At 45.5% G+C, this 288,358-nt stretch overlaps 2 protein-coding genes across 3 annotated transcripts; one reads left to right on the top strand and one right to left on the bottom strand.

The window, feature by feature from the left end:
- Positions 1–23,288: 23,288 nt before the first annotated feature.
- C5H10orf67 (chromosome 5 C10orf67 homolog) lies at positions 23,289–226,116 on the top strand. 2 transcript variants are annotated; one of them, XR_005779333.1, is made up of 16 exons: positions 23,289–23,451; positions 35,327–35,447; positions 40,225–40,368; positions 42,464–42,538; positions 48,778–48,939; positions 68,840–68,987; positions 73,324–73,382; positions 78,336–78,401; positions 88,494–88,559; positions 144,779–144,913; positions 146,289–146,374; positions 147,666–147,731; positions 195,074–195,161; positions 201,171–201,241; positions 201,319–201,415; positions 225,949–226,078. XR_005779333.1 is itself a non-coding variant. In XM_040434424.1 (16 exons), the coding sequence occupies exons 1-16, from the start codon at positions 23,357–23,359 to the stop codon at positions 226,050–226,052; spliced, it is 1,587 nt and encodes a 528-aa protein (XP_040290358.1). In that variant the 5' UTR covers positions 23,289–23,356; the 3' UTR covers positions 226,053–226,116. The 2 variants fall into 2 exon arrangements, 1 of the variants encoding a protein (XP_040290358.1); XM_040434424.1 differs by having other exon boundaries at positions 201,167–201,241; positions 225,949–226,116.
- Positions 226,117–285,423: 59,307 nt separating this feature from the next.
- PTF1A (pancreas associated transcription factor 1a) lies at positions 285,424–287,423 on the bottom strand. Its single transcript, XM_040433736.1, has 2 exons — positions 286,817–287,423; positions 285,424–285,629 (listed from the first exon to the last, which is right to left on the bottom strand). Exons 1-2 carry the CDS (start codon positions 287,421–287,423, stop codon positions 285,424–285,426), a joined length of 813 nt encoding a protein of 270 aa, XP_040289670.1.
- Between the last annotated feature and the right edge of the window lie 935 nt (positions 287,424–288,358).

Consider the following 288,358-nt stretch of genomic DNA (forward strand, 5'->3'; position numbering starts at 1 on the left):
GAGACCTCAGTGTTGTCCCTGGAAAAGGCCTCTGGCTGGACCACCATCTGAGAACAGAACTGTCGTTCCTGTCGTCTCTCTCTAACTCGTCGGTCAAGTCGGACAACTAGGGTCATCATCTCCTCTAAGGTCTCTGGAACTTGATAACTGACTAATAGATCTTATAAAATATCAGACAGACCAGACCTAAACTGACTCTTCAGGGCTGGTTCATTCCATCCAGAGGGGACACACCACCGAGAGAGCTGACACAGAACTGAGGAAACCTCAGCCTTATATACAGGTTCCATGGGTGCAGCAGAGAAGCCACACCCATGGAGCAGACAGAGGATTAACTCCTAATAAGCACACAGGGGAGTTAACCCATAAAGAACCACAAATGACACAGAAACAGAACTTCAGCGAGGAGCGCCGAACGAGCAAGAACGGAAGGTCACAGCCAGAGATAGTGGCTGTGACAGGGGTCATTTGTGGGGTGTAATTACTGTTCTGGCATTTTGGGCGGGGCTAAATTGTGAGCAACCCTGTAAAGCCTAAAGGTACTCGTTGGACTTTCGGCCCCTTTACGCACCTAGGCTGCAAAAAAGTGTCACACATGTGGTATCGCCGTACTCACGAGAAGTAGGGCAATGTGTTTTGGGGTGTATTTTTACATATACCCATGCTGGGTGAGAGAAATATCTCTGTAAATGACAACTTTTAAAATTTTTTTATACAAAGTTGTCAATTTACAGAGATATTCCTCTCACCCAGCATGGGTATATGTAAAAATGCACCCCAAAACACATTGCCCTACTTCTCCTGAGTACAGCGATACCACATGTGTGACACTTTTTTGCAGCCTAGGTGCGCAAAGGGGCCCAAATTCCAATGAGAATCTTTACGATTTCACAGGGCATTTTTTACGCATTTGGATTCCAAACTACTTCTCACGCTTTAGGTCCCCTAAAATGCCAGGGCAGTATAACTACCCCACAAGTGACCCCATTTTGGAAAGAAGACACCCCAAGGTATTCTGTGAGGGGCATGGCGAGTTCCTAGAATATTATTTTTTTTGCACAAGTTAGCGGAAAATGATATATATATTTTTTTTCTCTTACAAAGTCTCATTCCACTAACTTGTGACAAAAAATAAAATTTTACATGAACTCGCCATGCCCCTCACGAAATACCTTGGGGTGTCTTATTTCCGAAATGGGGTCACTTGTGGGGTATTTATACTGCCCTGGCATTTTAGGGGCCCTAAAGCGTGAGAAGAAGTCTGGAATATAAATGTCAAAAAATTTTTACGCATTTGGATTCCGTGAGGGGTATGGTGAGTTCATGTGAGATTTTATTTTTTGTCACAAGTTAGTGGAATATGAGACTTTGTAAGAAAAAAACAAAAAAATAAAAATAAAAATTTCCGCTAACTTGTGACAAAAAAATAAATCTTTTATGAACTCGCCATGCCCCTCAAAAGTGATCTTTTTATAGCGCCGCAGCGATTTTACAGTATTTTTGCAGTGATCAGAAAAAAATAATTTCTGTCACTGCGGTGGGGCGCACTGAACGCAACTGCGTTTTTTGTAGAGCCTATAGAACATGTCCTATTCTTGTCCGCAATTGCGGACAAGAAAAGGCATTTTCTATATAGTTCTGGCAATGTGCGGATCCGCAAAATGCGGAAAGCACATTGCCGGTGTCCGTGTTTTGCGGATCCGCGGTGTCCGTGTTTTGCGAATCCGTGGATCCGCAGATCCGCAAAACACATACGGACGTCTGAATGGAGCCTTACAAGGGGGTGATCAATGACAGGGGGGTGATCAGGGAGTTTATATGGGAAAAAGGAGACAATGCGGCAGCACTCTGCAAATCAGACAAAGTACAACAATGCTTACAAAAATTATGGTGCTAATACTACGCTTAAAAAGCGAAATGCTTGGTCAATGCATTTTGTACAAAACCATCTAAGCCCGTATGCCAAACGTCAGGGCGATCTCTGTTACACGGGTCCTAACACTAAATACTACCTGTTATGCGCCATAATGACCGCCATAAAATTCAGGGAGTGTTGGACCCACATGCATGTTGGATCCACTCTGCCTTTTTCCGTTTTTTGTGCCAAAATGGCCTCCATTACAAGGGATGCAGGTACCAACATGCATGCTGAGCCCACTCTATACCCTTCCTGGTGCTAAACAGCTTCCAATGAATGTAGTGAGAGCAGGCCACAGCTTTATACTGAAAATAATTAAAATCAGCCTATGGGGCAGACAGGCTAATCAGGAGTGCACGACTCGCTGGAGTGCCACATCTCCAGCAATGTAAATCTGCAAAAAAAGAGGGTTAGTCAGCACCTCCCAGTGCGCAGGTGCACGCCGCCATGGCAAAGACCTAGAGGAAAAAAGGAGACAATGCGGCAGCACTCTGCAAATCAGACAAAGTACAACAATGCTTACAAAAATTATGGTGCTAATACTACGCTTAAAAAGCGAGATGCTTGGTCAATGCATTTTGTACAAAACCATCTAAGCCCGTATGCCAAACGTCAAGGCGATCTCTGTTACACGGGTCCTAACACTAAATACTACCTGTTATGCGCCATAATGACCGCCATAAAATTCAGGGAGTGTTGGACCCACATGCATGTTGGATCCACTCTGCCTTTTTCCGTTTTTTGTGCCAAAATGGCCTCCATTACAAGGGATGCAGGCATACGGGCTTAGATGGTTTTGTACAAAATGCATTGACCAAGCATCTCGCTTTTTAAGCGTAGTATTAGCACCATAATTTTTGTAAGCATTGTTGTACTTTGTCTGATTTGCAGAGTGCTGCCGCATTGTCTCCTTTTTTCCTCTAGGTCTTTGCCATGGTGGCGTGCACCTGCGCACTGGGAGGTGCTGACTAACCCTCTTTTTTTGCAGATTTACATTGCTGGAGATGTGGCACTCCAGCGAGTCGTGCACTCCTGATTAGCCTGTCTGCCCCATAGGCTGATTTTAATTATTTTCAGTATAAAGCTGTGGCCTGCTCTCACTACATTCATTGGAAGCTGTTTAGCACCAGGAAGGGTATAGAGTGGGCTCAGCATGCATGTTGGTACCTGCATCCCTTGTAATGGAGGCCATTTTGGCACAAAAAACGGAAAAAGGCAGAGTGGATCCAACATGCATGTGGGTCCAACACTCCCTGAATTTTATGGCGGTCATTATGGCGCATAACAGGTAGTATTTAGTGTTAGGACCCGTGTAACAGAGATCGCCTTGACGTTTGGCATACGGGCTTAGATGGTTTTGTACAAAATGCATTGACCAAGCATCTCGCTTTTTAAGCGTAGTATTAGCACCATAATTTTTGTAAGCATTGTTGTACTTTGTCTGATTTGCAGAGTGCTGCCGCATTGTCTCCTTTTTTCCTCTAGGTCTTTGCCATGGTGGCGTGCACCTGCGCACTGGGAGGTGCTGACTAACCCTCTTTTTTTGCAGATTTACATTGCTGGAGATGTGGCACTCCAGCGAGTCGTGCACTCCTGATTAGCCTGTCTGCCCCATAGGCTGATTTTAATTATTTTCAGTATAAAGCTGTGGCCTGCTCTCACTACATTCATTGGAAGCTGTTTAGCACCAGGAAGGGTATAGAGTGGGCTCAGCATGCATGTTGGTACCTGCATCCCTTGTAATGGAGGCCATTTTGGCACAAAAAACGGAAAAAGGCAGAGTGGATCCAACATGCATGTGGGTCCAACACTCCCTGAATTTTATGGCGGTCATTATGGCGCATAACAGGTAGTATTTAGTGTTAGGACCCGTGTAACAGAGATCGCCTTGACGTTTGGCATACGGGCTTAGATGGTTTTGTACAAAATGCATTGACCAAGCATCTCGCTTTTTAAGCGTAGTATTAGCACCATAATTTTTGTAAGCATTTTTGTACTTTGTCTGATTTGCAGAGTGCTGCCGCATTGTCTCCTTTTTTCCTCTAGGTCTTTGCCATGGCGGCGTGCACCTGCGCACTGGGAGGTGCTGACTAACCCTCTTTTTTTGCGGAGTTTATATGGGGTGATCACCCCCCTGTAAGGCTCCATTCAGACGTCTGTATGTGTTTTGCGGATCCACGGATCCGCAAAACACATACAGACGTCTGAATGGAGCCCTACAGGGGGGTGATCAGGGAGTCTATATGGGGTGATCACCCCCCTGTAAGGCTCCATTCGGACGTCCGTATGTGTTTTGCGGATCCGTGGATCCGCAAAACACATACAGACGTCTGAATGGAGCCTTACAGGGGGGTGATCAATGACAAGGGGGGTGATCAGGGAGTCTATATGGGGTGATCAGGGGTTAAAAAGTGACAGGGGGGGAGGTGTAGTGTAGTGGTGTTTGGTGCTACTTTACAGAGCTGCCTGTGTCCTCTAGTGGTCGATCCAAGCAAAAGGGACCACCAGAGGACCAGGTAGCAGGTATATTAGACGCTGTTATCAAAACAGCGTCTAATATACCCTTCAGGGGTTAAAAAAATCGCATCTACAGCCTGCCAGCGAACGATCGCCGCTGGAGGGTGCAGATCCACTAATTTACCTTCGGTTCATGTGAACGCGCGCGCCTGTGTGCGCGCGTTCACAGGAAATCTCGCCTCTCGCGAGAGGACGCACCGGCGCATCCAGGAGGAATAACAGGGCCGCCGCCAGGACGCAATCCTGCGTACAGCGGTTGATGCCCACTGCAGAGCATAGCGGGCACCAAAGCCATCAGGTGTTTACTGTTTTGAATAGCAGGAACCTAGGGCTAATGTCTGTAATCAGCGATAACTGTGATTGCAGGTATTTAACTCCTCAGGTGCTGTGGTTAGTTGTGAGTCTGTTTTCCATGGGAGCTCTGTGCTTCCGAGGCCTGAATGGCTTCTCTGCCCTGAGATCGGAGAAGCTGTTAGTTGGTGGTAATAGCCTGGAGCTTGTTTGAGGCTATGATGCCATCCATTTTTAAGTTTTATGCTTAAATGTCTTGGGCTAATATAACTATGAAGATCATGAATTTTAAGTTGAACTAAGAAATGTAGTCTGTTATTTTATTTGATAATATTTATAAGGAACTTAGACACTGCAAATAGGGAACTACTCATACACCAAGACATTGTGAAATATAGTGTGTGGAGGGGGCACCCGGACGTAATGTCTAGATGTGTTTTTCCATACCAATATGCTTCTGATTGGTTGCGTTAATAAATACTTGTGATTGGACGTATTAAAATTGATGGCTAAAGAAGGGGAGGTTAGACCCCCAAAGTACAACTAATAAAATTGGCTCTATGGGTGTTGCCTGGCAGAGAATCCTTTAACCAGTGTCTGGGTCTTTGATTCTTAGGTCGACCGCATCCACTGGCACATGGGGAGAATTTATTAACCAATTTGAATCCCACAGACAAGTTTGGCACTTGTCCTAAATTGCAGCGACAGCTTTTGGTGCCCTGTGTGAGGATCCCATCAGAAGTCCAAGGGGACGATCGTAGAAGAACTTTGGTCATTAGGGCAGCTGGGAATTGCACCTTTAAATACACAGGTAAGATATTTTGTTCTTATTGTGCCTTCCTACTTGACATGACCACTGTTCAGGTATTGTCCTTTTGTTGAATCTGGGGATTCAAAGAACTCAATTGTCTGTGGAGCAATGTATGAATGGGTTGTCTGAAGTCTAGGTTTAGTGTGATTTTTTGTGTGGTAAATGAGACTGATGAGTGTAAGAATGAACAAGAGGAATGTTGTGTTGCTGTGTGGCCTGAAAGTGATGGCTGTAAAGGAACGAGATACTGGGATAGAAGAAAACCAGGTGATATTTGAGAAATAGTGCCTGCATAAATAGTGAACCACCAAGTGTGCATCCCTCTTGGGGTTTGTAACCGTGCTCTTGGTATCCACACGGAACCCAAGGTACCCAATCTGCAGAACTGTGTGTGAGCAGGTTGGAGCCCAGTCTGTGGCTGCTGTGTGCTAGCGACTGGGACCCATCTGTGTAACTGTGTGTGGAGCAGACCGGTAGGTGAGGGCGAATAGAGTTTGAGATGTCCAGGGGTAGGAGGTGCAGCGTACTCAAGTTGTGTTTAATAGTGTTTCTGGGTGTAGTAGTGCAATAGACACTAACCTGAGACGGCTGACTCTCTGCATAGGCAGGTGATGGTAGGAAAATGTTCGTGACGCCAGTGCCAAGTAAACGGTGGCACGCCGTTTGCGGATAGCAGGAATAAATGAGGAACCACGTGATGTTAAAACAGAACTCCAACTTTAGTAGTTATAAATATAGAGACATTCACGGAAGCGCAGTTCCTTGGCATACAGTCGATTTTTCAATACGGTTGATGCAGGCAATACAGATTAAGCAAGGTGACTTCAGAGTGTGAAACACAGGACTTGCAGTACAGGAGCTTGCACTCTATTTCTGACTGATCCTGGAACATAGCAAATCTTCTCCAAGGCCCAATAACCTAGCTCTGGCTTATATCCTTGGTTTTAGCTTTATAAAGTACCTCCTCTGTTATCTTGAGTACCTCTTGCTTCTCTGCGCTTTGCCTCTGTCTCTCTCTCTCTCTTTCCTCAGACTCTAGAAGCTTCTGAACGGTGGTCTTCCTGCTTCTGCATATATATATATTCAGGAGGGGAACCTTCTCCTTGGATTTGGAACCCGGTTACAGGGACTGCAATACCCTCTCCTGGTCCGCAGGCTTCAGGCCTGGACTTGTCTCGGACATAGTCTAAGCTCCAGCTTCAGACTACAGGCTGCAGCTTTAGACAGACACTTAGACTAGACTCGCTTAGACTGACCTTCCTTTCCCTGACTGGGCCTTATATAACCTAGGGCTCCCTAGCTCCCTCTAGTGACTAAGAGCTGGAATGACACCCCTAGCAGGCCTGTACATGCAAGTTTCATAGTAACAGGGAAATACATAGCATGGCATTACATGACATTTTATAAAACTGACATATACCAACTTCCCATGATTAAGGAGGGACGACAGCACACAAGTGACCCTTTTGTAGTGACGGGCATTACAGTCCCCGTACACTACATACCCCACTGCTTTAAGCTGAGTACGACCTCGTACTCCATCAGGGCTGGCCCAACTGGAATCTCTACCTGAAATAGAAAAAGACACATGCAGGCATACATATATGTAATTCATCTGCATTTACATTCATATCAGGTCCAATTGGCAAAAGTGAAGTGTGGTGACAAGGGGCGTCGTTCTCTTCTCTCAGGATAGTGAATGGAACTGGGGCGCTGACCTGGCACAGCGTATCATTATAACCAGGATAGTCCATGACAATGAATAAGTCCATAATAGAACAGCAAAATAGATAAAACAGTATAAAAGTTCTTGGAGGCTCAAAGAACAAACATGAGTCCGTACCCAGGTTATTTTCCTATTAAATCACAGAGGCTCTCATGCGGTGGAGTCCATCTCTGGGCACATTTCCTTTTAAAAGAGCAAAAATCTCAGAGGCTCAGGTTCTTTTGAGTCTGTCTCCGGGCACGGTTCCTTAGTATGAAGTTGCACAATAAAAGGACAGCAAAGACAAGTGCTGTAATACCCCTGATCAAACTGAAAAGGGGGTGAAGGGTAAAAGGTGCAACTAAGGAACAGGCACAACTTGGCGTGGGGTAGCTAAAGCAGGCAGGAGGTCCTGAAAACAAACTTGGCCTTGTTGGCTTTATTACTTCAGTGGTCAACACCTACCACTGAGCCGTGGATGAACTGGCAGTCGCAACAAACGACCAGGAAACATAGGACTCCTGTCCTGGAAGGGTTAACAGCATATTTCGTTGGTGAAATAAATCAAAGGCCTAGCAGGCTGATTCACAGGGGTATGTCATCATTACCCGGCTCTGCTGGCAAGTACGGCCTGTAGTAGTCCTCTACAGGAGGATGTGCCCACATAACAGTGTTAGGGGCCAGCTGCAATGTGAAGGGACCCCTAATAGGTATTGGCCCCATGGGCCTAGGGGTAAACCCTTGGGTGGACCGTACCGGTCCCGGCATGATAATGGTGGGATGGAATGGAGCGGTTACCGCCGCCTCAAGCGGTCCGGTAGGCTCTGTGCAGCTACTCACAGCAACAGGAGGCCTTCTTTGGGGCACTGACGGAGCGGTGGCAGCAGAAGGTGGTCTACGGGTGGTGACAGGCACCCTTACCTCGTCCTTCTTTGGCGGTGTCTGGATCCTGGCGGTCGCGATCTTGCGCAGCTCCCGCAACTTCTCCTCCAGCCGGACAATCTGTTCACCGATGCTCCCTGTGTCAGAGTCGCTGTCATCTGCTGGCGCCGCCGGCGCAGGTACAGTCACCGATGGTGCGGACTCGGCCTCTGCAGGTTCTGGCGATGCGTCTGGTCTCCGACCCCTCCGGATGTTCTTAAAGGTATTTTGAAGTCCTTTTAAATTCTCCATCTCTTGTATGGTCTTCTCCCGACGAGGCAGCTCGGGGGAAGGGTAAGGGCTCACCCATTTTTCCAACACGGTTGGCTGCCAGAAGACGTTAGGCCCAATGAAGGAGCTCCGCTCCTGGAAGGCGTGATGGGCCGGCTCTGGAGAGCGTTCCGGTTCCCGCTCGCAGCCAGAGTAGTCTTCTTCTTCTGCCTCCCAGTCCTCAGGTACTCGCTTGGGACGGGTCACGGCAGTGGCATAAGGGCCTCTCAGGCTCTCGGCAGGGGTGAACTCCACTTCCTCTCCCTCGCGGAGGCTGTGTTGATAGGAAGGGAGGTAGTCTCTCTTGACAGACCTTCTATTAACGTATAGGTCTCTGCCAGTCAGATAGTCTTGGATGAACCCATAGCCACGGGTTTTGTCAAAGGACACCACCACTCCCTTTCTCCTTTCCAGGCGGGGTTGGGTGTCGGTGTGTCTTTCATGGATAGTCTTAGTCAACTCTTCATAGTAGATCTTGGTCTTGGTATTCCGCTTTATAGCGGCCTCCCGGATCTCCGCCATTAGTGAGGACCATTTGAAAGAGGGCTGAAAGAAGTCTCTCCACGAGCCATAGCAGGGCTCTGGTTCTTTCTCCCTTGGGCGGCAGGCGGGTTTCTCCGGTCCCGGAGAGTAGGCCGGTGGAGCCTCCTCTGGCTCTACACCAATATCAGACATCTTTGTAATCTCAGGTGCGGACGTTGCAGCAACGCTCTGTTCACTTTCCAACATGCTCGATCATTCTCTGGAGAGCGATAGGGTCGCGTCAATTAAAGCAGCCAGCTCCTCCCATTGCACTGGGAGGCCGCCCCCCAGGTATTCCAGTATATGGAAGGCGGAGTCCATGCTGGCAGACATGCAAATGTCCAGATAAGCAGTGGCGCCTGACCTTGAACTCCTTCCCGCTTTTTCTTCAGAAAGGCGCCAATTTTTCCCGCCTTTTCGGGATGAAGATGACGCAGCAGCTATTTCAGCATCCTCAGCGGCCATCTTTGGGTATAAACGCTGTCTATTCACTGACAGCAAGCAGGATTGTAAAAAGTCCACAAAACCACACTCCAATGTGGCGATTTTCTTCCTCTTGGTAGCGCAACACTGCACAGCGCTTTTTAGAGGTTTTAGGTACACTTTGGGTATGTTTTTCAGTCCACAACATCCACTTTAAATAAACAGGTAATTTTGTCACTTTGGTCACAGGGCAACTGTATAAGGCACAAAGTTCACGCTTCTTGCACTAGAAAGCGTGCGAATCCTGTTCGTGACGCCAAAAGAGAGGTGCAGCGTACTCAAGTTGTGTTTAATAGTGTTTCTGGGTGTAGTAGTGCAATAGACACTAACCTGAGACGGCTGACTCTCTGCATAGGCAGGTGATGGTAGGAAAATGTTCGTGACGCCAGTGCTAAGTAAACGGTGGCACGCCGTTTGTGGATAGCAGGAATAAATGAGGAACCACGTGATGTTAAAACAGAACTCCAACTTTAGTAGTTATAAATATAGAGACATTCACGGAAGCGCAGTTCCTTGGCATACAGTCGATTTTTCAATACGGTTGATGCAGGCAATACAGATTAAGCAAGGTGACTTCAGAGTGTGAAACACAGGACTTGCAGTACAGGAGCTTGCACTCTATTTCTGACTGATCCTGGAATATAGCAAATCTTCTCCAAGGCACAATAACCTAGCTCTGGCTTATATCCTTGGTTTTAGCTTTATAAAGTACCTCCTCTGTTATCTTGAGTACCTCATGCTTCTCTGCGCTTTGCCTCTGTCTCTCTCTCTCTCTTTCCTCAGACTCTAGAAGCTTCTGAACAGTGGTCTTCCTGCTTCTGCATATATATATATTCAGGAGGGGAACCTTCTCCTTGGATTTGGAACCCGGTTACAGGGACTGCAATACCCTCTCCTGGTCCGCAGGCTTCAGGCCTGGACTTGTCTCGGACATAGTCTAAGCTCCAGCTTCAGACTACAGGCTGCAGCTTTAGACAGACACTTAGACTAGACTCGCTTAGACTGACCTTCCTTTCCCTGACTGGGCCTTATATAACCTAGGGCTCCCTAGCTCCCTCTAGTGACTAAGAGCTGGAATGACACCCCTAGCAGGCCTGTACATGCAAGTTTCATAGTAACAGGGAAATACATAGCATGGCATTACATGACATTTTATAAAACTGACATATACCAACTTCCCATGATTAAGGAGGGACGACAGCACACCAAGTGACACTTTTGTAGTGACGGGCATTACAGTCCCCGTACACTACAGAACAGCCAAGGGAAGTAGAGTCTGATCAACTCTTCTTCAGTGGGAACCTAGGCAGTCAAAAAAGGCACTGAAAGAGGGGCAGTGGACTGCAATCGATATCATAGAGAAACGGTGTGGAGGAGGGGCATTGAGAGATGTAAACAGAATTTTTAGGAGAGCAGGTATGCCAAAAGTTGGTTGTTTTAATCTGGAAAGAGTTCCAAAGGAAGAATAGACTCTGGATAGAAAGGAACGAAATGTAGAAGCAACCTTTGTGTGGAAAGCAAATATTGCATGGAGAGAATGACGGAGAAAGGATAGGAAAGAGTATATTTTTTACAGAAGGGAAAAGAAAGTGTACATTATTATGAGGTAGAAGAGAAAGAACATGCTGCTATAAGAGCAGCCTCAATGAGACTGATGCCAACAGCACCCACGGTTTTCATAAGTACATACAGTACAAAAATGGGGCCACCAGCATTGCCGTCTTGTAGTTTACCAGAGTCCCCAGTGTCTCAAGTCATAGATGATAGATGTACCAAGAGATAGTGTTTCAATGACGGTTTGTGGATTGCCTAATCCTCCTCCATATGTAAGTGCACCCCCAGCACCTTCTGCTTCAGTGAAGGACAGAATCAAACTCCTCTAGAGAGACCCATGACAATGCAAGGTACTAGCTAGAAAAATGTGGGAGGCAACATTAATAAATACTTCAGAAAGAGTAAAGTGCATTCTGCAACCAGCCCTTTTGCCAAGGAAGCCCCCAATAGATAGTTCATCCACTGAGGGAACCACTTTTTATGGGTTCCCTGCAGAAGAAGATGGACCGAGAGGAATATTCCCAGTTGTAGTGCAAGAAAGCACAGGACCAGGATGGAAGGTTTCCCAAACCAGATGGTCTAGACCTTGGTCCCTCTCCGATCAGATTACAGAAGGAAAGGATCTTCACATTATTTAGCACTTATAAAACAATATGGTCTATCACAGAGGTGCAGTAGTCCCTGTCCCAGATATTTTTTTGGGCAGAAATGTGGTTTGATAGAACTATCTCTGATGTTAAAAGAGAATGGCAGGTTGCCTCTGTATTTAATGTTATCTCCCCCAAGAACATACTGCAGCTACTGCAAGCTGTAATGCCCTATTTAGATAGATCCCTGTATGACATCTACGCCAGTAGCTAGAGTCCTTATAAAAATACCCAGTGTTCAAAAGTAGATGTGTCAGTGTGCACTGCTGCCGTTTGGTGATTTATCAATCTTTACAGTTCTAGACAGTGATAAAGTGAAGTTTATAGACTTTTGATGAACTAGCATGTTTGTCTTCTGTCCCAGGAGTTCTGATGTTGATATTCTGAGGTTATAGAGGTGTATTGCAAATGAGGAATGTATGGAATATGTGCTGTGAATGTTTCCTTTGTGAAGGAGAATTGAAGTACTTAAAGTTAAAAGTTAAAGATTTCTGATACATGCAACATGTTGGTAATGATATCCTTTAGAATTGGGTTAAAGAAAATCCACGTGGGAAAAGCTGAGCTCATGGTCACATTTGGTATTGTGTGCACATTATTTTTCATTTTTGCAAACTAAAGGTTTTCTGAGTTTTATTTGACAAATCTACTTAAAGAGGACCTTTCACCGATTCTTACCCTATGAACTAACTATACAGACATGTAGAGCGGCGCCCAGGGATCTCACTGCACTTACTATTATCCCTGGGCGCCGCTCCGTTCTCCTGCTATGCCCTCCGGTATCTCCGTTCCCTAAGTTATGGTAGGCGGAGTCTGCCCTAGCGCTGGCCAATCGCATTGCAGAGCTCACAGCCTGGGAGAAAATAACCTCCCAGGCTGTGAGCACTGCGCTGCGATTGGCCAGCGCTACAGCAGAACAAGGGCAGACTCCGCCTACCATAACTTAGTGACTGGAATCTCCGCCTACTATAAGTGAGCGGAGATACCGGAGGGCATAGCGGGAGAACGGAGCGGCGCCCGGGGATAATAGTAAGTGCAGTGAGATCCCCGGGTGCCGCTCTACATGTCTGAATAGTTAGTTCATAGTGTAATAATCGGTGAAAGGTCCTCCTTAATGGACGACAAGAAAGCATGGATGTTCTTGTTAATTTAATTTTTTTCCCAAAATGTTTAACTTGGTGGGGATTGTGACTAATCAGTTTTTCAGGAGTGAAGAAAGAAACCCCGACATATGTGGTAGATCTGCACTAAAGATAGTATACAATTTTGATTCTGTACTGGAAACTTTTGCATTAAATTTAAAGAATGTTTTAAGGGGAAAATTATGATGCATATATTTTTTTGAGTTTTTATTGGAGCTCTAGTGCATATTTGTGTGTGAAAAATGTGTGATGGACCCTTATCTTGTCTGTTTCATGATTGTATTGTTATATGTTATACGTTGTATGCCAAGACATCTAGTTAGAACTGGTCAGAAAGGAGAAGTTACGTTTTGCCAGACGAAAGAGGGTGTGTTAGCAGGTGACGTAGAGATTGAGAATTAGAAGAAAAACATATATTATACAAAGACAGCTTCTTTTGTTCTTCCCTAAACACAGATAACATTATATGCCACCAAAGTTGGAGGGGAAAAAAAGGTGAAACTTTGGTTTATTTGATTTCAACAGTTGCGTATATAGCCAAGTGAGAACAATACGACTGGGTAATATTGATTTCAATGGGTTTGTTCTAAAAATGTTTTTTAATATGGCAGTCAGATAATTGTGTATTTATAAAGGTCTGCAAACAAAGTTATCAAATGGTATGTGGTTAATTCAAAATGAGATGGTTGAAGGAACTGTGTCACCAAATATTTTATCTGCCACTGAAATCTAGATAATAGATACATTTTTCTAATGTGTTCTTATTTTGTGATTGTGTAACACCCCAGAGTTGTGTTACGAAACTCTTTTACCCCGCTACAATCTCTTAAGAGCATTTACATTGTCATCTAATGTCATTTTACATCACATCCTCACAAATGTGCATTCTACGCCTTGTAAATGTATATTGTTGTCATTCTTCATGTTCACCAGCAGGTGGCAGCAATGTGTTAGCAAGGAATCAGTTTCAGTTTAGTGTTTCTAGACTGGAATAGTTCATTCCAGTTTAGCTCCCCCCTCTGTGAGCAAAGTGGGTTGTTCCCATATCCTGCCTCATGGGGAGAGAATGAAGTTAGAAGTCAGTGTAGCCCACCCCCTGCTAGGGGTAGGGTGTGCATGTTAGGAGCTCCCAGATATAGGGATCCAAAGCCAGGATCTTGTCTCGGCTGAGACATTAATCATCATCCCCAGCCTGAGCCTTGCAGCCTCAGCTGGTAGAAGCAAGCAGACACCTCCAGTTCCAGCAAGAAGCATACCCTGTGAAGATAGCTGTGAGTACCGTCCAGAGACCCCAGGAGAAGCCATTCCTCCTCAGCTAGTCAGTCCCCAGACAGCAGAAGATAGAGTGCAGAAGCCAAATTCCTGCCACAATATAGAGCTAACAAGCAGACGTCCTTTCCTGCAAGCTCAAAATTGATAGAGCAAAAGATCAATCCCGGCCAACCATTGCCAATACCTGCTGGGACCTAAGACAAAAGCTGTATCTTGCTTGGATGAAAGTTACAATCAGTAAATACAAGTTTGAACTTCACCAAAAGTCTGGATCTCAATTTCTGCTGCAAATTCCTCTATTACTCCCACTATCACTACCCTCAATTTATTGCAAGTGAGCCAGGAGTCCAGCTGTACCCAGGTAGGAGACACCGTTGACACTATTACCACTACCATACAGAGACATTACACCACTCTGGCATTCCTAATCTGGTACGTGAGTTATAACACCCTTAAAGGGCCCTGTGACTGTACCCTGCACCCGCTGCAATTGGCGTCACAAACTAAACTATAGACTATTATACCCGCATCCTGGTCACTGCAATTGCTGACTGTTTTATTCTATTTTCTGAACATGATGGGAATGGCTAACTTGCTTGAGAAGTACTTAGCATAATTTAAAAAGCATTAAGAGAATTGCTTTACGGCAGCACATGGGCCTTTGACACAGAGATCTGGAGGGGGTAGAGCACTTTGAGTCTACAGAAGATTTTCTGCAATTTGATAGGAGGTTGGGTTACCAGACTACTTGAAGGTTCACGATTATCATGCAAACTCTGGAGCAAGTACATTCAGATCCAAGTGATAACTGTATCAACTATTGAGTTTTCTTTTCAAAGATAGTATAGATATCACAAGGACAGATCATACAAGAAATGATATGCTGTCAGTACCCAAACTGATGTTGTCAAGCAAGAACCACTCCCTCCAGTAATATCAGTACAGGAGGTAGAGCTGCAGGCACTCACTGAGGCTGGTAAGATGGTTGCGGGCAAGATAACTAACATTTATACAGATTTCAGGTATGCCTTTGGTATCTTCCATAATTATGGTCCAATCTGGGGGAGCAGATGTTTTGTTGGATCCATGGGAAGCCCATTAAGAATGCTGAGTGTGTGTGAGAGTTGTTCAATGCCCTAATGCTATCCAGAGAAAAGAGGCAACAGGTTGGTAGATTAAGCTGCTAGAACTGCAGACCTCCTGCCGTTACCTGAAGCCAACTTAAGGTTTACAGGTATGTGATTCGGCCAGCCCAGGCCCCAAAGACCTCCAAAGTAAAAGTGAAGACAAGCTCTGGAGAGTAGGTAAAATGGTGCCTTTTCAAGTGCACTCTGCTTGTTGATAAACTTAACACATGGGTTAATGAATGTGTCTAGAGAAAATTTGGTGGGAACCCCAGGGTTCAACAATGCTGCCAAGTTTGTCCAAGGTTATTTGATGTGTGCCTGAAATAATGTTGGAAGAACAGTGAGTGTTCCAGGAAGGCATATTCCTAGGCCATCTTACCCATTTCAGAGATTGCAGATGGGCTACATTCAGTTTCCAAAGGTGGGGCAGCATGAATATGTCATTGTCTATGTTGATCTCTTTTCAGGAAATGCCTGGCCTGTAGTAAAATTAAGAAAAAAATACTGGCTGAGGTAGTAAGTAGATGTAGGGTCTGGTCCTAGAAATTGAAGGCAATAGGGGAACTTATTTCACTGGAGAAGTGGCTCCAGTAATCATGGAAGCACTGAGTGTAGAGCAAGCCTTTTGACAATCCCCAGACTTTATTTGTAAGGACCAAACTTCAGAAGAACCCCTATTTGACATCCTCTGAAATACCCCTTGGCCAGTCTCCTAGGACAGGTCTACATTCCCCAACAACCCAATTTATTGTATTTTGATTTTACTGCCCTTACAAATTAGTTGACTATTGTACATAAACATGTGTGTGATTCCCTTCCAGATCCGGACTGAAAGGCTAGTACGTCAAATATGGTGATTGGGTGTATGTTAGGAGGCACATAAGGAAACGTCTGGATTTCAGATCTGATGGTCCCCACTGAGTGATGCTTTTAACATATGATATTTGCAGAGTAATGAAGGAGATTACAGAATTAGCAAATAATCCACACTTAGTATTTTTCCTCTCTTGGCGTCTATGGGATGGATCAAGGACGGCAGGGCATGACTTGAGGTGGGAGAACGGAGCCTCTAGGAGCAGGAACAACGCCCCCATCCCTGCTCCTAGAGGCAAATTTGCATATCATCAAAGTTAAAATTGTGCAGTAAGGGGCCCCAACCATAAGCATGAGAATAGGAGAGTTAGGGTCTGCTGACATTAGCATATCGCTAATGTCAGCCAGTTTAATAAGGTTAATTCTGGTGACAGAAACGCTTTAGGGTCCATTCGCATGTCCGCAAAATGGGTCCGGATCCATTCCGCAATGGATCCAGACCCATTCATTTTTAATGGGGCTGCAAAAGATGCGGACAGCACACAGTGTGATGTCCGCATCCGCATTTCCGTTCCGCATCCGCAATTCCGTTCCGCATCCGCACTTCCGTTCCGCAAAACAATAGAACATGTCCTATTCTTGTCCGCAGACACGGACAAGAAAAGGCATTTCTATTTAAAGTGCTGGCCATGTGCGGTATGCAAAATGCGGAACACACATGGCCGATGTCCGTGTTTTGCGAATGTTTTGCAAAACACTTGCGGACATGTGAATGGACCCTTAAACAGATTTAATGTCTGGCTAGCCTATAGTATACTGAAAAAAGTAAAGGTCCTTAAAGGGCTTCTCCGGGAATTACTAAAAGGAAAATACGTAAATATTACTTTATTATAACTATATTCCCAAATACCTTTAATTAGTTATAATGACTCATTTTGTCTAGGGAGCAATCATTAGGGGAAACAAAATGGTAAAGAGCTGCCTCATCCTCGTCTCCTACTTGTCAGGGATTATGATCCTGAATACAGATGATAAGATCTTCAGCTGAATCTCTGTAGTAATGGAGTTCATGAGGAGACATGAAGTACAGAGAGGACGAACAGGACAGACTGCGGTAATGTGGGGCTGTGGTAATGGAGACTGCATACAAGTGCTGCTGCTCATTAGCCACATCTGGTCATGAACTCCATTCCCACAGAGATTCAGCTGATGACCATATTAAACTATATTCAGGATAATAACCCCTGACAGGTAGAGCAGAGAGGAGGATGAGGCAGCTCTTTACCTCAATGTTGTGAAGTAACTAGTTCTCCTGTGTGATTAGGACAGGCTTTGTGTGTAATAATAGGACAGCGGCCATTTAGTTTTTCCTTATGATTGCTCCCCAGACAAAACAAGCCATTATAACAAATGTAAGGTATTTGGGAATATATATATAATGAAGTAATATTTAAGTATTTTCATTTTCTTAAAGGGGTTATCCAATTACTCAAACCCCCCCCCCATGTGCCGGACCCCTCACCGGTAATATACTTACCCCGCTCCCGGCGCCGCTCCTGGTCCCCGCACCGCCGCTGCTGCTGCTTTTCCCTGCATACGGATGAAAACATCCGGTGTCGAGGGGGATCTGCCAATGGCAGGCAGGGACGGGGACAAGCCTCCCTAGCGTCACCCGCGATACAAGTGAGGCCTGCCCCCACCTGCCATTGGCTGCTCCCCTCCGACACCGGATGTTTTCATCCGTGTGCATGGAGAAGCAGCAGCGGCGGTGTGGGGAGCGGGGGAAGTATATTACCGTTGAGGGGCTCGGCACATGTAGGGGGGGGGGGGGTTGAGAAATTGGAGAAACCCTTTAATTCCCAGAGAACCCCTTTAAAGGTTTACCTCCGTTAATGAATGGCCCATAGGCCCTAGTTAACCTGAATGTAGTCAATGAGGAAACTCTCTTGGGACAATTAGCAAATTATGTTCAAGAGGAGGAAAATGTGAAAGTAATGAAGTGGTTAATGAACATTAATTGTGCTAATTGTCAAGTATTCTCCATTTTTAAGTTTTATGCTGAAATGTCTTGGGCTAATCTATGAAGAGCATGAATTTTAAGTTGAATTAAGAAATATAGGGGGAGATTTATCAAACTGGTGTGAAGTAAAACTGGCTTAGTTGCCCATAGCGACCAATCAGATTCCACCTTTCATTTATCACGGATCCTTTGGAAAATGAAAGATGGAATCTGGTTGCTATGGGCAACTAGGCCACTTCTACTTTACACCGGTTTGATCAATCTCCCCCATAGTTTGTTGTTTTTTTTCGGTTCTGTTTAATAACATTTATAAGGAACTCAGACACAGCAAATAGCAAACTACTCAGACATTGTGAAATATAGTGTGTGGAGGGGGCACCCGGGCATAATGTGTAGATATATTTTTCCATACCAATATGCTTCTGATTGGCTGCTTTAATAAATGCTTGTGATTGGACATATGAAAATTGATGGCTAAAGGCCCCCAATGTACAACCAATAAAATTGGCTCTATGGGTGTTGTCCGGCAGAGAATCCTTTAACCAGCAAAGTGTCTGGATCTTTGATTCTTAGGTCGACCGCATCCCCTGGCACATGGGGAGAACTTATTAACCAATTTGAATCCCACAGACAAGCGAGGTGTAATCCTCTAGTTTGCGACTTGTCCTAAATTGCAGCGACAGTCACTTCTTAAAAAGATCCATAAAGTGTAACTTCATACGCTACACATTCCAGATGAACGCATGTCGTCCTCCATCATGGCATGAACTAACAACGTGCAAATAGACGTTTATAATGTGGTATTGCTGTAATCATACTGACCCATAGAATGAAGAGAACAGGTCCGTTTTACATTAGAAAGTAAAACTTGTTCCAAAAAAAAAAACAAGCTGTCATATGGCTAGGTGAATGGGAAAAAAAAAAAGTAATGGCTCAGAGAAGCTAGGGAGTGAAAAGCGAAAACACAGAAATTGACAATTTGCTATGTCAGTAAGGCATTATGCAGTGTGTGGATGAGATTTTCTAACTTCTCATCCACTCGATGCCCTAACTCATACTAGCAAAGTAGTAATACCCTGCAGATTTATTGCATTCAAATCCGTTAGGGCAAATATCGATCCTATGTGGACATATACTAAAAGACAGATGTGTAGAGTACTGCCAATATCAGGCATATATGGCCCCAATCCAGTGATGGCGAACCTTTTACAGACTAAGTGCTCAAACTGTAACCCAAAACCCACTTATTTATTGCAAAGTTCCATCACAGCAATTTAACCTAAATACTATACAGTAGTCCAATCTAGTATATGTTCCATGTACTTTATCATTTACCTATAATAGCCTGCATTCAGTGCGCTGCCTGTGCTGTTCATAGTGCGCCCTGTGCTGATGAATAAACTCCAAATCAGACAGCTGACGATCCTCGTATTTACGTTGCACCCGTACCATAGGTTTGCCACCACTGCCCTAGCGTACTAGCCACAGTGTCTCCAGTACCAAATGCTGTAATATTGCGCACCAGTCAGCACAACACACTACTTCTTCATGATCTTGCCATTTCTGCTAGAGAAAGTTAAAAGGGGTTTTCCAGGATTCTGATATTGATGACCAAATCGGATGCTTACAAGCAGGACCGGAGCGTGTCAGTGGAAGACTGAAGTAGCCAGAACCTAGCAGCTTCCCTCCGCAGATCTGTCCTCGTAAGGAAGGGAGAAGGGAGCGTCTGGCAAAAAGGTCATCAAAACTGGACAACTCCTTTTAGGAAAAACTTGTAGTTGGAGCCTAAAGTGACAAAGTTAGGAAGCTAATAGGTTAATTACCCTAGCAGCTCCTAATTGTACCCATGTATAATTTATATGTAAATCAGGTACTTGATATATTGTATAATCGTGCGTTACTTCTGAAAATATATTTCCTTGGGGTATGCGTCCTTTTTGTAATGTGTCAAATTTTTTAATTATGTGATTTTAATGATGCGTTAATAAACTACATATTTTTAGATATTTGGGCTGGTGCACTATTTTTTTGTAGATTGCATAATCATGAAAAATTTGCCAGGAGTTTCACCTTAAAGGGGTTGTCCGGGATTGGGGACATTGGTGTAATAGTACTAAAGTGACATACATATTACATACATGCATGTCCTACCTTTGCCACATATTTCTGAAGCCCCGTTTTCATATAGGAAATTCTTAGAAGTGACTGTTTTATACTCGGTGACGTACCGGGTCTCTTGCAGGCGGCCGAAGCCTCTTCTTCCGGCTGCTCAGGGAGTCTGGTGACGTCACCGGCACTGATGGGCGGGCTTTAGCGCTGCTCTAGCCAGTAAAACGGGTAGGGCAGCACTAAAGCCCACCCATCAGAGCCAGTGACTTCACCGAACACACTGCTGGGCAGAAGTTCAAGTAAGGGGGCTGCCTGGGTGAAAATGGAGGTTTGTCCGGGTTCAGCTCTGAACCCGGACAACCCCTTTAAGGAATAAATAGGTTAGTGCTTTAGGTCATGTCCACACTTGCAATGGAGCCATTTGTTATAGAAGGACCACAGCAGAGACTCATAAAAATATATGTGACACATTTTATAGCGTTGTACATATGATATACAGAGGGTTGGAAATGACATGAATAAATCATAAAAACAAGCAATTCCAGTACAAATAAACATGAACTTACTGGGAGACAAACTGGTATAGGAGGAGCGAGGGCCCTGTATGACACAGCTGTCTACATAGTCCCTAAACCTATTCCAGCATGATCATTCATCGAAACTTTATGCAGCAATCCAGATAATCTTATGACGTCTCCCATCAGCTATCTAAGACAGTCACTGACTTATACTGGAAATGACTCCTCGGTTACGTGTTGATTCCCAGCAGGCGTCTGACCTGCAAGACTTCCAGAATGCTTGGTATGCCTTTCAGTCCAGGGTGACATTTCATGATTGGAAAACATTCTATTTAGAGATCATAGAGCTTGTGGGATCTGATTCATAAAGCCAAGTAAGACAGTGCCCGGGAGATGGTATCAAATACAGGGCTTTAAAGGGACATTCCACATACTAATGTCTGCATATTTTAAATGGATTGTCTCATAGAGGGTGAGTGCAAAGTTACATAACATAAGTTACATAACCTTTTAGTTTACAGAGAATAAGCTTTATTTAGACAAACTTTTTAATAAATAGTGGTGGACCTTAAGGCCTCTTTCACACGGGCGAGATTTCCGCGCGGGTGCAATGCGTGAGGTGAACGCATTGCACCCGCACTGAATCCGGACCCATTCATTTCTATGGGGCTGTGCACATGAGCGGTGATTTTCACACATCACTTGTGCGTTGCGCGGAAATCGCAGCATGCTCTATTTTGTACGTTTTTCACACAACACATGCCCCATAGAAGTGAATGGGGCTGCGTGAAAATCGCAAGCATCCGCAAGCAAGTGCAGATGCGGTGCGATTTTCACGCACGGTTGCTAGGACATGATCGGGATGGGGACCTGATCATTATTATTTTTCCTTATAACATGGTTATAAGGGAAAATAATAGCATTCTGAATACAGAATGCTTAGTAAAATAGCGCTGGAGGGGTTAAAAAACTCACCTCATCCACTTGTTTGCGCAGCCCGGCTTCTCTTCTTTCTTCTTTGCTGTGCAGGAGGAAAAGGACCTGTGGTGACGTCACAAAGGTCCTTTACCCAGGTCCTGAAGAAATTACCCAGGTCCTGTATCAAGAATGCTATTATTTTCCCTTATAACCATGTTATAAGGGAAAATAATACAATCTACACAACACCGATCCCAAACCGGGTTTGGGTACCAAACATGCCGATTTTTCTCACGCGCGTGCAAAATGCATTAAAATGTTTTGCACTTGCGTGGAAAAATTGTGCATTTTCCCACGACGCACCCGCATCTTATCTGGCCCAAATCCATGACGCCCGTGTGAAAGAGGCCTAAAGGAGTTTTTACGGAAGTTTTATACTGATGACCTATTCTCTGGATAGGTCATCAGTGCCTTATTGGTGGGGATCCGACACTCCGGAACTGATTAGCTATTTGAGAAGGCACCGGCGCTCGCAGTAGCACCGCGGCCTTCTTTCTGCTCATCAAGCACAGCGCCGGAGATTGTATAGCGGCTGTACTTGGTATCGCGCTCAGCCCCATTCATCTCTATGGAACTGAGCTGCGCCTAGGTCATGTGACCAACGAATGTGACATCACATGGCCTAGGGAAAGCTGAGAGAAGGCTGCAGCGCTACTGCAAGAGCCAGTGTCTTCTCAAACAGCTGATCGGTGGGGGCCCTGAGTGTCAGACCCCCACCGATCAGATACTGATAACCTATCCAGAGGAGAGGTCATCCGTGTAAAACTTCCAGAAAACACCTTTAAAAACTAGATTCCCAGAATCCTCCAAAGATCTTGGAGAGGGGGGGTGCTGTTTTTACCAAATAGCAGCCATGTTTTTCTAATCTTGAATAACCCCTTTAAAAACACAGCTGCTTCAAAGATTAAGGCTAGGGCCACACGACGACATTTGTTGCGTGACATTTTTTGTAATAATAGCTGATGGTGTCACACTGCGACATGCATTCAAGTTAGATTTTTCTGCCACTGTCGTGTGTTTTAGCCGCAATTTGAACAGCATGTGGTGCCACGGAGAGGCAGAGCAGAAGAGAGCTGCCAGCGAAAGAGGAGCCCTAATAAATGTAACGCGAAACCTGGTCGCCATGTCCAATAGCGATCGCTGTATCTGTGGAGTTAGGGCTCATGCACACAAACATATTTTCTTTACGTGCCCATTACATTTTTTTTTATGGACCATATGCGGAACCATTCATTTCAATGGGTCCACAAAAAAAACTGAAGTTACTCCATGTGCGTTCCGTTTCTGTATGTCCGTAACATTACGGACAAGTATAGGACTGTTCTATTAGGGGCCATTCTGTCTCACAATTCTGGCATAACGCTAGTGCGAACCCTTTTGACAAGTTCCTGATTGGTAAATCTGCCTTGTTCCTAAATGATAGTGCAGCAGCAGATGTGAAAGATGGGTGACCGCAGCGGTCAAGGCTATATTGTTTGTGACCTAAAGTCCCAGAAACAGGCATATGGAAGCATGAGATTGTACGGCATGAGTAACTATTTGTGACTTTTATTTAAAGGGTGAGATCATGAAGAAACTATAGCTCAGCGGCTGCACTATTCCAATAAGGAACAGCTAAGGCGCCATTGCCCACTCCAAAGATGGCCGCGTGCGGCGCTTCTGAACCGGAAGTGACGTCCCCTGCCGGAGGGCTGCCTGGTTGTCATGGATACAGACGCTGATCACGCTGCATGTGAATATGGAGACCCCGGGAAGCTCGGAGCTAGCGGCTCTGCCCGGCTCAAAGGAGCAGGACCTGGCGGTGCGGGCTTATGTCCAAGAGATCGAGTTCAGGTAACGGTGGCTGCGGTCCTCTGTGGAGAAGCCAACTACAACTCCCAGCATGCCCCCTGGAGACTGGGTTTGCCATTACGTACAGACCCAACTTTGGTCACATGATGCATTATTAGAGGTGACAACTTGACATGTTGCTAGGTTACCATTAGGTAAAGCATGTGACTGGCTGCATGACCGCCATGTGTGGTTGTCGCAGGAGGGGAACCTGGTGGTCAGTGACCGGAGGATTTAACCCTGTGCGGACCACGCAGTTTTTTTTTTTTTTTTTATAGGAAGATTTTTTTCGTTTTATTTTACTTTTTTGTCCTACTCGGGCAGATTTATTATCTTCCTGCTCCAGTTTTCTGTTGGGAAAAAAAAGTGACAAACGCCATGTTTGCGTCTTTTTAAACGCAGTCGCGACAAAATGTGGCTAGTGACATTTTTACGCCTCTCTGATGCTTTCTGAAAAGGGGGACTTGGTGAGGGCAGGGAGTGGGCAGCGCCAGCAGGTCCATTACATTTATCTGTCGGAGGATGCTCTTTGCCATCATGTTAGCGCAACCCCCGGCAGCGCAGGAGGTTTCAAAGATCGACTTACGGCTACTTTCACACTTGCGTTGTTAATTCCGGTATTGAGATCCGGCAGAGGATCTCAATTTCGGAATTAAACAAATCCATTTTGATTTTGCACATCAGGATGCATCCGTTCTGTTAGGATGGGGTTGTGTGAAAGCAAAACGGAATAAAACAGATTCATCACTCAATACATTGAAAGTCAATGGGTGACGGATCCATCACCATTGACTTACATTTTATTCAGTGACAGATCTATTTTTTCCCGTTTTTATGACCGCAGCTTGCAGAGTTTTTGTGTCCGGTCACAAAACGGAATTTTACCGGAACGGATCTCTTTCCATTCAGAATGCATGAGGACCAAACAGAAATGTTTTTTCCGGTATTGAGATCCTCTGCCGGATCTCAATACCGGAAAACAACCGCGAGTGTGAAAGTAGACTAAAATGGCGCATATATATATAGTGAAATAGTATTCCAAAGCATTATTCTCTGTTAGTGTAAGGTTGCTTTCACACATAGATGTTAGCTGAAGGTCTATGATCTATACAAAATGCAAGACGCACAAGCGTTTATTGCTCCTGGCGTTTGTTTGTTAGTGTTTATTGTCTTTCTTGCCTTCTATTAGATGCTGGAGCTCTGGTCATTTTCCAGTTGTTTCACCAAAACTTTCTCAATAGTGAAAAACACCATGAAGAAAACAGTAGTGGACAAAACACACTGGAGTGTCTAGAAAAGTCTCGTAGCTCCTGGATGGCAATGTCCGTGATTGGCCATAATGCCGATCATGGACATTTAACTCCACAGATGCCAAATTCAATTGTGACCACCGCATCTGAGCAGTGAAACCCTGGAGCACTGCACTCATAGTGCCCAAAGGGCTCCCCCATGCCAAGATCGCGGGAGCCATTCGATTGCTGTGGAAGCCTTGGGCCTTATGAAGGTTCCCAGGCATGCCACAGCTAAGCTCCTACGAGCCTTGCCTGTAGGAACATAGGGGGTCATTTATCAAACTGATGTAAAGTGGAACTGGATTAGTTGCCCATAGCAACCAATCAGATCCCACCTTTCATTTTCCAAAGCAGCTGTCATAAATGAAAGGTGGAATCTGATTGGTTGCCATGGGCAACTAAGCCAGTTCTACTTTACACCAGTTTGATAAATGGCCCCCATAGGCCACAATGTTAAAGTGCAGTCCCTAGGGGGACTTTAACCCCTTCCCGACACATGACGTAATAGTACATCATGGCGGCATGTGACTTCCCGCATTTAGACGTACTATTACGTCATGGTGATCGGGGCGGACACCTGAGTGGTGCATGTCCGATCACTGCAGGGGCCCAGCAGTCACTGATAGCCGGGCGCCTGCTGTATCCGCCGGCATCGCTGTAAAAGCCGATGCCGGCATATTAACCCCTTCTATGCTGCAGTCAGCGCTGACTGCGGCATAGAAGGGGTTTGCGGCGGGTGAGGAAGCCCATCGGGTCCCCGTGCTGCTGTGGCAGGGACCCAATGGGTGACAAGGCAGCTCGATGCCGTGCAGAGGCTGCCCAATGCCTTGCACGGCATCGGGACCTGCCTTCTACGGGGGCCAAGGAGATCCAGGCCGGGCTCCTAGGCAACTTTTTAGGGCTCGTTCACACGACCGTGTGAAGCTCGTGCCCATGCTGTGGACCGCACCGACCGCGGCCCAGCCGCATGGGGATCGTGGACCCATTCACTTGAATGGTTCCACGATCCCTCCGTTCCGCAAAAAGATAGAGCATGTTCTATCTTTTTGCGGTGCAGAGGAAAGGAACGGAACCCCAGGAAGCACTCCGTAGTGTTCCGTTCTGTGCTTCCGTTCCGCATCTCCAGATTTGCAGACCCATTGAAGTTAATGGGTCCGCATCCGTGATGCGGAATGCACACGGAACAGTGCCCGTGTATTGCGGATCTGCAAATGCGGTCCGCAATACGGCAACGGGCAGCACACGTTCGTGTGAACGAGCCCTTAGTGTATTACTCAGTGTAAGACACTTATAGACAATGCATTACAATACAGATGTATTGTAATGCATTCCAGAGGGGATCAGACCCCCAAAAGTCCCAAGCGATCAAAAAGGCGTATGCCCCCCAAAATGGTACTAATAAAACCGTCATCTCATCCCACAAAAAATGAGACCCTAACTAAGACAATCGGCCAAAAAATAAAAAAAATATGGCTCTCAGACTATGGAGACACTAAAAAATATTTTTTTTTGTTTCAAAAATGCTATTATTGTGTAAAACTTAAATAATGAAGAAAAAGTAGACAAATTAGGCATTGCCGCTTCCATAACGATCTGCTCTATTAAAAAATATCTTATGACCTAACCCCTCAGGTGAACGCTGTAAAAATAAATAAATAAAAACTCTGCCAAAACAACCAATTTTTGGGTCACTTTGCCCCATAAAGTGTAATATTGAATGATCAAAAAAACATATGTACCCAAAAATGGTACAAATAAAAACATCAACTCTTCCTTCAAAAAAGTAGCCCCGGCACAAGACGATCGGCGGAAAAATAAAAAAATATGGCGTCCAGAAAATGCTTTATCATATAAAACTGAAACAAGCAAAGAAAATAGACATATTTGATATCATTGCATCCATAACGACCTGCTGTATAAAAATAGCCCATTATCTAACCTGTCAGATGAACGTTGTAAAAAACAAAAAATAAAACCGGTGCCAAAACAGCCATTTTTGCCTCACAAAAAACGTAATACAGATCGACTAAAAATCATATTTACCCTAAAATAGTACCCATAAAACTGTCACCTAATCCCGTTGTTTTCAAAATGGGGTAACTTTTAGGAGTTTCCACTGTAGGGTGCATCTGAGGGGCTTGAAATGGGGCATGGTGTCTAAAAACCAATCCAGCAAAATCTGCCTTCCAAAAACCATATGGCACTCTTTTCCTTCTTCGCCCTGCTGTGTGCCCGTACAGCAGTTTACGACCACATGTGGGGTGTTTCTGTAAACCGCAGAATCAGGGCCATAAATATTGAGTTTTGTTTGGCTGTTAACCCTCGATGTGTTAAAGAAATAAATTGATTAAAATGGAAATTTTGCCAAAAAAGTTACATTTAGAAATTTCATCTCAATTTTCCTTTAATTCTTGTGGAACACCTAAAGAGTAAAATCAGTTTTGAGCAACTTAAGGGGTTTAGTTTCTACAATGGGGTCATTTATGGGGGGTTTCTACTGTGTAAGCCCCAAAAAGTAACTCCAGTCCTGAACTGGTCCTTAGAAAGTTTTTTTTTTTAATTTTCTTAAAAATTTTAAGAATTTTGGATTTTCTCATAAATAAAGGGGAAATATAGTGACTCAAATTTATCACTGTCATGAAGTACAATGTGTCACGAGAAAAAAAATCTCAGAATGGCTTGAATAAATAAAAGCGTTCCAAAGTTATTACCACATAAAGTGACACATGTCAGATTTGCAAAAAATGCCCTGGGCAGGAAGGTGAAAACTGGCCCGGGGTAGAAGGGGTTAAAAAAGTGTAAAAACAAGTCCAAAAAAGTTTTCAAAAATATAAAAATTTCTATTCCCCATATTAAAAATAATTAAAAACAGTAAAAAAAACAAATATCATTGTCATCACCAGGTCCCAAAATGCCCAGACTATTAAAAAATAAAAATATTTATCCTGTACAGTGAATGACGAAATGGGGGAAAAAAAATCGAGATGGCCAATTTAGCCTTTTTTGTTGCTTCACCTCCCAAAAACATTAAAAAGAGACCAAATAGTCATAACACTGCGAAATGGTAATAATAAAAACTACAGGTTGGCCCGCAAAGATTGAGCCCAAACACATCCGTGGATATAAAAGGCTATGGAGGGCATCCGTGGATATAAAAAGGCTATGGAGGGCAGAATATGGCAGTGCAAAGAAGACATTTTTTTTCAAAGTTGTTTTTTTTAAGTATCAAAAAACACAAGAAAAGCTATATAAATGTGGTAACTCTGTGATAGTACTGACCCAGTGAATGAAGGTAAAATCGAAACCGATAAAAGTATGGCGGAATTACATATTTTCCCAACTCAAGGTCATTTGGAAATTTTTCTCCAGCTTCCCACTACATCATATGTAATAGTAAGTGGTGCTATTAGAAAGTACACCTCATCCCACCAAAAATAAGCCCTCTGACGGCTATGTGAACAGAAAAAACTTATGGCTCCGGAATGAAAAATCTAAAAACTGCTGGGTTAAAGTGCATCTGTAAGCAGGATCAATCCTATTATTCAACATATACTGATTAAATGATGCCTGTTGTTAGGCTGGCGGCCCATATCTGCCGCTGTCCTGCTTTCCAGGGCAGGCACAGGCATTGCTCCATTCACCTTGTGTGTATTGGGACTGTTCTTGATGGACTTCTTTACAGCGCTGCTGGCGTTAATTCTTCCCTTTTGCTTCTGATTACGGTGCTGATCAGCCTTCCTATTTAGCTGGTCTGGTGTTCCACCTCCTTGCCTGAGCGTTGGGTTTTCTGGTGTCTAGTAACCAGCGCAGGTGTGATTTCTTGTTTACCCATGTACCGTACCTTGTCTAACTACCGATTCTGCTCCATGCTGTCTGCCCCGATCTTGGAATTGCTATCTGGATTATGCATGTACTCAGCCTGCCTCGACCTTGGACCGTATTCAGACTACATCTTTTGCCTGATCCCTTGGTGCTTCGCACTGGTGTCTCTGACCCCCGTGGGTAGCAGCCTGGTTGGTTCCCTGCAGCGAGTCCAGATCCCTGTACAGGGGTTAAACGGTGAATACCAGGGAACCGCCAGGACAATGCCCTTAGGTATAGCCCAAAGTCAGTGTTTAGATGGCACAGTGGGTCCACTACCACTGTCCGTTACCCCTGTCTTGTGAGAATCTGTTCCTGAGAAAAAATACTTTTATTATTTATGCAAGTGAGGGTTTAGCTGTACTGGGTTGTGTGGTCAGAACTGGAAAACTGAGGTGCACAGAGAGGCTTGGCTCTGCCCCTCGGAGCACTGAAGTCCTCACTACAACTCATTTTCAATTTTTTTTTGCCTGATGAAGGGGAACGTCCTAAAACATTGCGGTAGCGCAATTTGCGCTTGTCCCTACCTCCGTCAGTTATGTCCATTATAGTTTAAACTGTCTATGGGCTTGCCGTCACTGACTTGGATTTTTGTGAGGTTTTGTACCTGTATGTGAAATACAAAGGTAAATACATTTTGCAGTAATCCGAGTGTCTTTTCTGTTGACTTTCACAGGACAGGTATTATTTTAGACAGCAGGATAAACACCAGCAGGCAGTATGCCTACTTTAATAAATTTGATCCTGCTGACATAAGCTCTTTAAACAGGTTGTTCACTCCAGATGCCTTTTGGATAGACCTTCCAGCGTGGCCAGACCCGATCACCACCGCTAAGTTCGGCTCCTTCACTCCCTCCCGGCCGCTGTAAATGGCTGGTCTCCCTGCATCAGCATTCGGTTTGGCAGTGGTCACGTGGCTGCTGCAGACAATGGCTGGCTGCGGCGATGACGTGTCCCCCATGCATCCCCCAGTTAAGGGGATCAGGTAAGTATGATTGCCTACGCAGGTCCAGCCACCCTGGGGAAGGGGTCTGCCTAAAGGTCTCCAGGGGGTAAACAATCCCTCTCTTTAATATTAACTGAGGTAAGAGAACTATCCTCTTAATCTTGCATTAAAAAATTGAATTAAAAAAAATCTACAATCAGGAAATATAAACATAAAAAAGGAATATGTTGAACTAAGTGCATTTTTTTCCACTTTTTTTTTTTTTTAACCAATGGGTGTTCACTTCAATAAAAAACCATGGGGCACATTTATGAAGACTAGCGTTTTCGACGCCGGTCTTAATAAAGCCCCATATCTGGCGGAGGATCCACCAAAGTTATGAAGTTATCCGGCGCCAGTACTAAATGTAAGGCGGCTTCCTAGCTGTCTGACATTTAGACCATTTTCTACGCAGCAATCTGCGCCGGAAATATATCTAACATAGGCGTATTTCAGTATAATAAATGACGCCCTGTATTTCCCCTACGTCTATGACAGCACCCTTGAGAGACCGCCTCCATCCAGGGCAGGTAACAGGAACTTTCGTGGAGAGCTCTTAAGGAGGGGCTCTGCCCCTGTAGCACCAGTTCCTGTTTCCTGCCCTATGGATAGGACCTATAGTGGAGAGCTAAAGATTAGGCTGCAGGAACCCCGCATGTGTTTCAGGTTTCAGGGGTTACCTGGTGCGGCGTAAGACTCCACTAGGAGCCGCCTGCTAAGTCTGGGGCCATCCTTCTTGGTCTCGGACTGTTCCATGTCGAGCCGGCGTTCCTGGGCAGTCCCGGTGTTACTTGGAGGTAATCCTCCTGGCCTCTAGTAGCTTACAGAGGCGGGGGAGGGCTGAGTTTTTCTGAGCACGCTCCATGCGTGAACCGGAAGTTGCGTGACTCAACTTCCGGTATTTGGAACGCATGTGGTCACCGAACACACTGCCGGGCGGAAGCTTCTGCCCGGCAGTGTGTTGTTGTAAACAAAAGAGCCTGTGCCCTGCGCAATCTAGCGCAGGGCAAGGGAGCGCATCGGATCATGAGATGCTCCGATGCTAGCATCAGGGGGGCTTCCTGGGTGAAAATATGGTTATGACCGTGTTCAGCTCTGAACCCAGGCAACCCCTTTAAATCAGTACCTCAAATACAAAAGGTTCAGAATGGAATCCGTACAGTCTGCAATAAAACAGATTTTCAAAGACTGTGTAATGGCTACCATAGACATAAAGGATGCCTACTATCACATCCAAATTCATGTTGATTTTAAAAAATACTTTAGAGTAGCGGTGTCTATGGAAGGACAGGTTCATCATTTACAATACAGAGCACTTCCATTTAGAATATCCCAGGCCCCGAGGCTTTTTACAAAATTATTGGCAGAGGTTATGGCCCACATAAAGGAAAAGGACATTCTCGTTATTCCTTACTTGGACGATATTCTGGTGGTGGCAGATTCTATAGATCTTCTAACCTCTCGTCTTCTAGAAGTGGTAAACATTCTAGTAAATCTCGGATGGCAAATAAACTGGGAAAAGTCAATCTTGACCCCCTCCCAAGAATGTATTTTTCTAGGGAGGATCCTAGATTCTGTGAATCTGCGGTGCATCCTCCCTCAGCACAAGATAACCCGGTTAAGAAAAGACGTGCAAGTTCTGATAGCCTCAAAGGATCGAGCTATCAGGCAAGAGATGGAGGTACTAGGCAGAATGACCTCCACAATACTAGCTGTAGGTTGGTCCCTGTTTCGCTCCAGGACACTTCAGTGGCAGATCCTAAAAGAATGGCAGGGGTCATTGTCCCCGCTGGATGACTCTCCTTCTCTCACACCTCAGGTGATACAGTCCTTAACCTGGTGGCTAGAGCCTTCAAATCTGACTCAGGGCTTCCTATGGGTTCTTCAGGAACAAGTAACCATAGCCACAGATGCCAGTCCGAGGGTGGGGAGCATTTTGTCAGTGGGGGTTTCTGTAGGGGGTATGGAGTCAAACAGAAAGCCAGGATTCCCAAAATGTAAGGGAATTAAGGGCGGTTCTGCTAGCCTTAAGAGCTTTCCTGCCTAAATTACAGGGAATAGAAGTAAAAATATTCTCAGACAACGCTACAGTGGTATCCTACCTAAACAGACAAGGAGGGACAAGATCAGAACGTCTTATGTCCTTAACCACAGAAATTTTCTCACTAATTATTCCTTATATTCCTTTTATCAAGGCAGTGCATCTAAAAGGAACAGAAAACAAGGTAGCGGATTACCTAAGCAGAAACCATTTGGATCAAGGAGAATGGTGTTTGAATCATGAGGTCTTCAATCAGATAGTTCTGTTTTGGGGTCGTCCTCAGGTAGAACTTTTCGCAACCAAGCAAAACTAAAAATGCAGTCTCGTCTTTTCCCTAAATCCAAGAGACTTTTAGTTAGGGATAGAGACTTTCTTCCTTCTTTGGCCGGATCAGCTTCTGTATGCCTTTCCTCCTATAAGACTTCTACCGAGCGTATTGTAGAAGCTGAGGCAGGAACAGACGAGGCTCGTTCTAATTGCACCTTTCTCGCCGAGAAGAACCTGGTTCACTTGGCTGAGGAAACTGTCTCTGTCAGATCCAGGATTCTTCCGGACAGGCAGAATCTGTTGTTTCAGCCTGTCTTTCATCGGAGGTATAGAACCTTTATCTGGCAGCCTGGTATTTGAAGGGGAAATCTTAGAGCATAGGGGCCTATCCAATAAGGTTATTTCCACCCTTTTGTCTTGTCGTTAGGAAGTAACCTCCACCATTTACCTTAGAGTCTGGAAGACTTTCTTAAGGTTCACTAGGACCCCGGTTGATCCTTTGAACCCTCCTCCTATGCCTAAGGTTCTGGATTTCCTTCAAGAAGGTCTTAATAAAAACCTTAGACTTAGCACCCTTGAAGTACAGGTCTCTGCTCTGAGTGTTTTTTTTTATTTCCCCATTGCTAATCATCCTTATAATAGGAGATTCTTTAAAGGAGTCAGTAGAATTAGGCCTGTAATCAGGTTTCTGTTGCCCCGTGGGATCTGAATCTAGTTTTGTCTAGGATGATGGAGCCTCCTTTTGAACCGCTACACGATTTATCTATTAAAACATTATCTTTTAAAACAGCTTTTTTGGTGGCTATCCCCTCAGCTAGGAGAGTGGGTGAGATTTCTGTCTTTTCAACCTTTCCTCCCTATACTAACATCCTGGAGGACAGAGTGCTCATTAAATCGGACCCATCTTTTTTGCCCAAAGTGGTCTCTCTTTTATTGTTCTCCCATCTTTGTGTCAATCCCCTAAGAATGAGAAGGAAAGGAGGCACCATTGTCTAGACGTTAAAAGATGCCTGTCTCATTATCTGAATGTCACCAGTTAGTGGAGGAAATCCTCTAGGCTTTTTGTGCAGTTTAGTGGAAAAAACAGGTGTAATAAGGTTTCATCTAGAACCCTAGCCAGATGGATAGTAAGGGCTATCGTTTTGGCCTATTCCTCAGCGGTCGAAACTCCCCCCTTGGGTTTCGGTGCTCATTCAACCAGATCCATTTCTATTTCATGGGCAGATGCATCTTTAGAGCAAATTTCTAGGGCAGCTACATGGAAGTCTCCATGTACTTTTTTTCGTCACTACAAGTTAGATTTAGACTCTAATGATCGTCTATCCTTCGGGAGGAAAGTGTTACAAGCGGTAGCCCCCCCCCCACTAAGCTGGTTCTAGTCTAGTCGTCTCTCAAGGGTGCTGTCATGGGCGTAGGGGAAATTCAGGATTACTTATCGGTAATCGTTTTTCCATGAGCCCATGACAGCACCCGGGATTTATTCCCACCCTATGTTTCAGTTTCATATGCATGACATACTTATGTAAATACAAATTAAAGTAAATAAATAAAAGGGGTGCAAAGTCCAAAAAAATAAAATAAAAAATAAAAATAAAAGTGTGTTTAGGACAAGTTCTCACAATTAACTGGTGCTACAGGAGCAGAGCCCCTCCTTAAGAGCTCTCCAAGAAAGTTCCTGTTTCCTATCCTGGATGGAGGCGGTCTTTCAAGGGTGCTGTAATGGGCTCATGGAAAAACGATTACCGGTAAGTAATCCTGAATTTTCAGCTTGTGGATTTTGCCATGGATCCACCCCAAAAAACGCACAGAAAACACAAAAAAGTATGGACGCACACAGAGTTGTTTATTGACGCTTCCCATTCCACGTGGGAAAAAAAGCAAGTGCTTCTTTCCATTAAAATGGATGGGAGGCAGTTTATAGGCATTTTTTTTGTTTATTTTGAGGCAGAAACGCTCCATAATTAGGACCAAAGAAGGTTTCCATACACATTAATGGTGGCCTAACCCCTTGAGTTTGGCGTGACTGACCGACCGATTAATGTGTGGTGTCTCAACTGTCCTTTAACAACAGATGATGGGGGAAATCCTTTGTTCCAAAGGGAGCTAAGCCACCATCAAAGGTGTCTGAAACAGTTTTTTCCTCTCTACCGTTCATGGGTTTCAAATTTGAAAACTGGCATTGGATCTGTGGAGAAATCTGCATGCTAAGGCCTCATGCACACGACCGTGCCGTTTTTTGCGGTCTGCAAACCGCGGATCCACAAAAAACGGAAGGCGCCCGTGTTGCCTTCCGCAATTTGCGGAACGCAACGGGCGCCGGCAATATAAATGCCTATTATTGTCCGCAAAGCGCGGACAAGAATAGGACATGTTATATTTTTTTAGCGGGGCCGCGGAACGGAGCCACTGATGCGGACAGCACACGGAGTGCTGTCCGCATCTTTTGCAGCCCCATTGAAATGAATGGGTACGCATCCAAGCCACCAAAACGGCGGCTCGGATGTGGACCCAAACAACGGTCGTGTGCATGAAGCCTAAGGGTGAAATCCTCCATGAAACTCCACAACAAAACTGACAATTTGTGGAGTAGATTATACACTGTTGGGAGCAGGGCCCTCACGCCTCTTGTTTGAATTGTTGATTCGTTTTTTTTACAGTGCTGTGGAATATGCTGGCGCCATATAATAAGGTTTCTTATTACAAAATCTGCAGACAAGAATAGTACTCTAGCCTCAGTCTTAGGGCTCATGCACACGAGTGTAAGGACCACTTGCCCGTATTGCGGACCATAAACAGCCGGTCCGCAATATACCATAAACAGCCATGTGCACTCCGTGGTGCGGATGCGGACCCATTGACTCGAATGGGTCGACGATCCGCAACATACGACTGAAGATAGGACTTCACCTATCTTCCAAGCCCACGGAAGCACTACAAAGCGTTTTCCATGGGCTTTCGGGTCTGTGCCTCCGCATCACAAAAATATAGAACATGTTCTATCTTTGGATGTATATTGCGGATCGCAGCCCCATTCAAGTCAATGGGTCTGCATCTGAAAACGGAGTGCACACAGCCAGTGCCCGTGCACTGCGGACCACTATTTGCGGTCCGTAGCACGGGCATTGAGCTATTATGCCGTAAAAACGCAGATTTGCAAAAAATTCGGATGACCGTGTTGCATTATTTTTTTTTTTTATGTGGATCCATTGGAACAATGCCTATTCTTGTCCGCAAAATGGACAAGAATATGACATGTTCTATCTTTTTTGCAGAACGGACATACGGATGCAGACAGCACACGGTGTGCTGTCCACATTTTTTGCGGCCCCTTTGAAATGAATGAGTCCGTTCCACAAAAAATGCAGATTGGATGTGGTCCGAAAACAAAGGTTGTGTGTATGGGGCCTTAACGACATTTTTTTTAAATTGCAGGCAGTCAATCTCCAATCAACTTAGAGTCGGCCTCTATGAATTGGATCATTCTACACAGACTGACGTGAGCGAAGTGGTTGAGATAAAGGAGCTGACGAGTGTGATACAGTCTCTTACACAGGTCAGATCTCCGGGAAGAACATAGAGAATGCAAAAATGTACTAATTAGAGATGAGCGAATTTCAGGTTATGAAATTCATTCACGCTTCGTTTACTGGTAAAAGGTGAATTGCGTTATGGATTCCGTTACCACAGACCATAACCCAATTCTATAACGGAATGCCTTTAAAGGCTTCCGTTATTCATTCCGTCATAATAGAAGTCTATGGGCTGCAAAATGGATCCGTCCCGTTTCCATTATGCGGGGGAGTCCTCTCCTACATAACGGAAACGGGACGGATCAAGCCTCTAAAGGCACTCCGTTATGCATTCCATCATAGAATTGCGTTATGGTCCGTGGTAACTGAATCCATAAGGCAATTCACCTTTTACCAGTAAACGAAGCGTGAACAAATTTAAAAATATGAAATTCGCTCATCTCTAGTTCTAATATTTAATCCTACGGTTGCATCATATTTCTGATGTTATCTTCAGTTATCCTTTGTGCTTCGCTTTAGGCCTCATGCACACGACCGTTGTGTGCATCCGTGGCCGTTGTGCCGTTTTCCGTTTTTTTTCGCGGACCCATTGACTTTCAATGGGTCCGTGGAAAAATCGGAAAATGCACCGTTTGGCAGCCGCATCCGTGAGCCGTGTTTCCTGGCCGTGAAAAAAATATGACCTGTCCTATTTTTTTCACGGCCAACGGTTCACCGACCCATTCAAGTCAATGGGTCCGTGAAAGAACACGGATGCACACAAGATTGGCATCCGTGTCCGTGATCCGTGGCCGTAGGTTAGTTTTTATACAGACGGATCCGAAGATCCGTCTGCATAAAAGCTTTTTCAAAGCTGAGTTTTCACTTCGTGAAAACTCAGAACCGACAGTATATTCTAACACAGAAGCGTTCCCATGGTGATGGGGACGCTTCTAGTTAGAATACACTACAAACTGTGTACAAGACTGCCCCCTGCTGCCTGGCAGCACCCGATCTCTTACAGGGGGCCGTGATCAGCACAATTAACCCCTTCAGGTGCGGCACCTGAAGGGGTTAATTGTGCTGATCACGGCCCCCTGTAAGAGATCAGGGCTGCAGGCAGCAGGGGGCAGACCCCCCCCCCCTCCCCAGTTTGAATATCATTGGTGGCCAGTGCGGCCCCCCCCCCCTCTATTGTAATAATAGGTTGGTGGCCAGTGCAGCCCCCCCCTCCCTCTTTTGTAATAATTTGTTGGTGGCACAGTGTGCGCCCCCCCCCTCCCTCTATTGTAATAATTCGTTGGTGGCACAGTGTGCGCCCCCCATCGGCCCCCCCTCCCTCTATAGCATTAACAACATTGGTGGCCAGTGTGCGGCCTCCCATCTCCCCCCCCCCCATCATTGGTGGCAGCGGAGTTCCGATCGGAGTCCCACTTTAATCGCTGGGGCTCCGATCAGTAACCATGGCAACCAGGACGCTACTACAGTCCTGGTTGCCATGGTTACTTAACAATAGTACAATAGTAGAAGATTCATACTTACCGGCTGCTGCGATGTTCGTGTCCGGCCGGGAGCTCCACCTACTGGTAAGTGTCAGGTCTGTGCGGCGCATTGCTAAATGAACTGTCACTTACCAGTAGGAGGAGCTTCCGGCCGGACACAGACATCGCAGCTCCCACGGTAAGTATGAATCTTTTACTATTGTACTATTGCTAGTAACCCGCTTCCACCAATGATCGGGGGGGGGGGGGGGGGGGGGTAGATGGGAGGCCGCACACTGGCCACCAGTGTTGTTAATGCTATAGAGGGATGGGGGGCGTACACTGTGCCACCAACGATTTATTACAATAGAGGGAGGAAGGGGGGGGGGGGCGCACACTGTGCCACCAACGAATTATTACAATAGAGGGAGGAAGGGGGGGGGGGCGCACTGGCCACCAATGATATTCAAACTAGGGAGGGGGGGGGGGGGCTGCCTGGCAGCCCTGATCTCTTACAGGGGGATATGATAGTACAATTAACCCCTTCAGGTACGGCACCTGAGGGGTTAATTGTGCTGATCACGGCCCCCTGTAAGAGATCGGATGCTGCTAGGCAGCAGGGGGCAGTCATGTACACAGTTTGTAGTATATTCTAACTAGAAGCGTCCCCATCACCATGGGAACGCCTCTGTGTTAGAATATACTGTCGGAAATTAGGTTTCACGATCTAACTCATATCCGACAGTATATTCTAACATAGAGGCGTTCCCATGGTGATGGGGACGCTTCAAGTTAAAATATACCATCGGATTGGAGAAAACTCTGATCCGATGGTATAAAAGGGACTCCAGACTTTACATTGAAAGTCAATGGGGACGGATCCGTTTGAAATGGCACCATATTGTGTCAACGTCAAACGGATCCGTCCCCATTGACTTGCATTGTAATTCAGGACGGATCCGTTTGACTCCGCACGGCCAGGCGGACACCAAAACGACTTTTTTTTTTCATGTCCGTGGATCCTCCAAAAATCAAGGAAGACCCACGGACGAAAAAACGGTCACGGATCACGGCAAAACGGAACCCGTTTTTGCGGACCGCAAAAACATACGGTCGTGTGCATGAGGCCTTATATCAGTTCAAATTCAAATGATCATTTAAAACACACACTCTTAACAATTATCTCCACTATGGCAGTCTTACCCATATGCAGGTACCGTATATAAATCTCCAATTAACATCTTTTTAGAATTAATGTTTTTCTATTTTTATTTCACAGTTTGTTTTTTTTTATTAAAGGATATTGAAACTTTTTTACAGATTTTTTAATATTTTATTTTAATGTTTATTTTCTTACTAAATGCAAAATTAAGCAACTTTCTCAATAGTCATCATTATAAATTTCCTACCTCTCTGCTTCTGCAGTGTGCGTGTAAGTCCTTCATACAGCTGCTAGTGCTGTGAAATCTGACATAAATGTATCAGAGCTTTGCACCCAGGGGCGTAGCTATAGGGGGTGCAGAGGTAGCAGTCGCTACCGGGCCCAGGGGCCTGAGGGGGCCCAAAGACCCTTGTGCTTATAAGAAGACACTGGTATAATAGAAGGTGGGCTGGCTCTGTTATAGATTTTTCACTGGGGCCCAGAATCTTCAAGTTACACCTCTGGCTGGAGGGAAGGGGTTTGGTCAAGAATTTGGCAAGGGGGGGGGCGGGGGGGCGTTTTAGTTTTTGCCTCAGGCTGCAGGAGGGCTATGTGCTTCCCGGCCCCTGGTCACAAAGCACTGAGGGAACGGGGGCCCAAGTTGAACTCTTGCATCAGGGCCCATGAGCCTTTAGCTACGCCCCTGTTTGCTCCTGTTTCTGACAGCTCTCTGATCTCCACCTACCTTCCCTCAGTGTTAGGGCTCATGCACACAAACTTATTTTTTGTGCATGTCCGTTATTTTTTTGTTGCGGCCCGTATGTGGAGCCATTCATTTCAATGGAGCCACATAAAAAACTGAAAGGTCTCCATGTGCATTCCATGTCTGTATATCCGCATGTCTGTTCCACAAAAGAATAGAACATGTCCTATTCTTGTCCGTTTTGCAGAGAAAGACAGGCATTGTAACAATGGACCCGCCACCAAAAAAACGGATGTCATCTGTTTATTTTGAGGACCGCAAAATACATACAATCGCGTGCTTGTGCCCTTAGAGATGGCAGCAGGAGGTTGTACACGGTGGTGTGGAGAAGGGGAAAATGATGTAAGGAGGAGAACTTAGTCTACTTTCACACTCGCGTTTTGGCTTTCCGTTTGTGAGATCCGTTCAGGGCTCTCACAAGCGTTCCAAAACGGATCAGTTTGCATTCTAATGCATTCTGAATGGAAAAGGATCCGCTCAGAATGCATCAGTTTGCATCAATTCAGTCTACATTCCGCTTTGGAGACGAACACCAAAACGCTGCGTCCGTCTGATGAAACTGAGCCACACAATGTAAGTCAATGGGGACGGATCCGTTTTCACTGACACAATCTGGCACAATAGAAAACAGATTCGTCCTCCATTGACTTTCAATGGTGTTTAAGACGGATCAGTCTTGGCTATGTTAAAGATAATACAAATGGATCCGTTCTGATCCGTAAAAACGCAAGTGCGAAAGTAGCCTTACGCAAGCTGTGTAGATAAGGAGGAAAGCACACACAAGTCAGTTTACAGGAGACGACAGCAGCATCCTGGACACACAGATCCAACAAGTATTACTGGAAGGGACAAGACCACATGGGAAAAGTCTGAAATCAATTTTTCAGGTTGTCCGAAAATGAGTGAAAAAAGAAAGGTTGCAGATTGAAATTTAGTGCAACTTTTTTTTACTTGAGGTAACCATGGAGAACTACTTCCTTCTCGAATCCAATCAGAGGGTATTGTCTGTCTACACGCTACTGAGATATAAATCCGGTAGGAGAATACGCACTTACACCAAGGTGACTGCCATATTACTGACAGGTCCAATCAGCTATTATACTAAAATATTGCATCATTTGGATAGAAGCTTAGACAAAATAATTCAGTGGGCTCATAAATATATGCTGTATTCACGAGCCCCGTCTTCCCCTTTCTTGTTCTTTGTCTTCCCCTTTTCTTGTTTAGCAATTAAAGCAACTTTGCAAATAACCTTCATTGGAAATCTCCTGCCATTTTGTGCTTACAGCTCCCTATATTCAGATCTAAGTGTCTCCATGGTTACAGACTACAAACAAGCTCTGTGTAGTCCTGTCCTGCATTCCATGTATTCATATGAATTCTCTCTGTATTTGGCTCAGTCTGACTTCCACATGCTCTGTTCTATCATCTTCTAGTCTCTTGACACCTTGAAGAAAGAGGTTATTCTGCAAAAAAATCTTCTACAAGCAGAATATGAGCAGAAAATTGAAGCTCAAGCACTGGAACTTTACAATCGTATGAATGACACTGTACGGGACCTTGAAATGGTTCACAAAAAGGTAACACATGTCTTGTTATCTAGTATATTTTACTTTAGGGCGTCCCCCTGATAAGGTACAATACAGTGCTAGGGTTTCTCTCCACCAAGTGCATATAGTTTTATGCTACTCCTTATGTATCGCTTCCTCTACTTCAGGTCATTAAGTAGAAATCCTTATTGTTTATATCTGGGGTATAAAAACCTGTCCATGGTTCAGTGATGGACACACAACTTATTAGGTGGCAGAGCACACATGCAGAGTGACTATAATGAGAGATTGTCTTAGGTTCTTTGATAATTGAATAATGGCAAACTGAAACAGAAATTACACTGAAAACCTGGGAAATTTGTTGAAACAGTAATACCCCTTTTACTAGTGCCCTGACCCCTTAATTCCAAGGATTGGTGGGATTCAGATCATCAACACATCCAACCTTGAAGAATTTTCTGTTTAAACTATGCTGCATAGAGCCAAGCAGAGTGTAGGGCTTGTAACCATAATAATGCCAATAATCACAACATACTGTTTTACAAAACTGTATTCTACACAATTTTACGGCATCCACTTTGTTTTCAGTCCCTTAGCATACCCTTTATGTTAGCACAATTTTTGCTAATTTTAAGGTAAAACATACCCATATCAGGCCCTATGGTAATACACTCATTGAAAAAAAAATACCGCACCAAGATGCAGTTGGTAGAATGGAATGAAACTTTCTATCTGTGAATGTAATAATGATACATGTAAGTGATTACAATATTAGAGGGAAAGGATATATTTATTGGGGAAAATTGTACAATTGTAAGGAGGCTCTAGGACCCATTTGGGCTGCCTCTAACCTGGATACCAGATGAGATACGGCCTCTAGCCTGGATACCAGATGAGATACGGCCTCTAGCCTGGATACCAGATGAGATACGGCCTCTAGCCTGGATACCAGATGAGATACGGCCTCTAGCCTGGATACCAGATGAGATACGGCCTCTAGCCTGGATACCAGATGAGATACGGCCTCTAGCCTGGATACCAGATGAGATACGGCCTCTAGCCTGGATACCAGATGAGATACGGCCTCTAGCCTGGATACCAGATGAGATACGGCCTCTAGCCTGGATACCAGATGAGATACGGCCTCTAGCCTGGATACCAGATGAGATACGGCCTCTAGCCTGGATACCAGATGAGATACGGCCTCTAGCCTGGATACAAGATGAGATACGGCCTCTAGCCTGGATACAAGATGAGATACGGCCTCTAGCCTGGATACAAGATGAGATACGGCCTCTAGCCTGGATACAAGATGAGATACGGCCTCTAGCCTGGATACCAGATGAGATACGGCCTCTAGCCTGGATACCAGATGAGATACGGCCTCTAGCCTGGATACCAGATGAGATACGGCCTCTAGCCTGGATACAAGATGAGATACGGCCTCTAGCCTGGATACAAGATGAGATACGGCCTCTAGCCTGGATACAAGATGAGATACGGCCTCTAGCCTGGATACAAGATGAGATACGGCCTCTAGCCTGGATACAAGATGAGATACGGCCTCTAGCCTGGATACAAGATGAGATACGGCCTCTAGCCTGGATACAAGATGAGATACGGCCTCTAGCCTGGATACAAGATGAGATACGGCCTCTAGCCTGGATACAAGATGAGATACGGCCTCTAGCCTGGATACAAGATGAGATACGGCCTCTAGCCTGGATACAAGATGAGATACGGCCTCTAGCCTGGATACAAGATGAGATACGGCCTCTAGCCTGGATACAAGATGAGATACGGCCTCTAGCCTGGATACAAGATGAGATACGGCCTCTAGCCTGGATACAAGATGAGATACAGTTGGGCATGAAGGCATACAGGTTCCCGGTATCATGCGGCATATTTGAAACCACACTTGTAATAATTTACATATCTGCCTGAGACATAACTGCATGCCGAGTTTTTCAGCAATCCGACATTTCTTTCTTGGTGCGTTATTTTTTTTGGTAAATGAGTGTCCATTATTTATTTCTTATATCTTAGTTGACATTTACATTGTATTTGTAGCGTGCAGTTATGTGCTCTCCTCTGAATTCTACCACCTTTTGCTTGTGATTTATAGAAAGTCTCCACACTCAGGAAAAGCTTTCAGCAGCAGCTGATCGATGCTCTCGCTGTGATTAGGTCTGAGTATGAGGTGAGTGTACAGTACAGTGGGGGGTTCTAGTTCACCGCAGGTTTGTCATATCTTTTTTTCTTTTTCTTTGTGATAAATTGACATATAAGAAAGAATATTCACCATTTTTAAAATACATTGTTCTACTGGCAATAGAGTCCGCTGCGTAAGTCTGTAGTGTCTGGTTAGAATATTTAAAGGGCTTGTCCGAAATAATAAAAAATTTCAGACAAACCCTTGAATTGTCTAAATGAGAAAAGTTTTGTAATACTTACCTCTTTCTCCAGCGCCATTCTCTGCAGTGGCATGAGGACCAGACTAGTGCTGCGGAGAATTCAACTGGAGAACGAGGTGAATAAAACATCATTTTTTTTATTATAGACCATTCAGGGGCTTGTCCAAGATTTTTAACTCAGATAGCCCCTTTAAAGAGGTTTTCCTGGTCTTAAAGAAGTTGTAATAATCGATGACATATCCTAAAGATACGTCATCAATACCAGATCGGCAGGTGTCCGACTCCCAGCACCCCTGCCAACTAGCTGTTCAAAGGGGTCACGGTGCTCATGGGAGCGCTGCATCATCTTCAATATTTCCCTGCATGTCGTCTCCCTTGTAGTGGCGGTGCAGTGTAATCACATCTTCCTCTCCCATTCACTTTAATGGAATGAGCTGTAATTACACTGCACCGCCGCTAATAGGGAGACCACATGCAGAAAAATATTGAAGAGGATGCAGCTCTCACATGAGCGCCACCACCGCTAGAAACAGCTGATCGTCAGGGGTCCCGGGAGTCAGACCCCCGTTGAGTTGATACGGATGACCTATCGTGAGGTTAGGTCATCAGTATTATGCTACTTCACAACCCGTTTAAATACTGATGACCTGTTCTTAGGGTCCTTTTACACAGTCTAAGCAAATATCGGGAACGTCTGGTTGGTCGGGAATTGACTGATCGTGTAGCGGAGATGAGACCTGCATTTACATTCAGCAATTACCTCTGCTGTATGGGGATAAGCGAATGATGCAGCAATCACTTGCCCCCATAGAAATTCATTGTTCTTGGTCAGCAGATTGCTGTTTAGACAGAACGATCTGCTGCACAGGATGGATGAGGATGGATGATTTTTGGTGCCGGCAAAACGACACGATGACCTGATGAATGAAGGTTTTCTCCTACATCAGGTGATCACCAGCACTTTTTATACAGGCCAATTATTGGGGATGAGCATTTATACAAACACTCCTCTCCAATAATCGACCTGATTATCGGTCCGTGTAGAAGGACACCTAGAGAAGGTGAGCATTATCAAGTCAGTGCGCGCTCTCTCCAGGCACCTCCACGGATCAGCTGTTTGAAGGAGTTGCGGCTTTCTTGCAAGCTTTCCAGCTTCTTCTTCAGGCTTGCGACTTCATGTTCATTGGCCGTAAAACCTTTCTGCAGCTATTTCTCATTGAAGTGAATAGGATGAGTTGTAATACAAAGCAGAGCCACTATACGGTGCTGGGCCTGGGACACAATGAAGAGACCACAGTGCGTGCCTAGAATGATCTGATATAGATCACCTATTCTAAGGATAGGTCATCCATATCTATGTCCTGTAAAACTAATTTAAGTTGCGCTTCATTGAAAGTTAGAATTAACTATGATCCCGTAAACGGAATCTGTCACCAGGAAATTCACAGGTACGATGCCTTGTAGGACTGGCTCAGCTGAATGTAATGATGCCTTTCACTTATTGATCCATTGCTTCATTCTGGAGGAAAAGTATGTTTAGGCCTCATGCACACGACCGTTGTTGTGTTCCGTGTCCGTTGTTCCGTTTTCCGTGATTTTCTGCGGACCCATTGACTTTCAATGGGTCAGTTGGAAACTCGGATAATGCACCGTTTGTCATCCGCGTCCGTGATCCGTGTTTCCAGTCCGTCAAAAAAATATGACCTGTCCTATTTTTTTCACGGACAGCGGTTCGCGGACCCATTCAAGTCAATGGGTCCGTGAAAAAACACAGAGGCACACAAGATGCGCGTCCGCGTCCGTTTTTTTCCTATCATTTGCAAGGCAAACTTGACTTCGATTTTTTTTTTTTTCACTTTTTATGTCTGGTGATCCTCCAAAAATCAAGGAAGACACACGGAAACAAAAACGGAAACGGATAACGGAACAGCTTTTTGAAGACCGCAAAAAAATACTGCCGTGTGCATGAGGCCTTAATCCGTATTCAAATGAGCATTTAACTGCGCCGATTTTTAGCAAAACGGCTGGGTCCGTTTAAGTGGTGGACCGAACATTTTGCTCACTGGATCTTTCACGAGTTTACGCTGCCGTCATCTAGGGTTATAAACCTGGTGACAGATATCTTTCAATGGGACAACCACTTCAAGTCTCAGAATTCCCTTCTTGAAACAAGTAGGGGAGAATTTATAAAGGGGTAACTAACCTATTAGACGACTTTATTTTAAAATATTTCTCAGATTTTTGTAATAAATGTTATTTATCGATTTTACTGTTTTACCAGGAAAAATAGGCACCTGGAGTTCAGGGTTGCACAGTTCTGCTGGAATAGGGGCCGCGGCGAGCTTAGTACTGGCAGGAGCGTACACTGCTGCTCCTGCCTGTGCCCGCTCCGCTGATCTAAATCCTGGCATAGCATATCAGTGCAAGGTTTCCTGTATGATCTGCTATGCCAGGATTTAGCTGACTAGAGTAGGCAGTAGGCACAGGCAGGAGCAGTGATGTGTTATGCAGACTTCCTACCTGTGCCCTCTTCACTCAGCTAAAGGCTTTGCATAGCACATTGGTGCAGGAAACCCTGCACCTATGTGCTGTGCCAGGATTTAGATGAAAGGGCACAGGCAGGAGCTTTGTATAACATATCACTGCTCCTGCCTGTGCCCACTTAGCTAAAAGCTCTGCGTAGCACATAGGTACAAGAAGCCCTGCATCTATGGGCTGTGCCAGGATTTAGCCAAGTGGAGTTGGCACGAGCAATGACATGTGCTCTTGCCTGAACTGAGCTTGCTGCAGTCAATATTCCAGCTAAACTGTGGAATCCATAAGCCTGTATACCACATACATGTCAGCGGTGTGCAAGTGAATGGATTCCAAAGCGCTATAGACACCCTAAACTTCCGGTGCTGTGTTTTTAGTGAAACAGTAAAATCGATAAGAAAGGTTTATTACAAAATGAGTTTCAGGCATTTAGATTTTTTCTATAAAAAAGTTGTCTAAGTTACTTTAATAAGCTTGTAAGTAGAGATGGCCAGTTCGCAGTGTTCGCCAGCGAACACATGCGATCTGCCATCTTAACTGACAAGTCCGGCGAGGCACAGGTAAGTCCTTACCTGTGCCTGTGCGCGAGCCGGTCTGAAATGAAATGCGGTCTCCAGGAGCAGGCAGTTCCGATAACGGCCCCTGGAGGCTGTTCTCGGAACTCCCTGCTCACGGAGACCACATTCATTTTAGACCGGCTCGCGCACAGGCACAGGTAAGGACTTACCTGTGCCTCGCCGGACTTGTCAGTTAAGATGGCAGATCACTTGTGTTCGCTGGCGAACACTGCGAACTGGCCATCACTGCTTGTAAGCCACATTTCTTGTGCAAAAATGGGATCCCCCCCCCTCTTTTAGATTACGCTCACCACTTTTGATAAAACTCCTCAATTTTGTTATGTTGCAGCCTTGTGCGAAAATAAAAAAAGTTTCCCCCCCCCATCATTCTGCACTCAGTACCTCATAATGACCATGTGAAAACAGAATTTTATACATTTTTGAAGATTTATTAAAAAGGAAAAACTTAAATTTCTCATGGACATAAGTATTCAGACCCTTTGCTATGACACTTGCAATTTTGCTCTGAGGGCCTCCCATTTCTCTTGATCATCTTTGAGATGTTTCTACACCTTGGTTGAAATCCCCTGAGGTAAATTCATTTGATTGAATATGATTTAGAAAGATATACCCCTGTCTATATGAGGCCTCACAGCCGACAATGTATATCAGAGAAAAACCCAAGCCATGAGGAGTAAACAACTGCCTGTAGAGCTCAGAGACAGGGTTGTGTGGAGGCACAGATCTGGAGAAGGGTACAAAATCATTTCTGAAAGTTCCCAAGAGCACAGTGGCCTCCATAATTCTTAAATGGAAGTTTGGAACAACCAGGACTCTTCCTAGAGCTGGCCGCCCCATCAAACTAAGCGATCAGAGGAGAAGAGCTTTAATCACTCTGGCTGAGCTTCAGAAAGAAGCTTCTCTTCAGTAAAAAACACATAAAATCCCACCTGGAGTTTTGTAAAAAAGCACCTAAAGGACTCTCAGACTGTGACAAACAGGATTCTCTGGTCTGATGAAACCAAGATTGAGCTTTTTGGCCTCATTTTTAGGCATCATGTCTGGAAGAACCCAGGCACTGCTCATCACCACCATCATCCCTACAGTGAAGCATGGTGGTGGCAGCATCATGCTCTGGGGTGTATTTCTGCAGCAGGGGCAAGGAGACTGTTCAGGGTTGAGGGAAAGCTGAATGGAGCAAAGTACAGATATTCTTAATAATAACCTGATCCAGAGATGCTCTGGACCTCAAACTAGGCTGAAGGTTCACCTTCCAACAAGACAATGACCCTAAGCACACAGTAAAGGCAACACAGCGGATTAGGGACAACTCTGTGAATGTCCTTGAGTGGCCCAGCCAGAGCCCTGACTTCAACCCAATCGACATCTCTTGAGAGACCTGAAAATGGCTTTCCACTGATGGTCCTCATCCAACCTGACAGAGCTTGAAAGGATCTGCAAAGAAAAAATCGCAAAAAATCCCCAAATCCAGGTGTACAAACCTCGTGGCATCATACCCAAGTGTAACGGTCACGTACACACACACACAGGGGGGAGGATAGTGACCACTGCGCTCCACCCTCACCCCTGGCCCTGCCTACTTGCCTCACGAGTCCTGATGACAGGGGACAACTGGACGGCAGTCCCTAACTTAGGATACGTGCGGGAAGGACAGACGAGACAAATAACGGATAGTGAACGGACCGGGTCAAAACCAAGAGGACAACGCAGTATAGAGGGATAAGCAAAGAATGGTCAGGAGAAGCCGGGGTCATAAATACCAGGAGAGTCGAGAAGTACCAAAGGAGTCCGCAAAGAATAGTCAGGTGGAAGCCGAGGTCAAAATACCAGGAGAGATGCGCAGTACAGGAGGAGCAGGCAAAGGATCGTCAGGGAACAGGATCAGGTAAGTACACAGGTATCCAACAAACACCAGGAACCTAAATTAACATGCAACCTGTGGCCAGCAGGCTGCCTGTATTTATAGTGGGGAGTGAGGGTCATGTGACGTGGCCAGCGTCACATGACCGACCAGTCGAGCACCGAGTGATCAGCTCGGCGCTCAAGGCAGACCTAAGAGCAGGGAGCCTCCTAGCTAGCAAAGCCGCCCTGGGAACGAGGTCAAACACAGATCCTCGCTCCCGAAGCTAAGCAGCAGGTCTGTGGCTGATGGGAGACCGAGTGCACCTTCGGCACCCCGTTACACCAAGAAGACTGGAGGCTGTAACCACTGCCAAAGATGCTTCAACAAAGTCCTGAGTAAAGGGTGTGAACACTTATGTCAATACAAGATTTTAGGTTTTGCTTTTCAATAAATTAGCAAAGACTTTCTAACATCCTGTTTTCACTTTGTCATTATGAGTGCAGAATCATTGGGGAAAACGTGAATATTTTTTTAATGTGAAAGGGTCTGAAGACTTTCCGAATGCATTGCATATGAATAGTGCTTTCTGATGCTTGTAGACATGATAAATGCTCTTGACGGTTTTTGTATTTGCATTAATGACTTTTGATATTTGAAGAGCAATGAAAGTTATGAGCTCAGAAGACAAGTCTAAAGTTCAAGCCGGCACGCCTGGCACACACACAAAGCTCCTCAGCACCTTTTGTGCATCCATTGTGGTCCCCTCCCAGACAGCCATATTGACCATATAAGACAAATACTGCACGTAATCTACATCTGTGCAAACCTTCCCGCATAGACGTGGAGTATGATTGAATGTAAGACTCTACATTTCTGACACCTGTTGCATAAACTGAATAGATTAAGCTATTTCAAAAATTGAAAAAAAATCACACTTTTTTGTGCTAAATGTGCAACTTTTGTACTTAAGAAAACTGACCTACGTCCTTTATTAAATTTCTTATGCTGGGTTATTGATGTGTTGGTATATTGTGTCTTGTATTTACTGTATACTTTTGCCTTTTGACAGAATCATTATTCTGGGAACTCAGAACTATTGAAAAGCAAAGATTCTCAAGCAGGTGCTGCAAAAATCCAAGAGTTGCGGAGGAAGATCATTGAGAAAGACCTGCTAATCCAGTCATTAGAGGCACAAATATCCGAACTGGTTGAAAATGAGTCACCTAAGCAGGTAACTGAGGTCACTCCACGGCTGATGATGGAACCATTGCTGATCCTAAAGTGGTTTTCCGAGCATTTTATACTGATGACCTATCCTCTGGATAGGTCATCAGTATCTGACCGGTGGGGGTCCGACACTCGGGACGCCTGCTGATCAGCTGCTTAAGGAGGCTGTGAGCACTGTGGCCTCCTCGCGGCTTACCAAGCACAGCTTCGCAAATAGCATCGCAGCTCAGCCCCATTCACTTGAAAGGGACTGAGCTGCATCTAGGCCCATGTGACCGATGAACTTGATGTCACTGGCCTAGGGGGTAAGCTATGAGGAGGCCACAGAACTATCTGGAGTGCTGCAGCCTATTTAAGGAATTAATGCAACTCCTGGGACCCCCACAGATCATATCAGATACTGATGACCTATCCTGAGGATAGGTCATCAGAATAGAACACTTGTAAAATCCCTTTAAAGGGAAAAACCGTTCATAATTTTTTTATGTGACTGATTCCATCATCTATAACATCACAGTGGTCGAGGTCCCTCAGGCTTTTGTGGCATATCCCTAGGGTATGCCAATAATGTCAGATAGGTGCGGGTCCCACCTCGGCATGCTCTCTATTCACTTCTATGGGAGTACTGAAAATAGCCAAGCAAGCTTAGCATAGAAATGAATGGAGAGCACACCGTGCAAGCATGGTCACTGCTCCATTCACTTCTATGGAACTGCTGGAAATAGCTGAGCCAGCTATCAACTATTTTTCGGTAGTCTTTTAAAAATGAATGGAGGTCGGCCACGCATGCACAGCTGTTCTCTGTTCACTTCTGGGGTCCTGTTCTTAAGATAGGAGCAGGTCCCACCTCTGGGACCTATCAGACTTTGGTGGCATATCCTATCCTATCATATGCCACCAATGTCTGAGATGAGATAACCTCGTTAAAGAAGTGTCATGAGACAACGGATGGATTGGTTGCCTCTGACAGGTGCCTCCTAATTCTAAATTGTTGCTCACGGTATATATTGTAAGTTATCAAATGTCGTGTTTATTTTATATTCTTTATTGGTGCTCACAGATCTTAATGTGTTTGACCCATATATATGATTACACGCTTTACATTTATTGTGGCCCCATTTATGGGAGCCCCTAGTACTCAGGCAAGTATGACACGCGTTAATAGTATTGTCAAGCATGCTATGAACCAACAACTGAACGGTTAAATAATGGGAGTGAAGTTGGGAGCTTCGGTAGACCATTATTTGCAACCTCTAGTCAAACAAATGCCATCAGAGATACAAAACATGTAGGTATTTAACGATAAACGGTGGATTAAGGAGTCCAAATGGCCGTCTGGTGATGTCCTAACTTTGTAATCTTCCATCCCGCTCCAGCGCCAGAAGCAGACAGCACCATCTATATTGGACTGATCTGGTTACTGCATCTTTTCCCATTGAAGCCTGCAGTGACGAGCTCAGTCCACTACAAAGTAGATGGCGCTGTCTGCTTCCCTCAACGGAGCTGCTGCTGTCAGCAGTAATGCTGTGTGTCGGACTCTCGCCTATCAAGAGGATAGGCCATCACTTAAAAGGGGGATAACCCCTTTAAATCTTCCCTGTATAGGTTTAATCCGTGTAACTTTCAATTATGACGTATTTACAAGCTCAGCCTGACAGCATTATGCCATGCTGACGTCTGACCCACCATACTTTGCCATCTGCTCATACATATACAATAGAAGTGCTATGATGGGTTTGCACATACATCTTCCCACATACATACAGCAGCCTGTGCTGCTATGTCTGAACACGTGTGCTCACCAACATCATCATAGGTCACCCTAGAAAAACTTGTATGGGCTCCACTGACCATTGAATATACTGCATTGTAACATAGTTCTTAAGGCTGAAAAAAAAAGACTTAGGTAGGGGGTCATTTATTAAGTCCGGAGTTTTAAACGCCGGTCTTAATAAGACCCTGCGCTGGTGGTGGATCTGCCAAAGTTCTGTAGAGGCGCCGGCCTTTACATGACTTCGGCAGATCCTGCGCCAGTCTAAATGTAATCCAGCTTCCTAGCTGTCATATAGACCATTTCCTACACCTAAAACAGGCGTAGAAGATGACCTGCCGGCCCGTCCCCGCCCACGCCATGCCCACTTTTTTAGACCTGGCGCGGTTGGGGAAAATAACCACATACTACACCAGAAATACACCTAATATAGTCTTTAATTAATGACCCTCTCGCACACAGATAGAAATCTCAGCATGCAGTGATATAAGTAAATGATTACAGCTGTGGTCTGAGTAGACACAGGGTTTTGCTACAAGGGCATGAAAGTGCTTCTCCCGCTGCCCCATAAAAAGGCTCTCAGAGGCTACTTTTGGGTAGGGTACCTCTTTGTGACTGGTCATTGACTAATAGACATGTCTCTACGATGCACTCGAAGACATTTTACCCAGTTGACAAACTTTGAGAGGGGGCACATCACTGGACTGAGAGAAGCAGGATGGTCATTTTGACAAATTGCCTGTCATCTAGGGGCGGTTGTGACCTAGCTGTTAGGAGGCGTTGGGAGCAGTGTTTACACGAGGGAGCGCACACACGGTGAACAGACCGCCAGTAGAGAGGATGGTTTGATCCCCCGACAAGCATGAGCAGCTCCCACTTGGAACCGAAGTTTTGAGCAAAGCGACTTCGAATCTAGCATCCGAAGCTCACTTCGCTCATCACTAATCATTACATTCACACATTGAAAGTTTCATTAGATTCCGAAAACTCCTTCTTGGTGCAGTATTATTTTTTGTCAATCAGTGTATATATGAGTGTATATAATTCATCCACCACTAGGGGGCGCTATAAACACATGGATTTATACAGTTGGTATTTAACTCAATTAGATGCTGTATAACATTTTCAGCGTGGATTTGAGGGCACACTACAGATTTTAAGATGGTACGTTCTGGATTTTCTCCATTGATTTCACCTAATCTGCTCCTTAAGGGTACTTTCACATGGGATGGATACACTGTTTCGTTACAATGGATTTGTCTGTGCCAAATCCACAGCTTTTTACAGTCCCAGCAAAGTGGATGAGATTTTAAGAAATTTTATCCACACCCTGCAAAAAAAAATAAAAAAATCCAGCTGTGCCAATTTTAAATACGCAGCATGTCCGGGTATGCTGCAGATATCTACTGCAAACTTCACCACTTGCAATGCACAGGGTGCAATATAGGAGCAAGAAAGCAAAATTAGGCCTCATGCACACGACCGTATTTTGTTTCCGGACCGTGTCCGATCCGTTTTTTTTTTTTTGCGGATAGGATGCGGACCCATTAATTTCAATGGGTCTGCAAAAAACGCGGACAGCACACCGTGTGCTGTCCGCATCAGTATGTCCGTTTCGTTGCTCCGCAAAAAAAATAGTGCATGTCCTATTTTTTTCTAGTTTGCGGACAAGGATAGGCATTATTACAATGGATCCGCAAAAAAAACGGATCCGTACGGAACGTCATCCGTTTTTTTTGCAGATCCGCGAATTTGAGGACCGCAAAACACATACAGTCGTGTGCATGTAGCCTTAAGTGAATGTTTTACCTGTTTTACCTGTTTTACCATCATGTCACGGAGTCTTCAACGGAGCCTTAGGCCTCCTGCACACGACCGTATGGCTTTTTCAGTGTTTTGCGGTCCGTTTTTCACGGATCCGTTGTTCCGTTTTTGTTTCCGTTGTGTTTCCGTTTCTGTTTTGTTTTTCCGTTCCGTTTTTCTGTATTGCATATACAGTATACAGTAATTACATAGATAAAATTGGGCTGGGCATAACATTTTCAATAGATGGTTCCGCAAGGAACGGAAACGGAAGACATACGGATGCATTTCCGTATGTGTTCCGTTTTTATGCGGACCCATTGACTTGAATGGAGCCACGGAACGTGATTTGCGGGCAATAATAGGACATGTTCTATCTTTGAACGGAAAAACGGAAACGGAATGCATAAGGAAGTATTACTTTACTGAGAGAGTAGTGGATGCATGGAATAGCCTACCTGCAGAAGTGGTAGCTGCAAATACAGTGAAGGGGTTTAAGCATGCATGGGATAGGCATAAGGCCATCCTTCATATAAGATAGGGCCAGGGGCTATCCATAGTACTCAGTATATTGGGCAGACTAGATGGGCCAAATGGTTCATATCTGCCGACACATTCTATGTTTCTATGTTACCGTACTTCCGTTCCGCAAAAAGATCGAACATGTCCTATCTTTTTGCGGAACAGGCGGATCCCATTCACTTTATGGGTCCGCGATCCGATGCGGCTGACCTACGGCCGGCGATTGTGCATTGCGGCCCGCAGCACGGGCACGGGTCACACACGTTCGTGTGAACTCGGCCTTAGTATTGAGCTTTGGCTACTTAAAGTTACAAGCATGAAACTCACCGCCATAGTATTATTCCCTTCAATGGGAAGAATCACAGTGACCTTGCGACTATCACAGTTTTCTAAGAAATTCTAAGCGCACGGTTGCTTATGAATTTTTTCCCCTCAAAATGAATAATAGAAGTTTGATTGTGAAAGCAATTTTGATGAAGCTTGCACTGCGTGCCGCTGCCAGTAGCAGTGTGAGCCCGAACCATATTGGTGTGCCTTTACTACATGTCCTGTCCAATCTCGCCCTCTAGTGGCATGCTTCAGAATATATCTAAAGAGAAATTCAACTCTGGTTCATTTACAGTCTCCGTCTCTGCTATCTAAGACTACTTCCACACGTTGCGGATTCTCGTCCGGAACATCCGCAGCGTATTACAGTACCCGCAAAGTGGATGAGATTACACAAATATCATGTACACTTAGCTTTTTTTCTTCCATGCGAAAAATTGACCTGCTGTGCGGATTTTGAAATCTGCAGCATGTCAAATTGTTGGTGCGATTTTCGGTGCGGATTTCACCCTTTTCAATGGAAGCATGAGACCTATGGCAAAATCGCATCACATATGCAATAAAATCCGCAAATAACACAAGTGGATTTTGTGCGGTTCGATGTGGAGTTACGCGAGTCTTACCTGCAATCCTTGTGCAGGTAGCCTGAGGCCTCAAACACATGACCATGTCGGTTTTGCAGTCCACAAATCGTGAATCTGCAAAATACGGATGCGGTCCATGTGTCGTCAGCTTTATATTATATTATATATTATATGTTTTCAATGGGTCAGTGGTCTGCATTTTGTAGTGACTGGCGATATAGGCTACTTTCACACCTGCGTTCGGTGCGGATCCGTCTTGTATCTGCACAGATGGATCCGCACTGATAATGTAAATGCTTGTATCCGTTCAGAACGGATCCGTTTGCATTATTCTTAAAAAAAAAAAAGTCTAAGTCAAAACGGATCCGTCCTGACTTACATTGAAAGTCAATGGAGGACGGATCCGTTTTCAATTGCACCATATTGTGTCAGTGAAAATGGATCCGTCCCCATGGACTTACATTGTAATTCAGGACGGATCCGTTTGGCTTTGCATCGTCAGGCGGACATCAAAATGCTGCAAGCAGCGTTTTGGTGTCCGCCTTCAGAGCGGATTGGAGGCTGAACGGAGGCAAACTGAGGCATTCTGAGCGGATCCTTATCCATTCAGAATGCATTGGGGCTGAACTGATCCATTTTGGGCCACTTGTGAGAGCCCATGATGGATCTCACAAGCGGACGCAGAAACCCCAGTGTGAAAGTAGCTTAGACAGCGCTTTACCGGCAGCCGTGCGACTTGATTAAATCTACGCCAGCTCCCTTGCTGGCGTAGATTTAAGTCATTTTCTACGCCAAAAACAGGGGTACAAAATGATGAATCAGACCAGCCTGTCGAAGCCACGTCCCCTTTTCTCGGAACTGGAAAAAAAAGGAGTAAGTTGCATACATGGGGGAAAAAGGGATAGATTTTTCCGCAAAACACCTTTGCAACAAAATCTGTGCCTTATATATGCCAAAAAGTGGCTTATATTTTATAATAAATGACCCCCATAGTCTCTCTTTTTGTAGAACAGACATAAGGATGCGGAAAGCACACAGACCATCCATGTGCTTTCTGCATGTCCGTTCTGCAAAAAGTTAGAATATGTCCTATAGTTGTCTACCAAATTTGGACTACAGACCCATCGAACTCAATGGATCCACAAAAAAGTGCAGATGCAAGACAGACCGCAAAATGGATACACAGCCCAATAGACTTGATATTTTTTCTCTTATGTAGAAGAGTTCAGGCCTGGCAAAGGGCCTACCAGTATTATAAAAAAATCTGAGCTCTCCTCAATCTATTCTAGCAATAGGAAACTCTCTAGTTATGATTTTGAAGGACAGGCAGGGGAGCTCTGGGCCTAGGAGACTAACAGAGACCTGTACTCAGCAGAGCCCTCAAGCAGAATCCAGTGTCACCGTGTTTTGTGAAATTTGGCATGTGCACCTATCACAGATGCGGTAAGGTCCTCCATCCTCATGACCTCCAGAATTTTACTAAACCAGAGAGCTATGGTTGGGTCCGACATCTGTTCCCACAGACATGGGATACAAGCCCTTGCTGCATTAACCAAATGACGTACCACAGACTTCCTATAAGTTGACAAGGGGATGTCACTATGGTGAAGCAAAAAGAAGGCAGATGACTTAGGGAGAACATGAGAAGTAAATTCCCCAAAAGATGTTTAGAATTCTTCCTCGTTTGTTTCCACGCCTCCAGCACAATGGGGAGATGGTTGGAAATAGAGAGTAAAGTTTACAGGGCGCCCTATACCACCAGAAGAGGACCTTGAAACCAACCTCCTGGGTTTTACTAGCAATTGAGGTCTCATGTATCAATGTAAAGAGACGATCCTTCTGTTCCATTGTGAATGTGATAACCAAGTCCAGTTCCCAAGGACCGGCCAGGGCACTGGCTCCGAGATGTCACTAAGAGCCTGTGTCGTAATCCAGGCTTGGTATCACAGCTCAGCCCCATTCACTTCAATGTGATCAATGAAATCAACATCATATGGCCTAGGCAAAGCGAGAAGGTGCTACTGCGAGTGCCACTGCTTTCTCAAACAGCTGTTTGGGGGGATCCCGGGTGTCGGACTCCAACCAATCAGATACTGATAAACTTTCCTGAAGATAGGTCATCAGTTAAAAAGTCTCGGAAAAATAACCCTTTAAGTGAATATCTGAATTGCTCTTGATCTCAAGTACAAGGCAGGGTTCCTCCCCCTCCTTTTATCTGCTATCCTTCTGGAACCTCTAGTTTTAGACCAACGGTAGGAAAGAGTCACTGTATATGCAGGCGATGTTCTTCTTTTCCTCTCGGAGACCAGGATATCTCACTCGACTGCTCTGAGGATTACAGACAAGTTTGGGGACTTCTCAGGTTTAAGGATAAATCAGTCATACTGATGGCCTTGGAAGACGTAGGATCCCCTCCTCAATTAGCCATCTCTATATTACCACCAGGTGTTAGCTTCATATATTTGAGGATAGTTATATCTAGAGATATATTTTAGAGTTTTGGAGATTAAACATTTTCCCGCTTTTAGCCTATTTTAGAAACAAAGTAGATTCCTGGCTGAAATGACCTTTTACAATGGCAGAAAAACCCTAAACTAAACGGTGTCATTTCTTAAAATTTTATATGTATTCAATAACTGTCCAATACCTTTACAACAAGATACTTTCAAAAATATTAATAATATCCGTCCCAAACATAAGAACTTATTATCTGAGTGACCAAATATGGACAAATTGTGGGTTGGCGTCATTTTACATATTCATTCCGGATAAAACGTTTGATCTGTTTTTCACACATTAGAATCCAGGTTGTTGGCGGCTATCTATATAGAGTTAAAGGGAACCTGTCATCAACTTTATGCTGATCTCACTGAGGGCAGTATAATATAGTGACAGAAATGCTGATTTCAGCGGTGTGTCACTCATGAGCTAAAAGTAAGTGGTTGCCGAGAACCAGCATCATAATCATTGCAGCCCAGGCCTGGAAAAGAGTCCAATCTACCTGAGAAGAGTCCTGGTTATTATAATCTCCTGCTCTCCTGTCCATCTGCTGATGATTGGCAGTTCTCTCCTAGAGAGAAAGGGAGAAAACTAGGTAGAAGCCTGTAATCATCAGCAGGTGGGCAGGAGAGCAGGACTCTTCTCAGGTGGCCATGACTCTTCTCCAGGCCCAGTCTGCAATGGTCGTGATGTTGGTTCTCGGCAACCACTTACTTTTAAATTATAAATGACAGACCGCTGAAATCAACTCACCTGTCTCTACTTTATCCTGCCGTTAGTATGGGCAGCACAAAGGTTATGACAGGTTCCCCTTAAGCCAATGTTACAATGTATTTGTAGGTCCTTGACAAGTATGAAAGAAGTTTTTAACCTCTTGCCACCCCAGATACATAATACTACTTCAGCAGGCACGAGAAGTGTAAGCAGTGGGATCACAAGCTGATCCTGCGCCATACACGGCAGTTTCCGACTGTTTAATACAGCTGGAACCTGGCCGCAATAACCAGGATCAATGAAAATGCCGATCCCTGTCATTTAACCCCCTCAGAAGAGCATTACATCTCAGCGTAAGGTGTGCGTCACTGCAGAGCGGCTCCCTCTGGTCACAGTGATGGTCTGACTGAGAGGGTTCAGGAAGACTGCCTGCCCTGCTAAGAGGAAGTTAAAGAGCCAGGACAGGAAGTAAAATACATGGCTGAAAAAAATTATATCCAGAAAACCATCCACCCGTTTTTATAAAAAAAAAAAAAAAAAGTTGTAGTTTCCCTTTTAAGCATTAATTAGACATGCAAATCCGTAAGCCAGAAATCTCGCAATTAAAATGAAATCCATTTTCTGAACTTCTCCCTGTCATTATATGTAGCCGCACATGGCGTGATTTTTATTTTTTTCCCGTAGTGAATGGAGTGCCTAGAAAACCACCAACATACAAATCTCTCAGAGGTGTGGAAACGACCATGCAATCAATTAAAGGGGTTCTGCAGTTTGTTTAAACTGATGATCTATCCTCTGGATAGATCATCAGCTTCTGATCAGTGGGAGTCCGACACTCGGGACCCCCACCGATCAGCTGTTTGAGAAGGCAGCGGCGCTCCAGCAGCGCCGCGGCCTTCTCACTGTTTACCGCAGGCCCAGTGACATCACGACTTCAACTGGCCTGGGCGGAGCTAAGCTCCATTCAAGTGAACAGAGCTTAGCCGCGCCCAGGCCAGTGATACTAGTCGTGACGTCACTGGGCCTGCGGTAAACAGTGAGAAGGCCGTGGCGCTGCTGGAGCGCCGCTGCCTTCTCAAACAGCTGATCGGCAGGGGGGCCTGGGTGTCAGACCCCCGCCGGTCAGATGCTAACAGTTTAAACAAAGTGCAGAACCCCTTTAATAAAGAGCTGTAGTACAGTTACACAGGCAGAGAGGTCAATGGTTTCCCCCCTGTATAAGGCTACTTTTACATCTGCATCCGTTCAGAACATATCCGGTTGTATTATATCCCAAATGAACAAGATGGATCCGGTGTTCTAACAAAAATCCTTACTCATGAAAATACCTTACCCCTCATGACTTCTGGGTGTGTGCGCTTCAACTTCCGGGGATGTGCGCCTCAGCGCAAGCGCACTACCACGCCACTGGTAAGGTAAAATTACAGGGAGCGCTGACTCAAGGAAACCGCGCGTGCGCCCTCAGGGGTAAGGAGATCTGACGGTCTTTTCTCCTTACCCTCACATGGCGCACGCGCGGATTGTGAAATCTCCTTACCCTCACAAGGGTTAGGGTTATACCCGCCAATATGCTGCACTCACCCCCCAGATGGCTGATAGTGCTGGGAGCCAAAGGAGATTTCACAATCCGCACGTGCGCAGTGTGAGGGTAAGGAGAAAAGACCGTCAGATCTCCTTACCCCTGAGGGCGAAGGTCCCTGTAGTTTTACCTTACCCGTGCCGTGGTAGTGCGCTTGCGCTGAGGTGCAAACCCCCGGAAGTTGAGGCGCACACCCCCCGAGGTCACAAGGGGTAAGTTATTTTCACGAAGTAAGGATTTTTGGTAGAACACCGGCACTAAATCCATTGTAAGTCAATGGGCGCTGGATCCGTGTCGTGTTTTTTCGCCTTGATCAGTATCCCATGACTCGCTCAAAAATGCTGCTTGCAACGCTTTTGTGAGCATCATGGGAACTAAACGGAATGCATTCTGGAGCACTGCGTTCAGTTTTGTCCCCATTGACAATGAATGGGGGGGACAAAGCTGAAGCATTTTCCTCCGATATTGAGATCCTGTGACGGATCTCAATACTGGAAAGAAGAACGCTGATGTGAAAGTAGCCTAACAATGCAGCAATAAAAATCATCATATAGCGTTCAGTCCTGGGAAAAGCTGGGTTACCCAGACTGTGAGCACTTTGATGGTTCCTGGTTATCTCTTCACTCTAAAGCCTAAAATGACCAAGAAATCCATAATTAGGAAAACACAGCGACTTTTATTAGTACGTCTTTTTTATGGTTTTGTCCAAATAAAAAAATAACATAAAAAAAGCTAGTCCCCTGGAAGACCACCTGTATATGCACAGCATAGACGTCTGATATCTGCTCTAGCTGCTGTTTTGTCACCTCCTGCATTATCCGCATTCATCGGGGGCTCAATATTTCTGCAGATCATTAGACTCTATAACAGGAATTGATAGCAGCATTAATATGCAGTATAACCCCCATCCTTGCTCCGCACTGCTGACATCCTAATCTCGCTTGCTGTTTGGCGTAACCTCATTGGCTCCCGGCTTCAATAAGTCAAAATCTACTGCTGTGGACAGATGGCGCAGAGAATACTATAACAAAACCTGAAAATTAAAGTGTAACAGATGACTGTAGCTACAGAGGACGGTCTCTTTGTTCATCTTGCTAATGAGCATCTTCATAGAGGCAGGAGACTGAATAGATAATGACTTGCAGTTCCCTGCTCTGACAGATGATGGCGCAAGAGATAAACATTAGCCACATGGAGAAAAAGCTCCAAGCGATAGTGGTTAGAAAGCCACATCATCAACCCCGCGACCAGTGGAGCTGCCATTGTGGGGGGATCTTTATATGGAGAGAGGGTTTGATCACACAATACAGACATGCTACAGGTTTTTAGTTTGGATTTTGCATTAGGCTACTTTCACACTGGCGTTTTGGCTTTCCGTTTGTGAGATCCGTTCAGGGCTCTCACAAGCGGTCCAAAATGGATCAGTTTTGCCCTAATGCATTCTGAATGGGAAAGGATCCGCTCAGAAAGCATCAGTTTGCCTCCGTTCCGTCTCCATTCCGCTTTGGAGGCGGACACCAAAACGCCGCTTGCAGCGTTTTGGTGTCCGTCTGACGAAACTGAGCCAAACGGATCCGTCCTGGCACACAATGTAAGTCAATGGGGACGGATCCGTTTTCTATGACACAATCTGGCACAATAGAAAACGGATCCGTCCTCCATTGACTTTTAATGGTGTTCAAGATGGATCCGTCTTGGCTATGTTAAAGATAATACAAACGGATCCGTACTGAACGGATGCAGACGGTTGTATTATCTGAACGGATCCGTCTGTGCAGATCCATGACGGATCCGCACCGAACGCGAGTGTGAAAATAGCCTAACAAGAACGGCAAATTCACAATTAACGGATTTGCAACCAACTCCCTGGCAGATTTTATGTTTATCGTGTATTCAGCCGGAGCATTGGTGCCGCCCCCTATCTTATTCGTTACATCAGATTTTATGTTTATGTTCCCTACGGCCTCATCGGAAAGAACAGATCTACAAAATACGGATACCTTCCCTATGCAATCCTTCCCCCCCCCCCCCCCCCCCAAAATGGACCAGAATAAAACATGTTTTTAATAATTTATGGAATGGAAAAACAGAAAACACTGAGCGGTGATTGGCCGGATGGAAATAAATGGGTGAGCGTGCCATCCTTAAGGTGTGTGGATGAGACCTAATTCCTAGAAGTCTTTTTATAGAGAACAACTGCAGGGGCTAGTGTCGGACCGGGATGCCTTGGGCCCACCAGTAAAAATGTATCCTGGGGGCCCACTGTAAAGCTACATGCACATATTATCTGTTTCCATGCTGGCGGGCAGCGGCAAGACTCTTCAAGATGATGATGGGGGCCTTTCAGAAGACAGGTCTCTGATGAAAGATGGTACCGGTTGGCCGGCCTCTGTACCTACAAGTCATCTCGCGCATCTATAATAATAAATTGGGTAGTTTGTTAAAGGGTCACTAACTTTTCACAAAACCTTTGATATGTCATAAAGTTTAGATCGGTTGGGGGTCTGAATACTGAGACCCCCACAATCCCTAGAACGAGGGAAGAGAAGCGCGCACGCATATTGTACTCTCTTCTCATTGCCGAGGATGAAATCAAGATGGGCCCATAGATTTTTACGGATCCTGTCTTGTGCAGTGAGGAGAGAGAGCGATATAAGGAACCTCGTTCTAGGTATTGGTGGAGGTCTCAGCACTCAGACCTCCACCGATCACAGCTTTTGATAGGTCTCTATGGCATTAAAAGTTTTGTTAAAATATAGTGACCCTTTCAGTAATCTACACAAATATTTTTGGAAGCCTAGACTGGTTGAGATTCTGTACGCTGCCTGTGCAGTATGCCATGTGCCAGGGGGTGGGGGGGCTAGGGGCCCATCTTTTAGACTTGTGTTACATGCAGATTTGGTTCAGATTATTCTGTGGAATCACTGGAAAATCAAACTTTGTGCATTGCTAAGGGTGAAATCCGCCATACAAATCTGCATCATTAATTGCCATGTTGTGAATTTAAGGCTATGTTCACACAGCATGCTTGCATTTTCCACACCAAAATCCACACGTAATCCGCTCTCAATATATTGTTTTTAATGGTTAGCCAAAAATTCATTAGTGTACTGCTTGATGAAGTGCTCTTTATGGATGAATGTCACCGTTACTCTCTATAGATCAAAATCTGATAATCACTAGTAATTTCCAAAATCTGATAATCACTAGTAATCCCCGACGCGTTTATTCACTTTAATCTGAAGTGATTATCAGATTTTGGGAATTACTAGTGATTATCAGATTTTGATCTATGGAGAGTAACGGTGACATTCATCCATAAAGAGCACCATTTATTCTTAACTTTTTTCATCCTGGAGCATTTTTTATGTAGGGAAATTTAGGGACCGGTTAGCACTAGGTTCGGGGACAGGGAACCTCCACCATCAGGGGGCCGCCCTGGGCACAGCAGACCTCTAGGGATTCTAGGGGTAGCTGGTTCCTGTTTCTAACCCTGCAATTATCGGGCTAGAACTTTTTTCCCCGTACCCATCTAATTAAGTGTATACCGTGTCATTATGTGTGTTTTTCGTCTAAGGGGCTACTACTCCCCCACTGAGTAATCTCAGTTAATGTAGTCTTTTCACTGTTGGTATATACATACCTATACCCACTTTAATACAAACCGGATTCCAAAAAAGTTGGGACACTATACAAATCGTGAATAAAAACTGAATGCAATGATGTGGAGGTGCCAACTTCTAATATTTTATTCAGAATAGAACATAAATCACGGAACAAAAGTTTAAACTGAGAAAATGCACCATTTTAAGGGAAAAATATGTTGAATCAGAATTTCATGGTGTCAACAAATCCCCAAAAAGTTGGGACAAGGCCATTTTCACCACTGTGTGGCATCTCCCCTTCTTCTTACAACACTCAACAGACGTCTGGGGACCGAGGTGACCAGTTTCTCAAGTTTAGAAATAGCAATGCTCTCCCTGGCCCAGTGAAAACGCCTGAGCTTGTGGATCTTGCTTAGAAATGGCTTCTTCTTTGCACTGTAGAGTTTCAGCTGGCAACGGCGGATGGCACGGTGGATTGTGTTCACTGACAATGGTTTCTGGAAGTATTCCTGAGCCCATTCTGTGATTTCCTTTACAGTAGCATTCCTGTTTGTGGTGCAGTGTCGTTTAAGGGCCCGGAGATCACGGGCATCCAGTATGGTTTTACGGCCTTGACCCTTACGCACAGAGATTGTTCCAGATTCTCTGAATCTTCGGATGATGTTATGCACAGTTGATGATGATAGATGCAAAGTCTTTGCAATTTTTCGCTGGGTAACACCTTTCTGATATTGCTCCACTATCTTTCTGCGCAACATTGTGGGTATTGGTGATCCTCTACCCATCTTGGCTTCTGAGAGACACTGCCACTCTGAGAAGCTCTTTTTATACCCAATCATGTTGCCAATTGACCTAATTAGTGTTAATTGGTCTTCCAGCTCTTCGTTATGCTCAAATTTACTTTTTCCAGCCTCTTATTGCTACTTGTCCCAACTTTTTGGGGATTTGTTGACACTGTGAAATTTTGAATCAACGTATTTTTCCTTTAAAATGATACATTTACTCGGATTAAACGTTTGATCTGTCATCTACGTTCTATTACAAATAAAATATTGACATTTGCCATCTCCACATCATTGCATTCAGTTTTTATTCACAATTTGTTTAGTGTCCCAACTTTTTTGGAATCCGGTTTGTATTTAATAAAGGTATTTTTTAAAAAGTCACTTCTTTTTTCATACATGCCCTTTACTTTAAAAACTATTGTGACAATATATCTCATTATAAAATCTTTAATACGGATAGTAATCAAGTTCAATCTTGGTTTCGTCAGACCAGAGAATCTTGTTTCTTACAGTCTGAGAGTCTTTTAGGTGCTTTTTGCAATCTCCAGTGTGGCTTTCATGTGTTTTTACTGAGGAGAGGCTGCCATAAAGCCCAGATTGGTGGAGTACTTCAGTAATGGTCGACCTTCTAGAAGTTTCTCCCATCTGCACACAGCATTGTTGGAGCTCAGCCAGAGTGACCATTGGGTCCTTGGTCACCTCCCTTACCAACGCCCTTCTCCCCTTATTACTTAGTTAGGTGGGACGTCCAGCTGTAGGAAGAGTCCTGGTTGTTCAAAACATTTTCCTTTTAAAAATTATGGAGGCCTCTGTGATCTTGGGAACTTTCAGTGCAGCAGAAAACTTTATTGTACCCTTCTCCAGATCTGTGTCTCCACACAATCCTGTCTCTGACCTGTACAGGCAGTTCTTATCTCCTCACGGCTTGGTTTTGGCTCTGATATGCATTGTCAACTGTGAGAGACAGGGGTATATCTTTCGAAGTCATGTCCAGTCAACTGAATTTACCACAGGTGTACTCCAATCAAGGTGTAGGAACGGGAGGCCCTCAGAGCTAAATTTCAAGCATACCAAAGAATCTGAATAGTTATGTCCATGCAAAATATTAGTTTTTCCTGTTTTAATAAATTTGCAAAAAAATTATAAAAGTCTGTTTTTACTTTTTCATTATGGGGTATTGAGTACAGAACGATAGGGAAAAACTTTTTTTTTCTTCATTTTAGCAGAAGGCCGCAACATAAAATGTGAAAAACTGAAAGAGTTTCCAAATGCATTGTACCAGCTATGTCCACTACACAACGGATGTTAATGTGTAGTTCTGTCACCGGAGCTACTGCAGAGCAGCTGATTGGGGTAGGTGTGGGGTATCAGACCACCGCCTATCAGATATTGATGAAACCAATATAAAAGCACTGGAAAACCCTTTTAAACCTGTTGGAACTTTTCCTATAGTTGCAAGCCAATTACATTTTCCTCATAGGAATTATTATCACAGTCTCATCTGTGATTTTACCACAACCCTTAGTCACCATGCAGGCCAAGCCTAAAAACACATTTATCAAAACTAAAAGATATTGTGGCCTTGCTTCTAGTAGAAACCAATCACAGAGCAGCTTTAAAGTGAGGTTAAATTCTAAAGTATTATAAATCTGCCCAGCCTCCTTGCGCCTGCACTGGCCACTTTATTTGAAAAGTGGTAAGATGGAGAAAAACCACCAAAAAATCTAAAATTTCCAAAATTAGCAACTTTTTTATGCCAAGAAAATAGCATAAGGAGTCTCATAAATACCATCTTTTAGTTGGCTTAGTTTCCACCAGAATTTTGTGGCGAAATTCAGCCACAATTTTGACGCACATTGTCACGTCTTAAGCCACGCCCTTCCTTGTCAAGTATGGCGTAAAAACCCTTAATAAAGGTAGTGTTAGCCAAGTGAAGTTGCAGTAGTAAATCTGCCCCAGTGTGTGTAAAGGAGACCTAACGGGAATGTATTATCAGAATAGTGCCCTCTCTTTGTCAGAACCAACCCGTGATTACAGCTGAGTGCTGGGGGTCCTACAATCCACACTGCCACTGTGGCTGTCTTTGAAGAAGGGGTTTTCTTCCTGAGACAGCCCTCATAGAGTATGGACTGTAAATTCAATGGGAAAAATCAGCTTGAGTTACATGATTTTGTTGCGGAATTCACGTTTTGCATTGCAAAGGGTGAAATCCATGTAGGAAATCCGCAGCATAAATTGACATATGGCAATTTAAATTTCCTCAGGTAAATTTCCACTGCAGATTTTTTTCTGCTGTATGTGGATGGGATTTGGTAAAATCTAATTTTGCTTGTAGGGTAACATGCAGCAGACTTTCCACCCGCAATTTGCAGCATATTCACCACATATAAACAGACCCATCAAAGGAAAAAATGTAAACAATTGGCGAGATGTTGACAAACCCTTACTTTAATTCCCTGACGTTGCTTCATAATCCGCATAGATTGGAAGAGAAGGAGTTGACAGTTCAGCCCGAGCAGAGCTTCAGCAGCAGTGCGGGGGGGGGGGGGGGGGGGATGCTGTAGCTGCTCATATCTCGGGATTTGTAGAAGCTAGGAATGGGCCTGGTCTTGTTTGAAAAATGGCATTCCAAGTTCTCAAATAAGGCCAGAATCACAGCATTATCTCCACCACATCAGGTGATTTAACTGATAGAAATGGAGTTGGGAGTGAAAGCAGTGAAACTTACTTTTACTTTCATTTTCAGCTGCATTCACTGCCATCCTAATTTCTAACAGCTATATCTTCCGATGTTGTGGAGATAATGCTGTGATTCTGGTTTTGTTTCAAAGCTTGAAAAGCCAGTTTTCAAAAAAGGATCATATCTCTAGCTGTTACCAATACCCAGATATAAGGAGCTAAAACAGCCCTCTCCTCTTCAGGTGGGGGAGGGGGGGGTAGTTGGTGCGCTGACAGCCTGCAGGAGAAAAAAAAAAAAAAAAATATATATATATATATATATATATATATATATATATATATTGACCCAATTTGCAGGTTTTTTTTTATCTTTCCCCCTAAAAACAAAAAAATTAAAGTTATTTAATAGATTATATGTACCCAAAAATGGTTCCTTAAAAAATACTCATCCCGCAAAATCAAGAACAGTTTTTAGAATAAAAAATTAAAAAGTTAGGACTTCCGGAACAGAGAAGGGGAAAATGTTACTGAATCTTAATGCTAACATTGGTGTTTGTGTGTGTGTGTCACTAAGGGGTTAGAAATGCAATTGTGTCCCAGGAGTTGTGCGCCAACAATTTTTACTTCAGTCATCTACGATTTAAAGAGAGTAACATTTTCATGAGGGTTTTTCCAATTTTAATGTGACTATTAGGTTAATAAGAACAGATTTTATTCCACAGGATAGGGGATACCTATTGGACCGGGTGGGGGTACCTACTGCTGGGACCTCCAGTGATCATGAGAACAGAAACCTTGTATCCCTCGGGGCCCTCCGAAATGAATGGAGAGGCAGAACAGTAGCAGAATCATCAGCTGAAAGCAGGTCTTCATTGCTGTCTGAAATGCCCCCAAAGACACTCCAAATACGCCACTCTGTGCACCCTGGCTCCTCCTGCTTCCTCTGCCTTCAGCCTCTCCCTCCCATTGATAGACAGGGCCAGGCAAGATGACTATACAGGACCCTGGCTCATTCAGTCATGAAGGAGAGGGAGGGGCTAACAGAGGAAGCAGGAGGAGCAACAGAGTGGCTTGAACCCACCCTCTGTGCACCTAACTGCTCATTTGCATATGGATTTAGAGTACTTTTTTCTCCAGAATGAAGCAACGGATTGCTAAGTGAAAGGTATCTTTACATTCAGTTGAACTAGCCCTACAAGACATTGTGTCTGGTTTCTCATTGAATTTCCTGGTGACAGAATCCCTTTCAAAGGGTTGTCCGAGTTATATAAAAACTCAGGCAACCTCTGTAAATGGCCTAAAATATCTAATGAATGGATGCTTATCTGCTTTCTCCTCTGCCTCTCTTTCTCCTTGCACTGAGCTCTGGTTCTCACCGGTGCTATTTGGTTCTTCAGTGATGATGTTTGGTGCATTCAGCTTACCGCTGAAGCCAATCACCGGCCTCAGCAGAGACCAGAGACGTCCCATGCATGGCTGAGGCCGGTGATTGGCTGCAGCGGTGACTTGTGTGCACCACTGCAGCCAGCAAGATAACGTCCGCAGTGGAAGAAGCAGCAGAGAAAATGAGTGGGCATCCATTAATTTGTTATTTTATTCCCTTTACAGGGGTTGCCCGAGTTTCTCTATAACTTGGACAACCCTTAAATGGGTTGCGAATGTTTGGGCAGACCTGTGTAGGGTAGCATACTTACCAGCTCCTGCGCTGTGCAGCCTCCACTGCTCCACTCGGGTCCCTGGATGTAAACGTCCGTTTTAATGCCGCTGCAGCCAATCACTGGCCGCAGTGGTGTCCTGCTTCCCTAGCGTCATGACTTGGGATGAGCGAATCTACTTCGGATGAAACATCCGAAGTCGATTCGCATAAAACTTCTTTCTAATACTGTACGGAGCAGGAGCTCCGTACAGTATTAGAATGTATTGGCTCCGATGAGCCGAAGTTATTGCTCCGCGAAGTCTCCACTTCGCGCAATAACTTCATAAATTAATTTGTACTGTAAAAAAAACATTTCCCGAACTCGGGTTCGGTTCCAAGGTACAGTCGTCTGCACGAGCCCTAAGGCATAGCATGCCGTTTCCATGTTGCGGAAGGCTTTAGAAGTGTACAGTACGTCTAGACGGCCCTAACATGGTATCTCCTGTTACCATGAAAGGCTTTGAATGAGGGTATGAGCGGCGATAAGCGTCCACCCCGTTAGAAAAAGACTTTTTTTTTTGGCAAGATTGAAACAAAAGGCGCGCATAATAAAAATGTAAATGAGCTTGCTCTCCTAAAATGATAACTTTAGAGCCTTTTGTGGGGCGTTCTCCTGAAGCCGTCTTACAAGGTAATCACTGTTTGCCCAGAGATTTTAAGTGAAGTGCTCAATAGCATTAGGCGCCTGCACGGTGCTATGTGTGACAAGCATGCAAAGCCACGTTAATGTTCAGAATATGAATGGCCTCCGGGTGGCTGCAGCGCCATGTAGAAAGCCAACTGTGCCGATATCTGTGGGCCTGATGGACTCCATGCGGCTTCCAGGCTGAAAACTTCACTTGCTTTGACATGTGATGTGCTCCTTGTGACACTAGCAGCACTGTCACAGAGGAACGGCACAAAGACAACAAGCCCCCCTCCTAACCGCTGCTCTCCGCAACCCCCCAGAGTTTGTCCGGCCACAAAACTCCTCGCTTTTTGCCTAGTTACGAGCAGCCCCTGTCCTAAACCCATAGAGGGAAGTGTGGGTGTGCAGGCTCCAGCTGCCTTCCTGGACACAGCCTCCGAAATAAATTGACCTGAATGATGAGGGCGCACAAAACAGTATGATAAGCATTATCCCTGTCAATAAAACCGTCCCCATGTGTTTATAGCTTTTGTGTGTAATGTACTGGCGGCTTTCAAGAAGCTTTTTTTTTTTTCTATTCATATTTTAAATATGCAGCAGAATTCAGAAAAATGATATGATGAGCACGCGGGATGATTACCACTACACAGCGGCGGGGCGGGAAGCCCCTTTGTCCCGTCCCGTAAAAATAAAAGACTTTCTGATATTGCAGATCATTTACCAATCAGAAGATGACCCGGAGAAAGAGAAGCTGCTGGAAGAAAACGAGGAGCTGAAGGAGAAAACGGATGCCCTGCAGGACAGCGTCCACCAGCTGGAAATGGTTCTGAAGGAGAAAGACCAGCACATCCGCTCATTAGGTAAAATGCGGAGAGTTGCGCTTAAAGCTCTGGGAGGGTGCACTCCTACGTGGCAGAATTTTCCCGCCAGAAAATCCGCGCAGGTGCAGAGTTTTACAGATTTGCGGATTGTTTTGGTGTGAATTATGTCGCGAATTTTCTGTATGAGAATCTCTCCATTCTATTCAGCGGAAAACTCTGCGGAAAAATCCGCCAATAAAACTGGATTTTTCCGCAGTGGTTTCCACGGCAGAATCAGTTTCCCATTTAATTAAATTGAGAGATTCTCATACAGAACATCTGCAACACAACATTATTTAAGTTGCGGAATGTAAATTACACAGCACACGACCGTATGTATTTTGTGGTCCGCAAAACACGGATCTGCAAAAAATACGGATGAGGTCCGCGTGCATTCCGTATTTTGCGGAACGGAACAGCTGGCCCCTAATACAACAGTCCTATCCTTGTCCGTAATGCGGACAATATTAGGACATGTTCTATTTTTTTGCGGAACGGACATACAGACACAGAATGCAGACGGAGTCACTTTGTTTTTTTTTTGCGGACCCATTAAAGAAATTGGTTCCACATACGGGCCGCAAAAAAAAAAAAGGAACGGAAACAATATACGTTTGTGCGCATCAACCCTAAAATAGCGCAGGGAAAGACAGTTTTCAGCCCCATAGGATAACATGGGGGGAGTCTTGATGTTGCCACGTCTGAGTGCACCCTGAAGAGCACTCCATGCCCAGGGTGCTGCCGATACTGTGCTGTTAGATTGGGAGTAACAAAAATTAGGCTGGAAATATAGGGGGAGATTTATCAAGACTGGTGATTTCTACTCAGGCCTTGATATCCCCTGTGCTAATCTGAAATCTGTGGAAGCTCTGAGCTGCCCTGGGTTTCTGACTTCATTTATGGCAAAAAAGTAGAGTAAATGAAGATAACTGTGCCAGTCCCACCGACTCCACCGCTCCCCATTCCTTGCCACGCGCATAAAAAAAAAACCTTTTGATCCATACTTCACATTTACAGCGCATAAAAAGTTGAGCATTACAGTAAATACCTTAATTTCCTTATTCTCATTTGATATTCAGTGTTATTTTCTTTACCATTTACTCTGAAAGTAACAATTTTTACGGGTTCCTCAAAGAAAATAAATGTCACCACAAAATAGTGACATGCTTCATTGGACCTGTATTAAAGGGAACCTGTCACCAGGATTTTGTGTGTAGAGCTGAGGACATGGGTTGCTAGATGGCCGCTAGTACATCCGCAATACCCAGTCCCCATAGCTCTGTGTGCTTTTATTGTGTAAAAAAAACGATTTGATACATATGCAAATTCACCTGAGATGAGTCCGGTATGTGAGAGGAGTCAGGGACAGGACTCATCTCAGGTGAATTTGCATATGTATCAAATCGTTGTTTTTTTTTACACAATAAAAGCACACAGAGCTATGGAGACTGGGTATTTCAGATGTGCTAGTGGCCATCTAGCAACCCATGTCCTCAGCTTTATACACAAAATCCTGGTGACAGGTTCCCTTTAAGGGGTTGTAGATTACTTCTAGGGTAGAGTACGTCTGTAATCTGGAACGGTACAACACTCACCTATAACTATGCAGTACAGAGAATGGGGGGCTCTGTGCACCTTCATCTTTTGTGGACCCCAAGATCAGGGTTCTGAATCATCAATACATACATACATTATTTCAAAGGGTAGTCCAGGATTTTGTTATTGATGGCCTATCCTCAGGTCCGACACTCGGCACCCCCACTAATCAGCTCTTACCGTGTAGCTGTCGTTCACTTCAGCTCTGCAGTTACTAGCTCCAGAGTGGAAATAGCTGTGCCGTCCCGGCAATGACTTCCGGCTCCGGAGCCACGTGGTCACCGTTGATCAGCGGGGTGCAGGGAGTTGGACTGCCACAATCGGAGAATCATATCCATGTCATAACCCTGGACATTCCCTTTAAACTTAATTTATATATTCTCAGTTACTTTCTCTTCATATTTTATATAACATCTTTATAGTATATAATAAGGGAATCCTGTTGAACTAGCTGTATGTTTACGGCAGCTGATCTATAGGATTGCTTAGAAAAGATGTAAGGCAGTGTGGTGGTACTCACCCCTCCTTTTTATATATAATTGTGGGTTTTATTGGCAGCGTAGCTGTAACCCAGCCCTAGTGTAGGAAGGACGTCCCAGCGGCCATCTTGGGAGTTTAATACTGCCCCAGCTCACCGGCGTGGGGATGTCGTATAGTGAAGCCGTGTCACCCACCTGGGAGGGGTCTGTAAGGGTTATAATTTGCAGCCCCTTTTTTCCACCAAGGTGTTCTGGGCACAGTACTAGGTGTGCGTGTGGTAGGTAGGTTGCCAATGACTGTTAGGGAGCATTCACACGAACGTGGCTTGGTTCCGCATCCGAGCCGCGGACCCATTCACTTCAAGGGGGCCGCAAAAGATGCGGACAGCACTCCGTGTGCTGTCCTCATCCGTTGTTCCGTTCCGTGGCCCCGCAAATATTTTCGATCATGTCCTATTCTTGTCCGTTTTGCGGACAATAATAGGCATTTCTATAATGGGTCCGTACTTAAAATTGTGGAACGCTCACTGGTGGCATCCGTGTTTTGCGGGCCGCAAAATGCGCACGTTCGTGTGCATGAGCCCTTAAAGAAATCGTGCCTGTGTTGCTAAGACTAAATTAAGTAAGGCTGAAGAAGTTGTAGTGCTTGGACCTGTCATCCTGTCTCCCTCTTACCACTTGAAGATACCTGCATTTCTCGAATCAAGATTTAAAGGGATTGTCCAAGCCGTAAAACCCAACGGCCGTAATCTGTGCCCAATTCCCCATCTCACAGTTCTGGCTGTTCCCGGCCGCTTCAGTGGTCACATGTCCTACAACAGCATGTCACCGGAAGAGGCCAGGAATGGAACAGCAGAAAGGTAAGTTGTATTGGGCACAGGTTATGACATCCCCTTTGAAGCCATGGCCCAGTGCTAGAAGAGGGCTTACCACTACGACACTTTTCCAAGGACTCACCAGTAAAACTTTGAGATCAAATTGTTAACATTGTCATTAAGGCCCCGTTCACATCACCGTTTGGAGATCTGCCAGGTATTTCCGGCACAGAGCAACTTGCCGGATCCTCTACTTCACCGCCAGATCCCCATTGACTGCAAAGAGGTCTGGCGGTTATCCGGATGATATATGCCGGGTTTGGGCTGGACAAAAAAAAAGTGTTTTTTTTTGTCCGCTTGACAGCCAGCATTTGCGCCGGATCCGGCAGCCAGGTCCCCGAAACAGAGATGTGAACGGGTCCTCATTGCGCTGCCAAATTTATTAAAAAGGTGCTGGCTTCTTTAATAACTTTGGCGCATCTTCCGGCAGTCTGTTTGCCAGAAATGCAGATCAGGTATGGCGAGGAGCTGGCATAGATTTGAGCTGTAGTTTACCCCCTCCCACTAAGCCATGCCCATGGTTTTTACAAGTGGCAAGAGCAGTGTAAGGGCTCATGCACATCACCGTATGTATTTTGCGGTACGCAAAATACGGAACTGCCAAAAATACGGATGACGTCCGTGTGCATTCCCCTAATAAAACAGTCCTATCCTTGTCCGTAATGCGGAAAATAATAGGACATGTTCTATTTTCTTGCGGAACGGACCTACGGACCCATTGAAATGAATGGTTCCCACATAAGGTCCGCAAAAGAAAAAAAATGGAACGGACACGGAAAGGAAATATGTTTGTGTTCCTGAGTCCTAAAACAGAGCAAATGTAATTTCTGTGCAAAATGCAGCACAAAAATTTCCAATTTTTGTAAACCAGAAACCTGCCATACATCCTACGATGAACTCCCCGCCATTGTCAGAGCAGCGCTGATAAAGGACCGCATCTTATTTTCCCATTAGCGGCTATTATGAGCATTAATCTTTTAAGGGGACACAAACCATATTCTCCCACATGTTTGTCATATGATTTAATGAGTCTTTTTATCTTTTCATACAAGCCTTTCAGCTCCGGAGAACCACCTGCTAAACCTCGTCGTATTTGCTGTGACTAACAGCGGAGATGTCCAGCACTGGCATTGATGAAATGCAGCAGGTCCTCCACGCCACACTTGGCTCTTGAACTTACTTCTTCATTTCTCTCTAGGCAGCCGGCCAAACAGCAGGAAAAGGACCCTGAATGTCAAGGGCGGCTGTGAGGGGTCACACTAATGCCAGGACACTCGGCCAGCGTGCAATGACCAGGGCTCCCATCGCTGACCTCCACTGCGGGCTATGAATGCCCGGTCACGGGAATGAGATTTCACGCTCTGCTTTTTAATTCTATTGTTCTAGATCTGGATGTGGGCGCCATGAGAGTCAGAATGGAAGAAGACCAAAGAGCCATTGAGAAGGTGTGACTTTTGACATTAAGTGATGGCTTTTTTAAACATGTTAATAGCCAGCCTGTAGCATTCTCTCGATCCGCAAGAAAACTGGCCAGAAAAAAGAGCAGCGAACAAAACCGTTTTGTACATCCAGATTGATGGCTTATTTGGAGGAGATGAAAAGATGACAAACAGCCTATCAAAGTGAGATGTGCTTTGCACTGAAGACAGGCTTATCACAGGGGCAGATATGGCGGCATTATGTCACGGAGTAACGCCAGGACACAGTTCATTGAGTCCCATTATTGTCCGTGCAGCAGCGCTCATGTGTTACAGTGTAGCCGACTGTTCACCGCCTCAATTGAAATGTAACTATTTGTCTTTATTGTTACATTTCTTTGCTTCTTAGGTTCTAACCCGTTGTTGCCTTTAGATCATGAAGAAGCCAGACGTAGCGCCCTTGACTCTAGCATCATGTGGATAATTGTGTTTTATTAACATAGGTTTTAATCACAAAATCTGAAAGGGTTTTCTATTACAATTTTATCGCTTTTTATTCTTTTTTTTTTTTTTAGGATTTTATACAAAAGAGACCCCGGGGTGATTTTCCCCAACCTAAAAGGTTCTCCAGTATTCGTTAAAATTAGGCAGGGAGTGGCGAGCGCTGTAAAAAAAAAAAAAAAAAAAAAAAAAAACTTAGGCTAGGTTCAGATCTGCGTTTGGCATAGGAACTGGATTTGTCGTATCCGGCATACCTAGACCCCACCGGGGCCACCCAGATCTCCATTCACAGGCTTCCGGCATGAATGCTGGCTTTCTGATGGAAAAATACCACTGCATGCAGCATTTTGTTTTCCGCAGAATACACCGCAAGACCCCATAAGAGATCCCATAACATTGAATACAGATCCAGCAGGCCGCAGCAGTGACAGATATGATAATTCCAGTAGTCTGCTCCTCTGCCGCAACAGACTAGCAGATGTGAATGTAGCCTTACTCACCTTTAATATGTCCGGCTGCTCCAGTCCCTGCTGGGTCTACAGCGATCACGTACCATTCACCTGATGCTGCAGCCAAACACTGTCCTCAGCAGTCATGTGTTGTTCATGCACTAGTGACTACTGAGGCCAGAGATTGGCTGCAGCGGTCATCAGTGATGGTCAGTTGCCTGAACGCCGTATCCAGCATGTTTTCCCATAGGAATGTATTAGTGCTGGATCCGGCATTCAAAATACCGGAATGCCGGATCCGTCCTTCCAGTCTGCACATGCGCAGACCGGTAAAAATGTGAAAAAAGATACAAGACTGATCCGTCTGTCCGTATGACAAGCGGAGAGACGGATCCGTCCTTGCAATGCATTTGTGAGACGGATCTGCATCCGGATCCATCTCACAAATGCTTTCAATCAGCAGCAGATCGGGGGATCCGGCAGGCAGTTCCGACGACAGAACTGCCCGCCGGATCACACTGCCGCAAGTGTGAAAGTAGCCTAAGGGTACTTTCACAGCTGCAGCAGAGGATTCCAGCAGGCAGTTCCGTCGCCGGAACTGCCTGCCGGATCCGTCAAAACGTATGCAAACTGATGGCATTTGTCAGACGGATCAGGATCCTGATCCGTATAACAAATGCATTGGAATGCCGGATCCGTCTCTCTGGTGTCATCCGGAAAAACAGATCCGGCATTTATTTTTTTTAACATTTTTTGCTGTTTGAGCATACACAGACCGCAATGCCGGATCCGTTTTTCCGGAACACTCGGGGCCGGATCCGGCATTAATGCATTTCAATGGGAAAAAATGCCAGATCCGGCATTTCGGCAAATGTCCCGGAATTTTGTACGGAGATAAAACCGCAGCATGCTGCGGTATTATCTCCGTCCTGAAAAGTCAAAATGACTGAACTGAAGACATCCTGATGCATCCCGAACGGATTACTCTCCATTCAGAATGCATGGGGATAAAACTGATCAGTTCTTTTCCGGTATTGAGCCCCTAGGACGGAACTCAATGCCGGAAAAGAATAACGTTAGTGTGAAAGTACCGTAAGTTTTTTTTTTTTTTACTCACCTTGTCTAATTGGGGCTTTTTACGCATTTATATTGGACTAACATATTCAGAAGCGCTGCACAGGCATTGTCATCACTCTCCCCCATTGTGTCTCACCTAAATTCCAAATCAGCAAGTGGGAGGAAACCAGAGTGCCGAAACAAAGCCACACAAACACAGGAAGAACATACAAACTCCATGTTGATGTTGTTTTGGGCAAATGTCAAACCAGACCACAGTGCTAACTACTGAGACGCCGCACTGCCCAACTTCTGGCTACACATGCTTTTCATTTCATGCTTTTTATATAATTATTAAAGTTTTTTTTTGGGGGGGGGGGGGAGTTTTATGAGATTAGCAAAAAAGGGATGTACTGTTTTTTTTTTTCCAGAAAGAGCGCCACTTTAGTACACAGATTGGGTCTGGTATTGCAGCTTGATATTATTCAAGTGAATGCTGCAATATCAAACACAGCCATCTAGGGGGTGCCAAGGTTTCTGGATAAAAAAAAAATCAAGCTGTCCCTGTTATGTAATCCCAAACAACCGTTTAACCATTATGCACTTAATCTGACATGGAAATGGCCATATGACTGTGCCAAGCACCTCTATATGTAACATGCATATCTGCGGTGCTGAAATTTGGGGCCAGATTTATCAAACAACGCACCTGGGCGCAACTTTAAAGGCCATTTGTCTGCCGCTCCCAACTGGAGGAGGATTAGGCCTTTTTTGCGACTGTTTAAAAAAAAGTTGCAGTTGATAAATCTGGAGGGTTCTCCAAATTATTGACGTCCTATGCTGAGCATAGATCATCATCAATGGGAGTACCACTCTCAGCGCCCCCACCAAACCAGGCATCGCCACTACACATCCACAATGTGGTGGTCTTACCTAGATACTGCAGCATTCAGATGAATGGGAACAGAGCTGCAGTAACCAGGCGATACCTGACAGTGATTACCAACGCTAAGCATAGGAGATGAATCTTGGAGAACCCCTTTAACATAGCTAACCAGACCCACTCTTCCAAAGTGCCGAGCGCTGCATAAAACCACAAAAATTGTCTACATTTTTGGTCAACAATGCTGTGCGCCAAAATTTGCTACTTTTTCATTCCACCAGATTTCTCATGCAAAGGCGGGAATAAATTAATAAATCCCCCCCCCCATCCTCCATGGCGCTGTACATTAAGGCCCCTTTCACACGGGCGAGATTTCCTCGCGGGTGCAATGCGTGAGGTGAACGCATTGCACCCGCACTGAATCCGGACCCATTCATTTCTATGGGGCTGTGCACATGAGCGGTGATTTTCACGCATCACTTGTGCGTTGCGTGGAAATCGCAGAATGCTCCTCTTTGTGCGTTTTTCACGCAACACAGGCCCCATAGAAATGAATAGGGTTGCGTGAAAATCGCAAGCAAGTGCGGATGCAGTGCGATTTTCACGCACGGTTGCTAGGTGACGATCGGGGTGGGGACCCGATCATTATTATTTTCCCTTATAACATGGTTATAAGGAAAAATAATAGCATTCTGAATACAGAATGCATAGTACAATAGGGCTGGAGGGGTTAAAAAAATAAAAAATTATTAAACTCACCTTAATCCACTTGTTCGCGCAGCCGGCTTCTCTTCTGTCTTCTTTTGTGAAGAATAGGACCTTTGATGACGTCACTATGTTCGTCACATGATCCATCACCATAGTGATGGATCATGTGACGGACCATGTGATGAACGTAGTGACGTCATCAAAGGTCCTATTCCTCACAGAACAAGACAGAAGAGAAGCCGGCTGCGCGAACAAGTGGATTAAGGTGAGTTCAATTTAAAAAAAAAAATTTTTAACCCCTCCAGCCCTATTGTACTATGCATTCTGTATTCAGAATGCTATTATTTTCCCTTATAACCATGTTATAAGGGAAAATAATACAATCTACACTACAACTAACCCAAACCTGGACTTCTGTGAAGAAGTTCGGGTCTGGGTACCACAGTCAGTTTTTTATCACGCGTGTGCAAAACACATTGCACTTGCGCGATAAAAACTGAACATCGGAACGCAATCGCAGTCAAAACTGACTGCAATTGCGTTCACACTCGCGCGGGTTTGCCACAATGCACCGGGACGCATCCGGACCTAATCCGGACACGCTCATCTGCAAGGGGCCTAAGAGGGGGTTAGAGCTAGGGCTACACTGCGTCATGTGTCGCACGACAGATAGGGTACAACTACAGTGCAACATGTGTGTAGAGGGAAGTCAAATAGCGGAGTCATCGGTAGACGACTCCTCCTATTTATGAATATTAATTATTAATATTTGCATAAATATTGGTAATTAATATTCTCCCTTTACAATGTGTCACGCAACATTTTATAACGGTAGTCCATGGTGTTGCACTGCGACATGACAGTCACACAAAAATCCATCTTTGATGGGTTTTTTGATGGTTTTTTGAGACTGTCGTGTTGCAGTCGCAGCATGTCGTTGTGCGACACCATAGACTACCATTATAAAATATGTATCGCGACAAATGACGTCATGTAGCCTTAACATACTTAATAAAAAAATACGATTACGCTAAACACAAAATTATGAACGGGCTGATACAGAGAGGGAGAGGACCCTGCCCACAAGAGCTTACAATCTACAAACTTTTATGATCTTGTTCTGAGGGTAAGAAAATATTGGATCAGTAATTGGACCAGGGATAATTTGGAATCTACCTATAGCTGTTCTTTGTGGCATTGGTGGGGAGTCCCAGTAGTCGGACCATCACGGATCAGGTGGTAATGGCATGTACTAGTGATATCCCATCAAAGTCTCTGATGCGATACATTTATACCTATACTAAATACTGGGAATCTGAGCTTTCTGTTTCAGCAGTGACTTTGTCCAGTCGGTCACTTACATACAATGGTTTTGTATTGTAGTTATCATCGGCTCAAGAAGAATTGAAAGTCCAACTTGAAAATGAAAAATCTTCTGCAGCCGACCTGGTGAGTTTGACTCCTGATACAAGCATTTTACACCATAGACTTTCATTTAATGTCTGTCCGGCAGGGTTTTTGTAGACAAAAATACAGGAAAAATTGCCATGAAAACCACCCTTACAGGCCTGTTATAGCTGTCGGGTAAAGGAAGACTGGATAGTTTGCAATTTTAAGCTACCCTGTCTTCTATTCTACGTGAGATAAGCGGCAACAAATGTGACGGCCGCATGCTTGTCTCACACCCCTATTGAAATAATTTACCTTCCCTTTGCTGGAGAACCACTGATCTGGGCTCGAGGATCCACAGGGTTGGGTAGCACAGGCACAGAGACATGGCAAGCATCTTCACTTAACGAGGACTTGTCACCTCTCCTGCAATGTCTGGTTTAGTAACTACTTGTATCCCCCATGTAATAACACTTCTGGAGCATCTATTCTTATCACTGTATGATGTGCCATTCCTTTATTATTTCTGCTAGAAGTTATGTATTAATTCCTAGCAGTTTGCAATGAAGGTCCAGATGGGTGATACCAGTTGGTGGGGTGTCCATGCACAGTCAGACACTGGCAGCATTGATTGGATAGACTGTGCAGGGACACATCCCCAACTGGTAATTCCCAGCTTGTCCTTCACTGCAAGCTGCTAGCAATTCATTCATAACTTTTCACAGAAGTAATAAAGGAACAGTAGAACATAGAGTCATAAGAATAGAAGATGCTCCAGAATTATTACATGGGAAATGCAGGTAGTTACTAAAACCGACACGTCTGGAGAGGGGACGGGTCCTCTCTGAGCCTGACTGGTTCAAAGAGGTAAAGGAAAGGCAAGGAGCCCACATGCTCTTTATACCCATTAGATTATTATCTATATATATAAAGAAGGACGTATATATGTATGTACTGTATGTATATATAAAGAAGGACGTATATATGTATGTATTGTATGTATATATGTATGTACTGTATGTATATATAAAGAAGGACGTATATATGTATGTACTGTATGTATATATAAAGAAGGACGTATATATGTATGTACTGTATGTATATATAGAGAAGGACGTATATATGTATGTACTGTATGTATATATAAAGAAGGACGTATATATGTATGTATTGTATGTATATATGTATGTACTGTATGTATATATAAAGAAGGACGTATATATGTATGTACTGTATGTATATATAAAGAAGGACGTATATATGTATGTACTGTATGTATATATAAAGAAGGACGTATATATGTATGTACTGTATGTATATATAAAGGACGTATATATGTATGTACTGTATGTATGTATGTACTGTATGTATATATAAAGAAGGACGTATATATGTATGTACTGTATGTATATATGTATGTACTGTATGTATATATGTATGTACTGTATGTATATATAAAGAAGGACATATATATGTATGTACTGTATGTATATATAAAGGACGTATATATGTATGTACTGTATGTATATATGTATGTACTGTATGTATATATAAAGAAGGACGTATATATGTATGTGTGTATGTTCCGCAATCACTCAAAAATGCAACCATCGATTTCAACTAAACTTGGTATACACATCCCTTGCTACCTGGAAAGAAATCTTGTGGGGGTCGCAGCTCTCTAGGACATACAGTTCCTGAGATATTCTGCATTAGCCAATACAAGCCTTTCTCTTCATATCCCAATTGCCATACACACGGTCACATGACCCTTATCAGCCAATAGGAGCTCGCAGGCCCTTAGTCTCCACATACACACAGTTTTACTCCCAGGTTTCCATAACAACCCAACCATTTTTCTTCACTGCTGCAGGTCAGCTTTAAAGGGGCAGGGTGCTATGGATGACACTGTTAATGGAGTGGAGTGCTGTGGAGGTCACAGTTCAGGGGGCAGGTAGGGTGGCAATTCAGGCCAGCCTCAAAAGACGGACTTAAAAACCCCGTCCCCAGGTCCTGCTAAGCCACGCCCAGATCTGGTTAGGCCACACACCCTCCCACTCCTCAGCCGACAGGGATTGAAAAAATGAAGGTAAAAATCAACTTCTGTCAGCTGCAGGGGTGGGAGGGAGGGTGACTTTCTCCCTGCAGCTCACACTCAGACAGCACATGCTGCTGTCTTAGAGTGAGCTGTTCAAAAGGACATCCCTGTGTGAGTTATTCCCAAAAAATGCATTAGCCAATAGAAGCATGGTCACATGATCCTTATCAGCCAATAGAAGCTCGCAGGCCCTTAGTCTCCACTTACACACAGTTTTACTCCAGGTTTCCATAACAACCCAACCATTTTTTATCACTGCTGCAGGTCAGCTTTAAAGGGGCAGGGCGCTGTGGATGACACTGTTTAGGGAGCGGAGTGCTGTGGAGGTCTCAGTTCATGCTCAGGTAGGGTGGCCATTCAGGCCACCCTCAAAAGACGAACTTAGAAACCCCACCACAAGATCCTGCTAAGCCACGCCCCCTCCCACTCCGCAGCCAACAGGGATTGAACAAATTAAGGTAAAAATCAACTTCTGTCAGCTGCAGGGGTGGGAGGGAGGGTGACTCTCTCCCTGCAGCTCCCGCTCAGACAGCACAGTGCTGCTGTCTGAGAGTGAACTGTTCAAAAGGACATCCCTGTGTCCATCCAGGTCCTGCGCCGGACGGAGGACAGGGAGTCTGAAAGATCGACTGTCCTGCCTAAAACGCCACCCTAGGGGCAGGCTGCTGTGGAGGTCACAGCTAAGGGGACGGTCCGCTATGGAGGTCGGTGTTAAGTGGCAGATTGCTGTAGAGGCTACTGTTAAGGAGACGGGGTGTTGTTGAAATCACTGTTAAGGAAATGGAGTACTGTGGAGGTCACTAATAAAGGGGTGGCCGCTGTGGAGGTCACTGTTAAAGGGGCGGGCTGCTGTGGAGGTCACTGATAAGGGGATGGGATGCTGTGAACGTCACTGTTACAGGAAAAGGCGCGGTGGAGGTCTCTGTTAAGGGGACAGAAAACTGTGGAGGTCACAGTTAAGGGGGCGGTCCGCTATGGAGGTCAGTGTTAAGGGGCGGGGTGCTGTTGGGGTCACTGTTAAGGGGCGGGATGTTGTGGAGGTCACATTTTAAGGGAACAGAGCTCCGTTATAGGAGCAGGAGAACGGAAAGGACGGATTTGGCACATAACTGAGCCGAACAGAGCCTACGGACCCCATAGACTATAATGGGGTCCGTTAGGTTTCCGCTCAGAGGAAGATTTTTAAAGCGGAGACAAAAGTTGTGCATGCAGGACTTTTGTCTCCACTTCAAAAATCTTCCTCTGAGCGGAAACCTAATGGACCCCATTATAGTCTATGGGCCCGTAGGCTCCGTTCGGCTCAGTTATATGCCGAATCCGTCCTTTCCGTTCTCCTGCTCCTATAACGGAGCAGAACGGAAAGGTTGAACGCAGATGTGAACGAAGCCTTTGTGGGAGGGGATGTAAATGACAGTCCATAGCTGGTGTAGATCTGAATTTCTGGTGGATGGAGGGCCAGGGATGCACCTAATTTATGAATGGCCATCTCCTTCTTAATAAAGTAGGTGCATCTCACTCCAGCAGACAGGAAATCAAGACTGGTATATGGGAGCGCCATTCTTCCTACGGTTTGTATTAGAGATTCCCCTAATTTAAAGAGACATGCTTCCTTTAATTTTGAATTATTATTATTACCAACAAAAATCATCACTGGTCTAAAATTATCAACTTTAATAATATTCCGTGTTATTTATGGAGAAAAGTACTTTTCTTATTCAGGGTTGCCCATTGATCTGTTACCCATAATTTGACCGGCCTGTGGCGTAATCTTTCTCACAATGGCAGTGAAGATGCTTTTGTTCCATTAGCAGCCTGCGTTGTCTATAGTAAGAAATAAGACACAGCTTGTGCCCAACATTCAGCATGTTCTGCAGAAGAATATGACACTGTTCAGAAGAGAAGGCTGGCTGACACCAAATCAAGGACGCCTTTAGATATGTAAAGAGACACTTTCTCGACGCTTGTCAAGCTCAGTGCCAAGTCATGGCAACTTTACGTATCCCGTTTTGTCGGCTTAGCGCTGGGTATTGTTGGGCTCAGTGTCTTAGAAATTCATGAAAAACGATACTTCAACATTACAATGGGGGCTTTCTATGAATCCAACTGGTGAGGGTCTAGTATGAGGCGTAAATGATTTTGTGGCATCATATTGAGCTCAATAATGAGGAGTCTGTTGGCATGTCGAGATGTCGCTGAATCTATTGTTGGAAGTGGTGCGGATGATGAACCATATCAGAGCCATTTAAGCCAGATTCTTGTAGTAGACATGACGTAGTAGATAGTTTATATTACTTTGTTCAGTCTGAGTTGTGTTTGGTGCAGCTTTTCCATGAGTCTCTCTTCCGCGTTATCAGGGCGGTTGGTGCAGCCTTCACTTCCTCTTGGCATATTTTGCCCAGACGGGCCAAATCCGAGGATAGGTGAGCACTGCGCCCTCCAGGAGGCAATGATGGTATTTAAAGGGCGACTATTTTTGTACATATTAGTAGCTTTGTAATATATAATATAGAGATTTATCAGGAGGGGAATTTTTAAAGTTACTTTGGCACGAATTTGCTTAATTTGTGCCAAATGTATCAAATGTTGCACAGTTGGAAGTATCTAGAACCATTCATTTTAATGGGTCCAAAAAAAACAAAGGTGTGCATTCCGTTTCCATATGTCCGTCCCGCAAGAAAATAGAACGTGTCCTATTATTGTCCGCATTACAGACAATTATAGGACTGTTCTATTAGAGGCCAGCTGTTCCGTTCCGCAAAATACGGAATGCACACGGACGTCACCCATATTTTTTGCGGACCGTGAAATACATACGGTCGTGTACATGATCCCTTAAAGGAAGGATCTCACTTCGGCAAGTGGCATTTATCATGTAGAGAAAGTTAATACCAGGCACTTACTAATGTATTGTGATTGGCCATATTGCCTCCTTTGCTGGCTGGATTCATTTTTCCATCACATTATACACTGCGTGTTTGCACACTATGAAAAAAGTGCCAGTCTCTCTGGTGGGCGGTACCGTGGGAGTGCACATAGACTTGTGCTTTTTCCTATAGTGTGCAAGCACGACCACCACTGATGGATTGCAAGGTGGTCGTAACCATGGAAACTCGCGGTGTATAATGTGTTGGAAAAATTAATCCAGCCAGCAAAGGAAGCAATATGGACAATCACAATACATTAGTAAGTGGCTTGTATTAACTTTCTCTACATAATAAATGCTATTTGCTGAAGGGACACAACCCCTTTAAGTATAAGACCAGGGGAGCACCCAGGAATTTTGTCTAGGAGGGGGGTTCGAAAGGCAAAAAATGTGTCACGTGTAGCGTGCTGTGACAATTCTTTTGCCCGCCCATTTTTCAAAGCCCCCTTCATATTTAAAAATGCAGAAGTGAAAAAAGCGTCATAGCGCGCCACGCAAAAGTTTTAGTCCCGCCTATTATTAAAAGCTCCTCCTACATATAATAGGCCACTCCCAACAAACACTGTACAGCTGACATTCTATAGTTGCGAAAAATAAAAGTTAGAGAGGGCTCACCTAATAGTCAAAGACGGTATGGGTGCTCCTACGAAAGGATTCACCCGATCCTCTAAAATTATTGGACAAGAAATATAGAGTAGTAGGGCACACCAACACTTGGACTTCACAAGGAGAGTTTGATATAACGATATATTTATTGTGACATATAATACTATCTATTCCGACATATTAAAATACATAGTTAAAAAAATGTTACTTAAAAATACATAAAACACTTCAATTTCAGTATAATTTAAACGAAACAATAAAGAAATAAATAATTCTCTGTATTGACCAGAGTTTCAGAGTCTATTATGTTGATATAGTCCCTCCAAAGGATTTCCCAACTAGTAAAGTTCAGATATTAGGAATTATTCAGTGATCAAATATACTTTTCCAAGTATTTTGTTCAAATGATCATTTATATCTTGTATAGCTGCTTCACATACTCGGTACAATGTGATGTTATTATAAAGTCGCTGTTGTTATAAAGTCGCTACCTATTTGCAAAGATAAACCGCAGTTGCTTTACTCACTGTTTTTGGCTGGAGTACTGCCGGTTTTGTTGCAACACTCGTGGCGTCCCACGTGTGATGGAGTTCTTTGTAGGCTGCGGTGTGATTGGAATTTCCACCGAGTCTGTGTAGATGTTTGATGTTGAATCCGGGATCCTCGGTGGCCGTATAAAGCTGTGCTGTCCTAGAGATCGCCTAGTAATGTCCTTTTGCTGCGCTATTAGTTTGTATCACGCAGACTATGTTCTTACCAGAAAGGAATCTCATAAATGGCCGACAGGTATCCAGCTTTCCTTTAAAAGACAAATTGTCACCGATCCCTCTTCTTTTCCTTTTCTTTTCTTTAAGCGCTTTAAATCTTCTAATCCTGTACTTTATTTCATGGGATTAATTACCATACGCGTTTCGGAGTGGGCTGCGACTCCTTCTTCACTGAATAATTCCTATTATCTGAACTTTACTAGTTGGGAAATCCTTTGGAGGGACTATATCAACATAATAGACTCTGAAACTCTGGTCAATACAGAGAATTATTTATTTCTTTATTGTTTCGTTTAAATTATACTGAAATTGAAGTGTTTTATGTATTTTTAAGTAACATTTTTTTAACTATGTATTTTAATATGTCGGAATAGATTCTATAGTTACGGCCTGTCTCTACACATCATACGGAGAGGGGAGGGCCTGTCCTGGCTGCACTGCCTGCTTCACATTATACAATAGACAGCAGGCTACAGCCAGGAAGCTCCTCCGCTCTCCTCCCTCCCCTGATCCTGCTCAAGGCCTGTGGTTCCCCCACCATCTGCCACCCGCCCGTGTCCTGCTGCCCCCTTTTGCCGTCCTCACCCAGCTCTGAATCCTCCTTCTGCAAATGGCAGGGGAGGAGCCGGAGCATCTCCTCTCCTACATAGCGCCACATACCTCTTACATCCAGTGATGTCACCTTTATTGTAGACGTTCTCTTTCTTTATCTTCTCCATTCACACCAGACCGCCATGATGATTTTTCAGCCATCTCTCGTCTCTGCAGAGATTGACAAACAGACATTAGTTTCCCACATTTCCATCATCTTCACATCTTCTGAACACCCTTTCCTGCCACCCCCAATACTATACTGCAGAAACAGTCCCCCTGGAAATACTACTACCACACAGATAGTGCCCCCAATACTGTGCCCGCTGTGCCCCCAATACTATACTGCAGAAACAGTACCCCTGGAAATACTACTACCACACAGATAGTGCCCCCTTCAGCAATTATTGGCACACGGTGCTCTAAAAAATAACTGCGCCCAGACTCTAATAGTATAAAGATAATGTCCCCCAAAAATAATTGTGCTAAGCTGATACTGTGCCAGGGTGCCCCCCAAAGTAACAGTGCTCCACAAAATCCCACCAATAGAAATAGTTCTCTGCCAGAGCACACTGAGTAGTAATAATGCCCCTATAGTGCCCATACTAGTGATCATGTTCCTCATAGCCCCCCAGAAGTAGTAAAACTCCCCATAATACCACCTAGTAGTAATAATTCTCCCTATAATACATGAAACACCCGCTTAGTGCCCGCAGTTGAGCTAATGTCTCCATAATGTATAACAGTATAAAATACCCCAATATAGTGCCCCAGTAAATACCCTCATAGTGCTCCTCTCCCCCTTCCCCATAGTGTTCCCCATAACATGCCAGTAAAAAAATGCCCCTTCTTAGTGCCCCCAGCAGATGCCCCTATAGTGCTTCTCTCCCCCATAATGTGCCAGTAAAAAATGCCCCTTCTCAGTGCCACCATATGCCCCAATAGTGCTCCACTCCCCTATAGTGCCCCCAAATAATTCCCCATAGTGCCGCTCTCCCCTATAGTGCCTCCTATAATGTGCCAGTAAAAAATGCCCCCTTAGTGCCACCAGATGCCATAGTGCCCCCCATAATGTGCTAATGAAAAAAGGCCCCTTTAGAGCCCCCACTTCCCCATAGTGCTCCCAAATAATGCCCCTATAGTGCCACCAGATGCCCCATAGTGCTGCTCTCCCCTACAGTGCCCCCCATAATGTGCCAATAAATAAAAGCCCCTTTAAAGCCCCCAGATGGCCCCATAGTGCTCCTCTCCCCCATGGTGCCCCCCCCCCCCCAAAATGGCCAAGAAATAAATGCCCCTAGAGTGCCACGCCCAGCTGAGGCGGTGCGATGATAATGACGTCATCGCCCCGCCGGAGTCGGTCTCTGATAGGCTGCAGGCATTAGTGCCTGCGGCCTATCAGAAGAACAGGGAAGGGAGACGCCTCTCCCTCCCCTGCCCCGCCGTAGCACAGTCATCTGTATCGCTGTCCTAAAGAAGGCGATACAAATGAATATGGAGATGAGCGCCTCCACAATGGAAGCGCTCATCTCCTACTTCCCCCCACCGCCGCCGGCAACTAGAACCAGGGCCGCGCCTGCTCAGGGAAAAAAACTGTCAGCACACGAGTGTCATCCAGATGCAGTCCGTCTTTTACTGATGGTTGCTAGGAAATGCTGCGTGTTTGCGTGTTACCTCTGTGGTATGGGGACAAGCGATCGATGCAGCGAATGCTTCTCCCCATAGGAAATCATTGATCCCTGCACAGCAGATCATTGTTTAGCGCAATCTGCTGCATAGGACGGATGATTTTTGGTGCTGGCAGAACGATACGATCTGACACAGACAAACACTAATCCTCAATAATCTACCAGATCATCGGTCCGTGTAAAGGACATCTATACTAGTGATTGGGATTGAGTTCCAATACCTGCGCCGTGCTGTTCTTAGTATAGTACAAAGAGGCCGCAACACTTGTCCGAACTCTGCCGCCCTTTCAAGCAGCTGATCGGCGGGAGTGCCAAGAGTCAGACCCCCACTGATCAGACATTGAAGACCTAGCCTGAAAATAGGTAATCGATATTTAATTCCTGGAAATCCCATTTAACTCTATGTCTATGGAAAACTGGTAATTGGTTCTGAAGCCCCCCAAATTTTGATCCAGAACAAGAGAAAGATGCCTAATGTGGATACAGCAAGTCCTTATGTATAACACAAGCTGTAGGTCTTTCTGTGTAGAGGACAGGAGCTTCTTCAGGATCCTGCACAGTGTACCAAAAAAGTAACACATAGCCGCCATCATCTGGTGCCCAAAGGAGCAGCTCATCCTGACTCTCGAGTGTAGTAAATGTTATACTCTGAGACAAAGTGCAGTGTAATGAAGAGGAAACAGCTGATCGGTGGGGTGCCGGGTGTCGGACCCCCGCCGATCAGATATTGATGACCTATCCGGACAGTAGTTCATCAGTATTAACTGCTGGACAACCCCTTTAAGGCTGGAGGCTTGCATGCAGTCAAAGCTGGTAGTGGATCCATAGGGAAGGAAATGCAAACACGTGTTAGGAAGTGCTGAGCGAATCGAAGTCCTTGAAGTGGACTTCGATACAAATTTCAGCATAAATTTGATTTGCCTCGAAGCCTAATTTCCTCGTGCATCGATTTAACCTGAAACAGTATAAAAAATAAAAATCATACTTACCTCATCCATTTGCTTGAAAATCTTGGCGAAATCCCGTGCGTGGTGACGTATAACCACCCCGGCCGGTGTGATGACGTCATCTCAGGCCGCCCGATATTTCGTGCCAGATCTTCTAGCAAGATGGAGGCAGCCGACCCGTCGTAAGCAATTGGATGAGGTAAGTATGATTTATCTATTTCTTTTACATTGCGGTATGTATATCAGATGCTGCAATCACGGCATCTGAGAGGTACAATGATGGGGGGGAGGGGGGGCAACGCAATCGCCACTTCCTGTCATTGCACGCACTACTTACAAAGCAATGCGCTTCATGACAAAGTCATTCGTCACAAAGCTAATTTTTTTTGTAAAATTCAGCGAATTACACCAGAAGCGGAATAAAAATGACATGTAAATGCAGCCTACGGGTGATATCTTCCACTGTGCGTGATCTGTGTGCAGTTGTTACGTTGTTGTCACATTGTAGTAATAATCGTTTTCTTAATAACAGCTCCATCAGCAAAAGGAAGATATGGAAAATCTCCTGAAAACAAAGCTAGTAGAAAAAGATAAAGAGGTAAGCCCTCGAGCAGCGTGTCACAGACGCAGCGCTCCTCCGGTGAATATTCAGGTAACGACTGCTCACAAGACGAGATGTGCGGAGCACTGAGGAACACTGCCGTAACTGCCACCTGATCTTGTATTCATGGAAATAAATAATCCTTCCATACTTTGCTGAAAAATTCATGTAGTGAACTGGTAATATTCTGCCAGGGTCAGTTTACCCAGGTCTAGAAAAGCTGTGGACATGCCTTCCCCGATTAGACTGGATTTTCGGGCCAATTATCTGGAACAAGCGTTCATAGGAACACTCGTTCCCAATAAGGCCCCTTTCACACCAGCGAGTTTTCCGCTCGGGTGCAATGCGTGACGTGAACGCACAGCACCCGCACTGAATCCTGACCCATTCATTTCAATGGGCTTGTGTACATGATGGGCTTTTTCCACGCATTAGTTCTGCGTTGCGTGAAAAACACAGCAAGTTCTATATTCTGCGTTTTTCACGCAGCCCCGGCCCCATAGAAGTGAATGGGGCTTCAGTGAAAAACGCATCGCATCCGCAACCAAGTGCGGATGTGATGCGTTTTTCACTGATGGTTGCTAGGAGATGTTGTTCGTAAACCTTCAGTTTTTTATCACGCGCGTGAAAAACGCATGAAAACGCATTGCACCCGCACGGAAAAAACTGAAGAACTGAACGCAATCGCAAACCAAACTGACTGAACTTGCTTGCAAAATGGTGCGAGTTTCACTGAACGCATCCTGAACGCATCCGGACCTAATACGTCACACTCGTGTGAAAGAGGCCTTAGGCTGGTTTCACACGGGCGTTGCGGGAACATGCGCGATTTTTCAGCGCGAGTGCAAAACATTGTAAGGCCTCTTTCACACGGGCGTTGCGGAAAAATGTGCGGATGCGTTGCGGGAACACCCGCGATTTTTCCGCGCGAGTGCAAAACATTGTAATGCGTTTTGCACTCGCGTGAGAAAAATCGCGCGTGTTTGGTACCCAAACCCGAACTTCTTCACAGAAGTTCGGGCTTGGGATCGGTGTTCTGTAAATAGTATTATTTTTCCCTTATAACATGGTTATAAGGGAAAATAATAGCATTCTGAATACAGAATGCTAAGTAAAACAGGGCTGGAGGGGGTTAAAAAAAATAAAAAATCATTTAACTCACCTTAATCCACTTGCTCGCGATGCGGGAATCTCCGTCTGACTCTTTTACTGTATAGGACCTGTGGAGAGCATTAACTATAGTTTAAAGACCTGGGATGACGTCACTCTGGTCATCACATGGTACGTCACATGATCTTTTACCATGGTGATGGATCATGTGATGAGCATAGTGATGTCATCAAAGGTCCTATTGCTCACAATTAAAGACAGAAGAGATGCCGGCTGCGCGAACAAGTGGATTAAGGTGAGTTACATTTTTTTATATTTTTTTTTAACCCCTCCAGCGCTGTTTTACTTTGCATTCTGTATTCAGAATGCTATTATTTCCCCTTATAACCATGTTATAAGGGAAAATAATAATGATCGGGTCTCCATCCCGATCGTCACCTAGCAACCGTGCGTGAAAATCGCAGCGCATCCGCACTTGCTTGCGGATGCTTGCGATTTTCACGCAACCCCATTCACTTCTATGGGGCCTGCGTTGCGTGAAAAACGCACAATATAGAACATGCTGCAATTTTCATGCAACGCACAAGTGATGCGTGAAAATCACCGCTCGTGTGCACAGCCCCATAGAAATGAATGGGTCATGATTCAGTGCGGGTGCAATGCGTTCAACTCACGCATCGCATCCGCGCGGAATACTCGCCCGTGTGAAAGGGGCCTAACTGTCCCGTCCAGTCGTGCTGTTGATCAGCCAATGCTCATATGTCAGCTGATCAGGATAACTGATGCATAATTATCGGCAGCACGTTTTCCTATGTAATCCATTGTCCTGCCAATAATCATTAGAACTGAATAGGGGAGGAACGACTGCAGTAACGATCCTTCCTGCCCATTCAGTTTGCATCAACCTGTGTAATAGGCCGATACAAATGAGCAGCAATCAGCATGTGTCAATCAGGGTTCATCCTGCCCAAACATCGGGCAGTCTAATGGGCCAATACTCGCGTGGAGGATTCAACTGTGTCGCTAGAACGTTCTGCATTGCTGATTGATGGAGGGACACTGACCGACGAGGCTTTCCTTCTCCATTGCCACCCACATGTCCTGTTCAGGGGGCCAGAACCATTGTCTCCTGACATTGGCAATGCTGTAAGGTTTATTTTTGTAGATCCCACTGAAAACACAGGGTTATTGCTTGTGGTTCAAGGAAGTACAATTGCATCTCAAAATTGGAAAGTATTACTTAAAGGGGTTATCCAATTCCTATAATGCCACCCAAAAAATGCCTGGGGCCCTCATACAGGTTATACTTACCCCGCTCCCCTGCACCCGCATCACTTCGGATGCCCTAACGGGCGCCGCTGCATCTCCCCTTTATGTAGATCAAAACATCCGGCAGGGAGGGGGAGCCAATTACAGGCGGCAATGGGAACGAGCCTACGGAGGCTTGTTCCTGTCGCGGCCTGCTATTGGCTACCCCCTCCCTCGCTTGATGTTTTAATCCACGCGATGGGAAGGTGCAGCGGCGCCCATGCAGGCATTAGAAGCAACGCGGATGCCGGGGAGCGGGGTAAGTATAACCTGTATGAGGGGCCCGGGCATTTTGGGGCACATTATAAGGGGTTGGATAACCCCTTTAACTATATGAACTGTTAAGTTATGAAACATGCTCCCACAGGATTTGGTTACAGCTGAAAGTGTATATAGGTGTAAAATGGCGCTGCACTTTGAAAAACATTTCATGTGTCACAGCGACATGTCAAAGGTTTTGACCATGGGGTTCTGAGCACTGAGACCGCCACTGATCGCTAGAACGAGGAGAGAAAACACTCACGTAGCGCTCTCCCTACTGCAGGAGATGGAATCGAGACGGGCCCAAAGCCTTACTATTGAGTCCATCTCGCTTCCGTTTCCTGCAGAGAGGAGGAAGCCCTATGCGAGTGATTCTCTCTCCTCGTTCTAGCGATCGGTGAAGGTCTCAGCACTCAGACCCCCAACAATCAAAAACTCTAATATGTTACCATGACATACCAAACGTTTTTTTCATATTGCAGTGACACTGGCCATTCACATTAGATTATTGGTGGCCAAATCCGATTTCAGTAGGACTGAATGACCATGTAATGTGTCAGAGTGTCCTAATTTTCAGCATGCCCAATCTTTTTGTTCCCAGTGGAGATAAGCTGATGTCGGAGGTATCGGGCATCGGCTTATTCTACTTGTTCCGTTTAGAACACATGCACACTCAGCCAAGCCGAGGGGTCAGGAGCTGTGACTGTCAGCCAGACAAGCATTCGTCAGACATCTATCTAAGGCTATATGGACATGACCGTATCCGTTTTGCGGTCCTTGAACCGCAGTTTTGCTTAATATGGAAACGTTCCGTTCACAAGTCACATTTTCCTCTGTCTCCATTATAGAAATGGCTATTCTTGTCCACACAACAGACAAGAATAGGACTTTTTCTAAAATTTGCGGGATGGACATACGGATGCAGACTAGGGATCAGCGAATTGACTTTGGATGCTTCATCCGAAATCGATTCGCATAAAACTTCGTTAGACTACTGTGTGAGCGCTCCATACAGTATCAGAATGTGTTGGCTCCGATGAGCCGAAGTTATTACTTTGTGAAGTGTCGCGATCCTTTGTGTAATAACTTCGGAAATTAATTTCTACAGTAAAAATCCTTTCTATCGAACTTGGGTTCGGTTCCAAGTGTTATCTCGGAACCCAACCCGAGTTCAATCTATGTCCTGTCTGTTTTTTTCTTTTTTTTTTTTTTTGGGGGGGACCAATAGAAATGAAAGGGTCCGTAAGCAATTCGCAAATAAAAAATGCGTGTTGAACGTGGACTCAGAATACGGTCGTGTGCATGAGGCCTAAAATGTATGGCCATCTTATGACATCTTCTTTAAAGAGGTTGTCTGGGATTTTAATATTGATAATCTGTGCTCAGGATAGGTCATCAATATCAGATCGGCGGGGGTCCGACACCCAGCACACCCACCGATCAGCTCTTCCTGCTCGCTGCTGCTGTCTATGGCAAAGCCGCAGCAGCAAGCAGTAAGAGGGACTGGAGATGGCACTGCGCACGCTGTCTCCTCATGCAGCTGATTGGCGGGGGTGCCGAGGGTCTGATGCCTGCCGATCTGATATTGATGACCTATCCTGGGGATAGGTCATCAATATAGGAGAGCCCGGAGAACCCCTTTAAGAAACAGCGTTTAGGAAGGAATTTTGCCGCCCTGTGCCAATTAGTTGATGGCATTGAATGAACTTTTTCACACCTCTACATAATTAGAACCCAGTAAAACATGATGAGATGCCAATAGGTACATGGTGCACACTGCAAATCGGAAAAGTGCAACCTCTGGGGCTTTGCGAGTCAAATGTCTTTGCTTCTGCGTATCTAAGAATGTATTGGCCTAATAGTGGACAATTTGTACTTATTGCAGAGCTGTTTACTCACCGTATCAATCACACTTATTTCCAGAAATCATGACACTTGGTGGGAACCAGGCACATGCTGCGATAAGACAAACGCGTAACTGTTTCCCTAACAAATAATAGAGTTCTAACCGGGTAAATATGTCACCAGTAAATTGGGATTCTGAACGGCCCTCCATATCCCGTCTAATGAGGCAATCAGTGAATAAGGGGGTTACATTTATTCCTCAAGGCTTGAGGTTGCACATCGACATTGTGTAACCACTGCTCGTCTACAAGCTTTCACACCTCGGGGACAGTCAGACAAGCCTGTCCAAAATGCGTAAGCCTCTGCCCGGAGTGTTCCTACACCTGCTGATTTCAATGTGATTGGATTTTAATTGGGACGAGTGGTGGAGATAAACCTTTTTTTTTTTCTATTGGATTACTTCGAATTAATGCTGTTTATTATGTTTGAGAATTGAAGCAGAGTTCAATGTGGGAAATATGGATTTTTTTAAAATTTAAATGTTTCTCCAGAAAAATGCCAAAAAAAAAGGAATTTAACCCTAGGACTTTAATTCTGCCTCTGATCCTTGCTTGTTAACGCTGATGGTCCTGGATAGACCCACATTACTAGAACCGTTACGTGACCTGACATTACGGCAGTGTCAGAAATTTGCACTTGCATGTAATTAGATGGCGGATATCCCATTCACATGGACAGGCTGCAGACTGTTCTTGGGTTTAGCTCCAAAATTAGTGCATGTTTTAAATTTTCCCTACAGATTTTTTTTATGTCTACTGCCCTCCCTTTCCAGATCTAGAAATCTCCCTGATCATGGTCCCATCAGTATTACCCAGACCACCAGCTGGGGTTACATTGGATAGATCTAGAAAAGCTGGTAGGCCCAGTACTGAAATGAACCCCACCCAGATACCAATCCTCAAATTTTCCTTGGGCCCTCCAAACTTCCAGGCAGCTGTATGACTTACCTTTACGGTGTCTACACCTGTGAGTTTTACTTTCATTGGCAGCCTCCATGTTCTAAGTAATGGGTTTTTATAAGAACCTCAGAACTTGTGTAGTAATGAAGTATTACAGCCAGGAGCGTTTAGCACTGTTTAACCATTCAATCAGGGATTGTCCAGAATTCGAAAAACATGGCTGCCTTCTTGAAGAAACAGTGCCTCACCTGTCTATAGGCTGTGTCTGGTATTGCAGCTCAGCTTCATTGAAGTGCATGGGTCTGGTCTGCAATACCACAAACAACCTGTGCATAAGTGTGGTGCAGTTTTTGGAAAAAGGCAATCATGTTGTTGCATGCTAATCCTGGAAATCCACTTAAAGGGCTTGTCTGGGATTTTACTATTGACAACCAGCACCTCCACCGATCAGCTGTATGAGAAGACGGTGCACGCAGGGCACACGTGCCATCTCCCTTCTCTCTTCCTGTCCGCTGCTGCACTCTATGGCGAAGACCGCAGCAGCAGACAGGAAGAGAGAAGGGAGACTGCGAGTGCGCCCCGCCCACCGTTTCCTCATACAGCTGATTGGCGGGGGTCACGGGTGTCGGACCCCCGCAGATCTAATTTTGATGAGCTATCCTGAGGATAGGTCATCAATGGCAAAAGCCTGGACAACCCCTTTAAGGGGCTTTTCTAGGAATTGAAGTGTTGATGATCTATTCTCAGGATAGGGGTCTGGTGGGGTCTGACTACTGACACCCTGATCAGCTGTTAGGATGGGCCGCGGAGCTGGACTGAGCACTGCAGCCTCTTCCTCAGCCTGTGACGTCACATCCATTGGTCACATGACCTAGTGCCATTCAAGTGAATGGGATGACCAGGAATGCCAAGCACAGCCGCTATACAGTGTACGTCGCTGTGCTCGGCATACTGTGTAGAGGCCATGGTGCTCATCTGAGATCTGCAGCCTCTTCAGACCTACTATAGCTAGACATTGATGACCCGAGGTCCCGTAAAGACCTATTAAATGCCTAAATGACTACACCATCTGATAACACAACTAGGGGTTAATAAAACAGAACCGTGTCAGTGACTGGAGTGAAGAGGAAGAGACCAGCTCACTGTGGATTGACAGCTATTATCCTCTATATAAGCTCCGCAGGGAAGAAATGTGAAGATGGGGGCGGATAGGGGACATTATCCCTGCAGTGTCTTCTGTAAAGTCCCAGCAGAACTGGTGTCATTTTCATCCTTGCTAAAGTGAATGAAGTCATACTGCCGTTTCACAATGCACGCGGGAGAGCTGTCTAGTTTGAGTTTTCGGTGAAAGCCGCGCTCCAGCCCCCCTGCCAGGTAGCTCTGTAAGTGGGTGAAGTAGAAGTGTGGTCATTATGGCCGACACAGTCCCATCTCACTCTACAGACGAATACTGATTGATGTAGTGCGTGTACATGCTATACAGGGTGAGGTCTTCACGTGCATTTATCTGACCGATATCTGTCCTACCAGACCAATAGTATAACCAAAGGTCTGTGTGTGGAAACGGCCATCTGACCAATGATTGGTCCGAAAATCCGTCAGATAATCTGTTGGTGTAAACGGGCACTAGGTGCTGGGTGCAGTTATTTTCACACTCAGCAGATTTATTGCAGACATCTCTTTGAATCCATTGCTTCCGCCGCAAACGCATGGATTTCTTCAAGCCATTTAGACAAAACTTTGTGCCGCAGCATACTGGTACTTTCCTGGAGTCGTCAGCAGAATACAGACGTTTTATACCATAGTGTAAGCTTCTTCTGCCACCGCTGCCCCCCTCTTAGCCAAAATACTGCTGTTTGTAAAGAGAGTAGGCTAATAGAATTACATTAGTTAATAGCTGATAAAAAAGAAAGTAATGGTAAAGGGTTAAAGGAGTTTTTAGGTTTCATTTAAATAAAGATTGAAGGGGTTGTCTGACTTGTTTAAAAACGCCCCCCGAAGCCCACAATTATCATATCATATCAGAATGCATGGTCACCCATCTCATCCCCGGTGTTCCCAGTGCTGCCGCTCTCATCCTCCTCGCCAGGCTTTGTCTGTTTGTCTGCAGGGATGACATGCCCATATACTCCATGTGACCACTGCAGCCAATCAGTGGTCTCAGTGGTCTCATGCCGTATATCACTGAGGCCAGTCCTTGGCTGCAGCTGTATCCGGTGTATATCGGCACATGAAGATGATGTAGCCAGACATCTGCAGTGGCGAGGAGGATCTGAGCTGTGGCACTTGAAGCAGGAAGGAAGGAATGAAATGGATGAGTATATCTTCTTTTATTGTAGCCGGCTTAGAGGGCATTTTTGACTTTCTTTGGGGGCATTTGTGAAGTCGGACAACCCCTTTAACAGCCTTGTAATAAAAAGTTCTACAACTTTTCATTTTGTTATTCTACATACTGGAGGTATATATCTGGAGTAAACCTCTGATGTTTCTATAGGCACTCATTTCCCCAATGTATGCCTAAGGAGTGTTCTTGGCATGTGTATGTATACCATTGCTTATACCATGAGGATATACCTTGCAGCCTGACTTCGGAGGTACGTGTTGAGAGATCCTTCCAGCATACACTGCCAGTGTAGACCCAAAATGATATAATTTGTGTTTAAATTCCTCACCATTTTGAAGATCATTGTTTGTAGTCATTCTATGTGAACCTTTTGGTTTGCCTTCTGGTAACCTGTACATACTGTATCCGATCCTGCTTTCAGATGAGACGTAGATACGGTTGTGTTCAGCGTAGACAGTGCATCCATGGCTGAACACATGGCAGCCACAGCACGCATCTCTCCCATAGTTTTCTGGAGTCCCGGCTCATTGGCCTACAGAGGACTGACTTTACACGTCGTACAATTTTCATCCATTGACAACAAAGATATTGTTAGGAACTCAAACACACACCTCATTAAGAAGTTACATACCTATAAAAATATTCATCTCTGACCACCAGTCATCTCAAGAGAATCGATAATGTCCCTAATTGTGTGACTGATGGTCCAGTGTGGTACCAGGTAAATGTCTTTGCAGTATGGGAGGACACAGGAGTACCTGGAGGAAACCCTAACACATTCCATGCAGATGTTGTCCTGGGTTGGATTCGAACCAAGGACCTCAGCACCAGTGCTAGCCACCATGCTGCCCACCACTAAACCAGTTGACAATGACTGGTTTGACCGGCAATCTAATGCATGGGGAGCTCCTGACTCTCCCTGACAGATGATGTCGGGCAAGAAATGGATCGAACTTGGTTAATTGTTTTGCCGGTTCCTTTTGTTCTCCCAGTCAATAATCTGCCACCAGAAGTGTCCGGCAGTGGTTTTCTCCAGTGTCCCCACTGGCAACACATACACGCTCGGCCAAATTGAACATCTACGTATATGGGGGAATCGGCTATTACGTGTGCTTGACCACCTTCACTTAGTGGCAAGCATCTCCTGTGTGTCTGCGCCTGCCTGGGAGAGAACAGTATGCCCCGGACATATTGGCATCTCCAGGGAGAGTGGCGCTCCATACAGATCCCATTGATTTTGTTTTGTGTACGGGGCATGAAGCCCCGTATACAAAGCTAATTAAATTGTTTGGGGAACCTGTGCCAGCTCAGATCCCTTTTAGCAAATAGGACAGTCACTTGAATGAAAATGTATACCCAAACAGTCCAACCAATGACTTCCCTTGTTTCTCCAGGTTAGTTCCTAATTCTCCCAACACCCACGGAAGCTACTCTGACTGCGAAAAGATAGCTTAATACAACTTTACAGGGGATATCGAGGTATATAGATTATAGTGCATCCAGCAACTGTGATACATTGTTTCCATTGCTACAGTAAATGTATGTGTATGTATGTCCTTCTGTTAAGTAAAGGAAATCATACAAGGAAAAAAGCCAGCAGCTGCCTCTTGGCCCTTTCACAGTCTGAAGGATTTGCTGGAGTACACTCTTAACCCCATCATCTTTTGGGCTTATTGGCAGTGGACCAACATGGCATTCTGGCGACTTACTTCGCGGGGCATGTTAAATGTAAGGGTTTGAGATTTGCAGCTGTCAGAAGTTTACCCATCTTCATAATGAGATTGTATCTGAAGTCCCTAATTACTTTATGACTGGATGTAAATGTTAACTTTAGATCTCTGGGGGGGGGGGTCAACCATATCACATAGAAGGCTAAGGGTACTGATAAAGAAGATGAGAATATTGCAGTATCAGGCAGCTACTGCTGAGCTTTGCCCGGATTTTTGGGGCTCTCTCAAGTTGCTGAAATTCTGCATGACCCTTATATTCAAATTTAGGCCTTAGGCACATGGCTGAGCGATACACAGGAGGCTGTACGGAGGCACGTGGAGTCACTCTGGCCCAGCATTACAGAGCCATAGTCATTATGTGTGCCACAGCAGGGTACCAGGTCCAGCCTCTGAAGGAGGAATCTATGATTTCTCTAGTATGAATTTGAAGGTAAAGTAGAGCCCCATAGATGTCTCTGGGTAACATCATGGCTCTAGACAGTTTGGAGGCTGTATGAAGCTGTAATACACCCATGAGGGTGTATCATTATGATATGGCATCACTTCATAATTGGTGGGGGTGACATCAATTTATAAGATGGTAATTACCCTTTAAGCCAATGTTCATGGAAAACACCAGACCTTTTTTTCAAAAATGGCGGCCACACTTTTCTTTCCAAAAAATAGCTTAAAATTTACAGCTCTACATCATTTACTAGCATCATAGAATGAAACATGAACCATTATAATTTATGGAATGGCGCACACAGGGCCAGGACATGGTATTGTGGCATTCTTGGCAGATTAGGTAAATCGCCTGCCCCATCATCCTCCCATAGAATTTAAAACGACCATTTGCCCCCTTCCTGACCAGGCCTAATTTTGCAAATCTGAGATATGTCACTTTATGCGGTAATAGCTTTGGAACGCTTTTACTTATCCAAGCCATTCTGAGCTTGTTTTCTCGTGACACATTGTACTTCATGATAGTTAGTCATAAATTTGAATCAATATATTTTCACCTTTATTTATGAAAAAATCCCAAATTTACCAAAAATTTAGAAAAATTCGCAATTTTCAAAATTCCAGTTTCGCTGCTTTTAAAACAGAAATTGATACCTCATAAAATATTTATTACTTAACATTCCCCATATGTCTACTTTATGTTGGCATCATTTTGTAAATGTCATTTTTTTTTTTTTAGGACATTAGAATGCTTAGAATTTTAGAAGCAATTCTTAAAACGTTTAAGAAAATTGCCAAAGGTCTGAAGTCACTTTGTGGGGCTTACATAGTGGATACCCCCCATAAATGACCCCATTGTAGAAACTACACCCCTCAAGTTACTAACAAACTTTGTTAACCCTTTAGGTGTTCCACAAGAATTAAAGGAAAATGAAGACCACATTTTTTTATTTCACTTTTTTGGAAGATTTTCCATTTTAATCCATTTTTTTTCTTTAACACATCGAGGGTTAACAGCTAAACAAAACTCAATATTTATTACCCTGATTCTGCAGTTTACAGAAACACCCCACATGTGGTCGTAAACTGATGTAAGGGCACACGGCAGGGCGCAGAAGAAAAGGAGCGGCATATGGTTTTTGGAAGGCAGATTTTGCTGAACTGGTTTTTAGATGCCTTGTCCCATTTGAAGCCCCCCTGATGCACCCTTACAGTAGAAACTCCCAAAAAGTGACCCCATTTTGGAAACTAGGGGATAAGGTGCCAGTTTTATTGGTACTATTTTGGGGTACATATCATTTTTAATTGCTCTATATTCCGTTTTTTGTGAGGCAAGGTAACCCAAAAATTGTAGTTTTGGCACTGTTTTTATTTTTTACAACATTCATCTGACATGGTAGATCATGTGCTATTTTTATAGAGCAGGTTGTTATGGACGCAATGATATCAAATATGTCTAGTTTGTTTGTTTGTTTCAGTTTTAGATAATATAGCATTTTTGAAAAAAAATTATGTTTGTTATGTTATTGTCACGGCCACGGTTTTGGCCGTGACTCCTTGGGAGCCGCATACTGTTGCCCGCGGTTTTGGGTTGTAGTGTCAACCGCAGCTTGAGGCATAATGTAGTTGGCCTCAGGTGCGGTTGCCGCGGACAACAGCTATGTGTGCGGTTTCCTAGGAGTTGTGTGCGAGTATGTATGCACTTTGGTATGTCTGTGTACACTCTGTGTTTTGTCTGGTGTGCAGATACATCTTCCCCTCATTGTGGTTGCCCGTGGCAACGTTTGGTCGTTGTTGTACATGTGGTGGCAGTGTCTCAGCCTTCGGGCTGACTCCCTGGACATGAGTGCCACCCAGGTCGTTGCCTGCGGCAACAGCCACAGTGTATGTGTTGTTTGGACACTTTTCCTTTTTATGTGTGTTTCCCTTCTTTGGTGCTGGAAGGGTTAACTCCCTTCCCAGTGTGTGTGTGTGTCTCACTGGGTGTGTCCGACTGTGGGGTGTGGCTTCTTGGCCTATAAAGCCTCACTGCTTTTGCAGGTCTGCAGGTTGCTTCAACCATGCTTAGCTGAAAGCAGCCTCCTGTCTTTACGACCTGCCAGTAAGAGCCACCCCTGTGGTCATAACCATAATGTCTCATTATGGTTATTTCTAGTTATGTGTGATGTCCGTTTGATGTTTTACATGTGATTTTGTGCAGCTATGGATCTGGGTCCCTGTGTGGGGATGCGTTTGTGATCTGCACCCTGCTTACACAGGGATCCAGTCAGCAAGGCTGTGGCAGGTAGGTGGAACTCTTTGTTCACCTGCCATATCCATAGAGCTGTTTATGTCTCCCCTTTTCCAGCAGCTTGGCCGTTGAGACTCCTGCTCCTCCGTGTCTAGGAGGAGTGGGTTGTCTTACTCAGCTCCTAGTTTAGGGCCATCTTGAGGGCTAGCAGGGACTTCTAGGTTCCGGAGCATGAGCCCTCCTACCATCAAGGTTGGCTCATGTAGCTAGGAGTCAGGGTCAGGTTAGGGATGCTTTTAGGAGGTGACCTGCTCCCTAATCCTGTCTTCATGGCCAAGCAGCCATAACATCACCGGGCTCCACACGGCTGAGGATTTCCCCCATCCTCAGCCGTGACAGTTATGTAATTATTTCTCCATTTTCTGAACGCCATATTTTTTTTATTTTTCTGCCAATTGTCTTGTGCAGGGGCTCGTTTTTTGCAGGAAGAGTTGACATTTTTATTGGTACCATTTTTGGGTACATGTGGTTTTTTGATCATTCATTATAGCATTTTATGGGGGAAGGTGACCAAAAAATTGGTTGTTTTAGCACAGCTTTTACAGCGTTCACCTGAGGGGTTAGGTCTTGTGACATTTTTATAGAGCAGATCGTTACGGACGTGGCGATACCTAATATGTATACTTTTTATTCTTTATTTAAGTTTTACACAATAATAGCATTTTTTAAACCAAAAAAATGATGTTTTAGTGTCTCCATAGTCTGAGAACCATAGCTTTTTTATTTTTTGACCTATTGTCTAAGTTAGGGTCTCATTTTTTGCAGAATGAGGTGACAGTTTGGTTCTATTTTGGGGACATACGCCTTTTTGATTGCTTGGTGTTGCACTTTATGTGTTCCGTTAGGTGACCAAAAATTGCTTTTTTTGGCATATTTTTTTAAAAAAAAATTTACGGTGTTCACCCGAGGGGTTAGGTCATGTTATATTTTTATAGAGCTGGTTGTTACGGACGCACTTTTTGTGATGTAAGGTGACAAAAATGGCTTTTTTTTTTACACTGTTTTTATTTTTTATTTTTTTATGGTGTTTATCGGACTGGGTAGATCATGTGATATGTTTATAGAGCCGACTGTCATGGAAACGGCAATACCAAATATGTCGATTTTATTTATTTTTTCTATTTAAAAATTTATTTTTTTCCTTACTTGGGGATTTTTTTTTTTTTACATGTGAAACCTTTTTTTTCTTTTTTTATTTTAACACTTAATTTTTTATTTTTTTTATTTTATGTCATACAAGACCTTTGGGGGACATTTAACTTCACTTTTTTTCCACTATTGATTTCTCAATAGAGAGAGGCTGTACAGCACTATACAACGCTGTACAGCAGCAGTGCAGGGCTGATCGAGGTCTGTAGAAGACCCGACAGCTCCTGCACTCTCCTGGCCCCGGTGGTCACATGACCGCCGGGGCGGGACAGGAAGCGCATACAGCATACAGCGCATACAGCATACAGTGATCTAGAAGTCAGGGACACCTGGGAACTGTACCTGCCTTCTCTCTGGGTTGCTCTGCTGTCACTGACAGCGGGCAACCCACTCTGCAGCTGCACGATTAGCGTGCAGCTGCCATCTCTGAATAGACGTTCAGAAACGTCCATTCAGAGATAGAGATCCACCTCCCAGACGTTTATACTCAATGGGCAGACGGGAGGTGGTTAAAAGACACAGGCAGAGTAAATAATTATTTAATGTGTTGACTCTTCTGATTGTAGACATTTTCTTTTCTTCTCCATTCAACCCAGACCATGATGATGACTTCCCCTGAAGACTGTAGAGTTGGGCCAGGGGTGTACCCGTAGGGAGTGTAGAGGTAGCAGTTGCACCTGGTCCCTGGAGCCTAAAGGTATCCAAAGACCCTTCTGCCACATAAGAATACACCAGTAGTATAAGTGGTAGGTGGGGGCCAAGTGACAGATTTTGCATTGGGCCCCAGGAGCGGTCCGCAAAAACGGAACAGCTGGCCCCTAATGGAACAGTCCTATCCTCGTCCGTAATGCAGACAATAATAGGACATGTTCTATTTGTTTGCAGAACGGACATACAGAAACTAAATGCACACGGAGAAACTTTCATATATTTTTTTTTTTGCGGACCCATTGAAATGAATTGTTCCGCATACGGTCCGCAAAATAAACGGAACAGGCACGGAAAGAAAATACGTTTGTTTGCATGAGCCCTTCGTCTGTTACTTTATTTCATCGGTTCGTCAGCATATCCACACCCTTTATAACAACATAAACCCCACATCCTGCTGCCCCAACACTGTGCCTGCTGCTGCCCCTGATGTCCCCAGTACAGTAGGTACTGCCATGTACCCCCAAATACTATACAACCAAAGTAAATTGTCTGGGGATGTGGATAGAGATGAAAGCAGGGAGTAACTAGAAGGCTGGACCCCAAAGCAAACTTCACTGCCCTACTCAACGTATTGTACTCTCTGGGTGCTGAGCTTACCTTGCTAAATTACATTACCAGCGGGTGCGTCCATCACTCTGATTGGGAAAGTGCTCACCAATGTTCCTCTCCTGCATGATAAGTGCACCTCTTTTCAACAGGGATGGGAAGGTCTGATCCCTCATCATCTCTGTGGGCTGGTAATAGGTGTAGCGGTGGTACAGCAACACAGTTAATATGCTTGTTCTTAAGAAAAAGAATCCCAAATCTATTTTTAAGTGGTAGCCTAGACAAGTGCCTACCCCTCATCCTGGCCCAGAGAAACATGTTTCTCTGACTACAGCTTGTCAGAACTCTTGGGTTTTAACAGAACTGAAGGGAGATTGGAATGGAGTGAACATATGGGAAGTGGTTGTCTAAAGTAGTTAGTTTATTTGATATCCAGATATATATTTGCAGGTTGCATTCATTTTCAGTGTGTTATAGAATCTCACATAAAGAACTATGCAAAGACTTAGCAAAGAAACATCTAAAAGGTTGTCCACAATTAGAAAATAAGTCAGCTAAAAAACGTTCCTTTAGGAATTGTCTGGCTTTGCAGCTCAACCTCCTTCACTTCAGCTGGAATAACATGCGATACCAGACACATCTGATAGAGAAGACCATGTTTAATCCTGGTTAAAACCCCTTTAATATATCCTTACACAAATGAATGAAGAGGAGGAGTTAACCATTATTGGTCATGGTGACAACCAGAAGAAGACCCAAAGACCAGGATGGTAAAGAAACAGGTGGACATCTGTTCCTTTAAGTGTCCGGCACAGTCCATGAATGCGTGGCTTAAAGAAGTGGCCATTGATCTTTGCAGTGAGTAAGTCACTGACCACTTTTGTAAATGCAACTTCAATAGAATGTTGTGGGCGTAAAACAGATTGTAAGGGGTCAAGCTGACAATTACAGAAGAGAAATGGGGTCAATCTGTTGTAAACATGGCATTCAGAAAAAACAGGGATGAGTGGAACCAGTGTGAGGAAGTGGAAGTTTGCAAGACACATGGGGTCATGAAGAGGTTTTCTTACTATAGGTAGCATATGTGTGATGCATCTGGAATGGAAAAGCTATAATAGCTACACATAATTAAAAAGTAACTGTGATTTTAATTTTTCATAAATACACTACCGGAAAAGGGAAAAAAACATCAGGAGATTGACAAAGTATAAACTGCTAATGGTGCTTGGTCAATGATCACACACAAGGTGCTGCACCCTTTATTCTGCAGCAGGATACATGATGGGTGGCATCTCCTCTTGTTGTGATACAGGCGGCCACTCTGCCATGGTAGTGGTCATACAGATGCTGGATATCCTCCTGTGGTCATTCCAAGCTCTTTCAACTTGGACCCATAGATCAGCCGAGGGGGGTTGTTGGCTGCTGTGTATGGGAGATCTGTCGCCCCATCCAGTCCCAGACAATCTTAATGGGGGAGAGATCTGGTGATGAGTTGGCCATGGGAAGCTGCTGGACACCCTGACGAGCACGTTGTGTAGCCAGGCAGTGTGTGAACAGGCGTTACCTTACCTGAAACATCACAGAAGGACAGGCTCCACAATGTCCTGAACATAGAAAATGCTGGTCAGTGTTCCCTCCAAGAACACCAGATGGGAACAACCATAGTAGGCAATGGCACCCACCCTAGGATACCTGCTGTTGGTCATGTGTGTCTCCACAATATGAATGATGGCACTAGGCGCTCTCCAGCCCTCCTGCGAACTCTGATGTGCCCGTCAATGGCAAACGATAGTGTTCAGTGTTGAAAGCAGGTTCTGCCTTGGTACTAATTATGGCCATATTGGAGTTCGCAAGAGGGATGGAGAACGCCTACTGTCATCATGCATAGTGCAGAGACACCATGCTCACTGTGACTGTAGTATTAGAGAGGGGAGTGTTGGTCATTACAGGTCTCCACTGGAGTATTCGGTGGTCTGGTTAAAAATATCTGAGGAGTGACATCACCAGTGGTGTTCACATACTCCACTCACATAGACTCCTTAGACTAAAGGATTAGGTGACCGTCTAATGTATTTGAGGGTGCCCTAATTTTGCTCCACTGGCAGGTGTCGTGGAGAAAAGGTGGCCTATTTTGATGTGCCCCAGCTGAGAGTCTATGTGTATAGGGGGCGTTGTCAAGAATAGTTGTCAGCCAAATTTATGTCTAAATAAGCAACGTATTTACAAAATTTAAGTTTCTTTAAATCTATTTGCAAACTGAACATTAGTGCTCAAGTTAGACAGAATCTTTAACCAGGATATGTTTATCTTCCGGTATCATGAAATTTTGTATTAACGATATATAGCGCTAATTATTTTCACTTGTAATCTTAGAAACAATTAGTATTTCAGTAATATGCAGATCTGGGTCAAGGACGGGCAGTTCACGATCACACAGGTGCTAGATTGTCCCCATTATTGCCCTCAATTTATTCCTACTAATCCTCTCTTTTTAAATGTTGTTGTGTTTGTAAATCAGTCGGGTGTATATACTCTCCGTGTTATTCTTCCATTCACTCCCTTCTGCAGGCATCCAGACTTGGCTTTGAAAAGTCGCCCCTCCTCATGTTTAATCTGCTTGTCAATACTTTTTATTGTGCATAAATTGGTGACAGGATCAAACGCCCCTTAGAAGAATGAAGCTGTTATTGACACCCTCTGTCTTCCAGAGACTACCAGCCTAATGAATATGTTAATATCAGTTATCAGTGCTGAGACCAAACCACTTCTCCGTGTCTGTGATTGAGAACGAGCGCTGGTTGCTGCTACTCAATAAAACTTGAGTGCCGTATATTTCATTTTCATAGTCTCTAAGTGCTACCTAAGCAGTGCATTAGTTCACTATTGTAAACTCCCACGTGGATTATTTTTTCTCTCTTTTTTATTTGCTCAGAAAAGCATTTGTTTCCCTTTTCCGTGGGTTGCCGCTTTCACACAAATGCAGGTGCCCTGATTAATACGAGGCATTCGAGCGTTTGCTTCTCTTTGAATCTCGAGTATTAAAGGAATTTCTCCTAATTTTACTTTAACATACCCCCACCACAAACACACACTTTACGATGGAGAATAATTACAAAAGAAGCAAATCTGCCTAGTTATGCAAAAACAAACACAAAAAAAACCCACCCCTAATCTATGCATAGACAGACTTGTTAGTTAGAACTCCTAGAAAGTTGGGTGGCAACCCATGGATTTTGGGTATCATCAAGCTTTCCTGGAATCTGGTAAAACTAAATAAAAAATGGTTGAATTACCTGGTAAATTTTTAGCAAATTGGCAGAGCAGCTTGGAGCAGAGAATATATTTACATGTAATGTTGATATGTTTATGGATGTAGCAAGTGGAATTTAGGCAAGGGCTACATGGCGACACTGGTCGAACGACACCTGTCGCGGCCAGGATCGCTGAGTAGCGGCGATCCTATAGAAATTAATGGTATTGCCTAGCAGTCGCAAGAAATCCAGCCGTGTAGGATTTTTTGCAACTGCCGTGGCGATCCCATTAATTTCTGTGGGACCCTTGCCTAAAAGGAATCTGTCAGCTCCAAAGCACCCCCCAAACTAGACTAAGGGGTGTATAGTATAAGTGATGCTGAGTCCAGTTATGTAATTTTTATCTTTATACTCACTTGCATTCAGATACTGTGCTCCGACGAACCTGCAGTAAAATGCATTGGGAGGACTCGTCTTTGAGTCCTCTTCATTATATGTGTGAGGACCATTTTGCTGCTGGTTTGTCGGAGCACAGCGTCAGAACATAAGTGAGTGTTAATTTAAAAATTACATAACCGGACTCTGCTTTAGGGTCCATTCACACGTCCGCAATTCTGTTACGCATTTTGCAGAACGGAATTGCGGACCCATTCATTTCTATGGGGCCGCACGATGTGCTGCCCGGATCCGGAATTGCGTTTTCTGTTAAGTGCCGGTGATGTGCGGTCCGCAAAATGCGGAACGCACATTGCCGGTGTCCGTGTTTTGCGGATCCGTAGATCCGCAAAACACACACGGATGTGTGAATGGACCGTTACTTACACTATACACCACTTACTAAAGTTTTGGTGATTTTTTGAAGTTGACAGATTCTCTTTAAAGGGGTTGTCCCACTAAAAGAACCTATCATCTATCCACAGGATAGGTGATAAGTATCTGTTCAGTGGTGGTCCAACCGCTGGTACTGTCAGCGATGAGAACAACGAGGTGCTGTAGTTGAAGTCAGCGACTGTAGGGCATAAACCCTGCTGCTGCATTCATCTCTATGAGACTGCTGGAAGAAGCCGAACACCGTACTTGGCTTTGGCAGTCCCATAGAGTTAAAGGGCCTCTGTCAGCAGATCTGTACCTATGACGCTGACTGACCTGTTACATGTGCACTTGGCAGCTGAAGACATCCGTGCTGGTCCCATGTTCATATGTGTCCGCATTGCTGAGAAAAATGATGTTTTAATAAATGCAACGGGGGCGTTGCCATTACACCTAGAGGCTCTGCTCTCTCTACAACTGCCGCGAATGAATGAGAACATGGCTGAAGCCCAAAACAAACCTGTAGTGTGCTACAAATGTATCCTGTGTAAGCGCTTCTTTGTGAGCTCTTGCATGGATACATTGTTGCAAACTATCAGGACAGGATACCACATATAGTTACATCAAGCTGCTGGTTGTGAGCCTTATCCCATCGGTACAGTTTTTAGCTTCTGGTTGTATGCCATCAAGTTTTAATTTGCTGTTTGCAAACAGAGATCTTGAAATGCGATTCCATATCCAGTGATGCAATGTTTTGTTTAACTGCAAGCCCTCCCATATAATGTTTTACAGGGTCAGCTCACCTGCAGGCCCTCGCATATAATGTTTTACATGGACAGCTCACCTGCAGGCCCTCGCATATAATGTTTTACAGGGTCAGCTCACCTGCAGGCCCTCGCATATAATGATTTACAGGGTCAGCTCACCTGCAAGCCCTCACATATAATGTTTTACAGGGTTAGCTCACCTGCAGGCTCTCACATATAATGTTTTACAGGGTCAGCTCACCTGCAGGCCCTCGCACATAATGTTTTACATGGTCAGCTCACCTGCAGGCCTTCACCTACAATCTTTTACAGGGTCAGTTCACCTTCTGATGATGACAGCAAAGTCTTGCCTGTTCGTACTCTGGCACACATGGCTGACTTCATGTTAGGCTGCCTTTCCCACGACCCACGCGTCATATGCATTTTAGACAACACGGTTTACTGGTTGTTTACCCTTCTCGACCCACGCTACTAAAATAACTTCTCATCTCTCATTCCTCTGGTGGAGAGGACAAGCAAAACGGTGCTATACCAGAAGGTCCTTGTTGAAAAATTGCTCCAAAGTTAATAGGGCAGACATCCAAATGGATTGTCGCCGTCACGGGGACTTGCGATCGCCTAGAAGTTATCTGGAGTCAACAAAGCGGCAGCAGGCCCTCACCTACAAGTCCAGTCTCAGTAGCCAAGAGTCTGGTCAACACAATCCTCATCATGATGGCACACTGGGTGAACGTTGTGGAGGCCGGGAGCAAGTTGGCTGCTGGCACCAGACTTGCCCTCCAATAGATCCTCATTAACGGAAAGTGTACTCATTCCAATAACAGGGCCGCTTAGGAGTGCTGTATTGTTATTTATCGTCACTACCTCCCTGAGTCGGGAGTGGGTAATTGCCGCTCGCCTGCTGCCTTCCTTGGATGCTTGTGCTTTAATAACTTGACCCACCCTCTCTGGGTGGTTCACAATTAGGAAAAATAAGGGGCAAGGCAACAACAGCCAATCAGATTTCAGCCATTGACCTCTCTTGGATGTGGTAGCCCTTTCTCAGGCTCCCTCTGGCATCGAACCCTGATTGCCCGTTACCCGTGATCACCATGGTAGGCGCAGAAAAGAACATCGAAAGTTGATAGGGCAGACATCCGAATGGATCGTCGCCGTCAGGGGGACATGCAATCGCCCAGAGGTTATCTAGAGTAACCAATGCAGCAGCAGGCCCTCGCCCCTAATGTTTTAAATGGTCAGATCCGCAGGCCCTTGCTCCAAATGTTTTTGAGGGTCACCAGCAGGCCATCAATCATAATTTTTCAAGGCTGTGTATGATGCCCTCCTTTATGTGTAATAAAGGGTGTATTGGAGTGATGGTTTCTTGTAATTTTTGGCAGCCCTTTCTCTTAGTGCATAGGCTTTATGAGTGTAGGAGTCCCACTACCTGAACTATTGTACCACAATGTGAATGAGGCCCTCCATTATGTGATATACAGGTTGTATCGGAGTGCCTCTTCCTTGTAAGGGACCTCTTTTGAAAGGGTTGCCTTCTCCAATAAGTCATATTTTCTGCTTCGTGGAATGGATTCATGTTGGCGTGTCAGGTGTGAAACATCAGAGAACAAACACCCTGCAGCCACTGCTGGAGGAACACAAGCTGGTGGGGGCAGCTTTATGGTGTGGGGAATGTTTTTGTAGCCTTCTCTAGGCCCACTCATCCATGTGGGAGGCACTCTCAACCGATTTGGGTATGAATCCATTCTTGCAGATCATGTACACCCATACTTGCTGATTGTCTTCCCTGGAGTGGGTGTGATCTTCTAGCAAAACAATGCAACGTTACATGGCTAGAAATGTCCGACATTGGTTGGAAGAGCATGACCAAGACATCCAAGTACTACCTTGGCCCCCTAATTCCCCAGACTTGAACCCAATTGAGCATCTGTGAGACCACCTGGATCATTGTGTTTGGTCAACTGATCCTCATGTACCCTCCAGCAGCTGTGGGATGCACTGCAGTCAGCATGGCTCCAGATACCTGTGACAACCTACCGGATCCAAGACCTTATTGAGTCACTCTCAGCCCGTCTAGCTGCTCTCCGTGCTGCACACGGCGGTTACTCTGGATATTAACAGGTGGTCTTCATAATGTGACCCGACTGTGTATATAGTCCTGTATATAAGCCGTATAAAATATTACCTGCTAATAATACTTCTACAAAGTGGATAACTCCTATTAGAACTACCGTATTCATTTCGAAAATACAGGGAGTGCAGAATTATTAGGCAAGTTGTATTTTTGAGGATTAATTTTATTATTGAACAACAACCATGTTCTCAATGAACCCAAAAAACTCATTAATATCAAAGCTGAATATTTTTGGAAGTAGTTTTTAGTTTGTTTTTAGTTTTAGCTATTTTAGGGGGATATCTGTGTGTGCAGGTGACTATTACTGTGCATAATTATTAGGCAACTTAACAAAAAACAAATATATACCCATTTCAATTATTTATTTTTACCAGTGAAACCAATATAACATCTCAACATTCACAAATATACATTTCTGACATTCAAAAACAAAACAAAAACAAATCAGTGACCAATATAGCCACCTTTCTTTGCAAGGACACTCAAAAGCCTGCCATCCATGGATTCTGTCAGTGTTTTGATCTGTTCACCATCAACATTGCGTACAGCAGCAACCACAGCCTCCCAGACACTGTTCAGAGAGGTGTACTGTTTTTCCTCCTTGTAAATCTCACATTTGATGATGGACCACAGGTTCTCAATGGGGTTCAGATCAGGTGAACAAGGAGGCCATGTCATTAGATTTTCTTCTTTTATACCCTTTCTTGCCAGCCACGCTGTGGAGTACTTGGACGCGTGTGATGGAGCATTGTCCTGCATGAAAATCATGTTTTTCTTGAAGGATGCAGACTTCTTCCTGTACCACTGCTTGAAGAAGGTGTCTTCCAGAAACTGGCAGTAGGACTGGGAGTTGAGCTTGACTCCATCCTCAACCCGAAAAGGCCCCACAAGCTCATCTTTGATGATACCAGCCCAAACCAGTACTCCACCTCCACCTTGCTGGCGTCTGAGTCGGACTGGAGCTCTCTGCCCTTTACCAATCCAGCCACGGGCCCATCCATCTGGCCCATCAAGACTCACTCTCATTTCATCAGTCCATAAAACCTTAGAAAAATCAGTCTTGAGATATTTCTTGGCCCAGTCTTGACGTTTCAGCTTGTGTGTCTTGTTCAGTGGTGGTCGTCTTTCAGCCTTTCTTACCTTGGCCATGTCTCTGAGTATTGCACACCTTGTGCTTTTGGGCACTCCAGTGATGTTGCAGCTCTGAAATATGGCCAAACTGGTGGCAAGTGGCATCTTGGCAGCTGCACGCTTGACTTTTCTCAGTTCATGGGCAGTTATTTTGCGCCTTGGTTTTTCCACACGCTTCTTGCGACCCTGTTGACTATTTTGAATGAAACGCTTGATTGTTCGATGATCACGCTTCAGAAGCTTTGCAATTTTAAGAGTGCTGCATCCCTCTGCAAGATATCTCACAATTTTTGACTTTTCTGAGCCTGTCAAGTCCTTCTTTTGACCCATTTTGCCAAAGGAAAGGAAGTTGCCTAATAATTATGCACACCTAATATAAGGTGTTGATGTCATTAGACCACACCCCTTCTCATTACAGAGATGCACATCACCTAATATGCTTAATTGGTAGTAGGCTTTCGAGCCTATACAGCTTGGAGTAAGACAACATGCATAAAGAGGATGATGTGGTCAAAATACTCATTTGCCTAATAATTCTGCACGTAGTGTACATATTAAATGCTACTAATGGATGTTTACCTGGTGTCTAATATGGTAGCCTCATCTCCTCCTAGCAAGAGCGTCCTCTCCACTCTTATGTCACTACTCATCGAGAGCCAGCAAAGCAATACGCAGCTAATTCCGTCCCCTATCTCGGCGGTCTCGCCCGTCTGTGTATTTACAGAGAGCACTCGAAATAAGATTGGTTTTACAATATTCCTCTTCCTGGTGAGATACATAAAATAAACAGCAATTATAAAGAGGCCACTACATTAACCATTAAGCATCCTTGCACAATGTTAACACTCACTTCGGGTTCTGTTTGCATTGTCGCACTGATTGGGTTTCTTATAAGCACATAGAAAGCCCCGGGCACCTGCATCTAATTCCGAGCCTATGTAAAGGTTTATATTTATTCTTTACTGAGCCTATTTGCACACAGCTCTGAAGCCCGTGTGAGAGCAATAATAGCATTTTTGTGTTACAGTGCTGCATGGGTTTTGTTTATTCAGCGGCAATAGAAGTAGCGATGGCGTCTGTTATAGAAGAGGGGAAGGATATGATCATCAGGCCAGCTTGACATCAGAAACATAATGCCACATGCAATGTGTCTACAGCTTAAGCCGGGTTCGCATCAGCGCTAGCAACTTCCATTGTTTTGCTTCACTAGAGGAGCAGAGCATTCAAAATAACCAAAGAGCCAGATATGGCACATAACTGAGCCAAACAGAGCTGAGCAGACCCCATTGACGATATTGGGATTTATTCCCATTTCATTCGGGACACTGCTTTTTTACCGGACAGAAAAATCCGGCACACAGTATTTTTTCGTCAGCTCTTTTTGAAGAAAGCCTTCGATGCAGATAAAAACAAAGTAGTAAGCCTCATTCACACGTCAGTGATTGAGAACCGAAACCAGGATTGGAGCCTCCACAGACATAAAGGAAAGATCTGCACCTGTTCTGTGTTTAGAGCTACACCTGGTTTTGGCTCAGAATAACTGATGGAAATCACTGACCAGACACTGACATGTGAATGAGGCATTAACTTTCTCCTGTAACCCTTCGTTTTTTTAGCATTTCCTATTGTAACATTTTAAACAGGTGTTTTTTCTGACACTTTTCAACTCCTTTAGAGATACCTAAGGAAAAAAAACTGGAAAAAAAAACCTGTATACTGTAGCTAGAACATATAGAATTTTCTAAAAAAAAATTTTTTAATAAAGCCTAAAAACACCCACACTCAAACAAAAAAAACTGATGTAAAAGATGGAAAAAAAAATACCAAAATGAGACTGTATGAAACTACCTTAGGTTACCGCCTTGTTGCGTATTATGTACGGTTTTTCCGTGCAGATTTTCATGACCAAAACTCTGATGTGTGAATGAGGCATTACACTAACATTTGACTGTTTACCTATTAAAAATCACTTAGAAGGCCAATTTATTGTCTACCTGAGGCCCCATTAAACCTAAGCAGCATCCAGTTTCTATTGTGTGACTAAATCCTCTAAGGAAACTATTCGGCACTATTCATTATAGTTTGGTGCATATTTTGCAGTTTTTGGTGCTGATTTTCCATTTTCTGTTAACAACTCCATCAAAGTTTATTGGGAAAACCACTCTACGTAAGGTTTGGAATCGCACAAACGGTTGACATGCTTTGGATTCTAAAATCTGCACAACAGGTCAATTTCCGCACGGAAGAAAAAAGAAAAAGTATACCTGCAATTTGTCAAATATAATTCACCTTGCTGGCACTGTATTACACTGTGGTTTTTCAGGATGAAAATCTGTGGAATTTTTTTTTTGCTCTGCATGCAGATACCCTAAAGGTTTTTATGAACCTTCTGAGTACCCCATTCATGATCAGTGATGGTCAGTTCGCAGTGTTTGCCAGTGAACACATGCAGGCTGCTATCTTGACTCACCGGTCCGGCGATGCAGAGGTAAGCCCTTACCTGTGCCTGCGCCACGAGCCGGTCTGAAACAAATGCGGTCACCGGGAGCAGGCAGTTCCGATAACAGCTGCCGGGGGCCTTCATCGGGCTGTTCTCGGAACTGCCTGCTCCCGGTGACCGCATTTGTTTCAGACCGGCTCGCAGCGCAGGCACAGGTAAGGACTTACCTGTGCATCGCCGGACTTGTGAGTCAAGATGGCAGCCCGCATGTGTTCGTTGGCGAACACTGCGAATTGGCCATCACTGTTCATGATATCTTTTCTGCCATATTTTACCCATTGCTTCTAATGGGGGAAACCCACCAAATGTGCATCCTCTTATATGCAGCACCACCATCAGCATACCTATAATGGTAGCAGACATAGCAGCTGACCCATTATAAATCTTGCAATGAAACCCAATGGTTACATGTTACACCCTTTGTGCATTATTCCTGTACTGCCGCATCACTTTCTGCATTCTATGCATTATCCCTGTGTGGTCACATCGTTGCACACATCATATCTATACTGTGACATTACTGTGTCTTTTCTTATACTGTCATCTCACTGTCTACATGTGTGACATATTCATGTGGGTTATTACTGCAATCAAATATCATTGCCTTATCTCTGTGATATAATTTATAGGGCCCCATAGCAAAATAAAATTGAGTCCCCCCACCACCTACTGTAAGAAAATTAAAACAGCGGTATAAGTAGCCATAATGAATGTATTGTGGGGTTTCGCTCTGGTAGATAGGGTAAGCAGGTGCAGTACAGAGGCAAAATACAAGTTCTTAACTCAAAACGTCTGTTTATTCACACGAGGCAATTGCACAAAACAGCACGTAACTTTGCAGTCTTGGTGTTAATTCACACACAATGGAAAGTTCATATAACACAAGTCACCTTGCTGGCAGTTCTGCCTCCAGTAGTCCACAGCAGGCTTTAGGGGGCCTGCTCTCAGCCCTCCAGCATGGCAAGTCCGAACCCATAAAAAAGGTCCTCCTATCATTAGTGGCGCAGTGCGCCCGCCCCTCCTCCGCCCCTCTCTCCTCATTGGTATCAGCGGCACAGGGGGAGGGAGAGACTGATTCCTTCTCCCCTGTGCTGCTGAGGTAACATGAGCGCGCTGACAGCAGCGCGCTCATGTTCTGAGATACTAGACTGTGCAGCCCAGTATCGAAAAAATGGAGATCCCGGTATCTTATCGATACCGGGACAAAAGTATCGATTGGGTATCGAAATTTCGATACCCGCAACAACCCTAACATAAAATACATAAAAATAAAATATAATAATCTTGATCTAGGAGGACGAGGTCCATATGGAGTAGGAGGTTGAGGAGGCGGTGGATGTGGCGGTGTAGGTGGAAGCGGCGGTGGAGGAGGAGGTAGCCTAAACTGTGTTTTGGTTTTAATATTTTAATTTTTTTTGTTTAAATTAGGGTACACCCCAAAACATTGGAAAATATAAAACCTGTGATAACCCCCTCCTGCCGTGCTAAACACACATTCAGATAATACACTGGCTGCAGGGCAGGCCAGCACCTCCAAGGCGTAATGGGCAAGCTCAGGCCATGTGCCCAATTTGGAGACCCAGAAGTTGAAGGGGGGAGACCCATCAATCAGTATGTGTAGAAGTGGGCAAACATACTGCTCCACCATGTCGCTCGTCCCCGGTATGTCCACGATCCAATTGGATATCTTCTCTATCAGGACGAGGTAGCCAACACTGTTTTTATTTTATTTTTTAATTAAGGTACACCCCAAAAGAGTGCAAAATATCAAAAATACAACAACGAACAATTGCGCTGCAGTATAACAATGGCTGGTTAGTGCCGGTATAAATGTCTATTCTGCACAAGGTACAGACAAGTCCTGTGGGATCCAAGCCTGGTTCATTTTAATGAACGTGAGCTTGTCCACGTTGGCTGTGGACAGGCGTCTGCGTCTGTCTGCAATGACGCCCCCTGCCGTGCTAAACACACGTTCAAACAATACACTGGCTGCAGGGAAGGCCAGCACCTCCAAGGCATACAGGGCAAGCTCTGGCCATGTGGACAATTTGGATACCCATAATTAGAAGGGGGCAGAACCATCAGTCAGTACGTGGAGGGGTGTGCACAGGTACTGTTCCACCATGTTGTTCAAATGCTGCCTCCTGCTAAGAAGTTCCATATCAGTTGGTGGTGCTGGTTGTTGTGGCGAGGTGACAAAGCTTTTCCACATGTCGGCCATGCTAACCCTGCCTTCTGAGGTGCTGGCGGTGACCCAGCTGCTTTGGTGACCGCCTCCTCTGCCTTCACCTTGTCGCCCGGTGTCAGTTGGGAACGCTCTTAGGAGCGCGTCTACCAGCGTGTGCCTATAGTCGCGCATCTACCTATCACGCTCCAGTGAGGGAATTAAGGACGGCACGTTGTCTTTGTAACGGGGATCCAGCAGGGTGGCCACCCAGTAGTCTGCGCACGTTAAAATGTGGGCAACTCTGCGGTCGTTGCGCAGGCACTGCAGCATGTAGTCGCTCATGTGTGCCAGGCTGCCCAGAGGTAAGGACAAGCTGTCCTCTGTGGGAGGTGTATCGTCTGTGTCCTCCGTATCACCCCAGCCACGCTCCAGTGATGGCTATGAGCTGCGTTGGGTGCCACCCTGCTGTGAACATGGTTCCTCCTCCTCATCCTCTACCTCCTTGTTCTCCAGAACTGTGCCCTGGCTGGCCAAATGTGTACCTGGCCTCTGCTGGTGCAGGAACCCACCCTCTGAGCCACTTCTAAATGACTGGCCTGAAACCCTTTGAAATGACCCCTCTTCCTCCTCCTCTTCCTCCTGTGCCACATCCTCTTCCATCATCGCCCTAAGTGTTTTCTCAAAGAGACATAGAAGTGGTATTGTAATGCTGATAACGGCGTCATCGGCACTGGCCATGTTGGTGGAGTACTCGAAACAGCGCAACATGACACACAGGTCTCCCATGGAGGCCCAGTCATTGGTGGTGAAGTGGTGCTGTTCCGCAGTGCAACTGACCCGTGCGTGGTGCAGCTGAAACTCCACTATCACCTGCTGCTGCTCGCACAGTCTGTCCAGCATGTGCAAGGTGGAGTTTCACTTGGTGGGCACGTCGCATATGAGGCGGTCAGCGGGAAGGCCGAAGTTACACTGCAGCGCAGACAGACGAGCAGCAGCAGGATGAGAACGCCGAAAGCGCGCACAGACGGCCCGCACTTTATGCAGCAGCTCTGACATGTCGGGGTATTTGTTAATGAATTTATGCACCACCAAATTCAGCACATGCGCCAGGCAAGGGATGTGCGTCAAACCGGCTAGTCCGAGAGCTGCAACGATATTTTGCCCATTATCGCACACCACCAGGCCGGGCTTGAGGCTCACTGGCAGCAACCACTCATTGGTCTGTTCTTCTATACCCCGCCACAGCTCCTGCGCAGTGTGGGGCCTGTCCCCCAAACACATCAGTTTTAGAACTGTCTGCTGACGTTTACCTCTGGCTGTGCTGAAGTTGGTGGTGAAGGTCTTTCGCTACCAGGATGAGGAGGTGGTAGAAGAGGAGGAGGAATCCGAGTAGGAGAAGGAGGAGGCAACAGGAGGCATAGAATAATGCCCTGCGATCCTTGGTGGTGGAAGGACATGCGCCAAACCGCTATCCGTCTGGGGCCCAGCCGCCACTACATTTACCCAGTGTGCAGTTAGGGAGATAAAGCGTCCCTGCCCGTGCTTACTGGTCCACGTATCTGTGGTTAGGTGGACCTTGCCACAGATGCCGTTGCGCAGTGCACACTTGATTTTATCCACCACTTGGTTGTGCAGGGAAGGGACGGCTCTCCTGGAGAAGTAGTGGCGGCTGGGAACAACATACTGTGGGACAGCAACCGCCATCAGCTGTCTGAAACAGTCTGTCTCCACCAGAGGAATGACAGCATTTCAAAGGCCAGTAGTTTAGAAATGCTGGCATTCAGGGCCAGAGATCGAGGGTGGGTAGGTGGGTACTTCCGCTTTCTCTCCAGGGTTTGGGAGATGGAGAGCCGAACACTTCTGTGTGACATGGTGGAGATGCTTGGTGATGGAGGTGGTGGTGTTGGTGGCACATCCTCTGTTTGCTGGGCGGCAGGTGACAATGTTACTCTAGAGGTGGAGGAAGAGGCCGAGACTGCAGCAGAAGAGGAAGCAGGAGGAGCCAGAGACCTTTCTTGATTCTTAAGGTGCTTACTCCACTGCAGCTTGTGTTTCGCATGTAGATGCCTGGTCATGCAGGTTGTGCTCAGGTTGAGAACGTTTATGCCTCGCTTCAGGCTCTGATGGCACAGCGTGCAAACCACTCGGGTCTTGTCGTCAGCACATTGTGTAAAGAACTGCCACGCCAGGGAACTCCTTGGAGCTGGCTTTGGTGTGCTGGGTGCGATGGGCAGTAGCAGGCGTACTGTCTTCGAGACGGCCGCTCTGCTTTTGCACCCTGCTCCCTCTTTTGCTGTGCTGTTGGCTTGGTGTGACCACTGCCTCTTCCTCCGAACTATGAAAGTCACTGGCATGACCTTCATTCCATGTGGGGTCTAGGACCTAATTGTCCTCCACATCATCTTCCACCCAGTCTACCCCCCTGCCCTCCTTGTCGGTCTGCACACTGCAGAAAGCCGCAGCAGTTGGCACCTGTGTTTCGTCATCATCAGAGACGTGCTGAGGTGGTATTCCCATGTCCTCATCCTGAAACATAAGTGGTTGGGCATCTGTGCATTCAATGTCTTCCACTTCTGAGGCAGGGCTAAGTGGATGGCCCTGGGAAACCCTGCTAGCAGAGTCATCAAAAAGCATAAGAGACTGCTGCATGACTTGGGGCTCAGACTGCTTGGCTGATTTGCAAGGGGGTGAGGTGAAAGACTGATGGGCATGGGCTGCAGGTGCCAACTCTGAGCTTTCTGCAGAGGACTGGGTGGGAGATAACGTGAAGGAACTTAATCCACTGTCAGCAACCCAATCTACTATCGCCTGTACTTGTTCTGGCCTCACCATCCGTAGAGCGGCATTGGGGCCTACCAAATAACGCTGCAGGTTCTGGCGCCTACTCGCACCTGAGGAAGGTGTTTCACTTGGACATGTAGCTGGCACAGAACGGCCACGTCCTCTCCCTGCAACGGGAGCTCCACCAACACCACCACGACCGGGGCCACATCCCTTATTTGATGTTCTCCTCATTATTTGCATTCACCCACCAGGTGTCAATTAAACTGCCAATAGTCAACAATTAATTTCCTAACAGTAAGGCAGTGCCCGTGTCATAAACAGAATAAATTTCATTAGGTCACACAACAGTGTAACAGAGCAATTGAATACAATTACTTCACTATCACCAAAAGTTAGAATTTTCAAACCAACAATTTAATTGCAGAAGATAACGGTTTAATTTGACTGTCAGAAACGCAGCGTACACCGAAAATGTGCAATCTACCACAAAACCAGTGTTTATTGCAAACAACTGTAGAAATGCAGTATTTCACAGGTAAATTCTAAAATAGCTAATGCTGCGTTGTACGCAAAAGTGCTCTGGGGAAATAGTACAGTGTTTTTTGGTAACCAACTGTGTAAATGCGGAGTTCCACTGGTTACTTCACATGAAAGAAATACAGCTATGTAGGCTGAAACCAGTGTTTATTGCAAACAACTGTAGAAATGCAGTTTTTCACTGCTTAATTATCAAATAGGCAATACTGCGTTGTAAGCAAAAATGCTCTGGGGCACTAAAGCACTTTTTTTGGCAACCAACTATAGAAATGCAGTATTTCACTGCTTAATTATAAAATAGGTACCGTAATACTGCGCTGTACGCAAAAAAGTGCTATCTAGCACAAAAATTTGGCTTTTTTACAGCAGCAAGGTAACGGCACTATTTAACACTTTTATTGGACTGTCAGATATGCAGTGCCTGTGGCAGACAGATAAAAAAAACTCGCTTTAGGTCACAAACATGTGTGACAGTCTGACAGACTAATGTAATTGAATAATTTTCAATGCCAGGTATGCACTGCCGGCTGTAGGGGTACTTGACCTGCCAAAAAAGGGAATTTCACCTTCACTGAGCTACCAGAACAGAAGTAGACTAATGTCCCTGGCACACAGGCAGTTAACATGCAGTTTCAAGGTGACTGCATTTAATAAAATGGCCGCCGACGCCGACCTCACTAACAGATGGATTAAAAATTATTTTGGAGTATCACTGGGCTCAGGGCTGGGTACAATATTGTAGCATAGCACCCTCAATTATCGCTGTAGTTTGCAGATTGTACAACACCAGAATTCTGCCCTAATCTGTCCCTCACAGCAGCAGCAGCTTTCCCTACAATGACAAGAGCAGAGTGACGTGCGGCGCTATGTCACTCCAGCTTATATAGAAGCTGGGTCACATGCTGCACTTGGCCAATCACAGCCATGCCATTAGTAGGCATGGCTGTGATGGCCTCTTAGGGCAAAGTAGTTAAACGCTTGTTGATTGGCTGCTCTGCAGCCTTTCAAAAAGCACCAAGAGATCGCCAAACCCGAACTTTTACGGAAATGTTCCGGTCCGGGTGCCAAAAATCGTAAAGTTCGGTACGAACCCGAACTTTACAGTTCGGGTTCGCTGAACTCTAGTCGGGGCCAATTCCGTATTGCCTCTATTTTGTTCACTTGGGGTTTGATGACTTCGCGCCCAATGACATACCCCAGGTACTTTTCTAACCCTATCGCACATTTTCTTGGGTTAGCGGTTATGCCAGCTTTCCGAAGGGAGTCCACTACAGCCTGCACTTTGGGTAGGTGACTTTCCCATGTGGACGAAGCACAATGTCCATTAGTCGCTGAAAAGTGGCGGGGGCGCCATGCAGACCAAAGGGTAAGACCTTATATTGATACAACCCCTCAGGCGTGATGAAGGCAGTTTTCTCTTTGGCAGCCTCCGTTAAGGGCACCTGCCAGTACCCTTTTGTGAGGTCCAAAACAGCAAAATACCGGGCTTGTCCTAACCTCTCGATGAGCTCATCCACCCGGGGCATGGGATATGCATCGAATTTGGAAACCTCGTTAAGTTTTCGAAAGTCGCTACAAAACCGCAACGTCCCGTCCGGCTTGGGTATCAATACTATAGGACTGGCCCACTCACTTTTTGACTACTCAATGGCGTCTAGCTGCAACATTAGCTGCACCTCCTCCGATATGGCTTGTCACCGAGCCTCGGGTTCCCGGTATGGTTTTAATCTGACTTTTGCCTGAGGCTCAGTGACATTGTCATGCTGAATTATGAAAGTGCATCCAGGGAGGTCCGAGAACACATCCGTGTTCCGACTAACGGGCTCCCTGGCCTCCTGAGTCTGTTTAGAGGAGAGTCTGTCAGCAATTTTTAATGTGGCAGCCGCTCTCTTGCATCAGACAGAGGGGCCAGTACCTCTTCTCCTAGAAAACCCAGAAAATTTTCTGTACAGGTTTCCCTATCTTTCCACGGTTTGAGTAAATTCACAGGGTAAACCTGCTTTGGCTTTTCCCGCCCTAGCTGGTGTACCTTGCAGTTTACTCCAATCTCCAATTTTCTCGAGTACCTCGTAGGGCCCCTGCCACCTAGCCAGGAACTTACTGTACTGAACTTACTGTCCACGGTTGGCACCAGAAACAAAACACGATCATCCGGGTTAAGGATCCGGACCCAAGCCTGCCGATTTATAGACTCGACTCTGGGCTCGCTGAGCTGCCTCCATATGCTCCCTAACAAGAGGCAACACTGTCTCTATCCGATTGTGGCGAAACCAACCTCGCCACTGGGTTTTGGAGAGGACTGGCTGCTGGCCTCTTGCCCCAGGATTATGGGCCATATACTAACTTTTAAACCCCTGAACCGATTCAAGTGAATTTTGGATAGGTTTGTCCCCAAGTTATACTGTTTAAATTGATGTAAGTTATATGTATGGCCAATGTAAACTCACAAAGTTGTAACAATTTATAATAAGTGTAACTTGTCAGCTTGGGAGGAAAATGCTGGGTGTGTTTCTATTGTGCCATTGTCCCATTGTGTGTTTAAATGGTGATGTCTGTTCTGTTGTCCTCACATGTGTATTGGCGATCTCCCTTTGTCCTCCGAGATAATTGGATTGCTCCTCAGGTTGTCTCCGGGACAGAGGGGAGGAGACCATGATGCATTGTGGGGATATGTTGTATTTGTCCTATGTCACAGTCTTCATTCTGGTCCTCTGGGGGCGTGAACGATTGGTTGCTGTACTTACATTGTATGTGTTGTAAATTACTGATTGGTTGTATTTCAAACCCCTGTGGGCAGTACTATGTTTGTGGTTTATGAATAAAAGAGGCTGTACGTGAAGTACAGTCAGACCACTGCTTGACCCTCAACACGGAGCCTTGTCTCGTTATTGGGGGGATTCACTGTATGCTGTTAGAGGCTGATTGCCAGAAGTGTAAGCTGATCCCTGTTCGTCTGCTAGCAGCTATTCGTGAGGTTCCAGTTTGGAGTGCTATTTTGTATCCAGTTCGGGAGTTTGGTGTATCCTGCAGTAGCTGTGCCTGTCTCTCAGAAAGGGGCTTATCGCCTAAACGGATTTTAACCCCTTGTCTGCTGAAACGCTCCGTTACATTGGTGGCAAGCGGCGGGATCGTTCCTACAGCCAGAAGGACAGCTACAGGAGACACCATTTCTTTGGATTCTACAATTTAAGGACAACGCATGTCCCAGTACAGCGTCCCTGACAGCAGCAGGATGGAACCAGCAGTGTTATACGAGGAGGAGGACCTGGATGGCCGGGATGCATTAAGGAAAGGCATCTGGTACCTGGCCCTGGATAATCTACAATACCAGCGGGGTGAGAGTCTCCCCAGTGAAGAGCAGCGGTTGCAGAAGCAAGTGGCCCTGCGGATGCCCTTCCTGGGAGAGCAGCCCCTGGAGGAATGGGTGAAGGAACTAGAGCACCGGGTATGGCAGGAGCTATGGCTGGAGGATGCCTACCAGGCGCTTTGGTGGTATATGGCACAGTATATACCCTGGACAGCCGAACATGACAAGCCAGAGGGAGAGGAGTTTTATGGTCCTGGCTTGTTATGGGAGTCCTTTGCAGAGCCTGACTTCGGGAGCCCTGCACAGTCCAGACTTCAGGACATTTTTTATGAGAGGGAGGCTAGGCATGAGTGGGATGACCCCCATGAAGTAGAGCAAGACCTGGCTCACCTAGCAACCCTGGAGTGGGAACTGGAGCAGGACTACCGAGATCTCTTCCACTCCATTGAGAAGGCTCAGCAGGACGGTAAGGTGACAGACCCAGATCCAGACCCATTCAGCTGGGCAGATATTGTAGAGTGTTACTGGGAAGGACCCCAGGTGGCCGGTAGAGATGGGACCGAGGTCTCTCCGCCGGTCCTGCAGGGAATTGGGAGCCCAGTCTCCATTCCCCAGCGGCAGTGTGAAGTGCAGGGAGAGGAGAGCAGCGTCCTCCCTCCCCAGCGGCAGGCTGAGTTACAGGGGGCAGAGGTAGTTGTTCCTGCCCCCCAGCAGCAGAGTGATATGCCGGGAAGGCAGTGTGAAATGCAGGGAGAGGAGAGCAGCGTCCTTCCTCCCCAGCGGCAGGCTGAGTTACAGGGGGCAGAGGTAGTTGTTCCTGCCCCCCAGCAGCAGAGTGATATGCCGGGAAGGCAGTGTGAAATGCAGGGAGAGGAGAGTAGCGTCCTCCCTCCTCAGCGGCAGGCTGAGTTACAGGGGGCAGAGGTAGTTGTTCCTGCCCGCCAGCAGCAGCATGATTTTTTGGGAATTGGGAGCCCAGTCTCCATTCCCCAGCGGCCGTATGAATTATTGGGGATTGGGAGCCCAGTCTCCTTTCCCCAGCGGCAGGCGGAGTTACAGGGGGCAGAGACAGTCGGTCCTGTCCCCCAGCGGCAGAGTGTCCAGCAGGGAATAGAGAGCCCAGTCTCCTTTCCCCAGCAACAGGACACTGTATTGGGAGCGGAGACGGTCGGTCGCCCTCCCCAGCGGCTGGAAGTATGTATGGGAGAGGAGCTTGTTACCCCCTCTCCCCAGCGGCAGCTTAACGCACCAGGGGGAGACAGTAAGCCCCACAACAGTGCAGATGGGACCGTGGTCTCTGCACTTACAGCACAGGGGGTAGAGACAGTCGGTCTCCCCCTCCAACAACCAGGCTTCTTCCGTGGTAGCGCTGGCACCAGGGCAGAGTACCGCTGATACCTGCCCACAAAGAAACCTCCACTCCAAGCCAGGGAGCAACACAGAGACCGGGAGTACCAGCTTCCAACATAACCTTGGTGGACTCACTGGACAGAGACAGGCTACTAAAGTCAACAGGTCCAGTATTTGGTTGTGGGTGGGCTGCCAGACTAACTCAGGTACCGACCGGCGTGAGGTCAGGTATCTGGTTAGTCTTCCCTGGGGGGGGGGGAGATGTGTGGCGAAACCAACCTCGCCACTGGGTTTTGGAGAGGACTGGCTGCTGGCCTCTTGCCCCAGGATTATGGGCCATATACTAACTTTTAAACCCCTGAACCGATTCAAGTGAATTTTGGATAGGTTTGTCCCCAAGTTATACTGTTTAAATTGATGTAAGTTATATGTATGGCCAATGTAAACTCACAAAGTTGTAACAATTTATAATAAGTGTAACTTGTCAGCTTGGGAGGAAAATGCTGGGTGTGTTTCTATTGTGCCATTGTCCCATTGTGTGTTTAAATGGTGATGTCTGTTCTGTTGTCCTCACATGTGTATTGGCGATCTCCCTTTGTCCTCCGAGATAATTGGATTGCTCCTCAGGTTGTCTCCGGGACAGAGGGGAGGAGACCATGATGCATTGTGGGGATATGTTGTATTTGTCCTATGTCACAGTCTTCATTCTGGTCCTCTGGGGGCGTGAACGATTGGTTGCTGTACTTACATTGTATGTGTTGTAAATTACTGATTGGTTGTATTTCAAACCCCTGTGGGCAGTACTATGTTTGTGGTTTATGAATAAAAGAGGCTGTACGTGAAGTACAGTCAGACCACTGCTTGACCCTCAACACGGAGCCTTGTCTCGTTATTGGGGGGATTCACTGTATGCTGTTAGAGGCTGATTGCCAGAAGTGTAAGCTGATCCCTGTTCGTCTGCTAGCAGCTATTCGTGAGGTTCCAGTTTGGAGTGCTATTTTGTATCCAGTTCGGGAGTTTGGTGTATCCTGCAGTAGCTGAGCCTGTCTCTCAGAAAGGGGCTTATCGCCTAAACGGATTTTAACCCCTTGTCTGCTGAAACGCTCCGTTACACCGATCTTGCATCTGGGTAACATACTCAATGACAATTTTATGTGGAGTGGGTTGTTGTTCCCACGCCTCTTTGGCCACGTCCAAGAGACCGCGAGGGTGTCTACCATATAGCAGTTCATAGGACGAGAACCCAGTAGAGGCCTGGGGTACCTCTTGCACTGCGAACATGAGATAGGGCAGAAGGAGGTCCCAGTCCTTCCCATCTTTAGACACTACCTTTTTCAACATATTTTTTTATATTTGGTTAAACCATTCTACAATACCGTCCGTAGCGGATGTTAAACGGACGTCGGTAGCTGTTTTGTGCAGCAACTTACAGAGTTCCTTCATCACCTTGGACATAAAGGGGGTCCCTTGGTCGGTCAGAACTACTTTAGGTAGTCCTACTCGGGAAAACATCTCTATTAACTCCTTAGTTTTGAGTTTGGCCGAGGTATGTTGCAGTGGCACCGCCTCCGGGTAAAGAGTGGTAGTCTAGAATGACTAAGATGTGTTGATGCCCTCTGGCAGACTTCGGTACTGGGCCTATGAAGTCCATAGCTATTTGGTCAAACGGTACTTTGATAATTGGAAGAGGTACTAGGGGACTACGGAAAAGTGTCTGGGGGCTAGTTATCTGGCAGGTCGGCAAGACTTACAAAACTCTTTCACTTCTTTGAATATCCTGGGCCAGTAAAACCGCTGTAGAATGCGATCCTGAGTTTTCTCAGCCCCAGGTGACCCCCGAGAACGTTTTGGTGGGCTAGATCTAACACAAGCTTGCGATAAGCCTTGGGGACCACCAACTGTTCAATAGGATCACCCCGTAGTTGGTTTACCCGATACAACATATCCTGATGAACAAACGGGGAAACACTGACTCTGCCCCAGGTTGTTGTGGTTCACCATCTACCATTAACACATTTTCCCAGGATAGGGTTGGGTACCGACGTTGAGCGGTACCAAAATTATCCCTGGAGACATTAAGGTCTGCTAATTCAGGACCCGGCGGCAAGTCCTCCACGTCTCCCACCATCACACTTAGCGGGATTGTCTCCCCCTCTTCCACCGAAGTAATGGTCACCCCTACCGCTGGCCCTTCGGTCTCATGTTCCCAGGGTTCTGGTCGCCCCCCTGAGCCGGGCCACTCTGCTAGGGTTACTCCTGTCTCATGGGTATCAGTAACTCTCATAGCAGGCCACAGTGCCGGGAAGTCTCTCCCTATTATAAGTTTGTAGTGTAAATTTGGGGCAACTGCCACTTCGTGAGTCCATCTGCCCGCCACTGTGGTTAGAGACACCAGGGCAGTGGGATAGTCTTTTAAGTCTCCATGGATGCACATGACTCCGACTTTCCGGCCATTATACTCTGCTGACCATACCAGGGGAGCCCTTACTAGGGACACCAGACGCCCTGAGTCCAGCAGAGCCTCAGCTGGAGTGACAGGTGGTTTAGAGTTTTAGGGGTACCTGCTGCACACAGCTTCCTGGCATATAGCGACTGACAGTAGCCATGGTTAGTATCCATGGGTTCCACCTGATGGGGACAGTCAGCTCTTACATGACCCGGCTCCTGACACCACCAGCAGGCTATCGGAGCCAGGTCCGTAGAGGGTACACCCCGGGTGGGTTTGGTTGGTACAAGTCGCCGGGTCTGGGATGGAGATTTACGGGGTTTGACTGCCCCCTCCCAAAAGAACCCCCTGTAACAGTCTTAGTAGCCTCTTAGCGCTCCACCAGGTCCACCTGGCCGATCCAGTGCTGGAGAGGGGGTGGCAGAGCCCTCCAGAACATATCAGCCAAAAGTCTATCCAGCATAGCCGTGGGACTCAGCACATCAGGCTGTAGCCACTTTTGCAAGAGGTGGAGTAAGTCATAATACTGGGTCCTCGCAGGCTCAGCCAGCTTAAACCCCCACTGATGTACCCGCTGGGCCCGGACCAACACATTCACCCCCAGTCTTGCCAAAACCTCACCCTTTACTTTTTGGTAGTTGGCCGCTTAATCGTCCGGAAAGTCGAAATACACCCACTGGGAATTGGATGCCAGGAATGGAGCGACGACCTCAGCCCACTGGTCACGGGGTAGCTTTTCCCTGATAGCCACTTTCTCATACATCGCCATATAGGTTTCGATGTCGTCTGCGGGGTCATCTTAGGAATCGCGGCACGGACTGTTTTCCGGGCATCGTGGACGCTCGAGGTTGCTCCTGCTGTCTGCAAAGCCATCACGTGTTGTAGCAGCAACTGGGTTAGTCTCCTACTGCTGCTTATTAGCCTCGCGTTGCTGCAGGTTTGTCTCTCGCTGCTGCAGATTAGCCTCCATGAGGGCCTTCACAACAGCCTCCATTTTGTCGTATGGCACTGGTTGTAATACAGCTGGTTTAATGTACAACATACAATCGTGCCTGAAAAATGCAGAAACCAAAAATATCGGCGTTCACGCCAGCCTCACTGCTCTTGCGCGCATCCTCCACCAATTGTGGGGTTTCGCTCTGGTAAATAGGGTAAGCGGGCGCAGTACAGAGGCAAAATACAAGTCCTTAAATCAAAACGTCAGTGTTTATTCACACTTGAGGCAATTGCACAAAACAGCACGTAACTTTGCAGTCTTGGTGGTAATTCACACACAATGGAAAGTTCATATAACACAAGTCACCTTGCTGGCAGTTCTGCCTCCAGTAGTCCACAGCAGGCTTTAGGGGCCTGTTTCCCCAGCAGGCGGCTCTCAGCCCTCCAGCACGGCACAAAGCCCAAAAACAGAGACATCTCTGCTAAGCCCAGCTGCCTATTTAAGGACAGCCAGGTGCTGCCAAAAGCCGGACCAGCACTTAAACTCCGGTCCGGTATTTGACATCACCTGACTGGAAACTAGCTGTAGTTATGCCCATGGCCTTGTGCATTATTGTGCTGTGACATCACTGTTTGCAATATCCTTTATTGTGACATTGATGTTTGCATAATTCATGTGCTGTAACCTAATAGTAACTTAACCCTGCACTCTGACATCACTGTGTGAATTGTTTCTATATTGTTGCATCACTGTACTGTGACATCATCATGGTTCTTGTTCTGTAATTTTATGGAGTTTATTATCCCTTTGCAGTGTATATTATCTTAAGTCTGTGAATCACTTTAAAGGGGTTATCCAAGAGTATAAAAATGTCCCCCAATATGCCGGGCCCCACATTGAATATACTTGCCTGGCCCCCTGCTCCGCATCCGCGCATGGGGAGAAGCTGCAGCGGCGGTGCGGGGACCAAGAGCGGCGTGGGGAGCCGGGGAAGTATATTCAATGTGGGGGGCCCAGTATATTGGGGGACATTTTTATACTCTTGGATAACCCCTTTAACATCCATGATCATTAGGAAGGGCACATCGACCGATTGTGTTTACTAGTTTTCCAGCAAAAACTGTGCGAAAAAGTTACGTTATATTTATGCATTGTACGGTTGTGCTGTGACATCAATTTGTAAATTATCTATGTTGTAATGTCACTACGTGGATTATTCTTGTGTTTAGGCATCATAGTGCTCGTGATTCCTGTTCTGTAATCTTATTAGTGTTTCCTTTGCTGTGATATCATCTTTATTGTCTTTATATTGTGACATCATTATTTGTATTAATCCTAAATCAGGGGTCGACAACTGTCAGCACTCCAGATGTTGTGAAACTTCAACCCCCAGCATACACACTTGCTCAGATGTTCTTAGAACTCTCATAGAAGTGAATGGAGCATGCTGGGAGTTATCCCATATACCTTCTATCAATCCATACTTCGAATGCTAGAAAAGCCAAGCAGAACCAGTGAACCCTGAGGTGCAGAGCAGCCAGAGAAACACAGTCGTGGTTTTAGGTAGAAAGTCAGAAATGGCACAAGTTTTGGCACAATTATTCAGCTGCGCATAGCTAACGTGGATTTCATTTTCTATTTAGAAGCATGTAGGGCTGCAGCTATTCTTTATTCTAGTAATCAAGAATTCTACCGATCAATCGAGTACTCTAATAAGAAAAAACTAATTAAAAGAATGTTTTCTATAAAAACTCATCAGACCCCCTGCCATTAGTCCCCCCCATGCCATCAGTTTTCAGCACCATCAGCCCCCTCTATGCCATCAGTCCCCCCAGTGCCATCAGTTCCTCCTCCCCTGTGCCATCAGTTTCTCCCTCAGTGCCATCAATTCCTCCCTCAGTGCCACCAGCTCATATTACCCCTCCCCAGCCTCTTGCTGGTCCTGCCCTGTAAGGCCGATTCATCATCCCAAGTACCGGCTGAGATCCGGCGCGTGCGCAGTTCACTGCTGGCACGGGCATGCGCACTGCGATGCCCATTGTGGGCAGCAGCATCGCTTCAGGTTGTGTGCATGCGCTGGTGAACGGAGCAAAACCAGCGGCGAGGGGGCAGACTGGAAGCAAGCAGGAAGACTGGAGGCAAGCCAAGCGAGAGAGAGGTAAGTATATCCACATCACAGTGCGCATACCCGGGCCGGCGGTGAGCTGCGCACATGCCGGTGCTTGGGATGATGAAACGGCCTTACAGGGCGGGGAGGGGTAATATGAAAAGAAGGCAGAGCAGCCTGGGCACCTACAACAAGAACCCCGCCTCTGGGCACTTGCGAGCCATCATTTGCATATGGATTACACATAGTTTTTTCAGCTGGTGAAAGTCAGAAGAATTCAAGAAAGGTACCATTGGAATCTTGTGTAGTTGCGCTAGAGCGCGATGTAAGCAGTTTATATTATTATGGCGACAGACTCCCTTTAACTAATATGTCCTCCTGCCCCCCCCCCCCCCCCCACCACCATGTCTCCCATAGTTGGCACATAAAATTAAAAAAACAAAAAAATAAAAACTAAAGCTAAATACTCACCTCTGTGTGTCCAGGTGCGTGATGGCAGGCGCGCACACGTCACTGTGCTGCATCCCTGCACAGGCACGCGATGACGTCATCATGCACTCCTGCGCCGGGATTTCACTACCTCATAGGCCTAAGGCCTGAAGCCTTGGTGGTGATTGGCGGCGGGGCAGGGATCTATGCGCTACCGTGCCCTGCCGCAGTATGTGGGCGTTCGGGTCGGTGTTGGGCCCCCATCGATGCCGGGCCCGGGGCTGCCGACCTGACCGCACCTATTATAATGCGCCATTGCCTCCAGTGCCACCAGCTCCCTCCAGTGCCATCAGCTTCTCCCATGCCATCATCTCCCCCCAGTGTCATCAGCTTCGCCCACTGCCATGTACTCCCCCATGCCATCAGTTCCCCCACTTCCCCATGCCAGTAGTGCCCATCCGCAGCACCAGTCAAATTAAATACTTACCTTTTCTGCTAGGGGCACCACCGACACTCCACAGCTCTTCCATCCTCTTCTTCAAGCGATGCACTGGGACCTGACGTTAGGGAATTTAGGGTGTTTCAGCACGGGGACACATCATACCTACCATAAAGGTATGCATGTGGGCTGAGCAGTGCAGGGAAAGAGGTCAGGGATTAGCTAGGAGGTGACCCTTCCCCGGTCTCTCGCCCAGAGCCTGGTTGGGGGCTTATCTGTGAGTCTGAGTGCACGCCCGCCGTGACATTGGCGGATTATAATGTCACGGCGGGCGTGCACTCAGACTCACAGATACCCCCCCCAACCAGGCTCTGGGCGAGAGACAGGGGAAGGGTCACCTCCTAGCTAATCCCTGACCTCTTTCCCTGCACTGCTCAGCCCACATGCAGACCTTTATGGTAGGTATGATGTGTCCCCGTTTCCTGGGCTGAAACACCCTAAATTCCCTAAGATGGTGAAGAGGGGAAATAGGAGCAGCCTGCTCGCACAGAACCTGGATGGGAGAGATGACACAAAACAACCAAACTTTAAATCACACTTATCTTTCTGAGCTGGAACAGACAACCTTCCTTCCTAGCTTCCAAGACCATAATGATTCCTATGATCCGCTCAGAGCACTGGGATGGTGTGCTATTTAAACTAATGACCCCACCCAGTGCACCTGATGAGAGGCGGATCCAGCACGGCTCCAAAACAAACACTAAACTCGTGCTGCTATCCTGGCCGACCTCCGCACATCGTCAGAGCGGGGCATGACAGGTGGATTGAGAAATAAGGAAAAGAAGATACAGCAGGTAATGCTATACAGGTGCATTTTATTGAATTGTTCTGGGGCTATAATAAATTTTTAATTACAACCTCAGTTCTAAAAAAAAAAGTTGGGATGCTGTGTAAAATCTAAATAAATGTGAATAATAGCAGAATGCAATGATTTTCAAATTTCATAGAGCCATATTTTATTCACAATAGATCATAGAACACGTATCAGATGTTGAAAGTAAGACATTTTACCATTTTGTCAAAATAATTAGCTAATTGGGAACTTGATGACAGCAATGGATCTCAAAAAGTTGGGAAAGGGCCATGTCTAACATTGTGAAGCATCTCTTCTTCTTTAAACAACAGTCTGAGAAGTGAGGAGACCAATTGCTGTAGTTTTGGGAGAGAAATGTTGTCCCATTCTTGTCTGATGTAGGATTCTAGCCAGATTACTTGTTTCATGATTCATTAAATGCTTTCTATTGGTGAACAGTCTGGATACAGGTGGCCAGCATTTGGACTCTTCTGCGAAGCCATGCTGTTGTGATGGATTTAGTATGCGGTTTAGCATTGTCTTGCTGAAATATAGAATATAATCCCTGAAAGAGACGTCTGGATGGGACAATATGTTGTTCTAAAGCCTCTACCTATGGTTCAGCATTGATACTGCCTTTCCAGATGTCCAGATGTGTAAGCTGCCCATGCCATAGGCACTAATGCAACCCATACCATCAGAGAGGCTGGCTTTTGAACTGTGCACTGCTAACAAGCTGGATGGTCCGTCTCCTCTTCAGTCTGCAGGACACGTCGTCCATGGTTTAAAAAAAAAAAATCAGATTTTGATTCCTCTGAACACAGAACATTTTGCCTCAGTCCATTTTAAATGAGCTTTGGCACTGAGATGAAGGCAGCAGTTCTGGATCTTGTTCACGTATGGCTTCTTTTTATGATACAATTTTAACTTGCATTTCTGGATTCCACAGACAACTGTGTCTATAGACAGTGATTTCTGGAAGTGTTCCTGAGCCCATGCAGTCATTTCCAGTACAGACTCATGCCTGTTTTTAATGCAGTGCTGCCTGAGGCTGTTTATTATTAGTACCACTTAAGCTCGTTCCACATTTGCATTGGACAGATCCGGCAGGGTGTCGCTGCCGGAATGCCGTCCAGCCCCATTAACTATAATGGGGACTGGCGGAGATCCAGCCACAACCTGGCAAATATGCTGAGAATCAGCTGGACTAATACCGCTGCGCGCAGCTGTTTTTGTCTGCCCGATTCTCCGCATGTTTGCCAGGTTGTGGGCGGATCTCCGCCAGTCCCCATTATAGTTAATGTGGCCAGCAGGTATGAGTCCTGTCGGAGTAGTCTGCCAGAGATGTCTAATGCCAATGTGAAGCCTTACTTTTCCTGCCTTTTGTTGCCTCTGTCCCAACATTTTTTTAGATGCTGAACTGGCCGACTGCAGTCCAGACCTTTCACCAATAGAAAATTTGATGAATCATGAAACAAATAATCTAGCTAGAATCTTACATCAGACAAAAATAGGACAACATTCCTCCAAGACGCCATCAAATCTCACTTCTCAGACTTTTACAGACTGTTGTTAAAAGAAGAAGGGATGCTACACAATGTCAGACATGGCCCTATCCCAACTGTTTTGAGATTTGTTGCTGCCATAAAGTTCTAAATGAGTTAATTTTTTTATTTAGTGTCTCACTTTTAACATCTGATATGTGTTCTATGATCCTTTCTGAATAAACTATGAGTCTACGAGATTTGCAAATTGTTATATTCTGTTTTTATTAGTGATTTATAACTTTTTAGGAACTGGGGTTATGCATGCAATTAAAAGTATTCAGATCCAAGTGCTGGTTTAAAAAATGTAGAATATTTTTTTGTAAAAAAAAAATTGACAAATATTTATGGCTTTTTGAAGACCGAGAGTAAAAAAAATAAAAATAAAATACAGGGGCGCTTTATTTATATTGATAACCCATCCTCACGATATGCCATTAATATCAGATTGGCAGGGGTCTGACTCCCAACACCACCGCTAATCGGCTATTTGAAGAGAAGGCTGCGCTCCTGCAAGCACTGCCTTCCCTTCATTGAGAGCAGGTGTAATCACAAGCAGGGCCGGCCTTAGGTGTTCAGGCGCCCTGTGCGAGCTAACCTTGTGGCGCCCCCCCCCCCCCCCAAAAAAAAAAAAAAAAACACTGCTTGTTGCTGGCATCATGGCATAGGCTGGCTGACTATCCAACCAAGTAGTTACCAGCCCACACACCCCAAAGGCCGGTGTAATGTTATACTTCCCTACTTCGTGAGATTTCCCTAGCCTCGTCACTTCCAGTCGCACCGGACATGACGTGAGGAGGTGTGCAGCGCCGCGCAGGCGCACAACGACAGGTTAGGGAAGTTTCACAGCAGAGTGCGCATGCGCCAGGAGCCTCACCAGCGGTTAGGGAAGGGAAAAATTACGTACGGGCCAGTGCTTTTTCCCTACCCTAACCGCTGGTGAGGCTCCCAACGCATGCGCAGTGTCGGCCGGTGTCCAGCTGAGAACATCCATCCGATCACCGCACCTGTGCACTGGCCCATAATTTTTCCCTACCCTAACCGCCGGCGAGGCTCCCAGCGCATGCGCACTCTGCTGTGAAATTTCCCTAACCCATCGTTGTGCGCAGTGCGCCCCCCCAATATAATAAACATTGGCGCAGTACGCCCCCCCAATATAATAAACATTGGTGGTGCAGTGCGCCCCCCCCCAACACCCCAGTATAATAAACATTGGTGGCGCAGTGCGCCCCCCCAATATAATAAACATTGGTGGCGCAGTGCGCTCCCCCCCAACACCCCAGTATAATAAACATTGGTGGCGCAGTGCGCCCCCCCAACACCCCAGTATAATAAACATTGGTGGCGCAGTGCGCCCCCCCCCAACACCCCAGTATAATAAACATTGGTGGCGCAGTGCGCCCCCCCCCCAACACCCCAGTATAATAAACATTGGTGGTGCAGTGCGCCCCCCCCAACACCCCAGTATAATAAACATTGGTGGCGCAGTGCGCCCCCCCCCAACACCCCAGTATAATAAACATTGGTGGCGCAGTGCGCCCCCCCCCAACACCCCAGTATAATAAACATTGGTGGCGCAGTGCGCCCCCCCCAACACCCCAGTATAATAAACATTGGTGGTGCAGTGCGCCCCCCCCAACACCCCAGTATAATAAACATTGGTGGCGCAGTGCGCCCCCCCCAACACCCCAGTATAATAAACATTGGTGGCGCAGTGCGCCCCCCCCCAACACCCCTGTATAATAAACATTGGTGGCGCAGTGCGCCCCCCCTCAATATAATAAACATTGGTGGCGCAGTGGGCAGTGCCAATGAGGGTTAAAAAATAATTAACTCACCTCCTCCAATTGATCGTCTTCTGTTCTTTCTTCATGACCTGTCAAAGGACCTGTGGTGACATCACTGTGCTCATCACATGATCCATCACCATGGTAATGGGTCATGTGATGAGCTCAGTGACGTCACCACAGGTCCTGAAGAAAACAGGAGACCGGCAGCTATGCGATCAACTGGAGGAGGTGAGTTAATTTTTTTAAATTATTTTTTAACCCTCACTGGCACTTCCCACTGTGCCACCAATGTTTCTTATACTGGGGTGTTGGGGGGGCGGAGCACTGTGCCACCAACGTTTCTTATACTGGGGTGTTGGGGGGGGGGCGCACTGTGCCACCGTTTCTTATACTGGGGTGTTGGGGGGGGGGGGCGCACTGTGCCGGAATCAAATAGCCGACACCCGACCTCTGTGACAGGGAGCTGCGATCAGCGGCAGTTAACCCCTCAGGTACCGCACCTGAAGGGTTAACTCAACTGCAGCTGATCGCAGCTCCCTGTCACAGAGGTCGGGTGTCGGCTATTTGATTCCAGCACCCGCCTCCTGTATTTGTATTTCAGGTCAGTTATCTTCATTGGTGGCGCAGTGGCCACAGCCCCTCCCCTCCTCCTCCTGTCTCTCTTCTTATTGGCAGCGGCGGGGGCAGCAGGCAGGTCAGGCACAGGGGAGGAGGAACGAATCAGGTCAGACAGGGGAGGGCTAGATGGAGGGGGCGCCCCGAGGGAGAACACAAGTTCAGCCTCGCCTGCCGCATATTACATTGCGAGCTGTCGGCCGCCCAGCGCCCCTGTTACTATGGCGCCCTGTGCGGCCGCACAGCCCGCACACCCCAAAGGCCGGCCCTGATCACAAGAAGCCGTCCCATTCACTTCTATGGGACGGCTCTGTAGTATACACTTGAATAGGAAGGAGCTGTCCCATGAAAGTGTTAAGAACAGCTGAGATGTAATTACACCTGCTGACCACTGCGGTTGCGCCGGCGAGCAGGTAAACAACGAAGGGAAGGCAGCGCTTGCACAGAGAGCGGCCTTCTCTTCAAACAGCTAAAAAAAAAGAATACAAAAACGCAGCACACCACGTTCTCGTATCCTGCACAGTCTGGTAAAAAAAAAAAAGTTTACCGATACTGGTAAAAAAAAAAATATACATTATTATTATTTTTTTTTTTACAATGGAACTCTATGGTGAAGGATGCCACTGTATGGCATCCGTTTTACGTATATGTTTTTGTATACCTTAAACAGATGGGAAAAACGTGATGTGAGCCCAGCTTAAGGTCTCAACCAATTTTAAAGATATTTAGTTTTCAGCTGGACATGCCCTTTTACACTATAGCAGTATATTTAACCATCCCATTATTTTCAACAGTGCAATTTCATCCATTCCATACTGAAAATCTACATTGGTCAGTATGCCTCATAGGGAAGAATTCCCAACTCACATTGCCTCGCGCACAGCGACATTACACGATTGCGATCAATAATTCGATAAAACGAGTGGCAGGGTGGAGATTGCTCCATTATGGCACAATAGATGCATCGGTTATTGTTATATCACCTCATTATTCTTCATGTGAATTCTTGCCTTTCCGTCTCTGGTCGGATTAATACCCCGATGGGCCTTGTGAAATACCTTTGTCTCTGCGTTATGCAAACAACTTGACTACATCTGCAGCTCGGTCATTCATCTAAGCTGAGCGGTGTGAAAAGTGAAAGTGTCTCTAATCAGGACACTTGAAGGCAGGGTAAAGTGCTCTTCTATCTCCACCACCTCATTGGCAGCAGATGGACAGAGAAAAAGTCACCGAGAGCACAAATAAAAGTCACAGACAATGGCAAAGTGTGAAAGTGGAGGATGCTACAGGAAAGATCTTAACAGCCTTGGCCGGTTAGGCATTGTGCCTAGGTTGTATTCATTTTCCGTGTGAACATATATAATATAACATCTGAATATAAACTCCGTACATTCCATATCCATTCCATTGAAATAAAAAAAATTAAAAAAATCAAGAACAAGTTGCACTTGTAGGGGAAAGTTATTTCTCTACACACAATTTCCAGTCCAGTAACCTCATAGACAGTGTATACAGCCTCGCCTAGTGCGGAGGTGGTCATTCATGCAACAAGACTTTGATTAATCCAATCAATAAGAAGCCATCAGGGCAATCATATGTTTTCTGATCAAAATATGCTCCGTCAGTTGGAACAAATTTTTTCTTTGGGGCTGAAAATTATTTTCCATTGCCTGTTACCCATTATTACAATAGGCTGTGTTCACCCGTCAGTTATTTCCATCAGTCTTTGTGAGCCAAAACCAGGAGTGGACGCTAAACAGACATAAGGTATAATGGAAAGATCTGCAACTGTTCTGTGTTTTTGACCCGCACCTGGTTTTGGCTCACAATAAGGGTGGGTTCACACTAGCGTTAGGGATTCCGTTATGGCTTTCCGTTATAACATGGTTATAATGGAATCCATAAGACGGAAGGACGGATCCGTCTTTTAAAGGCTTCCGTTTTGCATTCCGTCATAATACAAGTCTATGGGCAGAAGAACGGATCCGTCCTTCCATCTTATGGATTCCGTTATAACCATGTTATAACGGAAAGCCATAACGGAATCCCTAACGCTAGTGTGAACGCACCCTTACAGATGGAAATAACTGATCAAATAACTGAAGTGTGAACAGACCTCATATATCAGTGGTTGAAGGTACAGGCCGACTTAGGCCCCTTGCAGACGAGCGTGTCCGGATGCGTCCCGGTGCATTGCGGCAAACCCGCGCGAGTAGGTACGCAATTGCAGTCAGTTTTGACTGCGATTGCGTTCCGTTGTTCAGTTTTTATCGTGCGGGTGCAATGTGTATTGCACACACGTGATAAAAAACTGACTGTGGTACCCAGACCCGAACTTCTTCACAGAAGTTCAGGTTTGGGTTCAAGGTTGTGTAGATTGTATTATTTCCCCTTATAACATGGTTATAAGGGGAAATAATAGCATTCTGAATACAGAATGCATAGTACAATAGGGCTGGAGGGGTTAAAAATAATAATAATAATTTAACTCACCTTAATCCACTTGTTCGCGCAGCCGGCATCTCTTCTGTCTTCATCTGTGAGAAATAGGACCTTTGATGACGTCACTACGCTCATCACATGGTTTATCACATGATCTCTTACCATGGTGGTGGATCATGTGACGGACCATGTGATGGATGTAGTGACGTCATCAAAGGTCCTATTCCTCACAGATGAAGACAGAAGAGAAGCCGGCTGCGCGAACAAGTGGATTAAGGTGAGTTACATTTTTTTTTAACCCCTCCAGCCCTATTGTACTATGCATTCTGTATTCAGAATGCTATTATTTTCCCTTATAACCATGTTATAAGGGAAAATAATAAAGATCGGGTCCCCATCCCGATCGTCTCCTAGCAACCGTGCGTGAAAATCGCACCACATCCGCACTTGCTTGCGGATGCTTGCGATTTTCACGCAGCCCCATTCACTTCTATAGGGCCTGCGTTGCCTGAAAAACTCACAAAATAGAGCATGCTGCGATTTTCACGCAACGCACAAGTGATGCGTGAAAATCACCGCTCATGTGCACAGCCCCATAGAAGTGAATTGGTCCGGATTCAGTGCGGGTGCAATGCGTTCACCTCACGCATTGCACCCGCGCGGAAAACTCGCCCGTGTGAAAGGGGCCTTAGGCCTCTTTCACACAAGCATATTGAAATCTGTCAGTATTCTAGCTCTGGATTATGCACGGATTCCAGATGATATACCATCAGTATTGCTTCAGTATTTCATGCAGATTGACGCGCGTATTTTTTTATGTACTCCAAAAGACTGTAATGTGCATATTTCAAAACAAATACGCACAAAACTCGGACACGCTGCGGATTTCAAATACTGACGGAACTTATACGCCCATGTGAATAGCTCTATTCATTAACAATAGCAGCGGATTCCCTACATAAAATCCGGGTCATAGACGGATAGCTCATGTGAAAGAGGTCAGTGAGATAAAGTCGTCACTGTGATTTTGTAGTAAAAAAGATCGCAGAGAGACACGGAGCGTTGTCAATCATGTTAATGCTCCGTGTCTCTGCTGTCCGGAGTGGGGCTTGGCTGTCATTCAGACTGCGGATGACACTTACGGCATCCGCTCGTGTGAAACAGCCCTAAGGGTCCCTTTCCATGGCTGATGCGGGGCTTTAATCAGCACTGATCAATGATATAGCGAGCTCCCTAAAGTACTTGCATGAGCTGATGCAAACCGCCTGCGGGACGAATGATCGTTAAAGGGGTTGTCCAGGATAGGCTGTTAGCGGGCATCTGACACCCCACAACCCTGCCGATCAGCTGGAGCTACACATCTCCGTCCACTGCTGGTGTCTGCAGCACTGACCCCATTCACTTCAATGGGAGCAGCACTATAGTTGCCAGCTCCGTCCACTACACAATGCATGGAGGTGTGTAGTTCCACTGACAACTCGTGAGGGGTGTCAGACCCGTTTGATTAGATATTGATCCTGAAGATTGACCATCAATAGTAAAGTCCTGGACAAATCCTTTAATACTATGGTTTATCCCCCCCATGCAGTTTGCAGATTGTCAGCAGCACAACCCTTGTTCACACGAGGATTATTTTTATGAACTAAACAACAGGGCTGTTCAGGAAAGAGTGTTCTTATGAACGGTTGTTCAGCTGATTATTTGCCTGTGTAAATGGTTCTCTTAAAGGGGTTGTCCACTTTTTTATATTGATGAGTTATCCTCATCAATATCAGATCAGCAGGGGGGGGGGGGCGACTCCCGACACCCCTGCCTATCAGCTGTATGAGCGCTGACTTGTCTTCTCTGTTTACCTGCTCACCATCCTGAGGATAGGTCATATAAAAAAAAGTGGACATCCCCTTTAAGAAGTGAGCTTCTACACACCCATGTCCTCATGATAACACTTCCTGTCCCAGAGCTCAGTCAATTACAATTTATCATAAAGACAAAATGCGTCACAGCAAGCCATCAGAGACCCTGTTGTGGACATTCTGTAGTAGTGCTATTATGGGAACATGGACACAGGGGACCTCATGCATTGAGCCTGTGCAGAAGTACAGTAAGGCCCTGCAATAACATACAATTAGCTGGTGGTGGTTATGGAACCTTATTCCAAGTTTTGCCACGTCTTGTGACGCCTCTGTTTAAAGGGGTTCTCTCACTTCAGCAAACGGCATTTATCATGTAGAGAAAGTTACTACAAGGCACTTACTAATGTATTGTGATTGTCCATGTTACCTCCTTTGCTGGCTGGATTCCTTTTTCCATCCAATTATACACTGCTCGTTTCCAGTGGCCACCGCTGCAACGCAGATACGATGTGGCCGGGACGGGAGCTGCTGCGCATGCGTGCCTAGGTGCTCTCCCACGGTCCCAGCCACCAGAGAGGCCAGCGCTTTTTCCTACAGCGGGCAAGCACGACCACCGCTGATGGATTGGAAGGGGGTCATAACCCCCTGGAAACGAGCAGCGTATAATGTGACGGAAAAATGAATCCAGCCAGCAAAGGAGGCAATATGGACAATCACAATACATTAACTTTCTCTAATATAACTTTTAAAAAAACTTTCTCTACATGATAAATGCCATTTACTGAAGGGAGACAACCCCTTTAAGAGTAGCTTGCTACAAACTACTAGACGCCAGACTCCGGACTTCTATCCTGCATATATTTCTGGTATGTAGAGCTCACAACATAGGAGTCTGCAGTGGCCGGTGCAAGAAGGTTTGAAGTCTTGAGGACATTAGAGTTGTTTCTGCGCCTGTCAAGTGGACGGCAATGTAGACAAGTGCTTGAATAAGGGAGGTGACAGCAGCTGACGGGAGAGGTGACAGCAGCTGACGGGAGAGGTGACAGCTCGGTGCAGAGAAGACAGGGTCATTAGGGACGGCTTTAAAAGAACTGAAAGTTCAGCTCAGGCAGATGAAAGATTCTGTGTTCAATGCAAAGTGAGAAAATGTCTTTGTTCTGACGCTTTGATGTTGGACAACACTTGGCTCCTCAGATATCATAGAGTAATACTCTAAAAATATAACGCGATTATTATGTTTTATTTTACTCACTTATATAGCGCTGACATATTCCGCAGCGCTTTACAGGCATTAGCATCACACACTGTCTCCAATGGAGCTGACAATCTCTCGGAGGAAACCGGAGTATCCAGAGGAAAGCCACGCAAACACGGGGAGAACATGCAACTTCCAGGCAGATGTCCATGGTCAGATTTGAATCTAGGACCCCAGCGCTGCAAGGCACCAGTGCTGACCACTGAGCCATCATGTTGGTGGTTTTGAAAACATCCGTGGAATACACGAGATTGATCAATATGCCAGTCTAAAACCAAGGTACGCTGGAGGAAACCTTGCCACATTTCCCATCTTGGGCTGTCCCAAAGACAGAAATTGAAATCTCCATCCGCTATGAGCAGGAGTTCATTTGCGCTATATTTTAGTCCTGATAATAATAATAAAGCTTTCAGACCGAAGGACACCACCATGTTAACCATGCCCCCCCCCCCCCTTCCTTTCGAAGTTGGCAAGGCTCCATAATTTGCAACTCCACAAAACCTTTGCAAATTGCACAATGAATCTCCCCCTCTGTTTTAAGAAATAAATGTAGAAAATCATATATTTCTAAAAAGATATATAGAGTGAAAAATTAGGTAAAATTGGAAAAAAAAAATATCTCTGAAGGGAATGTGTCACCTATAATTTTTTCTGCAAACTAAAACCAGATAGTAGCACATCTCCTTTTTTTTTTTTTTCTAAGGCTACTTTCACACTGGCGTTTTCAATTCCACTATTGAGATCCGTCATAGGATATTAATAGCGGAAGAAAACGCTTCCGTTTTGTCCCCATTCATTGTCAATAGGGACAAAACTGAACTGAACAAAGCGGAATGCACCAAAATGTATTCCGTTCTGTTTTGTAGCGTCCCCATCGCGATGTGGTGCGGAGCAAGACGGATCCGTTCTGACACACAATGTAAGTCAATGGGGACGGATCCGTTTTCTCTGACACAATAGAAAAAGGATTCGTCCCCCTTTGACTTTCAATGGTGTTCAAGACGGATCCGTCATGGCTATAGAAGACGTAATACAACCGGATCTGTTCATGACGGATGCATGCGGTTGTATTATTGTAACGGAAGCGTTTTTGCAGATCCATGACGGATATGCTAATGTGAAAGTAGCCTAATCTGTTTTTATTTTCTGATTGTAGATTTTTTTATTCTTTTTCCTGAACTTGATTATGGGGGCAGCCATCTTGCATGAGCAACAGCCTTTAGAGGTTAGCACTGGTGCCTTGCAGCGCTGGGGTCCTAGGTTTAAATCCGACCAAGAACAACATCTGCATGGAGTTTGTATGTTCTCCCCGTGTTTGTGTGGGTTTCCTCCAGGTACTCCGGTTTCCTCCCACACTCCAAAGACATACTGATAGGGAGCTTAGATTGTGAGCTCCATTGGGGACAGTTGGATGCTAATGTCTGTAAAGTGCTGATATAATAGCGCTGTGTGCATAAAATAAATAAATATATAATATGCTTTACGGCAGCCACCATGGGCCATAGACACAATGGCATTAGGGGACCTCGTTGACTTCTATGGGACAGTTTTCTAGGCATGCTGTGTGGCCTGTGCAGAGGTCAGGAGGGAGTAGAGATCACCTATTGGGAATGTGGATCCTGTGTTATCTATATAGAGGTGATATCTGTCATTGTAATTGTGCCTATGATTATAACTAGATGACTGCTGAATTGATCTGCACAGACCAAGAAGAGAGGCCTCTTTCACACGGGTGAGTTTTCTGCACGGGTGCAATGCGTGATGTGAACGCATTGCACCTGCACTGAATCCAGACCCATTCATTTCTATGGGGCTGTGCACATGAGCACTGATTTTCACGCATCACTTGTGCGTTGCGTGAAAATAGCAGCATGTTCTATATTCTGCGTTTTTCACGCTACGCAGGCCCTATAGAAGTGAATGGGGCTGTGTGAAAATCCCAAGCATCCGCAAGCAAGTGCGGATGCGGTGCGATTTTCACGCATGGTTGCTAGGTGACGATCGAGGTGGGGACCCGATCATTATTATTTTCCCTTATAACATGGTTATAAGGGAAAATAGTAGCATTCTTAATACAGAATGCTAAGTAAATTAGGGATGGAGGGGTTAAAAAAAAAAAAAGTAAAATTAAACTCACCTCATCCACTTGTTCGCGCAGCCCAGCTTCTCTTCTTTCTTCTTCTTTGATGACCTGGGAGAAAAGGACCTTTGGTGATGTCACTGCGCTCATCACATGGTCCGTCATCATGTAATGAGCGCAGTGACATCACCAAAGGTCCTTTTCTCCCAGGTCATCAAAGAAGAAGAAAGAAGAGAAGCTGGGCTGCGCGAACAAGTGGATGAGGTGAGTTTAATTTTACTTTTATTTTTTTAACCCCTCCATCCCTAATTTACTTAATCTACACAACACTGATCCCAAACCTGAACTTCTGTGAAGAAGTCAAGGTTCGGGTCTGGGTACCAAACATGCCGATTTTTCTCCCGCGCGTGCAAAACGCATTAAACCGCCTTGCACTCGTGCGGAAAAATCACGCATTTTCCCGCAACGCACCCGCAAGAGGCCTTAGTGACCAGTGTAAAAACTGCAACATTTTAAGATTTTTTTTAATATAGTTATATAAAAAAAATTCAAATAATATCATCAAAATTCTTTTAAGATATGTTTAACAAAAAAATCCCCTCTGTTATGTTTTTATCCTATTGATTTACCTGTGATTTTACTATATATCATTATATTATGTATTTATTATTATTATTACTTCTATTGACTGGCAAAATAGCAGTTTGTTAGGCACCAATTGGATATTCTGATCCTCTATGCAATATTGCAATGAAAAAATTATAAATCATTTTTTGTCCATGTTTGAGCCATTTCAGTTCAATTTTTTTATATAATTGTAAATTGATGGATTCACTGAATTTTTTTTTTTATAAAACTGGTTACATCGGATTGACAAGAGGCTTTGTTCACATCAGTGCTAAGGGTGCTTATACATGGTGCAGATTTGTGCGCAGAAAATCTGCATGAAATCTGCACCAAACCCGCACATAAATCCTATTTATCGAGGTTTTGGTACATTTTTGTGCGTTTTTTATGCTTTTTTTGTGTGTTTTGGTGCAGATTTTCTGTTTATGTACACAACCCCTTTGAAGTATGCTGCTCTGTTTTGTCTTGGATTTTTGCCACAATCTGTGATGGAATCTCTTAAAGGGGTTCTCTAGGAATGTCTCTGTCCTATAATGTGAACAGGACTGGCTGCTACCGCTTTCATAGTTGTCTGTAATACACATTGGTGAGTGTTCCTGTCAGGCTGCTCAGCCAAGATGGCATATTGTAGGCAGGATCACATAATTACCATCCTTTGTAGAGCAGTGTAGTGAGACCGTCAACCCCCAGCGCAGCTCTGCAAGTAGTGACAACTAGTCCTGCTCACGTTCAAAGACAAGTTGCAGGTGGCCATTTTAAATCATTCCTGGAGAACCCCTTTAGTGAAGCCTCCATTTATTTAATGTTTTTCGTGTAATATGTTTGAGTGGTTATTTCGAATTAGCAATTTATTCAATTGACAGATCTGATGTTATGTTATGGGACTATATAATGGTTGGACTAATATTGTGTAGATCCCTCTCATGGTACCAAAACAGCATTGACCCTTCAAGACATGAGGAGTACAAGACCACTCAAGGTGTCCTGTGGTATCTGGTACCAAGATGTTAGCAGAAGTCATGAGGTGGGGTCTCCATGGATCAGACCATTCCTATACGATTTTTGCAGTGTAGTAGGGCACATTATCCTGCTTAAAGTGGTGCTGCCATTAGGGAATGCTTCCTCCTTAAAGGGGGTACTTGGTCTGTGCAATGTTTAGGTAGGTGGTACTTATCCACATAAATGCCAGGACTCAAGGTTTCACGGCAAAATATTGCACAGAGCATCATCCTGCCTCCACTAGCTTGTCTTCTTCTCAGAGTCCATCCACTAAACCAAGTGCACAATCAAATCATGAATTTTAACTTAAAAAAAAATTCAGTTCAGCCATATGATTGTTTTCTGATACTTTATTATTTTTGTCACAGCAAATACAACTTCAGAAGGAGAATGAAGAGAAGGCGCTACGTGAGATCCAAAGACAAAAGCAGGAACTGATCTTTGCAGAGGAACAGCTAAAGAAAATGAGAGAGAAGCTGAAGACACCAAAGATTGATGTAAATGTGAGTATCAATTCACTAATCCTCAGTAATTGCCAATGTGCAATTGTTTATTCACAATATGATTATCAATTCTTTAGGAACAGTGACATCACTAGGAAACCCCATGAGGTCTAAGCCTTACTGGTGGTGCACTTGCTAGATACTAGATACCTCTTCTTCTTCTTCTTCTTCTTCTTCTTCTTCTAGATATCTCTTCTCCTCTTAGCTTTTGAACTAAGTAACTCTTCCTCATGTAGCATACAGATTTGCCTTGTTAAAGAAGTTGTCACAATTGAACAATAATGGCATTTTGATGCGATCTTCCATACATATTCGATAGGTGCGGTTACAAACTCTGGGACCCGCTCTTATCTCAAGAATGGGTTCCAGCCATGAACGCAGAGCCCGCCGCACTTTATTTGCACTGCTTTGGGAGTTATAATCCCATAAATTGTCGAGCGTTGGCTGGGCTATCTTTGGAGTCCCATAGCGGTGAAAGGATAGGTGCCCGCACATGTATGGCATGCTCTTCATTCATGACAGGGCCCTGTTTTTAAGGTAGGAGCGGGTCCCAGAGCTGGTACCACACCTATCGAACATTTATGGAATATCGTATCAGTATGACGCAAATGGGCAGACACATCAACCCCTTTAAAGGGGTTGACCGACCTTGAAACCGACAACCCCTTGGACACTAACCTATGTCCCTGAACATAATAAACACCACTCATCTGTTTGCGGGCCATGGTGCCTCTCTGTTCCCGCCGCGTCAGTCCCACAGCCACCACAGTGGTTTGAAAGCTATGTTATAGCTGTGACCAGTGAGGCCTGTGATTGGCCGCAGGAGTCACAGGACCAGGCCGCTTCCTGGTCCTGTAGGGAATGGAGCAGCGGTGGGACAGCGGACAGGTGAGCGGCATAAGTTATGTCATGGGGCACAAGAAAGGACACCAGGGGTTGTCAGGTTCAAGGCTGGACAACCCCTTTAACAAGGAAAATCTGTATGTCGCATGAGGACGAAGAGTTGCTTACTTCAAAAGCTAAGAGAACAAGAAAAGAAATTGAAATGATTGGTTCCACATCCAATCCTCAAAGAATGTGGATCAGATGCCGAAAAAATACTTTTGTGTGCACAAGGCCTAAGATGGCAAAGGCTTTCAATGAACTTGATATGACACAAGGAGATTTTCCATGTTTTCCATGGTGCTGTCAGGTTAGGGGGTCCAAGTATTTTACCGGTTTAGTGGTGGTGGGACACCTGCCTTTATATGACTGTTCTAGCTTCTATAATTATTGCCGTTTTTCTCTCTTTGTATATTATATCATGTATATGTGTTTCTGTGATCCATTATATCTTTGCACCACATAGAAGCAATATGTTCATTTTTTTTATCAGAGTATGAATGCAGACCAAGAGCGGCTGCAAGCACAGGTTAAAACGCTTCTAAGTGTGAAAGAAGAGGACGCAAGGACCATAGAAAGGTACAACAATTGTGCTACACACAAAATGTACATAGCCGATAATGAGGATTTTCTGCCATCTACACAGAGGATGTGTATATATTGGGGGAGATTTAGTATGTATTACACCAACAGATTATCTGACCAATATCTCTCCAATCAGACCAATAGTTGGTGGGTATTACATAAAATCTGTGTGTTTAATTGGCCATCTGACCAATGATTGGTCAGAAACTCTGTCAGATAATCTCTTGGTGTAATACAGGCCTTACTAAACTGAATGCACCAAAATTCTGGCTTAATGTGGGCCAATAAAAAACTAGCATACATACTTTACAGCACAAGAATTATGTGTTGTAGATACCTTTCACCTCCCTAGTTTAGGGGGCATGCTTCAGAGGAAAATGGGCAGCCTTACCGGGAAGGCCCTGGTTTAAAATGCAACATATTGTGCCAAAAATGGTCTAAAGATGAGCCTGATCTAAGTTTATTCTGTCTTAACTATTAGCCAGGATTAGTAAATCTGCTTCATCGTGCATAATAATTGTATGGATTTTTTTATGTGCCTAAATTTTCTTCTGATCTCCAAAAATAGTAGGTTGCCCATCCCCCCCAAGGGAATGGCATGTGTCCCTGCATGTGTTAGCTTGTGGTTTTCACAAAGCTGCTCTTACAACAGTCCTCATGCAGAGTTTCAGAGCCATTTTCACTAGATTCGTACAATGGATTGGGAATAGCAGGGTTTCATTTTGCCACAATGATTAACACAAGGAAGAGATATATCAAAACTGGTGTAAAGTAGAATTGGCTTAGTCGCCCATAGAAACCAATCAGATTCCACCTTTCATTTTTTACAGCTCCTTTGGAAAATGAAAGGAGGAATCTGATTGGTTGCTATGGGCAACTAAGACAGTTCTACTTTACACCAGTTTGATAAATCTCCCCCAAGGACTGTTTAACGCTACACCCAGTTCTGGCCTGTCATTTTTCAGAGAGCGGTCGCTATCAATACCAGATATTGACATCGCAGAGATCAGGAAGTGAAATGTGGGAAATTCTGTCACTTTATTGGGAATCTGTGAGCCCTGTTTGCGGATTCAAAGCATCTTTATGTTGCCACTTTTCTCATTCAGAGCAGTGGAAAGGTGGCGATGTTGTTGCTTAGTTTCTCTCTATTGAAATCTAATGAAGTCGAGAACTGGGCAAGCATTTTTCTATCATATTTGGATATTATTTGCTATTGAACATTTGCAGGTTAATAGACTATATAATGGGAGATCTTCAACCCTCCACGTGTGGCTTTTATTTTTAGGTTACAAAGGGAACTTGAAAGACTCAATAAGACATGGGAAAAGAAGTTTGACATTCTGAAACAAAGGTAAGAGTAGTCATCATATTCATTAGTATTGACTGCAGCGCTCAGGTAAATCCGATATATGTGTGTATAAAGATATGATAGATAAGTAAATAGATACTGTAAGATAGATATCAGATAGATAGATATGAGATAGATAGATAGATATGAGATAGATAGATAGATAGATAGATAGATATGAGATATACAGTCAGGTCCATAAATATTGGGACATTGACACAATTCTAACATTTTTGGCTCTATACACCAGAACAATGGATTTGAAATGAAACTAACAAGATGTGCTTTAACTGCAGACTGTCAGCTTTAATTTGAGGGTATTTACATCCAAATCAGGTGAACGGTGTAGGAATTACAACAGTTTTCATATGTGCCTCCTACTTGTTAAGGGACCAAAAGTAATGGGACAATTGGCTTCTCAGCTGTTCCATGGCCAGGTCTGTGTTATTCCCTCATTATCCCAATTACAATGAGCAGATAAAAGGTCCAGAGGTCATTTCCAGTCTGCTATTTGCATTTGGAATCAGTTGCTGTCAACTCTCAAGATGAGATCCAAAGAGCTGTCACTATCGGTGAAGCAAGCCATCATTAGGCTGAAAAAAACATAACAAACCCATCAGAGAGATAGCAAAAACATTAGGCGTGGCCAAAACAACTGTTTGGAACATGCTTAAAAAGAAGGAACGCATCGGTGAGCTCAGCAACACCAAAAGACCCGGAAGACCACGAAAAACAACTGTGGTGGATGACCGAAGAATTCTTTCCCTGGTGAAGAAAACACCCTTCACAACAGTTGACCAGATCAAGAACACTCTCCAGGAGGTAGGTGTATGTGTGTCAAAGTCAACAATCAAGAGAAGACTTCACTAGAGTGAATACAGAGGGTTCACCACAAGATGTAAACCATTGGTGAGCCTCAAAAACAGGAAGGCCATATTAGAGTTTGCCAAACGACATCTAAAAAAGCATTCACAGTTCTGGAACAACATCCTATGGACAGATGAGACCAAGATCAACTTGTACCAGAGTGATGGAAAGAGAAGAGTATGGAGAAGGAAAGGAACTGCTCATGATCCTAAGCATACCACCTCATCAGTGAAGCATGGTGGTGGTAGTGTCATGGCGTGGGCATGTATGACTGCCAATGGAACTGGTTCTCTTGTATTTATTTATGATGTGACTGCTGACAAAAGCAGCAGGATGAATTCTGAAGTGTTTCAGGCAATATTATCTGCTCATATTCAGCCAAATGCTTCCAAACTCATTGGACGGCGCTTCACAGTGCAGATGGACAATGACCCAAAGCATACTGCAAAAGCAACCAAATAGTTTTTTGAGGGAAAGAAGTGGAATGTTATGCAATGGCCAAGTCAATCACCTGACCTGAATCCGATTGAGCATGCATTTCACTTGCTGAAGACAAAACTGAAGGGAAAATGCCCCAAGAACAAGCAGGAACTGAGGACAGTTGCAGTAGAGGCCAGGCAGAGCATCACCAGGGATGAAACCCAGCGTCTGGTGATGTCTATGCATTCCAGACTTCAGGCTGTAATCGACTGCAAAGGATTTGCAACCAAGTATTAAAAAGTGAAAGTTTGATTTATGATTATTATTATGTCCTATTACTTTTGGTCCCTTAACAAGTGGGAGGCACAGATGCAAACTGTTGTAATTCCTACACCGTTCACCTGATTTGGATGTAAATACCCTCAAATTAAAGCTGACAGTCTGCAGTTAAAGCACATCTTCTTCGTTTCATTTCAAATCCATTGTGGTGGTGTATAAAGCCAAAAATGATAGAATTGTGTCGATGTCCCAATATTTATGGACCTGACTGTACATAGCTCCACCAGAGTCTCCATACTTCAATCCCCACAGCTTTGATATCCTACAGAGGGAAGCTGCCCATTTCCAGGCTCTGGGCAATGTTCTCATCTTTGAAGACCTCAATGCAAGAACAGGGAGGGAGAGAGACTACCTGACAACTGACGGAAATGTCTATATATTTGGATTAGACACTGTGACAGCTCAGTGCACACCGAGAGGAACAGCTATGACAGCACAGTAAATAAAAGTGGCAGAAAACTGCAGAACTTATGTCGAAGCCTCAGACTTCATATTCTCAATGGCCGCACCAAGGGAGACTCTCTTGGTAGATATACCCTAAACTCCCATGTAGGCAACAGTGTGGTAGACTATGCCATCAGAGATATGGACCCCAAAAATGTTGGTGGCTTCATAGTCAGACACACCTGTCAGACCACAACCAACTGCTCCTATACATTAAATCCACAAGTAAACCACCAGCACAAACATCACAGCAGACCGGCCTCTTTAGCCTACCTCCATCTTTTAAATGGTCCAAGATGTCAGCCCCAAAGTATATGGAGACCATAAACAGCGCAGAGATCCAGGAGATGCTCTATAACTTCCATAGTAAAGTGTATGAGCTGAACCCAGAAGGAGTAAATCTCACGGTAAGGGACTTTAATAATATACTTTACACCATGGCGGAAATGTCTGACCTCAAAAGATGCAACAAAAGGCCAAAAAAGCAACAACCCAACAGTTGGTTTCGACCGGGAGTGTAAAGATATAAGGAAGGAGCTAAGAATGGCCTCAAATAGGAAACACCAAGATCCGAACAACCCCAGTCTGAGGGAAGCCTACAACAACATACAAAGGCAATACAAAAATACCCTCAGAAAGAAAATGCAAGGCAACATCTCAACCAAGCTCCTCCAACTCCAAGATGCTCTCCAGGACAACTCCTTCTGGGAACTATGGAAGCACATGGACAAAACCAGCAAGAACACCAACCTCCACATCCAAAACGACAACATCTGGTTCCAGTACTTCAAGGATTTTTACAAAGCCTTCTTGAGGGAGGACCAAAGCCCAGAATAAAAAGAAATCACAAAAAAGCTGAAGGATATGGAGGAAAAAATCAAAGATTTCCAAAACCCTCTATACACACCGATCACACTGCAGGAGATAATATAGAGGATCTCAGTGATAAAGAGTGAAAAAGCCAGCGACCCAGATGGGATCCTTCCAGAAATTATCAAATACAGCCCGCCAGGTATCCAGGCCGCATTAGTAAAACTCTACAATGTTGTGCTGAGTGCCGGCTACTTCCCCCAGAGCTGGAACCAGGGCATCATCACCCCCATACACAAGGGCGGAGACAGTACGACCCAGCCAACTATAGAGGAATATGCGTCAGCAGCAACCTGGGTCAGCAGCAACCTGGGAAAACTCCTCAGCAGTATCCTGAATAAGAGGCTCCTCAGCTTTCTCACCCAGCACAACATCCTCAGCAGAAGTCAAGCAGGCTTTATACCAAACCACTGCACCACGGACCACATCTACACCCTGCAGAGCCTCATCAAGAGCCATGTCCACAATACAAAGTATTCCAAAAAGAAAAAAGTAGAGTTCAGCTTCCCATAAAAGAAAAAGCTTTATTTCCTTGTATAAAAATATCCAGACATCATACAGTGAGGAACAGAAGTATTTGAACACCCTGCGATTTTGCAAGTTCTCCCACTTAGAAATCATGGAGGGGTCTGAAATTCACATTGTAGGTGCATTCCCACTCTGAGAGACAGAATAAATAAAAAAAAAAACAGGAAATCACATTATATGATTTTTAAAGAATTTATTTGTCTTGCACTGATGAACATAAGTATTTGAACACCTGAGAAAATCCGTGTTAATATTTGGTACAGAAGCCTTTGTTTGCATTTACAGATTTCAAACGTTTCCTGTAGTTCTTGACCAGGTTTGCACACACTGCAACAGGGATTTTGGCCCACTCCTCCACACAGATCTCCTCTAGATCTGTCAGGTTTCGGGGCTGTCACTGAGCAACACGGAGTTTCAGCTCCCTCCAAAGATGTTCTATTGGATTTAGGTCTGGAAACTGGCTAGGCCACTCCAGAACCTTGATATGCTTCTTACGGAGCCTCTCCTTGGTTATCCTGGCTGTGTGCTTTGGGTTGTTGTCATGTTGGAAGACCCAGCCACGACCCATCTTCAATGCTCTGACTGAGGGAAGGAGGTTGTTGCCCAAAATCTCGCAATAAATGGTCTCCTTCGCAGAAAAGCATCCCCAAAGCATGATGTTACCACCCCCATGCTTCACAGTAGGGATGGTGTTCTTGGGATTCAACTCATCCTTCTTTTTCCTCTAAACACGACGAGTGAGGTTTAGACCAAAAAGTTCTACTTTAGTCTCATCTGACCACATGACTTTCTCCCATGCCTCCTCTGGATCATCCAGATGGTCATTGGCAAACTTCAGACCAACCTGGGCATGTGATGACTTGAGCAGGGGAACCTTCCGTGCAATGGATGATTTGAAACCATGACGGCGTAGTGTTCTATCGACAGTGACCTTTGAAACTGTGATCCCATCTCTCTTCATGTCATTGACCAGCTTCTCCCTTGTAGTTCTGAGCTGATTCCTCACCTTTCTTATCATCAGTAATACCCCACGAGGTGAGATCTTGCATGGAGCCCCAGTGCGAGGGAGACTGACAGTCGTCTTTAGCCTCTTCCATTGTCTAACAATTGCTCCAACAGTTGATCTATTTTCACCAAGCTGCTTGGCAATTGCCCTGTAGCCCTTTCCAGACTTGTGGAGGTCCACAACTTTGTCTCTGGTGTCTTTTGACAGCTCTTTGGTCTTGCCCATGGTAGTAGTTGGCGTCTGACTGACTGTGGGGTGGACAGGTGTCTTTAAAGAGCTCAGACAGGTGCTACTAAGTGAGATTAATGAGTGGAGTAGAGGTGGACTTTTTAAAGGCACAGCAACATGTCTTTTTGAGCCAGAATTCTTGCTGTTTCTCAGGTGTTCAAATACTTATGTTCAGCAGTGCAAGACAAATAAATTCTTTAAAAATCATACAATGTGATTTCCTTTTTTTTTTTTTTTATTCTGTCTCTCAGAGTGGGAATGCAGCTACAATGTGAATTTCAGACCCCTCCAGGATTTCTAAGTGGGAGAACTTGCAAAATCGCAGGGTGTTTAAATACTTCTGTTCCTCACTGTATACAAAAACTTTGTCTACGCGTTTAAGACCTTAGATATAGCGGTCCTTCATCATGACATACAAAAGTTAAAATAAAGTCCCTCTCTTATAATGATGGGCCGGGTTTCACCTAATTAAATCCCCCACTCCACCTGTACACCTACAGAGAGGGAAAGAAAAAAACTCCTTCTTCAAAACAGAAAAAAAAACATAGGTTATCTGTATTGGAAAACTAAATCATGCTTCTTAGGCCGAATGCACACGGCCGTGTTCCGCGGCCGAGAGCGGTCCGTGGTATGCCGGGCTGGATTCCTGTTCAGAGCAGGAGCGCACGGCGTCATTGGTTGCTATGACGCCGTGCGCTTTATGCCGCCGCTGCACTACAGTAATACACTATACAAGTGTATTACTGTAGTGCAGCTGCGGCATGAAGCGCACGGCGTCATAGCAACCAATGACGCTGTGCGCCCCTGCTCTGAACGGGAATCCAGCCCGGCATACCACGGATCGATCTCGGCCGCGGAACACGGCCGTGTGCATTCGGCCTTATTCAGACCGCTTGTAAAACAGGTCCCTAACTTAAACATCTAATAAGTTTCTCTACTCAATAATTTCTGTCTGTGATCACCTCCTCTGATCGGGGCACACACCCTTTCTATGCCCTGTACCGCAAATGCCGACGTGTTTCCTTTATGAACAGTGGCAAAATGTAATGAAGCCGCTGACACATTCCTTTTTTTTTAAATCAAATAGTTTTTATTAAGTTTTTCAAAACAAGCCAAACAACTCCCCCCTTACTCCCCCCGCCCCCCCCCCCCCCCCCCCCTCACCCTCCCCACAAACCCTTACATGGCAAGAGAGATCAAGTAAAAACCATAATAACAAGATCTGGTGAGTTAGCAGAGCATTATCACAAAGCACGATACATGGTTACATCGCAATAAATATCCTTATTTTTTGAGCTCTAATATACATTAATCATGTACATACATACCACATCACCTGAAGTACTGTGTATACATTTCAAAAGCCCTTTGGGGTAACTATTTCCCTCAAATCTCCCATATAACCTTAGAGAACTCCCTTGTGTCCCTTTCGATAATCTCTTCCATACCTTCATTCGTCCTCATTCCCATTCCCTTACACTTGAATATTATAATGTTGAATCCATAGTGACCAGATTTTCTCAAATTTTTTTAGACAGTTTCTTTTATGGTATACATATTTTTCAAGGCGTGTCAGCATATGTACTTTATTTTCTAGTTCACTCACCGAAGGTGGTTGTCTATCTAACCAGTGAAACGCTATCACCTTTCTCGCCTGATACAGCACTCGGATGATAGCCAATCTTTTCTCAGGTGTTACTTCAGACAGTTTCACACAACCCAAAATGCAGGTCACAATCGACATATCAATTCTAACTTCAAATACATTCCTTACTATTCCTTCCACTCCCCTCCAGTATCTCCTTAGTCTGGGGCAGTTCCACATTAAGTGAATTAGGTCTGCATTCGCTACATCGCATCTCGGACAGCAATCATCCATTCTGTACCCTATTTTCTTCAAAAGGACCGGTGTTTTATATACACGATGCATCAACAAGAGTTGCGACACCCTATGGGCCTCACTTACTGCTACTTGATTAAATTCTTCCAGGACAGTGTCCCATTGCTCCTTCGTTAAATCCGGGGCATCCTTCCTCCATTTCTCATATAGCGTAAACTCCTGTTTTTTAAACTGTGCTTCCATAAGACAGGCATAATTCAACGAGATAACTCCTGCTGTACCTCCACTAGACTTTACCAAATCTATTACTGAGTTTTTCTGTGCAGGACCTACTACAACTACCTGTTCTTGGGCTCTCAGTGCATGTCTAAGTTGCAAAAATAAGTAAAATTGTGACTTGTGCAACTCAAATTCCTGTTGTAACTGAGTATATTCTTTAAGGATATTATTTTCAAACAGCTGTCTCATATATTTAAGCCCTTTTTCTTCCCATATTTTAACTTCCTTAACTTTATTTACTTCTTTATACATGAAATTCGGCCAGATATGAGTGAGATCAGAATATCCCTGTATGCCTATAACTTCCCTAGCTTTCCACCACGTATTATGGATGGAACGCAGTATCCCATATGTACTACCCATTTTGTGAAACGTGCCATCCTCCAGAGATGCTCTCAAGTTATCTTTCCTTACCATAGCCTGAATAATTCTGCTGGCTGTGCCCAATTCATCCGTTGACTCCCATCCCCTCATATGCTGCAGTTGTGCCGCCAGATAATACATCCATGGATCCGGAACTCCCAGACCTCCATTAGTTTTGGGTCTACATAAAGTCGCCAGTTTAATGCGGGGTATGCCTTTCTTCCAGATAAGATCTCTAAATATTGCATTGACCACATAAAAGAATCTTAAGGGAAGCCATACTGGAGAGTTATGCAACAAGTATAACAGCTGAGGCATCATTATCATTTTGATAAGGTTAGCCCTGCCTATCAAGGATAATGGTAGTTTTATCCAGGCATTCACCTTCTGCTTAAATTTTTGTAACAAAGGGGTGATATTCAGTCTTTCAAATTCTGAGTCCTTACAAGAAATCTGAATGCCCAGATATTTAAAAGACTGAACAACCCGTAATCCTTCAACGCACGAGCTGACCTGATCACTATCTCCCTTCAGAGGCATCAGCACTGATTTCGACCAGTTAATGCATAGACCTGACATTTTTCCAAATCTATCAATCACCTCCATAGCTGCCTGCAGAGACTCCTTCCAATTATCCATAAATAATAACAGGTCATCTGCATATAAAGCTACTTTCTCTGTCAGGGTACCATACGTGAAACCTTTAATCCCCTCTGAAGTTCGAATAGCCTCTGCTAGTGGTTCAACTGCAATCGCGAACAGCAGAGGTGACAGAGGGCAGCCTTGCCTCGTCCCCCTGTGTAGTATAAAGCTATTAGAAAGATTACCATTAACTCTGATTTTAGCTGATGGGCCATTATAAAGGAGCTGTATCCATCCTACAAATGCATCGCCAAATCCCAACCTCTGCAGTACTTTCCACAAATATCTCCACTCCACACTATCAAATGCTTTGGCCGCATCAAGAGATGCGACCGCCGCATCCGAAGTGTCTGCCTGCCCCTGTATATTTAGAAAAAGGCGTCTAATGTTAACCGCTGTAGACATATTTGGCATAAAGCCAGCCTGATCCGGGTGAATGAGCTTAGAAATAATTTTATTCAAGCGATTGGCCAGTACTTTAGCAAGAATCTTAACATCCACCTGAAGTAATGAAATAGGTCTATAAGACTCAGCCTCCAATATATCTTTACCTGGTTTCGGTATAACCACAATCGTTGCCTCAGTCATGCTGGGGGGCATTTTTCCCTGTATCTTTGCCTCCTTAATAACCTCTAATAACTGAGGCAGCATCACCGAGGCAAACCTCTTGTAAATCTCCACCGGCAGTCCATCACTTCCTGGAGCTTTATTGTTAGACATACTTGATAACGCTATCTCCATCTCAGTGACTGTTATAGGGGAATCTAATGTAGCACGCTGTTCAATTGTAAGTACCGGCAATTGCAGACCCCTAAGAAATGTATCTATTTCCGCATCTGAAGCTGTTAATCTGGATGCATATAAATTCGAATAGAACTCCTTCATAATCCCCAGTATCTGTTCCGGAGCATTGCATTGAACCCCAGATGCGTTCTTAAGAGTCGCTATATAACCGGAAGTACGTTGTGCTCTAGACACCATGGCCAACATTCTTCCTGTCTTTTCTCCCTCTTCATAATATACTTGCTTCTGGAAGAACTGTTTATTTCTAGCGTTAATCAATAGCCTCTCATTAAGCTCCTTTTGTGCCTCTTCCCATACCACCCTATGTCTTTCAAGAGGTTGATCTACATATTTGGCTTCAGCCTCTTCCATTGCTCTCGTTAATGTCTGTACCTTAGCTCTAGTTTCACTTTTTTTCCTGTTTACCTGTGCTATGAGTAATCCTCTCAAATATGCTTTCATAGTATCCCATACTATTAGTCGTGAAGTTGTATGTAGATTGGTCTTAAAAAACTCTTCTAGTTGCTCCTTGATGCTACCTACATCTGCCAATATAGGCAGCCAAAAAGGATTAAACGTCCACGACTGACCATTCCCTATTCTAGGGGGTATAAAGGTAGCGGACACCACTAATGGAGAATGATCCGTCAGCCGCCTGGCGAGGTATGCAATATCTTGTACTAAGCCTCCCATTTCCTTGTTCACCAGTGCCAAGTCTATTCTAGACAATGAACTGAATGAGCTAGAACAGCATGAGTATTGTTGTACCTGCGGGTTTTTTTCTCTCCAGATATCTATTAGAGACACCTCTTGTAATAATCTGCCGAACGGAGTATAGTCTCCTGCTGATGCTTTCCCTGCCATCCCCATTCTATCCATACTAGGGCATATCACATTATTGAAATCCCCCATTATGAGAACTGGAACCCCAGGGAAATCTGCTATGAAAGATAAAATCTTCCTAACTACAAGTGGGGAGTATGGCGGTGGGATGTACACTCCACATACAACACACAGCCGGTTGTATAAAGTACCATATAGGCATACATAGCATCCTTCATCATCCACCTTGCTGGAAATGCAGCAAAACTGGATGTTCCTGTGGATTAAAATACTGACCCCCCTAGCATATGTAGAATACGTGGAGTGAAATCCCTCCCCCGCCCAGGATGGCCTAAGCAACTGTACCTGCTCCGGCAGCAAGTGAGTCTCTTGAAGGCAGCATATGAGAGGATGTAACGGCCGAATGCTCTCCAGGATCGCTCTCCTTTTGGCTGTGTCTTTAATCCCACGCACATTCCAGCTAAGAAATTTAACGCAGTTCGCCATTAGTATTGGATAAACATCTTCTGCACATTTTTTGAGTACCACCTAATTCTTTGCCCTTCCTTTCACTTCTCTCCGGAGGATGGCACGCCACATTCCACTTCAAACACATCCAGTCTTGCATCCATACATGCCTGAAATCTCTCTGCCCAATAACCTTTCCCAATCCCCCCCCCCTCATAAACCTTGCCATTTGGTGGCAAAAACTAAAGAACTTTACGTTATACTGGTCTCTCCGACAGGCCCCACAACACTCCCAGCTACTAGGCCCGTGGGACTAAGATAAACCTGTCAGCAAGGCCAGTTGTGATCCTTTGCTGATAAACGGTATCAGCGAAAAGAGCACAGCAAGTAATAACTTTGGTATATTTTATGTGTTAACGAAAAGTCGCCTACACACACTATGGTTATATTCGGTCGCCACTCCGCACCCCTCACTTTACCCGTATATATAACATATGTTAGAAAAACCTTATAGCACATAACATCCTTTTCATACTTACAAGACATATTAGCTGAGCTATCCCTAGGATGTTAACCATCTAGCACTTCCCTAAAAAATTATTATAGCCCATAATATGCCTGTTCCTATTCATCATTATACAGATGAACCCTTGCATTTCTTTTCCTCTCTATATTGCATTTAACATGAAAATGAAAACAGTGCAAAAAATACCAACATAAAGAGAAATATGTATAGGAGAGATAGTTATATTTTAAGCAGACGTCCGCACAGAAAAGGATAATGTCCCTCAAGCAGGAGGTTGTTGTTCCACCCGGATCTGCCTTTCGTTTCTGTCCAGCCACATTGTCGCCTCTTTGGGATCCTCAAAAAAGCTTGTATTATTCAAGGCTACCACTCGCAGCTTGGCTGGGTATAACATGGAGTAAGGAACCCCCAGACTTCTCAGCCGCTTTTTTATGTCCAGAAACCGGGCTCTTCTTTTCTGGACCTCCATAGAGTAGTCCGGGTACAGCGAGATTTTATGCCCCTCCACGGAGATGTCAGGCATTTCTCTGGCCTTACGGAGCAGGATATCTCTATCTCTATAATGCAATAACTTAGCCAGGACTGTTCTCGGCGGGGCCCCCGGAGGCAAAGGCCTAGTGGGCACCCTATGGGCACGTTCCACGGCAAACAATGGTGTCAGAGATTCAGATCCAAACTGCTCTTTCAGCCATGCTTCAAAAAATTCTGTGGGGTTCCTGCCTTCCACTCTTTCCGGTACTCCTACTATGCGGACGTTATTCCGGCGCAAACGATTCTCCATATCGTCCTGCTTTGCATATAGCACATTCAACATTCGGGTATGTTCTGCTACCTCTCCCTTTAAAGGTTGCACCTCGTCTTCAACCTCACCCATTCTATCTTCTAGGGCAGTTGTTCTTTCTGCTAATTTTTTAAAATCATGCCTTATGATGGAAATATCCTCTTTAATTGCGCCAACCTGGACCGTCAGGGCATTGAGGGATTTGCCACATTTGGATATGGCATGCATTACATCCTTGAGGGTAGGTTCCCCAGAGTCTGCATCACAGGCTTCTCGGTCTATCTCCTCACTATTCAACTGTAGCGCCGCAAACCTGTTGGCGCTTTTACTCACAGTTGTGGCAGACTCCGTCTCTTCAGGCTCTGAGTCGTCCCCCTGATCTAGGGACACAGGGTCCCGATTCTCCGGACGCCGCTTGTTGCTGGAATCCTGTGAGGAGCGAGCATACTGGTACAATTTCGCTGCCGCTTCTTTCTGCACTTCAGCCGCGCGTTCCCGCCGCTTCGGCGTGCCTGCTCCGGCGCCATCTTGGGGTTCTTTTTCTACTCCTCTGCCTTTCCTTGACATGATCACTATAACCAGCTCAAACCGGCTCAATTGGCACGCACGCTGGTGTCAGCTAGCAATCTTTTATCGTTCAGGCCGTGTTTTTACGCAAATTTGCGGGTTTTTCAGGATAAATGGCCGGGTCAAAGCGGGAGCTCACTCGGCGTGCGACCGCTTACATGCCCTGCTAGCCACGCCCCCCCGCTGACACATTCCTAGTTGTATAGTGGGGGATATCAGATAGGTGTTTCCTGATTCTCACCTTAATCTGATTAGTCGTACAGCCCACATATTGTAGCTGGCACTCCCTGCAAGTTATGACATAAACAGCAAAATCTGTATTGCAATTCAAATAGTGTTGTATTGTATAGCTACCTCCATTGGCTGTAGAGGTGATTGATTGACATACATTTTTGAAATTTCAGCATATGCATCTATTGCTGCCACATTTATAACAGCCCTTATATGTTAACCACGTGGGTTTTTTAGTCTTCATACCTTGATCAAAAAATAAACTCTGGCTGACCCTCTGACCAATGGTAGGAGCTTTTCGTGCTACACATTTAATACCTGCCGATACTACATTTTCCCACTCTCTGTCATAATTCAAAACCGGTAAGTGTCGCTGTATGATATTGCTGATCTCCCCAGATTTCTCACTGAATATTGTAACAAAGGTAATGGGACTTGAAGAAGGCTTTGTGGACTTTAAGAAGGCCTTTGACTCAGTGTGGCACCCTGGCCTATTCCTTAAACTTCTTGAAAGCGGAATAGGATGAAAAACATATGATGTCATCAGAAGTTCCTATACTGAGAACAGATGCAGCGTGAAGGTAAATGGGAGGAGAACGGCTTATTTCCGGCAGAGCCGAGGAGTCAGACAGGGCTGCAGCCTCAGTCCAACCCTGTTTAACATCTACATCAATGAGCTGGCGGCGGCTCTGGAGTCCTCCACAGCATCTGGTTTCACCCTCCATGACACCGAGGTGAAATTTCTCCTTTATGCAGATGATCTTCTGCTACTATCACCAACTGAGAAAGGTCTCCAAGATAACCTGAAAATCCTGGAGAAGTTCAGTAACACGTGGGCACTGCCCATCAATCCAAAGAAAACCAACATCATAATGTTCCAGAAAAGAAGCCGGAAAGCAGCCGGGCGTCCTCCCTTCCTGCTAAACGCCTGTCCACTTTGAAAAACTGACAGCTACACCTACCTGGGCCAGTCAGGGAGTTTTAAGAAAGCCATGGAAACACTGAAAGACAATGCAAGCAAAACCTTCTATGCCATCAGAAGGCGTCTGTATCACCTTAAAGCACCAGTGACCGTCTGGCTTAAGACCTGGCAAAGACCTGGGACAACAGAACTATTCCACCTAGAATTCTGCAAACACTTTCTCCAGGTCCACAGTAGCACCTCAAACAACGCCTGTCAAGCAGAACTGGGCAGACTCCCACTTTACTTTGCTGTCCAGAAGAGGGTGCTATCATTCAGAGCCCATCTGCATAGCAGCAGTCCCAGCTCCTACCATCACAAAGCCTTGCTACACCAAGAAGCCCCAGAAAAACAAAGCACCCTGCAACGAGTCACCCAAACCCAGCCTGCCCAAGCCACCAACCAATATAGTCTGGCAAAGGGGGAAATCGAGAGGACGATACACAAGAGCAAAGAAGAGTATATTAGCGTCTGGAGGAAAGACATACGAACATTACAGAAGATGACAGTATACCAGAGCCTGCAGAGGGAGTATGAACTGGTCCCATATCTGGAGAAACTCCCCAATCCAAGAGATGGACAGATCCTGAACTGGTACAGACTGAGCACCCACAGCCTGCTTATTGAATCCGGGCATCACCGACAGAGGTACATGCCCAGGGAGAGCAGACTGTGCCAGCAGTGCGACCAGGAGGCCGTGGAGGATGAGGCTCATTTCCTGCTGCGGTGCCCCAAATACTCAGCATTGAGGGAGACTCACTTCAGGAGACTGTCTGATCTCTACCCAGACTTCACCTCTATGAAGGAGGAAGAGAGACTCTCCATACTGCTGGGTAGAGGAAAACACAGCGGCCACAGCAGCACAATATATTACTGCCTGCCATAGACTGAGAGGAGCCTGATATACCATGGACTCCTTTATCCCCACCCTGGACGTGTCCCCACTCCCCAACCCTACCCAATTATTTCCCACTTGCTTTGGCAATGCTAACATTTATTTAGTCCTGCCATTAAAGCTTATTTTATTTGATAGATAGATATGAGATAGAAAGATAGATAGATAAATAGATAGATAGATAGATAGATAGATAGGAGATAGATAGATAGATATGGATTGCTATTCGATAGACCGATAGATGATTAAAATGGACATAGCTATATATATATATATATATAGCTGTGTCCCTTTTAATGATTATATATACAGTGGATATAAAAAGTCTACACACCGTGTTAAAATGTCAGGTTTCTGTGCTGTAAAAAAATGAGACAAAGTTAAATAATTTCAGAACTTTTTCCACCTTTAATGTGACCTATAAACTGTACCACTCAATTGAAAAACAAACTGAAATCTTTTAGGTGGAGGGAAGAAAACAAAAAAAACTAAAACAATGTGGTTTCATAAGTGTGCATACCCTCTTATAACTGGGGATGTAGCTGTGTTCAGAATTAAGCAATCACATTCAAATTCATGTTAAATAGGAGTCAGCATACACCTGCCATCATTTAAAGTGCCTCTGATTAACCCCAAATAAAGTTCGGCTGCTCTAATTGGTCTTTCCTGAAATTTTCTTAGTCGCATTCCACAGCAAAAGCCATGGTCCACAGAGAGCTTCCAAAGCATCAGAGGGATCTCATTGTTAGAAGGTATCAGTCAGGAGAAGGGTACAAAATAATTTCCAAGGCATTAGATATACCATGGAACACAGTGAAGACAGTCATCATCAAGTGGAGAAAATATGGCACAACAGTGACATTACCAAGAACTGGACGTCCCTCCAAAATTGAGGAAAAGACGAGAAGAAAACTGGTCTGGGAGGCTACCAAGAGGCCTACAGCAACATTAACCACCTCAGCCCCCAGAGCTTAAACACCCTGAAAGACCAGGCCACTTTTTACACTTCTGACCTACACTACTTTCACCGTTTATTGCTCGGTCATGCAACTTACCACCCAAATGAATTTTACCTCCTTTTCTTCTCACTAATAGAGCTTTCATTTGGTGGTATTTCATTGCTGCTGACATTTTTACTTTTTTTGTTATTAATCGAAATTTAACGATTTTTTTGCAAAAAAATGACATTTTTCACTTTCAGTTGTAAAATTTTGCAAAAAAAACGAGATCCATATATAAATTTTGCTCTAAATTTATTGTTCTACATGTCTTTGATAAAAAAAAATGGTTTGGGTAAAAGTTATAGCGTTTACAAACTATGGTACAAAAATGTGAATTTCCGCTTTTTGAAGCAGCTCTGACTTTCTGAGCACCTGTCATGTTTCCTGAGGTTCTACAATGCCCAGACAGTACAAACACCCCACAAATGACCCCATTTCGGAAAGTACACACCCTAAGGTATTCGCTGATGGGCATAGTGAGTTCATAGAACTTTTTATTTTTTGTCACAAGTTAGCGGAAAATGATGATTTTTTTTTTTTTTCTTACAAAGTCTCATATTCCACTAACTTGTGACAAAAAATAAAAGCTTCCATGAACTCACTATGCCCATCACGAAATACCTTGGGGTCTCTTCTTTCCAAAATGGGGTCACTTGTGGGGTAGTTATACTGCCCTGGCATTCTAGGGGCCCAAATGTGTGGTAAGGAGTTTGAAATCAAATTCTGTAAAAAATGTCCGGTGAAATCCGAAAGGTGCTCTTTGGAATATGGGCCCCTTTGCCCACCTAGGCTGCAAAAAAGTGTCACACATCTGGTATCTCTGTATTCAGGAGAAGTTGGGGAATGTGTTTTGGGGTGTCATTTTACATATACCCATGCTGGGTGAGAGAAATATCTTGGCAAAAGACAACTTTTCCCATTTTTTTATACAAAGTTGGCATTTGACCAAGATATTTATCTCACCCAGCATGGGTATATGTAAAATGACACCCCAAAACACATTCCCCAACTTCTCCTGAGTACGGCGATACCACATGTGTGGCACTTTTTTGCAGCCTAGGTGGGCAAAGGGACCCACATTCCTTTTAGGGGGGCATTTTTAGACATTTGGATCCCAGACTTCCTTTCACGCTTTGGGGCCCCTAAAATGCCAGGGCAGTATAAATACCCCACATGTGACCCCATTTTGGAAAGAAGACACCCCAAGGTATTCAATGAGGGGCATGGCGAGTTCATAGAAATTTATTTTTTTTGGCACAAGTTAGCGGAAATAGATTTTATTTATTTTTTTCTCACAAAGTCTCCCTTTCCGCTAACTTGGGACAAAAATTTCAATCTTTCATGGACTCAATATGCCCCTCACGGAATACCTGGGGGTGTCTTCTTTCCGAAATGGGGTCACATGTGGGGTATTTATACTGCCCTGGCATTCTAGGGGCCCTAAAGCGTGAGAAGAAGTCTGGAATATAAATGTCTAAAAATTTTTACGCATTTGGATTCCGTGAGGGGTATGGTGACTTCATGTGAGATTTTATTTTTTCACACAAGTTAGTGGAATATGAGACTTTGTAAGAAAAAATAATAATTTCCGCTAACTTGGGCCAAAGAAATGTCTGAATGGAGCCTTACAGGGGGGTGATCAATGACAGGGGGGTGATCAATGACAGGGGGGTGATCAGGGAGTCTATATGGGGTGATCACCCCCCTGTCATTGATCACCCCCCTATAAGGCTCCATTCAGATGTCCGTATGTGTTTTGCGGATCCGATCCATGTATCCGTGGATCCGTAAAAATCATACGGACATCTGAATGCAGCCTGACAGGGGGGGTGATCAATGACAGGGGGGTAATCAATGACAGGGGGGTGATCAGGGAGTCTATATGGGGTGATCACCACAGTCATTGATCACGCCCCTGTAAGGCTCTATTCAGACGTCCGTATGCGTTTTGCGGATCCGATCCATCTATCAGTGGATCTGTAAAAATCATGCAGACATCTGAATGGAGCTTTACAGGGGGGTGATCAATGACAGGGGGGTGATCAGGGAGTCTATATGGGGTGATCACCACAGTCATTGATCACGCCACTGTAAGCCTCCATTCAGACGTCCATATGCGTTTTGCTGATCCGATCAGTCTATCAGTGGATCCGTAAAAATCATGCGGACATCTGAATGGAGCTTTACAGGGGGGTGATCAATGACATGAGGGTAATCAATGACAGGGGGGTGATCAGGGAGTCTATATGGGGTGATCACCACAGTCATTGATCACGCCCCTGTAAGGCTCCATTCAGACGTCCGTATGCGTTTTGCGGATCCGATCAGTCTATCAGTGGATCCGTAAAAATCATGCGGACATCTGAATGGAGCTTTACAGGGGGGTGATCAATGACATGGGGGTAATCAATGACAGGGGGGTGATCAGGGAGTCTATATGGGGTGATCACCACAGTCATTGATCACGCCCCTGTAAGGCTCCATTCAGACGTCCGTATGCGTTTTGCGGATCCGATCAGTCTATCAGTGGATCCGTAAAAATCATGCGGACATCTGAATGGAGCTTTACAGGGGGGTGATCAATGACAGGGGGGTAATCAATGACAGGGGGGTGATCAGGGAGTCTATATGGGGTGATCACCACAGTCATTGATCACGCCCCTGTAAGGCTCTATTCAGACGTCCGTATGCGTTTTGCGGATCCGATCCATCTATCAGTGGATCCGTAAAAATCATGCGGACATCTGAATGGAGCTTTACAGGGGGGTGATCAATGACATGAGGGTAATCAATGACAGGGGGGTGATCAGGGAGTCTATATGGGGTGATCACCACAGTCATTGATCACGCCCCTGTAAGGCTCCATTCAGACGTCCGTATGCGTTTTGCGGATCCGATCAGTCTATCAGTGGATCCGTAAAAATCATGCGGACATCTGAATGGAGCTTTACAGGGGGTTGATCAATGACAAAGGGGTAATCAATGACAGGGGGGTGATCAGGGAGTCTATATGGGGTGATCACCACAGTCATTGATCACGCCTCTGTAAGGCTCCATTCAGACGTCCGTATGCGTTTTGTGGATCTGATCAGTCTATCAGTGGATCCGTAAAAATCATGCGGACATCTGAATGGAGCTTTACAGGGGGGTGATCAATGACAGGGGGGTAATCAATGACAGGGGGGTGATCAGGGAGTCTATATGGGGTGATCACCACAGTCATTGATCACGCCCCTGTAAGGCTCTATTCAGACGTCCGTATGCGTTTTGCGGATCCGATCCATCTATCAGTGGATCCGTAAAAATCATGCGGACATATGAATGGAGCTTTACAGGGGGGTAATCAATGACAGGGGGGTGATCAGGGAGTCTATATGGGGTGATCACCACAGTCATTGATCACGCCACTGTAAGGCTCCATTCAGACGTCCATATGCGTTTTGCGGATCCGATCAGTCTATCAGTGGATCCGTAAAAATCATGCGGACATCTGAATGGAGCTTTACAGGGGGGTGATCAATGACAGGGGGGTGATCAGGGAGTCTATATGGGGTGATCACCACAGTCATTGATCACGCCCCTGTAAGGCTCTATTCAGACGTCCGTATGCGTTTTGCGGATCCAATCCATCTATCAGTGGATCCGTAAAAATCATGCGGACATATGAATGGAGCTTTACAGGGGGGTAATCAATGACAGGGGGGTGATCAGGGAGTCTATATGGGGTGATCACCACAGTCATTGATCACGCCACTGTAAGGCTCCATTCAGACGTCCATATGCGTTTTGCGGATCCGATCAGTCTATCAGTGGATCCGTAAAAATCATGCGGACATCTGAATGGAGCTTTACAGGGGGGTGATCAATGACAGGGGGGTGATCAGGGAGTCTATATGGGGTGATCACCACAGTCATTGATCACGCCCCTGTAAGGCTCTATTCAGACGTCCGTATGCGTTTTGCGGATCCGATCCATCTATCAGTGGATCCGTAAAAATCATGCGGACATCTGAATGGAGCTTTACAGGGGGGTGATCAATGACAGAGGGGTAATCAATGACAGGGGGGTGATCAGGGAGTCTATATGGGGTGATCACCACAGTCATTGATCATGCCCCTGTAAGGCTCTATTCAGACGTCCGTATGCGTTTTGCGGATCCGATCCATCTATCAGTGGATCCGTAAAAATCATGCGGACATCTGAATGGAGCTTTACAGGGGGGTAATCAATGACAGGGGGGTGATCAGGGAGTCTATATGGGGTGATCACCACAGTCATTGATCACGCCACTGTAAGGCTCCATTCAGACGTCCATATGCGTTTTGCTGATCCGATCAGTCTATCAGTGGATCCGTAAAAATCATGCGGACATCTGAATGGAGCTTTACAGGGGGGCGATCAATGACATGAGGGTAATCAATGACAGGGGGGTGATCAGGGAGTCTATATGGGGTGATCACCACAGTCATTGATCACGCCCCTGTAAGGCTCCATTCAGACGTCCGTATGCGTTTTGCGGATCCGATCAGTCTATCAGTGGATCCGTAAAAATCATGCGGACATCTGAATGGAGCTTTACAGGGGGGTGATCAATGACATGGGGGTAATCAATGACAGGGGGGTGATCAGGGAGTCTATATGGGGTGATCACCACAGTCATTGATCACGCCCCTGTAAGGCTCCATTCAGACGTCCGTATGCGTTTTGCGGATCCGATCAGTCTATCAGTGGATCCGTAAAAATCATGCGGACATCTGAATGGAGCTTTACAGGGGGGTGATCAATGACAGGGGGGTAATCAATGACAGGGGGGTGATCAGGGAGTCTATATGGGGTGATCACCACAGTCATTGATCACGCCCCTGTAAGGCTCTATTCAGACGTCCGTATGCGTTTTGCGGATCCGATCCATCTATCAGTGGATCCGTAAAAATCATGCGGACATCTGAATGGAGCTTTACAGGGGGGTGATCAATGACATGAGGGTAATCAATGACAGGGGGGTGATCAGGGAGTCTATATGGGGTGATCACCACAGTCATTGATCACGCCCCTGTAAGGCTCCATTCAGACGTCCGTATGCGTTTTGCGGATCCGATCAGTCTATCAGTGGATCCGTAAAAATCATGCGGACATCTGAATGGAGCTTTACAGGGGGTTGATCAATGACAAAGGGGTAATCAATGACAGGGGGGTGATCAGGGAGTCTATATGGGGTGATCACCACAGTCATTGATCACGCCCCTGTAAGGCTCCATTCAGACGTCCGTATGCGTTTTGTGGATCCGATCAGTCTATCAGTGGATCCGTAAAAATCATGCGGACATCTGAATGGAGCTTTACAGGGGGGTGATCAATGACAGGGGGGTAATCAATGACAGGGGGGTGATCAGGGAGTCTATATGGGGTGATCACCACAGTCATTGATCACGCCCCTGTAAGGCTCTATTCAGACGTCCGTATGCGTTTTGCGGATCCGATCCATCTATCAGTGGATCCGTAAAAATCATGCGGACATATGAATGGAGCTTTACAGGGGGGTAATCAATGACAGGGGGGTGATCAGGGAGTCTATATGGGGTGATCACCACAGTCATTGATCACGCCACTGTAAGGCTCCATTCAGACGTCCATATGCGTTTTGCGGATCCGATCAGTCTATCAGTGGATCCGTAAAAATCATGCGGACATCTGAATGGAGCTTTACAGGGGGGTGATCAATGACAGGGGGGTGATCAGGGAGTCTATATGGGGTGATCACCACAGTCATTGATCACGCCCCTGTAAGGCTCTATTCAGACGTCCGTATGCGTTTTGCGGATCCAATCCATCTATCAGTGGATCCGTAAAAATCATGCGGACATATGAATGGAGCTTTACAGGGGGGTAATCAATGACAGGGGGGTGATCAGGGAGTCTATATGGGGTGATCACCACAGTCATTGATCACGCCACTGTAAGGCTCCATTCAGACGTCCATATGCGTTTTGCGGATCCGATCAGTCTATCAGTGGATCCGTAAAAATCATGCGGACATATGAATGGAGCTTTACAGGGGGGTAATCAATGACAGGGGGGTGATCAGGGAGTCTATATGGGGTGATCACCACAGTCATTGATCACGCCCCTGTAAGGCTCTATTCAGACGTCCGTATGCGTTTTGCGGATCTGATCCATCTATCAGTGGATCCGTAAAAATCATGCGGACATCTGAATGGAGCTTTACAGGGGGGTGATCAATGACAGAGGGGTAATCAATGACAGGGGGGTGATCAGGGAGTCTATATGGGGTGATCACCACAGTCATTGATCACGCCCCTGTAAGGCTCTATTCAGACGTCCGTATGCGTTTTGCGGATCCGATCCATCTATCAGTGGATCCGTAAAAATCATGCGGACATCTGAATGGAGCTTTACAGGGGGGTAATCAATGACAGGGGGGTGATCAGGGAGTCTATATGGGGTGATCACCACAGTCATTGATCACGCCACTGTAAGGCTCCATTCAGACGTCCATATGCGTTTTGCGGATCCGATCAGTCTATCAGTGGATCCGTAAAAATCATGCGGACATCTGAATGGAGCTTTACAGGGGGGTGATCAATGACATGGGGGTAATCAATGACAGGGGGGTGATCAGGAAGTCTATATGGGGTGATCACCACAGTCATTGATCACGCCCCTGTAAGGCTCCATTCAGACGTCCGTAGGCGTTTTGCGGATCCGATCAGTCTATCAGTGGATCCGTAAAAATCATGCGGACATCTGAATGGAGCTTTACAGGGGGGTGATCAATGACAGGGGGGTAATCAATGACAGGGGGGTGATCAGGGAGTCTATATGGGGTGATCACCACAGTCATTGATCACGCCCCTGTAAGGCTCCATTCAGACGTCCGTATGCGTTTTGCGGATCCGATCAGTCTATCAGTGGATCCGTAAAAATCATGCGGACATCTGAATGGAGCTTTACAGGGGGGTGATCAATGACAGGGGGGTAATCAATGACAGGGGGGTGATCAGGGAGTCTATATGGGGGGATCACCACAGTCATTGATCACGCCCCTGTAAGGCTCTATTCAGACGTCCGTATGCGTTTTGCGGATCCGATCCATCTATCAGTGGATCCGTAAAAATCATGCGGACATCTGAATGGAGCTTTACAGGGGGGTGATCAATGACAGAGGGGTAATCAATGACAGGGGGGTGATCAGGGAGTCTATATGGGGTGATCACCACAGTCATTGATCACGCCCCTGTAAGGCTCTATTCAGACCTCCGTATGCGTTTTGCGGATCCGATCCATCTATCAGTGGATCCGTAAAAATCATGCGGACATCTGAATGGAGCTTTACAGGGGGGTAATCAATGACAGGGGGGTGATCAGGCAGTCTATATGGGGTGATCACCACAGTCATTGATCACGCCACTGTAAGGCTCCATTCAGACGTCCGTATGCGTTTTGCGGATCCGATCAGTCTATCAGTGGATCCGTAAAAATCATGCGGACATCTGAATGGAGCTTTATAGGGGGGTGATCAATAACAGGGGGGTGATCAGGGAGTCTATATGGGGTGATCACCACAGTCATTGATCACGCCCCTGTAAGGCTCCATTCAGACGTCCGTATGCGTTTTGCGGATCCGATCAGTCTATCAGTGGATCCGTAAAAATCATGCGGACATCTGAATGGAGCTTTACAGGGGGGTGATCAATGACAGGGGGGTAATCAATGACAGGGGGGTGATCAGGGAGTCTATATGGGGTGATCAGGGGTGATCAAGGGTGAATAAGGGGTTAATAAGTGACAGGGGGGGGGGGTGTAGTGTAGTGGTGCTTGGTGCAACATATTACTGAGCTATCTGTGTCCTCTGGTGGTCGATCCAAAGAAAGGGGACCACCAGAGGACCAGGTAGCAGGTATATTAGACCCTGTTATCAAAACAGCGTCTAATATATCTGTTAGGGGTTAAAAAAAATCACATCTCCAGCCTGCCAGCGAACGATCGCCGCTGGCAGGCTGGAGATCCACTCGCTTACCTTCCGATCCTGTGAACGCTCGCGCCTGTGTGCACGCGTTCACAGGAAATCTCGCGTCTCGCGAGATGACGCATATATGCGTGACTCTGCGCAGGGCTGCCACCTCCGGAACGCGATCCTGCGTTAGGAATATCTGGCAAGTACTGGCTGTGTGGTACATGTGACAACAATCTCCCGTATTCTTCATATGTCTGGGCTATGGGGTAGAGTGGCAAGACGAAAGCCTTTTCTTACGAAGAAAAACATCCAAGCCAGGCTACATTTTTCAAAAACACATCTGAAGTCTCCCAAAAGCAAGTGAGAAAAGGTGTTATGGTCTGATGAAACCAAGGTTAAACTTTTTGGCCATAATTCCAAAAGATATGTTTGACACAAAAACAACACTGCACATCACCAAAAGAACACCATCCCCACAGTGAAGCATGGTGGTGGCAGCATCATGCCAAGGGGCTGTTTTTCTTCAGCTGGAACTGGGGCCTTAGTTAAGCTAGAGGGAATTATGAACAGTTCCAAATACCAGTCAATATTGGCACAAAACCTTCAGGCTTCTGCTAGAAAGCTGAACATGAAGAGGAACTTCATCTTTCAGCATGACAACGACCCAAAGCATACATCCAAATCAACAAAGGAATGGCTTCACCAGAAGAAGATTAAAGTTTTGGAATGGCCCAGCCAGAGCCCAGACCTGAATCTGATTGGAAATCTGTGGGGTGATCTGAAGAGGGCTGTGCACAGGAGATGCCCTCGCAATCTGACAGATTTGGAGTGTTTTTGCAAAGAAGAGTGGGCAAATCTTTCCAAGTCAAAATGTGCCATGCTGATAGACTTCTACCCAAAAAGACTGAGTGCTGTAATAAAATCAAAAGGTGCTTCAACAAAGTATTAGTTTAAGGGTGTGCACACTTATGCAACCATATTATTTTATTTTTATATTTTTTCTTCCCTCTACCTAAAAGATTTCAGTTTGTTTTTCAATTGAGTTGTACAGTTTATAGGTCATATTAAAGGTGGAAAAAGTTCTGAAATGATTTATCTTTGTCTCATTTTTTTACATCACAGAAACCTGACATTTTAACCACTTCACATCTGGGCCATTTGCCCCCTTCCTGACCAGGCCTAATTTTGCAAATCTGACATGTGGTAATAACTTTGGAACGCTTTTACTCATCCAAGCCATTCAGAGATTGTTTTCTCGTGACACATTGTACTTCATGCTAGACATAAATTTGAGTCAATATATTTCACCTTTATTTATAAAAAAATCCCAAATTTACCAAAAATTTTGAAAAATTCCCAATTTTCAAAATTTCTATTTCTCTGCTTTTAAAACAGAAAGTGATACCTCATAAAATATTTATTACTTAACATTCCCCATATGTCTACTTTATGTTGGCATCATTTTGGAAATGTCATTTTATTTTTTTAGGACGTTAGAAGGCTTAGAAGTTTAGAAGCAATTCTTAAAATTTTTAAGAAAATTGCCAAAACCCACTTTTTAAGGACCAGTTCAGGTCTGAAGTCACTTTGTGGGGCCTAAATAGTGGATAGCCCCCATAAATGACCCCATTGTAGAAACTACACCCCTCAAGTTACTTAAAACGGATTTTACAAACTTTGTTAACCCTTTAGGCGTTCCACAAGAATTAAAGGAAAATGGAGATCAAATTTTAAAATTTCACTTTTTTGGCAGATTTTCCATTTTCATCAATTTTCCATTTTCTATTTTTTCTTTGGTTAACAGCCAAACAAAACTCAATATTTATTACCCAGATTCTGTGGTTTACAGAAACACCCCACATGTGGTCATAAACTGCTGTATGGGCACACAGCAGGGCGCAGAAGAAAAGGGGCGCCATATGGATTTTAGATGCCATGTCCCATTTGAAACTCCCCTGATGCACCCTTACAGTAGAAACTCCCAAGAAGTGACCCCATTTTCGAAACTAGGGGATAAGGTGCCAGTTTTATTGGTACTTTTTTTGGGTACATATGATTTTTTGATCATTCATTATAACACTTTATGGGGGGAGGTGACCAAAAAATTGGTTGTTTTAGCACAGTTTTTATTTATTTATTTTTACAGCGTTCACCTGAGGGGTTAGGTCAAGTGACATTTTTATAGAGCAGATTGTTACGGACGTGGCGATACCTAATATGTATACTTTTTCTTATTTATTTAAGTTTTCCACAATAATAGCATTTTTGAAACAAAAAAATTATGTTTAATGTGTCCATGTTCTGAAAGCTATAGTTTTTTTTTTTTTTTTAGCTATTTTCTTATGTAGGGGCTCATTTTTTCCCGGATGAGGTGACTGTTTTATTGGTACTATGTTGTGGGACATACGCTTTTTTGATCACTTGGTGTTGCACTTTTTGTGATGTAAGGTGGCAAAAATGACTTTTTTTGACACTGTTTTTTTTTTTGTTTTTTTGTTTTTTTACGGTGTTCACCTGAGGAGTTAGGTCATGTGAAATTTTTTAGAGCTGGTTGTTTATGAACGCGGCGATACCTAATATGTATACTTTTTTAATTTTTTTCACTTTAACAAAATTATAGCATTTTTTAAACCAAAAAAATGATGTTTTAGTGTCTCCATGTTCTGAGAGCTATAGTTTTTTTATTTTTTGAGAGATTTTCTTATGTAGAGGCTCATTTTTTGCGGGATGAGGTGACGGTTTTATTGGTGCCATTTTGTGGGACATATGCCTTTTTGATCACTTGGTGTTGTAAGGTGACAAAAATGGCTTTATTTTACACCGTTTTTTTTTTTATGGTGTTTATCGGACTGGGTCGATACCAGATATGTCTATTTTATTTTTTCTATTTTTAAAAAAAAATATTTAATTCCTCACTTGGGGAATATTTTTTTTTACATGTGAAACCTTTTTTTTTTTTTTTTTTTTTTTAACAGTTTATTTTTATTTTTTTTACACTTTTCGTCCCCCATACAAGATCTCTGGGGGACATTTAACTTCACTTTTTTTTTTTCACTGTTGATTTCTACTATGTCAGCCCCAGTTACAGGAGAAATGCACCCCCCAGAGAGACTGTACAGCGCTGTACAGCCTCAGTGCAGGGCTGATCGAGGTCTGTGAAAGACCTCACAGCTCCTGCACTGTCCCGGCCCAGGCGATCACATGACCGCCGGGCCGGAACAGGAAGCACATAGCGCTTCCTGCACTGTATACACAGCGCTCGGTGAGCGCTGTGTATACAGCGATCTAGAAGGCAGGGACACTGTCCTTGCCTTCTCTAAGGGTTGCCCTGCTGTCACTGACAGCGGGCAACCCGATCTGCAGCTGCGATCTCTGAATGGACGTTTTAAAACGTCCATTCAGAGATAGAGAACCACCTCCCAGACGTTTATAGTCTATGGGCGGACGGTAGGTGGTAACAGGGGTGTGTAGACTTTTTATATCCACTGTGTATATATATATATATGTATAGCAGGCTGGATTTCCAGCCTGCATTTGTGGGAGGGGCATAGGGTATTTAGCCGGCTCACGCCCTCCCTCTGGTGTCGGCATCGCACAGTGCATCTCGTGTTACGGCGACGTCATACGAGTGCGACTTCCGGTTCCGGCTAGACTGACGAGGCAGACGCTGCGGCGGTACGTTCCTCCCGGGCGGCGCTCCTTCTGGGTAAGTTACTCCGGGCTTCGCCGCCGCACTCCATCTCCGGCCGCCCACCTCCGCTTCCCCCACCGACGCGTCTCCTCTGCTGCGCTCCTCTGACTGCGCCATCTAAACTCCGTGCGGCCGCGGCCGTCGCGCCCGGTCTGGTGGGAGCGCGCATCCCTGGCGTGGCCGGCGGGGGAGCGGTGCAGCAGGAGACGGGACACTTGGTGCGGTCCGCTCAGGCAGCGCTGGGGCAAGATTCAGCTGGGGCGCTCCGGAGCTGGCTGCGTCAGGTTCCCCGCGTCCAGTCTCCTTCACAACAAGCCATTGCTCCAACCGTCGCATCGCGGGGGGTCCCGCGCGTCTCCCCTTCCCCCCGGGCTGATTCCTCCTCCTTGTCCAGGCCTTGGGGGGGCGGCAGACGGGGATGCGGGGACGCCACTCCACGACTTCCCCGATGCGTTCCACGGTGGAACGCATCGGCATCCCGCCCATCTCCCGGAGCTCCACCACTTCCCCGGTGCGTTCCACGGTGGAACGCATCGACTTTCCGCACGTCGCTTCAGTCATAAGGAAGCCCCCATATTCCCAACCTCCCTGCGCTCCACCGTGGGGCACCCAGGGGGAACCCCTAATCCTGGGCTCCAATATGGAAGGCATACCACGCCCACTCCTGGTGCCCTGACCACTTTTTTCCCCACATGTGTTTTTCAATAAAGTGTTGCATGAAAAGCCCAGAATACGCTTGGGCGGACATGTTGCGGGGATGCCATGGCCGGGCGGCTCGGTCTTGCGGTGCGGCCGGGCGTTCCTGGAGCAGCCGCATGGGCCGGTTGCTAGGCACGCAGCGGTTTCGCCCCTGGGAAAAAAAAAAAAAAAGGGTTGTGCAGATATGTTCTGTTTTCTCTCACCTGTTTTCTATTGTACCTGGTCGCCATGGTTTTCCTCCTAGGATGTCCAGGTGGTCTTCTCTTCCTGTCTTGTTCTAATATGGTTCTCTCCGTATCCTGTAGCCTGATACCGTCAGGTTCCTTTTCGGGGTCTCGCCCGACACGTCCAGGCTCACTGCCTGTCCAATCAATTGATACTCTCAGGTCCGGTTGCCTCATACGTCCGGGGTTTTTTCTTTCATCATGTACTCCCTCCTGATCCGTTCTAGTGTTTTTTCTGATATGTCCAGGATTGGCTCCACGTCTTCCTGCCTGATACGTTCTGGAGGTTCTCTGTGTCTTCGGCCTGATACGTTCAGGTTTCTTCTTTTTTGCGTGTCTATTTGCCTGATACGTCCAGGTTCCGTTTTCATGTCCGTCTACCTGATACGTTCAGGTTTCCATCTTCGGCACTGTCTGCCTGATACGTTCAAGCTTTTTTCGTGTCTGTTTGCCTGGTACGTCCAGGTTTCCGTTTTCATGTCCGTCTACCTGATACGTTCAGGTCTCTTTTGTTGTGTCTGTTTGCCTGGTACGTCCAGGTTTCCGTTTTCATGTCCGTCTACCTGATACGTTCAGGTTTCCATCTTCGTCACTGTCTGCCTGATACGTTCGGGTTTTCTGCTTCTGGTTTCTGCCTGTTACGTTCAGGCCCTCGTCATGTCCTCTTGCTGGTCAAGCCTTCATCATGTCCTCCCTCCTGTTACGTTTGGTTGATGTCCCGTCCGGTCGGTCCTGTTGGTGTCTTTTTATCTTTTCAGGGTCGTTTCTTGGGCTCACCTTCTCACTCCACGTCTTTCTTTCCCTCTTACTGTCCTGTCGCATCCTTCTTCTTCTTCCCCAGGTGTACCTATCACGGTCAGTTCAGGTTTCTTTATCTGTCACGCTTGGGGCCCGTTTCTCGCCATTTGCCAGCACGCACGGGTCATGTCTCCTCACTGCTTGCCACACTGGTCAACACCATGCTGGCAGCCAGTTGGGGCCTCGTTTCCAGTCGCGTCTCGGCTCTCGGTTTGTTCAGGGCCCGGCGTGTTCGTTCACTTGTTCACGTCAGGTCCTTTTCCTCACCACCTGACACGCTCAGGCCGCTCGGTTTTTTGTGTTTTCTTTCAGGTTGTCCTCCCATCGCCTGATTTCGTTCAGGATTTCTTGCGTTTTCGGCCTGCCACCTCCAGGGTTCGTTTTTTCCTGTTCATCATCACGTAAGTTTCGTCTTGTCAACAGATGTTGGGGTACATCTCCCCGCAGGTTCCAGTAAAAATTTGGTATTTTTCCTCACTTACCAATCCCAGATTCGCAGGGTGGGAAGTTCACTCTCTCCGCGGGCTTCCGAGTTTTTGTTCGATTCCAGGTTTCCTAACTTTTTTCCATCCTAAACTTTCTAAGGCTCCAGGTAAGAAAAAAAAAAAAAAAAAAAATTAGTTTTGGGGTGGCACGAGGGGTTGTCAATTCACGTCAGATCCTTCCACAGGGTCCGGTCTTCTTCGGGCAACATGTCGCATGTCTCGGATATTGAGGACTCACTGTCCATCCCTGAGTCAGCGGTCTCGGAAGCAGCCAGCCGCGCATCTTACAGGCATTGGACCATCCCCAGGATGCTCGCGGAACTGAAGAAAAAAGGGATCCGCCATTCGGCATCGGCACGGAAGGCAGAACTGTATCATCTGCTCTTCCCTGAATCCCCCAGGGCTTCTGAACCACCCGGAGCCTCCGAAGATCTGGTCTCCATGTCGACCATCCAGCTCTCCCTGACCCAACTCCATGCGACCATCAACAACATGGCATCTTCGATGTCACACATCGACTCCAGGCTCCAGGCCGTCGAGAGCAAGATGGCTACGCCTCCTCCTCCGCCAGAGGCCGAAGCCGTGCCTTCTACTTCCCAGGCCAACGTCCCAGGTACAGGTCTGGCCTCTCCCGACATCGCCCCAGCGTTCTTCGTTCCAGAAAACATCAGGCGGGATATCCTGGCAGGGAAGGATATCAATTTGGCCGCCATCCTAATCTCCACCCATGATACGGTCGAAAACCGGACAATCGCCTGCGGTGATGTGTCGGTGGTGCTAAGGTCTAGAGACGTCCGCCTCAACAAGAAGCTATCCATCCCCGAGTTCATGCTGACCTTCAGCCTGTACCGGGACATAGTGTGCTCCATTCATCCCCACCGCAGGGTAGAATTGGACACATACATGTACAAGGTCACCGAGCTGGGTTACAGATATGGCGGTACCGCCTTCTACGAGTACCACCGGTCTTTCTCTGCCAAAGCGGCAGCGGCTTTCCTCCAGCACCAGCATGTCACCAACTGGGCGGTGTTGGACATGGAGATTTTTTGCAGGCACTTCGCCGGGCAAAAATCCCCAGCCTGTGCCGGTTGCCAATCAGTCCTCCATGCTTCTGATTGGTGCCCCCATGTCACCAACCCATCTCCTGCCAGGCCAACGTCCAGCTCAGGGGCGCAGAAACCCAACCCCACCACGGACAAACTCGGCCGTCCCATCACCTTCTTAGGGAAGAATCAGCTATGCAACAACTTCAACTTGGGTTCTTGCAGTTATGATAAATGCAAGGCTTTGCACATCTGCACCATCTGTTTCAGGGCCCATCCTCAGTCCTCCTGTTCCCAACGCACGGCTAAACGCTCATGACTAGGCGGGGTCAACGTTGACCTGTTACTCTCCCTTCTCCAACTACATCATGACCCCAGTTTTGTCCAGTTTCTCTCACAGGGGTTCTCGGAGGGTTTCCATACCGGGCTAGTCACCCTTCCGCAGGTCACTCATGAGTGCCCCAACCTCCTCTCCTCTCTGGCGGATTCCGGGGCGGTGGACGCTCTGCTGGAGGCGGAGTTACAGAAGGGCTTCATGATCGGTCCTTTTGCAGAATCCCCTTTCCCTCTATACCGGGTCAGCCCCATAGGTCTGGTGTCCAAAAAATCGTCCAATAAAAAAAGATTAATTTATGACTTGTCTGCTCCTCATGCATCCAGCACCCCCAGCCTGAATTCCTTGGTCCCGTCGGACGAGTTCTCTATGCAGTACTCGTCCCTGGACGAGGCCGTGGAGCTCATTTTACAGGTCGGGGCAGGAGCTTGGTTGTCAAAAGCGGACATTGCTGATGCCTTCAAGTTGCTGCCCATCCTGCCTCATCTGTGGAAGTTCTACGGCCTCAAATGGAGGGCAAAATATTACTTTGCCACCCGCTTGACGTTCGGGTCAAAGAGCAGTCCCTGGCTCTTTGACCAGTTCGCCCAAGCACTGCATTGGCTCTTGGTCAATCATGCCCACTGTCCGAGGGTCATCCATTATCTGGATGACTTCTTGCTCATCGAGCAGGCCGAACATGCCCCGGACAGGTTGGACAGCCTCCTCAGCCTGTTCAGCCGCCTCAATGTTCCGGTGGCTTCAGCTAAGGTCGAGGGCCCCTCCAGGGTAATCACCTTTCTGGGCATCACCCTGGACACTATCAGAATGGAGGCCAGCCTCCCCCTGGACAAATTAAACAGGTTAAAGGACTCCGTGGCCAGGCTCGTGGGCACCCGCACGGTGTCAAAGTTGGAACTCCAGTCTTTATTGGGGTCTTTCAACTTTGCCGCCAGGATCATGCCCCAGGGCAGGTCTTTCACCGCCGGCCTACTCAGACTCCTCCCAGCAGCCTCAGATCAGCATGCCCTCATCCACCTCGGGCGTGACGCGCTGGCGGACCTGGCCATGTGGTCCTTGTTTTTGTCCAGCTGGAATGGCATCTCCCTCTTCGTTCCTCAGTGGAATGAGGCCTCTCCCTTGGTATTCTCCGATGCTGCTGCTTCCCTCGGTTTCGGGGCCATCTGCGGGGATCAATGGTTTGCAGGTCCTTGGCCCACGCAGGTCTCCTCAGACCAGGAGGCCGCCAGGTCTTCCCCCCTGCTCGAGGTCTACCCCATCGTCGCAGCCGCTCTCGTCTGGGGTCAGTCATGGAGTAACAGGCCAGTGTGCTTCATGACTGACAACCAGGCGGTTGTTGACATCCTCGCCAGGGGTAGGTCCAGCTCCCCCAAGGTCATGCGTCTGGTTCGCAGGCTCACCTGGCTGTCCCTGCAAAACAACTTCCGCATCATTTGCAGGCACATAGAGGGCAGGAAAAATACCGCAGCTGATGCTCTGTCCCGTTTAAACTTTAATTTGTTTTTCCAGGTCATGCCAGGAGCTCGGAGAGTCGGGATCAACCCTCCGGGGTTCGAAGCCCTGATCATGGACTAGAGGAGTACGTTTCCGCAGCCCACGGTCTCATCCGCGAGTCTCTCTCGGCTAATTCTGCCCGGAACTATTTAACAGGGTGGAACACCTTCAGGCGGTTTGCCCACCTTCACCCCAGGGGGGACAGGGACAGAGTCTCCTTCGTCCTGGCTTTCCTGGCATACTGCCACAAGGAGCTCCATCTGTCCCACAATACCATCAGACTTTATTTAGCGGGCATCCAGCACCACCACATGATCAGTCACCCTAGTCATTCCTCCTTCTTTTCCTCCCAGGCGGTCAAAGCGGTTTTGAGAGGCATTCAGAAGCTCTCTTCCCCTGCCCTTCCCTCCAGACAACCAGTCACAGGGGAATTATTCCAAAAAATTTCTGCCGCCCTAGATGGTAATCCCTTTGGCCCTTTCAGAAGTTCGATCCTCAAAGCCGCTCTCTACCTCAGCTTCTATGGGTTTCTCAGGCCGGGGGAATTCTGCTGCACCTCAGCCCGGAATCCAGGGCCGGTTATCAGCCAGCTCCTCCATAGTTTAGACCACTTCACCTTCTCTCTTCCTTCCTCCAAAACCTCCCAAGTCGGTCCACCGGTACAGATCGAATACTTTAAGTCATTCAATCCTTGGTGCCCAGTGTCCGTGTTCAATCAGCTGCTCTCCACTCTCCATGACAGAACTCCCGATAGCCCCCTACTGCCTTTTCCCGTGCTGTCATTGACGTCCGCGCAGTTCATCAGGCACATTCGTTCCATAGCTTCGGGTCTGGGGTTCCACGCTGCTTCCATTTCCGGACACTCCTTCAGGATCGGTGCCGCATCGGCAGCCTCCAAACATGGCGTCCCCGCTCACGTCATACGGAAGATGGGACGATGGCAATCTTCCTGTTTTTCCCGTTACATCCCTCATCCACGGGCCGAGATTGCCAAAGCTTTTTCCAGTCTGGTTTTGTAAATCTACAAATAATAAACTGCCTAAAATTCATGTTTTGCCCCCTTTTTTGGCTACCCGCGTCACGTGGCTAAAGGCACACCACTAGCCAAGGTTAGGTCCTACCGTGTCCAGTGCACACCCTCTTCCCGACACTTCCCCCGGAGCCTTGACCACAAGTATAGCAGGCTGGATTTCCAGCCTGCATTTGTGGGAGGGGCATAGGGTATTTAGCCGGCTCACGCCCTCCCTCTGGTGTCGGCATCGCACAGTGCCCCACCCGACCCTCCCTCTTTTCCAGCTTCACTCAGCTCAGACTCCCTGGGTTAGCCCCCTTTTTTGGCTACCCGCGTCACGTGGCTAAAGGCACACCACTAGCCAAGGTTAGGTCCTACCGTGTCCAGTGCACACCCTCTTCCCGACACTTCCCCCGGAGCCTTGACCACAAATATATATATATATACAGTCCTGATCAAAAGTTTAAAAAATCTTATTTTACATTGTTGGATCTTAACAAGGTTCCAAGTAGAGCTTCAACATGCAACAAGAAGAAATGGGAGTGAGACAAAACATTTTTTGAGCATTCAATTAATTGAAAACAACGATTAAACTGAAACAGGCTGTTTTTCAGCTGATCCAAATTTTAGGACCACATGCCTTTAAAAGGCCAAATCTGTGCAAAGATGTGGATTCATTGTCATTTTCTGTCAGGTAGTCACACGTTGTGATGGCAAAGACAAAAAAACTCTCCCTTTTTTAACTTGGTCGGGTTGTTGAACTGCATAAGCAGGGTCTCTCACAGCGAGCCATCGCTGCTGAGGTGGGACGCAGTAAGATTTCTTAAATGATCCTGAGGGTTATGGAACAAAAAAGTCAAGTGGAAGACCCAAAAATATTTCACCAGCACTGAGCCGGAGGATCAAATTGGCTGTCCGTCAAGACACTGGACGATCCTCGACCCAAATTAAGGCCCTTACTGGTGCTGACTGCAGCCCCATAACCATCAGACGGCATCTGAGACTGAAGGGCTTCAAAAACAAAAAACGTCTTCAAAGACCTCGTCTCCTTGAACACCACAGAACTGCTCGTTTGGACTTTGCAAGAGAGCACCAAACATGGGACATTCAAAGGTGGAGGAAAATTGTATTCTCTGATGAGAAAAAATTGAACCTTGATGGTCCTGATGGTTACTGGCATGACAAGCAGATCCCACCTGAGATGTTTTCTACGTGCCACAGTGGAGGGGGCGCCATAATGGTCTGGGGTGCTTTTTCCTTCAGTGGAACAATGGAGCTTCAGGAAGTGCAGGGGCGTCAAACGGCCGCTAGCTATGTCCAGATGTTGCAGAGAGCATTCCTCATGACTGAGGGCCCTCGTCTGTGTGGTAACGACTGGGTTTTTCAACAGGACAACGCTACAGTACACAATGCCCGCAGGACAAGGGACTTCTTCCAGGAGAATAACATCACTCTTTTGGCCAATCCTGCGTGTTCCTCAGATCTAAATCCAATTGAGAACCTTTGGGGATGGATGGCAATAGAAGTTTACAAAAATGACAACAGTTCCAGACAGTAGATGGCCTTCGTGCGGCCGTCTTCACCACTTGGAGAAATGTTCCCACTCACCTCATGGAAACGCTTGCATCAAGCATGCCGAAACAAATTTTTTAAAGTGATCAACAATAACGGCAGAGCTACTCATTACTGAGTTCATGTTCGGAAGTTGGATTTCTGGTTTAGGTTTTTTTTTGGAGGTGTGGTCCTAAACTTTTGATCAGCTGAAAAACAGTCTGTTTCAGTTTATTCGTTGTTTTCATTAAATTGAATGCTCAAAAAATGTTTTGTCTCACTCACTTGTTAAGATCCAGCCATGCTAAATATGATTTTTTGCCATTTTTCAAGTGGTCTTAAACTTTTGATCAGGACTGTATATTGTGGGGACTCGCTCTGGTAGACAGGATTAGCGGACGCAGTATAAAGGCAGCAACAAATTCTTTGGATCAAATAGTTCAGTGTTTTATTCACACTTTAGGCAAGTGACAAAACAAACAGTCAAACAAAAAGTCACCTTGTGGTGTTGGTGGTAATTCACACCATGCGACAATTCTGCCTCAAAGAGTCCTTGCTGATAGCAGCACCAACCTGTTTTCACGCCAAACAGGTAGCAAGCCTTCATCCAGACATAAGGCTCCCAGATCCCAACACAGAGACCTGGCTTCTGAGCCCAGCTGCCTATTTAAGGACATCCAGGTGCTGCCAAAACCCGGACCGGCATTTAAAATCCGGTCCGGTATTTGACCTCACCTGACTGTAAATCAGGCCAGCACCACATGCTGGGAGGAAAATACCTGTTTTCCCAGACCAAACCTCTCACTGTGTCACAATAGATAGATAGATAGATAGATAGATAGATAGATAGATAGATAGATAGATAGATAGATAGATTTGCATATTAAAGTGGTTGTGCATTGCTACAATATCTAACCTTAGGATAGGTCATCAATATCAGATCAGTGGGGGTCTGACTCTGATGGGTTTAGCAGTTGTAATTACATTGCGGCGGCGCTTCAGAAGAGACTTTGCACAAGTAATTTTGAAGCAGCGATTGCACGAGTGCCACTTAGTCTTCAAGCAGCTGATCAGTGTTTGTGTCGGGAGTTGGACCCCCGTCAATCTGATTGATGTCCTATCACTTTTATGACGGGGGTGACCTGATCTGAAGGTTATGGTGGGGAATCTACAAAAGATTCCTGAAAGGTGGAAATGTGTCTGAATCCACATCAGCCAATCAGAGATCTGTTTTTATTGCCTGACCTGAACCACCGATTGTTTCCTTCTCCAGGTATCGGTGTAAGGTTAATAAATAACCCTCACTGCTATTTTTACCATTTTCCAATGCCAATATATATGTCAATGTGTAGATTATCTCAAGATCCACCTGCAGAGATGTAGGTTTCATGATGTTTTTATCTCATACACAGTCATACAGATTGCTCACACTTTATGTAGCTTTTATGTTTTTCTTATGTATATATTATTTTAAAGTAAAGGATCTACAGTCAGGTCCATAAATATTAGGACATCAACACAATTCTAACATTTTTGGCTCTATACACCACCACAATGGATTTGAAATGAAACGAACAAGATGTGCTTTAACTGCAGACTGTCAGCTTTAATTTGAGGGTATTTACATCCAAATCAGGTGAACGGTGTAGGAATTACAACAATTTGCATATGTGCCTCCCACTTGTTAAGGGACCAAAAGTAATGGGACAGAATAATAATCATAAATCAAACTTTCACTTTTTAATACTTGGTTGTAAATCCTTTGCAGTCAATTACAGCCTGAAGTCTGGAATGCATAGACATCACCAGACGCTGGGTTTCATCCCTGGTGATGCTCTGCCAGGCCTCTACTGCAACTGTCTTCAGTTCCTGATTGTTTTTGGGGCATTTTCCCTTCAGTTTTGTCTTCAGCAAGTGAAATGCATGCTCAATCGGATTCAGGTCAGGTGATTGACTTGGCCATTGCATAACATTCCACTTCTTTCCCTTAAAAGACTCTCTGGTTGCTTTTGCAGTATGCTTTGGGTCATTGTCCATCTGCACTGTGAAGCGCCGTCCAATGAGTTCTGAAGCATTTGGCTGAATATGAGCAGATAATATTGCCCGAAACACTTCATAATTCATCCTGCTGCTTTTGTCAGCAGTCACATCATCAATAAATACAAGAGAACCAGTTCCATTGGCAGCCATACATGCCCACGCCATGACACTACCACCACCATGCTTCACTGATGAGGTGGTATGCTTAGGAACATGAGCAATTCCTTTCCTTCTCCTTAGGCCTCATGCACACGACCGTTTTTTTGCGGTCCGCAAAAACGGGTTTGTTTTTACGTGATCCGTGACCGTTTTTTCGTCCATGGGTCTTCCTTGATTTTTGGAGGATCCACGGACATGAAAAAAAAGTCGTTTTGGTGTCCGCCTGGCCGTGCGGAGCCAAACGGATCCGTCCTGACTTACAATGCAAGTCAATGTGGACGGATCTGTTTGACGTTGACACAATATGGTGCAATTGCAAACGGATCCGTCCCCCATTGACTTTCAATGTAAAGTCAGGAGTTAATATACCATAGGATCTGAGTTTTCTCCAATCCGATGGTATATTTTAACTTGAAGCATCCCCATCACCATGGGAACGCCTCTATGTTAGAATATACCATCGGATTTGAGTTACATCGTGAAACCCAGATCCGACAGTATATTCTAACACAGAGGCGTTCCCATAGTGATGGGGACGCTTCAAGTTAGAATATACTACGAACTGTGTACATGACTGCCCCCTGCTGCCTGGCAGCCCCCGATCTTTTACAGGGGGCTGTGATCCGCACAATTAACCCCTCAGGTGCCGCACTGCAGGCCTGAGGGGAGAGTTCCGATCGGAGTCCCAGTTTAATCGCTGGGGCTCCGATCGGTAACCATGGCAACCAGGATGCTACTGCAGGCCTGGTTGCCATGGTTACTTAGCAATATTACAATATTAGAAGCATCATACTTACCTGCTGCGCTGTCTGTGACCGGCCGGGAGCTCCTCCTACTGGTAAGTGACAGGTCTGTGCGGCGCATTGCTTAATGATCTGTCACTTACCAGTAGGAGGAGCTCCCGGCCTGTCACAGACATCGCAGCAGGTAAGTATGATGCTTCTAATATTGTAATATTGCTAAGTAACCATGGCAACCAGGCCTGCAGTAGCATCCTGGTTGCCATGGTTACCGATCGGAGCCCCAGAGCGATTAAACTGGGACTCCGATCGGAACTCTCCGCTGCCACCAATGATGGGGGGGGAGAGGGGAGGCCGCACACTGGCCACCAATTATATTAATACAATAGAGGGGGGGCGGGGGGGGGGGGCGCACACTGGCCACCAATGATAATACAATAGAGGGAGGGAGGAGGGGCCGGGGGAGGCCGCACACTGGCCACCAATGATAATACAATAGAGGGAGGGGAGCCGCACACTGGCCACCAATGATAATACAATAAAAGGAGGGAGGGGGGGCCGGGGGAGGCCGCACACGCACTGGCCACCAATGAAATTAAAACTGGGGAGGGAGGGGGGTCTGCCCCCTGCTGCCTGGCAGCCCCTGATCTCTTACAGGGGGCTATGATACGCACAATTAACCCCTTCAGGTGCCGCACCTGAGGGGTTATTTTGTGCGGATCACAGCCCCCTGTAAGAGATTGGGTGCTGCCAGGCAGCAGGGGGCAGTCATGTATCTTCGGATCCGTCTGCATGAAAGTAGCCTACGGATCACGGACACGGATGCCAATCTTGTGTGCATCCGTGTTTTTTCACGGACCCATTGACATGAATGGGTCCCATGAACCGTTGTCCGTCAAAAAAATAGGACAGGTCACGGATGACAAATGGTGCATTTTCCGAGTTTTCAACGGACCCATTGAAAGTCAATGGGTCCGCAGAAAATCACAGAAAACGGAACAACGGCCACGGGTGCACACAACAGTCGTGTGCATGAGGCCATACTCTTCTCTTCCCATCACTCTGGTACAACTTGATTTTGGTCTCATCTGTCTATAGGATGTTGTTCCAGAACTGTGAAGGCTTTTTTAGATGTCGTTTGGCAAACTCTAACCTGGCCTTCCTGTTTTTGAGGCTCACCAATTGTTTACATCTTGTGGTGAACCCTCTGTATTCACTCTGGTGAAGTCTTCTCTTGATTGTTGACTTTGACACACATACACCTACCTCCTGGAGAGTGTTCTTGATCTGGCCAACTGTTGTGAAGGGTGTTTTCTTCACCAGGGAAAGAATTATTCGGTCATCCACCACAGTTGTTTTCCGTGGTCTTCCGGGTCTTTTGGTGTTGCCTAGCTCACCGGTGCGTTCCTTCTTTTTAAGAATGTTCCAAACAGTTGTTTTGGCCACGCCTAATGTTTTTGCTATCTCTCTGATGGGTTTGTTTTGTTTTTTCAGCCTAATGATGGCTTGCTTCACTGATAGTGACAGCTCTTTGGATCTCATCTTGAGAGTTGACAGCAACAGATTCCAAATGCAAATAGCAGACTTGAAATGAACTCTGGACATTTTATCTGCTCATTGTAATTGGGATAATGAGGGAATAACACACACCTGGCCATGGAACAGCTGAGAAGCCAGTTGTCCCATTACTTTTGGTCCCTTAACAAGTGGGAGGCACATATGCAAACTGTTGTAATTCCTACACCGTTCACCTGATTTGGGTGTAAATACCCTCAAATTAAAGCTGACAGACTGCAGTTAAAGAACATCTTGTTCGTTTCATTTCAAATCCATTGTGGTGGTGTATAGAGCCAAAAATGTTAGAATTGTGTCAATGTCCCAATATTTATGGACCTGACTGTATTTCTTACTATATGGACCATGACATATTCATAATCATCCCACCATTACGGATGGATCTATTGTTAAATAGGCTTTCTAGGATTTTTATATTGATGCCACATTAGGATAGTACTGCCAGCACTCCAGCTGTGGTAAAACTACGATCACCTCCCCACACCTTCATCAATCAGCTGTTCTACAATAGCTCTGGAGGTGGGCGCCCAAACTACATAGTTCTGTCTGTCTGTCAGTAGTAGACATATGTAGCTCTGCTCCCATTCTGCAGCATTGCTCCAGTGCCAGAGCTCCTGCAGAACAGCTGATTTGCAAGTTGTTGGACCTCCGCTGATCGGATATTGATAGCTGGAGGATAGACCATCAAGATTAAAATGGCAGAAAACCCTTTTGAGGGCTATGGAAAAACGTGACATAGAAAAAAATTATTTTAAATATGTTAGTGGTTATCTTCAGGTTGCAGTTTTCATTCGTTTATTCCTCTTATTTTCAGTTTGCAACCTGCTCCTGTGGTTGTGTTTTTCCCATTAATACATGCTGTATATGAGGTCTGTGTTTCCAGGATGCTGCTGTCTTCACTAGCTGTCATATATCTACAAAGCTTTGTTCCTTTACTGATTTACCTTTCTGGAGCTCATGAAGGATCTCTTCTCACTTCTACTGACAGTCATTGATGTTAAGGAGATGTGATCCCCATCCAGCGGAGTTTGCTGTGGGTGGATCTCTTCTCACATGGTAGTGATAGTCACTGATGTTTAAGATTTGTGATTGAAGTCAAGCGACCGCTACCTAAGTCCTGCCCCTTCTCCTATGGCTAACATCTTTAGTGCTGGAAACATCATCCCCTATCCTAATCTCCCCATATCTTGTGCTTGTGCAGTTTTGTCACGCTGTCAGTGTATGAACAGCAGAGACGGACTGGGAATTTAAAGTAGGCCTGGAATAAAAAAAAATATAGAAGTGGCCCCATGTTGTAGGTGGTTCCAAATTGACAGAAGTCATGGTAACACAAGTAGGCAGGGCCAATAGACGTAGATGGGGCCTGCATAGTACAGCACAAAATAACATCCCAGCAAAACCAAATACCACAGTGCAGCACAAAATACTGCCTCCCTCACCACAGTATTCAACTGTATCACTGTCCTGAGGAAGGTGATGAAATTCAGTTCAGGAGGGCATCTGTGTTGGCCAGGTGCATAAGTACCTGATGCTCCTAGCTTCAATTAATGCTGAAAGCATAAGATCATTATGCACTACGCCGACGGCCATAAGGAGGGCTTGGGCGGGCCCCTGGACATCAGCCCACAGGGAAATTTCCCTGTAGGGTCTATGGCCAGCAGTGATGGTCAGTTCGCAGTGTTCGCCAGCGAACACATGCGGGCTGTCATCTTTAGTAAGGTAGAGTCACCGGTAAGGGCTTTCCTGTGCATCTCCGGACGGGTGAGTCTACCTTACTAAAGATAGCAGCCCGCATGTGTTTGCTGGCGAACACTGCGAACTGACCATCACTGATGTCCAGTCCGCTCCTTATGAACAGTAATGCTGGATACAAGAGCTCATGCACACAAACGTATTTTCTTTCCGCGTCCATTCCGTTGTTTTTGCGGACTGTATGCGGAACCATTCATTTCAATGGGTCCACAAAAAAAACGGAAGTTACTCCTATGCATTCCGTTTCCATATGTCCGATCCGTAAAGGAATAGAACATGTCCTATTATTGTTCGCATTGCGGACAAGCATAGGACTGTTCTATTAGGGGCCAGCTGTTCCGTTCCGCAAAATACAGAATGCACACGGACGTCATTCGTATTTTTTGCGGATCCGTGTTTTGCGGACCGCAAAATACATACGGTCGTGTGCATGAGCCCTAATGCTGTGATTCTGGTATTGTTTGAAAACTTGGAACGCCAGCTTTCAAACTAGGTCAGGCCCATATTTCTAGCTGTTACCAATCCCAAGATAAGAGCAACTCTGCAGTCTGGTTTGCTTTGGGCCCTTGGAGCAGCAAAGCTGGGCACTTGGGAGCTGTTTTTCAGCAGAATAAGGGCTCATTTAGACGACCGTATATTTGTGTCCGCTTCCGTTCCGTGGCCCCGCAAAAAAGATAGATCATGTCCTATTCTTGTCTGCAGGCAATAATTTGCATTTCTATCATAGGGCTGGCCGTTCTGTTCCGCAAAATGCAGAGCGCACACGGCTGGTATCCATGTTTTGCGGATTTGCAATTTGTGGACCACAAAACGGATACGGTCGTCTGAATGAGCCCTAGAAGTGCTTTTCCTGGACATGGAATAAAGACACAAAGTGCACCCAGTTATGTTAAAATGTATACTGCAAGAATCCGCTATTTTTTTTGGGGGGGCATTTCTAGCAAGTTAGAAAAAAACATTAGTTTTCTGTCCATTTTCCTATTGTATTTGCAGTCTATTCCATTGAAAAAATTAAACCCCCTCCCCAAAATACACAAACAAGTTAATATAAGTAGGAGCTCAGCTACTGAATTCCTCTTGTTAGCAGCAGGATGATTTCACATTCCTTTTCTTTTTATGACTCTGATTATTCATTAAGGAGATAGTGGTCCTCATTTACCATGGTCTTTATCACCTCACAGCCAGATAGCAGAAGAGTCTGAGGAAATGTGAATTCCTCAGTTTTCCATTACTCTTACTACTGGGAGGAGTGATAATATACTAGATGATATTTGGTCTATCCTGAAAGTTCACCTTAAGGGGTATTCCCACCATTAATAATTTCATCTTTTAACCATATAGTACCTAAAAAAAATAATGATCATATATGTCATTTACATCCATTTTCTAATTTTCAGCGTTCTCCATCGTGTACCCCAAATCTTACCGCTGTTTGCAGTGAGTTGCCATTGGTCGTGTCCTGTAGTAGTTCACTTTCTACACTACGAGCATGCACAGATGCATTTCGGGCCATCAGCACTTTCAATGCAGACATCTAATCTTGCGCTTGTGCAGAAGGTCCATCGTGATGGTATAGGGTTGGCATTCTCGTTAGATACCTCTGTGCCACTCACATGGGCATGTGCAAAAATCAGTGGAGAAGATCAGAAGGTATCCTTGAGCTGAGACCTTCACTAGCCACTAAAATGAAGGGGCAGCTGGAGATTTCTATATTTCTAGAAGTTTCAATCAGCTGGGCTGCAGCCTGCATTACATTATGGGGTTTTATTTATACACCTTGATGGATTTTGTCCATTGAATCATTGGTTATTAGAAAAAAACATACTTAATACAACAATATGTTGTTTTGGCCTCCCATTGTTTGCATCACCCCGGGACTCAGAGCGTTACCTTTATGGTTATATGAACTGTTCTTGCCCATGGCATTTACTATGTGGGTCATCACTGGTCTAAACAGCCCATAGACACACAGATATTTTGACTAAGATGCCCAATGATTATCTTTCTTATTAGTCAAGTAGTTTAATAGACATGTCACTGGTCAACAAGAGATCTCCATTTGGAGGAATAATTGCCGAATGCTCAGTTTTCTCTCCTGAGTCTACCATATGTAGGCTCAGTTTGGCCATGTTTATTTCAATGAAAGGGAGGTGTCTGGCAGTGGTCTAACAAATGATCAGGTATGCTGAAATTCAATACCCCCGATACTACTTTTGCCCAACATCTGCCATCAGAGACTGGCAGAAGGCCCCTATAGACATTAGATTTCTGGCTGAGCACGCCAACCCATGCAGGTTCAGTCACTATGTATATGGCCATGTAAATATGTTCCTCTAAAGCTGGCAATACACTTTAAATGTTTATTGTCTGGACCCTATAATGAAACTGACGAGGATACAGGTAGCCTGTCCAGCAAACTGAGCAACCACTGCCAGATTTGGCTCTAGCTGGTGAAATCACTCTGCGCTACCCTTATCACTACAGGGGCCATGAGTACAGTGGAACGGCCATAGCCACCCGATAGGGGCGATCTCACTCTGGAACCGCATTAGTCAACGCTGTGTTCTCCTTGCGGGTGGTATGGATCCTATCTTGTGTTAACCGGATAGCTGCTAGCAGGTGGAGAGGTGAGGTTGAGTAACTGTACTAGCTGGGGTTAGAAACTAATAGTATCAAGTAGCAAAATCAGAAACAGGCCAAGCCAGAATCATGAGAGACAAAGGTACAGTGATGCAAAAGCAGGAGAATGGTCACTAGTCTGAGGTCAAGCACAGTAGCAAGCACGGAGAAGGCAAAGAACAGTCGGGTCAAAGACTCAAGAATACTCACGATAAGCACAGAGTAAGGCCTCATGCACACGACCGTTCTGTTTTTTTGTGGTTCACAAACTGCGGATTCGCAAAAAACGGAAGCCGCCCGTGTGCCTTCCGCAATTTGCGGAACGTAACAGGCGGCCCATTGTAGAAATGCCGATTCTTGTCCGCAAAACGGACAAGAATAGGACATGTTATATTTTTTTTGCGGGGCCACGGAACGGAGAAACGGATGCGGACAGCACACGGAATGCTGTTCGCATCTTTTGCGGCCCCATTGAAGTAAATGGGTCTGCATCCAAGCCGCAAAAACGGCGGCTCGGATGCGGACCCAAACAACGGCCGTGTGCATGAGGCCTAAGGCTAGGTTCACATCATCACTAAAGGTAATCCAGTAGTCTGTTCTGGTAGAGGAGCAGGCTACCAGGGTTACTGTATCAGCTATTTGTCCGGCCAAAAGCTGGCATTTATGCTGGTGAGCCGTCAGATCCCATTATAGTCAATAAGGATGCAGTGGTGTGCGGCAGTATCCAGCTGTGCTGTATATTGTAACTCCAAAACAGACTACCGGCATTACAATATACAGAACAGCCGGATACTGCCACACAAAACCAGATACCCGCTGACTATAATGAGATCCGGCGACTTACCAGCATAAATGCCGGCTTTTGGCCAGACAAATACCATATACAGTAACCCTGGTAGTCTTTTTTTCTGCCAGAACAGACTACTGGATTACCTGATATAGTACACAGGAACCAGGTTGAAAGTACAGTTACTGGTATTAAGGGGGTTCTCCGAGCTTTTAATATGGATGACCTATCCTCAGGAGACGTCATCAAATCAGCGGGTGTACTTTTGGCTGATCCAAGTGTGCATGTGTATGGGAAGCTCCGGAGAGATAGCTGGAGTCCAAACTATTGCTTGGCCAACAGGTATATCATGTGTCTGTCCAGCCTAAATTTGTCCATATGCTCCCTTTGCCAAGAACTTCCTATCTGGACATTTATGGCATATCGACATTTGGCATATGGACATTTATAGCTGCTCCTATCTCAAGAACATGGCCCCACTGTGAATGGAGAGCACGCCACACATGCGCAGCCACCCTTACATTAGCTCTTAGGGGACTTCCAAAAATAGCCTAGTATGCTGGCTCGGCTATTTTTGGACGTCCCATAGCAGTGAATAAAGGGGTGACATGCACTGGGTGCTCTTCATTCACAAGGGGCCAATTTTTGAGACTGGAGATGGGACCCGCACCTATTGGGCATTTATGGCATATCAACATGCCACTGATGTCCAGATAGGAATACTCCTTAAACATTTATGAGAAAAACCCATCTGTGTAATGAGAATGAGCCCCTGGTGTTATTATGGCAGGTTCATATCACTCAGACTCTTTTCTCCAGATTAGTTTAGAAATGATTGACTAATCATAATAGCGGGACTGTCTTGATGGGACACTAGCAAACTCCAAACCTTGTGGTATGGCATCAGCCATCAGAGGAAGATAAGTAAGACAGGTTTATGATTTGTGGTGCATGTGATAAGCTAGAGGATACCTCTTGTCCTTTATCTCCCTCTGGCTTCATAAGCTCCAGATTTGCCTGTTTGCGCTTTGAGTCATATTTTCCCTTTCGCTATCTTTTCCTCTATTAAACATTGTTTAACCCTGCCAGCTCCAGGATCTGGAATCAGAATGGTCTTTCTCTTCTTGTGCCAAGGCTCTACTTCTTGTTATACTCTCCTTTATGCCATTAGCCATCCTATAAGCATGGCTAATGTAATGGTATGAACCGTCAGCGACGTCCTTCTCCCCTAGTAAGAGTGGCGCTGTAGAGTCGATCCATCGACTTCCAAAGCCGAGTTGGGATTCCTAGCAGCTGTGCAGCTCTTACAAGAGCTAGTAGTAATATAGCTGTTCCATACAACACGAGACGAGGCTGCGAGTTGAGGGTAAGAAGATCAGTGCCACACTTGGCCTTATATGCAAGTCCCCATGCAAGGGGACCTCCCCTCTGGACCTGATGGAGAACTGCATGATAACCACACAGACCAATGGAAATAACCACACAATCTGGGACACTCCCATACAGGACACACAATGCCTCCCTTCTGCCTGGGAGATAATTAGGTCAGATACTGTAGGTAACCCAATCATCTCCATACAGTAAAACCACATTTCTTTATAAAGCATTAGAAAGTACCCCAAAATCCACAAGTGTGACATCCCCTGATAGCCCTGATCTGGGTGACCAACATATCCAAAAATCACCCAAATCAAAAAAGGGGTTAAAGAATTTCCTGGAGGCCTCGTTTCTGACCGACCGCACACGAGGCTCCTGCCCAAAATAGTTCCATAGAATCCGGCTGTGCGGTCGGTCCCCTTTCGATAGTCGAAATGTCTTTTAATACTTTAAATACTTTTAATACTTAACAGTTCGCAACTTTATTTTGTCCATAAACCTCGTTCGGAGTTCGACATTACTTAAACGAAATGTCCCAACAGACAAACAGAGGGCTTCTGTTACAGCTAATATTTAATTAGGATGCAGAAAGAGGGGCACAACTCCCTCCTTATTCTTTTATACAGCTTCCTGTATGCATTATGCCATATAATCAAAAGCTGGTTTTACACATTATGACATTCTAGGACATAACTAATCCAGCTTCTGCCTGAAGAGGAGGCGCCCACCCATGAATTCTTACCCAAGTTGTCTCCGCCAATCAGATGATGCACTTATGTCATCTAGCAAGCTGTTCAGGTCCTGAGCATTGTTGGCATGATCCAGGTACCTGTATAGGCAATCACTCAATGCAGTCACATAGGCAGTCTCATTCCTTATACATGTTCCAGGGTAGCCCCCCAAAAGGCATCTCGGATACCCTTCATCAGTGAAGACGTCTAAGATGAGACTTTAAGGTCTCTAAAAGATCTCTGTTGTCAACACTTACATTGCAATTTATTTTCCATTTGGTATTCGATTTATGGACGGTATACTAAAAACATACAGTGCTGTGCAAAAGTTGTAGGTGTGAGGGAAATACTGCAGATTAAGAATGTTTTCAGAAATAGAAGTGTTAATAGTTTATTTGTATCAATTAACAAAATGCAAAGTGAATGATCAAAAGCGAAATCTTAATCCAATCAATACTTGGGGTGACCACCCTTTGTTTTCAACATAGCATCATTTCTTCTAGGTACACTTGTACACAGTTTTTGAAGGAACTCTGCAGGGAGGTTGGAGAACTAACCACAGATCTTCTGTAGATGTAGGCTTAGTCAAATCCATCTGTCTCTCCATGTAATCCCAGACAGACTGGATGGTGTTGAGATCAGGACTCTGTGGTGGCCATATCATCGCTTCTAGGACTCCTTGTTCTTCTTTACACTGAAGATAGTTCTTAATGACATTGGCTGGATGTATGGGGTCATTCCCTGCCGCAAAGTAAATTTAAATTTGAAAGGGGTTATCCAGGAAATGATAATGATGATCTATCCTCAGGATAGGTCATCCTTACCAGATTAGCGGGGGTTTGAGTCGCAGCAGCTGTTCCAGGCAACCGCCACGCTCACCGGAGCTCTGGTGAGCGCATCCAGCTCCCTGCATCTCTCCAAGCACAGCGCCGTACATAATATAGTGGATGTACTTGGTATTGCAGCTCAGCCTCAGCCTTTATTCATATGGGGCTGAGCTGCAACTAGGCCATGTGACTAATGTACAGTGACATCACATGTCCTCTTCTTACTTTGCAGCATTTTTCTCCACACCTGCCTAAAACAGTACTGTATATACGGAAGAATATGTAATATCTTTGCAGCAACTGCATGTACTGTAGTGTTATATTGTGCCTATTTAAATGAGTATAATACTTGGTCGTGCTAAGTCCTCCAGAGCTGGAGACGCTCTTTGCAGCAGAGTATTTTCTTCTTTCACGTCCATATATTCTGTTTAGGCGTATAGACAGGGGGAGTCCGAATGATAAAACCCCTGAAAATGTTCACCAAAAAATAAAATCCGTTTACAGTCTTACATCTATAAAGATTGTTGTGCGCTGTATGTCATTATTTTTTTTTCTTTGCCCCCTGTAAAGTTTCCACGCCATTAAGGATGAGATGTTCCTAAGGCAGTCTCTCCATCGCCAGGCGATGAACCTGCACAGGGTATCCGTCAGTTACATGGTAGGTACCAAATCTCACGAATTTATTTAGGGAACCAGATAGCGACTCATATTGATTATAGACTATTTTATTATAATGTATTTCCTGAACAGGGTTATGGAGGCGGCCATCTTGCCTGAGCTGTTCTTAAAGGGTTTCTATCACTTCGTATCACATATTTAGGTGTCAGACACTAGCGATCCGCTAGTGTCTGCTCTAACAAACCATCCTAATATGATAGGTTTTGGGGCAGCCGTTTTGCTAAAATAACAACTTATATCTATATGCTAATGAGCCTCTAGGTGCTATGGGGGCGTCATTAGCACCTAGAGGCTCCGTCTACCTTCATAAACTGCCGCCGCCCAGCGCGTCCCTCCAGCCCGCCCATCTCCTGCTGAATGAGATCCTCTCCATGCGCGTCTCTGTTCTGCGCATGCGCAATGAATGTCTGACCGCTTCCCTGCTCAGACATCTCCACTGCGCCTGTTCCTCGGAGCACTATGATGTCATCGGCGCAGGCGCAGTGGAGATGTCTGAGCAGGGAAGCGGTCAGACATTCATTGCGCATGCGCAGAACAGAGACGCGCACGGAGAGGATCGCATTCAGCAGGAGATGGGCGGGCTGGAGGGACGCGCTGGGCGGCGGCAGTTTATGAAGGTAGACGGAGCCTCTAGGTGCTAATGACGCCCCCATAGCACCTAGAGGCTCATTAGCATATAGATATAAGTTGTTATTTTAGCAAAACGGCTGCCCCAAAACCTATCATATTAGGATGGTTGGGCAGAGCAGACACTAGCGGATCGCTAGTGTCTGACACCTAAATATGTCATACGAAGTGATAGAAACCCTTTAACAGAATTAGAAATATGCTTTACGGCAGCCCCATGGGCTATAGACACAATGGTCGGGAGCTGACCTCATTCACTTCTATGGGAGCGTTCTCTAGGCACGCTCTGTGACCTGTGCAGAGGTCAGGAGGGAGTAGATAAGCTGTGATATCACCTATTGCGAATGGTGGGACGCTATGTTAGGAGGAGTTCACATCTGCGTTTGAATTTCCGTTCTTCTGTTTCGTCTCAGGGATAGAAAAATGGATAGTATTATGCCTATTCAAAAGAATAGGACAAAATGTATGTCAGGATGCCTCAGTTTGCATCCTTTCCGTTCAACAACGTCTTTTTTTGCAGGACAAAAAATTGCTGCTTGCACCTTTTTTTTTTTCTCCGGCATAAAAAGATGGAATAAAATGGAAAGTGACCGTTTTGTTTTACATTAAAGTCAATGGCATCCCTCATTTATTCCGTTTAACAGATCCTTTTTTTTTTTTTCACGCATGTGCAATAGATAGAACAAAAACAAATCCGTTAAAACAAGATCAAAACGGAAGTGTAAATAACACTTTGTTCCTCCATTAGGACGGATCTGTTTAAAATAAGAGAAATTGAGTTTCCGTTTTGACGGATCAGTTAGATGGATCCGTATAAAAATACAGCATATTTGCTTCCGTTTAGACATTATTACGGATCTACCAACGCAGATGTGAACCCTGCCTTATCTGTACATAGGTGATATCTGGCCTTGTAATCCTGCCTGTAATAAGCAGGTAACTGCAGCAAAGTGACCTGTACAGACCAAGAAGTGGCTTCTATAATTAGGCTTAGTGACCAATGCGAAAACTGCAGGATTTTAGGATTGTTTTAAATATAGATGGTGACATGGAAAATGAAAAATAACATCTTCAAAAATTAAAAAAACTTTAAAAATATGTTTAACAAAAATTGGATTTCAAGTGTAACTTTCCTTTTGGTTTAAAGAGTATTTTTAGTAAAGTATTAACTGAGCGTTGCTAAGGAGAGTCTGTCTTCATTCTTCAGCTTAAAGGGGTTTTCCGGCATTGTTATACTGATGACCTATCCTCAAGATAGGTCATCAGTATCTGATCGGTGGGGGTCCAACACCTGGGACCCCCTGTCGATTAGCTGTTTGAGAAGGCAGTGGTGAGCACTGCAGCCTTCTCTCTGCGCTTCCTAGGCCGACACGACACATTGATCATTCGCGTGGCGTAGGAACATCTCAGCCCAATTCAAGTGAATGTGCAATACCAAGCACAGCCGCTATACAATGTATGGCATTGTGTTTGGTGAGTTGTGAGAAGGCAGCTGCGCTCACAGGAGCGCCGGTGCCTTCTCAAAACAGCTGATCGGTGGGGGGTCCCGGGTGTCGGACCCCACCGATCAGATACTGATGACCTATCTAGAGGAAAACCCTTTTAACTGAGAGCTGAAGACACCTGTGTGTAACATACATAGGTTTTCAACCTACCTTTTTGTCACTACCCCAGTCCCTGACTATGTACATGTGCCCTAACTGTCACTGCCCATCTCCTTGGTTATCTGAGTTGCACACAGACGTCTTCAGTGCAAAGTAAAATGCTGAAGACTGAAGACAGACTCTCCTTAGTAACACTGTAAGGCCCCTTTCACACGGGCGAGTTTTCCGCGCGGGTACAATGCGTGATGTGAACGCACTGCACCCGCACTGAATCCTGACCCATTCATTTCTATGGGGCTGTGCACATGAGCGGTGATTTTCACGCATCACTTGTGCGTTGCGTGAAAATCGCAGCATGCTCTATATTGTGCGTTTTCCACGCAACGCAGGCCCAATAGAAGTGAATGGGGCTGCGTGAAAATCGCAAGCATCCGCAAGCAAGTGCGGATGCGGGATGGAGACCCGATCATTATTATTTTCCCTTATAACATGGTTATAAGGGAAAATAATAGCATTCTGAATACAGAATGCATAGTACAATAGCGCTGGAGGGGTTAAAAAAATACTTTAACTCACCTTAATCTACTTGATCGCGCAGCCGGCATCTCTTCTGTCTTCTTCTTTGCTGTGTGCACGAAAAGGACCTGTGGTGACGTCACTCCGGTCATCACATCATCCATCACCATGATAAAAGATCATGTGACGGACCATGTGATGACCGAAATGATGTCACCACAGGTCTTTTTCCTGCACACAGCAAAGATGAAGACAGAAGAGATGCCGGCTGCGCGATCAACTGGATTAAGGTGAGTTAAAAAATTTTTTTTTTTTTTTTTTTAACCCCTCCAGCCCTATTGTACTATGCATTCTGTATTCAGAATGTTATTATTTTCCCTTATAACCATGTTATAAGGGGAAATAATACAATCTACAGAACACCGATCCCAAGTCCGAACTTCTGTGAAGAAGTTCGGGTTTGGGTACCAAACATGCAGATTTTTCTCACGCACGTGCAAAACGCATTACAATGTTTTGCACTCGCGCGGAAAAATCGTGCATGTTCCTGCAACGCCCATGTGAAAGAATCCTTAGGCTCGGTTCAGACCTGAGCGTATTTGATATGCGCGTTTAACGCGCGTTTTTGTCGCGCGTTTTTATGCGCGTTTTTTGCAATCGTAAACGCGCATTTGACGCGCGTTTGTGTGATTGACTGCAGTGTCCTATGGCCACAAACGCGCGTCAAAACGCCCCAAAGAAGCTCAAGAACTTGTTTGAGCGTAGGGCGTTTTTCAGCGCGTTCAAACGCGCTGTAAAACGCTCAAGTGAGAACCAGGGCCATAGGGAAGCATTGGTTTTCATGTGTTGAGCGTTTTACAGCGCGTTTGAACGCGCTGTAAAACGCTTAAGTGTGAACCCAGCCTAAGGCTGGGTTCAGACCTGAGCGTATTTGATATGCGCGTTTACCGCGCGTTTTCGACGCGCGTTTTTATGCGCGTTTATTGCAATAGTAAACGCGCGTTTGACGCGCGTTTGTGTGATTGACTGCAATGTCCTATGGCCACAAACGCGTGTCAAAACGCCCCAAAGAAGCTCAAGAACTTGTTTGAGCGTAGGGCGTTTTTCAGCGCGTTCAAACGCGCTGTAAGGCTGGGTTCAGACCTGAGCGTATTTGATATGCGCGTTTAACGCGCATTTTTGTCGCGCGTTTTTATGCACGTTTTTTGCAATAGTAAACGCGGGTTTGACGCGCGTTTGTGTGATTGACTGCAGTGTCCTATGGTCACAAACGCGCGTCAAAACGCCCCAAAGAAGCTCAAGAACTTGTTTGAGCGTAGGGCGTTTTTCAGCGCGTTCAAACGCGCTGTAAAACGCTCAAGTGAGAACCAGGGCCATAGGGAAGCATTGGTTTTCATGTGTTGAGCGTTTTACAGCGCGTTTTACAGCGCGTTTGAACGCGCTGTAAAACGCTCAAGTGTGAACCCAGCCTAAGGCTCAATTCACACCTGAGCGTTCTGAAAGGAGCGCTCTGTATGCGCGATTGTACGGACGTTTACAAGCGCGCATACAGAGACAAGTGTGCACACAGTGTCGCGCGTTCCCGAAACGGGAACGCGCGACAAGCGCCCAAAAAAACGCTCCTGTACTTGTGTGAGCGTCGGGCGTTTTACAGCGCGATCGTACGCGCTGTAAAACGCCCAGGTGAGAACCATTCCCATAGGGAAGCATTGGTTTCTCCTTGTTGAGCGTTTTACAGCGCGTAGGAACGCGCTGTAAAACGCTCAGGTGTGAATTGAGCCTTAGGCTGGGTTCAGACCTGAGCGTATTTGATATGCGCGTTTAACGCGCGTTTTTGACGCGCGTTTTTATGCACGTTTTTTGCAATAGTAAACGCGCGTTTGACGCGCGTTTGTGTGATTGACTGCAGTGTCCTATGGCCACAAACGCGCGTCAAAACGCCCCAAAGAAGCTCAAGAACTTGTTTGAGCGTAGGGCGTTTTTCAGCGCGTTCAAACGCGCTGTAAAACGCTCAAGTGAGAACCAGGGCCATAGGGAAGCATTGGTTTTCATGTGTTGAGCGTTTTACAGCGCGTTTGAACGCGCTGTAAAACGCTCAAGTGTGAACCCAGCCTTAGGCTCAATTCACACCTGAGCGTTCTGAAAGGAGCGCTCTGTATGCGCGATTGTACGGACGTTTACAAGCGCGCATACAGAGACAAGTGTGCACACAGTGTCGCGCGTTCCCGAAAGTCTATGTACGGGAACGCGCGACAAGCGCCCAAAAAAACGCTCCTGTACTTGTGTGAGCGTCGGGCGTTTTACAGCGCGATCGTACGCGCTGTAAAACGCCCAGGTGAGAACCATTCCCATAGGGAAGCATTGGTTTCTCCTTGTTGAGCGTTTTACAGCGCGTAGGAACGCGCTGTAAAACGCTCAGGTGTGAATTGAGCCTTAGGCTCAATTCACACCTGAGCGTTCTGAAACGAGCGCTCTGTATGCGCGATTGTACGGGCGTGTACAAGCGCGCATACAGAGACAAGTGTGCACACAGTGTCGCGCGTTCCCGAAAGTCTATGTACGGGAACGCGCGACAAGCGCCCAAAAAAACGCTACCGAACTTGTGTGAGCGTCGGGCGTTTTACAGCGCGATCGTACGCGCTGTAAAACGCCCAGGTGAGAACCATTCCCATAGGGAAGCATTGGTTTCTCCTTGTTGAGCGTTTTACAGCGCGTAGGAACGCGCTGTAAAACGCTCAGGTGTGAATTGAGCCTTAGAGCTTTGCTAAGGAGACTCTTTACATCCTGTTTTCTAAAACAAAGAAACATCTTTCAATAGTAAAGTATATTACAAAAAATGTTAACATTCCTGTCCCTGCACCGTGTTAAAAAGAAATCGAAGCAACATTTACACTTTTAACAATGTCATCTACTGATGACACTGTCTCTTTAATATACAGTCCTATGTGAGGAGTACATACTATAACTACAGGATGGTAATGCTATTTTAGGCAAAACAGCCTAAAAAATAGGAAGGGGCTCTGCATTTCTCTGTATTCTAAGTGACCGTGTGTCTAAATAATAGCTCCGTGGCTGCTAAAAATAAATACTCTCACTTAGCTCATTTCTGGGCCCAGTTAAAAGGTAAAGATGTCAGCAATATAATTAACTGAACTATGAAGAAAGCTAGCTGACCTAAAGAGGATTGTTGAATGTAATATTTTATGCCACGATTCACATTATTCTGTATTTGTTGCAGGCAGATGGCACATTGGGAGCTGCCTCCACCGATCTACCTGTGCGGAATAATTTCTATCTCCCTAGCATGCCCTTGGTATGTCTGTATGTTATATTTCTGTATTTGTTACATCACTTAAACATCAATATTAACCCTTCAACTATCCAATGTAGCCACACATTGGAGCGAAGCCACCGACTGTGATGACCAGGACTGAGTTTCCCTCTAATTTAATGGATGCTTCTGAGCCGGATATGTTCCCCGAGGACGGTGAGATTCAGACTAAGATTTAACATTTCGTTTGTGCACTCTGTATTTTATTGTTTTTATATTTATTTTTTTATTATGTATCTTTTTTATTGTTTTATCCTATTTTATTAATGTATTTATTAAGCCTGACCAATCCCTTGTTCTAATTCTTCACACCCATTTTCCAAGTATGTGTCGATCAAAGGAGTGATGGCAGCAGCAGGAGATGAGAGTGCTGATCTTTTGGGGGACACTGACCTGTCCATTTATGATTGTTATTGAAGACCAAAAGTGACAGAACTGTAGAAAAAGGGGAAAATTAACATGCCTCATTAAGCCAACAATAGTCTTATGTCTATTGTTAAAAAGGTTTTCTGAGATTTTTTTATACTGATGACCTATCCTGAGGATAGGTTATCAGTATCTTATCGGTGGTGGGCCAACACCTAGGACCCCTGCTGATTAGCTGTTTGAGAAGGCATTGGGGCTCCCGCGAGCGCCGCTGCCTTCTCACAGCTTACCAATCACAACGCCGTACATTGTATAGCGGCTGTGCTTGGTATCGCGCTCAGCCCCATTCACTTGAGTAGGGCTGAGCTGCTTTTAGGCCACGTGAACGTTGAACATGTCGTCACTCACCTAAGAAAAGCAGAGAGAAGGCCTCAACGCTCACAGGAGCACCACTGCCTTCACAAACAGCTGATTGGTGGGGGTCCCAGGTGTCCAGAGGATAGGTCATCACTATACAAAATTCTGAACACTCCTTTAAGTTTATTTGACCCAAAATCATGGGTGGTTGGCAGCGCCACTGTACAGGACAAATAAAAAGCAAGCAACCTCTTCATGTTCAGGAGTAGTTGGGGTCCCAGATGTTGAACAGGTGGGGGGACACCAAGGTGCTGGCAGAAGGTCTCGTCAGTCTAAATGTTACATAACAAAATTTACGGAACATTTCCTGAGTTGCAAAACCAATTAAGTTTTTATTTATTTAATCAACAACATTGGATAAACACAATCCTTTTTTTAGCATGAAGACTCGGGGTATTTCCAGATTCAGCTATGCAGCGTTTAAGGCTACTTTCACACCTGCGTTAGGTGCGGATCCGTCTGGTATCTGCACAGACGGATCCGCACCTATAATGCAAACGCTTAGATCCGTTCAGAACGGATCCGTTTGCATTACCATGAACAAAAAAAATAAAATAATAATAATTTTTTTTTTTTTCATGATAATGCAAACGGATCCGTTTTGACTTTACATTGAAAGTCAATGGGGGACGGATCCGTTTGAAAATTGAGCCATATTGTGTCAACTTCAAACGGATCCGTCCCCATTGACTTACATTGTAAGTCTGGACGGATCCGCTCGCCTCCGCACGGCCAGGCGGACACCCGAACGCTGCAAGCTGCGTTCAGGTGTCCGCCTGCTGAGCGGAGCGGAGGACAAACGGTGCCAAACTGATGCATTCTGAGCGGATCCGCATCCACTCAGAATGCATTAGGGCTGGACGGATCCGTTCGGGGCCGCTTGTGAGAGCCTTCAAACGGAGCTCACAAGCGGAGCCCCGAACGCTAGTGTGAAAGTAGCCTTAGTCTGATTCAGGACCTTTATCTAGCTAAATCAGTGCGAGAAAACAAGGTCAGTATTTTCATAAGTCATTAGGATAGAAAACAACATAGTAGACTGCTTTTCTATATAAGAAAGCAACTGAGAAATAAAACCGAACATAAGAATGGAGATTAGACTATTGAATAGAATAGAATACATAGCGATGAGGAGAGAGAAATGTCCCAATAAAAATGTAAAGTACCTAGCCAAGTGTGGAGGACAGAATACTATGTATATTGTAACACATGCCTGAAAACCCAGAGGCTGAAGGGGTCAGGAGATGGCTGGGGGGCCAGCAGCAACACTGTTCTGGTATAGGACATGTGGTAAACAAACAGCGGAATAGGCCAGATTGCTAAATCAGTGCAAGAAAACAAGATCAGTATTTTCATAAGTGATAGGATATAAAACAATATACTGTATTTTTCGGACTATAAGACGCACCGCACAGGTTTAGATAACAGAATTTTAGAAATAAATATTTTCTACATATTAAACCCTCCCTAATGGTTAAATGATGTAGTAACTTATACACACAGCACTGCTGCATACACCCCATGAAAAACACAGCTCTGCTACACAGCTGACATACACACACACACAAACTGCACAGCTATATACACCTCATGATAAACACAGCTCTGCCACACAGGTAATATATATATATCTGTAGAAATCCACGGCACACCTCTGTATATGGTGAAAAAAATGTGTCTTTATTCACACATGTCACAGCGGCGACGTTTCGGTCCCCTCACGGAACCTTTCTCAAGCCAAGTGAATTACAAAAGTGCATATACTTATATAACTCTCAATTAATCAATAAAATAAAAGCATGTGAGGAGTTAATAATAGAGAAATGCAGGAGGAATCTATAGAACGCGATATGAGACCTTTGATCTCGAGTGATTGCGGTCCAAGCGTCTTCTAGATAACTATCTGGCATTGCGATTTATATAGGCATATTAATTATAGTTATATAGGGTAAATATAGTATTTCATGATGAGGATCACGGTTTTGCAAATTCCCTTGTCCACAAACAAGATGGCGATCGCTATCTGTAAAGGGATGTGGCTGGCAATAAGAACTGGAGAATGCGCACTGAATTGATGATGACGCTGAGGCCTTGGCGCTGCGCTCTTGTGCCGCCTCCTTGTTAGTAAGGTGTCTATGTAATATATCGGACCATGATCTCCTTCTACAACGATGTATTTGATATAGCCAAGCACTTTTTTTATGTTTGTAACTTGCACATCATGCACTTTATGGTTTAGGGATATATATAAATATTATGCCTAACACTATAGTATACACATATATATGGTAAGGAAATCATGGAATGGATGCACTTTATTTCAAGGGAATCATGTTTGAGTACTGAATTTATAGTTAATCATGTGGAAAGTCATACCATGATGAAATGACACATATTGAAGTATTTATTGAGCACTGATTGATTATATTGAGATAGGGATCGACCGATATCGGCTATACCGATGTTATTGGCCGATATTCATGATTTTCTAAGTTATCGGTATCGGCATCTAACCTTGCCGATAATGCGTCCAGTGCGCTATCACAGAACGTGAGTGCGCTGCTGTCAGCGCGCCATGTTCCCTCTGCAGCACAGAGGAGAAGGAGTCCCTCTCTCCCTCCCCCCTGTGCCGCGCTGCCAATGAGGAGAGAAGGGAGGAGGAGGTGCGGGCGCACTGCGCCACCAATGAAAGTTAAGGTGTAATATAAATACAGGAGGTGGTGCCCAGCCTATATGACAGGAAGCTGCGATTAGCGGCAGTTAACCCCTCTGATTTAACTAGATTAAAAACATTGGTGGCGCAGTGCACCTTTCCCCCCCAGTATTAAAATCATTGGTGGCGCAGTCCCCCAACACCCCCCAACAGTAACCACAGGGTCCCCTCCCCTCCTCTTCATTGGTGGCAGTGGCAGCTTCTGATCGGAGCCCCAGCAGTGTAATCCTGGGGCTCCGATCGGTTACCATGGCAGCCAGGACGCTACTGAAGTCCTCCATGGTAATCTCCCTGCTGCTGTGTGTACTATGCACAGAGCAGCAGGGACAGTGTGATGTCCTATTCACCCTGATAGAGCTCTATTAGGGTGAATAGGACAAGGTATGAAAAGATCCCAGGTTCTAGCCCCTAAGGGGGAAATAGTTATTAAAGGAAAAATAAAAAAAATGTAAAAAAAAACGCCAAAATATTAAGTATAAATCACCCCCTTTCCTAATTTTACATATAAAGTATATAAACAATAAATAAACATATCACATATTGCCACGTCCGAAAAGTCTAAACTATTTAAATATTTTTAAAAAATCTCCTATGTAGTGAACGCCATAACAGAATTTTTTATTTTTTTTTCAAAAATGAAAATGCACAGAATATCGGTATAGGTTATCGGCTATCGGCCTGAAAGTTCACAGGTTATCAGTATCGGTAACCCTAAATTGAGAGTCATATAAGTATTGACTTGAGAAAGGTTCCGTGACTTCTTCAATAGTCCTTCAGCTTCTCCTTTCACTGGACCTTAGGATGTTTCAGCATGGAGATGGCTGTGTTCCTCTCCAAGATCACCCTCCTGGCTGCACTGGTCATACAGATCAGTGTCAGGGAGGGAGGGAGAGAAGTCCTCAGACGCACACCTCTCTCATTGATCCAGCAGGACACTGCATGAGCGCTCTGCTGGATCATTAAGGAGGCAGTCAGGGGAGTCTCGCAGTGCTGGACCACCCTGACGGCGGACTATAAGACGCAGGCATTTTTAGCAAAATTTAGCAATCTGGCCTATTCCGCTGTTTGTTTACCACATGTCCTATACCAGAACAGTGTTGCTGCTGGCCCCCCAGCCATCTCCTGACCCCTTCAGCCTCTGGGTTTTCAGGCATGTGTTACAATATACATAGTATTCTGTCCTCCACACTTGGCTAGGTACTTTACATTTTTATTGGGACATTTCTCTCTCCTCATCGCTATGTATTCTATTCTATTCAATAGTCTAATCTCCATTCATATGTTTGGTTTTATTTCTCAGTTGCTTTCTTATATAGAAAAGCAGTCTACTATGTTGTTTTCTATCCTAATGACTTCTGAAAATACTGACCTTCTTTTCTTGTATAGATTTAGCTAGATACAGGTCCTGAATCGGACTAAAAGGCTGCATAGCCGAATCTGGAAATACCTTGTGTCTTCATGCTGGAAAGGATTGTGTTTATCCAACCTCGTTGCATGGATCTTTGGCTATAGTCTGAATAAATAAATAAAACTTCATTGGTCTTGCATCTCAAGAAGTGTGCCGTGAGATATAACCTAGAAATATGCTATCGCTTTAAGAGAGGGGAAAACTATTTTAATGTAAAAAAAAATTATGTAATTTCTAGAGATGAGCGTTCAACTCTATTCGATTCGATTAAATCCAAATTTTTGGTGATTCGATTCAGATGAATTTCTCAAAATGGCTTTAGCCATTTTTTAGATAGGAAGACAGGAAAGATGGAGAAGAGGATCAATTGATCCTAGGCGGTGTATGAGTATACACCCTGCGAGGCACTTGCTGGAAAAAAAGGGACAATTTTTCTGACCATTTTTTTTTTTTACGTAAAAAATCCTACAATGTGTTTAAAGAGTTAAATGAGTTGCATTGAGTCCCAGGAGACCCCAGAATGTCACCCACAACCTCTCTATCAGTACACCAAACCTGCAGTCTCACTGTTCTGTATTTAATTTCGTTTTTTGTTTTTTTTAACTGCGTAATTTCTTGTGAAATATTCACCTTCTTCCTGTTGCTTGAGGGAAATGGAACCAAACAAGTCTGTGGAGGCAGTCTACTGTGCAGCGGATAAATCCTCCTGTTTTACCAGTACATGTAGTTACTATATAAGTGATGAAATAGTGAAAGGAGGTCAAGTGGTTGCACATTATATGTGTACCATAGGTTAGGGAGGGTGGGGAGCCATGAGGAAATACAGAGACATGGAAGGCAAATGCAGGGGGGGTCTTTGACAAAGACCACTATGTGGGTCAAAACATAGCAACATGTGTGAGAAGTGACAATACGCCTAAGCTGTGCTTCATTCCTTTAAAGAGCTGCGGTCAGCAGGATCAACCTTCTTAAATTAGGCATACTGCTTGATAGGGTTGATCCTACTGGTTAAAATGATACATGTCTTGTGAAAATCAGTTGTGGCCTTCCCCTCGAGAAAATATTTTATTCCATATGCAATTAAGGGCTTCAGTGCACCAAGGGGTCTGACCAGCACTGGAAAACTGGGGTATTGTGAGGCTAAGCACCACCCCTCAGTGCAATAGGCTCCACCCCTCAGTGCAATAAATCCCTCATTTGCATAAATAATTATAGTCTTTTTTTCTCAGGAACGCCATAACCGATTTTTACAAGACAGGTTTTATGTAAATCAATAGGATCAACCCTGTCAGGCAGTATGCTTAGTTTAATAGGGTTGATCCAGCTGACAGGTGCTCTTTAAAACTTCCTAAAAACAGTCTGTTCATTATCAATTTTCTATAACTTACCGTCATATCCGGGGGCTATGAAATGCTCAAACTATAGAAAATAAAATTACAAAATAAATGTGTATGAATAAATGAAATGAACTTGTTACTTCCTATATTTACTGTATATTATACAGTAAAGAATCTAATTATATCATAGTCATATTTGTCATGAAAATCATCCAGCTGTCATAATGAATGAAAGTATAGATTACTAGACACTGAGAAATAATTAGTATGTATAAAATCGGCGGAGGATTATTATAATTATACGTATCTGCAGCCGCGCGGCATTGTGATTACCGTGTGCGACAAGCCATGTATGGGGGCAACGCAAACCAGTGTTCATTGTAGATTCTCTCCTGCTTCACTAAGCAATTTCCCCCTACAATAACATACTGTAACACAGATGATTCGCATTCTATTAACGGCGTCACTGAGGGCACCAGAGATTATGCAAATATGGCCGAATTCGTGTACAAAAATATGTTCTTTTGTGTGACCCCTAATCCCAGAATACTAGATGAAGGACAAAGCTGGTAAAGCCATATACTCTGTTTCCCTGAATTTTCCTGTGCATTGAAGGGCTGCCATGTGGAAAACACATTTCAAATACTCTATTAGGAAATTTTGAGTTAATAAGGGGAACGTCCCCATTTAGGACCCTCATCTAACAGCTAGTGGAGGATGCAACACATCCGCTGAGTGCATGGACAAGCCATTGACTACTATGGGGAGTGCCTAATAATTTCCTCTTCGGTGATGTTGTATGTGCTGTGGTGGGGTGCCAGCGCCAGGACACCTTGTAATAAATGTTTTATCGGAGAATCTTGAAAAAAAAAGGCAGTGTCAAAGTGGTGACTTCTATGATACAACTTTTAAAGGGTTTTTCTGGGAGTTCACTATTGCTGGCCTATGCTCAGGACAGGTCATCGGTATCTGATAGTTTGTGGTCCGACTCCCAGCACCACCACTGATCAGCTGTTTGAAGAGGCTGCAGCACTGCGGTCAATGCTGCAGCCTCTTCCTAGGACAGTGACATCACGTTCATTGGTCGCATGGTCAATTTGCAGCTCAGTCCCATTCAAGTGAATGGGCCTGGGCTGCAATACCAAGCACAGCCACTGCACAATGTATGGCGCTGTGCTTGGTCTACTGTGAAGAGGCTGCAGCACTCAGTTTAAACAGCTATATGATGAGCATGTAAAAGATTGGGCCACATAGAGTTTAAAAAAAAACAAAAAAAAAAAACATACTCATCCTCACCGAGTCAGACCCCCACCAGTGAGATATGGATGACCTGTCCTGAGGATGGGCCATCAATATTGAACTCTCAGAAGGCCCCTTTAATAACATCCACTGCTAGTAACCCTGCCAGGAGACCTCTCTGCTTTCAGTGGGGCACAATAGATCCACTGTGTGCCCCAATGGGACATGATGTCATGATGCACTATATCATACAGCAGAAAGTCTTTGTGTAGTTATATGGACACCTTTGACATGGATAAAATAATTTTTTTGTTAGTGTTGCGTTAAAAAAAGATTCTCTAAGTATCAGGCTGCAGTTTTCATTTTTTTATTCACCTGCTTCTAATTTCAAACTTTTCTCATGTCGACAAGTCCTCTCAGTAATACATGCTGAATGTGAGGCCTGTGTTTCCAGAATGCTGCTGCCTTCACTAACTATCATATATCAGTACAGCTTTATTCATGTTCTGATTTCTTTTTCTATAGCCCATGAGGGATCTCTTCTCCCTTGTGATGAATGAAGAATATGTTATTTCCCCCATACACCCCTGCAGAGTCTGCTGTGGGTACTCAATTCTTTCTGCACGCATACACAGCCTATGTGATTCTTCTGCTTCTCCCTTCAGACTGTCTTGTGTGGGCTTTTTTCCTTATCTATAGCCTGTGTAATCTGCCTTTCCTAAATAACTTGGATGCTTTCCACCTCTCCAAACTCTGATCTGCAGTGTACTCATTCCCAAACCTCCCGCTGCTTTCTTATCAACTGAGGGAAGGGAATGCATTAGAGCAGAGAGAGCCAACAACCAGGAGCACTATGCTGTCTAAGGATGTAGAAATCTTAAACTTGACACTTAACACAACAAATACTATTGAAAGTAACTTAAAGTTTGTTGCAACTGTGTAATTAACACAAGTGTACATGTACATCCATGTGTCAAAAGCCATTGGACAGCCAGCTATGTGGAGGACTTACACAGACTCTGCAGCCTCAAAATAGTTGGACATTTTGAATGAAGAGCCTTTAGAAAGTTTCTTAATTTGACATTTAAGAACCAAATTAACCATAAAAATCTGTTATATTCTTTTAAGGGGGAATCTAGTCAACATGATTTTCTGATGCATCAGATCGATCACATTGGAGAGGCTACCAGTGAATTCCAGAATAAAAGGGATCTATAGAAGGCTAAACCCATGTGGCACTGGAAACATGACATAATACTATGGACAAGCCATTAATTGGAATTATCATTTGCTTCCAATGATGTGTTAGATGTCTATTAACAGAAGTCTCTGAGCAGAGGCAAAGATGTTACAATAGAGCCGAAGGGACTCTGTGTGTCTTTGTACCAAATTTCATGAGGCTCTGGGTATGTGGGAGATATTCTTCCTGAGAACCAATGCTTCTGCGTACAATACCTCCGTCATACATCATCTAAAAAAACTTATTTTATATACACAGCCCAGGTCTTTTAAAGGAACCATCATGCTCTACAGCATCACATGCAACTGAGCCCATTGGCCTGACTAAAAACAGCCAAGTGGACATGGTTCAACCAACAACCAAGACTTGAAATGCAGTTATATTGACAGACTCCTCTGCCCTGTATGTGCACCCACAGTGGTGCCATAGTGATATAGCTATAGATGCAGAATAGTAAATACCTCCATACACTATATAAATCTGTTGATTGTAGGAATCTTCAGGATAGGGGTTGCTGGATAACTGTTTAACAAACCTCACTTGAATCTATGTACTCAACAAGACCTTTCTCACAGTCCTGTAATTTGGCTTTATTGACATAGTCATCATTAAGACCCTTCTTAATGAGCTGAAAAGACACGAATCCTAAAGATAAAGCTCTTAAAGTAACAGTGATCCTTTACTTGCTTGTCAGTAGTAGAAAGCTCAAACACCAGTATCTGATGCACAGAAGTCACACGTATCGTCTCGGCAGATTACATTGTTTTCTCTTTCTTAACACATTCCCTGTGATAATGTCTGTTTGTTTTGTGTGTGTGTGGGGGGGACCAGTTGCCATTTTTACCAAATATTTTCTATTCTGCTTTATTTGGGGGTTGGAATGAAGTAAGAAATGATACAAATACATTTTGACACCCAGGCATTTACTACATTAGTAACCATAAAAGGGGTTGGCCTATCTGGGAGATTGATGGCATATCGCTATGATATGACATCAATGTCAGATAGGGGCAGGTCCCATCTCTGGGACCAACTCCTATCTCTAGAACAGGGCCCCAGAAGTGAGTAGTTCTGAAAGTAGCCGAGCACTGACTCAGCTATAACAACAGTCCAATAGTGGTAAATGGAGAGGTGGCCCTGCTTGTGCATTGTGCTCTCCTTCACTTCGGGGTCTCTTTCTAGAGGTAGGAGGTTCGACTCGTACCTATTTGACATGGCATAGCGATATGTAATCAATTTCGCATATCCACATGCCATAAATGTCTGATAGATGTGAATCCTACAGCTGAAATGGCACTTACGTTGAGAACAGGGATCCTCTGACCCCTCCTGGCCACCTTATCCATGGGAGAATGAATTGAAAGTTGGCCCCACAGCTCAGCTGCTTCTACAACAAGTTAATGTTGAGAGCCACGCATACGTGGCCACCTTTTCATTCATTCTGTAGGTGGATGAAGCTCCCACCTCGCCAGGCATGTCAAGGGAGCACTACTTTACAAACAGGTGTTACTTCCAGAGGTGGGACCCTATGGCTAAGCCTTTAATGCCCATGTTGGGGATACCCCTTTAAAAATCTGTGCCTTGCCGTTATATATTCCGCCAGCTACATATTTTGCCATCATGGCCAAAATCATCACTTCTTATCAATATTCATCTGACTCTTGTATATGAACAGTCTACTATTACATCAGTCAACAATTTACAGGATATAGTGGAAATTAAGGATCAGGTTGAGTGTATTCGAGTGGTCCTACATTAGGGTAAATCTATAGCCTTTAGGACTGATGGCCGAAAGTGAGCACCATAGACCTACTTCCAAAGACAATACAGGCTTATATGTTATGATCAGCTGGCAATATTCCCTCTACTCTCAATGAATAGTTTGAAGGTATTTACTTTATAGGTACAGTCAGGTCCATAAATATTGGGACATCAACACAATTCTAACATTTTTGGCTCTATACACCACCACAATGGATTTGAAATGAAACGAACAAGATGTGCTTTAAAGAGGACCTTTCATCAAACATTGTAAGATAATTATCAGGCTACATAGAGCGGCGCCCGGGGATCTCACTGCACTTACTATTATCCCTAGGCGCCGCTCCATTCAACCGCTGTGTCCTCCGGTATCTTCACTGAATTGGTTCTACTAGGCGGAGTCTGCCCTGTTTCACCCTGAGCGTTCCTTCTCCAGGGATAATAGTAAGTGCAGTGAGATCCCTGGGAGCCGCTCTATGTAGCCTGATAATTATCTTACAATGTTTAAAAGGTCCTCTTTAACTGCAGACTGTCAGCTGTGGGAGGCACATATGCAAACTGTTGTAATTCCTACACCATTTACCTGATTTGGATGTAAATACCCTCAAATTAAATCTGACAGTCTGCAGTTAAAGCACATCTTGTTCGTTTCATTTAAAATCCATTGTGGTGGTGTATAGAGCCAAAAATGTGAGAATTGTGTCGGTGTCCCAATATTTATGGACCTGGCTGTATATTTGAAGGTACAGTCCTGATCAAAAGTTTAAGACCACTTGAAAAATGGCAAAAAATCATATTTTACATTGTTGGATCTTAACATGGTTCCAAGTAGAGCTTCAACATGCAACAAGAAGAAATGGGAGTGAGACAAAACATTTTTTGGGCATTCAATTAATTGAAAATAATGATTAAACTGAAACAGGCTGTTTTTCAGCTGATCCAAATTTTTGGACCACATGCCTTTTAAAAGGCCAAATCTGTGCAAAGATGTGGATTCATTGTCATTTTCTGTCAGGTAGTCAAAGGTTGTGATGGCAAAAGCAAAAAAACTCTCCCTTTTTGAACGTGGTCGGGTTGTTAAACTGCATAAGCAGGGTCTCTCACAGCGCGCTATCGCTGCTGAGGTGGGACGCAGTAAGACAGTCATTTGGAATTTCTTAAATGATTCTGAGGGTTAGGGAACAAAAAAGTCAAGTGGAAAACCCCAAAAAAATTCACCACACTGAGCCCCAGAGGATCCAATTGGCTGTCCGTCAAGACACTGGACGATCCTCGACCCAAATTAAGGTCCTTACTGGTGCTGACTGCAGCCCCATAACCATCAGACGCCATCTGAGACTGAAGGGCTTCAAAAACCAAAGACCTCGTCTCCTTGAACGCCACAGAACTGCTCGTTTGGACTTTGCAAGAGAGCACCAAACATGGGACATTCAAAGGTGGAAGAAAGTTTTATTCTCTGATGAGAAAAAATTTAACCTCATGGTCCTGATGGTTTCCAACATTACTGGCATGACCTGAGATGTTTTCTACGCACCACAGTGGAGGGGGCGCCATAATGGTCTGGGGTGCTTTTACCTTCAGTGGAACAATGGAGCTTCAGGAAGTGCAGAGGCGTCAAACGGCTGCTGGCTATGTCCAGATGTTGCAGAGAGCATTCCTCATGACTGAGGGCCCTCGCCTGTGTGGTAACGACTGGGTTTTTCAACAGGACAACGCCACAGTACACAATGCCCGCAGGACAAGGGACTTCTTCCATGAGAATAACATCACTCTTTTTGCCCATCCTGCGTGTTCCCCTGATCTAAATTCATTTGAGAACCTTTGGGGATGGATGGCAAGGGAAGTTTACAAAAATGAACAACAGTTCCAGACAGTAGATGGCCTTCGTGCAGCCGTCTTCACCACTTGGAGAAATGTTCCCACTCACCTCATGGAAACGCTTGCATCAAGCATGCCGAAACGAATTTTTGAAGTGATCAATAACGGTGGAGCTACTCATTACTGAGTTCATGTTTGGAAGTTGGATTTCTGTTTTGGGGGGGTTTATTTTATTTTTTTGGAGGTGTGGTCCTAAACTTTTGATCAGCTGAAAAACAGCCTGTTTCAGTTTATTCGTTGTTTTCATTAAATTGCATGCTCAAAAAGTGTTTTGTTAAGATTGTTAAGATCCAGCCATGCTAAATATGATTTTTTGCCATTTTTCAAGTGGTCTTAAACTTTTGATCAGGACTGTATATGCTTTCTTAAAGGGCTAAAATAGGTTTTTCCATCTTATATTTCTGGGATATGCACAGTCCTCTGGTATCCTGATCCTTAAGAAGAACTAACCCATGTTTTGCCAGTCAAGCTGGCCAGCAGTGGAGTCATCTGGGCATAGATCAATTAGAGATGCACTTATGTATCCAGTTTAATGTAAAATGGTGTCTGTTACCATGTTGTCCTCATGGGGAGGAGGTATCAGCAGGGAGTTGATTGCTTATGCCTTTTCCATGAATTATGGATGTCTCCGGAAACAAGGAAACTCTACAGAGATCCCTATGTACATTCCTCTGGGACATAGGTAAGCAAGTATATCACCCTTTCCTTGTTTAGGGACCAAGTTGTAGAAGACGATTAGAAAAGATCTTGGATTTGTAGTTTCTGCAGTCTCTGTATAATACAGGGGAACATTCTAAATTCTATGTTTTCATTGAAAGTGATGGTGAAGTGGCCCAAATCGTTAGTTGGCTGACCCTCCAATCTTCCAAGACGGCCAACTGTAGCTAGGACTATAAATGGCAAAGTCTAACATTAAAAACAGTGCTGGTGGCCCAGTGCTTAGCACTGTTGCCTTATAGTATTGTTTTTTTTGTTTTGTTTTAATTAGACCAAGGGCAATGGAGCATGGAGTTTGTATATTCTCCCCATGGGTTTCCTCTGGGTTCTTTGGTTTCCTCCAATATCAGCCACTCCAGGTGGTGAGTGGATGGAAAGGTTGTTGCATGGCTCTATCCATTCACTTCTGTAGAAGTAACTGAAATAGCCTAGCAAGAGTGTTACCAGAGGGTTGTTGGGGGAACTCTGGTCAGGAGGTAGGAGCAGATCCCAGATGTGGTTATAAAGGTGCATTCCATAAATGTCTATGATGATTTCATACAGCCAGTTTCTGAAAGATTCCCCCATTTACATGCATACTTGGATCGGCTAAGTGAGCACATGTTCTCCTCTGGCGGTGGCTTATCTCCCCTGAGAACAAAAGGATCGGACATGTTGAAATCCAACTGCCGAGAATTCTCTTCCCTGACATCTGCCAATGAAGGAGAGTTAGGAGGCTCCCATACACAATAGATGGATGACCACGTAGCTAATTCTGGTGGCTGGGGCTCCTACTGGCACCTAATTTATGAGGTTGCTAGATGTTGGACCCCGGCCAATCCGTTATTGATGACCTATCCTAAGGTTATCAATATCTAAGTCTAAGGCCATACATGTACACAAATTTCCCCATACGCATCCCTATTTTGCTCAGCTGAACGTGCACATGTTCTCCTCTTATCTCCCTTATCTCCCCTGAGAGCAAAAGGATCAGACATGTTGAAATCTAACTGCTGATCCTTCTCTTCCCTGACATTTGCCATTGGGAAAGAATCAAGAGGCCCCCCAAACACTTTAGATGGATGTCCAGGTCCCTTAAAGTCAGCGGAGTCAGATAACATTCATATTATATTTATGGTCAGCTTAAAGGGGTTGTCTGGCCTAGGAGACTACAAATCCTATGGTCTTAACGTGTGCCCCTTAAAAATAAAAACACAACCCCTTTAACTATGTGCCTCTTATGCAATATCCAGATTATTTATTCCTGTAATCTCCTGTGACTCAGATTCTTTCTGATGCGCGGTATATATTAGCATCAATGTCAACTACTCAAAAGAAATTACTTGGGCCTAATATCCATTTCCAGATTTCAACGGAGTTCACCCAGTGGGCGCCTGACTGAAGAAATCACTAATGTAGTTACAGGGAATTATTTCTTAAATGTGATAGTGGACATGATGCCAGCACCCACTTTCCATTGTTTCCTTTCAAGTAAATGTTGAGATAATCAGACTAATCTGACACCTGACATGGCTAAATATGGTCACTTTATAAGCGGCCAACCATTGACTTACATTTTCTTTGTCTGATGTATTAAAATACACAAGAGCCATTCGGTCGACACGTATTTTTAAGAGTTTTTTTTTGTGTGTCCACCCTTTCCCTGTCCCTCATTCATGCGGGCGCAGACACAGTCAAGCATACATTGTCGTCCCATGTAATGATACTAGTGACTCTTTAAATGGAAGTTTTTTTTTTGTTCACACTTCACCATTAAAAGCAGAAAAGGCTTTTGGCCGTGGCCATACAAGCATAATAAATTGTATATGTTTGCAATACTGAATGCGTTTCGTCCATATGCTGTGCTGCATAGCTACATGAATGAGCATTTACCAAATCAGTCCCACCACATTAAACAGAAAAACAATCTTTATTCATGGTAACTTATCAGTTTCAATTAATCAACCCTAACAATGGAATTTCTGATGTGCTTAAGCAACTTGAAAGCAATAGGTCATCTCCAGGGCAGTCTTGTTGTGTCTTTGTGTCTTCAGATTTAGACAAAGCCTCGAGGAACCACGTAATGATCAAAATGTTACATTATATCCTTCCCAATAATGGTCTTAAAGATTCCATATTTACCATTCAGTCTTTTTTTTTTGTAATGTGTATTCCCTACTTTTATAAAAGTCTCGTCCCTCTTGTTGGACACAGTGACTATAAGAAGTCTGCTGCCTGGAAGAGAATAGGATATAGGCTGACCATTCTTTCAAAGCTGCTGTGCTGCTATGTGAATAGCATTGTGCCGTCCATTCCAGTGGGTATTGAAAAGAGGTAACCATTGGTTTGATTTGGTTACACGCTTTAGCAAAGGACTCCCTCCCACTGCCTAAGGGTCTGTGAAAGGTCCGTGACCTGTTTAGAAGAGTCGAACGAAATGTCATGTTGCCCCTCCCAAATGGGAGTATCTGCATTCATTTGATCTGTATAAAAAATGATTGGGGATGGTTAGATCAGTGCTTTTGAATTGCAATTTATAGTAGTTTACAAAAAAATTCACATTGTTAGTGCAGAAAACGTGGAAGTGTTTCTTGCTAAATTGCATTACCTGTGAAATGTCATTAGTCTTCCGGGGCTCAGATTCTTTCATTTTTTTCTCATTTTCATTTTCTCATTTTCTACTCAGGCATGAATTAAACCTCCAGAGGATGCTGTAAACTGATTGTAATTTAATGAAATTAAAATATGATAGATAGATAGATAGATACTGTAGATAAATAGATGATAGATAATGAGAAAGGTTTCGATAGATAGATAGATAGATAGATAGATATGGATAATTGATAGACAGATGGATAGATAGATATGAGATACCCGTATTTTTCTCCCCATAAGACGCACTTTCCCCCTCAAAGTGGGGGAAGATGTCGCTGCGTCTTATGGGGTGAAAACGAATGAGCGCTTCCATTATGGAAGCGCTCATTAGTACCGGAGGACCAGGAAGCAGTGAATGCAGCGCTCTGTACTCACCACTTCCTGGTCATCTGCCGTCGGCTGTGCTGTGACTGCGCACAGCATGAGGATGCTCTGGGGGTCTGATCTGAGGCATGGGGTTTCATCTGAGAAATGGGGGTCTGATCTGAGGTCTGATTGAGGGTCCTATTAACATTAGGGGTCTGATTAGGGCTGTGAGCTGAGGTCTGATTAACATTGGGGGTCTGATTGGTGGTTGTCACGAGGGTGTCAAGAGCCACGCCTGACTCCGTTATACCCGGGGTCAGGAAGTCGCAGCGGGTGGCTGCACGCTCTATGTAGAAAGATAGAGCTGTTTCTTTATGGTAGCTTTCTGGGTTTGATTTGCAACCCTTTTTGGCTCACTCAGGGATCCGTAGCTCCTTTTCCTCAGCTGTTTCTTGTCCAGCACTCCCAACCTCCTTATATTCCCCTCTCCCACTTCTCTGGTTGCCAGATATAGAGCTTCCTGCCTGGACTTCTATACTGACCCACTGGAGCTGTGTAGCTGTGTTCCCTGGTTGTTGTTTCAGAACGCTACCCTCCGGATCCCTGTTGGGCCTTTGTGGTCTGCTGTGGTCGCCCACCTTGGATTATATGTTTGTCTGTATTGTCTGTCCTCTCCTTGGTGTTTTCCTCTTAGTGTCAGTGGTGCGGACTAGTGATCCCACCGCCCCGTTCACTACATAGGGCTCATCTTAGGGAAAGCCAGGGTTTAGGCACGTGATCCGCGTACGGGTGAGGAACCCGTCTAGGGACGTCAGGGCAGTCAGGTGCCAGGCGCAAGGTGAGTCAGGGGTCACCACCTTTCCCTCTCCCTTGGACAGGGCCTTCCCATTTCCCTCCCTTTGCGTGACACCGGTCATTACAGTGGTCTGATGAAAAAAAAACATTTTTCTTATTGTCCTCCTCTAAAACCTAGCTGCGTCTTATACGGTGAAAAATACAGTAGATGCTGGATTAAAGTGTACCTAAACCTTCGCACAACGCACAGAAGGTGCTGCTTTCACAGCATGCGGAGTATGGATCCTGTGTGCTTCCATATTTCCCATGCTGCAACAGCAGAGCAAAATTGATGCAAGAAGAAGGTGCAGATCACTCTTATGAGCGCCGCTGCACCTTCTGTCCCCTTTAAAAGAATTTCACTAGACATATATAATTAGCAGATACCATTTTTTCAGAGATTAATTGGATTTATTGCAGTCAGTTTTCTCAGTAGGTGGAAATATAGTAGGAGCAGTCTTGATCCTGCTACATCTATATATTGCACCCTGTTTTCTGTTCTGATCATGTACTTTGGTAGTCACAACATATCTCAAAAGCAGGGATTGGAACTTAAAGCGGCCCTGGAAAAAAAAACTAAATGGGGCCCCATGTTGTAAGCAAGTACTAATTGAGAGTAGGCAGGGCCAACACATGTAGGCAGGTCACTAATACCATATTCTGGCAAATAATACTACCCCAGTAGAGCCAAATACCACAGTGCAGCACAAAATAATGCCCCAGTGGCAGAAAATACCTCCCCAGTAACTGCCCCTCTGTGGTGACCAGCGCCAGCCGCCACGTTGTGTCCTCCTACTCCAGTTGCTTCAGAATGGCATTACAGTTGAATTCAAGACCATTAGCTACCTGGCTGGTGGTCTTGAGGAAAGCTCAAATGACCCCTTGGGCATTGGCCCACCAGGAAGTTTCCCTGTAAGGTCTATGGCCAATCCGCCTCTGCTCAAAAAAGGAACTGTCCTAGAAGAATACAACACTTGAAGGGGTTTTCCGGGTTCAGGGCCAATCTTGGTAATACTGCTCTTTATTTTTACCCTACATATGAGTGGAGCATAGGAGCATTTCCTTGCCCCTTGTCACGCTGCAATCACACAGCACAAGGGTGTGTTTTTTATTGTGCTGGTAAAGTACCGGGTTTCTCATCACTATGGTAAGCCGAGACTTCCACCCAGCACTGAGCTCGGTGACATTCCGGCACAGATGGGTGTTCTCTAGCACTGCCGGAGGCTGTTTTGGAGGCATGCACTATGCAAAGTAGCCTCTGGCAGCAGTAGAGAGCACCCATCTGTGCCGGTGACGTCACCTGGCTCAGTGCTGGGCGGAAGTTTTGGCTTACCATAGTGTTGAGAATCCTGGTACGTCACCGGCACAATGAAAACACATCCTTGCGCTGCGCGATTGCAGCGTGACAAGGGGAAGCATCAGAGCAAGGAAATGCTTGTGTGCTCCACTCATGGGCAGCATGGTTGCTCAGTGGTTAGCACTGGTGCCTTGCAGTGCTGAAGTCCTAGGTTCGTATACGACCAAGGACAACATCTGCATGGAGTCTGTATGTTCTCCCCGTGTTTGCGTGGGTTTCCTCCGGGTTCTCTGGTTTTCATCCACACTCCAAAGACATACTGATAGGGAGTTTAGATTGTGAGCCCGATGGGGACAGTGTGATGCTAATGTCTGTAAAGAGCTGCTTAATATGTCAGCGCTATATAATAAAGAGCAGCGTATTAACAAGATCGGCTAGAAATAAAGAGCAGCATATTAACAAGATCGGCCCAGAACCCGGAAAACCCCTTTAATAATGAAGTGTTTCTTGTATGACTCCTTCTTGTCACGGGACGCCAAGGCGCTCGCTCTCCTCAGCGCCATCGGCGTCCCGTTGCTGTGCAGGTAGATAGGACGCGCACAGCGTCCTCGTCTCCTAGGTGACAGGGGGCGGGACGGACCGGCCGCACACGTCTCGTATGCACGGCCGGCGTCCTCAGTTCCCCCCACTCGGTGCTCGGCTGTTCTCCCTGGTGCGGGTCATGTGGCGCTGGCCACGTCACATGACCTCAGCCTGCCAGTATTTGACAGGCAGCCTGCTGGCCACAGGTTGCCTGTTAATTAGGTATCTGGCGATTGTTTGGTTTCCTGCATACTTACCTGTTCCTGTGTTCCCTGACGATCCTCTGCCTGCTCCTCCTGTACTGCTCTACTCTCCTGGTATTCTGACCCCGGCTTCCACCTGACGATTCTTTGCAGACTCCTGTTGTACTTTGTTTCTCTCCTGGTATTTGACCTCGGCTTCTCCTGACTATTCTTTGCTTATTCCTAGGTACTGCGTAGCTCTCTAGGTATTGACCCGGTCCGTTCACTATCCGTTATTTGTCTTGTCCGTCTTCCCAGCACGTATCCTAAGTTAGGGACTGCCGTCCAGTTGTCCCCTGTCATCAGGACTTGCGAGGCAAGTAGGCAGGGCCAGTGGTGAGGGTGGAGCGCAGTGGTCACTATCCTCCCCCTGTGTGTAGTGTACGTGACCGTCACACTTCTCTTAAAGCCACAGTTTTGAGATATGAAACCCTGGACCAGGATACCACCTGTACAGTGATGGGTGGCATTTCATGAGATGTTGGTTGTTTGCATATACTGTACCACATATGAAGACTTCTTGCTCCAATTCTCAGAACCCCAATTTTTGCTCATGAATATATTAGGGGAATTCTTCCATATTAAGTATAGTTTCCTGCAGTTCTCTGTTCTACGATGAGTGCACCATCAACAGTATCTACAAAGGTAATATAGTTTTGGGTGGAATTCTTTCTGTAACATTTCACTTTTTTTTTTTTATACGTTTTTTGTGTATGGTTTATGTCTTCCTATTACTTGCATTGGGTTTGTGACACTGAGCAGTACATTTTATTCTATCTGTTGACTTTTTGCTACTGCTTTATTTTAGTGTTTCTTAGGGCTTGTTTACACAACCATGTGAAGTCCGTTGCGGTCCGCAATGCACGGGCACCGACCGTGGCCCAGCCGCATGGGGATCGCGGACCCATTCACTTGAATGGGTCTGCGATCCGTCCATTCCGCAAAAAGATAGAGCATGTTCTATCTTTTTGCGGTGCGGAGGCACGGAACAGAACCCCAGGAAGCACTCCGTAGTGCTTCCGTAGTGTTCCGTTCCGTGATTCCGTTCCGCACCTCTGGATTTGCAGACCCATTGAAGTGAATGGGTCCGCATCCATGACGGTGCCCGTGTATTGAGGATCCACAAATACGGGCCGCAATACGGCAACGGGCATCACACATTCGTGTGAATGAGCCCTTATACATATATTTTTTTCTTTTCCTCCTCTTCATTCATTGGACAACTACCGTTGATCACAGCAAGAGACATGTCTAGACACTGACTTATTGTCCCTCAATGTTAAGTCAATAGACCAAACTCGGACAGAATTCATCAAAGGTTTTTACGCCTGGTTACTGACCATTTGTACGTATTGAACAGATTTTTTTGGACTTCAGTGAAATAATGGTTGTTTCTTGAGCTTTCTCCCATAGTCTTCAATACAATACAATGAGTTCTCTCTAAATAAAGGATAGCCTGCCATGACAGGTAACTATTAGTGCAGTCCATATGTTAACATATGCTCACTCCATTCTGCCTGGAGCCGAAACCTACAGGGATTTTTCTTAAAACCTTTAATTCTTCCCAGTCTTCATCCACATGTTAGATGCCCTCTCCATTTGTCTAATATAAAACATTAACCAGTATATTGGTGCTGCTGGGCATTTTTATTTTTATTTATTTTTTACGATTTTGGTCTGGAATTTAAAATTGGAAAATGGTTCTGCTTTGAGTTCCAAAAGCATAGCCTCCGATGCAATATCGATGCATAAGTATGCATATTTAATATATACTCTTATGTTAATGAATGAGTTTAGTGTAGAATTAGTTTGCAAATGTACTTCCATCCTGTATGCTAGATTTTTTTAGGCTTAGGTCTTCCTACTGAGAAGAGTTTTCCCAACTTTTATAAAAATATCTTTTGTTATCCTTGCTCAAAAATGTGAAAAAGCAAACACGGCCATATACGTAAAGTTCATCTGTCAGCAGTTTTGTACCTATGACACCGGCTGACCTGTTACATGTGCACTTGGCAGCTGAAGGCATCTGTGTTGGCCCCATGTTCATATGTGCCCGCATTGCTGAGAAAAATTAAGTTTTACTATATGCAAATGAGACTCTAGGAGCAACAGGGGTGTTGTCATTACACTTAGAGGCTTTGCTCTCTCTGCAACTGCCGCACTCTCAGCACTTTGAATGACAAGGCCTGGCTTGATGATGTTTACCCTACCTGGCCATGCAGAGGGCACGGCAGTTGCAGAGAGAGCAGAGCCTCTAGGTGTAATGGCAACGCCCCCGTTGCTCCTAGAGACTCATTTGCATATAGTAAAACTTAATTTTTCTCAGCAATGCGGGCACATATGAACATGGCACCAGCACAGATGCCTTCAGCTGCCAAGTGCTCATGTAACAGGTCAGCCAGTGTCATAGGGACAAATCTGCTGACAGATGCCCTTTAAGATATTCCTTTTCCTCACCTGCACTGTCTGATTATTCATTTGCTTTGGTCATGAAATTATGTGTTGTCCAAGAAGGTAACATGTCAGAATGTGGTAGCCATTCAGGAGCTGCTGCAATGACATCTATGTAGACAACACTTCATTAACTAAACAGGAGTAACCAGGGGTGTCATTAGCACTGGGCTATTGGTACTCATGCCCAAGATCTCCATCCAGCTCCACTTCCAATGTTATCCTTTCATGGATTACATTGAAAACTGTTGATCCATGCCTTGCCGTTCACATTTGTAGGCCATAGCCCACTTTAAGCCTAAGGTCTATGGTAGTGTAGGTTTTCAGCATCAGTCGGTGCAATATTTGAAATAATTTACTTTGTTTTGTGCAGGCAGTTTGCTTGGGGGTACTATTGCTTGTGGAAGAACACCGAAACTATTATTTTGGGGAACTATTACTATGGGGGGCATGCTGCTTTGTACTATAGGGGTGCACAGACTGACAGAGTTGTTTTGGAGGGCACTGTGTATTCACTATAATGTTGGGGCACTGCTTGGTACAGTTATTTTGGGGGTACACTGTGGGCACTATTACTTTTGAGGGCAACCTACTTGGTACTATGGGGGATCTATTCAAGGTACAGCTTATTTGGAGCACTATTACCATATGGGGATTTATTTTGCACAGTTAGTATGCAGGCACTAGTTTCTTGGCACTATTATTGTCTACCACCAAGTAGTGTCAGGGGCTATATCCGTTGACAGTCATTTTCTGGGGCAGCATATGTACAACACAAATTACTGTCGGGCACACTGTATGGTAACAATTATTTTTGCAGGCAATATGTGTATTGCACTATAATTTTTGGGGCACTATGGGGGAGCAATTACTTCTTGGCAGAATTAACTCTGGGAGCACTGTGTGGCACTTATTATTGTCAGGCTGGGCTGCACAGCAGGCACAAAGTAAAGGGTAGCAGCAGGATACCACAGAAATCTAGGATGGGGTATGTATATTGAGAAGGAGGGGATGAAAAGTGAGGAACCCAACGTTTGGACAGGAAACTGTGCTGAGATGAGTCTTGGCTGGTCATAGAAGTTGTCATAGCGGTCTGGAACAATGGAGAAGATGAAGTAAAAGAACATCTTCAATTAGGGAAAACACCACTTGTGAGTTACTGGATGTTATTGGTCTATATGTTTCCAGTGACTGGGTCTGATAAGTGCTGTATTCTCCTGTGTCTTCTGTAGTTGTGAATTTCATTAAAAAACTAATATCCATCCAGGGACAGTGTGCTGCTGAGTCAGTGAATCCAGTTGGAGGGGTGGATTTAGTACCTATACATTGAGGCAACCAGATGGCGGTGTAGCATCTTTTGAAAAGCTGGCGCCTTTTTCTATAGTTTACAAGCACGACCACTGCTGATGGATTACAGGGTGGTCGTAACCTCTGGAATTGAGCTGTATATAATGTGATGGAAAAATGAATCAAGCCAGCAAAGGAGGCAATATGGGCAATCACTGTACTTTAGAAAGTGCCTTGTATTAACTTTCTCTACATGATCTATGGCATTTGCTGAAGTGAGACAGCCCCTTTAAGCTCTGAAGCCTGCGGAATGGTTAATGTTTTTCTACACTATAGGACGAGGTGCGGCTCAGGATCAATGCATTATAAGTAGTGCAGTGAATTTGGAAAGTTTCTGTGCTTTTCTGTAGATTTTTTTTCTATATGTAAACTGTAAAACTATGCTGAAGATAGACATAGGCTTTAATATGGTTAGGATAAGCACAACAGTAGAGCTTAAAGGGCTTCTGTCAGCCCACTAAACCATTTTTTTTTTTTGTTTACTAATAATCCTACACTGCGAGCTCTGCATACATAAGTTAAATAATAATTTTGGTTCAGTAGAATTTGATAAAAAGCTATTTTTATAATATGTAAATTACCTTGCTACCAGCAAGTAGGACGGCTACTTGCTGGTAGCAGCCGCATCCTCCGATCCTAATGATGCCCCCTCCGCATTGTGATTGACAGGGCCAGGGAACGGAATCGTTCTCTGCTGGCCCTGCCTGTTTTCATTCAATATCTGGCGCCTGCGCCCCGGCCGTACCTGTCTTCAATCTGCGCAGGCGCACTGAGAGGCGGCCGCTCGCTCCTCAATGCGCCTGCGCCGGGTGTAGATGTGACGTCATCGGCACAGGCGCATTGAGGATGGAGCGGCCGAGCGAGTGGCCGCCTCTCAGTGCGCCTGCGCAGATTGAAGATAGGTACGGCGGCGGCGCAGGCGCCAGATATTGAATGAAAGCAGGCAGGGCCAGCAGAGAACGATTCCGTTCCCTGGCCCTGTCAATCACAATGCAGAGGGGGCGTCATTAGGATCGGAGGATGCGGCTGCTACCAGCAAGTAGCCGCCCTACTTGCTGGTAGCAAGGTAATTTACATATTATAAAAATTGCTTTTTATCAAATTCTACTGAACCAAAATTATTATTTAACCTATGTATGCAGAGCTCGCAGTGTAGGATTATTAGTAAACAAAAAAAAAAAAAACGGTTTAGTGGGGTGACAGAAGCCCTTTAAAGGAAGCCAAATGCATGGTAACCCCAATACTGCAAACACTGCAAGCTATGACTTATATACATGTTACTATGTACTGATAGTCACCATCCCATACAGCCCTGAAGCCATGAGACAGTTTGGGACATGTGTCTTTAAAGTCTGGATCTGTGCTATTCCCCAGAGGCTCCGAACGTACAGTTATCAGTGCAGAAATGGGCAACGTAATGAAGATTAACCCTCCTGTTTCTTTAGCAGACATTAGCAATATTAGCATTTACATAAAGCACTTTGAAATTCCTATTCTTACTATATTATTCGTGTAACTAACCATTGGGAAAAAGTTACCACAATCATACATCTGAGTGCAAGAAAAGCACACAGCAACATAAAACAGCCGACCCGTGTGGAATCATTCAAGAAATGCGATTGTTCCGCATGCAAATGCTTAACACAAGACCCCTGTGCTAATAAGACCCCAATGACAATCATAACACCGTTATTACGGATTAGTTTCTGTTAGGAAACCGTCATTGACTTGGCTTTTATTTTGGCCAGTGTGTAAACCGTTAATCCTTTTAGTCTGTACTAAGGCATGCAGAGAGAGCATGTCGAGATAAAACCTCCACAAGGGATTTTACTAATCAGACAGAGTGACGGGGCCCCGAGCAAGAAGATTGACAGTTGGATTATTCCACAGCAATAAAAATGTAACTGCTTCGTATTATTTTAGAATTGCAGGTGGTTTCGGACACGGAAGAAGATGTCGGGGGAGTCCTTCCTCTGCCGCCTCCACCTCCTGACAGAATGAAGAGAAATGAAGTCAAGCCTGTGTAACCAATCCCAGTTTTGGTAAATAGGGGGAAATTCTCTAACTTGTGATTTGTTTTTAAAACTCTTAAAAATCTAAATAAATAAATAAAAAATTAAATAAAAATTTTAAGTATAATATAATAAATGTATTTGTGTACATTGATATTTGACTTGTATTTTTTTTAAGTATAGGGTTCGATTGACATAGAACTTATTAAGATCAGCCCATTATGTTTTCTTTTAAACATGGAGTGTTGATGCACATGTATTCAAGACGCTGTCGAGATTAGAAATAAAGGTCTACTCTTTTTGTCCAAAACATCGCCTCTCTTGTCCACTGGCCATCTCTGGTATTGCAGCACAGCTGTAATTTGACCAAAGCCCATTGACAAAAGTGGTGCTTTTTTTTGTAAAAAGAAAAAAATGTACAATCCTATTTCTAATCACTCACCTATATTGTATTGTCAAACCCCATGGCCTGACTGCACCATCTGGAAATGGATTGCCGTGAAATTCCCTTTTATACTTGGCTATTTGGCAGTGCTCCCCACCTGTGGCTCCCTGATCCCTGCATGTGGTTCCCCTGCAGATATTATTCTGCCCTTGTGGCACCAGGGAGGCCATAGCATTCCTAGAATATGATGCCTGAGTTAGGACCATATCACTAGCTGTATATGGTAAGGACCATCACTAGGTCAAAACTTTAATGCTTGATTTGTAACTCGGATCTACCTGTCATATTTGAGAGTGGCTCATGGCCTTCAGAAGGACGGAGAACCCTGATACGTAGTAGGTTCCTCAGTTAACTGTCAAGGGTTTTGAGAACTCCTTTACTGTGCCCATTCTGTATAAGACACGTCTAGCACCACTTTTCCAAGTCATGCTACAAAACGGTTGTCACCAATAGCAATCTGTCTGTTCATTCAAAGTATATAAATGATACTTGGTTCCCAGTTGTTACAGTTACGGTTCATACACACAGTCATATAACAGTTCTGTGTATTAGTGCCATAGTTAGCATCAGAAAGACTTTCACCACTCCTTCCTTTAAAAAAAAAAGGCCTGATCTATCATTATGTTATTGGATCCCAATATTAGCACAAAATATACTCCTGAATGAAAATGTTATGTGACCATCATGAGCATGAGCCACTATCTTTACATTATTTTTATTAATTGACTTTTGGCAGAGATCCAAACAGCTTGATATGAACAGGTACAGTAGGTCCATGACTGTTATTGTCCATATGACTAGTCAGCAGTATATATAAGAATCTATTGCTTATAATCCGATGCATCCCTCTGTATTTCATTAAAGATATTTGACATATCTGGTAAGTGATGGTGACCGCTTGAGAAGCCTTCATCAGACTAATGCCTTAGGCCTCATGCCCACGACCGTGCCGTTTTTTGCTGTCCGCAAACCGCGGATCCGCAAAAAGCGGCCTGTGTGCCTTCCGCAATTTGTGGAACGGAACAGGCGGCCCATTGTAGAAATGCCTATTCTTGTCCGCATCTTTTGTGGCCCCATTGAAGTGAATGGGTCCGCACACCAACCGGCTCGGATGCGGACCACAAAAACGGTCGTGTGCATGAGGCCTTATTCACACATCAGTGTTTGGTCAGTGTTTTCCATCAGTGATTTTGAGCCAAAACCAGAAACGAAGACTACACAGACATAAGGTATAAGGGAAAGATCTGCGCCTGTTCTGTGTTTAGAGCCGCACCTGGTTTTAGCTCAAAATCACTGATGGAAATCACTGACCGAACACTGACTGTGTGGATGAGGCATAATGTAGAAATTCCTATACATTTCTATCATGTCTCTAAATATCAAATGTAATACAGTAATTACCACCCCATATCTGAATTAATAAGATAATTCAAAATATTAATTCAAACCAAGAACCAGAAGGTTCTTTGTTGCCAGACCTGATATTGGTCTAGTCCAAAAAAACACCTTTTTCCAAGACCAAAAATGTTACTTTGGCTTCAGTTCAACATTGGTAATTGTCTTTGGTCATGGAAGAGCCCAAAGCCCCAACAGTTTAGTAGGGCATCTGACTCTCCTTCCACATCAGGCTTCAGTAGGAGGAGCTTTGACAACTTTGCTTTTGGTTTAAAGGGCATCTGTCAGCAGATTTGTACCTATGAAACCGGCTGACCTGTTGCCTGTGCACTTGGCAGCTGAAGGCATCTGTGTTGGTCCCATATTCATATGTGCCCGCATTGCTGAGAAAAATGAAGTTTTGATATATGCAAATGAGCCTCTAGGAGCAACGGGGGTGTTGCCGTTACACCTAGAGCAGTGATGCCCAACCTACGGCTACGGCGAAGCTGTGTCATGCGGCCTGTGCAGTGACCGAAGGCGGAGATTGCGCACAGTTGCAGAAGAGAAGCGCCTGCGCCGCCATTCCTAATTATACTGTGGGGCAGTACTATTATTAGATTTGCGGCGACTTAAGACCCCCATCTCCCCTCACCCGCCCGTACAGACCCCCTCTGTACTCTCAGCCAGGCATCAGAGCACGTCGAAGGAGAAGGTGAGGACAAGTCAGATGGGAGCAGGAGGTCTATGGAGGATGTGACTGGCGAGGTGTGGTAGCGGTGGAAGTGATTGGACCTGAGCCTATTGCTTAATATGTGATTACTATGTCTGGTGCCCGTGTGAGAGGACTCATATTGCACCACAAGGCATTTCTAGAGAGAGTTTCCTGCATGTCTTGCTATGCCCAGAGATGTGTCACCTTCACAGTAATGCTCACATGCCCTCTTCACGGGGGTAATGCCCAGATGTGCCCCCTTCACAGGGATAATGCCCAGATGTGCCCCCTTCACGGGGGGGGGGGTAATGCTCACATGCCCCCTTCACGGGGGTAATGCTCACATGTGCCCCCTTCACGGGGGGGGGGGGTAATGCTCACATGCCCCCTTCACGGGGGTAATGCTCACATGTGCCCCCTTCACAGGGGTAATGCCCCGATGTGCCCCCTTCACAGCGATAATGCCCAGATGTTCCCCCCTCAAGGGGGTAATGCCCAGATATGCCCCTATCACGGGGGTAATGCCCAGATGTGCCCCCTTCACGGGGGTAATGCCCAGATGTGCCCCCTTCACTGGGGTAATGCCCAGAGGTGCCCCCTTCACTGGGGTAATGCCCAGATGTGCCCCCTACACGGGGGTAATGCCCAGATGTGACCCCTTCACGGGGGTAATGCTCACATGTGACCAATTCACGGGGGTAATGCTCACATGTGCCCCCTTCACGGTAAAAATGCCCAGGTGCACCTCCTTTACAGAAAAAAATGCACAGATATTTGCCCCTTTACAGTAGTAATGCTCATTCTGGCAAAGCTACCTGGTTCTGGCCTGCAAAATTTAGACCATGTCTAGTGCGGCCCTCAGACGAAAAATGGTTGGGCACCACTGACCTAGAGGCTCTGCTCTCCTTGCAACTGCTGCGCCCTCTGCACTTAGATTGACAGAACCAGACAGTGAAAACATCATCACACCTGATCCTGACCTCCTAAAGTCAATCAAAGTGCAGAGGGTGCGGTTGGTGCAGAGAGAGCAGAGCCTCTATGTGTAATAGCAACACCCCCGTTGCTCCTAGAGGTGCATTTGCATTTTTATCAGCAATGCGGGCACATATGAACATGGGACCAACACAGATGTCTTCAGCTGCCAAGCGCACATGCAACAGGTCAGCCAGTGTCATAGGTACAAATCTGCTGACAGATGCCCTTAAATTTTGGAAGCTATCAAAAATGCCACCAGATGACTAACTGTGCATCTAATACCCCACCACTAGAGGTCCCTATATTTTTGTAGCACAGCAAAATGGAATGATCCTTCGTAAAAATGAGGTTTCTAGTGTGTTGTGTTTCCACATTTTAATTGACTTTATGTTATATATAAAAGCACTTCAATGAAAGAAAATGATCTGTAAGCGAAGTAAAACATACGGCTATTAGCCATTGCTGATTCCCTTTCAGACGCCTCTCCAGTCCCCCGGCGCAGTACCGACCTCCACGGCAGTGTTGCCCTAGAAACCTGCTTAACTTTGCTCAACAAGCTGCTATATATCAACACCTTGTTCTGGTAGTCTCTGGTTCAATTACAGTTACACAGTTTGGCGCTTCTTTCAAATTTCTTTCCAAAGAAAGGAATTTTCCCCTTTTAGAAATGAATTGGCTTAATTAGTAAGTAGATTAATGGCAATTGCTGGTGAGCTGGTTTCCAGCAGAGATGTACCAGAGAGGGTTAATAGGAGTCAGGATGGGAATTTCTCTCAGAACTGGCTTCCAGCCATAGCCAATAACAGCCTAAACCAACACTCAGTGTGGCATATAATAAACATCTATTTTCTTGCGCGTTAACATTTCTCCACATAGCGAAGACACCCATGGGTTTTGGGGTCAGTAAACTTTTTTTTTTTGTATTGCAATGCGGAAGAGTAAATGGAGACTTTTGTTTGCTTTGCTATGAGGTTTTTGCTTCTCTTTTTTTGTAAGAATTAGTGTCCTCCACAATGTGGGCCTCCTGTTTTCCCACATTGTGCGTTATTGTCCCACACTGCGCATTCTATAGTCTTCACTTGAGTTTCTAGTCATTTTCCAGTTATAAAATGGGTTCATAGCTTCACTCCCAGCTGCAATGGGCCTACAAAATAAAATAATAAAATAAAAACTTCCCTGCTGTGCAATGCCTATAATAGGGTAAAAAAAAGATCTGTTGGACAGCAAAGCAATTAATACAAAAAGGAACTGGGGACGGTTTTATAGTTTGGCTTTTGAGAATATCAAGGAAGGAACCTAGTGAAAAATGACGTGTGTTTTAGCATTTCAGAAAGCTGGCAACAAGAAATAGCTCCCTTCATTCTCACTTTATGCCACAGAACAAAGAGGTCGGGGAACTAGCTAGATGGGCAATGGGTTCTATGTCCCAGCACATTAAGTGCATGATGGAAACATATTGTATAGAGATAGTTTGGAGGGGGATTCAACTCATGAAAGAGAATGGGTGCTTTGATCAGCTCCCTGGGGTCCTGAGTGTGCATAGATCCCCCCTTGCATGGAGTTATTCAGCCCCAGCTAGACACACTTGAAAGAAATTTGCATATCTGTAATTTATCACATTTGTCTTCAACATTTTTTGCTATGTAAATAAAAGTTAACCCAAAAAAAAAAAAGGGGGGGGGGGGGGGTAGGGACCTTGGAGACAGCAGATCAGCTCCCCCTTTGTTATCTAGGAACATATAGGAAAACTCTGTCATGGAGATTTTGCCTTTACAATAACTATTCTGGTTACTTTCGGTGACAATTTGTTGCAACTTTCTGACACCAAGAGCTTCCTTTGGCATCCAGTGAAATGAAAGCAGCTACAGCTATGAGTCCTGTGAGATGATCACCCCATAGATTACTGTTTCTAGCTCCAGGCAGTGATTGAGACATTTTGAAGCTCAACCAAATCTTGTGAGGCTCCTCAGCATCTTCCAAGGACCTGAGGAACTGCTGCAAACATGAGCTTCACTAATCCCCATCCTCCTGCCAGAAGGGGCCATAAAACAACAGTGTCATTGGAAGGCTGTGAACAATACTTCTCATATTAATCGCAATATTCCTTTGCTTTGCTGAGGAACAAAAGTCATAGCAAGAGGTCTTTGTGGTTAATTCAGCCAAATGCACATCTCTCATTCCCCTGCAGGAAAGGTCAGTGTCGTTATGTTTGGTCCACCAAGGGGGGGTTTTCACAGAGAGAACTGAGCCAGCTGTCCCTGTCATAGTATCACCATTGGGGGCACACACTTTGAATGCTGGCTAACTTGCTCTTTTACACCTGCAGAACATACCCATTTCCAAACCATTTCACGTAGTATTTGTTTTCTTTCCTAAACTCCTAAAACCTTCCCAGTGTGTATCATTAGGCCAGTCATTCAGTCCTTGGTTGCAATGGGTAAAATCATGCATAGGGCACTGTATTTAAATGCAGAATCATTGGTTTTGAAGCAGGTAAATCCCAATAAGCAAACGATAAGTGTATCCCTAAAATTCATGGTGCGCCCTGTTTTTGGATGAAAGATTGCCCAAGCCCTCTGAGTGCTTAATAGGCTTTTATCGGGGAGAATCTTCAGCAGGAGGAGGTGTGGTGGCCCAGGAGATGATGGGAGTTGTGATATTAAGGTAAGCCCTGGGTTGTACTCCATGAGAGAGAGCTTGGAAGGAGCCCCCCAAGCCTGTGCCTGCAAGTGCTTGCTGGTGCCTTTCCATGCGTAATCAGAACCCTTTCCCCCCACCGCCCATACTTCTGAGCAGTGCCAAGAAGAGTTAACTCTTGACACTTCACTACGTGGGTCAAACTTCGCTCAAGGGTCAGTGTCACCCCCCGAGCTCCTTGTCAGGACCAGCCGATGTGGAAATAAGGAGCACAAAGTCCAAATAGCAGTGCCTTACGCGTGCGCGCACTCCTGCAAAAACTTCTGTGCCAGAGAAAGTGCGAAAAGTTTTCCCAAAGTTTGCAAAGTTTTTGCTGCGGGATCTAGAAGGTCTGCAGCCTTTGGCGATGCAAATGAAAGCTGCTGGAGCACCGTATGCTTCATGAATAAAGCTGTATGGGCTTGAAAAGATAAAAAATGAAGTCTTTAAAGGCTAGAAAAGGACTTTTGTGTGGTTTAGAGAGGAGCACTTGCGCATGAACGCAGCGCGCTTGTGCCATTGACTTAGCCTTTCTTTGGGAAGTCCAATAGCCACCACATAGCGTGTTTCATTACAGCATAAGCTTTTCATCAGCCGGCTTTGTTCTGGCTGAAAGTAATGCTGTGAATTCAAGAAATGACAATATTTTCTGTCTGCTTGAAAGTCCAAGAGAAGGGCCCTTGAGCTTGGCAAAAATCAGGCAAATCATTCATCCTGCCACCCTGCACCTGTGGTCTTGACATTCAAAGTCTAACAAACCTATTCCTATTAAACTTCATTATTCAAAAAAAAAAAAAAAGCAGGCACAATGGTTGAAATGGAGCAGGTTGGAGTCGGTTTATTGGTGGTAAATGTTTTTTTTTTTTTTCTGAAGATCTCCCTGGATTTCATTGTGAGCTCGGTTGTTGAGCCCCCTGCCCCTTCTCCCTTTCAAGCCCTGGAACAGCCTTGGACTTGTTCAAAATCTCAATCGTAACATCTGCTTAATCGTACGGATCAAAATATGGAGACACAAAACATATGCAATGGTTGATTTGTTAAATCCTGGTAATGAGTTATTAACAAGGGGAGACAATAGCCACGATGGTGAGAGCCTTATGGTAACAGAGTCCCTTCATGTAACGCCTGACATGGCTGCTCTTGATAAATGAAACTAGGGGGCTGAGCGCCAGGTGATAGCAGGAAAATCAATGTGTCTATGGGCCAAGCACCCAGACTTTATTTTTTTTTATTTTTTTTTCTATGTGAAAAATTTAGAAGACATAAAATTTAATTGGCAGATCAGGCTAAAGAAATGGTCTGAAAGTTTAATTGCCCCCAACGAGCTTGGCCAGGCAGACAAAAACATGGGAGGTTTTTTTTTTCTTTTTTTGGAGGGGTGGGCCTGTTTGTTTGCTTGCAAAAAAAAACAAAACAAAAAAACCTTACTTTGAAAATGGGTTTTTATTATAACACATGCCATGCTTTACAGTTCCCATATTGTGTCAAGACAATGGTTAATGGTACATTAAAGACAAGCAAACCATGCCAACACTTCTTCTTGGAGACATTGTAAGGGCCCCTTCTCTTCTCTCTTGTGCTTGTTTTAGGGCAGCTGCAATTCAGGGGACAAAAAAAAAAAAAGAAACAACAAAAAGGACAACTTTGAAATACCAGGTGCATCCCAGAGAACCAAGACAGGGATTGATATGTTATAGCCCAGGACATGAACCTAGCTATAAAGATATCATTTTGATTGTGTGGGGATTGCACGCCATGTAAAGGGGACAGAGAGCCCAGGCAGCTTCATTCTGGCAGCTCAGCTCTCTCCCCTCCCTGGGTTGCCCCTAGAAGACATCAGCCAAATCCGAACACCTGTTGGCCAGACCTCACATCCCGTCGTGGGAATCGTTCACCCCCTACGATTCCAGATATCCAGTGCAATTTATTTGTGGAATTATTTAGAGCCATTTCCCACAAGGAAAGCATTTGGAACTGGGGGAGATTTACCCATCAGGGATTTTTTGTTCTTCTCAGTCTCATGGATTCAACTGGTGTTTGTTCAAGTTGGCAGCTGGTAGTCGGTGCCACAGAAAGATACATTCAGGAAAATAGGATGAGTTCATGGATGGAGGAGGTTTCACACCCTATATATTAATCCCACTATTGGCAGATTAGAAGGCATGGGAAGCAGACAGAGGAAGCTTCTCACTCACCCAAAGCACTTCCCTGCGCATTGGTTGTCTGGATGAGCTGGGCACCTCTTACCAGTGCCTGCTGGCACCATCAAGTAAATGACCCCCTTCTCTTGTATTGAGCCACTACGTGTAATGGTCACTCGCTACAGTTTCCTGCGCTCTGCCAGGCAATGCACCATGGAGCTGCTCCAGCAAAGTGGGTGATGAGACATACAGGATACTGGAATACACTTTTCTATAGAGGACCCAGTCACACATGGACATATTTAGTGAAATGTATCTGCAGTCAGCAAAATAGGACATTTTAAAGGGGCCATACAGAAATACAGTCAGCAGTAGTAATATTGGTACATTTGAGTTTAAATTTATCATATTTTGCATAGTTAAGGATAATAATTATAAGTAATATTTTTAGTTACCCAATATGTAGTATTATTACAATCATCATTATCCCACTTAATTTATATCTACACATTTATTTATATTCATTTTTATATATTTATCAATAGATCAATGTATCTATATACATTTATCTATTACATATATCACATATGTTTAGATTTTATATATATATATATATATATATATATATATATATATATATAATTATTATTTTTTTTCCTAATTTTAATTGTCCATTGCCTTGATTTATGATTTTTCAGCTGTACAGACTGTCTCAAAATTACCACTTACTGTCTCATGGTGCAATATTTGCTGTTGGCACCAAAAAGGCAGTCTGATTAGAGATAATTGAATAGGATAGTGTAGACCCAAGCCAACCTCACAGTGCCCAGCAGCACATACCAACTGGCACAAGTCTGCAAATGGGGAAGCATGCACATATGCTACAGGGATGCATCCTGCCCTGGTTATAGCTTCCCATACTGAGTGCAGGGGCAGACAGAAGAGCTGTAGTTGGCTATGTGAATTAGGTTTCAATTATGTGATGCCTTTATTCAGAATAATGCTCTCTGGGTCCATATGTAAATGACTATAAATAAAGACATTTGTGGAAATGTCACCTTGTAGTGATCCTAAGGATAACATGAGGAGCTAGGATAGAGCTATACACTAGTATTATGTACTAGACAGAGTACTCACTCACTAATATATGCATGGCTGTATTGATCACTATAGAGCTATTGTAACCTGGAATTCCACTGTGCTGTGGGGTTATAGGAGTTAAAACCTCCACTATTCAGCATGCTGGGAAAGGGAGGTTCAGACAGCTGATTTACACAGGGAAACACCTCCATATAGTGTGATGAACTCCAAGTAAGTAACATTTGACTTTGTAATGAGTGTAATGAGATTTCATGCCTGATGGAAGCAGTTGTACAGAAGCGGCTTACTGTGGTTAATGAGCGCCTAATGTATGGAGAAATCGAATTACAGTTTAGCTTTTCCTGCAAAAGATACAATTTGACTTTGCTACAATTAGCTCCACAGTCAGAGAGATCTCCACTGCTATAGTCAGAGAAGTTTCCACTGCCACAGTAAGAGAGCTTTCTACTGCCACAGTCAGAGAGGCATCCACTGCCATAACCAGAGAGGTCTCCACTGCCACACTTAGAAAGGTCTCCCTCCACGTCCAGTCACAGAGGTCTCCACTACCACAGTCAGAAAACTTTCCTCTGCCTCAGGCCTCTTGCACACGACCGTGTGCTGGCCGGGCCCGTGCTGCGGACCGCAATGCACAGGCACCGACTGTGGGGCAGCCGCATACGGATCGCGGACCCATTCAATTGAATGGGGTCCGCAATCCGTCCGTTCTGCAAAAAGATAGAACAAGTTCTATTTTTTTGCGGAATGGAAGCTTGGAACGGAAACCCACGGAAGCACTCCGTAGTGCTTCCGTGGGGTTACCTTCCGTGCTTCCATTCCATTCCACATCTACGGATTTGCGGACCCATTCAAGTGAATCGATCAACACGGCCGGTTCCCCGTGTATTACGGACCGCCGTATACGGACCACAATACGGCCACGGGAGCACTACGGCCGTGTGCAAGAGGCCTCAGTCAGAGAGGTCTCCACTGCTGCAGTCAGAAAGCTTTCCACAGCCAGTCAGAGAGCTTTCTGCCACTAGAGAGAGGTCTCCAATGCCACAGTCAGAGAAGTCTCCATTGCCACAGTCAGAGAGGTCTCCACTGCCAAGGCCACAGAGGTCTCCACTGCCACAACCAAAGTGGTCTCCACTTCCACGGCCATAGAGATCTCCACTGCCACAGTTAGAGAGGTCTCCACTGCCACAGTCAGAGGCATCACCACTGCCACAATCAAAGAGCTTTCCCTTGCCACTGTTAGAGGGTTCTCCACTACTGAAGTCAGAGGGTTTCCACCACTACAGGCAGAGAGGTTTCCATTACCACAGTCAATGAGTTCTCCACTGCCACAGTGAAAGTGGTCTCCACTTCCACAGCCAGAGAGGTCTCCATTGCCAAAGTCAGAGTGTTTACCGCTGCCACAGTCAGAAAGGTCTCCAATGGCATAATCAGGGAGGTATCCACTCACACAGTCATAGAGGTCTCCACTTCTACAGTCAAAGAGCTTTCCGCTACCAAAGTTAGAGAGGTCTCCATTGCCGCAGGCAGAGAGGTCTCCACTGCCACAGTCAGTGAAGTCTCCACCTCCACTGTCAAAGAGGTCTCCGCCGCCACTGTCAAAGAGGTCTCCACTGCCACAGTTTGAGAGGTCTCTACTGCCACGGTCAGAGAGATCTGCACAGCCATAGTCAGAGAAGTCTCCACTGCCATACCCAGAAAGATCTCCACTGCCAGGGTCAGAGAATTTTACTCTGCCACAGTCAGAGAGATCTCCACTGCCACAGTCAGAGAGGTCTTCACTGCTACAGTCAAAGAGCTTTCCAATGCCACAGTAAGAGAGGTCTCCACTGCCACACCCAGAAAGGTCTCCCTCCATGTTCAGTTAGAGAGGTCTCCACTGCCACAGTCAGAGAGATCTCCACTGCCAAGGCCTCAGAGGTCTCCACTGCCATGGCCAAAGAGGTCTCCATTACCCTGGCCATAAAGGTCTCCACTGCCACAGTTAGAGAGGTATCCACCGCCATAACCAAAGAAGTCTTCACTGCCACAGTCACAGTCTCCACTGCTATAATGGTAGAGAGTTTCCACCACTACAGTCAGAGAGGTTTCCACCACCACAGTCAAAGAGGTCTTCACTGCCATAATCAGAGAGGTCTCCATTGCCACACTCAGAAAGGTCTCCCTCCATGTCCATAGAGGTCTCCACTACCACAGTCAGAAAACTTTCCTCTACCTCAGTCAGAGAGATCTGCACTGCTGCAGTCAGAAAGCTTTCCATAGCCACAGTCAGAGAGCTTTCTGCCACCAGAGATTGGTCTCCACTGCCACAGTCAGAGAGGTCTCCACTGCCATGACCAAAGAGGAATCCATTGGCATGGCCATAGAGATCTCCACTGCCATTATCAGAGAGCTGCATCTCTGTTCAGATACCTGGTGCTTCCACACATCATGGGTAACTTATGTATTCCGTAGTTTATGCTTAGTGTCTCCATTTGGCTGTTATTTCTTGCACATGCTATTTTGCTTTGTTATGATTACATCATCTATTGTGACGTGGCTTTCTGCTCTATATCACAGGCAGGCCATGGTCACTATCTATTTTGGTTGGCAACCATGGCATGTGTGATAAGGTGATATCATGTACACCTGTGGTATGCATTTAGTTACATGTTACTTTGGGTGATTCCACATCTCACCCACCATAGTGTGGTTTAGCACCTTGTATTTCTGGCACGTTCCCCTGTCAGTACGGTATATGTGAGGGTGGTGGTTTTGCAGCTCCGATACACGGGGCGTCCCATCCCCCCATTGCCTTGTGCCTTATGTCATTGTATGTTTACTTTATGTCTTAATAAAAAGACATATATTTTATATGAGTGTTTTCCTCATTTTTTATGGGGTTATTGGTTTGTTTTCTTTGGTTATAGTAATTTATGCTAGACCCCAGTGTATTGCATGCACTTTATCAGAGTTTTTCTTATTGGTTGGTCTAACTATAGAGATATGCGCTGCCACCATCAGAGAGGTTTCCACTGCCATAGTCAGAGAGCTTTCTGCTGCCACAGTGAGTGGGGTCTCCACTGCCATAACCAGAGAAGTCTCCAATGCCACAGTCTGAGCCATCTCCACTGCCACAATCAAAGAGCTTTCCCTTAACACAGTTAGAGGGGTCTCTACTGCTGAAGTCAGAGGGTTTCCAACACCACAGTCAGAGAGGTTTCCAATACCACAGTCAAAGAGATCTCCACTGCCAGTCGAGAGGTCTTTACAGCCACACTCAGAAAGGTCTCCCTCCACTTCCAGTCAGAGACGTCTTCACTGTCACAGTCAGAGAGCTTTCCCTTGTCACCATTAGAGGGGTCTCCAGTGCTGAAGTCAGGATGGTTTCACCCACTACAGTCAGAGAAGTTTCAACTTCCACAGTTAAAGAGGTCTCTGCTGCCACAGTGAGAGTGGTCTCCACTTCCACAGTCAGAGTGGTCTTCACTGCCACTGTCAGAGAGGTCTCCATTGTCAAAGTCAGAGACCTTTCCGTTGCCACAGAATGGGAGATCTTCACTTCCACAGTCAGAGTGTTTACTGCTGCCAGTCAAAAAGGTCTCCAATAGCATAACCAGAGAGGTATCCACTCCCTCAGTCATATAGGTCTCCACTTATACAGTCAAAGAGCTTTCCGCTGCCATAGTTCTAAAGAGGTCTCTGCTGCCACAGTGAAAGTGGTCTCCACTTCCACAGTCAGAGAGGTCTCCATTCCCGCAGGCAGAGAGGTCTCCATCATCACAATCAGAGAAGTTTCCACTACCACAGTCAGAAAGGTCTTAACTGCCACATTCAGGGAGGGCTCCACTGCCACAATCAGGTAGGTATTTACTGCTACAGTCAAAGAGATTTCCAATGCACAGTAAGAGACGTCTCCACTGCAGCTTTCAGAGAGGTCTCAACTGCCACAGTCAGAGAACTCTTCACCGCACAGTCAGTGAAGTCTCCATCGCCTCTGTCAAAGAGGTCTCCACTGCCACAGTTTGGGAGGTCTCCACTGCCACGGTCAGAAGGTCTCCACAGCCACGGTCAGAGAAGTCTCCACTGCCATAACCAGAAAGATCTGCACTGCCAGGTTCAGAGAATTTTATGGTGCCACAATCAGAGAGGTCTCCACTGCCACAGTTAGAGAAGTCTTCACTGCTACAGTAAAAGAGCGTTCCAATGCCATAGTCAGAGAGGTCTCCACTGCCATAATCAGAGAGGTCTCCACTGCTACACTCAGAAAGGTCTCCCTCCTTGTCCAGTCAGAGAGATCTCCACTACCACAGTCAGAAAACTTTCCTCTGCTTCAGTCAGACAGGTCTCCAATGCCACAGTCAGAGAGATCTCCATGGCTGCAGTCAGAAAGCTTTCCACGGCCACAGTCAGAGAGCTTTCTGCTGCCATAGAGAGATCTCAACTGCCACAATTAGAGAAGTCTCCAGTGCCACAGTCAGAGAGATCTCCACTGCCACATCAGAGAGGTCTCCACTGCCACAGTCAGAGAACTTTCTGCTGCCACAGTAAGAGAGGTCTCCACTGCCATAACCAGAAATATCTCCACTGCCAGAGTCAGAGATCTTTCCTGGCCACAGTCAGAGAGGTCTCCAAACTGCCACAGTCAGAGAACTTTCCGCTGCCACTGTCAAAGAGGTCTCCACTGGCACGATCAGAGAGGGCTCCACTGTAATGACCAGAAATCTCCACTGCCAGGGTCAGAGAATTTTACATTGCCACAGTCAGAGAAGTCTCCACTGGCACAGTCAGAGAGGTCTTCACTGCTACAGCCAAAGACATTTCCAATGCCACAGTCAGACAGATCTTCACTACCATAACCAGAAAGATCTCCACTGCCAGAGTTAGAGAACTTTAGCCTGCCATAGTCAGAAAGGTCTCCACTGCCACAGTCAAGGAGGTCTCCATTGCCACCATTTAAGAGGTCTCCACTGCCATAACCAGAAAGATCTCCACTTCCAGGTTCAGAGAACTTTATGGTGCCACAATCAGAGAGGTCTCCACTGCCACAGTCAGAGAGGTCTTCACTGCTACAGTCAAAGAGTGTTCCAATGCCACAGTCAGAAAACTTTCCTCTGCCTCAGTCAGACAGGTCTTAAATGCCACAGTCAGAGAGTTCTCCACTGCTGCAGTCAGAAAGCTTTCCACAGCCACAGTCAGAGAATTCTACTACCATAGAGAGATCTCAACTGCCACAGTTAGAGAAGTCTCCAGTGCCACAGTCAGAGAGATCTCTACTGCCACATCAGAGAGGTCTCCACTGCCACAGTCAGAGAACTTTCTGCTGCCACAGTAAGAGAGGTCTCCACTGCCATAATCAGAGAGGTCTCCACTGCTACACTCAGAAAGGTCTCCCTCCTTGTCCAGTCAGAGAGATCTCCACTACCACAGTCAGAAAACTTTCCTCTGCTTCAGTCAGACAGGTCTTAAATGCCACAGTCAGAGAGTTCTCCACTGCTGCAGTCAGAAAGCTTTCCACAGCCACAGTCAGAGAGCTTTCTGCTGCCACAGAGAGGTCTTAACTGCCACAGTCAGAGAAGTCTCCACTGCCACGGTCAGAGAGGTCTCCACTGCCACAGTCAGAAAGTTCTCCACTGCCAAGGTCACAGAGGTATTCACTGCCACAGTCACAGAGGTCTCCACTGCCATAATGAAAGAGATCTCCACTACCATCATCTGAGGGGTCTCCACTGCCACAGTCAGAGAACTTTCTGCTGCCACAGTAAGAGACGTATCCATAACCAGAAAGATCTCCACTGCCAGAGTCAGAGAACTTTCCCTGCCACGGTCAGAGAGGTCTTCACTGCCACAGTCTGAAAGGTCTCCACTGCCATAGTCATAGAGATTTCCATAGCCATAAACAGAAATATCTCCACTGCCAGAGTCACAGAACTTTCCGCTGCCACCATCAAAGAGGTCTCCACTGCCATGGTCAGAGAGGTCTCCACTGCCATAACCAGAAAGATCTCCACTGCCAGGGTCAGAGAATTTTACATTGCCACAGTCAGAGAGGTCTCCACTGCCACAGTCAGAGAGATCTTCACTGCTACAGTCAAAAAGCTTTCCAATGCCACAGTCAGACAGGTCTCCGTTGCCTTAACCAGAAAGATCTCCACTGCCAGAGTCAGACAACTTTTACCTGCCACAGTCAAAAAGGTCTCCACTGCCACAGTCAGAGAGGTCTCCACTGCCACAATCAGAAAAGTCTCCATTACCACAGTCAGATAGCTTTCCACTGCCACAGTCAGAGAGGTCTCTACTGCCATAGTCAGAGAACTCTCCACTGCCACAGACTGAGAGATTTCCACTGGCATAGTCAGAGAGATCTCCACTGCCATATTAAATGAGGTCTCCACTGCCACAGTCAGAGAGGTCTCCACTGCCACAGTCAGATAGGTCTTTAATGCTACAGGCATAGATCTTTCCACTGCCACAGTCATAGAGCTTTTAGCTGCTATAGAGAGGTCTTCATTGCTATAAACTGAAAGATCTTCACTGCCAGAGTAAGAGAACTTTCCGCTGCCACAGTCAGGCCTCCACTGCTACAGAGAAGTCTCCACTGCCAAAGTCCACAGTCATAGAGGTCTCCACTGCCACAGATAAGCCTCCACTGCCACAGTCAGACAAGTCTCCACTGCCACAGTAAGAGAGATTTCCATTGGCATAGTCAGAGAGATTTCCACTGCCATATTAAAACAGGTCTCCACTGCCACAGTTAGAGAAGTCTCCACGGCCACAACCAGAGAAATCTTCACTGCCAAAACCAGAAAGGTCTTTACTGCTACAGTCAAAAGGCTTTTCAATTCCACAGAGAGGTATCCACTGCCAGAGGTAGAGAGGTCTTAACTGCTACAGTCAAAGAGCTTTCCAATGCCACAATCAGAGAATTCTCCAGTGCAGAAGTCAGAGAGGTCTCTTTTGCCACAGTCAGACAGGTCTACACTGCCACAGTCAGAGACGTCCCCGCTTCCAAGGCCACAGAGGTCTCCACTGCCATGGACATAAAGATCTTCACTGTCACAATTAGAGAGGTCTCCACTACCATAACCAGAGAACTTTCCACTGCCACAGTCAAAAAGATCTTCACTTCCACAGTCAGAAAGGTGTCGACCACCATAACGAGAGAGATCTCCACTGCCACAGTTAGGGAGGTCTTCACTGCTACAGTCAAAGAGATTTCCACTGCCACTGTCAGAGAGGTCTCCACTGCAGCAGTACGAAATGCCTCCAGTGCCTTGGTCAGAGAGGTCTCCACTGCCACGATCAGAGAGGTCTCCACTGCCACAGTCAGAGTTGTCTCCACTGCCTTAGTTTGAGAGGTCTCACCTGTCATAGCCAGAGCTTTCCACTACCACAGTCAGAAATATCTCCACTGCATCAATTAGAGAGATCTCCACTGCCACAGTCAGAGAGCTATCTGTTGCCGCAGTCAGAAAAATTTCCACTGCAGCAGAGAGATTTTCACTGCTATAGTCAAAGATCTTTTCACTGCCACGGTCAGAGAGGTCTCTACTGCAGCAGTCAGAGAAGCCTCCAATGCCACACTCAAAGAGGTCTCTACTGCAACGATCAGAGAGGTCTCCACTGCCACAGTGAGAGGGATTTTTGCTTCCACAGACAGGTCCCCACTGGCATAACCAGAGAGGACCCCACTGCCACAGTCAGAGAGGTCTCCACAGCCACAGCCAGAGAGGTGTCAAAAAACAGAGAGAGAGAGAGAGATCTTCACTGCCACATTTAGAGAGGTCTCCAATGCCATGGTTCTGAGAGGTCTCCACTGCCATTGTTAGAGAGGTCTCCACTGCTACAGTCAGAGAGTTCTCCACTGCTGCAGTCAAAGATATTTCCACTGCCACAGTCAGAGAGGTCTCCACTGCCACAGTCAGAGAGGTCTGCCACAGTCAGAGTTGTCTCCACTGTCTCAATTTGAGAGATGTCACCTGCCATAGCCAGAGAGCTTTCTACTACCACAGTCAGAAATATCTCCACTGCATCAATTAGAGAGTTTTCCACTGCCACAGTTAGAGAGCTTTCGTTGTCGCAGTCATAAAGATCTACACTGCATACAAGAGATTTACACTGCTACAGTCAAAGACCTTTTCACTGCCACAGTCAGTGAGGTCTCCACTGCCACAGTCAGAGAGGTCTCCACTGCTACAGTCAGAAAAGTTTTCACTGCCACAGTCAAAGAGGTCTCTGCTGCCACAGTCAGCTCTCCACTGCCACATTCAGAGAGGTCTTTACCGCCTTTGTCAGTTAAGTGTACACTGCCACGATCAAAGAGGTCTCCATTGCAGCACACACAGAGATTTCCACTGCCTCAGTCAGAGAGGTCTCCACTGCCACAGTCAGAGAGGTCTCAACTGCCACAGTCGACTGCCATAACTAGTGAGCTTTTCACTGCTACAGTCAAAGAACTTTCCAATGTCATAGTCAGAGAGATCTCCACTGCTGAGGTCAGAGAAGTCTCAACTGCCACATTCTTAACGATCTTCAAAGGCACAGTCAGTGAAGTCTCCACTTCCACAGTCAGAGAGGTCTCCACTGCCACAATCAGAAAAGTCTCCATTACCACAGTCAGATAGCTTTCCACTGCCACAGTCAGAGAGGTCTCTACTGCCATAGTCAGAGAACTCTCCACTGCCACAGACTGAGAGATTTCCACTGGCATAGTCAGAGAGATCTCCACTGCCACAGTCAGAGAGGTCTCCACTGCCACAGTCAGATAGGTCTTTAATGCTACAGGCATAGATCTTTCCACTGCCGCAGTCATAGAGCTTTTAGCTGCTATAGAGAGGTCTTCATTGCTATAAACTGAAAGATCTTCACTGCCAGAGTAAGAGAACTTTCCGCTGCCACAGTCAGGCCTCCACTGCTACAGAGAAGTCTCCACTGCCAAAGTCCACAGTCATAGAGGTCTACACTGCCACAGATAAGCCTCCACTGCCACAGTCAGACAGGTCTCCAGTGCCACAGTCAGAGAACTCTCCACTGCCACAGTAAGAGAGATTTCCATTGGCATAGTCAGAGAGATTTCCACTGCCATATTAAAACAGGTCTCCACTGCCACAGTTAGAGATGTCTCCACGGCCACAACCAGAGAAATCTTCACTGCCAAAACCAGAAAGGTCTTTACTGCTACAGTCAAAAGGCTTTCCAATTCCACAGAGAGGTATCCACTGCCAGAGGTAGAGAGGTCTTAACTGCTACAGTCAAAGAGCTTTCCAATGCCACAATCAGAGAATTCTCCAGTGCAGAAGTCAGAGAGGTCTCTTTTGCCACAGTCAGACAGGTCTACACTGCCACAGTCAGAGACGTCCCCGCTTCCAAGGCCACAGAGGTCTCCACTGCCATGGACATAAAGATCTTCACTGTCACAATTAGAGAGGTCTCCACTACCATAACCAGAGAACTTTCCACTGCCACAGTCAAAAAGATCTTCACTTCCACAGTCAGAAAGGTGTCGACCACCATAACGAGAGAGATCTCCACTGCCACAGTTAGGGAGGTCTTCACTGCTACAGTCAAAGAGATTTCCACTGCCACTGTCAGAGAGGTCTCCACTGCAGCAGTACGAAATGCCTCCAGTGCCTTGGTCAGAGAGGTCTCCACTGCCACGATCAGAGAGGTCTCCACTGCCACGGTCAGAGTTGTCTCCACTGCCTTAGTTTGAGAGGTCTCACCTGTCATAGCCAGAGCTTTCCACTACCACAGTCAGAAATATCTCCACTGCATCAATTAGAGAGATCTCCACTGCCACAGTCAGAGAGCTATCTGTTGCCGCAGTCAGAAAAATTTCCACTGCAGCAGAGAGATTTTCACTGCTATAGTCAAAGATCTTTTCACTGCCACAGTCAGAGAGGTCTCTACTGCAGCAGTCAGAGAAGCCTCCAATGCCACACTCAAAGAGGTCTCTACTGCTATGATCAGAGAGGTCTCCACTGCCACAGTGAGAGGGATTTTTGCTTCCACAGACAGGTCTCCACTGGCATAACCAGAGAGGACCCCACTGCCACAGTCAGAGAGGTCTCCACTGCCACAGTCAGAGAGGTGTCAAAAAACACAGAGAGAGAGAGAGAGAGAGATCTTCACTGCCACATTTAGAGAGGTCTCCAATGCCATGGTTCTGAGAGGTCTCCACTGCCATTGTTAGAGAGGTCTCCACTGCTACAGTCAGAGAGTTCTCCACTGCTGCAGTCAAAGATATTTCCACTGCCACAGTCAGAGAGGTCTCCACTGCCACAGTCAGAGAGGTCTGCCACAGTCAGAGTTGTCTCCACTGTCTCAATTTGAGAGATGTCACCTGCCATAGCCAGAGAGCTTTCTACTACCACAGTCAGAAATATCTCCACTGCATCAATTAGAGAGTTTTCCACTGCCACAGTTAGAGAGCTTTCGTTGTCGCAGTCATAAAGATCCACACTGCATACGAGAGATTTCCACTGCTACAGTCAAAGACCTTTTCACTGCCACAGTCAACAGTTAACACATGTGGAATTATATACATAACAAACAAGTGTGAAACAACTGAAAATATGTCATATTCTAGGTTATTCAAAGTAGCCACCTTTTGCTTTGATTAGTGCTTTGCACACTCTTGTCATTCTCTTGATGAGCTTCAAGAGGTAGTCCCCTGAAATGGTTTTCACTTCACAGGTGTGCCCTGTCAGGTTTAATAAGTGGGATTTCTTGCCTTATAAATGGGTTTGGGACCATCAGTTGCGTTGAGGAGAAGTCAGGTGGATACACAGCTGATAGTCCTACTGAATAGACTGTTAGAATTTGTATTATGGCAAGAAAAAAGAAGCTACGTAAATAAAAACGAGTGGCCATCATTACTTTAAGAAATGAAGGTCAGTCAGTCAGAAAAGTTGGGAAAACTTTGAAAGTAAGGGCTATTTGACCATGAAGGAGCGTCAGATGACCTGGCCTCCACAGTCACCGGACCTGAACCCAATCGATGTGGTTTAGGGTTAGCTGGACCGCAAAGTGAAGGCAAAAGGGCCAACAAGTGCTAAGCATCTCTGGGAACTCCTTCAAGACTGTTGGAAGACCATTTCAGGTGACTACTTCTTGAAGCTCATCAAGAGAATGCCAAGAGTGTGCAAAGCAGTAATCAAAGCAAAAGGTGGCTACTTTGAAGAATCTAGAATATGACGTATTTTCAGTTGTTTCACACTTGTTTGTTATGTATATAATTCCACATATGTTAATTCATAGTTTTGATGCCTTCATAGTCAAGAAAATAAAGAAAACTCTTTGAATGAGAAGGTGTGTCCAAACTTTTGGTCTGTACTGTATATATATTTATATACATACAACTGAATTATATATAAACAATGAATATCTGTCACCGCCACTTCTGTGAGAAGGTCTGACAGACGTCCTTCTCTACCTCTTGCATGATGTTCTTTGTTTTGGTTTCACATTGTCATGGTCTTACCTTCTTGCTGTTCTCCTTCGTTTGACATGTGCTGGCGGCCATCTTGGTTTCTGGGTTTCTTGTAGCCTTCCACCCTGCGGCTCCTCCTTCCCACTGGGAGGAGCTGGATGCCTAGCTCATATATATAGGAGGTCTGTGGCTTCAGTTCCTTGCTTGGTCCTCTTGTGTTCACATGCTTCTAAGACTGCTGCTGCTTCTGGTTCCTGATCCTGGCTTCGTCTGACTACCCTGCTGGTTCCTGATCCTGGCTTCGTCTGACTACCCTGCTGGTTCCTGATCCTGGCTTCGTCTGACTACCCTTCTGGTTCCTGACCTCTGGCTTCGCAAAGACTCTGCTCGGTTTCACCATCCGTTTGGACTTTTGCTTTACAGCTTTATTTTCAATAAAGCCTTCTTATTTTCAATTATCTCTTGTTGTACGTCTGGTTCATGGTTCCGTGACATTAGGACCAAGCCATGAATTCTGACGGTACAGGGCCATCCTCGCTACCCACGCTGGTTGCCAGACTTGATCAGCAGGATCACCTGTTGGGTCGGTTCGCTGTGGCGTTACAAACCCTGCTTGAACGCACGGCTCATTTCGCTCCCGTTGCCGATGGGTCGGTTGTCGCTCCTGGGCTCGCTCCTACTGCCGCTCCGGTTGTTGCGCCAGAGTCTACCCCGACACCTGTTGTTGCGCCTGCGGTGTTTCGGGGTATGACCGGTTCTGCCCCTCTTCCACAGCGCTTTGGGGGAGAGCCAACTCAGTGCCGAGGTTTCCTTAACCAGGTGGGCATTTCGAGTTGCTGCCACATGCCTTTCCCACTGAGAGATCAAAGTTGGGCTTCTTGATCTCGCTGCTCTCGGACAAGGCCTTGGCCTGGGCCAGCCCTTTATGGGAGAACAACAATCCGGTGGTTGCCGAGTTTTCCGGTTTTGTTGCTTCTCTTCGGAAGGTATTCGATGTGCCGGCTCGTGCTGCCTCTGCTGCGAAGCTCCTTATGTCCATCAGACAGGGTTCACGATCCGTAGCTGAATACGCCATTGAGTTTCGTACCCTGGCAGCAGAGGTGGGCTGGAATAATGAGGCTCTGGTCGCAGCTTTCTCTCATGGTCTCTCGGATGCCTTGAAGGATGAGGTTGCAGCTAAGGACCTACCAGTTGAGCTCGAGTCTCTTATTTCTTTCCTGATTTTGATTGACACCAGACTCAGGGAGAGACCTTCCTTTAAGGAGAACCTGCGGAGGTCTTCTAACAGATTGGTGCCTACGTTTGCTGTCCCACCCGTGCCTCCCTCTCCTCCCACGCCTCCTGGGGATGACTTGTCTGGGGGTGAACCCATGCAGCTGGGGTTTGCTCGCCTGTCCGAGGGGGAGAGGGCACTCCGGAGACGCGAGGGCCGATGCATGTACTGTGGTCTCGGTGGGCATTTTCGGTTGGCATGTCCGAACCGTCCGGGAAAACGCTCGTACCTGAGATCCTGTCGGGGGCAGATCTTGGGTGGAGTCTCCTCGTCCCCGGTTTCCCGTGTTGACAAACCACTGATCACTGTTGTCCTCTCCTGGGTCGGGGGCTCGGTGACGACCCAGGCGTTGGTGGACTCTTGTGCTGGTGGTTTGTTCATTGATAGTGTGTTCGCTGCCGCCAATTCCATTCCTCTGCAGGCTCGAGGTTCCCCACTGGCTCTTGAGGCGATAGACGGCAGACCCCTTCTGCCGCCACACGTGACTCATGAGACCCTTCCAGTGGGGATAGCCATTGGTGCCGTTCACAGAGAGTCGGTCTGCCTCCAGGTTATTTCGTCTCCACACTACTCGGTGGTCTTGGGGTACCCCTGGCTCCAGAAGCATAATCCGACTTTCGATTGGAGATCGGTCGAGATCCTCTCGTGGTCACCGCAGTGTGGGGCTAGTTGCATCCATGGGTCTGTCAAGTTGCTGTGTACTTCCTCGGACTCTCTGTTGCCTCCTGAATACGAGGAGTACCGGGATGTATTCGATAAGGTGCGCGCGGTTGCCCTACCTCCGCACCGCCCATACGATTGTGCCATAGAGTTACAATCTGGTGCCGTTCCTCCTCGTGGCAAAGTCTATCCACTGTCGGTAGCGGAGAATGAGGCCATGGAGGAGTACGTGAGGGAGGCGCTTTCACGCGGACACATTCGCAAATCTTCGTCCCCGGCAGGGGCTGGATTTTTCTTTGTGAAAAAGAAGGGCGGTGAGTTGAGGCCTTGCATCGATTACAGGGGTCTCAATCGCATCACGATCAAGAACGCTTACCCGATACCCTTGATTTCCGAGCTGTTCGATCGCCTTAAAGGGGCCACGGTCTTTACCAAACTCGACCTGAGGGCGGCATATAACCTGGTAAGGATCAAGGCAGGCGATGAGTGGAAGACCGCGTTTAACACCAGGACCGGTCATTACGAATCCTTGGTTATGCCCTTTGGGTTGTGCAATGCGCCCGCAGTCTTTCAGGAATTCATCAACGATGTTTTCCGTGACCTGTTGCAGCAGTGTGTGGTGGTCTATTTGGATGACATCTTGGTATATTCTGAATCCATGGAGGCCCACATTCTGGATGTCAGACGAGTGTTGCAACGGTTACGAGAGAACAAGCTGTTCGGTAAGCTTGAGAAATGCGAATTTCACCGATCCCAGGTAACCTTCTTAGGTTACATCATTTCCGCTGAGGGGTTCTCCATGGATCCTGAGAAGGTTTCGGCTGTCTTACAGTGGCCCCAGCCCAGTGGTCTTCGTTCCCTGCAGCGCTTTTTGGGCTTCGCCAATTATTATCGGAAGTTCATCAGGGACTTTTCCATGCTGGCCAAGCCTCTCACGGATCTGACCAGGAAGGGCAGTAATTCCCAGGTCTGGCCGCTCGAGGCCATCCGAGCTTTTGAGGCCCTAAAGTCCGCCTTTGTGTCGGCTCCGATTCTGTCGCATCCCAACCCTGGGTTGCCCTTTGTCCTCGAGGTGGACGCGTCTGAGACGGGAGTAGGCGCCCTTCTGTCTCAGCGTAGAACACCAGAGGGTCCTCTGCTTCCTTGTGGGTTTTACTCCCGGAAACTGTCTTCCGCGGAGTGCAACTATCAGATTGGTGACAGGGAGTTATTGGCCATCGTGCAGGCCCTTAAAGAATGGAGGCACTTGCTCGAGGGTTCGGTGGTTCCGGTTCTCATCCTGACGGACCACAAGAATCTGACCTACCTTTCTGAGGCCAAGAGATTGACACCACGTCAGGCCAGATGGGCTCTGTTCTTGTCACGTTTTAATTACGTGGTCTCCTACCTACCCGGTTCCAAGAACATCAGGGCGGATGCCTTATCACGGCAGTACTCCGAGCTGTCCAGGGAGGAGTCGATTCCGACTTCGGTCATACCTCCGAATCAGATCCTGGCCGCCATTCGCACCAGCCTGACCTCTCCCCTGGGTGAGCAGATTTTGGCGGCTCAATCTGGTGCTCCCTCTGGGAGACCCAACGGCAGATGTTTTGTGCCTGAGGAGTTGCGCACTCGGTTGTTGCGAACCTACCATAACTCCAAGACCGCGGGGCATCCTGGAAAGAATCAGCTGTCCTGGGCTGTTTCACGTCTGTTCTGGTGGCCTTCCCTACGTTCCGACATCGCCGCATATGTAGCGGCATGCTCCGTTTGTGCCCAGAGTAAGTCCCCTCGGCACCTTCCGTTGGGCCTTCTGCAACCCATAGCCACCGGGGAGCGCCCATGGTCACACCTGGGGATGGATTTCATTGTGGACCTCCCTGCATCCCGAGGCCATACGGTCATTCTCATGATTGTGGATCGGTTTTCCAAAATGTGCCACTGTGTTCCTCTCAAGAAGTTACCCTCTGCACAAGAGTTGGCCACGATTTTTGCCAGGGAGGTCTTCCGGTTGCACGGTTTGCCCAAGGAGATTGTGTCGGATCGGGGGAGTCAGTTTGTGTCCAGGTTCTGGCGCGCCTTTTGCTCCCAGTTGGGGATTCATCTCTCCTTCTCCTCGGCCTACCACCCTCAGTCCAATGGGGCCGCAGAACGATCCAATCAGGCCTTGGAGCAATTCCTTCGTTGCTATGTCTCCGATCACCAAGACAATTGGGTTGACCTCCTGCCTTGGGCTGAGTTTGCCAGGAACACGGCGGTGAACTCTTCCTCTGGGACGTCTCCCTTCATGGCCAATTATGGGTTCCAACCTGCCGTGTTACCGGAGGTATTCTCTCCCCAGGATATTCCGGCTGTGGAGGATCACCTTTCCGTCCTACGTGCTTCTTGGGTACAGATCCAGAAGTCCCTTGAGGTCTCTGCGCAGCGCCAGAGACTCCAGGCTGTTAGCAGACGAGCGCCTGCTCCTTCCTACCAGGTCGGAGACCGTGTATGGTTGTCCACCCGCAACCTCAACCTTCGAGTGCCCACTCCCAAGCTGGCGCCTCGCTTTGTTGGTCCCTTCCGAGTGCTTCGCAGGGTAAACCCGGTAGCCTATGCCCTTGCGCTTCCTCCTGGCATGCGGATCTCCAACGTGTTTCATGTCTCCCTGTTGAAGCCACTGGTGTGTAATCGTTTCACTTCCTCGGTTCCTCGGCCTCGTCCGGTCCAAGTGGGCAATCGTGAGGAATATGAGGTGAGCAATATCCTGGACTCACGCCTGGTCCGCGGTCGGTTGCAGTTTTTGGTCCATTGGCGTGGTTATGGTCCAGAGGAGCGTTCCTGGGTTCCCTCCGCAGATGTCCATGCTCCTGCCTTGCTCCGAGCCTTCCACGCACGCTTCCCTCAGAAACCGTTTTGTGCTCCGCGGAGGAGGGGCCCTTGAGGGGGAGGTACTGTCATGGTCTTACCTTCTTGCTGTTCTCCTTCGTTTGACATGTGCTGGCGGCCATCTTGGTTTCTGGGTTTCTTGTAGCCTTCCACCCTGCGGCTCCTCCTTCCCACTGGGAGGAGCTGGATGCCTAGCTCATATATATAGGAGGTCTGTGGCTTCAGTTCCTTGCTTGGTCCTCTTGTGTTCACATGCTTCTAAGACTGCTGCTGCTTCTGGTTCCTGATCCTGGCTTCGTCTGACTACCCTGCTGGTTCCTGATCCTGGCTTCGTCTGACTACCCTGCTGGTTCCTGATCCTGGCTTCGTCTGACTACCCTTCTGGTTCCTGACCTCTGGCTTCGCAAAGACTCTGCTCGGTTTCACCATCCGTTTGGACTTTTGCTTTACAGCTTTATTTTCAATAAAGCCTTCTTATTTTCACTTATCTCTTGTTGTACGTCTGGTTCATGGTTCCGTGACACACATTCTCATCTAATTTTCTTCTCCCAGGTGTCACCTATTTAGACTAATCCTCTTTCCTTTATATTCCCTCCCATACTGCCTCTCTTTGCGGTTTATACTACTTCCTGGATTGAAGTGTTCACTGCTGGAGGCTACTGCTGTTGCTTCTTCAGATAAGTCCTTTCATGTATTGTGTTTCCTTGCTGGCTTGATTCTAGGTGACCCTGACTCCCTATGAAGTCCAGGGAGCCGGTGGTCGTGTCCCCTCACTATTATAGGGTTTTCAGGTGTCACACAGTCTAGGTACAGGGGCATACAATCGTCTACCTTTGAGACCCTTGTATGTGCTTAGCAGTCAGGGTGAGCTCTTAGGGTTTTATAGGGGTCACCTATATGCTCCTTAGTTTGGGATCAAGCCAGTCGGACGTTTATTCATAACTTCCAGCTATCTGCAACATCATCCGTGACAATATATGCCTAATTACCAAATTGTTTATGAGGATCTTGAGGACAATATATACAAATGGATATAAAAATATATAATTATATATAAAAATAGAAATAACAATAGTAATAGTGGCAGCACAAAGGTGATGCCAGATTCAAACTAAATATTATACATATTAAATACCCCATATCGAGATGCTACTATATGAAAGTTTTTAAGGCATAAAAACATATGCTAGCAAATGGTTTAAATGAATCTTTCTAAAATAAATCCTTATAAAATATGGTTGTATGAATATAAGTGTGTATAAAAAAAATCTATAAATAAATAAATGGATATATAAGTCTACATACCTAAAATGTAATATCCATTGATTAACTGGTTACATTAACGAATAAATAAACACATGATTACACTGCGTGCAGAATTATTAGGCAAATGAGTATTTTGACCACATCATCCTCTTTATGCATGTTGTCTTACTCCAAGCTGTATAGGCTCGAAAGCCTACTACCAATTAAGCATATTAGGTGATGTGCATCTCTGTAATGAGAAGGGGTGTGGTCTAATGACATCAATACCCTATATTAGGTGTGCATAATTATTAGGCAACCTTTACTTTGGCAAAATGGGTCAAAAGAAGGACTTGACAGGCTCAGAAAAGTCAAAAATAGTGAGATATCTTGCAGAGGGATGCAGCACTCTTAAAATTGCAAAGCTTCTGAAGCGTGATCATCGAACAATCAAGCGTTTCATTCAAAATAGTCAACAGGGTCGCAAGAAGCGCGTGGAAAAACCAAGGCGCAAAATAACTGCCCATGAACTGAGAAAAGTCAAGCGTGCAGCTGCCAAGATGCCACTTGCCACCAGTTTGGCCATATTTCAGAGCTGGAACATCACTGGAGTGCCCAAAAGCACAAGGTGTGCAATACTCAGAGACATGGCCAAGGTAAGAAAGGCTGAAAGACGACCACCACTGAACAAGACACACAAGCTGAAACGTCAAGACTGGACCAAGAAATATCTCAAGACTGATTTTTCTAAGGTTTTATGGACTGATGAAATGAGAGTGAGTCTTGATGGGCCAGATGGATGGGCCCGTGGCTGGATTGGTAAAGGGCAGAGAGCTCCAGTCCGACTCAGACGCCAGCAAGGTGGAGGTGGAGTACTGGTCTGGGCTGGTATCATCAAAGATGAGCTTGTGGGGCCTTTTCGGGTTGAGGATGGAGTCAAGCTCAACTCCCAGTCCTACTGCCAGTTTCTGGAAGACACCTTCTTCAAGCAGTGGTACAGGAAGAAGTCTGCATCCTTCAAGAAAAACATGATTTTCATGCAGGACAATGCTCCATCACATGCGTCCAAGTACTCCACAGCATGGCTGGCAAGAAAGGGTATAAAAGAAGAAAATCTAATGACATGGCCTCCTTGTTCACCTGATCTGAACCCCATTGAGAACCTGTGGTCCATCATCAAATGTGAGATTTACAAGGAGGGAAAACAGTACACCTCTCTGAACAGTGTCTGGGAGGCTGTGGTTGCTGCTGCACGCAATGTTGATGGTGAACAGATCAAAACACTGACAGAATCCATGGATGGCAGGCTTTTGAGTGTCCTTGCAAAGAAAGGTGGCTATATTGGTCACTGATTTGTTTTTGTTTTGTTTTTGAATGTCAGAAATGTATATTTGTGAATGTTGAGATGCTATATTGGTTTCACTGGTAAAAATAAATAATTGAAATGGGTATATATTTGTTTTTTGTTAAGTTGCCTAATAATTATGCACAGTAATAGTCACCTGCACACACAGATATCCCCCTAAAATAGCTAAAACTAAAAACAAACTAAAAACTACTTCCAAAAATATTCAGCTTTGATATTAATGAGTTTTTTTGGGTTCATTGAGAACATGGTTGTTGTTTAATAATAAAATTAATCCTCAAAAATACAACTTGCCTAATAATTCTGCACTCCCTGTAGAAGGCAGCTGAAGCCAAAAGCGTATCGCACATATAAAAACAGCTTATAGCATAATTTGAAATCGCTACTACAATGTTAATATTTAATATTTAGCCCCATTGTCACAGATTTATTTCAAAGGCTTCTTTTTTTACCTGAAGAAGGGGAAGTGTTTCACCAAAACGCGTTGTGAAGTATTTCTGCAATAAAACCATCTGAAGAATATTCCTATCTCAAACTGGTCATTTAGTTTGCGCCGAGGGATGACTGTTCCTGTATTTGCATGGTCAGAGAGGTATCCACTGCCACGATCAAAGAGGTCTCCACTGCCACAGTCAGAGTTGTCTCCACTGCCTCAGTTTGAGAAGTCTCATCTACCATAGCCAGAGAGCTTTCCACTACCACAGTCAGAAATATTTCCACTGCATCAATCAGAGAGATCTCCACTGACACAGTCAGAGAGATCTCCACTACCACAGTCAGAGAATTCTCCACTGCCACCGTCAGAGAGGTCTCCACTGCTTCAGGCAGAGAGGTCTCCAATGCCACAGTCAGAGAGGTCTCTACTGCCACAGTCAGATCTCCACTGCCACAGTCAGAGAGGTCTTTACTGCCTTATGCCTCATGCACACGACCGTTCCGTTTTTTGCGGTCCGCAAATTGGTGGCCCATTGTAGAAATGCCTATTCTTGTCCACAAAACGGACAAAAATAGGACATGATATATATTTTTTTGCGGGGCTACGTAACGGAGCAACGGATGCGGACAGCACACGGAGTGCTGTCCGCATCTTTTGCGGCCCCATTGAAATGAATGGGTCCGCACCTGAGCTGCAAAAACTGAGGCTTGGATGTGGACCAGAACAACGGTCGTGTGCATGAGGCCTTAGTCAGTGAAGTGTACACTGCCATGATCAAAGAGGTCTCCACTGCACCACACATAGAGATTTCCACTACCTCAGTCAGAGAGGTCTTCATTGCCACAGTCAGAGAGGTCTCTACTGCCACAGTCCACTGCCATAACTAGTGAGCTTTTCACTGCTACAGTCAAAGAACTTGTCATTATCAGAGAGATCTCCACTGCTGAAGTCGGAAAGGTCTCAACTGCCACAGTCTTAAAGGTCTTCATAAGCACAGTCAGTGAAGTCTCCACCCCCACAGTTAGAGTGGTCTCCACTGCCACAGTCATAGAGATTTCCACTTCCACTCTCAAAGAGGTCTCCACTGCCACAATCAGAGAGGTCTTCACTTGTACAGTCTAAGAGCTGTACACTAACACAGCAAGAGAGGTCTCCACTGCCACAGTCAGAAAGCTGTCTCCTGCTATAACCAGAGAGCTCTCGACTGCCACAGTCAGACAGCTTTTTGTTGCCATGGTCAGAGAGGTCTACACTGCCACAGTCAGAGAGGTCCCCACTGTTATAACCAGTAAGATCTCCACTGCCACAGTCAGAGAGCTTTCTGGTGCCACACAAAGGTTTCCACAGTCACTGTTAGAGAAGTCTCCATTGCCACAGTTAGAGAGGTCGCCACAGCCACAGTCAGAGAGGCCTCTATTGTCACAGCCAGAGAGATAGCCACTGCAACAGTTAGAGATGTCTGCACAGCCACAGTCAGAGAACTTTCCACTGCCACAGTCAGAGAGTTCTCCACTGCCATAACCAGAGAGGTCTCCACTGCCACAGTTAAAGAGGTCTCCAATGCCGCAGTCAGATAGGTCTCCCCTTCCTCAGTCAGAGAGGTCTCCACTGCCACAGTCAGAGAGGTTTCCATTGCCAAAGTCAGACAACTTGATGTTGCCACAGTCTGAGAGGTCTCCACTGCCACAGTGAGAGGGCTTTCCGCTGCCACAGTCAGATAGGTCTCCACTGGCATAACCAGAGAGTTCTCCACTGCCACAGTCAGAGAGTTCTCCACTGCTGCAGTCAAAAATATTTCCACTGCCCCAGTCAGAGAGGTCTCCACTGCCATAGTAAGAGAGGTCTCCACTGCCACAGTTAGAGAGGTCTCCACTGCCACAGTCAGAGATGTCCCCACTGCCACAGTCAGAGAGGTCCCCACTGCCACAGTCAAAGGAGTCTCCACTGCCACAGTCAGAGAGGTCTCCACTGCCACAGCCAGAGAGGTGTCAACTGCCACAAACAGAAAGATCTCCACTGCCACGTTTAGAGAGGTCTCCACTGCCATGGTCAAAGAGGTCTCCTCTGCTGCAGTCAAAGATCTTTCCACTGCCACAGTAAGAAAGGTCTCTGCTGTCACAGTCAGAAGTCTCCACTTCCACAGTCAGAGAGTTCTCCACTGCCATAACCAGAGAGGTCTCCACTGCCACAGTCAGAGAGGTCTCCACTACCACAGTCAGAGAGGTATCCATTGTTACAGTCAAAGAGGTCTCCACTGCCGCAGTCAGAAGTCAGGGGGTGGTCTCCCCTTCCTCAGTCAGAGAGGTCTCCACTGTCACAGTCAGAGAGGTTTCCATTGCCAAAGTCAGACAACTTAATGTTGCCACAGTCTGAGAGGTCTCCACTGCCACAGTGAGAGGACTTTCCGCTGCCACAGTCAGATTGGTCTCCACTGGCATAACCAGAATGGTCTCCACTGCCACAGTCAGAAAGTTCTTCACTGCTGCAGTCAAAGATCATTCCACTGCCACAGTCAGAGAGGTCTCCACTGCCACAGTCAGAGAGGTCTCCACTAACACAGTTAGAGAGGTCTCCACTGCCACAGTCGGAGATGTCCCCACTGCCACAGAGAGGTCTCCACTGCCACAGTCAGAGAGGTTTCCACTGCCACAGTCAGAGAGGTTTCCACTGCCACAGCCAGAGAGGTGTCAACTGCCACAAACAGAAAGATCTCCACTGCCACATTTAGAGAGGTCTCCACTGCCATGGTCAAAGAGGTCTCCTCTGCTGCAGTCAAAGATCTTTCCACTGCCACAGTAAGAAAGGTCTCTGCTGTCACAGTCAGAAGTCTCCACTTCCACAGTCAGAGAGTTCTCCACTGCCATAACCAGAGAGGTCTCCACTGCCACAGTCAGAGAGGTCTCCACTACCACAGTCAGAGAGGTATCCATTGTTACAGTCAAAGAGGTCTCCACTGCCGCAGTCAGAAGTCAGGGGGTGGTCTCCCCTTCCTCAGTCAGAGAGGTCTCCACTGTCACAGTCAGAGAGGTTTCCATTGCCAAAGTCAGACAACTTAATGTTGCCACAGTCTGAGAGGTCTCCACTGCCACAGTGAGAGGACTTTCCGCTGCCACAGTCAGATTGGTCTCCACTGGCATAACCAGAATGGTCTCCACTGCCACAGTCAGAAAGTTCTTCACTGCTGCAGTCAAAGATCATTCCACTGCCACAGTCAGAGAGGTCTCCACTGCCACAGTCAGAGAGGTCTCCACTAACACAGTTAGAGAGGTCTCCACTGCCACAGTCGGAGATGTCCCCACTGCCACAGAGAGGTCTCCACTGCCACAGTCAGAGAGGTTTCCACTGCCACAGTCAGAGAGGTTTCCACTGCCACAGCCAGAGAGGTGTCAACTGCCACAAACAGAAAGATCTCCACTGCCACATTTAGAGAGGTCTCCACTGCCATGGTCAAAGAGGTCTCCTCTGCTGCAGTCAAAGATCTTTCCACTGCCACAGTAAGAAAGGTCTCTGCTGTCACAGTCAGAAGTCTCCACTTCCACAGTCAGAGAGTTCTCCACTGCCATAACCAGAGAGGTCTCCACTGCCACAGTCAGAGAGGTCTCCACTACCACAGTCAGAGAGGTATCCATTGTTACAGTCAAAGAGGTCTCCACTGCCGCAGTCAGAAGTCAGGGGGTGGTCTCCCCTTCCTCAGTCAGAGAGGTCTCCACTGTCACAATCAGAGAGGTTTCCATTGCCAAAGTCAGACAACTTAATGTTGCCACAGTCTGAGAGGTCTCCACTGCCACAGTGAGAGGACTTTCCGCTGCCACAGTCAGATTGGTCTCCACTGGCATAACCAGAATGGTCTCCACTGCCACAGTCAGAAAGTTCTTCACTGCTGCAGTCAAAGATCATTCCACTGCCACAGTCAGAGAGGTCTCCACTGCCACAGTCAGAGAGGTCTCCACTAACACAGTTAGAGAGGTCTCCACTGCCACAGTCGGAGATGTCCCCACTGCCACAGAGAGGTCTCCACTGCCACAGTCAGAGAGGTTTCCACTGCCACAGTCAGAGAGGTTTCCACTGCCACAGTCAGAGAGGTGTCAACTGCCACAAACAGAAAGATCTCCACTGCCACATTTAGAGAGGTCTCCACTGCCATGGTCAAAGAGGTCTCCTTTGCTGCAGTCAAAGATCTTTCCACTGCCACAGTAAGAAAGGTCTCTGCTGTCACAGTCAGAAGTCTCCACTTCCACAGTCAGAGAGTTCTCCACTGCCATAACCAGAGAGGTCTCCACTGCCACAGTCAAAGAGGTCTCCACTGCCGCAGTCAGAAGTCAGGGTGTGGTCTCCCCTTCCTCAGTCAGAGAGGTCTCCACTGTCACAGTCAGAGAGGTTTCCATTGCCAAAGTCAGACAACTTAATGTTGCCACAGTCTGAGAGGTCTCCACTGCCACAGTGAGAGGACTTTCCGCTGCCACAGTCAGATTGGTCTCCACTGGCATAACCAGAATGGTCTCCACTGCCACAGTCAGAAAGTTCTTCACTGCTGCAGTCAAAGATCTTTCCACTGCTACAGTCAGAGAGGTCTCCACTGCCACAGTCAGAGAGGTCTCCACTAACACAGTTAGAGAGGTCTCCACTGCCACAGTCGGAGATGTCCCCACTGCCACAGAGAGGTCTCCACTGCCACAGTCAGAGAGGTTTCCACTGCCACAGTCAGAGAGGTTTCCACTGCCACAGCCAGAGAGGTGTCAACTGACACAGACAGAGAGTTCTCCACTGCGAAATTTAGAGGGCTCTTCACTGCTACATTTAGAGAGGTCTCCACTGCCACAGTTAGAGAGGTCTCCACTGCCACAGTCAGAAAGCTGTCTCCTGCTATAACCAGAGAGCTCTCGACTGCCACAGTTACACAGCTTTTTGCTGCCATGGTCAGAGAGGTCTACACTGCCACAGTCAGAGAGCTTTCTGGTGCCACACAAAGGTTTCCACAGTCACAGTTAGAGAAGTCTCCATTGCCACAGTTAGAGAGATCACCACGGCCACAGTCAGAGAAGCCTTCACTATCACAGCCAGAGAGATCGCCACTGCAACAGTTAGAGATGTCTGCACAGCCACAGTCAGAGAACTTTCCACTGCAACAGTCAGAGAGTTCCCCAGTGCCATAACCAGAGAGGTCTCCACTGCCACAGTCAGAGAGGTCTCCACTACCACTGTCAGAGAGGTATCCATTGTTACAGTCAAAGAGGTCTCCACTGCCACAGTTAAAGAGGTCTCCACTGCCACAGTCAGACAGGTCTCCCATTCCTCAGTCAGAGAGGTCACCACAGCCACAGATAGAGAGGCCTCCACTGCCACAGCCAGATAGATCTCCAATGCAACAGTTACAGATGTCTGCACAGCCACAGTCAGAGAACTTTCCACTGCCACAGTCAAAGAGTTCTCCACTGCCATAACCAGAGAGGTCTCCACTGCCACAGTCAGAGAGGTCTCCACTACCACAGTCAGACAGGTCTTCCCTTCCTCAGTCAGAGAGGTCTCCACTGCCACAGTCAGAGGTTTCCATTGCCAAAGTCAGACAACATTCTGTTGCCACAGTCTGAGAGGTCTCCACTGCTACAGTGAGAGGGCTTTCCGCTGCCACAGTCAGATAGGTCTTCACTGGCATAACCAGAGAGGTCTCCACTGCCGCAGTCAGAGAGTTTTCCACTGCTGCAGTCAAAGATCTAGTCCACTGCCACAGTCAGAGATCTTTCCACTGCCACAGTCAGAGAGGTCTCCACTGCCACAGTCAGAGAGGTCCCCACTGCCACAGTCAGAGAGGTTCCCACTGCCACAGTCGGAAAGGTCTCCACTGCCACAGTCAGAGAAGTCTCCACTGCCACAGTCAGAGAGGTCTCCACTGCCACAGCCAGAGAGGTGTCAACTGACACAGACAGAGAGATCTCCACTGCCACATTTAGAGGGATCTCCACTGCTACATTAAAGAGGACTCCACTGCCATGGTCAAAGAGGTCCCCTCTGCTGCAGTCGAAGATCTTTCCACTGCCACAGTCAGAGAGGTATCTGCTGTCACAGTCAGAGAAGTCTCCACTGCCACAGTCAGAGAGTTCACCCCTGCCACAGTCAGAGAGGTCTCCATTGCCATAGTCAGAGAGGTCTCCACTACCACAGTCAGAGAAGTATCCATTGTTACAGTCAAAGAGGTCTCCACAGTCACAGTTAGAGAGGTCTCCACTTCCGAAGTCAGACAGGTGGTCTCCCCTTCCTCAGTCAGAGAGGTCTCCACTGCCACAGTCAGAGAGGTTTCCATTGCCAAAGTCAGACAACTTAATGTTGCCACAGTCTGAGAGGTCTCCACTGCCACAGTGAGAGAGTTCTCCACTTCTGCAGTCAAAGATCTTTCCACTGCCACAGTCAGAGAGGTCTCCACTGCCACAGTTAGAGAGTTCTCCACTGCTGCAGTCAAAGATATTTCCACTGCCACAGTCAGAGAGGTCTCCACTGCCACAGTTAGAGAGGTCTCCACTGCCACAGTTAGAGAGGTCCCCACTGCCACAGTCAGAGATGTCCCCACTGCCACAGTCAGAGAAGTCTCCACTGCCACAGTCAGAGAGGTCTCCACTGCCACAGCCAGAGAGGTGTCAACTGACACAGACAGAGAGATCTCCACTGCCACATTTAGAGGGATCTCCACTGCTACATTTAGAGAGGACTCCACTGCCATGGTCAAAGAGGTCTCCTCTGCTGCCGTCAAAGATCTTTTTACTGCCACAGTCAGAGAGGTCTCCGCTGTCACAGTCAGAGAAGTCTCCACTGCCACAGTCAGAGAGGTGTCCACTGCCACAGAGAGAGAGGTATCAACTAACACAGAGAGATCTCCACTGCCACATTTAGAGACTTCTCCACTGGCATGGTCAGAGAGGTCTCCACTGCCTTTGTTAAAGAGGTCTCCACTGCTACAGTCAAAGAGATCTCCACAGCCACAGTCGGGGAGCTTTCCACTGACAAAGTTATAGAGCTTTCTACTGGCACAGTCAGAGAGTTCTCCACTGCCACAGTCAGAGAGGTCTCCATTGCCATAGTCAGAGAGGTCTCCACTACCACAGTCAGAGAAGTATCCATTGTTACAGTCAAAGAGGTCTCCACAGTCACAGTTAGAGAGGTCTCCACTTCCGAAGTCAGACAGGTGGTCTCCCCTTCCTCGGTCAGAGAGGTCTCCACTGCCACAGTCAGAGAGGTTTCCATTGCCAAAGTCAGACAACTTAATGTTGCCACAGTCTGAGAGGTCTCCACTGCCACAGTGAGAGAGTTCTCCACTTCTGCAGTCAAAGATATTTCCACTGCCACAGTCAGAGAGGTCTCCACTGCCACAGTTAGAGAGTTCTCCACTGCCACAGTTAGAGAGGTCCCCACTGCCACAGTCAGAGATGTCCCCACTGCCACAGTCAGAGAAGTCTCCACTGCCACAGTCAGAGAGGTCTCCACTGCCACAGCCAGAGAGGTGTCAACTGACACAGACAGAGAGATCTCCACTGCCACATTTAGAGGGATCTCCACTGCTACATTTAGAGAGGACTCCACTGCCATGGTCAAAGAGGTCTCCTCTGCTGCCGTCAAAGATCTTTTTACTGCCACAGTCAGAGAGGTCTCCGCTGTCACAGTCAGAGAAGTCTCTACTGCCACAGTCAGAGAGGTGTCCACTGCCACAGAGAGAGAGAGGTATCAACTAACACAGAGAGATCTCCACTGCCACATTTTGAGACTTCTCCACTGGCATGGTCAGAGAGGTCTCCACTGCCATTGTTAAAGAGGTCTCCACTGCTACAGTCAAAGAGATCTCCACAGCCACAGTCAGGGAGCTTTCCACTGACACAGTTATAGAGCTTTCTACTGTCACAGTCAGAGAGTTATCTACTGCCATAATGAGAGATGGCTCTACTGTCACAGTCAGAGAGTTCTCTACTGCGATATCCAGAGAGGTCTCCACTGCCACAGTCAGAGAGATTTCCACCACCACAGTCAGAGAGGTCTCCCCTGCCACAGCCCAAGACTTTTCCCTTGCCACAGTCAGAGAGGTGTCCACTACAACAGTCAGAGGGGTCCACTGATGAAGTCAGAGGGTTTCCACCGCCACAGTCAGAGAAGTTTCAATTACCACAGTCAAAGAGGTCTCCACTACCACAGTCAGGGGGCTTTCTGCAACTACAGTTAGAAAGGTCTCCACCGCCATAACCAGAGAGTTCTCCACTGCTACAGTCATAGAGTTTTCTGCTTCAACTATTAGAGTAGTCTTCACTGCCACAATCAGAAAGGTCTACACCACTACGTTTAGAGAGGACTCCACTGCCACAGTCAGAGGTTCCACTGCCACAGTCAGAGAGGACTCCACTGCCACAGTCAGAGAGGTCTCCACTGCCACAGTCTGAGAGGTCTCCACTGCCACAGTTTGAGAGGTCTCCACTGCAACATTGAGAGGGCTTTCCGCTGCCACAGTCAGATAGGTCTCCACTGGCATAACCAGAGAGGTATCCATTGCCAAAGTCAGACAACTTAATGTTGCCAAAGTCTGAGAGGTCTCCACTGTCACAGTGAGAGAGTTCTGCACTTCTGCAGTCAAAGATCTTTCCACTGCCACAGTCAGAGAGCTCTCCACTGCCACAGTTAGAGAGTTCTCCACTGCTGCAGTCAAAGATATTTCCACTGCCACAGTCAGAGAGGTCTCCACTGCCACAGTTAGAGAGGTCTCCACTGCCACAGTCAGAGAGGTGTCCACTGCCACAGAGAGAGAGGTATCAACTAACACAGAGAGATCTCCACTGCCACATTTAGAGACTTCTCCACTGGCATGGTCAGAGAGGTCTCCGCTGCCATTGTTAGAGAGGTCTCCACTGCTACAGTCAAAGAGATCTCCACAGCCACAGTCAGGGAGCTTTTCACTGACACAGTTATAGAGCTTTCTACTGCCACAGTCAGAGAGTTATCTACTGCCATAATGAGAGATGGCTCTACTGTCACAGTTAGAGAGTTCTCTACTGCGATATCCAGAGAGGTCTCCACTGCCACAGTCAGAGAGATTTCCACCACCACAGTCAGAGAGGTCTCCCCTGCCACAGCCCAAGACTTTTCCCTTGCCACAGTCAGAGAGGTTTCCACTGCAACAGTCAGAGGGGTCCACTGATGAAGTCAGAGGGTTTCCACCGCCACAGTCAGAGAAGTTTCAATTACCACAGTCAAAGAGGTCTCCACTACCACAGTCAGGGGGCTTTCTGCAACTACAGTTAGAAAGGTCTCCACCGCCATAACCAGAGAGTTCTCCACTGCTACAGTCATAGAGTTTTCTGCTTCAACTATTAGAGTAGTCTTCACTGCCACAATCAGAAAGGTCTACACCACTACGTTTAGAGAGGACTCCACTGCCACAGTCAGAGGTTCCACTGCCACAGTCAGAGAGGTCTTCACTGCCACAGTCAGAGAGGTCGCCACTGCCACCGTTAAGGCCAAGCTCATACTTCAGTTATTTGGTCAGTTATTTCTATCAGTTATAGTGAGCGAAAACCAGGTTCGAGTCAAAAATACAGAACAGGTGCAAATTTGGCCATTATACTTTATCTCTGTGTAAGCTTCACTACTTGCTTTGACTCACAAAAACAAGTCTCCATTGCCACAGTCAGTGAAGTCTCCATTTCTAGTCAGAAAGCTTTCCACTGCCACAGTCATAGAGGTCTCCACTGCCACAGTCAGAGAGGTATCCATTGTTACAGTCAAAGAGGTCTCCACTGCCGCAGTCAGACAGGTCTCCCCTTTCTCAGTCAGAGAGGTCTCCACTGCCACAGTCAGAGAGGTTTCCATTGCCAAAGTCAGACAACATTCTGTTGCCACAGTCTGAGAGGTCTCCACTGCTACAGTGAGAGGGCTTTCCGCTGCCACAGTCAGATAGGTCTTCACTGGCATAACCAGAGAGGTCTCCACTGCCGCAGTCAGAGAGTTTTCCACTGCTGCAGTCAAAGATCTTTCCACTGCCACAGTCAGAGATCTTTCCACTGCCACAGTCAGAGAGGTCTCCACTGCCACAGTTAGAGAGGTGTCAACTTATACAGACAGAAAGATCTCCACTGCCACATTTAGAGGGATCTCCACTGCCACATTTAGAGAGGTCTCCACTGCCATGGTCAAAGATGTCTCCACTGCCATTGTTAGAGAGGTCTCCTCCGCTACACTTAAAGATCTTTCCACTGCCACAGTCCGAGAGGTCTCTGCTGTCACAGTCAGGGAAGTCTCCACTGCCACAGTCAGAGAGGTCTCCACTGCAACAGTGAGAGAGGTATCAACTAATACAGAGAGATCTCCACAGCCACATTTAGAGACGTCTCCACTGCCATGGTCATAGAGTTCTCCACTGCCATTGTTATAGAGGTCTCCACTGCTACAGTCAAAGAGATCTCCACAGCCACAGTCAGGCAGCTTTCCAGTGACACAATTATAGAGCTTTCTACTGCCACAGTCAGAGAGTTCTCTACTGCCATAATCAAAGAGGTCTCTACTGCCACATTCAGAGAGATATCCACTGCTACAGTCAAAGAGTTTTCTCCTTCAACAATTCGAGGAGTCTTCACTGCCGCAATCAGAAAGGTCTACACCACTACGGTCAGTGAGGTCTCCACTGCCATTGTTAGAGAAGTCTCCTCTGCTGCAGTCAAAGATCTTTCCACTGCCACAGTCAGAGAGGTCTCTGCTGTCATCAAGGTCTCCACTGCCACCTTTAGTGAGGTCTTCACTGCCACCGTTAGTGAGGTCTCCGCTGACACATTTAGAGAGGTCTCCACTTCTGCAGCAAGAGAGCTCTTTACTACCACAGTCCGAGAGCTTTCTGATGCCACAGTCAGAGAGGTCTCCACTGGCACAGTCAGAGAGTTCTCCACTGCCACAGTCAGAGAGGTCTCCACTGCCATAGTTAGAGAGGTTTCCTTTGCCACAGTCAGAAAGGTCTCCACTACCACAGTTAAAATGGTCTCCACTGCCACAGTCAGAGAGGTTTCCTTTGCCTCAGTCAGAGAAGTCTCCACTGCCACAGTCAGAGAGGTTTCCTTTGCTTCAGTCAGAGAGGTTTCCTGTATCAATAATGCAAGCTAAACACCGAACTTGTCCATTTAAACTCAAGGACAGGTTAACCACTGTACTTAACCATCAATAATGTAAGCTGACCAATGCACGTATCCATTAACACTGCTAGCTAACTACTACACTTTTCCATTAACCCTGCAAGTCAAACAAGGTATCTATCCATTAATACTGCTGACTAACCATTTTATGTTTCCATTTATACTGTAAGCTAAAAAAACATATTTTTCTATTTTTCTGCCATCTACCCAATTCATACATCAATACTGCATACTAACTACTGTACTTATCTACTAATAATGCAAGATAATCATCGTATGTATTCATTAATAGTACCAGCTGATCACTGTACTCATCCATATATAAGAAAGTTAACTATTGTACTATTCCAATAATACTTCAGGCTAACCACTGTATTCATCCATCAATAAACCAAGCTAACCATTGTACTAATCCAATAATAATACAAGCTAACCACTGTACTCATCCATCAATAATTCTAGCTAACCAATGTACTTGTCCATTAATACTCCAAACTAACCACTGTACTTATCCAGTAATACTACAAGATGACTATTAGAATTTTTCACTAATACTACAAGCTAAACACTGCAGTAATTCATTAATACTGCAAGCTAACTTTTATTCATACTTATCCATTTATAATGCAAGCTAACCACTTTACTCATCCATCACAAAATACAAGCTAACTACTGTACTCATCCATTTCGGTTAAGCTACTCTGAAAAAAATTATAAAACGGGTTGGCAACTCCTCACTACACACAACTATTATGTTGCAAGCTATTCCTTGCACTTGTATCAGTTAATAGTATGAGATATTCTGCGCTCATCAGCAGCACTGCAGCCACCTGTAGACCACAGTACTCACTGGACTTACAGTAACATAGGGGGTCATTTATGACAAGATATATGCTACTTGCTCCCCGCTCACGCCAGGTCTAAAAATTGGGCATGGCATGGGCAGGAAGTGGGCGGGCTGGAGTGGGCACAGAGGACTTTATTACTATGGAGTGGGCACAGAGGACTTTATTACTATGGCGGGTGCTCAGAGGACTTTATTACTATGGAGGGGGCACAGAGGACTTTATTACTATGGAGGGGGCACAGAGGGCTTTATTACTATGGAGTGGGCACAGAGAGCATTACTACTATGGAGGGGGCACAGAGGACTTTATTACTATGGAGTGGGCACAGAGGACTTTATGACCATGGAGGGGAGACACAGAGGATTTTATTACTATGGAGGGGGCACAGAGGACTTTATGACAATGGAGGGGGCACAGAGGACTTTATTACTATGGAGGGGGCACAGACATTACGATGGAGGAGGCACAGAGGGCTTTAATACTATAGAGGGGGCACAGAGAACTTTATTACTATGGAGGGGGCACAGAGGACTTTATTACTGTGGAGGGGACACAGAGGGCTTTATCACTATAGAGTGGGCACATAGGACTTTATCACTATGGAGGGAGCACAGAGGACTTTATTACTATGGAGGGGGCACAGGGGACTTTATCACTATGGAGGAGACACATAGGACTTTATTACTATGGAGGGGGCATACAGGACTTTATTAATATGGAGTGGGCACAGAGGACTTTATTACTATGGAGGGGGCACAGAGGACTTTATTACTATGGAGGGGGCACAGAGGGCTTTATTACTATGGAGTGGGCACAGAGGACTTTATTACTATGGCGGGGGCTCAGAGGCCTTTTTTTTTACTATGGAGGGGGCACAGAGGACTTTATTACTATGGAGGGGGCACAGAGGGCTTTATTACTATGGAGTGGGCACAGAGAGCATTACTACTATGGAGGGGGTACAGAGGACTTTATTACTATGGAGTGGGCACAGAGGAATTTATGACCATGGAGGGGGCACAGAGGACTTTATTACTATGGAGGGGGCACAGAGGACTTTATAACAATGGAGGGGGCACAGAGGACTTTATTACTATGGAGTGGTGACAGAGGACTTTATTACTATGGAGGGGGCACAGAGGTCTTTATTACGATGGAGGAGGCACAGAGGGCTTTAATACTATAGAGGGGGCACAGAGAACTTTATTACTATGGAGGGGGCACAGAGGACTTTATTACTGTGGAGGGGACACAGAGGGCTTTATCACTATAGAGTGGGCACAGAGGACTTTATCACTATGGAGGGGGCACAGAGGGCTTTATTACTATGGAGTGGGCACAGAGGACTTTATTTCTATGGCGGGGGCTCAGAGGACTTTATTACTATGGAGGGGGCACAGAGGGCATTACTAATGTGAAGGGGGCACAATGAGGATTTCTACTATGGAGAGGGCACAGAGCCAGAGAGCTTTACTACAATGAAGGGGGCACAGAGGGCATTATTACTGTGAAGGGGCACAGAGGGCATTATTACTATGAAGGGGGCACAATGGGCATTATTACTGTGAAGAGGCCACAGTGGGGATTTCTACTATGGAGGAGGCACAGAGGGCATTACTAGCACAGTGAGCATTATTACTGTGAAGGGGGCACAATGGGCATTTTTACTATATAGTGGGCACAATGGGGATTATTACTATGAAGGGGACAAAATGGAGATTATTACTGTGAAGGGGACACAAAGAGGGCATAACTACTGTGAGGGGGGCACAATGTGGGGATAACTACTGTGAGGGGTGTGACACAGTGAAGGGTATGGGCTGGGAAAACAGGTATTTTCCTCCCAGCGTGTGCTGCTGGGCTGATTTGCAGCCAGGTGAGGTCAAATACCGGACTGGATTTTAAGTGCAGGTTTTGGCAGCACCTAGCTGTCATTAAAAGACAGCTGGGCTCAGCAGCAAGGTCTCTGTGCTGGAATCTGAGGCTTTGTGCCGTGCTGGAGGGCTGAGAGCCGCATGCTGGGGAAACAGGCCCCCTAAAGCCTGCTGTGGACTACTGGAGGCAGAACTGCCAGCAAGGTGACTTGTGTTATATGAACTTTCCATTGTGTGTGAATTACCACCAAGACTGCAAAGTTACGTGCTGTTTTGTGCAACTGTCGCAAGTGTGAATAAACAGACGTTTTGAGTTAAGAACTTGTATTTTGCCTCTGTACTGCGCCCGCTTACCCTATCTACCAGAGCGAAACCCCACAGGGGGCACACATCTGTACAAAACTACTGTGAAGGTTGTTCAATGAGGACAATACTACTGTGAGGGGTACAATTTTTTTAAAGTATTGGGGGGAGGGTGCCAAACACCCCAGGCTGACTATAACCTGTAATATTATTACACTCCAGAAATACATCCAGGCCCCTCTTGAACTCTTTTATTGTACTCACCATCACCACCTCCTCAGCCAGAGAGTTCCATAGTCTCACTGCTCTTACCGTAAAGAATCCTCTTCTATGTTTGTGTACAAACCTTCTTTCCTCCAGACGCAGAGGATGTCCCCTTAGGGGGTGCTAGTCGGTGCTGACTGATTCACGTGCATAACAAAACACAAGGTGAATATTAAAATATATAACACTATATAACGACTATATAAACTGACTAGGGTTCTCTGCTGCACTGTACCTTATTTTTCGCCCTATAAGACGCACCTAGGTTTTAGAGGAGAACAATAATAAATAAAAAAATTCCATTACACCTCAGGTCAGACACGCAATCAGACCCCCAATGTTAATCAGACCTCAGATCAACTCCCCAACCTTTAGCCATCTATCAGCCCCCATGTCAGCCATCAGACCTCCATGTCAGCCCCCCATGTCAGCCCCCAGCCCCTTATGTCAGCCCCCAGCCCTTATGTCAGCCAGCCATCAGCCCCCCATGTCAGCCATCAGCCCCCCATGTCAGCCAGCCATCAACCCCCCCATGTCAGCCATCAGCCCCTAATGTCAGCCATCAGCCCCCCATGTGAGCCATCAGCCCCCCATGTCAGCCAGCCATCAACCCCCCCATGTCAGCCATCAGCCCCTAATGTCAGCCATCAGCCCCCCATGTCAGCCATAAGCCCCCTATGTCAGCAGCCAGCCCTTATGTCAGCCATATGTCAGCCATCAGCCCCCAGCCCTTATGTCAGACCCCAGCGCAAATAAAATAAAATAAAAAACACTTACCTCTCCTGCTCCTGGACGCCACCGCTCCTCACCATTACGATCCTCTTCATCCTGCTCTCGGCTGTGTATCGCGGCGCATAGTGTGAGGTCACAGTGCGCCCTCACACTGTGCGTAGCCCTGCACAGCCGAGCCGAGGACCAGGAAGCGATGAGTACAGATCCTTCATCGCTTCCTGGTCCTCCTGTACTAATGAAGTGCTTCCATAATGGAAGCGCTTCATTAGTACCACGTTAAAGACGGCCCTGATTGCCGCGGCCCGGCAAACAATCTTCCAGGGCACGGTCCTGGGCCGCGGCCCGGCGGTTGGGGACCGCTGCTGTAGTCCACCCATTCCAGTTATTACTTTAGTTGCCCTCCTCTGAACCCTCTCCAGCTCTGCTATGTCTGTCTTGTTCACAGGAGCCCAGAACTGTACACAGTACTCCATGTGTGGTCTGACTAGTGATTTGTAAAGTGTTAGGACTATGTTCTGATCACGGGCATCTATGCCCCTTTTGATGCAACCAATTATCTTATTGGCCTTGCAGCAGCTGCCTGACACTGGTTTCTACTGTTTAATTTGCTGTTCACCAAAATTCCTAAGTCCTTTTCCATGTCAGTGTTACCCGGTGTTTTACCATTTAGTATGTACGGGTGACTTGCATTATTCCTTCCCATGTGCATAACCAGTGGCGTACATACAGGGGTCGCAGTTGCGACCGGGCCCGGCACTCCAGGGGGCCCGGCCGCCTGTGGACCCCTGGTCCCTGCAGTAGTGCCACCCAGACACAGGTGTGGGGCTGGGCCTGCGGCAGCGGCAGCGGCAGATGACAGGGAGATGAACGCTTCCATTGTGGAAGCGCTCATCTCCATAGTGATCTGAATCCCCGTCCTCAGGACAGCGATACAGATTGCTGTGCTGCGGCCGGGCAGGGGAGGGAGGCGTCTCCATTCCCTGTTCCTCTGATAGGCTGCCGGCACAAGGCCCGCAGCCTATCAGAGAGGTACAGGCGGCGCGATGACATCATCGAGCCGCGCCGCCGCCTGAGCTGTACAGCGCAGGACACAGGCCAGAAGAGGCCTGCATCGCATCGCTGCTAAGGAGGTAAGTATAAGGGTTTATTTTTTTTTTTTAATACCGAACTTTACTTGGGACATGAGGAGACACTTCATACTGGAAAATGGGGGGGGGGGGGAAGGAAGGTTGGCACTACTTGATACTGGAAAATGGGGGGGGGGGGAAGTTGGCACTACTTGATACTGGAAAATGGGGGGGGGGAGGAAGGTTGGCACTACTTGATACTTAAAAATGGGGGGGGAAGGTTGGCACTACTTGATACTGGAAAATGGGGGGGGAGAAGGTTGGCACTACTTGATACTGGGAAATGGGGGGGGGGCGAAAGAAGGTTGGCACTACTTGATACTGGAAAATGGGGGGGGGGAGGTTGGCACTTGATACTGGAAAATGAGGGGGGGGGGTTGGCACTTGATACTGGAAAATGGGGGGGGGGAGGTTGGCACTTGATACTGGAAAAAGATGGGGGGGAAGGTTGGCACTTGATACTGGAAAAAGATGGGGGGGGGGGAAGGTTGGCACTTGATACTGGAAAAAGATGGGGGGGGGAAGGTTGGCACTTGATACTGGAAAAAGATGGGGGGGAAGGTTGGCACTTGATACTGGAAAATGATGGGGGGGAAGGTTGGCACTTGATACTGGAAAATGAGGGGGGGGAGGTTGGCACTTGATACTGGAAAATGAGGGGGGGGGGGAGGTTGGCACTTGATACTGGAAAAAGATGGGGGGGAAGGTTGGCACTTGATACTGGAAAAAGATGGGGAGGGAAGGTTGGCACTTGATACTGGAAAAAGATGGGGAGAAGGTTGGCACTTGATACTGGAAAATGGGGGGGGGGGGAGTTGGCACTTGATACTGGAAAATGAGGGGGGGCGGTTGGCACTTGATACTGGCACACAGGGCGGTTGGCACTTGATACTGGCACACGGGACGGTTGGCACTTGATACTGGCACAATATTGGGGGCACTATTGGGGACCACAGGGCACAGTATTGGGGTAGTAGGATGTTTTGTCCAGAAGATGGTAGGATGATGGAAAAGTAGTAAACCAAGATTTTTTTTTTTGTCAAACTGCAGAGATTAAAAACGGCGTAAAAATGGTGGTCTGGTCTGAAAGGAGAAGACGAGGACAGAGAACATCTACATCGAAGGAGACGTCACTGGATGTAAGAGGTATGGGCACGATATATGGGTGGGGCTGTGTGTGTGTGTGGTTTGAGGGCGGGTGGGGACACAGGGGCCCCATAATCTCCTATTGCCCAGGGAAATGCCCCTCCCGAGACCGGGGGGGGCCCATGGATCAGTTTCGCACAGGGGCCCCATGGATTGTGTGTACGCCACTGTGCATAACCTTACATTGGCAGTGTTAACATTATCTGCCACTTCTCTGCCCAAGCCTCCAGTCTATCCACATCGCTCTGTAGTAGTATACTGTCCTCTTCCGTGTTAATTACTTTACAGTTTAGTGTCATTTGCAGAAATTGATATTTTACTCTGCAAACCTTCTACAAGATCATTAATAAATGTATTGAAGAGGATAGGGCCCAATACTGACCCCTGAGGTACCCCACTAGTGACAGTGACCCAATCTGAGTGTGTACCGTTAATAACCACCCTCTGTTTTCTATCCCTCAGCCAGTTACTTACCCACATACAGACATTTTCTCCCAGTCCGAGCATTCTCATTTTATATACTAACCTTTTATGTGGTACAGTGTCAAATGCTTTGGAGAAGTCCAGATATACGACATCCATTGACTCACTCCGCTCCGGTCTAGAACTTACCTCCTCACAGAAACTGATTAGATTAGTTTGACATAATCGATCCCTCTTGAAGCCACGCTGATACAATGTTAGGCCTCTTTCACACTGGCGTGTGCGCCCCTTGGTCGTGCTGCGGCCCGCAAAATGCGGGCCGCAATGCACGACCACAGTCCGTGGGGCAGCCGCAGCGGATCGCGGACCCATTCACTTGAATGGGTCTGCGATCCGGCCGTTCCGCAAAAAGATAGGACATGTTCTATCTTTTTGCGGAACGGAAGTACGGGATGAAACCTCACGGAAGCACTCTGTAGTGCTTCCGTAGGGTTCCGTTCAGTGCTTCCGTTACGCACCATTCCATCTCCTGATTTGCGGACCCATTGAAGTGAATGTGTCCGCATCCGTGATGCGGAATGCCCACGGAACGGCACCCGTGTATTGCGGATCCGCAAATGCGGTCCGCAATACGGCAACGGGGCGCACACGCCCGTGTGAAAGAGGCATTATTCGCTTGTTTTCATTGAGATATTCCAGAATAGCATCTCTTAGAAAACCTTTAAACAGTTTACACTTACCAGAGTATAGTTTCCAGGCTCTGTTTTTCACCCCTTTTTAGTTTTTATGTTTTCATTTTTCACTCCATCTGTTTCTGGGACCATAACTTTTTTTTTTCCATTTACATAGCCATGTGAGGGCCTGTTTTTTGCAGAATATGCTGTTCTTTCTAATGGAACCATTTAATATTGCATAAGATGTAGTGGGGAGCTGGATAAAAATCTAAATGGGTGTAATTGGAAAAAAAATCCCACCACGGTTTTATGGGTTTTGTTTTTATGTAATTTCCTATGTGGTAAAGGCTCTTTTACATGAGTGAGTTTTCCACGTGGGTGCAATGCTTGACGTGAACGCATAGCACCCGCACTGAATCCTGACCCATTCATTTCAATGGGCCTGTGTACATGAGCTTTTTTTCACGCATCAGTTCTGCGTTGCGTGAAAAACGCAGCATGTTCTATATTCTGTGTTTTTCACGCAACACAGGCCCCATAGAAGTGAATGGGTCTTCAGTGAAAAACTCACAAGCAGGTGCGGATGCGATGTGTTTTTCACTGATGGTTGCTAAGAGATGTTGTTTGTAAGCCTTCAGTTTTTTTATAATGCGCGTGAAAAGCGCATCAAAACGCATTGCAATTGCGTGGAAAAAACAGAACAACTGAACGCAATCGCAGACAAAACTGACTGAACTTGCTTGCAAAATGGTGCGCGTTTCACTGAATGCATCCTGAGCCAATCCGTATTGTTCGTGTGAAAGAGGCCTAAAACTGACCTGTTACCCTTATTCTCCAGGTCAGTAAGATTACAGAAATACCACATTTGTAGAGTTTTTCTTTAGTTTTAATACTTAAAAAAAAAAAAACCCTTGAAAAAAAAAGTTTTTTTTATTTTCATCACCATATTGGGACCCCTATAACTTTTTGAAGTTGTGTACAGAGCTGTGTAAGGGATCATTTTTTGTGGGGCGATCTATACTTTTCATTGATAACATTTTGGGTGTGTATAACCTTTTGATTACTTTTTATTCAATTTTTTTATGGGAGGTGAAGCCACCAAAAAATGGCAAATTGGGGAAAAGGGGAGTGATTAGAATTTTTATATTGTTAAAAAATGTTTATTAAAAAAAAAAAAAAATGTTTTACACTTTTTAATAGTTTGCCTAGGAAAAATGAACAAGCGATCATTATTATTTATTTTATGCACTTATATAGCACTACTATATTCCCCAGTGCTCATTGTGTCTATCAGGTGCCTTATCTAGGAAAACACTCATTGCCAAGTCATTAAAGGGGTTGTGTCACAAAGCATATTCTACATATTTCGGACCAGCACCTGGATCTGAATAGTTTTGTAAATGCATGTAATTTAAAATTTAGCATAGTCAGTGAGCTATTCAATAAAATGTATCTGTATAGCGCCACCTGCTGTTTGTTCTTCTCCTTATTTTTTTGTCCACCTCACTGAGCTGGTCAGTGCAATGCGTTTTGATGCGTTTTTCACACGCTTGATAAAAAACTGAAGGTTTACAAACAACATCTCCTAGCAACCGTCAGTGAAAAACGCATTGCATCCGCACTTGCTTCCGGATGCAATGCGTTTTTCACTGAAGCCCCATTCACTTCTATGGGGCCAGGGCTGCGCGAAAAATGCAGAATATAGAACATGTTGCGATTTTCACGCAACACAGAACTGATGCCTGAAAAAAAAGGCTCATGTACACAAACCCATTGAAATGAATGGGTCAGGATTCAGTGCGGGTGTTATGCGTTCACGTCACGCATTGCAACCTCGCTGAAAACTCGCTCGTGTGAAAGGGGCCTTACTGGTGTTTTTGTGCACTTTTGAGGTTTTAATGGTGTTTTGTGTGGTAAAGACACCAGCTCTAGAAGTTAAAAAGTTGATGGCAAATAGGAAACACAGGACACACAAGTCTTATTTTGCTACTTTTTTTTATTAATTGGGTGGCGCTTTTGGAAACATGTGTCGCAGCTCTGGCGTCTTTTCTGGTGTTTTATCATCTCTTTCTCTATAGGAGGCGAAATGCCAGGAAAAAATGCTGTTCACACGGTTGTTTAGTTGCTTCCACTGAAAAATCTCCATAAAAAACACGTGGTATGTTTTTTTGTGGAACAAGATAGACCAGAACAAAATCATGTCTGTAGGGGCCCTTAGGGTATGCTTCCATGGGTCAGATTTGACATGAATTCTGGCACAGTTTCCACACTGAAATCCGCCTAAAAAAACAATAATAATCCTCCTCCCATCCATATGAATGGAGTTTCAGTAACCTCGTTCACATGCAAGAGACATTTTTAGAGCCGCTGCAGAACAAAATTATTCCGGGTGGAAATGCGGGGGGATTAGCCCAATTAAGTAACAACATGGCTAATCCTTTCCTGAATCTGGTGCACATCTGTGGCCGAAATCTGAGTGTAAGCCTGGTTTTCTCTCATGAGTCTTGTAGTAAAACACATAGGGGGAGAGTTACCAAAGTGGTGTAAAGTAGAACTGGCTTAGTTGCCCCTAGCAACCAATCAGATTCCACGTTTCATTTTTCAAAGGAGCTGTGAGAAATGAAAGGTGGAATCTGATTGGTTGCTAGGGGCAACTCAGCCAGTTTTCCTTTACACCAGTTCTGATAAATCTCCCCCATATAGTTTTCCATAAGCCAATCTGACATGTATATCCATACCTTATGTAGTACCCCAGACCTGGGGGGTTCTACCATTGTAGTTTTCCTGCCCACTGAATCAATATTATGTACGGTAGCGACAGAGAAGCACCACAGCAACAAGGCCAGGTCCAACTGATACCTCCACTGGATCCCACACTAGGTGCTTATCCATCTCCTCCATGTACTTCTCAATGGATATCCAGCCTTCCCCAACAGAAACAGGGCAGGAAATTGCGTCTGTTCCCCCTCCCGCCTTGTATTTGTGCAAAGTGAAGCATTGTCGTGCTGTCTTAGAAAATATGAGCCGGGGCGAGAGAAGCCACACAGGGGATCAGCTGCTAATCTTCATCAAGCAGCAAATTTCCTGTGAATGGGGATGAGCTGCAATACCAAGCACGGTCACTATGCAATGGATGGCGCTGTGTTTAGTAAGCTGGGAGGAGGCCATGGAGCTCACTGAAGCAGCGCAGCCTCTTCGAACAGCTGATTGCCAGGGGTGCCAGATGTCAGACCCCCACTGATCACATACTGATGACCTATCATGAGGATAGATCATCAATAGTGGTGCAAGGCATGTACCATTTTTGACACAAATTACGCCAGGATTTTTGGTGCATTTAGCTTGAATCTTCCCCAATTTTTTAGCAATTTCGTTTGTATAAGCAATACTATATACAATATATAAAAAAAAATATGAGGTACTCAAATATATTTTGAGCAAACTCATTTGTGCCCATCCAACACGGCAAGATGACCTCAATCTGGATGGAAACCTACTCTATGATACCTCTCTCTGTGCCATGCGGCCTTTTAATTCAGTTGAAGCCATTGGTTCAGCCATGGGAAAGTGCACCTGCGCATTTACTTCATTTTGCAGGTGCTCACTAACTTTTGTCTCTTGTCTTTGCAGTATGCATTTGGAGTAGGTTCCCATCCAGATTGAGGTCACCTTGCTGTGGTGGATGGGCACAAATGATTTTGATCCAAAAACCTCATATTCATTTTATATAGTGACTGCAGCATTAGTCCAAGTATTCTATGTTTGCAAAATGCAGTTGCGTTGTGTTTGCTTTTATTTTTGTAGTTTCAGCCATGGCGATGCACACCCTGCACATTTACTTCATTTTGCAGGGGGCACTGACTAAGGCCTCGTTCACATTTCCGTGTCAGTATTTTGTATGTGAAAAAAGCATCCTTGTTTAATCCATGACGATGTCCATAAAGGATCCATGGATGGTCTGTGCTTCCGTTTTTACCCTCCGTGTATCATCCGTAATCCACGGACGTTGCTCAGCTGAAAATTCGTTTCAAGAGCATTTCCTATCGGATGCGCCACAAATGACATTTGTGTGGTGTCCATGATTTTCACGGAACAATGGACTTCAATGGGCGTGTTTGGTCTGCATCACGTACCAAAGTAGTGCATGTCCGTGAAAAAACGGAAGTGTGGACGATGCCTAACCTTTGTTTTTGTCTTTGAAATACTTTTTATATTTCACTATAAACTTTTATGTAACATCTGGCTGGAGCGTCCTTGACAACAATAAAATGCATGAAAAAAGCAATGACAAACATCTATTTGCCATCCTAAGGGTGCTTTCACACTACTTCTTTTTTTTTTTTTAAATGCAGCTTTTTCTGTCCACATTTTTTTTCTAGCAACAGAGCAATAGGAAAAAATAAGAAAAAGAAAACACTGCTCTTTTGTACTGATGTTTAGTGTTTTTTGCTCCCTTGGTATTTGGCTACCTGCACACATTGCGGATTACGCTCAGTTTTTCCAAGTTGATATTCATGCAGAAAAACTGAGGAGAAATACAATATTAGGGCTCATGCACATGACCGTATGTATTTCGTGGTCCGCGAAACACTGTTCCGCAAAAAATACGGATGACGTCCGAGTGCATTCTGTATTTTGCGGAATGGAACAGCTGGCCCCTAATAGAACAGTCCTATCCTTGTCCATAGTGCGGACAATAATAGGACATGTTCTATTTTTTTGCAGAACGGACATATAGAAACGGAATGCACACGGAGTAATTTGCTTTTCTTTTTCTTTTTTTTGCTAACCCATTGAAATGAATGGTTCCGCATACGGTCCTCAAAAAAAACGGAACAGAAAGAAAATGCGTTTGTGTGCGTGATCCCTTAGCAAAGTGAATGGGATTTAACAAATCTCATGGACACTTTACTTTTTTTTATCCGTGCAGAAATTGACTTTAGGAATCTGCATATCAACTGTTTGTACGATGTTCTTGTGGGAATTTCGGCCTTTGCAATGCAAAGGGTGAGGTCTGGGGCAAATCTGAAACAAAAACTACCAGTAACACATGCAAATTGTGGTTCGGAAACGCACATAAATCCGCCGATAATCAATGTAGAATTTCTGGGATCATTTATGAAAACTGGTGTAAAGGAAAACTGACCTAGTTGCCTAAAGCAACCAATCAGAATCCACCTTTCATTTTTCAGAGCTCCTTTGGAAAATGAAAGGGGGAATCTGATTGGTCGCTATGGGCAACTAATTAGGCTACTTTCACACTTGCGTTGTTCTTTTCCGGCATAGAGTTCCGTCACAGGGGCTCTATACCGGAAAAGAACTGATCAGGTATGTCCCCATGCATTCTGAATGGAGAGTAATCCGTTCAGTTTGCATCAGGATGTCTTCAGTTCAGTCGTTTTGACTGATCAGGCAAAAGAGAAAACCGTAGCATGCTACGGTTTTATCTCCGGCTAAAAAAACTGAAGACTTGCCTGAATGCCGGATCAGGCATTTTTTCCCATAGGAATGTATTAGTGCCGGATCCGGCATTCAGAATACCGGAATGCCGGATCCGTCCTTCCGGTATGCGCATGCGCAGACTGAAAAAAAAGGTGAAAAAATAAATGCCGGATCCGTTTTTGCCGGATGACACCGGAAAGACGGATCCGGCATTTCAATGCATTTTTTCGACTGATCAGGCATTTTTAAGACTGATCAGGATCCTGATCAGTCTTACTAATGCCATCAGTTAGCATACATTTTGCCTGATCCGGCAGGCAGTTCCGGCGACGGAACTGCTTGCCGGATCTCTCTGCCGCAAGTGTGAAAGTAGCCTAAGCCAGTTCTATTTTACACCAGTTTTGATAAATCTCCCCCTCTGTTTTGAAATCTGCAACCTTGTGCTGGCACCATTGTAGTCCCTTGCTCTGGATGTGATGTTTAGGCTACATGCACACGAACGTTGTTTGCTTCCATGTCGTTCAGTTTTTTTTGCGGATAGGATGCGGACCCATACATTTCAATGGGTCCGCAAAAAATGCGGACAGCACGGATGGCGTATGGATGTCATCCGTTTTTTTGGGGGGGATCTGCAATTTGCGGACCGTAAAACACATACGGTCATGTGCATGTAGCCTTATTCAAATGTTTTCCCATAGGCTTCTCTATAGGAAAGTAAAAGTCTGGAAGAAAATACAAATAAAATGTGAATAAAAAACATTGCCCCTCAAAAAAAATAAAAAATTGCAATAAATAAATTATCTAAAGACAGGAGCTCTGTGGATATGTTCACACTAAGTTATTTCGATGTGTGTTTTGGTGCAGATTTTCATGCAATGAAAACACTTGCCATTCATCTGTCTGGGTAATTGCAATATCTACCAACAATACAATATTCATTCCATTTTAATACTGATTATTTTAACATGAATATATGAGACGCTTTATAAACGTACACATTTTATTTATTTATTTTTCATTTTTTCATACCTGTTTTGAAGGTTCACATATATACAGTAAAGAAAACAATTGCAATCAGACATAATAGAAGAAACAAACACAATACTAAAAACAAAAAGACAAACAAAATGAAAATAAAAAGGAAACGAAATACATTCTCTTACCTTTCTCCTGTTGCTCTGTTTCTTTAGCATTTTTTTTAGGTGTTTTTTCGGACACTTTTTAACGCCTTTAGAGGTGCCTAATGAAAAAAGAACATGAAAAAACTGTAAACCTAGAACATGCTGCATTTCCTAAAAAAAAATATTTATTTTTTTAAAAAGCCTAAAAACACACAAACCCAAACCAAATAAACTGGCGCATAAGTTGGCAAAGATGCTGAAAATATCGAAATGAGACTCTACGAAATTACCTTAGGCTTCCTACCATGTTGCGTTTTATGTACGGTTTTCGGTGCAGATTTTCATGCCCAAAAACCACAGCCTATAAAGCCTCATTCACACGTCAGTGTTTCACTTTATTCATTTTAATGTGTGTATTCACACATCAGTGTTTTAGCACGGTCCGTCGGTCTGTGTTTTTAGCTCAATTTTTCCGTGTTCACGGATCCATCACGTCCATTATAGTCTATGGGTCCGTGAAAACCACGAATGCCATCCGTGTTGCATCCGTTTTTTTACGGATCATTGAGAAGAGATTCTTTGAAAATTATTTTTCAGCTGTTCAGTGTGAGCGAAACACGGATGCAACATGGACAGCAAAAAACTGACACACGGACCCAATTGTGCCAATGTCATCCTTTGCAATGCGAGGGTGAGATTTACGGCAAAACCGCATCAAATCCGCGCCAAAAACCTCAAAAAACTTTTGTGTTTTTTTGTGTGGATTTGATGTGGAAATGCACAGAAATCTGCATGGAAATTCATGCGGAATTTGTTACACAGCCCGCACACACATGTACAGGGACCCTTAGGGCACATGCGCACACTCGGCAGCATACGTGCAGTTTTTCCACGCAGATTCAGCATATTACAGCACCAGCAAAGTGTATGAGATTACACAAATCTCATGTACGCTTTGCAGATTTTTACCATGTGAAAATTGACCTGCTTTGCAGTTTTTATATTAGATAGCATGTCAAGTATGTTTTTAGGGCGCCTTCACAGGCGGTAGATTTTGTGGCAGAAATTCCATTCAAATTAATGGAACTGATCTTCAGTCAAGGAATTTTCTGCCATAAAATCTGTTGTATGTGAAGGTACCCTTATCTGTGGATTTCACCCTTTTCAATGGAAGGGTGAGATCTGCAGCAAAACCGCATCAAATCCTCACCAAAAACCGCTGTAAGGCATTGCGTATTTTGGTGCGGATATGCTTCAGAAATACATACGGAAATTTGTGCGGATATTATGTGCGTTCTCCTTCACCCGTGTGCAGGTGGCCTTAGGGTTCATACACACTTGGCGGATATGCTGTGGATTTTGTGCAGCAAAATTCTGTATGGAAAATCCACTGCTTAAGGCCTCTTTCACACGACCATATGTCTTTTTCAGTGTTTCGCGGTCAGTTTTTAACGGATCCGTTCCGTTTTTTGTTTCCGTTGTGTTTACGGTTCCGTTCCGTTTTTTTCCGTATGGCGTATACAGTGGTTACATAGAAAAAATTGGGCTGGGCGTAACATTTCCAATAGATGGTTCCGCAAAAACGGAACGGATATGGAAGACATACGGATGCATTTCCGTATGTGTTCCGTTTTTTTTTGCAGACCCATCGACTTGAATGGAGCCACGGAACGTGATTGGCGGGCAATAATAGGGCATGTTCTATCTTTTAACGAAACGGAATGCATACGGAGTACATTCCGTTTTTTTTTGCGGACCCATTGAAATGAATAGTACCGTATACGGAATGCAAAAAACTGCCTGTAAACGGAAGGGAAAAAAACGGTCGTGTGAAAGAGGCCTAACACAATAGCAGCAGAACGCATGAAATTGTTTGCACCCAGCCTAACAAATACACATACAATATGCTGAATACTAAATGATGTCAGTGTGGAAATCTTACTGTAAGGCCTCCTGCACACGACCGTTGTGTGCATCCGCGGTTCCGTTTTCCGTTTTTTTTCGCGGACCCATTGACTTTCAATGGGTCCGTGGAAAAATCGGAAAATGCACCGTTTGGCAGCCGCATCCGTGATCCGTGTTTCCTGGCCGTGAAAAAAATATGACCTGTCCTATTTTTTTCACGGTCAACGGTTCGCGGACCCATTTAAGTCAATGGGTCCGTGAAATATCACGGATGCACACAAGATTGTCATCCGCGTCCGTGATCCGTGTCCGTGATCCGTGTCCGTTTTTTCCTATCATTTCAATGGCAAACTTGACTTAGATTTTTTTTTCATTTTTCATGTCCGTGGATCCTCCAAAAATCAAGGAAGACCCACGGATGAAAAAACGGTCACGGATCACGGACCAACGGAACCCCGTTTTGCGGACCGTGAAAAAATACTGTCGTGTGCAGGAGGCCTTACTGAAATCATCACTCAGTAATATAGTCCCCGTCCAAGTGTGCACAGTGAAGAATAGCACTACAGAATAGAGTGCAAGCACTTGTGGCAAGACCTTCTCTCTTAGGGCTCATCCACACAAGTTTTTATTCTGTGTCGTTCTGGGTTTTTTTTTGCGGCCCTTATGCGCAATCATTCTCTTCAATGGGGCCACAAATAAAATATGAAAATGACTCCTCGTGCATTCCGTGTCCATATGTCCGCACGGCCTTTCCGCAAAAAAAATAGAACTTGTCCTATTATTGTCTGCATTACGGACAAGGATAGGACTGTTCTATTAGGAGCCAGCCGTTCCGTTCCGCAAAATGCGGAATGCACACAGCCGGTAACAGATCCACAATTTGCGGACCGCAAAACATCCAATGGTTGTGTGCATGAGCCCTTAGTATACTGTAATAAATGTCATGGTTTCGTACCTTAGATATTGACAGCTCTGACCCTGCAACGTCTTCATCTTGGCTCACACATTTGACTTCAGTGAAGATCAATGAATAATCAGGGAGGGGTGAACATTCAAATTATAATCAGTGGACCTCAAAGCGACAAATCTATACCAGTACCCCCACCATCCATGTGCCATCCAAATCTGTACCAGGTCCCCCACCATCCATGTGCCATCCAAATCTGTACCAGGACCCCCACCATCCATGTGCCATCCAAATCTGTACCAGGACCCCCACCATCCATGTGCCATCCAAATCTGTACCAGGTCCCCCACCATCCATGTGCCATCCAAATCTGTACCAGGTCCCCCACCATCCATGTGCCATCCAAATCTGTACCAGGACCCCCACCATCCATGTGCCATCCAAATCTGTACCAGGACCCCCACCATCCATGTGCCATCCAAATCTGTACCAGGACCCCCACCATCCATGTGCCATCCAAATCTGTACCAGGTCCCCCACCATCCATGTGCCATCCAAATCTGTACCAGTACCCCCACCATCCATGTGCCATCCAAATCTGTACCAGGTCCCCCACCATCCATGTGCCATCCAAATCTGTACCAGGTCCCCCACCATCCATGTGCCATCCAAATCTGTACCAGGACCCCCACCATCCATGTGCCATCCAAATCTGTACCAGGACCCCCACCATCCATGTGCCATCCAAATCTGTACCAGGACCCCCACCATCCATGTGCCATCCAAATCTGTACCAGGTCCCCCACCATCCATGTGCCATCCAAATCTGTACCAGGACCCCCACCATCTATGTGCCATCCAAATCTGTACCAGGACCCCCACCATCCATGTGCCTATTTATATTACTGGTGACTTCTTATTTAGCATTGGAACCTGGGGCCTTGTCAGGCACTAGGGCTGAATAAGACTACCTCTGCCCCCCTATAGCTAACTGTTCATAATGTTAATGGGATATTCTGGCCAGAAATATTAAACCAGCAGGAGTCTGACCACTTGCCCCCCCCCCCCCCACTCATCATTAGAACTGGGGACTACAGCTCTGTGCCTCACCCCCTTCACAAGCAATGTGCTGCTCTCCATTCAAATCCTATGGGAGTAAATGAAACTGCCGAGCACATAGCTTATGACTTGATCGGGATTTCATGGCTACTTTACCGCGATGCTGGAAAGCTCTACATGTAGTGTACTTTTCATCTGGCTAAGGCCTCATGCACACGGCCGTTGTTTTGGTCCGCATCCGAGCCGCCGTTTTTCACCCATTTGCTCCATTCCGTGGCCCCGCTAAAAAAATATAACCTGTCCTATTCTTGTCCGCGCTTTGCGGACAAGAAGAGTCATTTATATTGAAGGCTGTCCGTGCTGTTCCGCAAATTGCGGAACGCGCACGGACGCCATCCGTGTTTTGTGGATCCGCGATTTGCGGACCGCAAAACACACCACGGTCGTGTGCATGAGGCCTAAAGGAATGTCTTTTTTTGGGGTCCCCCAGTAATCGACTGTTAATTACATTTGTAGGGAAAACTTGGCAGTATGTGAGCAAGTGTTTACTATCACTGTAGCGCCACCACAGGTGAAATGAAGCATTACTTGTTGCTCTTTGAAATCAATGGATGTTTGGGGTGTACCAGAGAGAGAAGATCCTTGTGGCCCCCTCTGTTCCAACTCATTGATGAAGCTCCAGAATTAGGGACTCCCCTCTACTTAAGCAACATGCCTTAAAGGGGTGTCTGGTTTTGCAAACCAGGTAGCCCCTTTAATGATTTCCTTTTAGAGTCACTTACATAGCGCCACTATGTAGCTTGATTCCCTACAAGAGCGTTGAACAACAATCTCCTTTCTCTTAGCAGCATTTGTTTTTCAAAGAACTTTTGCTGCAGATTCTGAAGTGCAGCAAAGTTGAGTTTGTAAATCTTAGGGTTATGATCAGGTGTAAAGGTAAATCTGAATTAATTAAGGGCATGGCTATGCGGTGACCTATGTCGCATGACTCCATGTGAGACCTGTTTGCAACTTGCTGTTAGGCGACTATTTTAGAACTGTGTTTTGCAGGCAGGTCACTTGTCGTGTGCGACTCCCATTAAAGTCAATGGATGAGAAGTCACGTGCGACACAAAATCCAGCATGTCTGGAATTTTTGGGACTGTGGTGTCACATTGCGACACCGTTGACAATTATTACATGAAATCTCACGCATGACATGTCACCATGTAGCCATACCCTGAAGTCAGTGTGCTATTATGGTGCAGGAATAAGAACAGTTGAATGACTAATTCAGCTCTGCTACATCTGTACACCCTAATTTTTTAAGTTTTTATTTTTGCATTTTCAGAGCCTCATTTTTTTCTTTTTTTTAGTTATGCTATACATATATGGTTCCAAATCCCCAAACAGTATATAGTATATACTCTAGTGCAACTGAGGCTGTGAATGATCCCCGTTATAGGGTGTAGAATCCAACACTTTCTAGAATATTATTTAAAAAAAACACATTTATTCAGTAAGAAACAAATATAAAAAAATAAATTATAGTCATTTCCCCAAATGATCAGCATCATGTGTTTTTTTGTTGTTGCATATATCACATTAAATTAAATATAAATTATACATTCATTTTCCCAGCCCATCAATTATAATAAATATATAAATATAAAGATGATTGCCACTTGAATTGTACGGCTATGATAAATTACATTGCACGGTATCAGTTATGTACAGAGGTGTATGTACAGGGGGGGGGGGCAGAAGTGCAGATTCACATGTCCATGCACAGAGTCAGGGGGGGCTCATTCTCAATGTCATTCAGTGATGATTTGCTTAATTTCCTGGGGTCTTCAGGGGTCCAGACTTTAGCTGTTCGTACAATGTTCTGATCTCTGAGTTGCTTCTCATCAGTCCAGGAGAGAGAATGACCAGCTAGAGGGGGGAGCCCATAATCTGGGTCACTGGGAGATGGAGATCCTGAGAGGGGGAAAGAAGGACACATTAGTTACTGAAGCCTAATAATCTCATCTATGCATTGGTGTCTATCAGCAAAGCTCAACATATAGCCTATAGACAGTGACGTACATAGAGAAGTAAGGGCCCCATAGCAAGGATCAAACCAGGCCCCCCACACAGGACAGAAGGGTTTCTGCCTAAACACTTTACAATGACCCTTGGGCCATTTTTACACTGCCTCATGTGCTAAAAGTTCTTCCTTTAGAGGGTAGAGTCCTGACCAAGTTTTCACCTCCAGTAGAAGAGGAGATAATCCCAACTAAGACTGGGCCCCCTCTTGCCCTGGGCTCCATAGCAGTTGCATGGTCCTTGCCCCTGCCTATAGATTCTATAGATCCCATAGTCTATATATTGTCTGGATACCTCATAGTCTGTATACAGTAGTTATATATTCTATATGCCTCATATACTACACCGCCTGTTGCCTCAGTCTATATATATTCTAGATGACTCATAGTCTATATATTATAAAGACTGTATGTTTTATATGCCTCATAGTCTATATACCTATATACGTTAGTCTATATATGATATATACCTCATAGCATATAAACCTATATATTCTATATGTCTTAGTCTAATTAATTTATATACTTCATATCCAAAATGTTCTACATTTCTCATAGTCTATAAACAGTATATATATAATTTATAGTCTGTATATTTTGCATACCTCATAGTCTATATATCTATATACTTTATATTCCATATATATTCTATATACCTCATAGCCTGAATATCCTATATATATATATATATCTCATAGTCTATAAATGTATATATACACACAAACATACATATCAGACTATATAGTTTGGTTTGGTTTGTTTTTATATTAATTATAGATCAAATATTTTTGAATAACATAAGAAGGCAATGACCAGATCTGAACAACCTATAGAGGCTGTAAAACTACAAGTCCCAGCAATCCTAAATGTTAATTATACACACAGCAATAATAATATAAAGGGAGGTTATATATTATATTATTATATTAGTTTCTAGCATAGGTTAGGGATAGTCAGTCCAGATCTGAAAGTTTCCAAATTTCCACCAAGTAGCCAGTAGTCCCCAGCAAAGTCAGGGGTGGTGGTCCCAGTAAGACTGGAAGCCACTGGTTGCATGCCCCCCACAGCTCTGCTACTTACTTGTTCCCCTGTGACAGATGATGACTTTCTTGGGCTGCATGGAGCTCTCATTGCTGGAGTTCCTCGGTGGCAGATCTGATTGCACCAGCTCGCTCAGAAAGTTGATGTAGCCGATGGCCAAGCGCAGGGTGTCCACCTTGGAGAGCCTCTTCTCATAGGGAAGCGTCGGGATATGGGATCTCAATCCCTCAAAGGCATCATTGATGGACTGCATCCTCCTGCGCTCCCTCACATTGGCTGCCTGTCTCAGCTGCTGCATCTCCCCCTCAGATCTCATCCTTCTCCTCCTCTTGGCAGCCGAGCTGCCCCCCTTCATTCCTGGAGACAATTCACAGCTTCCATCCCCACAGTCATAGGGGAAGCCTCCAGAGGAGGAAGAGGAGGAGAAGGAGAAGTTGTCAGGATCACAGTAATCTTCCTCATGAAATATCCTGCTGTCCTTATAGTACTCCTGAATCTGACCAGTCAAGAAGTCCACATCATCTTCCAAGAAGTCATCTGCATCTATGTGGTCCCTGGAAGACTGGTCAGTGAAGAAGTCTTCTTCATCAAAGTAAGGGGAGGGAAAGGACTCCAGCCCTGTGAACTGCTCCAGCACTGTGTCCATGGTGGCCTCCTGTTGCACAGCAGTGGTCTGCTCCCTGGTTGTCCCCTCTGCAGGTTCAGGACTTGCTGCTCTACAGAGGAGACACGCGAGGAGCCTTATAAGAACATCCCCAGGCGCGTGCCTTCACCCCAAGCCCACAGCCAATCAAAAAGTGGGCACCCCCCCTCCCTGGTCGTTTAAACACCTACATGTGCTGGGAGGACAGTGCCCACCCACACCCCCTCCTTCCACCACCCACCCACTGACACAGGTAGCTGCCCGGACGCCCAGCTGCTCTCCTCCCTTGTATCTCATCCCAGCAGAAGAAGAAGGTCAAGAGGAAAGAAAACAGCCAGTGACTGCTTGTAGGGAGCACAATGGGCACATAGGGACTGCACAAATCAGACTGTCACCAGATAAAGCCTCAGGACTGCAAGCACCAGTAGATTCTGGAGAGTGCCCCACTTTACTGCATTGTTGACTTAATGTAACCCCCAGAAGGAGATCTTCTGAGATCATTGGAGGACCTAAAGATGTCCTCAGCTCTGAAAGTAAACTTTACAAGAGACCGCAAGCAAAATATACTAAATATCCACCGATTGTCCACATGACTATGGAACGTGCAGAATAACCAGACTCATCACTGGGACAAATATTCCATATGTGATATGTCAGCAGATATTATACATGACATCACAGAATAGCATATACAGTAATCTGATATACGGGGCACTGCTCTGCAGCCTGTTGCTGTTAGGACATGCTGAGAGTTGTAGTTCCCCACAACTCGTGAGCCGCAGACTGAAGACCAGTGACCTAGAAGAAAAACATTTTATATATATATATCTGGAAGGTTATATACTGCTATGAGAAACTAATCCGCCGATCGTATATAAAAAATATAATATATGTTACATTTAATAACAGGAAGTTGTGTATTATATCACTATAACGTT

The sequence above is a fragment of the Bufo bufo genome, chromosome 5 (genome assembly GCF_905171765.1).
Source record: "Bufo bufo chromosome 5, aBufBuf1.1, whole genome shotgun sequence".
NCBI classification, from domain to species: domain Eukaryota; kingdom Metazoa; phylum Chordata; class Amphibia; order Anura; family Bufonidae; genus Bufo; species Bufo bufo.

Coding starts and splice junctions, on each gene's coding strand:
- C5H10orf67 (XM_040434424.1), top strand. CDS start 23,357: ATGGAGACCCCGGGAAGCTCGGAGCTAGCGGCTCTGCCCGGCTCAAAG. Junction 35,448..40,224: donor TGATACAGTCTCTTACACAG/GTCAGATCTCCG, acceptor ATCATCTTCTAG/TCTCTTGACACCTTGAAGAA. Junction 195,162..201,166: donor GGGTATCCGTCAGTTACATG/GTAGGTACCAAA, acceptor TATTTGTTGCAG/GCAGATGGCACATTGGGAGC.
- PTF1A (XM_040433736.1), bottom strand. CDS start 287,423: ATGGACACAGTGCTGGAGCAGTTCACAGGGCTGGAGTCCTTTCCCTCC. Junction 285,630..286,816: donor CATCTGTCACAGGGGAACAA/GTAAGTAGCAGA, acceptor TCCCCCTCTCAG/GATCTCCATCTCCCAGTGAC.